This window comes from Loxodonta africana, chromosome 19, assembly GCF_030014295.1.
Source record: "Loxodonta africana isolate mLoxAfr1 chromosome 19, mLoxAfr1.hap2, whole genome shotgun sequence".
NCBI classification, from domain to species: domain Eukaryota; kingdom Metazoa; phylum Chordata; class Mammalia; order Proboscidea; family Elephantidae; genus Loxodonta; species Loxodonta africana.
Window position 1 is genome coordinate 80,473,865 of NC_087360.1, and position 288,358 is coordinate 80,762,222.

Genomic DNA, 288,358 nt, shown 5'->3' on the forward strand with positions numbered 1-288,358 from the left:
GTGACGGTTGCACCTGTAGGAATTTGAGGGGAAGTAATATTTGCAGTTTTGGATCAGGGTCTTAAAACATCAAACATGTACTTCTCTACAATCTCCCTCCACCCAGCCTGGTACAAGAGGTGCCGTTGACCGAGTTTCAGTCATGAAGAGAAAATGCTCACAGCAAGATGGCAGGAGGCTTCTTCCTTGCCAGCCCATGCTGCTCACCTAAGAGTTGCTATCTGAGAGAGAAATGAACTCTTAGGTTTTTTAGTATTTCTTTGTGGCCATAACTAAGTCTTTACCCTAAGTAATGGTAGCTATTCATACATTCAGTTAGCTTGTGAGGTAATATGACATGTAGTGAGTACCTATTAGATACTAAGTTAGGTGCTAGGCTACTAGTCAGTTATTGATACGCTGCTGCTCAGACATCGAGCTGTATCCATGGCTTCTCCAGAAGGCTTGTAGGGTGCTGGCCTGACTTCTGCTGCAAAATCATACAGCATGTAGATCATGAAACTGGAAATGGAACCTAGGACAGTCTGACTCTAGAATTGTTTATTTTTTGATTTATATGGCGGTTAATCTTATAACTGTGTTTCAAACATCCTAAAATCACTCAGGAATGTAAAGTTTTTTTGTGTGTGTGTTTAACATAACAGACATGTTTATTTTGCCTTTCCTATTAGAAGTTAAAATTATTGTGCCAATATTTTGGTAACTTGGTCTTTGAAATAAATAAATAAAAGCACAGTATGCCCAATGCCAATTTATATTCACATGTTCAAGTTCTGGAAATTTGTCCTAGACTTCAAGTTACAAGTGAGTTTTTAGTAAAGCAATTTTTCAGGCAAGTATATTAGGAAAGCAGAGGGTCATTGAAATGAGGGAAACTCTCAGTGAGATAGATTGTCACATAGCCACAACAATGGGCTCAAACACATCAAAGATCATGAAGATGGTACCGGACCATACAAGGTTTGGTTCTGTTGTACATGATGTCACCTGAGTTGGAGCCGAGTCAATGGTAACTAACAACAAAAAGCATTAGTGTATTAGATTCTGTTATCGCGATGACTACTGGGTGGAATGTATCTTTTCATACCTTAGCATATACCAAACTTTTTTAAGAAATTAGCATTAAAATTTTTAAAGGAAAATATACTTCAGAAGCAACGTTCTTTGGTCATCTTGGTAAATTCCACCTTGTTCCCTAAAATCTTATTGTGGAACACTGATTATTTCATTACGCAGGAAAAGCCTAAGGAGGCAGTTTTCCGTCAGGGAGGAGTAAATGCTGTCCGCCTGGTTTCCGTCTTTACTAACATCAAGCAGGGAAACCCAGCGAAAGTGTGGTTTCCTAATTTTAGGTTATGAGGATGTGTTCTAAAGCTATGCCATCACTTATTCATTTAACACATATTTATTGAGTGCCTATTACGTGCCAGCCCCTCTGGAAGATGCTGGGGTCAGCATCAAAGCCGGTGTCCCTGTCTTTGTGACCCTCATGGACTGGTGATAGAGGGAGGTGTCGTGCCATACACCAGAAAAACAGTGGTAAACAGTCCTCATAGAGCTTTGTTGTTGTTAATAGCTGTCAAGTTGGCTCAGATTCATGGCGACTTCATGTATAACAAAATGAAATGTTACCTGGTCCTGTGCTATTCTCAATGCTCATTTTGTTGGTATGTTTTTGGTTTGTTTCGTGGAGTTTACCTGGGTGGCACAAATGGATAAGTGCTCAACTGCTATCCAAAATGTTGGCGGTTTGGACACACCCAGAGGCACCTAGAATGACAGGCCTGGCCATCTTCTTCCAAAAGGTCACAGCTTTGAAAACCCTACAGAGCACAGTTCTACTCTGACAGATACCAGCTCACCATGAGGTGGAATTGACTCCAAGGCTAGTAACAAAAACAACAAATACAGTTTAGTAAAATCTATAAAGATGCAACCTTTTAGGATAAAATGGTTGTATCTCTTCCATGATGAATATTCTCCTACTCTGAAGGAAGAAGTACGCTCTCTCCTCTGAAGTCCTTTCTTTAGTACCCTTATAGCATCAGTTTCATCTGGTGTATTAGGGTTTTCCAGAAAAAGAACCAATAGGCTCTCTCTCTCTTTTAAGAAATTGGCTCATGTAGTTGTGGGTGTTGGCAAGTCCAAAATCTGTAGGGCAAGCCAACGGTCTAAAAACTCAGGCGGGTTTCCATGTTACAATCTTGAGGCAGAATTCCATCTTCCCCAGAGCCTTTGTTTTTTATTTTAAGGCCTTCGACTGATTGGATGAAATCCACCCACAATATAGAGGGTAATTTCTTAAAGCCAGCTGATTACATAAGCCAATCACATCCACCAAATACCTTCATAGCAATTTAAGACTAACGTTTGACCAAACAAACAACTAGGCATCATAGCCTAGCCAAGTTGACGCATAAAATGAGCCATCACATCTGGTTAACTTCCACTTAGTTCACTCTGCTCAATCTCAGATTACTCAAGGTTACTTCCTTAAGAAAGCCTGCCCTGAGCTGTAGTCTTACTAAAGTTCCCTTTTTATGGTCTCGTAAAATTTGGTATGTTTTCTTCCAGTACTTTTCTCACATGGAAGTTACACCTTCACTTGTGTGATGATCTAGTTGTTTGCCCCCCACCAATCCATAAACTCCCTGTGGGTGAGGATATTCCTTTTTAGTCATCATTTGATCTCTCAGCACCTAGCACAGCTCCTGGACCATAAAAGAAGCTTGTCCGTATTCGCTGTTGTAATTTGCTGGATGAATGTATGAAAAGTTAATGTATCACTGGGGTTCATGTTGGCAGCAGTGCTAATATGAAGATGATGCCACTTATTATAGCGGGTAAATATTGGCTCTTGTTTTACCTTTTAGGATCATGAGTGTCTTGTAAGCAAGGCTGAATAAGCAACTTAAGGAACCAGATGCATCTGCTTCCGGATTTCGGTCACATAGCCTTATAGGAGGCTGGGAAAGCCATTGCTCTAGGATCCCGTTTTGCCTAGAACCTGGTGCTTCCTTGTCTCTTGACTGGTTGCCCGCTGCCTTCAGGGTTCGCTTTCCAGGCCTTCGTCCAGCACTCCTTTATAGGCCATGTTTGCCTTCTGAATCGCCCGGGATGCCCACACGCTGTAGAGAGCTTCCACAGTACACAGACTTCTATAGAACAAAACTTCAATACTCCCTCGAGTACCCTTCGAGCTATTGCCTGGGACCCTGAGTGGCAGCAAATTAGGCCTCTCTATGGGCTAAAGGGATTCCCTGGGTGGTGCAAGTGGTTAAGTGCTCGACACTAGCTGAAAGGTGGGTTTGAACTCATCCTGAGGCACCTCGGAAGACGGGCCTCGCAATCTGCTTCCGAAAGGTCGCAGCCTTGAAAATCCTCGGAAGCCGTTCTACTCTGACACACACGGGGCTTCCGTGAGTCGGAATCGACTCTGCAGCACCTGACAACGACAAGGCACTGGCTGGAGTCCTCAGGTGGTGCGAACTGTTAACAGATCAGGCTGACAGCCAAAACTTGGAAGTTCGAGTTCACTCAGAGGTGCCTCGGAGGAAAGGGCTGGCGATTTGCTTCTGAAAAATCAGCCACTGAAAACGCTACGGAGCAAAGTTCTAATGTGGCACAGAGGGTGGCCGTGAGCCAGGATCCACCTGATGGCAGCTGGCGGGGGCGGTGCTGGAGGCATGGAGTAAGGTCACAGAGCAAAGGAGGGCAAACACAGGAGAAGGGAGCAGGACCACAGCCGAAGGGGCAAGGAAAACTAGACTCAGAATATGGAGATGGATGGAAATTAATAAAAGCTCAGAGACAGTGGCACTAAAGCAGCCCCGTCAGAGGTTTCCAGCATACCACCTGTGAAAACAGTTCTCTCCCCCTGTTGTTTTGGTTAGGTGCTGTGGAATTGGCTCCAGATCATAGCAACCCTACACACGACAGGATGAAACACTGCCGGGTCCTGCACCGTCTTCACAATCACGGTTATGCTCGGGCCCGTTGCTGCAGCCACTGCGTCAGTCCATCTCGTTGAGGGTCTTCCTCACCCTAGGACACAGAGAGTTGTGAGGCTGATGTGGGAGAGAGATCTTGAATCTGCCAGGAGAGAAGAGGAGGCAGTATGAGAAGATAGACTACGCTTACATTGCCTTCCACTGAAGCAGACCCTGAGACAAGTAGTTTGAATGTAAGTAGTTTATTTGTGGACTCCCAGGAGGCACTCTAGGGAGATGGGAAAGCACTCTCTGGAAGGAAGGGAGATAATAAATTGAGCGCTGTCAAGAAGTGACCACTATAGGCAACTGAGGCTCAGTTCTACGAGGGAATTTTGGGAGACAGTGAAAGGGGCAAAATTTACCTTGTAGATCCCAACTGCTTCAATGTTGGAGAAAGCACTAGACTATGTATTTCAGGGTGATATCTGGAAAATTTGGATCAAATATCGACTATTGAGAGGATATATGGAATTCACAAGAAATTGTGTTTTGAATGTTGTTTGGAGTACCAATGTGTCAATTTTCACAAAGATTTTTTTTTCTTATTGTTGTTCAACCCTCATAATAATGTGATGAAGAGGATGCTATTATCCTCATTGTTACATTGAAGAAGCTGAAGCTCAAAGGAAATAAATGCTTTATGGAATATCATACAGTTAATTTAAAGGAGATCTGGGATCATATTCAGGCTTCCTAACTCCAAATGTAGTGAAACGCAATAGGAAATATTGGAAAGAACATGGGCTTTGGAGTCATGTTTTTGTTTGTACCCTATCTCTGTGCAGGGGTAATATTCCCAATTTTTAACAATCAGTAATGGCCTGTTCCAAAGGAAGATGACTGAGCAGAATGTGGAAATTATCAACACAATATCATTAATATCACACGAAGTAAAGTTTTGCTGAAGATAATTAAAATATGGTTGCAGAAGTACATAGACCCAGAAAAGCCAGAAACTCAAGCCAGATTCAGAGAGGATATGGAATGAGGGATATCATTGCTGATGACGTTGGATGAATCTTGACTGAAAGCAGAGAACACGAGAAAGATGTTTACCTGTGTTTTATTGACTCTGCAAAGGCATTTGATTGTGCAAATCATAACAAATTATGGATAACATCACGAAGAATGGGAATTCCAGAACACTTAACTGTGCTCATGAGGAACCTGTACATAGGCCAAGAGGCAATCATTTGAACAAAACAAGGGGATACTTCATGGTTTAAAGTCAGGAAAGGTGTACGTCAGGGTTGTATGCTTTTGCCATACTTATTCAATCTGTAAACTGAGCAAACAATCTGAGAAGCTGTACTGTACGAAGCAGAACAGGGCATCAGGATTGGAGGAAGACTCATTAGCAGTCTTTGATACACAGATGACATAACCTTGTTCACTGAAAGTGAAGAGGACTTAAAGCACTTACTGATGAAGATTGAAGACCACAGCCTTCAGTATGAATTACACCTCAACATAAAGAAAAGAAAAATCTTCACAACTGGACCAATAAGCAACATCATGATAAACTGAGAAAAGATTGAAGTTGTCGAGGATTACATTTTACTTAGATCCACAATCAACACCCATGGAAGCAGCAGTCAAGATTTCAAAGGACACATTGCATTGGGGGCAAATCTGCTGCAAAGGAGCTCTTTAAAGTGTTGAAAAGCAAAGATGTCACTTTGAGGACCAAGGTATGCCTGACCCAAGCCATAGTATTTTCAACTGCATCATACGAATGTGAAAGCTGGACAGTGAATAAGGAAGACTGAAGAAGAATTGATGCCTTTGAATTATAGTGTTGGCAAAGAACATTGAATATACCATGAACTGCCAGATGAACAAATAAATCTGTCTTGGAAGAAGTACAACCAGAATGCTTCTTAGAATTGAAGATGGTGAGACTTCCTCTCGTGAACTTTGGACATGTTATCAGGAGGGACCATTTCCTGAAGAAGGACATCATGCTTGGTAAAGTAGTGGATCAAGGAAAAAGAGGAAGACCCTCAACGAGATGGATTGTCAAAGTGGCTGCAACAGTGGGCTCCAAGATGGCAACCATTGCGAGGGTGGTACAGGACCAGACAATGTTTCATTCTGTTGTACACAGGGTCGCTAAGAGTCGGGACTGACTTGACGCCACCTAACAACAATGGCACAGGTGTCAAAAAAGCACAGCATTTGATGGCCTATACATAGGACAAATATATCTGCCTGAACACTAGCCCTGTTGGTTATACTTGGACTAGCTCCTTGACCTCTCTGGGCTTCGGTTTCTTCGTTTGCTGAATGAAAATGTGGTATCTACATTAAAAATTAAACAAAAATTTGCTTGACCTTTTGTCAGGGCTGATTAAACTCAGTTCTATTCCCTTTATTTCACTATACTTATTTGGTGCCCTAACACCTGGCAAATTCTTAAATGAGGTTGTTCCTGCTGCAGATAGCAATGTCAACACTCAATGAAACATTTTCAAGAAATCAGCTACTTATTACAGACCTAGAGCTAGAGGTAGTGGGTTAGTATAGAGAGAAACAACTTCCACAGTAAACTTGTTTCTCATAAATATAAAAAATTACTTCGTCTAGATTTTCCTTCAGGTGCAATGGTAATTACATAACTCTGATTAGCTTGTTTGTCTTCTCACATTTATTAATTCACGCTTACATGAAATGGTTACTGAGGTGCAATTATATACCAAGCACCGTGCTAGTACTGGGGACTGAGTAATGAACAAAACACACATGGTCCCTGTCCTCCTGGATCTTAAAGCCCAGTTGTGGAATCAGATGCTAACAATAGAAGTGGAGGCAAAAATGCAGCCAGAAGAATTATTTGATTTGTGGTTCTGACTGAAAGCAATGGATATGAAAGATAACTGCTATTGCATAATACCTAGAGGAAACCACTCCTAAATTAAACCTTTTAAAATGCTAACTGTTCCCAGAAAGAAATTATAGATGGATGTTCTTAGCCCTCATGGAAGACAAGTTTCAAGGACTGTTTCTGAAATATACTCTTAGTTTGAAAATCAGCAGAATGACCTGCAACTGAGTCGTTTAGATTGAATTCAATTGAATTCGACTCAGCTCAACTCTGCTCAATTCAACTCAACAAACCTTTGAGTATTGTGTTAGGGTAGAAAGAAATGGTTCTTTCTCTTGGTGCCCTCAACATACACTCTCCCCTCCCCAAGGCCCTAATAAGCTTTAGGCCTGATTTCATTCTACCACCTAACGAGGCCTTAGAGAATGACATAAGTGGAAAATCAACATGCCTTAGTATACCAGTAGGAATGAATTGTAAAATTTTGTGGTGTTTTTTTTTTTAAATGAATCAAGGGAGTGATCGACCAGTCCAGTTTAAAGCAATTAGTGGAAAATTATGTTCTAGCCTTTTCTAAAATAGAAATTGCTATCTCTATGTAGATTTGAAGATTCTTCCTGAAATTTGAGTTTCTTAGAATTATTTGAATTTTGCCTGTTTTCCAATTTTTTTTAAATATCTGTCTTAGTTATCTGGTGCTGCTACCTACACAAGTGGATGGCTTTAATGAAGAGGAATTTAAACTCTCACAGTCTAGGAGACTAGATGTCTGAATTCAGGGTCCGAGCTCCAGGGGAAGGCTTTCTCTTTCTCTGTCTGCTCTGGGAGCAGATCCTTGTCATCAATCTTCCCCAGTAGAGGAGCTTATCAATGCAGGAACCCCAGGTCCAAAGGACGTGCTATTCTCCTGGCTCTTGTTTCTTGGTAGTATGAGGTCCCACTCCTGACTGCTTGATTCTCTCTTTTATATCTCAAAAGAGATTGACTTAAAACACAACCTAATCTTGTAGATTGAGTCCTGCCACATTAACATAACTGCCTCCAAACCTGCCTTGTTAACATGGTAGAAGTAGGACCCACAACACATAGGAAAATCATATCAGATGACAATATGGGGACAATCACACACTACTGTGACTCATGGACTAGCCAAGTTTACACACATATTTTGGGGGTACACGATTCAATCCATGACAATGTCTTTGGTTTCTTTCATTTCCTTTCAGTCCTGCTTCATCTTAAAACTTAGATTTTTGGAGCCTGAATAGCTTGCTTACACTTTGTCTATTAATAGTGCCAGAAATGCTTTAGACACTTAGATGTGGATTTTCAGTGAAGAAAGCATTAAAATTAGTCAGTGTTAATTAAAATTTCCATCCATATGGAAGCATTTTCAGCCCATAAAACTCTGGTGAAACTGAAGTAAAATGAATTCGACCACTTGGGATTTCGATCATTGTAGAGACATTGGCGTCCACAGCTTGTCAAGCGTAAGTAAGAGATTGCTGTGAGCTCCATTCTGCTCTTTGGCCTTCCAAACATGCTTGTTTCTGTTTTCTGTTGGACTGAGAATCAGGATTCCTTACATAAAATGTGTCAGATAAAACTGATAATTTGGTAGCTGATTCTTCAGTTATGTTTTAGATCGTCTTCTTAGTTGGATAAGCTTCTCATTAATGGGAGGGTGGGGAGTGGCTGCTTAGTTAATATGGAATTTACTGAACAAACCTATCAAGTTAATATTTCTATTAAGTTAATCTTCATGTATCGAGCAGCAACGTATTTTGCAATATTTTTGAAAAACAAGAGGGATCTGAAACATTCACTTAAGTGTTTTCCAATGACTTTGGATTTCTGCACTATTGTTGTTGTTGTTAGGTGTGGTTGAGTCAGCTCTGACTCATAGCAGCCCTATGCACAACAGAACGAAATACTGCCCGGTCCGGCACCATCCTCACAATTGTTGCCATGGTTGAGCCATTGCTGCGGCCGCTGTGTCAATCTATCTCGTTGAGGGCCTTCCTCTTTTTCACTGACCTTTTACTTTACCAAACATGATGTCCTTCTCCAGTGATTGAGTCCTTCTGACAACATGTGCAAAGTATGTGAGATGCAGTCTCACCATCCTTGCTTCCAAGGAGCATTCTGGTTGTACTTCTCCCAAGACAGATTTGTTCGTTCTTTTGGCAAGCCATGGTATATTCGATATTCTTCTCCAACGCCACAATTCAAAGGCATCAGTTCTTCTTCAGTCTTCCTTATTCATTGTCCAACTTTTGCATGCATATGAGGCAATTGAAAATACCATGGCTTGGGTCAGGCACACCTTAGTCCTCAGGGTGATATGTTTGCTTTTTAACACTTTAAAGAGATCTCTTGCAGCAGATTTGCCCAAAACAAATCATCTTTTGATTTCTTGACTGTTGCTTCTTTGGGTGTTGATTATGGATCCAAGCAAAATGAAATCCTTGACAACCTCAATCTTTTCTCCATTTATCATGATGTTGCTCATTGGTCCAATTGTGAGGATTTTTGTTTTCTTTATGTTGAGGTGTAAACCATACTGAAGGCTGTGATCTTTGATCTTCATCAGTAAGTGCGTCAAGTCCTCGCTTTCAGTCTACAGTTGTCTGTAAACACATGTTGTTAATGAGTCTTCCTCCAATCCTGATGCCCTGTTCTTCTTCATATAGTCTGGCTTCTCAAAGTATTTGCTCAGCATACAGATCGAATAGGTATGGTGAAAGGATACAACCCTGACACATACCTTTCCTGACTTTAAACCGTGCAGTATCCCCTTGTTCTGCTGGAACCACTGCTTCTTGATCCACCTACAGATTCTTCAAGAGCACAATTAAGTGTTCTGGAATTCTCAGTCTCCACGATGTTATCCATAATTCATTGTAATCCACACAGCCAAATGCCTTAGCATAGTCAATAAAACACAGGTAAACATCCTTCTGGTATTCTCTGCTTCAGCCAGGATCCATCTGACATCAGTAATGATATCCTTGGTTCCACGTCCTCTTCTGAATCCAGCTTGAATTTCTGACAGTTTTCTGTGCATATACTGCTGCAGTCACTTTTGAATGATCTTCAGCAAAATTTTGCTAGCATGTGACATTAATGATATTGTTTGATAATTTCTGCATTTGCTTGGATCAACTTTCTTGGGAATATGCATAAATATGGATCTCTCCCAGTCATTTGGCCAGGTAGCTGTCTTCCGAATTTCTTGGCATAGATGAGTGAGCACTTCCAGGGCTGCATCCATTTGTTGAAACCTCTCAATTGCTATTCTGTCAGTTCTCAGAGCCTTGTTTTTCACCAATGCCTTCAGTGCAGCTGGGCTTCTTCCTTTAGTACCGTTGGTTCCTGATCATACGTTACCTCCTGAAATGGTTGAACAGCAACCAGTTCTTTTTTGGTATACTGACTCTGTGTATTCCTTCCATTTTTTTTTTTTTTTTTTTTGGTTCTTCCAGCATTGTTTAAGATTTTCCCAGTGGAACCCTTTAGTATTGCAACTCAAGGCTTGAATTTTTCTTCAGCTCTTTCAGCTTGGAAATGCTGAGCATGTTCCTTCCTTTTGCTTTTCTATTTCCAGGCCTTTGCACACGTCATCATAATACTTTGTCTTCTCAAGCTGTCCTTTGACAGCTTCTGTTCAGTTCTTTTACTTCATCATTTTTTCCTTTTGTTTCAGCTACTCGATGTTCAAGAGCAAGTTTCAGAGTCTCTTCTGACATCCATTTAGGTCTTTTCTTTCTCTCCTGTCTTTTTAATGACCTCTTGCTTTCATGTATGATGTCATTCCACAACTTGAACTTGCATGTGAGTAATTGATGATCTGATCTGCAGTCAGTCCCCGGCCTTGTTCTGACTGATGATATTGGGCTTTTCAATAGGATTCCTGTGTATTCCATCTGACAAAGTCCATGTGTATAGTAGCCATTTACGTTGGCGAAAAAAGGTATTTGCAGCAAAGAAGTTGTTGGTGTTGCAAAATTCTATCCCGCGATCTCCAGCATTGTTTCTATCACTAAGGCCATATCTTCCAACTACCAACCCTTCTACTTTGTTTCTAACTTTTGCGTTCCAATCACCAGTAATTATCAGTGTACCCTGATTGCATGTTCAATCAGTTTCAGACTGCAGAAGTTGCTAAAAATACTCAATTTCTTCATCTTTGGCCTTAGTTGTTGGTGCGTAAATTTGAATAATAGTCATATTAACTGGCCTTCCTTATAGGCCTATGGATATTATCCTATCCCTGACAGCATTGTACTTTAGGATAGATCGTGAAATGCCGTTTTTGATGATGAGTGTGACACCATTCCTCTTCCAGTTGTCATTTCCCACACAGTAGACCATATGTTAGTCTGATTCAAAATGACGAACACCAGTCCATTTCAGCTCACTAACGCCTAGGATATCGATCTTGATGTGTTTCATTTTTGATGATTTCCAACTTTTATAGATTCATACTTTGTACATTCCAGGTTCCAATTTTTAATGAATGTTTGCAGCTCTTTCTTCTCAATTTGAGTCATATCACATCAGCAAATGATGGTCCTGAAAACTTGACTCCATCCATGTCATTAAGGTTGACTCTTTGAGGAGGCAGGTCTTTCCCAGTGGAATTTTGAGTGCCTTCCAACCTGAGGGGCTCATCTTCTGGCACTATATCAGACAATGTTCTCTGCTATTAATAAGATTTTTACTGGGTAATTCTTTTCAGAAGTAGATTGCCAGGTCTTTCTTCCTAGTCTTAGTCTGGAAGCTCAGCTGAAACCTGTCCTCCATGGGTGACCCTACTGGTATTTGAATACCGGTGGCTTAGCTTCTAGCATCACAGCAACACCCAAGCCCCCGCAGTACAACAAACTGACAGGCGTGTGGGGGTCTGCAATATTAGCCTCCAAAAATCTTAGATTTGTGACACAAGCTACATGGGATAGACAGGAAACCCTAATTAGAAGGGACCTTAAAAATATTTTAGCACAATAGCTTCGTTTTACAGATCAGCAATTTCCAGATAGTTTTAAGAGGAAGAGTGCCTTTTCTGGCCTATGAACTAACATGCCTCTAGTGAATGTTTGGAGGCCTTGGCTGAGGGACCATTCCTCCAGAAACCATTTACTTTTAACAGGTGTCTCAGGATATTATAGATCCTACACTACTATGTTCAGCTCTCAGTTGGGGGTTTTATGGATCATGCAAGAAGCACGATCTTCTATAAAATCCAGTGTATAGTTACATTTATTATTTTTTTCCCACTTGGATCTAAGGCTGAGAACGAAGAGCATCCTTCTCTTTGACAATAGTTAGATTTTCTTTCTAGCCTATTCTTTTATCAAGGTTGTAGCATTTTAAGGATTTTAGATTTATTTAAGAATCTCAGTTCCAATTCACCACCATATATTGATGTAAGACCTTACAACCATTAGGGCCCAAGACACTAACTTCTTGGTGCCAGCAAACACTTCCAGGGCTTCACTGCTTCAGCCCTTGCTAAAACACCAAAATGCCATGCCCCAGTTAAATGCTTAACTAAGCACTTAAACGTCTATTTTATTTTTTCTGGTATTTTAAAGTATTTTATTGGAGACATGTTTTTCCCCCCAGAATAACAAATTCATAGTATTTTTAGAAGTACAATTTCAATATATTTTTATTCTGTTTATCATAGTGGTTGAAAGCTATGGCTGCTAACCAAAAGGTCAGCAGTTTGAATCCACCAGGTGCTCCTTGGAAATCCTATGGGGCAGTTCCACTCTGTCCTGTAGGGTCGCTATGAGTCGGGATCAACTTGAAGGCAACGGGTTTGCTTTCTTCCTCTTTTTTTTTTAATAGTACTCTGGGACTACAACAATGGGCTCAGACATGGCAACGATTGTGAGGATGGTGCAGGGCCTGAAAGTGTTTCGTTTTGTTGTGCACAGGGTGGCTGTGAGTCGGAATCAAGTCGACAGAACCTAATGACAACATAGTCCTCTCTGTTGTCTGATACCTGCCTTTTTCAAACACCTACGTCATCTATCACCTTTAAGGAATTTGCCTTTAGGACCCCTGCTGATCTTTATTAATGTAATGATAAACAGAGAAAAGCTGTAGTCTTTGATCTTCATCAGTAAGTGCTTCAAGCCCTCTTCACTTTCAGCAAGCAAAGTTGTGTTATCTACATGTCCCAGGTTGTTAACGAGTCTTCCTCCAATCCTGATGCCGTGTTCTTCACGTACTCCAGAGTCCTGGATTATTTTCTGAGCATACAGACTAAATAGGTTTGGTGAAAAGATACAACCCTGAGGCACACCTTTCCTGATTTTAAACCATGCAGTATCCCCTTTTTCTGTTTGAATGACTACCTCTCGGAATATGTACTCAAAGTTCAAGAGCAGGTTTCAGAGTCTCTTCGGACATCCATTTTGGCCTTTTCTTTCTTCCCTGTCTTTTAAATGACCTTTTGATTTCTTCATGTATGATGTCCTTAGCCACTGTACCACCAGGGCGCTTCTGGTAATAAAAGTCTCTGTAGTTCCATCCTCAAAACATAACCATTGTGAATAGTTAGGTTTCTATTTCTGGTATTGTCTATGCATCTACTAACATTATTTTTGGTAAAAATGAAGTTATACTATCAAACTGTGTATTGCAATCTAAAATACAAGTTTCTACATCTAAAATGTTTGTGATTCTAAAACTTTTCACTGGTTTGTCTTCCGCCGTCTTATTAGACAGGAGGCATTATCTATTGTTACTGCACTTAAATTTAATGGAGAAGATTAATTCAGACCAACCGAAATAAATAAAAGAGTAAAAATAGATGAACTGACTGAAAGTATCTTTGGAATGGTACAGAGTATAAATGGTTTGACTTTTATAGATAAATGCAGTAATTATAACCGTACATTTGAAAGAAAGAAGATATCGTTTGATGTCATATTGGTGTCGTTATTGTTAGGTGCCGTCGAGTCGGCTCTGACTCAGTGACCCCGTTATAACAGAACGGACTCTGCCTGGGCTGTGCCATCTTCACAATCGTTGTTGTATTTGAGCTCACCTTGTTGAGGGTCTCCCTCTTTTTTGCTGACCCTCTACTTCACCAATCGTGATGTCCTTCTCCAGGGACTGATTCCTCCTGATAACGTGTCCAAAGCACGTGAGACATAGTCCTGCCATTTTGGGGGCGTCATATTAATAGTTTTGGAAAACGGGTATTTTTCACTCAGATTCCATTGCTGGTATTGCTTGAAAAAAAATATTGCTGTCAAGTGGATTCTGACCCGTGGGGATCCGTGTGTGTCAGAGTCGAACAGTACCCTGTAGAGTTCTCAATGGCTGATTTTTTGGAAGTAGATCACCAGGCCTTTTTTCCAAGGCTCCTCTGGGTAGCCTCGACCCTGCAAGCTTTCGGTTAGCAGACGAACATATTAACTGTTTGTACCACCTACAGTCTCCAGTACTATTTCAGAGTAGTGGGTTTCAAACCTCTTTTCTTCAAATGAAACCTTGCCAGCCACTCTGGTTTATGAAAGAGATACATCCATAGTTGTTCTGGTTGAATAGATTTCACAAAAAGCTGGAGTTTTTCCAGGTCCACCGCCCATATCCTCCTAATCCTACCCAGGCACTTGGATTCGTCAGAAAATTGTAGGGCTCTGCCTTAGTCATCTAGTGCTGCTATAACAGAAATACCACAAGTGGATGGCTTTAACAAACAGAAATTTATTTTCTCACAGTTTAGTTGGCTAGAAGTCTGAATTCAGGGTGCCAGCTCCGGGGGAATGCTTTCTCTCTCTGTCGACTTTCGGGGGAGCGTCCTTGTCATCAATCTTCCCGTGGGTCTAGGAGTTTCTCAGCTCAGGGGCCCCAGGACCAAAGGGCATGCTTCATTCCTGGCCCTTCTTTCTTGGTGGTAGGAAGTCCCTCTCCTCTCTGATCGCATCTTTTATATCTCAAAAGAGATTGACTCAAGGTAAAATCTAACCTTATAGATTGCGTCCTGCATCATGAACATAACTGTCTCTAATCCTGCTTCACTGACATCATAGGTGTTAGGATTCATGACACGTAGGAAAATTACATCAGATCTTGAAATGAAGGATAACCACACAATACTGGGAATCAAGGCCTAGCCAAGTTGACACACATTTTGGGGGACACAATCCAGTCTATAACAACATGCGACTCATTTGGTATTCATAATCTTTAGGTCATGAATTCCATCCTGGGGAGACAACAAAAGGGATCCTTGTGGATAACAAGGTCCGCTGGTGGCAAAGTCATTAAGCACTTGACTTGCTAACCAAAAGGTTGGTTGTTTGAACCCACCAGCTGCTCCTTAAGAGAAAGATGTGGCAGTCAACTTCCATAAAGATTATGGCCTTGGAAACCCTGCAGGGCAGCTCTACTCTCTCCTATAGGGTCACTCTGAGTTGAAATTGACTGGTCAGCGATGGCTTTGTGCGTGTGTATGCGTGAGTGGAATAAGGCAGTGCTAATCCTCAAGAACAGTTTAGTTGAGTTTTGGTCTTTACCACCTTCCCCCAGGATGTATGTACTACTGAAGTTTTACTCTTTGCCTCTGGTTTTCAGGAAAATGCTTGACTCAGTTTTCTTTAAGCAACTTCCGATGCTGACTTCTCTCCATCCCCTTCTATTGAGTCAAAGTAGAAGGAAAATGCTTTGAATGAAATGCGTTCAGCTCAATTCCCCCACCCCCCTAGCACAGTCCTTTACTTAAATGGGGCCAAATAGCAAGAGAAGAAAGCTGTGATTCAGACATGTCCGGGTGATGGTGACAATAGGAAGTTAATTGAAAGATGATTTATTTTTATCAGAGATTAAAGTGGCACTTTAAAACATGTTTTAAAGTCAAACCTCTGTGCTCCCCAGGATTACTTATGAGATATAAGGATTTTATTTCTTCTGCTATTGCCCAAAAAAGCCACCATAACAGGGCCAATTTATCAGAATAATTATTTTTATCTGAGCTCTAGCTTAATGGAGGATCAGCAAGAGAAGTCTCCGTTTTCAGAAAAAATAAGTGAAGTAGGTTGGGGTGGTAAACCTAGACAAGTAAGGTTAGCTGTTAAGGCAATTCTGGAACAAAGCGTTTCAGCTCCAGTAAGCAGACACCAGCCCGCTGTATTGTGACTGAGATCGGCTGCTGAATATGGCTTTGAAGCGAACAGACAAAAGCAATGACAGACTCAGAAGAGCTGAGCCACTGTGAACAGTGCGAGTGGGTACTGAGGAAGGAGAGAGGCTGCCTTTTTATCCCACTGGTTAATTATCTAAAGTGTATTTTGTATCTCTGTCTTTGGAATTGGACTGGCAGTTAACATTTCTATTTCGAAACTTTAGAGGTTCCCTTACTTCCTTGTAAATATTCTGTTGAAAATACACAAATTCAAATAGTTTAATAGGCACTCTGCCATTTTAAACTAGCTGTTTTCATTTCTACACAGTTTAAGAAGTCACGTTGTTATTACTTTCCAAAAGCAAAGATTTCAGGAGGAAAAAAAAAAAGAAAAAACCCGTAATTACTTATGGCAAACACAAATGAAAGCTAATTAGATTTGTGAAAAGTATCTGCTTGTATGGATGGTACAGGCACAAACCAAAAGTCGCTGCTGTCGAGTCTGTTCTGAGACACATAGTAACCCTGTAGGACAGAACGGAACCTAACCTAACCACTGCGCCGCCAGGCCTAGGCTCAGGAAGAGGGAAATGTAAAGGGGTTGCCTCCAGCGTGTCTGGTATGTCACTTGGGGTGGAGGGTACGGGCTGGACTATACTATAGATGGCTCAGTCTCGTCCTTCTAATACTTGTGTCCTCTAATTTCTCTCTCTGTATCTTGAAATCCACAGTCCCACAAATATTGGGCACTGATGTGAGTGCAATACTCACTGTTTGAGAAACCAGTGAATGGATGGATAAATTACTGAATGGAATATCAGCTGTGAAAAACGGTCAGTCTCGTAGATGACATTCCCAAGGCAAAGGCACAGGTTGAGAGGATGCAACTTTATTTCCTGTTCAAAAAGGTTGATCCGGAAGGTATTTGCTGTGGCTTCCAAATTCTCGAAAATCTCTGGAATTGGATTAAACACCTTTCATTTTCTCCAAATTCCTCAACATGCATGAAATGGGCATTTTAAAACCTCTATTTAACTTTGCCCTCCTTTGTTTGAAAGTCACTGAGAAGTAAAATTTTTAACTGTTTTAAAATTTCACAAAATGTTTCTGGTGGGAAAGTGGTAAGAATTATTCATAAGTGAATTTTAAGTTTTAAAAAAAATAATTATAAATATGTCGGAGGAAAATATGTTGAACGTATTTATATATTCCTCCTAAATGTTATTTTATTTTTGTTTCACTTTTCCATCCCTTCAGAGTGCTGCATTCTGCCCTACAGTGGTTGTTAAGACCTGTTATTTTCTTTGTAGTGTCTCTAGTAAGAAAGTGATTGAAACTGTTGGGTCTGAAAGATACCGTCCACTAAGATACATTCAGTGGGGGATTCCAAGGAGAATTCAAAAACTTTACCACGGAAACCAGACGTGACCGTGGGAATTAAGCTGGAACTGAGTAATAAAATGCTCAGATTTTGAGAACTTTTATTACTTCCCATAATTAGCAATATTAAGCAAAGTATCAAAAAAAATACAGAAAAAGAAACAACCACTACATAAGATACAAAAAAGCAATTCTTGAGGGAACTGTATCTAGAGAATGAGAGAATTACATAATATTTAGTGTCACAATAAGATTTTATTGGGTTTGTTTCATGCTAAAAATGCTGTAGGATTCACAGACATCTGACTGTCACAGTGTTGGTGGTGTGGTAGGTGGGCTGGAAAAGTTGAGACCCTGAGTGTTTATCTGAATTATCCAAAGTTACTCAGGTGGTAAAGTAAGAAGCATTAGAATTTAGGTTTCAGGACATCGAAATTATAACAAATTCATCACTTCTACACACAACCCGGAAGTCAGTTGGGCAGCCTGTGGCCACGCCTACAATTTCACTGAGTGTGTCAAAAACATTCAGCAGGATTTCTCTAGGTCTCTGTAGGTTCTTCCCTCTGCCTCCAAGATTCGAATCTGAACAATGTTGTATACTGTGACAACTTTTCTTTTCATATACAATAAAATTGTCTTTTTTTTGTTACTCAGTTTTTATGTTCTTAAAATTAATCCAACCAAAAACACTCGTGAGTTGTATACATCTTCTCTCAAAACATCAAATATATAATATATTCAATCAATTTTATCTTTCTGAAACTCTCCTGGAGATTTTTGCTTGTGACAGTCTGGATTGGTAGCGGCCTAAGTCAGCTACAGTCTAGATGGGTAGCCCTCTAGGTCGGCTACGGTCTGGATGGGTAGCCCTCTAGGTCGGCTACGGTCTGGATGGGTAGCCCTCTAGGTCGGCTACGGTCTGGATGGGTAGCCCTCTAGGTCGGCTACGGTCTGGATGGGTAGCCCTCTAGGTCGGCTACGGTCTGCATGGGTAGCCCTCTAGGTCGGCTACGGTCTGGATGGGTAGCTATCTAGGTTGGCTACATAGGTTTTGTTCTGAAATTTCCCTCCAACATTGCCTTCACTTCTCTACTGTGTCGGATCCCCAGATTTCTGGACTTTGTGTCTCCCTCTTTTTTGTTTTACTCTCCTTTTGGTGGAGCATATCCTCCAGTAGGCTCCTGAGAAAAGATTCTTGAGATGAAAATTTTAAATTACCTTTTGTATTAAAAAAAGTCTTTATTCTATCTTCACTCATAGAGAGATATACCGAGGTGTAGAATTCTAAGTTGGAGATCATTTTCTCTCAGAATTTTTAAGCCATTTTTCCATTGTCTTCCAGCTTCTTGTGTTGCTATTGAGAAAATGACACGATTCTACTTCTTGATCTTTTGTCTGAAATTCGTGGTTTTCTTTCTAAAAGATCTTAATTGTCTCAAATATTCTGAAATCCCTTAATGGCACACTTGCAAACTGGAAACTCATGGAAATTCTTCTTGTGTTGTTTTATTGATGGCTTCATTTCCTTTGTTTCCTTAATTTTCTCTTGCTATTCAGATGTTGTACTTTCTAGACTATGCCTCTAATTTTTTTATTTTTTTCTCAGTATTTTTATCTCTTTGCATTTTTGCTCTGCTTTTTAGGACATTTCCTCTTTTAACTCTCCTACTGAGTTTTCCAAGAGTCTTTTATGTTCCATGTATTTCTTTCTTATAGTTGCCCGTTCTTGTTTCAGAGGTAAAATACAGCCAGTCTTCACTTTGTACACTAATGGAGGACCGTAAAAATGACCATAAAAGCTAAAATTGTACAAAGCAGTCTTAACAATAAATGTAAAAATTACAACTGTTCTGTGACCTTTGGTATCATCAAACATTAAAAACTCATGCTGTTGGGAAGAACACCAAGGACACAAGGCAATTACAAGCCCAAGAGACAGAAAGGGCCACATGAACCAGAGACTACATCATCCTGAGACCAGAAGAACTAGATGGTGCCCAGCTAGAACTGATGGCTGCTCTGACAGGGAACACAACAGAGGACCCCTGAGGGAGCAGAAGAGCGGTGGGATGCAGACCCCAAATTCTCATAAAAAGACCAGACTTAATGGTCTGACTGAGACCAGAAGGACCCTGGTGGTCATGGCCCCCAGACCTTCTGTTGGCCCAGGACAGGAACCATTCCCGAAGCCAACTCTTCAGACATGGATTGGACTGGACAATGGGTTGGAGAGGGATGCTGGTGAGGAGTGAGCTTCTTGGATCAGGTGGACACTTGAGGCTATGTTGGCAACTCCTGCCTGGAGGGGAGATGAGAGAGTGGAGAGGGTTAGAAGCTGGTGAAATGGACACGAAAAGAGAGAGTGGAGGGAGAGAGCAGGCTGCCTCATTAGAGGGAGAGTAATTGGGAGTGTGTAGCAAGGTGTATATGGGTTTTTGTGTGAGAGACTAACTTGATTTGTAAACTTTCACTTAAAGCACAATAAAAATTATTGAAAAAAAAAACTCACGCTGTTGGGAGTCTGTGAAACATCTAACAAGATGGGTGAATCTGGAGGACATTATGCTGAGTGAAACAAGTCAATCACAAAAGGACAAATATTGTAAGGTCACACTTCTATAAAAAGGGAAGAATATATACACACACAGAAAGCAAATTTCTTTGGTGGTTACCAGGGACAGGAAGAGGAGGGAGGGGAATCACGTTTTAGATAGTAGACATTTGTCATTTTGGTGATGGGAAAAGTAATATCAAATATGGGTGAGGCCTGCACAACTTGACCAAGGTAAATGAAGACAGTAAGAAGTACACAAGAAAAAGGGACAATTGGGTAAATACTATAACATACACAACTCTGCAACAACAGTAATAGCATCCAAAAATGTGTGTAGTTACACAGGTAGGTACGTGTGCATATATGTGTACAAGAGGGCATATGTGAGCTCATGAATGAGCACATATAGGTGTATCTGTAGGCCTAGGTACATAAATTTCTGTGTGTGCTGTATATATGTTCATACGTGTAAAATAAAGCACTTAGACAGCACAGTTATGGAGACTTCCTAGACATATCCAAGTAACTGGCAGGATTGGTTTACTGGGTTAAAAGACTCGGGACCATAGTCTCAGAGGACAATTCAGCCAATTAGCATAACTTAGTTCATAAAGATAATGTTCTACATCCTAGTTTGGGGAGTAGTGTCTGGGGTTTTAAAAGCTTGCAAGTGGCCATCTGAGCTATAACCATTGGTCTCTACTCATCCGGAGCAAAAGAGAATGAAGGAAATCAAAGACTCAAAGAAGAAACTAGTTTGCAGGACAAATAGCCCACACAAGCCATGGCCTACTCTAACAAAGACCAGAAGTACTAGATGGTGCCCCGCTACCACTGCTGACCGTTTTGACCAGGGACACAATACGAGGTCCCAGACATAACGGGAGAAAAATGTAGAACAAAATTCCAATTCCAAAAAAGGGCAGACCTATTGGACCAATAAAGACTAGAGGAACCCCCAAGGCTATCACCCTAAGGTACCCTTTGAACTTGGAACTGAAGCTACTCTTGGAGGTCACCTTTCAGGCAAATAGTGGGTTGGCTTATAAAACAAATAATATCACCCCTGAGTAACATACTCCCTTAAACAATCAACTGTAGGAGACCAAACGATCAACATTTACCCCAAAGCAAAGATGAGATGCTAAGGAGGGAAAGGGAAGCTATAATAATGGAAACAGAACAAACAGAATGGAAATAATGAGAATGCAGGCACACTGCGATAATTGTAACTGATGTTACAGAGCAATTTGTTTAAAAATTGTTAAATAAGATCCCAATTTGCCGTGGAAACGTTCCCCTAAAACACAGTAAAAATTTTTTTAAATGAAGAGACTATTTCTGCTCCCCCCCAAAAAAGGTGTGAAAGAAATATGTTTGGTATATAAATATTTTAAAGGTAAAAATAAAAAGTTCATGTAGTTGGTCAACAAACAGTAAAAACAAACAAAAAAAACTCATGCTGTCAGCTATGCATCTATCCCCAAACCAAACCAAACCCATTACCGTCAAGTAGATTCTGACTCATAGCGACCCTGTAGGACAGAGTAGAACTGCCCCACAGGGTTTCCAAGGAGTGCCTGGTGGATTGGAACCGCTGACCCTTTGGTTAGCAGCCGTAGCTCTTAACCACTACGCCACCAGGGTTTCCATACATGTAGAGATAAATTCTAAAAAATAATAAAACTAAGGTGCGCAGTGGTTAAAGAGTTGTGGCTGCTAACCAAAGGATCGGCAGTTCAAATCCACCATCCGCTCCTTGGGAACACTATGGGGCAGTTCTACCCTGTCCTATAGGGTGGCTGTGAGTCGGAATCAACTCGACGGCAATGGAATTTTTTGAATATTTATTTAGTACATTATAATTTAAAACACTAAAAATATTGAAAGTTTAAGAGTTTTTTTTTTCTTTGTCAAGACTTATCATAATCCTTGGAATAGTGGTTGCTACCTTCTTATTGTATAACCTGCAATACTGAGGGAGTATCTTTTCTATGTTTTGACGAATTGGCATAACCAAACCAAAACCCATTGCCACCGAGTCAATTCCACCTCCTAGCGACCCTACAGGATAGAGTAGAACTGCCCCATAGGGTTTCCAGGCTGTAATTAATCTCCCACGTCTTTCTCCCAGGGAGCGACAGGTGAGTTGGAACCACGGTGAGTGTTCAGTTAGCAGCTCAGTGCTTAACCACAGAGCAACCAGGCCTTCTTTCTAAATTTGGATCAGCTTTCAACCATCTATCTTTTGTGTTTTCAGCGTCATGAAATACCTCCTGGGGTTCCTTCAATGTAAATTATTTTTTGGCATCACATTCTCTGGGACACCTTCATCCTTTTTATCACAAACACATTCATTGACATTAAATATTTTACAAATATCATACCCACTTTCTGTAATTAATCCTTGGACTCCGAGTGCAAATTTCATGGCAGCATCTTTTTCTTCCCTGGTGACTTTACCAGACAGCTTAGTATTAATCACTTCATGCTGACTTCGTAAGCAATGAAGCCAGCTTTTATTGGCAATAAAAACTGCTTCTCCCATTTCCTTGTGATCGTCACATTTTTTTTCAGTGTGGCTGCTAATTTCAACACTTTGGTCTGAAAGCTAGTCAAATTATTATTATTTTTTAAATTACAATCTTCAATCCAATTATAAATGACTTTCTGTTTCTAGTGCAGTTTAACCTAAATTATGTTGAAACGAGTTTACCTTGTTTTTCAAATATTCATCGGACTTTTAAAAATACGGTTTATACAGTAACTTCATACAAGGATCAGACTCCTTCCCGTCTCTCTTTTAGAATCATCATTTTCAAATCTTCTAGTCAGATCCAATTTCACACCCAGTGCTTGCTATATTTTCATCTTTGTCGACCAATTCTCTCTTACGATTATTCTTTCTTGTAAAATGTCATGTAGTTTTATCACTGGAGTCAAGGAGGCAACACAAATGCACACTTTGCTGTCCGTGCACGAGCTGAGCCATAGAGGCACTGTGACCCACTACTGACAGATTTTGTAAGAAATGATGTGGTTTCTCACTGATCGTAATGTGTGTCTGTTATTACATAGTGGCTTGTAGGCTGAAGAGCTAGCAGCAAAATTTTTACTTTATGAAATTATTCACAGTTGATGCATCGTGGTAAACTTGAAACCTGTTGTTGGGGGACTGGTGTTAGTCGGCTAAACAGTGAAACCGATATTCTTGCATATTGGAACCATGCAAAGTGAGATCTGCCTCTATCATCTCTTATTTCACCAAGGGCATTAACGATAGAGTTAAAGGTGCTTTTCTTCCTGCAAACCTGTTGTTTCCTCCAATTTATTTCCCCATATTTGTGTTTGTCTGTTGCTTTTTTGTTTGTTTGTGTCTCTGCTTTGAGATTAGATATATGACTGGTCTGCTCATAGGTATGAGTGGGGCCTTAAAAACTGATGAGAAGCTCAGGGCAGGTGTTGTCATTGTCAGGTGCCTTCCAGTTGGTTCTGCCTCATAGCGACGCTATGTACAACAGCTCAGTGCAGATGGGAAGAGATTGTTAGTGAAGACTTCTCTACCCTGTGATCCTGCTGAATCATTTCTTAGAGAGCATTCAGTATTAATGCCTTTAGGTCTGATCTTTTGGGGTGGTCAGATTCCCCAGAGAATCCTCTTCAAATCTCCGTTCTGGAGAGCATTCACTTTGCCACCTGTTTTGTAGAAGTGAATGGGAAAAGAAAGCCCAGGGTTTTAATACTCATTTCCTATTAATTTCCATGTCTTCAGTATGGTATCTTCGTTTTTAATAATGCCAGTCCTTCTGTTTCAGTCTCTTCAGAGAATAAACCTTCAGTGTTCTGCGAGGGTGAAGGATGGGCAGTCTGACCACCTTGCTGATTTCAGTCCCACCTTCATCTCCACTTCCAGAGGTCCATTGCACCAACAATTCCTGAGCTTATTAGGCTTAGCAGGCTGTAAAATGTGTTGCTTCTTGACATTCCCCATTGCTATTTAGGGTTCGGCTTTCTTTGCTGGTTTACTGCTTATCCATCTACTTTCTAGTTTTCTAAATTTGGTTGCTATTTTCCCCTGTTTCTTTGTCTTTGTGAGTTTATGGTTTTTTAAATGAAAACCTCTATCGTTATTTTAAAATAAAAACTTTGTTATTTTAGTGCAGTTTCAAGAATGAAAAAAAGGTTAAATGTATGTGGACGATACACCATCTTTAATTTGAAGGCTCTCATTTTTAAAAATAAAATACCAACAGGTATTTCTTAATTCTCAGTTATGAGTTCTTGACCCTTCCCCCCAAAATAACCCGTTGCCATCGAGTCGTTCCACTTCATAGAGACCCCAGTATACAGAGAGCAGCGCTCCCCAGAGTGTTCCAGGCTGTGAACTTTTGGAAGCAGACTGCTAGGTCCTTCTTTTGAGACATCTCTGGGTTGTGGAGCACTTTCCCATTTGCACCACCCAGGGACTCCCCTCCACCAAAGTAAATTGAATTCAATATATGACTAGGAGATCATAAAAAAAAAAAAAAAAATTTTTTTTTTTTTTGGAGATCATAAGGCGTACCTTTTCTTGTTTTGTATGCTTTCATAGAATAAAAATTTCACCTTTCTTCCTATTACTTTTCTTCTAGAGACGTTTCAGGGCTGGATTAACCAGTAAGCATGGTGTGCGCTGGTTTACATCGAGCAGGTACGCATGGGCTTAATTGCATTTACTGGCTAATCTGTGATGAGCAATTTCACATGGGTTTCACCACCTCTTTGACCAGGTGGGGACAGGTGAAAGCGCGCACTGCAGGATGGTGGGAAGCACGACTGGCCTGTGCGTACCTTGCTTATTAGGTAATCCATTGCGTTAACTACAGCTCTACAGTTTGTCTGACACTCATCTTTATATTTTCATTATTCTAGCTATATAAATCAGCCATAAATACTCTAAGACCATTGTGTGTAAGTGATTCATGACACTTTCCGAGATGGCTTCGGTAGCCTTATTTGACTGCGTCTCCTGGCATTTTTAATAACCCTCTTAATATAGTCTGTCATTCCCATCTGCTTTGATTTAAGGTTGATTATACAGACTGGCGGGGCTGCAAGAAGCCACCTGATCACTTCAGGACTGTGTGATGCATAAATTAAACTAACAGTATCCTCAGAGGGCAAACATAAAACCGAATTGTTAAATTACATGCATTTTATTGCTCTTCCCCTACTCAGCTTACATAGAACTTTGGAAGACGAAGGCTTAGATGTGTTCATAGAAAATCACGTGGCTGGCTTTTAAGACCAGCTCATTTTAAACTGCTACTGATTCCCTAGCCGGCAATTGTCTGACTTTATCCCTAGGGAAAATATATTGAACACAGTCGAAGGTTAAGGCAGAGGAGTGTAGTGAGACTAGCAAACAGCCAATCAGATGGAGAGAGTCTAAGGATCTGATGCCTCCAGGCAAGCAGCCCCAAGCTGAGCTAGTTAGTCTCCTTTGATGAGGATGTACACAACATACGTGTCATAACTGCTCCCTATGTTGGCAGCAGCTACCGGGCAGGTCCAGTAGCTAAGGAGACAGGAGTCCAGGCAGCTTATCCTGCACAGCAGCCGGTGAGATAACGGTGTTCCCCTGCTGGAATGTCCTCAGCCAAAGGTATTGGTTCTTTTTCTCTGAGTTCCTGTATTTCTTAACAGTTATGGAAAGTGGAGATGCTGGTGCTGGAGGAGGATTTCTCTGCTTTCTAGTAATGCTTTGTTTCTGTGTTCAGTCTAAATGCCAGCTTTAAAATGGTTAACCTCTGGGGGAGATGGTAATAAGCAGGAAAAGGAGCACTTTACCCCGCCGAAGCTGACGGCGGCGCAGACGCTTTATTAGGGTGGACCCTTTGTTAAGGTTGCTTTTGTTTTGAGTGTAAGCTGGCTTAAAGTGCAGCTTTACATCATCACATTCTGCTACACTTATAATTGACAAGAGGGGGAATGAGCTGGGGGGAGAGGGGAGGGTACCTGTAGCAAGGGCTGCTACAGTTTATCCAGCTATCTACCAGCCTAGGAGAGAAAAGGGACACATTGTTGATCCAAGGCAGAGACAGAATTTTGTCAGTATGCTTATGATACAAGCTTTACAAAAAAATAAATAAACACTCTGCACGTTATCCTTGTGCTTAATAATTAAGATGCCTGAATTACCACTTAACACTGACAGCTTGTGCAATTGTCCAGCAGTCATCAGCATATTAGGGGTCCTTGTTATAGTTGCCAAGGTAATTGGAAGGATAATTTAATATGTACAGAGCAACAAAAGACCCATGGAAGCATATTGCATTAGGTGAGGCGTGAGATTGCTTCGTGGAAGGTTTATTTTTTCAGGATGAGCCCCTTCTTTTGTTTCTCCTCTGCATCAATTATCTGCTAGAAGGTGTGGGTTGAACAGGGCTTCCATCACATACCATACACTCACACTAAAACCACTGCTTGTTCCATGCATTAGACAAGATTCATTTACGTCCAAGGGCGTTAAATTGCAGTTCTCTGGAAAGGTTTCACCGGTAAGGTGCTCATGATCCTCTGAGGGACGTTTGAAAGGTAGCCTGAGTGAAGTTAGATAAACTGTTTTCCCAGAGACAGGAATGGAGGGAAGGAGTTCTCTGCTTCATTTCCTGGGTCTCTCTAAAAGGCATGGCCCATCAAAATTTTAATCTTCATGGCTAATTACCAGGGTTGACATTTTTATATTACATCTCTGAACGCTCTCATAAGTCATGCAGATTCAGTGTCTAGTTATTTAACACAGAGGAGAATTCTTAAGGAATTGATGACAGTTTCTAAATTATCAGGCCAGTCGTGCTTTTTATTCATTTATTTATTAAATATGGTCGGTGGAGCTGAGTACACTTGCCTCTGTAACATGATCAATTATGCTATTATGATTAAGTTTATGGTTTTCAGTTTCTCAAAATGTTTATAATGCGTATGATTTTGTTCATAAAATATCATATAAACAAAGAGAACTGATACGTATAACAAATACTTAAAAATCACTGTTCAGTTATATGCAATATACTATATGGTTCATTATAATAAAATAAAAAAATTTAGTCTTAAGATTTTAAAATCAACTACAAAATAAAAATAAGATTTTTTCCATGGATGTAAAATCATTACTATTTATTTCCATGTTTAAAAAACATTGCTTTTGAGTAGGTAAACTTAACCAATTAATTAAATGGTCTTAAGAGTCTTCAGCAACTTTGATAAATGGCAATGGAAATACAGAAACTCACATTATTCTGCAGAAGAGGATACACAGAAGGACAATATCTTGTACTTGAACCACAAGAAGTCTTCTTATACTTTAAACGATGTAAAATGTATTTCTACTGAAACAAGAATAAAAAGAACAGGGAAAAATGCCACATTAGGAAATAATGTTGGAGTTAATAAAGCATTTCTGGGCAGCAAGAGCTAGGTTAAAGGAAATGGACTAAACCAAAAAGAAGGGGCGTTTCCCTCTGAGGCGATGTAGTGATGAGATAATGGACCAAGACTGGCCTTTGGCACCAGACAGACCTGCTTTCAATCCCAAGGCTTCTACCTACTCCATGTGTAAGCTGGGTAAACTAGCCCTACCTGGCTTGCCTGGTAGAGTTATAAGGAGCTCACATAATTATATGTAGTTCACATAAATGTGAGAAGGCTGCAATTATAAAGATAGGATAACAAAATAGATTCCTGCCTGGTTGGGGCTGATTGGGTGTAGTCGTGATTATGCCTGACACTCAGAAGAAGAGATGGGCAAAAGTGGAAGCAATGGAAAAGTCCAGGTTAGCTTTCTGGTCCTCTTCTCATCTTTCAAATAATGTCTTAACTTCTACCTTTGGAGAACATTGTCTTTGGTTTAATGCACTGAATCCTATTAAATGCAAATGGCCTTGGGAAGGATACTTTAAGATGTTATTACACCTTGGTGTGCTCGGAGGGCCTGAGAGCAGATGTTGGTGGGGAAATGATGAGTAAGACAGAGATTAAAAAGGAAGGGGAGGGGCTACCAGGCAAAAGGGCTGCTGTCGAGGGAGGAAGAGCTGATTGGAGACTCTGGAGATTGGGGAAGACATCCTGTTAGACCAAGATCACTTAATAAATGCCCACACAGAGACTAGGTTAACAAGAGCATCAAATTAGGTAAGGGTCCAAGCTAAGCTGAAAGCCTAGGTAGGCAATAGTCTTGGTGAGAAACATGATGAATACAAACGTTGGTGTTTCTCTTTCTTCTTCTTCTTTTTTTTTTTTTTTTCGGTTTTCTATGAGGATCTTGGGGCCCTGGTGGCCAGTGATTAAGAGCTCGGCTGCTAACCAAAAGGTCAGCATTTTGAACCCACCAGCCACTCCTTGGAAACCCTATGGGGCAGTTCTACTCTGTTCTATAGGGTCACTATGGGTCGGAATCAACTAAACGGCAAAGGTTTTGAGAGGTTTTTTTTTTGTTTTGTTTTTGGTTATGAGGATGTTTACTGTGAGAGGAGGATTTTATGCTGTTTGTAGGAAAAACTTATTAAACTGGCTTGAAGGGGAAGAAGAAACAAGAGGAAAATGAAATTAAATCTAAAGGACAGAGCAAAAGCTTTATTTTTATAGACTAGAAATTTCTGCCAGGGTGCATATGGGGAGGTATGCGGAGAATGGATTCACTGAAAACTAATCTGGCTGTATGCATGCTAGACCCAGAACTGGTCAAAGGCACCAACACGGCCCCTGAGCAAGAATGATCTTCACACTTGTGAACGCTTCAAACTCTCTCCATTCGAGGCAGCTCGACTGCGACCTCTTGGTTTTCTCAAACTGGATATCAGCGTCAGGTGCCACTTGCCACGGTTGTCCCACCATTTGGGAGTGGATAGAGCTAGATAAAGACGCATGTGGCAAGAGGACCAACTATCCAGGTCCTTGCCACGCAGTGTGGTTAATGGGAGGGTCGTGTGGTGCCCAAGGTCAGACCCACCCACTGGCCCTCAATTCTACATTTAAATCTACTGCAGTGTTAACACATATGGGAGAAATAACTGTTTTAATTTTCTTTCTTCTACCACTTTTGATATTCCACTTTCTTTTTATAGTTTTGGGGGGTACATGTTTGCTGCCTTCACCAAATTGGAGTTCTTATAGGAAAAAGTTAAGAGCTTGACTTCAAATTTATCATTGGCCAATCATATAGTCTCACACATAGTAAACACTATGTAAGTATTTGTTCAGGTTATTAGCCCAGTTGCTCTCCCAAAAATTCACCCATGTATACACATTGACATACCAAGCTACTTAGGTTACAGGAAGGATAAACTGGTCAAATTAAAAACCTCACTTTGACTGCACAATCTCATCTGTGAACCAGGAGAAAAGTCCCTTTCTTCATTGTCCCTGAGCAACGGCACACCCTTGGGCATCCCCGTAGCACTGCTGACATGTAGGAATTGTGTTTATCCTCAAGCTCACCTGGTATATCCACACGGATAGATAAGTCACTCTCAGTAATGCAGGAGCCAAATCCAGAACGTGCAGTGTCAGGCAGGGCTGGTGAGAACAGGTGCAGAGCTATCTGCGTGCGCCTGGAGTGGGGTTGGCCTCTGAGGGAGACAAAGGGCAGCAGCACAGCTGGGCAGTGAGCTGGGCTACGAGAATGAGACGGAGGGCACTATAAACAGGCGGATGATCAACTGGGACCATCTCAGAGAGCATAGAAAGTCATTTGCAGACATTTATTAAGACCATTGCCATCGAGTCAATTCTGACTCATAGTGACAGGACAGGACAGAGTAGAACTGCCCCATAGGGTTTCCAAGGAGTGGCTGGTGGATTTGAACTGCCGACCTTTCAGTTAGCAGCCATAGCTCTTAACCACTGAGCCATTGGGCCTCCTAGGCATTTATGAACAGTGCCATTTATCCCCACAGTTTGTTGACTTTTCTCATGACTATTCAAAATTCTTGCATGGTCTGAGAAAAGAAGGCAAGTAAAAGTTTTCCACGATTTGCCTAAGTGACGTTGTGAAGGTTAACAACTGTTAACAGCCAGAGCTATGTTGTTACGGACTCCCTTCAAGGAGGTCATGGAAAACAATGATGCTATTCTGCAGGAATGGGACCAAAAAGTATCTTGTTTTGTTTCAGTGTGATGTCATTCTTAGGTCATTTGCAGGTAACATCTGGGTTTACAACCCAATCAATCTAAGATATCATCCTTCCCAACACTCTTTAAACTCAAGCATTGGTTTTTTTCTCACTATTTACAATCCAGGAAGGGAATCATTCCTGTGAGCTCATCTGATGGACATTCAAGCTTCCTCTTTAGCCATCTGGGCACTCTGTGCCATTTGTATTCTGTTCACGGGTTGCTCACACTCCTTCCCCAGGACCGTAAGAATGGACATCCACTGCTGTGCAGTTTCTGACGTATCCCTCTAAAGCACACTGAGCCTAGGCTTAGAGGGAAAACAGGCAACATTAATAAAAACCAGACTCTCAACATGTCAAAGTGTGTTTTAAGAATTAAAAGTATTGTTCCCAGCATGGTCTTGTATTTCTTAAAGTTCAAAATACATGTTCTAAAAGATCGTTGCCGGGGCCCTGGAATGAGCATTTATCACTGCGGGATGCACGCTGGGCACACAGGGGCACTAGGTCAATATTTGAGTCAAACAAAGGATCTCCCTGAGGCCAATTATAAAAGTAGTCAGCCTGCACAGTGACATAGAGTTTCTGTAGCCCAGCCTGCCTCCCCTTTCACTAACTGTCGCAAAACCATACTTTGTTTCTTGAATGTGGGTCTTCAAACATTTGTACTTAAACCTGCCTCTGATTTTTTTTTTTTTATTCGTTTGCTTGGAGATTGCTTCCTAAATGACTATGTAAAACAGATTCAGTTTTGAGCTGTAGCCTGATGTTATTTTTAAAATCTTATCCTTAAAATATTTTGAAAGGACCTATTACCGGTTATGGAAACCATGGTGGCATAGCGGTTAAGAGCTACGGCTGCTAACCAAAAGGCTGGCAGCTCAAATCCACCAGGTGCTCCTTGGAAACTCTAGGCGCAGTTCTACTCTGTCCTATAGGGTTGCTAGAGTTGGAATCGACTCAACAGCAACAGGTTTGGTTTTTTTTTTTTTTAATTACCAGTTGTAGCAAAATCTCTTTGTTCTTCCCTTCCCATCTTCTTCTAGATCACTGATTACTGTGATGAGATGGTAGACCCTCAATAACTTAAGTTTCATGTGGTAAAATGTCAGTCAGCATTTCCCAAACATGCCTCAGATTTGCCCACGATTTTCTTTGAATTTCACATTGTCTTTGTTTAGGATCCTACACCTCTCCCCACATTACTATCATACATTTTAATAGGCTCTTCTACTTCTAGCTTGTCCTTCTTCAGTATAGTCTCCACACTGCTGCAGGGTTATGATTTTGAAAAGCAAATCTGGTCACATTATTTTGCTGCTTAAGACACATCAGGAGTGCCACTTCCCACCACCTCACACCGATCCTTTCCAAAGGGTGGTATAGAACAGTGTGGAGTTTGCAATCAAATGGACCTTAGTTCAAATTCTGACAGCACCATTTTAATGGCTGACACTGTGATTTCCATGTCAATGAAATGGGAATGACATCCACCTACCGTGTAGATTCATTTCAAGTTTGTTTTTGTTAGGTGCTGCAGAGTCGGTTCCAACTCATAGCGACTCTACATACAACAGAATGAAACAGTGCCCGGTCCTGCGTCATCCTCAGGATCCTTGCTAAGCTTGAGCCCATTGTTGCAGCCACTGTGTCAGTCCATCTCATTGAGGGTTTTCCTCTTTTCTGCTGACCCTCTACTTTACCAAGAGTGATGTCCTTCTCTAGGGCCTGATCCCTCCTGATAACATGTCCAAAGTGTGTGATACAAAATCTTGCCATCCTTGCTTCTAAGGAGCATTCTGGTTGTACTTCTTCCAAGACAGATTCGTCCATTCTTCTGGCAGTCCATGATATATTCAATGTTCTTCACCAACACCCTAATTCAAAGGCATCAATTCTTCTTCAGTCTTCCTTACTCATTGTCCAGCTTTCACACGCACATGAGGCTATTGGAGTTCAAATAGCATCAATGTCAGGTATTTAAGACAGCATTGGTTGCAGAGCAGGCATTTAATAATTTGAAGGTAATTATTTCTGCTTCAGAGTCAAACCCGGACTCAATTCTAAGCAGAGAGTGAAGGAGACTTTCATTGTCTGACCTCTGTATATTTTAGCAGCCTTGCCTCCCACCCCCTACCAATCCACTGCTTCCTCCTCCAGCTCACACCTTCTACTCCAGCAGCTCTTGGAGTTTCCAAACACTGAGTGCTGTTTGAGTCTGCATTGCTCCTGCTTGCATGCACTTATGTTGTTGTCTTGACCGGCTTTATTTTCTGGATATTATTCTGTTCACCATTCAATACATAGCTCAAGAATCATATGCTTCTTCTCATTGATCTTTATACCTAATAATAACATATCTAACATTTAATGAGCCTTACTACATGCCAGGTGGTATTCTATTCACCACAATATATTACCTTTTACCCCTGTGAACTACTTAAGCATAGAAACAAGTGATTACCATAGCTTGAGTGAATGAATGAATGAATGGATGGTTGGATGGATGAATGGATGGATGGATGGATGGATGGATGGATGGATGGATGGATGGATGGATGGATGAATACATGAATGACTAGCAGGACAGGTGGGTAGAAGAAGATAAGGAAGACTGAAAATGTTCCCTTGAGAAGGGGCCAATATTTTAGGGGAGAGAATTATAAGGAAGCCCAAGAATCTTAGAGAAGATGTGGTGTGAACAAATAAATAAAAAGAAAGCAAAACAAGCAAACTTAAATCAGAATGATCTGACAGAGCTTGTAGAGGTTCAGGTAAGGACGTTAAGAAACATTAAAAGTAAGAAGAGAAGAGGAGCTGGATGAGAGAATTTCTGAAAAAGTCTAGGCCTGCATTACGTAAGGGTTTCAGTTTCTGAAGAAACTAACTAGAGTAGCAAGAAAGAAAAGAGCCTGTCTCTTCAGGCATCAATAACATGTATTTGGTCATCACTTCCTTAGTGTTAAGGCTTATGTTAAGCACATTATAAGAATCAACTAGTTGACACAGGTAAGCTCAATTTAAGAAACTCAAGAAAGAAGAGATTTTGTAATTTCCATTTTATAGATGAGGTAACAGGGATGTAGCCAGGCTTGCCTAAGACCATAGAGCTGGAAATTGGAAAGCTTGAATTTGAACCCAAGTTTGGTTAACTCTAACACCCATGCTTTTCATTACTCTACTGTCCTGCCTCTTGAAGTAAATGGTGGTGATGGCTCAGGCTAGAAGAAAGGTGAATACTTCGAAAGAAAAGTCATGACATCACCCACGAAGGCTGGGGCTGGAGGAAAATCGAGAAATTGAAAATAAAGGAAATTTAAGAACTAGAAGAGAAAAAGTCTTCCATTCCATGCCAAACAAGCTGAGGATCACGAGGTACCCCTATCTAACGAGCCCCAAGGGTCCTCTTACTGTGGTAGAGAAATTACTGTGGACGCTGAAGAGTAACCACGTGGGTAGGATGCTTTTTTCTGGATCATGTAGTGTATGGAGGGGAGAGGAAGTGAATTCAAGAAAATTGAAAGGGGAAAAGCTATAAATGCCAGGCCTATGAAAACTGGAGGCAAAAATCCTCCTTTCTCTCCTAACTTGACAATTACCCAGGAATTGGTGTGACTGTTGAGGGTTGGGGGTAGAAACTGGGGGAGTGGCTGTGCCAAGTTATGGGCCTGGCACCCATGTGTTGGGTTACTTCCCAGGGAGGGGTATCTGATTTTGTCACCTAGCAGAGGTAGTCGTTGACGAAGGATGGTTTCTGGAGTTGGGAGCTGTCCAGCAGTCCATACTTTTGTATGTTATGTAATCAAATTAAACATACCTTATCTGTTTGGTAAAAATAGAAAGCTGACTGACACTTTTGGCAGGTTTTATTATCTTATTTGGCATTTTACATTTCACATTTTAAAGATGTGAGCTTTTAAAATATATCTTGCTTACAAAATTAGGTTCAGATACACATTGTGCCCAGTTTATTCCATTGATACATATTTTTAAAGAATTGGTCCATTATTTGGGGAGAAATAAAGTAGATGAGGAGATGGAAGTTTTGTTTTGTTTTGTTTGATTTGTGTTCCCTTTGCTTATGTTTTGACTAGAACAGTATCTACCAGGGAAAATATTCTCAAGCGTAACCGTGCTCAAGAAATACCATATATTGATTTTTCTGAAATTCATACCCATGTATAACTCTCATCACATGTTTTACGCCTGGTGTATTTTCAGATTCTTTTAAAGAGCTAAATTTACAAAACATACTTGTGGGATTACTCTTTTCAACCCATTTCTCCCCCCTCACCCCTTTTTTCTCTTCCTTTCTCATCAAGACCATATTAAATCACACGATTTTTTATTTTTCAGTTAATGTCAACAATCTTGTAACAGATCTCCAGGCTGGCCCCTCCAGTCACAAAAATGACACAATTCTCTTTATAGAACATACATTTACTCATGTGAGCAACTTTCTTGAACTCTCTTGAGACAGCTCTTCGTTCTCAGGATAAAGCCCAGCTTCCCTCACAGATTACAAAGTCTTTCTTGACCACCTCTTGGAACTTGAGCTTCCACAATCACCTCTGCCCTTCTACTTTATCTATACTCCCCACCATTTCAACTACTTGTGTTGCCAAACATGTCATGGTTATTCATTACCCCCACCCTTTCTAAATATTGTTTCTGCCTAGAATGTTGTCCTCACCTCCGTTCATCAAGTCAGCCCCCTGTTGATAGCAGCCCCATGCACAACAGAATTGGACTGCTGTGCTTTGTAGGGTTCTCATTGGCTAATTTTTCAGAAATAGATTGCCAGGCCTTTTTATCTAGTCCATCTTATCTTGAAGCTCCATTGAACCTGTTTAGCATCATAGCAACAGGCAAGACTCCACGGATAGATGGGCAGCAGCAGCACATGCAGTTCATTGGCTGGGAATCGAACCCAGGTCTCCTGCATGGAAAGTGAGAATTCTACCACTGAACCAGCAATGTCCCCTGTGTCAGTGTAGGTGCCCCATCTTACAGCATGCCCGTGGTTGCACGCTTACACCACATGGATTAGATGTCCTTCCTCTAAGCTCACTTAGCACCCTGCTCATGTTGCTAGTGAATAGACATGTTTTATTTATGTTCATCTGCCTCCCAATAAATGTCTGTTGAATAAACGAATGACAACAAAAGCAAGAATCCTCTATAATGAAAGTGGCAAAGAAAAAATATGCTTTATTAAAATGTAGTCAGTAGAACACTAAAAACGTATACGTAGATGGAATCAAATATGCTTTCTAAATATATACCATGTGAAAGCTGGACAATAAATAAGGAAGACTGAAGAAGAATTGATGTCTTTGAATTGTGATGTTGGAGAAGAATATTGAATATACCATGGACTGCCAAAAGAATGAACAAATCTGTCTTGGAAGAAGTACAGCCAGAATGCTCCTTAGAAGCAAGGATGGTGAGACTACATCTTACATACTCTGAATGTGTTATCAGGAGGGATCAGTCCCTGGAGAAGGACATCATGCTTGGTAAAGTAGAGGGTCAATGAAAAGAGGAAAACTTTCAACAAAATGGATTGACACAGTGGCTGCAACAATGGGCTGAAACACAGCAACAATTTTGAGAATGGCACAGGACTGGGCAGTGTTTCACTCTGTTGTACATAGGGTTGCTCTGAGTTGGAATCGACCCGACGGCACCTAACGACAACAAAGATATACCAAGTTATACAATATTCAGGACACACTTGGGATTTTCAATAAGCATCATTTTTCGTTCTTGCTGTAAATGCTGTTTATGAAATGTGCTTCCCTATGACATAACTGGAGTCAAATTTCAAGGACACGGTTAAAAAGTTACCTAAGTGTCATGGTATATTTTTCTGTGTGGATGATTTTGTCCATATATTTGGTTTGTTGGTTTCCTCATTTACTCAACATTATTCTGTGAGAAGAGAGCTGATGAGGTTCATAAACATCTCAAAATTGTCAACCTGGTATTGAAGTAGTTGCTGTAGCAACTAGGTAACAGACTCAAATAGGTGAGTTAAGTCTCTGGATTAGTTTTCTAGGCTGTCTTAACAAAATGCCACAAAGTAGTTAGCTTTAAACAAACAGAAATTTATTCTCTCACAGTTCTGGAGGCTGAGAGAATCAGGGTATTGGCCTTGTCGATTCCTTCTGAGGGGTCTGGTAGAGAAGCTGTTCCCTGTCTCTCTCCTAGCTTTTGGCAGCTCCTGGTGTTCCTTGATGTGTATCTGCAGTGTCCCATGGCGTCCTTCCTCAGTCTGTCTCTGTGTATCTTCTCCTCTTTCATAAGGAACCCAGTAATGGAATTAGGACCCACCCTACTCCAGGTTGATCTCATATTAACCTAACTGACAACATCTTCAAAGGCCTTATTGCTAATGGGGTCACATTCGCAGATACATGACTTCAACATATCTTTTGCGGAGGTACAATTCAGTCCTTAACAGCTTCCAAGCAATCACAGTGCTGTTGTAACATTTATTTTATAGTTGTTTAAGATCAATATTTTATTTAATGTTCAACGCCCCTCTCCAAATCCATACTGACCTTTGAGTAAAAAGTAGAGACCAAGAAAAACCCAAACCCACTGCCGTTGAGTCGATTCCGACTCATAGCGACCCTATAGGACAGAGTAGTGCTGCCCCATAGGGTTTCCAAGGAGCACCTGGTGGATTCAAACTGCTGACCTCTTGGTTAGCAGCCACAGCACTTAACCACTACGCCACCAGGGCTTCCAAAGTAGAGAGCATTGGAATATACGGCCACTTTGTTTCATGTGATGCGTAAGCCTCAAAGGTCCCAGGGCGCTAACGATAGTGTGTTGGGAACATCCTGAAAGGCCGTGAAACTAACACCCTTTTCCCTGTGAATTGTGCAGCTGAGGAATTCAGAAAGAGGATGTTGGTAGCAGGTGTTTGACACAAGTGTTTCAGTTGTTGACAGTGACACTGGTCCCCCACTTACCTACGCTGTGGGGTTAGAGGGAGAGAGCATCATTTTACCATAACATTTAGTGGCCTACCAATGACTTTCCCATGGCAGCCACAGTCAAGAAATCAAATGATGCATTGCATTGGGCAAATCTGCAGCAAAAGACCTCTTTAAAGTGTCAAAAAGCAAAGATGTCACCTTGAAGACTAAGGTGTGTCTGACCCAAGCCATGGTGTTTTCAATTGCCTCATAGGCATGCGGAAGCTGGACAACGAATAAGGAAGACCACAGAAGAATTGACACCTTTGAATTACAATGTTAGCAAAGAATATCAAACATACTACGGACTGCCAAAAGAACAAACAAACCAGTCTTGGAAGAAGTGCTGCCAGAAGGCTCCTTAGAAGGAGGGACCAGTTCCTGGAGAAGTACGTCATACTTGGTAAAGCAGAAGGTCAGCAAAAAAGACGGACATCTTCAATGAGATGGATTGACACAGTGGCTGCAACAATGGGCTCAAGCATAACAACAATGCTGAGGATGGCACAGGACCGGGCAGTGTTTCATTCTGTTGTGCATAGGGACCGACTGGACGGCACCTAACAACAACAACCAATGACTTTTGTGAAATTCACAGAATTTTATCCCTTTATACTCGTTTTCAGTTTCCAGGATGTAAACTCACCTCATCTACCAGTCGGATGCCTGCTCTTGATGAAGCTTCACAAACGTGTGTTGCTGAACTCTTTTTGTTCACCAACATTTCCTAATAAATATTTGTAAGGATTTTATACCACATTTCAACTTCTCTGTGGTGTGAAGAGTATAAATGCATCAAAGGACTGCGTGATTTCTGCACTATGCATTTCAGACCCGTGTTTTAGATACGCCATGTCTCTGAGTAGCTAATTTTACTGTAATATACAAATTCATAGCTTGGATTCATTTGTTAAAACTAGAAACTTATGCAACCCAGAAACCTTAAAATGAAATGAAGCTGACAGTGTATGAAAGTATTTAAGCAGCTTGGCCAACATCATACAGAAGCTAATGAGAGGTTAAGTGATGGAATCTAGGTCTCTCTTCCCTCAAGCTTGTATCCACACAAGGGCTTCTAGTTGGATACTTAGTATCTCCATTTGGGGTCCCCAGACGCATTTCTTGCCAGTCATCTGCAGCAGATTCGGACAAAGGAGGGAGATGGCCAGTTAGGTGTCTGACTGTACGAGGAACTTCTCGTGTGGAGCAGGTACGATAAAGGAACGTTACAGAGCAGGGAGTTTTCATAATAGGATTCCTATTAAGAGTTGCTGTTGTTTTGAGTTGCCATCGAGTTGGCTCTGACTCATAGTGACCTTGTGTGCTACAGAACAAAGTGTTACCTCGTCCTGAACCATCTTCATGGTTGTTGCTATGTTTGAGTCCATTGTTTTGGCCTCTGTGTCAATCCCTCTCACCACTGGCCTCCCTCACCTTCGCTGACCCTCCACTTTACCAACCATGATGTCCTTTTCTAGCAATTGGTCGTTCCTGATGAAGGGTTCAAGGTGAGCAAGATGAAATCTCGCCATCCTCGCTTCTAAGGAACATGCTGTTTGAATTTTCTTGTGAGGCTGATTTGTTCATTCTTCTGGCAGTCCACGGTATACTCAGTTATCTCCACCAACTCCATAATTCGAATGCGTCCACTCTTCTTCTGTCTTCTTTTTTATTGTCCTGCTTTAACATGCATATGAGGCAACTGTAACGGCAAAAGCGCGTGTGAAATAGCTTTGGCGGGTAATTTTCTAGAGCGCAACCATCACTTGTTTTAATTTTTTACATTCAACATTCAGACTAATATCCAGCATTTCAAACAAATGGAAAAGTTGAAATATTGCAACAGTGGTACATAAAACGTATACTTCCTAGATGTAATTACTGACCTCCTGTCATATTGCTATATGTCCATTGTGTATTTTGCAGAAGTGTTTGAAAATAAGTTGCAGACATCCTGACACATCATCCCAGATGCTAGATATCCCAAGAATAAGCACATTATTAGCCTTAATTCCATAATACAACTAAGAAAATTAAGTTTCTTAATATCATCTAATGTACTCTTCATTTTCAAATATTTTTTGTTTCCCTTTTAATTGTCTTATTATTTTGTTCTTGAACCAAATTACGATTGAGACTCATGCATTTAGTCTCTATTAGCCTAATCTATTTCCTTCATTTTCCACATCTCTCCCCCATAACATTGACTTTTTAGAGAGTGCAGACCAGTTGTCTTGTAAAATGTTCCATGATCACATTACGATGTGCTTGTTTGTTTACCTTGCGTCTCATTCCCTGTGTTTCCTGTACACTGGAAATTAGTTCTAACAGCTTGAGTAGATACTGGCTATATATTTTTGGCCAGAATGCTAGTAGCTGATGCTTACTATAATGTCACGCCTGGAGGTACATGATTCTATGATGTCAGACCTGAGGGATGCTGTATTTGGTTATTTGATTAAGGTGGTGAATACCGTATCTTTCCATTATAGAGAAAGATTTTCCCCTTTTCAACTATTAGGCAATCTGATGGGTGGTAGTTTGTTACTACGTAGAATATTCTGTTCCCAAGCAACTATTAGGTTTGTCCAAATTGAAATGGCCTTAAATAGCCTAAAGAGATTTCCTAGATATGTATTTTTCTGAATGTGTTCAGATGGTGGTCTATGAAGGAATTATTTCCACCAAAATGGCGTTAGCCAGGTTCTTTTCCACCAGGAGAGATGTGAAAAAGCCTCCTAAAAATTCTTGTTGACGTGAGCCATCTACTTTACATAAAATTTAGACGATGCCGTAAGTTAATGGTAGAGCTTTTTCTCTTGTACTAATTATTAAGTGTCCGACTATTCATTATATGGGTGTAAACCGTGTTTCTTCGGTTACACTCCCAGAAACCTGAAGAATTTGGAAAGTCATGACCTGTTCTTCCAGGAATTTCCCCAGATCATGAATCAATTTGATCCTAGGGGGAGACCTAAGATGAAGACAGGCATTGTCTTTTTTTCCTGTCTACATTCTAAGGTCCCTAAAGGCAGAAACCATAGTTCTGATTTCTCTTGAATCAGATCAGGGGCAAAAGATAGAATCATTCTAGACGAGAACAGGCAGACACGTTGTTCTGAGGGTTAAGAATAAAGAATGTATGCGGGTGTATGAAGACACGGGAAAATGGAGTCACTTAAACAAAGGCAGTACTTGATTTGAGGAGAAAAAGTTAAGGGCAACCTGCTCTCCTAGGATCTTCTACAAATTCTCTTTCCACAAGCATTTCAAAGTTATGTGCAAATTCCAGAGAAAATAAAGAGAAATTGACCTTGTTGTTAGTATCTTGCTTAGTTTCATTGAGTCTTATTTTTCTTATACACCTGTTTCTCACTTACCAACTGTCTTGTTATCTGACATTTTGCATTTATGACAATAGCAAAAAATCTACTATCCATCTGGCTGTAAAAAGCACTGAGGTGCAAGACAAGACTAACACTGGCTGTGATGGTTAAGGTTACGTGTCAACTTGGCTGGGCCATGATTCTCAGTGGTTCGGCAGTTATGCAACAATATAATTTGGCAGTTATGTAATGATGTAGTCATCTTCCATTTTGTGCTCTGATATGGTTATCCTCCATATTTTCATAATATCAATTTTCTCATAGTGACTTGGTCTTTGCAACCTAACCATGTCAGTAAGTGAGGAGTGGGTGTATATAAAATAAATAGTTAAAAATTATTATCATTAAAGTTCTTTCCAACAGAACAGCTGTATGGGTTTATGGACCTATAATGCATTAGGTAAGATCTGAGGGGAGGCTTGGGAAATAGGTACAATTTGTACAAGTATTGAGGAAAAGAATAAGGAGGATAAACCAGAAGTAGGAAAGAATTTGGGTTAAGTCAGAGCAAAAGAACTTAGAAAGAGAAATGTGTCAAGTATAGATATAATGTCTTTGCCTGGGAAATAGGTTTTATTTGAGAAAATCATAGGAAGTCATGCTGGAAATGTATATAGCCCACTTCATTTATTCAAGAATTTTTTTAATTGTACTTTAGATGAAGGTTTGCAGAACAAACTAGTTTGTCATTAAACAGTTACTACACATATTGTTTTATGATATTGCTTAACAACCCCACACAACATGTCAACACTTTCCCTTCTCAATCTTGGATTCCCTATGACCAGGTTTCCTGTTCTCTCCTGCCTTCTAGTCCTTGCTCCTGGGCTGGTGTGTCCCTTCAGTCTCATTTTCTTTAGTGAGCCAGTCTAATCTTCGGCTGAAGGGTGAACTTCATAAGTGACTACATTACTGAGCTGAAAGGGTGTCCAGGGGCCATGCTCTCAGGGTTAATCCAGTCTCTTTCAGGCCAGCAGGTCTGGTGTTTCTTTTTGAGTTAGGATTTTATTCTACATTTTTCTCAGGCTCTGTCTGGGACCCGCTACTGTGATCCCCGTCAGAAGAGTCAGTGGTGGTAGCTGGGCACCATCTACCTTTACTGGACTCAGTCTGGTGGAGGCTGTGGTAGATGCAGTCTGTCAGTCCTTTGGACTAATCCTTCCCCATTTATTCAGGATTTTTGAGTGCCTCCTATATGTCTGGAGTCCCTGGGTGGTGCCAAACAGTTAACGTGCTCAATTATTAACTGAAAGGTTGGAGGTTTAAGTCCACCCAGAAGCACCTCGGAAGATAGGCCTGGCAATCTACTTCTGAAAAATCAGTCATTGAAAACCCTATAGAGCACAGTTCTACTCTGACACACATGGGGCCATGAGTCAGAATCAACTCCACAGCGACTGTTGTTGTTATTTTGTTTTGTTTTCTACTAGATGTCTAGACACAGATGATCCAGGATTAAACAAGACAGACGAGGCCCCTGCTCTCATGGGGATAATACACAGGTGAGAGAAGACAGATAATAAATGCGTAGTCAAAAACGTATCTCATTGCCCTAGAATGTAATAGTTAAAGGGGCAGGCTTTGGATCCAGACAGCCTGCATGCAAATCCCAACTCCACAACTTGACCTCAAGCAATGTGTTTATTTTCTGAACCTCAATTTCTCATTTATACAATGAAGAAAGTAATCGTACCTACCTCATACGGTTAGTGTGAGGATTACTGAGAGAAACAGAGAAAAGCTTTAGAACGGTGCATGGAATATGGTAAGGGTGCAGGAGCTGTTAGCTGTTGTTATACTGGTGAGTGCTGTGATAACAATAAAGCTAAGCAAAGGCGTGGCTCTTCAGCCTCAGCACCGTCGACACTGGGCTGTGTAACAGAATCCTTTGGTGTGGGGAGCTTCCCTGTGCGTTGTAAAATATTAAGCAGCATTTAGAAGCATCTTCCACCCCAAAGATGTGACAACCAAAAAGATCTCCAGATATTTTCAAACGTCCACTGGAAGAAAAAAAAATCATCCTTGGTTGAGAACCACCAAGTTAGAGACTAAATAGTTGCAGCATTTTCAGACAGGTCGGTAATGGAAGAACTCTTTGAAGAGAAGACAAGAGAGAATCCCGAATGTTGCTTTGCATTCATCACCAAGTTTATCTCAATTTGACTGCTGGTGTCTATGGAGAATAAAATATGTTTCCCACCTCTACACATATGTCAAAAACAGCACCGCACACCTCACTGGTATTTTCTGGGCAGTTTGTAATGGATGATAATCAACTGTATTGATACCTGAGTGAAAGCTGGTATGTCTACACAACTAGTGCTTGGCTGTCAGCAGTGGCTTTCACTGATTAAAATACTTTCTTTTCCTTCCTTCCTTCCTTCCTTCCTTCCTTCCTTCCTTCCTTCCTTCCTTCCTTCCTTCCTTCCTTCCTTCCTTCCTTCCTTCCTTCCTCCCTCCCTCCCTCCCTCCCTCCCTCCCTCCCTCCCTCCTTCCCTCCCTCCCTCCCTCCTTCCTTCCTCTCACTTTCTCCCTATCCCTTCTCCCTCCCTCTCTCTCTCTTTTTGTAGGCCTTGTGTGCTGATTAAATATTTTAATATAGGTGAAGCTCTGGGGACATTTTAAGTATTTGCTGTTATTGTTTTGCTGTCTGTAAATTTCCACACGCATGTGAGGACAAGGCAAACTGGTACAAAACTCAAGGAATCTCTGAACCACATTATCTCCCATGGCTTCTATCTGAGTTTCCCATTACACACACAAGTAGTGTTTAAGCACAAAACAATAAACAGAAAAATTTGAATTGATGATAGAGATTCAGGCCTTGTGTGGTGGGACAGGGGCACCTGGAAATAGTAGAGATTTTGGATTAAACCCCTTAGGCCTTTAAGACTAGAAAGACTCCTTGTTTTGAATCTCATGTGGGTTTTATTATATGACCCATTGGGCAACTGGAATGTTGCCCAGAGTTTTGTGGGTATGAACTGGGTTTCTTTGCACTTTTCTCGAAAATTGGAGAAAGAGTAACAGTTGCTATTAGTTTTTAGTTTGTTTTGATACCTTTAACAGTTTAATCTGAGATAGAAGGACAGACAGATATAACATCTTTGATATATACAGGGTGCTACCAAAACACTTAAAATGCCATAAAATTCAAAGTGGCTGACTACAACAAGTCAAGATCACAAGTTCTACTCAGTGTTGTCTAGGGATGTACGTAAACCAAAACCAAACAACACCCATTGTCATCAAGTGGATTCTGACTCCCAGCGACCCTATAGCACAGAGATGAACTGTCCCATAAAGTTACCTAGGAGCAGCTGGTGGATTCGAACTGCTGACCCTCTGGTTAGCAGCCAAATGTGTAACCACTATGCCACCTGGGCTCCGGGATGTGTGTAGTGGATATAAGATAACTTTCAGGAAAAGCAACCTACTTTTGAATATCTGGTCAGTATCAGGCAATACCAACTGCCTTGTTCTCCCTCAAACTCTTTTCTTTTTACTATATAAAAATGTCACATTGCTATGTGGAAGGGTGAAAGTTTCCTAAACTAAAGCAAGCCAGATACCTGTATTCTAGATGGGTATCCTTTTTGACTTTACCAGTAGACTACAAGCCCACTGACAGCAAGAATGGGGCCTTATTCCTGTGTTTGTCCATCAGCGCCTGTGGGGGTCACACCGTGAAGAGTGGTACTGAAAACAGTTTGTGAAATGAATGAAGGAATGAAAGCTGCAAAGACCTCTAGTCCTCTAGACCCTCGTTCAAATAGTTCTTGAGTTGTTATGTTACCCAGCAAGGGGATGAGGGGAAAGATACAAGGGTTAAGAGAAAACGGTCAGCAAAATCACCAGCCAGAGAGAGAGGGCCTCAAAAGAGACCCCGAATAAAGCGAGATTTGAGGCTGTGTCTTCCCCCAAGATGTTATTTCTTCCAGTGAGGAGAAATGCTTTGAGAAGAGACTCAATTTAGGACAAAACAAGAATCCCTGGAAAGCCGGCAGCCTCGCAGGTCAGATGGAGAGAGGTAAGGGTCAGTCAAAGGTCAGCGTTTATAGCTAAGCATTACAGTCCTGTCCAGGAGGGTCGTGATTTCCAGTGGCCTAGTTTTGGTGGTTCAGCGGTAGAACTGTCACCTTCCATGCGGGAGACCCAGGTTTGAATCCTGGCCAATGCACCTCGTGGAGCCCCCACCTGTCACTGGAAGCTTGCCTAGCTGCTGTGATGCTGAACAGGCTTCAGTGGAGCTTCTAGACTAAGAAAGGCTAGGAAGAAAGACCTGGCAATCTACTTCTGAAAATCAGCCAATGAAAACTCTGTGAATCACAACGGTCCAGGGTTGCTGTGAGTTGGGGATCTGTTCAAAGGCAGCTGACAATAACCTTTCACCATAGCATCACTCTTGGGCACAGAGATTGCTCATTCACTGCTCTGCTACAATGACTATTGCAGCCATAATAATTCTGCTATGAAGTTGCTGTTGGTGCCGTTGAGTCAATTTCGACTCAAAGTCACTTCATGTGACAGAGTAGAACTGCTCCATAGGGCTTTCTTGGCTGTAATTTTCACAAGAGCAGATTTGGTTTAGGTGCATAGGTCTATTTTTAGCCACTCTAGTATTTAACATGTAGGGATTTATTATTATTTTTATTATTTTACGGCAACAGTAGTCACAGCCAAACTGCAAGCCATCATCCTTGCCATCCAGAATCAAGAAGGTCATGAATTACAGCCATTCCTACTTACTGGCAAGTGACAGCCGACACTGTGAAAAGGTTATTTGTGGGCTAGGTTATTAAAAGATGACTCAGCACCCTACCTGAGACTCCAACATCCACTGCGAGACTTCTCGAGATCTCAGGGGTCAACGCATCTCCCCCTCCTGTGTCCAGTGCCTTCTTCTCTGCTCCCCCCAGGCAGATCCTTCTTTGTCCTTTAGGTAGGTGGTCCAGCTACTGCTCACAGTCTCATTTCCTCCTGATCTTGGCACCCCATCAACCTGCTGGCTACTAAGGTGCTCATTTGGTAGACCACAGAGAGGCGTCTGGTTCTGCTCTGATTCAGAAACAACTCCAAGACTGTGAAGAAGGAGGGGGAGTGACTCAGAGGCTGAACTTTCTGCATCAGGTGACATGGGTTCCTTAAGCCCCTCGGAACTGGACTAACAGCCTCTGAATGTTAGCTGGAGGGAACTGACCCACAACAGTCCGTTTAGCTCTTGTGGAAGCTTGGACCATGGCCTTGAAAGTGTTCCCTCAGCTGCTGAAATAGAGATCTTGAAAGGTGGAGCTCTTTCACGAAAACCAACTAATGTGGTAATTTTTCTCACTAATCTCAGTTCTAACCAGCCATCAAACCCTAAACTCCCTCTGGGGCTCGGACTCGCAGATCCTGTACCTGTCAATTTCAAATCCAACTGTACATAGACATTTTTAAGAACCGGTAACATTGTTAGTGAAGGAGCCCTGGTGGCATAGTGGTTACAGTGCTCAGCTGCTAACCAAAAGGTCAGTGGTTAGAACCCACAAGCTGCTCCAAAGGAGAAAGATGTGGCAGTCTGCTTCCATAAAGATTTATGGCTTTGGGAACCCTATTGGGCAGTTCTACTCTGGCCTATAGTGTCCCTGTGAGTGGGGATCCAGTTGACGGCAACAGGTTTGTTTTTTTTGGTTTTCAGACATTATTCCCGAAACCCTGCTGCCACAGATTAATTCTCAGAAAACAGAATGACTGCTTTCGGAAAAAAAGTCACAGTGGTCTGAGAAAATCACACAGCTTACTAAAAAACGAAAAATAATAAGACAATTAGAAAATCACAGAGGCAAATGAAACCAAGTTCTTATATTGAGGCAAACGTTCATTGTTTGTTTTGGGAGGGGTTCGGCGTCCATACAGACTAAAACGGTGGCATCTTTGGAGCAGTAATATGTCCGTGTATCATTTTAATGCCATGAGTAGTCGTTTGACAGCCTCGTCAGGATGGTTTCTGTGGGAGGAACAAATGGCTTCCATCCACGGCTGGAAATTCTTATCCTGACAATCAAACATTCCAGGGCTCAGGAAAGTAAGGAACTAGTTTGTTTGTTTGTTTGTTTTAATTCTTGGTTCTTTTAAATAAAATTTAGGTTTTTTAATTTAAAAATTAATGTTAGAACTCTAATACCGTATCTAAGGAAGGAAGTAGTGGAAAGGTGTTCCTTTCCTTCTATTAACAGAAGCAGCGTGTTGAGAATCCTACATCCCAGGGTAATCACCACCATGGAAATGAGCATTCATTGCCAGTCAGACCTTAACTGTAGTTCCCCAACAGTCAGATGACTGACCCAGAGAATAAATCATTCATGAAAGATGCAGGAGATACTGTTCTAATGCGAACGTAGACCCAAGGTCGACCAGAAAAGAACACGGTAGAATAGAGGGAAGAGACCCAACCTTATTATCTGCTGGGCTCTGTCTTAACCACCTCAAAGGATATTACATTTAATCCTCACGACCACATTGTGAGTTAGTCATTATTGTTGCCATTTTATAGATGAGAAAACTGAAGCTCAGAGAGATTAAATAGCTGTCCCAAAGGCTCTTAGTTTGCTTCTGCCAGGGTTTGTGTCCTGATTACTTGACTTAGAAGTCAGGTGATAATTTTTTTGTTTCAACTCCATCAATTTACAAGCTTGAAGCCTTAAGCAAGCTAGTATACTTCCTAGATCTCCCTTTGCTGATTTGTAAATGAGAATAATAATGCATATTTCACATAAGGATGTCAATCTTTAAAGAAAAATTTATGTGAAACTACTTTGTAATTCATAAAGTACTCTGAGAACTATAATAATGACTGTTGTTGTTGTTAGGTGCCATCAAGTCGGTTCCAAATTGTGCAACCTTACGTACAACAGAACAATCCTGGGCCATTCTCCTGATCTTTGCTATGTTTAAGCCCATTGTCGCGGCCACTGTCAAACCATCTCATTGAGGGTCTTCCTCTCTTTCACTGACCCTCTACTTTACCAAGCACGATGTCCTTCTCCACGGTCTGGTCCCTTCTGATAACATGTCCAAAGTATATGAGACAAAGTCTCTCCATCCTTGCTTCTAAGGCACTTTCTGGCTGTATGTCTTCCCAGACAGATTTGTTCGCTTTTCTGGCAGTCCATCGTGTACTCAATATCGTTCACCAACACCATAATTCAAAAGCATCAATTCTTTGGTGTTCCTTATAACGACTAGATGTTAGGAAATATAGAAAGTCAATAAAACATTTAAAATAAAAAGATTTTCTAGAAATGAAGAGGAAAGGATAATCAATCACATTTTATGTAGGAACAAGGAGATTGAAACTTTCATTGAGTGAAAATGATAAAACAAGAAGGAAAGCGCAGAAAGGTTACCTCATTCATCCCCAAAAATCATAGGTTGTGTGAACCTGATGGGTTCTGGAAGAAACGAGAAAATCACCAAATATGATTAATTTCTGGGACTCAATTTCATGACTCACTTCTATGAATTCAAAATGTAAGAGCTAGAAGAGGCCTTCTAAGAAGGAACTGAGCCCTGGAGAGTTCAGTGGCTTTTTCAGAGCCAGAACCAGAACCAAGACTCCTGGCTTCTCAGTACTGTGTGGCCCTGACCCTCACCCTCATCACCATGAGTGCACTATAGACCGTTTCAAGAAAGAGACTGTGGTGGGGGTGGGGAGTAGAGAGAGGGATTGGAGAAAACTGCCATAAGCAAAAAGCTGTCAGAATAGAATTAAATTGATATTTCAGAATTTTTGTTTATATAATGACAACAAACAACACAGCCATTCCAACCATGACCTTTAAGGCTAAGAGAATTGACCCCTTCGAAAGCCAACACTACAAGAAAACCAGTCGCAGTTGAGTTGATTCCTACTCATGGTGACCCCATGTGTGTCAGTGTAGATCTGAACTCCATAGGGCTTTCAGTGTCTGATTTTTCAGGCCTTTCTCCTGAGGCACCAGAGGCACCACTGGGTGAATGCGAACCCGCAGCCTTTCAGTTAGCAACCAAGCAGAGGAACCTGAATAAGGTCACCCCGGGAGTGAAGGCTCTGAAGACGTTGATGCTTGAAGTGCTGAGGAATGTAGGAATACTTCTGTACAAGATGACCCAAGGCTCCTCTTTGAAATTCTAGCGGGTTTCCAAACATCCTGCCTACAAGAATTTGCTAAAAATAGCAACCCAGCTTGGTGGTGGGCAGATAGGGCCATGTCATGGAAAAGTAATTGGCAATCCCATTGTGGTGGCCTATGAACTCGGGATCTTGTAAACCAGCTTCTTCTCATGGACGTACTTACCACTTAGTATAGCCATTGAAGTAGATCCCATTTCTTTTCCTCTCCCTGTCTCTCCAGACTTCGTTGTGAGAGACATTTTCTTCCAAGGTGTTAGGGAGCCATTTAATAATGTTTTTCCAAAGCCGTTATCCAATGTGCTTGATTTGCTCTTCTTCACTTCCATAAATATCTCACTATCAGGAGACAGTTAACTTAGGACCATAAGAGAGCCAGTTTTGAAGTGACATTAAAAAAACAGCTCCAGTGATTTGTCAAGTACCTGAAAATACGCTTAGCTAATCCTCATGGTATTGGTGTTATCCCCAATTTAGAAATGTCTGAGTGAAGGATGATGAAAGCTGCCCATGAGCAGATTAAAGGGTAACTGTACAATGTCTATGAGGATGGAGAACCATGGAAAATCGAAACCCACAAATAATACAGAAAGCCTGCTTAAGCCAAGAGCTGCCTGGTTTGCTTCTGCTACCTCTCTCTGCTCTTCTCTACCAAGGAAGATTCCAGCAGTCTACTCCAAGCCCTCTGTCCCTCATGTGCTCAGGGATCCCATCATATATGGAAATCCCACAGTGTTCTTGCATACTTAATATTGAAGCCCTCACGAAAGGAGGTCTCCTTGTACAAGTCACTGAAAAAGCACTTTGATAGTCTGTACTTATGACTGCCCTACTCTGTGGATTTGTGCAGGTAACTTCTGTTACAGTTTTCTTATCAGTTAAAAGAAGGATAATGGTAACATTTTCTCTTACTTGCCCTCTCACTTTGCCTTTGTATCAGTAAGATAAATTTTGATTAATTCCACAACTTATTGTATTAGGTCTATGTGGTATGCTACCTTCTTGAGTAAAAGTTGTGAAAATTCATAGATACACAATTTTCTTGAAGTGGCCAATCTTAAAATAAAAAATAAATGCATTCAAGATTTAAGTTACACCACATCGGGAGTGTTAAACCCCAGACTATCTCAGACATACCCTCCATTCTGCTCTGCGTTTTCGCTTTCAATCCCCGAGTGATTTTAGGAAGGGTGGAATGGAGGAACCCTGTGTGGAGGTGGTAGACGGAGCAGGATCTGTTACAGGTTCCCTGGCTGAAAAGGCACACTTCTGTCAGCACCATTGTACATCAGCTGTCTCCAGTTACCGCCAAAGTAGGTGTGTAACATATGACTGGGCTCGCTGGTAATGCAGGTACACAAACCCTGGGACAGAGACACCTTGTGCCACCGTAAACTGATCCGCCGCAGACAGCCATTAAGTCATCGGCACACAAAATGGGCACTCACATCAGAGGTGGTGGGAACTGGTCTGAGCTCTGATTTTTATCTGGTCATTCAAGATCGGTAAAAAGAGTGAATTTAAAAGTCCTTTTTTTGTAGAAACAAGGAGGACCACATAAACACCCTGAACACCTACAAATCCTAACTTTAGAACTCTGAGTTTAAGGTTTTTCTACTTTAGTTTTAAAAAGCATTTGAGATTACAATCTAATTTGCCCATCAGCATTTTTACAGAGATTTTCTGATGTTTGCCCTTAGAATTGCTTTCTACCCACTGCTAATGACATGTGGAAACCCTGGATGGTAGAGGTTAAGAGCTACGGCTGCTAACCGCAAGGGCTGCAGGTGGAACCCACCAGCCACTCCTTAGAAACTCTATGGGGCAGTTCTGCTCTGTCCTATAGGGTCGCTATGAGTTGGAATCGTCCGGACAGCAACGGGTTTGATTCTTTTTGGGTTTTAATGACATGTAGTTTACATTTTCCTCAAATGGAAATCCTCAGACTGTCAGTATTAGTGAGGAATATTAATGAGGAAGATGGCATGGAGCAGTTAATTCACTTCCTTGTATTATACTTCACAATAGCAGTAGATTTTGTTTCTTTTTATCCATTTTGTAGTTTAATTTGGTGGTGCAGGGGTTAACCATTGGGCTGCTAACCAAAAAGTCGACAGTTCAAATTCACCAGCTGCTCCTTAGAAAGCCTATGGGATGGTTCTACTCGGTCCTATAGCATCCCTACAAGTCGGAATCGACCCCACGGCCACGAGTTTGGTTCTGGTTTGGTGGTTTAATTTGACCTCTGTGTTCACACAGCCAGGAATCATCTGCCTGACTAATGTCCTAACTATTTTCTGAGTCTATAGGAGTCTGACTGAGGAGTTATATTAAGTAAAAGGTGTTTGATGTGATCCTAGCGACACTGTGATATAAGTAGCTGGTGTCACTGTGACCATGTAAGAAAGGGAGGACTTGGTGTCTGTAATTTACCATGTGATCGAGCATCCAGCATGTTTCCGCTGGGGCTAGGGTTCCCTGTGATGCCTGGCGTGGAAAGACAACAGGAAGGGAATAAGATGCCCCTGAAATAAAAATGAAAGTAAGATAAAGAGGAGACTGCTAGTAAAGAGAGGAGCAAGACCGTCGTATCAGCTGTCTTCCAGCAACATTAACCCATAATGAGTCTCCTGGTGGTTTAACGATATCTGCTTGTCAGATTGCTTCTTTCATAGCGTGGGGTTACTTTCCTCATCTTGGAGATCAGAAATTAAAGAGAATCAGAAAATAATAACAACAACTCTACAGACAAGCACTGGTCCTATATGCTTTAATGTGTTATTTCGTTTGACTATTATCAAACCCTCGGGAAGTGGTAATATGAACCCCGTTGCCCAGAGATCATGAACCTGAGGTCAGAAAGGTTAGGAAGTTTATTCAGAATCACAGATGCAGGAGGCGGCTGAGATGAGAACTGAAGCAAAGGCTGTCTGGATGGAGAACCTACTCTCATCCCCCTGCAGAGCTGCCCACTAGCTTTAGGGGACACATACTGCCTGCTTTTAGCCGTGCGTCCTGCGATAGTGGGAAGGGTCAGACTTGAGACAGTTTCCTGGGAGAACACTTACGTAGTAAAATGTCTGAGAGGTATTTCAGTCTCCAAGTGAGCTGGTTCTTTGCAGTTGATGCTAAGGAACTGATACTTTAGCAGACAGGGTGGCTGTGCTGATTCCTAAGGAAAGAGACTCAACTATAGTGAAGAAGTTCATCAGCCCAGGCTGTCGCGCCATTTCCAATTCACAGTGACCCTACAGGACACAGTAGAACTGCCCAATAGGATGTCCAAGGCTGTAGTCTTTATGGACGCACACTGCTACATCTTTCTCCCACAGAGTGATTGGTGGGTTCAAACCACTGACTTCTGCTTAGCAGCCAAGTGCTTTAACCACTCCACCACCAAAAGAAGTTAACCCAAAACCAAACCCTTTGCCATCAAGTTGAGTCCGACTCATAGTGACCCTATAGAACAGAGTAGAACTGCCCCATAGAGTTTCTAAGGAGTGGCTGGTAAATTCTAACTGCCAACCTTTTGGTTAGCAGCCATAGCTCTTAACCACTGTGCCACCAAAGGCCTGAATATCCCTCATTCTAAGAGGGCTGCAGGCAAGCTGTGTCTGAAGTCTGCAACCATATACTACCTGAGGAGTTACACGATGTTTTCTCTGGTCTGTACTTTGTGAAGATTCTTGCACATCAAATGCTCCATCTGTAGGTTCATTCAAACTTATTTGGCTAAACTATACGTGTCAACTGTGTATCAAGTGAAAGCTACTTTCCAATCATATATGAAGGCTTCATAAATCTTAACAAACATGTCAGCCATAATACTACATGTTGTATTCATCAAGTATCAGCAGAAAACAGAACAATTAAGTTAAAATAATTTGATGAGAGTGCAACAGCGTGTCTACTTTCAATGGTGTGGCCATGGTTCAGGGAAACAACAAAGCTTGTGTAGTACCCAGGGCCTCCGTTTCAACCCTAGGCTGGAAGAGGGGAGCAGAGGCAGAGAGATCTGTGTCAGGTGCTGCCTGGTTGGAGCTGTGGGGGATACCACTGACTGCTGTGCCTTCACGGGGCAGGAATGAGGAAACATGGGTCCTCGCTTCACTCTCCTCCCCATCCCCACTGGCCTGCTCAACTCAAAACCAGAGGCCAAGGGTGTCTGTTGATGTGGTCTATAAAGATCAGCACCTGGGTATGGAGCTGGGTGGAGAAAGATGGAGCATGTATCTGGAGGGACAAACAGAAGACAGATATCATATAGGTATAAAAGAAATTGCTTCTAAACAGAATTTAACCCAGAATTATTCAATGTTAAGACTACAAACAAACAGCATTATACACAATGTTTTTGTTTTTTTTTTCCTCAAGTTCTGTAACGATAAAAACTTATGAGCAAGAAAATAAGTTACATATTCTGCCAACGGAATCAAATTGCAAGTGAACTTTGGGGATTTAAAATTTTACTTCCTGCAAAAAAAGGCCTTACAAATATCTACATTTAAAGAAATGCTGGACATTAGTAAATCTGTGAAAACATCTTCAGTATCATCTTCCTTTCTAATGAGTATTTTGAGTTTATTTGATGCCTAGTAAGCGTTGGTTGAATGAATACCTAGAATAATGCCTCAGTTGCTGCCCTTGAACATCAGGTTTCTGATGTAGTTTCCATGGCTAAAGTAAGAATTGCCTTTTTCCTGCCATATTGAGGATACAAGGAAGCCTTCGTCAGTTCTGATCTTGAAAGCCAGGGTTATCAGCCTCAGCGCTATTGACATGTTGGGCAGAATACCTTTGTTGTGGGGGCTGTCCTGCAAATTGTAGGATGTTCAGCAGCATTCCTGGCCATTACCCTGTAGTTTCCAGTAGCCCCCTCTTCCCCCAAGTTGTCACAATCAAAAATGTCTCCAGATGCTGCAAATGTCCCTGGAGGGTAAAATCGCCCCCATGAAGTGCCACTGTTGAAGTGAAACTTACTGGGAGTGTCATACAGTAGACATTTGTCCTTTCTGCTCACTAGTCATGTGTTGATTGGCCTGCTTTGGTTACTAATAATTATATTCTACACTGAAAACTCAGAAGAAGCTACTCCTGTTGGTCTAATTACCAATATCTCTTTTGGATTATTTCCAAGTTAAATTCTCCATTTACATACCAGGCTTTTCTCCATATGAGGCCACTTCAAGAATGAACCTATAAAAAGTGCAACCTTGAATCAGGTAGCCACCCTGATCTAATCTGCAATGAATCATTTGCAAAGAATAGCCTCACTGTGCTTCCCCGACCAAGTGGCTGGGAGACTTGACTGGAAGGTGACCTTGGGCATGTCAAGCAAGGAGACTGACAAGCTCAGAACAATTCTGCGAGCCGACTCCCAACTCCAGCTTCTGCTTGCTGCCTAGAGGGGAAGCAACATCTATACAAACACTTCCTAGGTAGACATAGGCGAAGGAATATCTTGATGCCTCCATTTTTTTATTTAGTTCCCGTGATCTGGAGTGGAAGTCCATTGTCTTCTGTCTGGATTCTGAAACTGCCTCGTAATTTAGTTGTTCTGCATCCATTCTTTTTTCCCTCCAATCAGCTGTTTGTACTGCAGCCAGAGTGGCCTTTTAAAGATGCAGATAAGGTGTTGTCACGGTCTCGTCTTAAACTCTCCAGTAGCTTCCTATGGTTCTGAAGATTAAAGCCCACTAGATCCTACAGGAGGTGGCCTTTGCTCATTTATCCAGCCTCATTTTCAATCAGTCTCTATTTCACTCTCTGCTGTCTTATTACCCTCATGCACATAACCTCCCTCCCCAGGGCCTTTGCACATACTGGTGTTTCTTCACCCACTCTCCTCTCATCTAGTTAACTCCACATTCTCCAAGTTCCACCTCAAATGCTACTTCTACTTAAAAGCCTTCCTGACTTCAATATGGGTTAGATTTTGTTGTTTAATCCTCTCATAGAGATATGTTCCTTTCATTTAGATTATTTGTCTCGCTTTACAATTATACATTCAGTAGAGTGATTATTTCATTAATGTGTGTCCTCCATTAGACCTAAAGCTCCATGGATATACAGCCTGTTGTTTTGTTCTCCTGTAAACCTATTGCTGTCTAGTCGATTCCTACCCATGGCAACCTAGAGGACAGAGTAGAACTGCCCCACAGGGTTTCCAAGGAGTGGCTGGTGGATTTGAACTGCTGACCTTTTGGTTTGCAGCCATAGCTCTTAACCACTGCAGCACCAGGGCTCCATTTTTAGTACATAGAAAATTCTTAGTGGTTCTAGAAGAAAGGAAAGGAAGGCAAGAGATAGAGTGAGGGAGGGAAATGGGAGGAATGAAGAAAAGAAAAGCAGAGGAAGAAAAGAAATTGCTACCAAGTTGTCATTGTGTGGCTGCAGTTCATCCTGCTTGTCCTTACTCTCCGGGTCCTATAGAGATTACCTTCGTAGTTGGCTTTTTCTCTCAATGCACAATGATTCTTATATGGCGTCTAATGTGATCTCTTGAGTTACTTATGATTTGGAATTCTAACCAATAGGCAAAATGTTCCCAAGACTTACATTTTAGGAAAATCCTTCACAAGGTATTAGACAAAACCTGTATGTGCCCATCTATGGCAATGCCCTTGGAGGAAGATTCATGTAACAAAGAACTCAGCACAGCAAAAGTTGCTTCTTACCTGGCAGCCATCCTATTTCAAAAACAAATGCTGCTTTCAGATCCAGTCAGATCTTTCTGGTAATGTCATCATTCTTTGAATTATATAAAAATGTTGTTGAAAGCAGTATGTTAAGGTTAAAAAAAAAAAAAAAACTATAATAACATGAAAAATTGAAAAGCGGTATCAGTGACCTTGATCTACAGAACGTCCTTTCGGATGAAAGCCTTTTGGTCTCCCTAACTTTTCTATCAGCCTTCGGTGTCATAATTCATTAAACAGTCTATCTTCGTTTACAATCCATTTGCCACCATTGCTACTGAAGGAGATGGGAAAAATCTGTAAGACATAACCCAGGTTTCCTCCTACCATCAGGAATCAATAAAATGGCTTGATACTTCAGACTGGTATGAAGCTAACATAAAACAACTATTAATTACAAATTGATTCTGTATAAACATTCCAACAGTATTTTTCAAAAGGTAAACAAGTCGTGATTGGTTCCAGAGGTTAGATAAAGATGGTAGGACAGGAAGAAGGAAAAGGAGGGGTGGAGACACGAAATGAAGCTGCCTGACAGTCAGACTTTGTGGTATTTATGTCAGTTGGTACTGAATGTTGCATGGTTTTCAGAAACCTCAAAACCCAAAGAATGCATAATGTTAACTTAATAGATTCTTTCAGGCCTGGGTTACTACCGTATTTACAGTAATAGTATGTTCATCGTAATAACATAATAGTACCTTTCATCCCCAAATCTCAGATATTTGCACATTTATAAACTCTCAACTTTTAAACCAATTGGTAAGTAACTTTCCAGTCTGTGCCTATCTGACTTTTTATAAAACAAGGCGTTTGAGTAGCTTCTCTAAGGCAACGCTAGTAGAGTGATAACTCTGTAGATTCGCTTCTAAAAATATATTTTTAAGAAAGCTTGAAAAAAATGAAAGCATTTTGTACTTAAATTACACTAGAATGGGGAAATGTTAGGGTAACAAAGTTTTCACCTGAGTTTTAGAGAAGCACGGGCCAACGCAATTATACAAGATTATTTCTCTTTTCAGAAGTTAAAAGGAGGGAAAACACACTCACTTTAAGTTGCCTAAGAAAAAATGGACAATCTAACGTTGCATTTTTGTCTCTGTGTTTTGTGTGTTTACTTGTATGTAGCTAGATGTTGCAACTTTGGCAAAGCTAGATCAAACTTATTATCGCATACAGAAAGCATAACCCAGTTACGGAATCGTGAAGTTTCAGACCAAAGGGTATGCTTTAAAACGTACCTATTTTGGTACTCCAAAATTTCTCCCTTTCACTTTTTTAACCATATGTAAACAGTTGTACATGTTTGAAGGTCTTTGTGCAGAAAACTTTAAGGAGGGCGAATGCAATTTACAGTTAACAGTGTCTGACATTGGGGGTGTTATAAAGATTAAATTCTGTTTTCTACATGAGCTGTTTCTAAAATTTTGATCTTCAAAGGTAAAATAAATTTGTTTTTCTGGGAATATGTTCAAAGTAAACCAGTGCAATGAATGAGTCTTTGAGAAGTCATTCATACGCCCTAAGATCCGAAATGACGAGAATCTACCCTAGTTTTAAGATTCCAAAGAAAGGTATGTTTTGCTGTTAAGAAATTATTTCCTCTAAATACTGCCATGGTTGAAATGCCCAGTTAATCATCATTCTCTTCAGACTCTGATTTAACAGAATCCTCAAGAAGAAATGAAGTTTAAGCTAATGAGAAAATTATTAGTGGTCAGTAACTGGCTTAAGGCTCATGTTTTAACCCAATAATTGAGATCAGAGAAAGTTTAAACTGAGCTCTGTCCTAATCGTATTGGCTTAGACCAGTTTTAAAGGAATTCCTTGGCAAATCCTTTGGTAAAGCTGAGCATATAGTTTTTTAAAAATCCAGATGTTTGCCTATTATTTTTGCTGTTGCTGCCTAGTCCACTCTGACTCACAGCGACCCCATGTGTGCAGAGCAGAACTCTTCTATAGGGTTTTCAAGGCCGCGAGCTTTTGGAAGCAGATCACCAGGCCTGTCTTCTAAGGCTCTTTTGGGTGGGTTTGACGCACCCACATTTTGGCTAGTCGTGGAGAGCTTAACCTTTTGTGCCAACCAGAGACCCGTGTTTGCCTATCGGAAAAAAAAAAAGCCACTGCCATCGAGTTGATTCTGACTCACAGCCACCCTGTAGAACAGAGTAGAACTGCCTCATGGGGTTTCCAAGGAGTGGCTGGTGGATTCAAACGGCTTACCTTTTAGTCAGCAGCCGAACTCTTAACCACTTCACCATTAGGGCTCCAATTAGGTCAACCTAAATCAAGGTACACAAACAGTTTTAAAAGTTTTGGATAAAATGAACCTCACTTATAATGCTTTATTGAAGGCCATCAAACATCTTTTAAAAATTAGCTCTACTTGGTTCATGTTTATTTGTTCCATAAAGAGTTGTGGTAATCATGATCCTGTTTTACGTAATGCTTGTTTATGTAATAGGACATAACTGTGCAATGGCTCCCAGGATCGTTATTATTTTTGTTTGCTTCTGTTTTCCAAAATGGATGAAAGAAGCAAAACATGCTTATACATTTTTAAATTTACAGTAGCTTTTGGATTGCCAAATGAATCTCAACACAGAGAGACATTTCCAAATTCCATCCTACTGCACTTCAGCAAATGAAAACTGTATTTTCCATGAGTCAGCCTTTGAATCACAAAATGCTCGTCATCCGAGAGGGTTTATTGTACCCATAAAACTAATGCAACACGAGAATAGGCGTTATGTCAGCAGCTTAGTGCTTAGTGTTTTTATTTGTTGTCTAACGATCCCGATTGCTCGTACCACCAAGAGCTTAGACAGTGGATCACATTTTTTCTTGATATTCTCCAGAGCAAAAAAAGGCAAGTTTACTGCTCTTTATAATCACTCTGGTGAAACGGAGGACTTAGCAGAAGCAGCTGCCAGGGTCTCAGTGGCAATCACATTTTTTCTATTTACGGGCAGATCCTCATTTCGGGTACCTTCAGATTTTTCTTCAACTTTGACAAAACAGGAGCTCTTAGAGACAGAAATTACCCAGAGTATATCAAGTAAACTGCATTACAGAAAAATTATAGTCTGTAACGGTAAAGCCTGTCTCTCCTGACTATTTGGACATGCGGATAGGGATCACATTTTAGCATTCTATTTTAACAGGCTTTGTCCTACTTACATCAGTTTCTCCCTTGCCCTCAGTCGAGAAAAGAGAAAGTACACAAAATCATTTTATACCCATGCTACTGACGGCCAACTGTTTTTAAAGTGACACGGTTAATCTCTAAGTAAGAACAAAACTAGTTCTTCATTAAAACAACAAAGATTTTTTTAGGGTTACGAAGATAAATATTTATCACTAAAAATGTCAAATGTGGCTTCTTTATTAATTTGTTCTGTCTCACAAAGGAATTAAATGACTAGGACTAGCTAGAAATCAAGACAAAAAGTTTCTACACTTGATTTTCATACAGTTTTATTGTTTGATCAAAATCCACAGTCTTCATTTTCCTCATCCATTTATTGAGGAGAAAGACATCTATCTGCCAAGTAGGTGTGCTGTGAGGATGACAATGTAGATTTAGGTGGAAGGCCTCTAAGTATGAAAGTCTTATACTGTCTTGGCTTTATCATAAAGTACACAAAGAGGCACACCAACTTGTTGCCACAGTGAGCAATCCTTTGATTTGAGATAGAAAATTAAAAAATCCATGCTTTTCTTTCTTAACTCATAGTCATAACTGTGTTTCACACAATTACGTAGTTCGATAAATATACACTCAGTATCACATAGGCTTCTCAGTTCAGGATACAATTTGAAAGGTAAAGTTTTGGGGAAGCAGAATTGAAATGATGCTTCAATATATAAAAGGAATTGTTAAAGGACTGAGAACAATACATCAAGTATACCACTATCCAGACTAATTAAGCACAAAATCCCAACAAGATTTTTCTTGAAGTTTGAGAAAATGATTATAAAACACTTTTGGGGAAACTATATATGAACTTATTTGTTAATTCATTCAGTGTTGTTTGTTGTGGAAACCCTGGTGGTGTAGTGGTTAAGACCTACAGCTGCTAACCAAAAGATCAGCAGTTCGAATCCACCAGCCGCTCCTTGGAAACTCTACGGAGCAGTTCTTCACCGCCCTATAGGGTCACTATGAGTTGAAATCTACTCGATGGCAATGGTTTTAGTTTTTTTAGTTTTTGTTTAACTGCCATCGAGTTGGTTCCTGACTCATGGTCAGTATACAAGTCTCACTATTTAAAGAAGAAAGGGGACATGTATTTGGGCTGCCACGTAGAGAATGGCTTGGAGATGAGCAAGAATGGACGTGGGAGAAGAATGTCACAGGTGGTGGCTGTTTGGTCAACTTGGAGATGAGTTTAGACGGTTGTAATAGCCATAGGAATGAGCAAGTGGACAAAACTGAGAAATACATACGTGGGGTGACCACACAACAGATCATCCAAACCTGGGCACTTTTGAGAATGAAAATGGCCCCTATTACCACTATGCAAGGAAACAACAACAACAACAAAAAAACCATCAACAGCAGGCATAAACTGAACTGTCCTGGGCAAGGCAGGATTTGTGGGCACCCTAAATAGAGATACTGGACTTACCCCATCTTAGTGATCAGTTGAACTGAAAAGTTCAGAGGAAAATAATAGGAAAAAACATTTTAAGAAAAGAAATAATGTGAAATATTTCCCCAATCAGATTTAAAAGTTGCATTATAGAGCAATGATAAATTAAATGGTGTGGTATTAGCACATGTTACTTACCTACCACCTCCACTAAGGACTGTAAAGCTGATTGCTAGCTACATCAGCTAAGTGCTGAGACATACGGGACTGCACTGAACCAGTCATACTGTACAATCACACTGTAAGCATTTTGTAGGAAGGAAAATCTTACGGATGTGCTGCTCAGTGTTGTACTCCTTCATTCATTCAGAACTGCGTCAGGCAACGTGGCTGCAGCAATGAACAAGATACGTAACATTTCCTGACAGCATCCCTTTTGTTGACTCTTTGTTTTATTGGAGACCCATCAGCTTATTGAGCCTCCTGGAAGTCATGGTTGCATCTATGGTAAAGATATTGTCCAGTGCCTTACCTATTACACCCCAGAATGCCTTCATTCTAAAGAGTCCAGAGAGAAGTCCCCCCGACCCCGGATCTAGTACATTGACTAGACGCATGTCTTCTGAACATTTGCTCTGTTTCCATCTCAAGGACACGGGGAATTGTGTAAGTGATAAGCATCTCTTTTCTATACGGCCTACTAGAAAGGTGAGCTGAGTACACATAACCTGCCCACAGCACCTGTGAGGGTGTTATGTATACTCGTCTAGCTTCATTCTGGCTCCATTTTATTCTCAACCATGGTTTGTTTACTTCCTATATTTTTGCTTTCCTTAAACCCATTTCAGTTTCATGCTGTTTTGTCATATTTTTAATTCATGAAATCTTTTATGGGCTTTTTTTTTTTTTTTATGGAAAAAGGCAGGGTATATTTTTTAACAAACAAAAAAGATCAATGGAACAGAATATACAAACAAGAAATAATTTAGTTTGCTTATGAGAGAAATACATGATAAAGTCAGTATCTCAAAACAATTAGGGAGAAACTACTTAATAAAAAGACTTTTAATAAGTAAGATAATGTTAGTTATTTGAAAACAAATAATTTAGATCTGTATTTCATATCATATACCAACATAAATTTCAAATTATAAGAGGTAAAAACAAAACTAAATGTTTATTAAACTTTGCAATGATAGAAGAACTTACAAAGATATATAACTATATATAAAATTTTATAGCTTCTGTACCATGGAAATATAAACAAAATAGACTAGAAAATATTTATTAAAATACGATAGATGAATAGTTTGTATTGATAACATCTAAAAAATTGCAAATATAGCTCTTCATCTCCTACAGATAAGTAAATAAAGGAACAAAAAAGGACAATTTTAACAGAAGAAAATGTGATTGATGAATAAACCTGTGGGAAAATATACACCTTTATTTATCATTAGAGCAATTCTAGTTAAAATAATGATGTAATTTTGATCTTTTAAACTAAAAACCATTTTAAAATGTTGACTATGTATTAATTCAGTTGTCGAACTAGAGTGCTGTGCTGATAGGAGTGTAAATTTGATTTTATTCACAAATAACTCTAAAAATATTTATTTATTTTGATCCTGTGATCCACCATCTGGGTATTTTTTCCAGGGGTATAGTTCAGAAGAGGGAAACTATAAATACATACAGAGGTTTATTAAATCTCTGTGTATTTTCAATAGCATACGTGGAAATAACAAGAATGTCCAACAATAATAGTTAACTCTAACTACGTTAGCCTTATCTGTTATAAGACATACCACTGAGAAAAAAGGATGCACTACTAATTAAATGATAACGCTCATTTAACAAGCTTTAGAGGGTTATTTTAATAGAAATTTAATCTCCTATCTTTATCTGAGTGCGTAAAAAGAAAAACGTAAGTGAAACAATCGCTTAAGTTATCCCTAAATCTTCCCTCATTCGGAGTTCATCTCTTTGGAATCACTCTTCGCTGTGAGTCATCAGTGTCCATAAATCTCCCGTTGTGCCATGGAGATGCCCATTCTTCAGAGATGCCAACCCCTATTCTGCAAGTTTTGAAGCTGATGATTTCTTGATCTTACAAGAAGTAGTTAGCAAAAAAGTTTTCAGAACACAGCCAGGACTCCTAGTCTTTCCTTATGTGATTTGTGGACTGAACATCAGGGAGTCACTGGCAATAGAACCATGTTTATTTGGGTGCAGGGCGCTAGAACTCTGTCTTCACTCTTACATGGCTGACGGCAAGTGCCAGCTGCCCTTGATTGTGAGACACATCTTTATTTCAGAGATGGTAAAATGCTTTTAATTGTGCATCTTAGAACTGTTACAACACAGGTAAGTGCATCCAACTAGAGGAAAATGTGTGGACTTAAAATGGAAATTATCATCAGTGTGCAGAATCATGAGAGATAGAAGCTAGGTTTATGTTATAAGATGTAAGAAAGGAAATGTAACTCAGAAAAGTCATAAACTTGAATCCCTTCTTTGCTACTTTGTGCTTATAAACTTTGACAAGCTACTGAACTAATTTCCCTGGGTACGTCCTAATAGGTAAAATGGGAGGCATGAATACATTCATTTGTGAAGTTTATTCTGAAGATTAAACCATTTAATGTGTAAGAGCTTTAATATTTTTTCATGGAAAATTAAAAAATCAAATACTATCTTGTGTATATGAAATAAGCCTTACTAAGTGGAAAAAAAAATTTTTTTTTTTAAGTGAAACCATGCGTTTGAAAAAGACTGGAAATGAATTTGGAATAATGTTAAATCTTGCTTTACTGAGGTGGAAGAATTGTTAATGAATATTTTAGTTTATTTTTCATTATCTTCGGTATCTATCTATATCTTTACGTATAAACATACACACAGAGTTTAGATCATATAAGGAAAATTTTATGCCAGCAGCAACGATTTTTAAGCTCCATCTGCATTCTAGATTATAAGGAGATGTTAGAGAGAAAGAGGGAAGAATAAAGGGACGGGGGTAATAGAAGAATAGGAGAAAAAAAAAAAAGAGTCTAGAATTTGGGGTAATCATGAGACCTGGGAGAGTTTAAAACGAGTTTTGTTTTCAAAGGATTGACTAGGCTTTTCTATTACCTAATCGGCATTTCTTTTCAGTAAGAGTTTGAAAACACACAAGACATATTGAAAATGGGAGTAGGATATGGTCTGGTTCTTATCCTCAGTTAATACCATAAACCATTGCTGTGAGTCAATTCTGACTGGTAACGATCCTATAGCACAAAGCAGAACTGCTCCATAGGGTTCCCAAGGCTGTAAATCTTTACGGAGGCAGACTGCCACATCTTTCTCCCATGAATCGGCTGGTGGGTTTAAACCACTGACCTTTCGGTTAGCAGCAGAGCACTTTAATCACTGTGCCACCAGGGATCCTGGTTAATACCAAAACACTTCACATCAGCTCCAGTCCTGTTCTACTGCTGTGATTTGCACTTTCCGCTTATATTGCAGAAAGCAGGGCCAGCAGTGGTAAAGGGCATGGATGTGGAGCCAGGTTGGTTTGGTTGGAGCTTGGCTTGACTCACATACTAGTTGTGTGTTAGAATTTCCAGTCATTTGACAATGTTAGCCACACAAACAGACATCATGTTGAATCAATAAATGTTGACTAATGGAAACAGAAATGCAGTAGAAAAATCAACTGGGTAGAGTACGGGTGAGAGTTAGCATTTCTTTAAATGTTTCTCTGTTTTAGAGACCTTGATGAAAGGATTCGCTTGTCGTTGTTATTATTGGTTACCATCAGGTCAGTTCCGACTTATGGAGACCCCATGTGTGCAGCGTAGAACTGCCCACAGGGTTTTCAAGGCTGTGAACTTTCGGAAGCAGATCTCCAGGCCTGTCTTCCAAGGTGCCTCTAGGTGGGTTCTAAATGTCAACATTTTGGCTACTCAAAAAAAAAAAAAAACCTGTTGCCGCTGAGTCGATTCCGACTCATAGAAGCCCTGTAGGACAGAGATACGGTTTCCAAAGAGCAACTGGTGGATTCGAACTGCCAACCTTTTGGTTAGCAGCCAAATGTTTAACCACTTTGGCCCAGGCTTCTGTTTGAATGCTTAACCATTTTTGCCACACTGAAGACTAAGGTGCCCTGACCTAAGCTATGGTGTTTCCAATCGCATCATATGCTTGTGAACACTGGACAATGAATAAGGAAGACCGAAGAACTGACACCTTTGAATTGTGCTGTTGGCGAAGAATATTGAATATACCATGGACTGCCAAAAGAACAAACATATCTGTCTTAGAAGAAGTACAACCAGAATGCTCCTTAGAAGCAAGGATGGCGAGACTGTGTCTTACATAATTTGGACACATTGTCAGGAGGGATCAGTCCCTGGAGAAGGACATTATGCTTGACAGAGTACAGGGTCAGTGGAAAAGAGGAAGACCCTCAGCGAGGTGGATTGACACAGTGGCTGCAACAACGAGCTCAAGCATAACAACGATTGTAAGGATGGCGCAGGACCGGGCAGTGTTTCGTTCTGTTGTGCACAGGGTGACTATGAGTCAGAACCTACTTGACGGCACCTAACAACAACAACAGGCAACTGCTAGCTTTATTTATCAAACTGAGTGTCAGCTAAATAGCATCTCCACATAATTCTTCATAGTTCTACCAAATCTGACTGTATTTATGATATGATAAAAGCATTGCTTAAAATATTTCTAACATATTAACTTGACTTAATACATATATATATATTTGAATAGGGATTTGGTGATTGTATTTTAGAATCTCTTGGTTCAATGTTTTATCCTGGCTGAATGGTGCTACCTAAGGATAATCAGGAAGACCATTGTCCCCAAAGTGAAGAAGAGGCTTTTGTGTTTTACTGTCTTTGCTAAAGAAGCTCTCATTGTTGACCTAGAGGCTGTCTGGTTATCTGTTGGGCTCTCTGTATGTAATGAGAAAATCTGCTACTTTCACAAATTAGGATCTATTCATTAATCTCTTATTGTCCTGTATAGCAATGCATTTTTAACCTAGGCAGTGCTGTCTGCCCCTGTATTTCTCTTGTCTATCTCCTCCTTTCTTAACTCCACTGCTCTAGCTTAGATCGTCACCCCTCATCTATCTTCCTCTGCATTATGGCAGTATCCTAACTGGTTTCCATTTTTCCATCTTCCCCTTTTCCACTAAGACCTCACTATTCATGGTGATTTTACCTCTTTCTAAAACAAGTCCAACGGCAGCACACCCCTACTTAAACTTTCCTCTGGAGCTTCTAGTTTTAGAAACACATTTTACTTAGTGCTTTTCTGGAATATGGACCATGTATTTCCCCTGGTAAGCATGCTCTCTGTTCTCTGACCCCATATATCCATTGTCTTCCCCAGTTTCTTTTCCCTGCCTGGGCCTTCTCCAAACATGTTCTTAATTCTGGCCCCCTTCCAGTACCCCCTCCCTGCTAAGTGAGGTGCTCCCCTGCCTTTCTCTGGGCATATCTCTGTCACAGTACTGGACGTAAGGGGCCACTTCACAGCAGAGCCTGGGTCTTTTGCTTCTATGCCCGAGCATTTTCCATAGCACATGACACAGTAAGCATTTGATGGCTACTTGTAGAATGAATCATTGCATTTATACAGCTGCAAACACTGTATCAAACCTTCAAGGCATTGCTCTTGTAGGACTCTAACCTAACGTTTAGCTCTTCCAAGCATGAATCTACTCATTCAGACAGGATTTGTTAAAGAGAGCTCTTTATCTCATTTCTCCAGCTCTGAATATCAAACCCTTAACTCTCCTAAATAATCTTTGCTTTGGGCATTACTAAAAGTTTCTGTTGGTTGGTTGCTAGGTGTTTTCAAACCACTTCTTCTTCACAGAATGAAAAGATTTTGTTAAGAATAACTGAATCCACACTCTGACGTGAAAGCTGGCTCCAAATCACTGTGCATGCGCAAACACAGAGAGTGGTAAGGGAGACAAAGGGGTCCTGAAAACAGCAACCAGAGACCACTTGTTACCCTTTGCATATGGCTAAGAGAGTGATTTCTGACCTGGTTAAGCCTGGGCCATCTTCATTATGTCTCAGATGACCTCTTCTGGACTGGATTGACTGCTTCTTACCCCTAGGTCATTGCTCGTGAATCCTGAGACCGGCTGTCCAGCACAGCATCATCTCTTTCCATTGTGAGCCCTCTTGTTGGAAACCTCTCTGACGTAGGTCCTCTCTGTTTGGACTCAGCAGGATGCTCTGGAAACTAGTGTCTTCTTTGTGCACTGTGATAATGGAGGGTATTTTGACACAGTGCTTAAGAGCCAAGGCTGCTAACCAAAAGGTAAGAAGTTCAAATCCACCAGCCGCTCCTTGGAAACATTATGGGGTAGCTCTACTCTGCCCTAAAGGGTTGCTAAGAGTCGGAATTGACTCGAGAGCAATGATTTGGTTTTTGGTTTTAATCTATAAGAGCTTCTTCCTGTTTGAAGTGTGAACTAAAAAAGGATCCTTCGTTGAGCCAAGAGGTAATACTTTTTGTGTAGCCCCATTAAACACCCCTTAGGCAGGAGTGGTTTGGGATGTTATCATTCAATCACATCACACACAACACATTGTGAATTTTACCAGCATGATCATTGCTTTGATTTATGCTTCATGCACTTTTATTGACACACACAATGCCTTGGCTTCACTAAAATTTCACAGCACCTACATCTTGGCTTTTCTTGAAGATTCGTGTATCACCCCATGCTTAGGTGACAACCTTTCCACATCACTACCCATTTTATTCCTACTGCATTTTTATTGTTTCCAGAGATAAAGACAAAGCAATAAGGCTAAAATGCAGAGTGTAGTCACAAGTGTGTTTACTTTTGTTATTGTGGTCATTGTTCCGTTTCTATTTGCCGCCCATTCACTGACTAACCCCAGGTGGGATGGCCTCTGCAAGACCCAGGAATTATTCTCGATGTTTTCATTTCTGTCACCCAGTCCCCCATCATCCAATAAGTCAACAAGTTGGGTCGATTTAACTTCAAATACTATTAGACTTTTCCTTTCCTCTCCTTGCTTACAGATGTGTCCCTAGTTCAGGCCTTTCTCATCTTTGACAGATTATTGAAATATTTTCTTTCCTAATCTCTCTTCTGGAGCCCTGGTGGTGCAGTGGTTAAGCACTCAGGCTGCTAACCAAAGGTCAGCAGTTCAAATCCACCAGCCAGTCCTTGGAAAACCTGCGGAGCAGCTCTACTCTGTCCATAGGGTCACTGTGAGTGGGAATCGACATGCGGCGATAGGTTTTAACCTCTCTTCTAATCTTGCCCTCTCCCATTTTTCCTCTTGTCAGTTGATAGAATGATCTATTGGCAATGTAAATCTTAAAACATCCAATGGCTTAGGATATGAATGAGTTTCTCTGGATATCACATAAGTAGAAGTATGATCAGAAGCTTGCCCTATCAGTTTTGTTCTACTTGCATGCAGAAATGGCTGTTAGTCAGGAAATCTTTGTTAAATACACAGATTATTTACCTGTCAAAAAGCCGTAATATTATAGTCACCATGCTTAGGTAGAATGATAACCCTGCTACGGAACTGTCAAACTGTTTGACTTTTTGAACTCCCTCATTATCTTGGCTTAAACACATGATAGTCTTGTGTTCTATGTCTTTATGTAATTCATGGCTACGTGTGCTGGGTTGTGGGGCATATCCTTTTTAGCCTTCAGTTGAAAAACTGAATGGATGACCACGGCTTTTCCTTTGGCTCAGTAATTCACAATAATCCCTGACACATGATAAAAGTGTTTCCCACAGGTAAGTACTGCTTGTGATGGAGGACGAGTACCATTGGAGTAGTTGAGACCTGGCGAGTGAAATGCATCAACACAGTGAGACTACACCTCAGGGAAGCTTCCCTTCAAAGAACCTTCTGACAGCACCATCTTCAGAAGATGTGGGCTCTTCATTAGTGGTCACACACCGCAGACCCACGTGCCTACAAGAGGGGCACCAGCACCACTCAGTGGGGTTCACAGAACCCCTCTCGTCTGTCATTTTAGCACACCACACAGTAGTTCTGCGTTTGGAGAAAGAGCGGTAAATGGAAGCAAGAAGTAAGAAATTCTTATATGTCAAAGCACGGTTATTTTCTGTTTAAACAAAATTATTCTATACTGTGCAGTCTCAGCGTATACAGCATCAAACATTGTCCTGCAAGTTAAATTTTATGTCCATTTCCAAAAGAAGCTGGCTCAGGAAAACTTCACTGTGTAAAGCTTTACTTTATCAGCATATTATGGTTCTAGGTAAACTCGGCATAAATAGCCTTGCAGATATTTCTCTGATATTCCACCTTTTATGGAGCTGTTGTTCTTTTTCTTCTTTTTGTAATTGTACAGCCCTTCTTTTTTCCACTATTGCCAGGACTCTTGACAATTACCTTTTGATGTTAGTGCTCATAATTAAATGAAAACAACATTATTGGCAATTCCTCTTCCCTGGTCTGTTTCTAGCCCCATGAGGTCAGCTCTCTGGTGGCACAGTAGTTAAGCACTCAGCTGCTAAATGAAAGGTCAGCACTTTGAACTGACCCAGTGGCTCCACAGGAGAAAGACGTGGCAGTCGGCTTCCATAAAGGGAACGGCCTTGGAAACCCTGCAGGGCAGTCCTACTCTGTCCTGCATGGTCCATAGCAGTCAGAGCTGACTCCAGGGCAACGGGTTTGGGTTTTTGATTTGGAGCTCAGCCGTTATGACAGCCTTCTAGTGCTGTGAGAACTAGTTCAGGAGACAATCCGTGTTCTATGTGAGGAAGTACATATAATCATCATTGACTGCTATTATCCTCTTTAATCTAGCAGCCTACTTGTTTTGACACCTGCTGAGTGTACTAACAGCAGCAAAGGTGTCTAAATCCTTACCCTGAGTGTTTGTATCTAATTCAGAGCCTGCCAATGCATAACATTACCGATTTTCTTTAAGAGTATTTTTTTATGCCTAAATCGATTGGAATCTATTTTTCTACCTGTTACCAATAACAAATTCTGTAATAAAATCTCTATAGAATCCATAGGAATATTTCTTTTTTTCCAACTTTATGAAATGATATCATTTTGCTTAACCCAAAGCTTTTCTGGCTAGTGATCACTTGACCTTTCTTCATAGATGAATAACTATGACCATACCATTCATTTGGACCTTAATGTTCATCACTGTAATGTATTCCTTTTAATTGGTCCTTACTGGCTATTCTTTCTAACTAATTGTAATCCAGTTGAGGCTTTGTGCTTTGAATTTGTGACCAAACTCCCTTAAAAATCATATTTTTGAAAGAACATAATGAAGGGGGTTGCCCAGGATTATTTAAAAATTAGGCTCTTTGAGATAAGCTATAATTTGCCTACATTTTATTTCTCACAAAAAATTGTTAATGTTACAGAATGCTGAAGTAATTATTATTCAGTGTTTCTTACTGTTAAGGCAATGCTCTCAGGGAGAATCCTTGTCGTTCATTTGCCTCTATTGTGTCTGGGCCAATCACATTTGAAGTACCATCTGGGACCACCAACACTGAGACCTGGACGCTGGGCAAGAAAGCAGCCAGGTGTGGGACCAGAATACTAGGGCTCTTTACTGGTATGGTGCCACCACTACAGAATACCACATGCCACCCCTGGAACCACAGCCACACTAGCCTGAGGGCTGGGTGTTCTCACCCCTGACTTCACTGGCCTCACCTCTTTGGGTCATTTGTTCAGTTCAAGGGTGGAGCCAAGTGTGTACCTTGCAGTCTTTGTTGGAATGGTTCGATGGAGTTAGGGTTCATACAGTAGAGAATTGCTCAGACATAGACATTGAATTCAGAAGATGGTGCTCTGCCAAAACAATGCCCACTGTGTCTGGATGTAGTCGGTCACCTTTGCATCAGTCTGTTGCTCACAAGCACTTGGCTCAAGACCATCTGTGCTCCCCAGTGGGCTTATTGCCCTAACTCATCCTCCTTAGGGCAATAGGCACAGCAGGGGCATGTTTCTGGTCTTGAGCTATGGTTCTAGGGGTGGCATCTGGTGTTCTGTAATAGTTAGTAGTAGCTCCACACCATTCAAGAGCCCTAGTAATCTGGCCAGTGGCTGCTATCTTGCTCAGTGGCCAGGCTTTTTATGTTTTGGATTCTTGGGAACAACTGGTAAATTCTATTTTATTAAATTTAAAGTTAAGGTGAAGTTGCAAAGCAATGTGATCAGATTGGAGGGGTCATGTAAAAACTGACACCGTGGAAAACATGGTAGTGTGGACATAGAACCAGCCTGGGAATCAGAAGATATGAGTGGGTCCAAGCTCTGTAACTACCCCTGAGTGACCATCCCCTCCTGTTTCTTCTTCAGGAAAATGGGACTAGATGGCCTCCAGGCCCCCTTTTTTCTCTGACAGTCTATGGTTTTCAAGTTGGAGCAATGTTTTGCCATAGCAGTGGGGTGACATATCTGGCACAACTGTGCATTTTGTTCCCTTAATGGGAACTGAGGCGGCAGCTCTATCTGGCATGAGCTGAGCTATGTCAGCACAATAGCTGCTTGGCTGGGTCTCAAAAGCAAACCCCAGAGAGGTATTGATACTGACAGGAAAACAATTGAAGGGGAAAATGGGTACCTTGTGAGATAAGGCATCTGTGTGCTTGTGCTGCCCTTGGTCAAGTCTTCAATGTGTAACATGGATTAATTGTTATAGACAGAAATGCTTTAGTTTAAAACTATTCTGTAAAGAAGCTGGAGATTATATCTGGGGAACTGGGAATATATTCAGAGAGTTTCTTATTTTTTTTATTTCTGAAGACTTCCAATAGTAAAAATAACTACCTTTTCATATTTCTTATTTTGAGCCCAAATAATATGTTGGAAAATTAGTTAAAATTTAATACTAATTCTATACCAATGTTATGGGTTGAATCGTGTCCCTCAAAAATATGTGTTGCAAATCCTAACCTCTTTGACTGTGGTATACAGCCTTCAGTACATCCCACATGAATTTACAGACCATCTCAGGAACAGATTTGATGCACTGAACGCTAATTAACAAAGATCAGATGATGAGTGGAATGACATCAAGGACATCATACACAAAGAAAGCAGAAGATCGTTAAAAAGACAGGAAAGAAAGAAAAGACCAAAATGGATGTCAGAAGAGACTGAAACTTGCCCTTAAACATTGAGTAGCTAAAGCAAAAGGAAGAAATGATGAAGTAAAATAGCTGAACAGAAGATTTCAAAGGGCAGCTCAAGAAGACAAAATAATATTATTATGACATGTGCAAAGACCTGGAGATAGAAAGCCAGAAGGAAAAAACACACTCAGCATTTCTTAAACTGAAAGAACTAAAGAAAAATTCAAGTCTAGAGTTGTAATTCTGAAGTATTCTATAGGCAAAATTACTGAACGATGTAGGAAGCAGCAAAAAGACTGTGTGACATTCAAACATTTCAGGAGGTAGCATATGATCAAGACCCAATGGTCCTGAAGTAAGAAGTTCAGCCCGCATTGAAGACATTAATGAAAAAATCTCCAGGAACTGAAGGAATACCAATTGAGGAGTTTCAACAAATGAATGCAATGCTGGAAGCCCTCACTCGTCTATGCCAAGAAATTTGGAAGACAGCAACCTGGCCAACTGACAAGAAGAGATCCATATTTGTGCCCTTTCCAAAGAAAAGCTATCTACAAGAATGTGGAAATTATCAAACAATATCTTTAATCTCACATGCAAGTAAAATTTTGCGAAGACAATTCAAAGACAGTTGCAGCAGTACATCGACAGAAGACTTTCAGAAATTCAAGCTGAATTCAGAAGAGGACATGGAACAAAGGATATAATTGCTGATGTCAGATAGATCTCAGCTGAAAATAAGAATACCAGAAAGATGTTCATGTGCGTTTTATTCACTATGCAAAGACATTTGACTGTGTGGATCATAACAAGTTATGGATAACATTGCAAAGAATAAGAATTCCAGAATACTTGATTGTGCTCCTGAGGATCCTGTACATAGATCAAGAATCAGCCATTCAAACAAAACAAGGGGCTGCTGTGTGGCTTAAAATCAGGAAAGGTGTGTGTCAGGATTGTATCCTTTCACCATACCTTTTCAATCTGTATGTTGAGCAAATAATCCAAAAAGCTGGACTATAGGAAGAAGAGCGCAGCATCAGGATTGGAAGAAGGCTCATTAACAACCTTCGATGTACAGATGACAACTTTGCTTGTGAAAGCAAAGAGGACTTGAATTACTTACTGATGAAGATCAAAGACTACAGCCTTCAGTATGGATTATATCTTAAAATAAAGAAAACAAAAATCCTCACAACTGGACGAATAAGCAACATCATGATAAAAGGAGAAAAGATTGAAGTTGTCAAGGGTTTCATTTTACTTGGATCTACAATCAACACCCATGGAGGCAGCAGTCAAGAAATCAGATGACATATTGCATTGGGCAAATCTGCTGCAAAAGATCTCTTTAAAGTGTTCAAAAGCAAAGATGCCACTTTGAGGACTAAGGTGCATCTGACCCGAGCTTAAGGACTAAGGTGCACCTGACTGAAGCCATGGTGTTTTCAATTTCATATGCACTCAAAAGCTGGACAATTAATAAGGAAGGCCGAGGAAGAATTGATGCCTTCAACTTATGGCGTTTGCAAAGAATATTGAATATACCTGAACTGATAGAAGAATGAAAAAAATTGTCTTGGAAGAAGTACAGGCAGAATGCTTCTCAAATGCAAGGATAGCAATACTTCATCTCACATACTTTGGACACATTATCAGGAGGGACCAGTCCCTGAAGGACATCAAGCTTGGTAAAGTAGAGGGTCAGCAAAAAACAAAGTACACCCTCAGTGAGATGGATTGACACAGTGGCTGCAACAATGGGCTCAAACATAGCAAGGATTGTGACGATGGTGCAGGATCTGTCAGTGTTTTGTTCTGTTGTGCGTTGAGTGGCTATGACTCAAAGAAAAGACTCGAAGTCACCTACCAAAAGCAACATGCTGATGGTTATAATCCCATTTGGGAATTAGTTTTCTGTTAACGGGTCTGGATTTCTTTAGGGTGTAACTTGAGTTAATCTCTTACAAGAGATAAAAAGAGCAGATTAGGCAAGCAGAGAGGGGGAAGGGAGATGCCAGGCATAAGAAAATTGCCCAGGAGCAGAAGATCAAAGAGACAAGGACTTCCTCCAGAGCTGACAGAGAAAGTCTTCCTTCCCATAGAACCGGCACCCTTTATTCAGGCGTCTGGCCTCCTAAACTGTGAGAAAACAAATTTCTGTTTGTTGAAGCCAACCATTTGTGGTATTTCTGTTATAGCAGCACTAGATAACTAAGACAGCTGATATGCTGGGGGCCATGAACCAGGTGGCAAGTTTTGCTCCCACTTTTCCCCAACACCTCCTGCCGTCATTTTTTTTTTCTCATTTGATTCTTTCGCTGTGTTCTTTTTCATATCCTCTTTTTCAGTATGTCCCCACACTTTCTTTACTTGTTAAAAATATGCATATTTTGTGATCCTATCAGTCTGCAGGAAACCCTGATGGTATAGTGGTTAAGTGCTACAGCTGCTAACCAAAGGATTGGAAGTTCAAACCCTCCAGGCGCTCCTTGGAAACTCTATGGGGCAGTTCTACTCTGTCCTTTAGGGTTACTATGAGTTGGAATCTACTCAACGGCAATGGGTTTGGTTTGGTTTGGTTTATCAGTCTGCAGACTTTCATAAGACCTGTGTGTCAGGTGCTGAATCATACAGAACAATGAAGTTTAACAAACATATATATTTCCCTCACTCTTGTTTCTTGATACTACAGTTTTCCCTTTTTCTGCTCAAAGTCTTTCTTAATAAAAACAAATATTTTGGAATGGTGACATTGCTCTGAGAAATAACTAACACTGATTACTGAATGTTTGCAAAAAGTAAAGAATTTCACCCTAGAGAACTTCACTCTTTTAAAAATTATCCATATGAGACCAAACGGACAACAGCTACTCTACAGCAAAGACTAGAAGTTTGGGAGGAAGTAACACTGAATTAATAGGAGTGGGACAACTAGAACAGAAATAATGAGAATGTTGACACAAACTGAAGAATAACCGATGACACTGAAGATTACGAGTAGAAATTGTTGAATGGGAACCTGTTCTGCTGTGTATACGTTCACCAAAAATACATTAAAATAATCTTTTTTTAAAGTAAATGCGGCTGGATGAATATTTTAGAGTATGTCTAACCATTGCCATTTAAGGCTACACAACACAATTCTAAAACATTAAAAACTTCAAAACTCATTCAAAGCTGGATGATTTCTTTAAAATCTTTGATTCTTCTCCATACTTAGGTTAGTTTCTTAAAACAGTTGAAATATTATAGTTTATTTTGATGCTTAAAAATTTGGCATATAAACAGAAGTTAAAAAAATAACTTCGCATCAAATCTAACATTATTATAAAAATTATTGGGATAATTTCCCAGATTTAATTTCAGGAGATACAAAAGTTCACTTACTGTTTACTGATACAAAAAGGGACATAGCAAAATATACAGAAACTCAAACTCAACATTTTAGATCTAGAAAGAATCTTAGAGACAGTCTATTCTTCCAACATCTTTATTTTACACTTGAAGAAACCAAGACAGCTTACATGATTTATTCCTTTCATTCTATTCATTCATCCATTCAAGCTTTATTGAATGTCAGCTATGCATAATAGCCTGTGCTCAACATTATAAAACACACAAAGTCGCTTATCATTTTGTCCCTACCCTTCAGGACGCTGTCTTCTAATAAGACAGAAAATCTAGGCAATGGAATTCAACAATTATTTATCACTACGGTGTTTATGGAGCCCTGGTGGTGCAGTGGTTAAGCATTTGGCTGCTACCCAAAATGTCAGCAGTTCAAATCCACCAACCCCTTCTTGGAAACCCTGTGGGGAATTTCTGCTCTGCCCCATAGGGTCACTATAGTTGGAACTGACTCAATGGCAGTGAGTAGTGGGTATGCTCAGGGAAGTATGCTAAGTACTGAAGAAGATACAGAGATGAGAAGTGGTACCCTTGAGCAGTGAGCGTACCACCTAACAGTGGGGAAAGGCACCCTGTGTCGTTGCGAAGGGCATGGTGAGGCATGTGTCTAGTGAGACTTGAAGGAGGTGAGGTCTGCATCCATCAGGGGAAAAGAGACTTCTTGAGAGAGCTAGTATTTGGGGCAGGCCTTAAGGATGTGTACATGTTCCATAGGCAGAGATGACAAAATGAGGGAGAATGTGATCAGGTGTGTAAGCAGGAAAGACCGATGCTTGTTTGGAACTCAGGAAGGGTGTGTGTGTGGAGCAGGAGTTAGGGACAGCCTCTCTCACGGGCTCTCTCATTGGAGGGACCTGGGTCTAATTCTGACAGACTCTCAGGATCTTCATATGTAACATCCAAACACTAGTGGTCCCTGACACATAGGATAATTGTAAGGCTTAAGTGCGATAATGTGTGTGAAGTTCTTGTCATAGTTCCAGGCACACAGTAAGAGATCAATAACTGTTAACTGAGGTAACAACTTTTATATTGCAAAGAGTCTCCAATGTCAGTTGAGGTACATTGAATATACTCGACTAAATCGGAAATGGATGGCCATTAGGGACAATTTGTGCAAAGGAATTGATACGTTAATAAATTCATTAAAAAAAATTTATCTGACAGACTGTGTAGCAATGGATGGAAAGAAGGAAAGCAAGAGGCAGGATACGTAGTAGGAGAACACGTGCTGTAATAGCCCAGCCAACAAGTCAGTGATGAGAGCCTCTTCAAGTCTGATGCAGTGGCAGGAGAATCAATAAATTACATAGGTTATATAGATTCAATAAATAAAATCGTTGGGTAAGGGAAGGAGAATAGAGCAACAGCGTGGATATGGTGGAAGAGAAAAATCAAAGATGAGCATTTAGCATCTAAGTTTAGCGTGGGAAATTGAAAGATAAACTGAGATTCAAGGGAAAGGTGATATTGGTTTTAAATGTTTTAATCTAAGGAGCCAGTACAGATGTTCATTAAGCAGTTCATGGTAGAATAAGTGCTACAGACCGTTACACTGGATGATATCCAGTAGCAGGGGTTTATAACAAAGAAATCACTGGTGAATTTGAAAGGATAGTGGGTGGTAGACATGAGACCAGATTCGACATGATTTAGAATGAGCGGCGAGGCATTAGAAGAGGTCTTCGAAAAAAAATGACCATGTAAAAAATAAGTAGGGTAGTAGAGAGCAGAGCACAGTACCATTTTCTTTCTTTGTTTTAATGGTGATAGACCTTATTGTGCTTTTTAGTACAAGAAAAGGTGCAGAGAGCGTGGTTTTGAAAATATTTTCCAGAAGGGGAAATGGCTAGACTAAGGTCCCAGCAGAAGTGGAAGTGGCCAAGATTAACAGTTGGAGAATTTGACCTTAGAATGAAAGAGAAGCACTTCTTCCTCTAAGATAAAAGGAAATGAAAGGTAGGAAGCAAAGGCATTAGGTGAAGGACAGGTAGTAGGTAAAGAGGAGAGGAGTTGGATAAACTCACTCAGCTCCAGTCTCCTCATAAGGCATAATGACAATGTGAGGTATGCTGGAATGTGTGTTCTGCAAGAAATACAAGCCACGTGTCATGGATTGAATTGTGTCTTCTAAAACTATATGTCAACCTGGTTAGGCCATGATTCCCAGTATTATGTGATTGTCCTCCATTTTGTGATTGATGTAATTTTCATATGTGTTGTAAATCCTAGTCTCTGCCTGTAGTTAATAAGGCAAGATTAGATTATGTTAAAGAGGATTATGTCAAAGATGTAACACCCTTACTCAGTTCACATCACTGATTCATTTCCCTGGGGTATGGCCTACATCACCTTTTCTCTTACAAGAGATAAAAGAAAAGGGAAGGGAGCAGAGAGTTAGGGACATCATACCACCAAGAAAGCAGCACCGGGAGCAGAGTGTGTTCTTTGGGCCCAGGATTCCTGTGTGGAGAAGCTCCTAGACCAAGGGAAGATTGATGACAAGGACCTCCCTCCAGAGTCAATAGAGAGAGAAAGCCTCCCCCTGGAGCTGGCACCCTGAATTCAGACTTCTAGCCTACTAGACTGTGAGAGAATAAACTTATCTTTGTTAGAGCCATCCACTTGTGGCATTTCTGTCACAGCAGCACTAGATAACTAAGACATCATCCAGCTCAGAAGGGGGATTGGTCAGTTGGTCACCTGTTTTGTCCTAGGCAGTGTGATCAATATTTTTAATTTATCTCTTGCAATCTGCAAACAACCTTGAGAGGATTTTCAGGGGAGAAAACTGAGGCTGAAGAGATTAACTGACTTTCTCAGCATCAGGTGGTCAGGGGTGGAATTGAATGACTCCCTGTTATGCTGGTTGGGTGGAGAGAGGAAGATGCTCAGATGTCCTCAGGCTCAAGGTTTAAGCTCAGCCTTGATACATGGACAGGATCTCAGCATACAGAGAAGGAAATTCCAGAACACGTGCTAGCACTTTTTAGAAGGCAGGAAAAGGGAACAAAACATACTCCAGAAGTGAAAGGTACATGAGTTTGGTAATAACAGCTTGCAGAATGTGAGAAATGAAAAGAGAACTCAGAATGTATTGGATGATGGGGAACCAAAAAGTGCTCCTTGCCATACTATGGCAGGTTCCATAAGACCTGTGATTATCAGAGTCATAATGAAATGTTCGACATTTCGGTGTGTACCTGTGTATATACTGTGTGAGTCAGCCATGATAATTTATTTAAACAAAACACAACTAACAAACAAAAAAAGAAGCTATTTCTACCCCCCAAAAAACTTAAGGATAAAATTTTGGATAAGTAAAATCTAAGGGTGTCTGTCTGCTTAGGCAAATTGGATTATTTGCCACTAAGAAGGTCAGCAACCAAGTCTTAATCCTCCCAAAGACATGAAATGATGCTAACAGCAATAATTGCAAAAAATTGAAGAATATTTTTCTATAGCACCAGAGTGACACCACTTTTCAGACTTTACAAAATTTTTGTATGTTACATTCCAGTTTTCGAGAATACTAAGTACTTGTTTAACTTACGTTTGTTGTTGTTGTTAGGTGCCATCGAGTTGGTTCCAACTCATAGCGACCCTGTGCACAACAGAACGAAACACTGCCCAGTCCTGAGCCATCCTTACAATCATTGTTATGCTTGAGCTCATTGCTGCAGCCACTGTGTCAATCCACCTCGTTGAGGGTCTTCCTCTTTTCCGTTGAACCTGTACTCTGCCAAGCATGATGTCCTTCTCCAGGGACTAATCCCTCCTGACAACATTTTCAAAGTATGTAAGACACAGTCTCGCCACCCTTGCCTCTAAGAAGCATTCTGGTTGTACTTCTTCTAAGACAGATATGTTTGTTCTTTTGGCAGTCCACGGTATACTCAATATTCTTCGCCAACACCACAATTCAAAGGCGTCAATTCTTCGGTCTTCCTTATTCACTGTCCAGTGTTCACATGTATATGATATGATTGAAAATACCATGGCTTGGGTCAGGCACAACTTAGCCTGCAGGGTGACATCCTTGCTCTTCAACACTTTGTAGAGGTCCTTTGCAGCAGATCTACCCAATGCAATGGGTCTTTTGATTTCTTGACTGCTGCTTCCATGGCTGTTGATTGTGGATCCAAGTAATATGAAATCCTTGACAACTTCAATCTTTGTCCGTTTATCATGATGTTGCTCATTGGTCCAGTTGTGAGGATTTTTGTTTTCTTTATGTTGAGGTGCAATCCATACAGAAAGCTGTGGTCTTTGATCTTCACTAGTAAGTGCCTCAAGTCCTCTTCACTTTCAGCAAGTAAGGTTGTGTCATCTGCATAACGCAGGTTGTTAATGAGTCTTCCTCCAATCCCGATGCCCCGTTCTTCTTCATATAGTCCTGCTTCTCATATTATTTTTCAGCATACAGATTAAACAGGTATGGTGAAAGACTACAACCCCGACGCACACCGTTCCTGACTTTAAACCAATCAGTATCCCCTTGTTCTGTCTGAACAACTGCCTCTTGATGTATGTAAAGGTTCCTCATGAGCACAATTAAGTATTCTGGAATTCCCATTCTTTCAATGTTATTCATAATTTGTTATGATCCACACAGTCAAATGCCTTTGCATAGTCAATAAGACACAGGTAAACATCCTTCTGGTATTCTCTGCTTTCAGCCAGGATCCATCTGACATCAGCAATGATATCCCAGGTTCCAAGTCCTCTTCGGAATCCAGCCTGAATTTCTGGCAGTTCTCTGTTGATATACTGCTGCAGCCATTTTTGAATGATCTTCAGCAAAATTTTGCTTGCATGTGATATTAATGATATTGTTTGATAATTTCCGCATTCGGCTTGGTCACCTTTCTTGGGAATGGGCATAAACATGGATCTCTTCCAATCAGTTGGCCAGGAAGCTCTCCTCCATATTTCTTGGCATAGGCGATTGAGCACCTCCAGCGATGCATCTGTTTGTTGAAACATGTCAATTGATATTCCATCTATTCCTGGAGCCTTGTTTTTCACCAATGCCTTCAGAGCAGCTTGGACTTCTTCCTTCAGTACCATCGGATCACATGCCACCTCTTGAAATGGTTGAACATTGACTAATTCTTTTTGGTATAATGACTCTGTAACTTATGTTACAGTAGCTCACTTCGCTGAAATATCAGCAATACCATATTTCAAATCACGCAAAAAGATAATATCTTTAACATACCACAGAGTCTGTAGTGCAGGGATTTACATGTTAAATGGTGCGAGTTACAGTTTCAAGCTGTTAAATAATAAAGACCACAGCCTGGGACAGCCCATTAGCTGTGTTTTCCCCTTCCTTAGGCCACATTGCCATCCTTAGCTAAGCAGTAATTTTCACTCCTTCAAACAATCAAATCTTTGTAACGGTTTCAGAACTATATAAAGAGGGAAGTATGTTTCTTCCAGTCTTGTAGTTTTGCTTTCTCAGAGACTTCCTCAAGAGACAGAGAACCTTCTATTCTACCCAGCCCATGGAGAGCCCTACAGAAGGAAATGTTCATCACCTGACTATGAAAGTATACGTAGGTGTGTACATCAACGTTCTCACTCAACAACCGGGCTTTGTTACATGGACTAATAGACGTTTTTTTACTTCCATCCGCTCACTCCCTGAGTGGCTTTTGCTGTTTCCCACCACGTGGTGCCCAGGCTTTCCTGATGTACCCCATTCAAGGGTACCTGCAAAGCCAGCACTCACCGCTCAAGGCAAACCATGCTGTCTTCAGACATCTCTCCAGATAGAAGATTCTGCCTCTCACAGATTCTTCAACAGAGCCGAAATCTGTTTCCCTGTAGTTTCCAACCATTTGGTATAAGTTATGCCATTTGGAAGAGAAAGTTATAGGGCTTAAAGGAGTTTTCAAGTGGTAGAAATGGTTAATGCGCTAGGCTGCTAACAAAAGGTTGGAGGTTTGAGTCTAGGTAGAGGTGCCTTGGAAGAAAGGCCTGGCAATTTACTTCAGAAAAATAGCCATTGAAAATCCTATGGAACAAAATTCTAATCTGACACACGTGGAATCAACCCCATAGCAACTAACAACATCCATCGATGCAGCCCCAAACCGTCTCCTTTTTGATGCCCATCTAGCTTTTTTCTTTTCTTTTTTTTTGAAACACTTTCTGTCAGGAAATTTAAAATTCTTCTGACTTAGACATGGAACAAGTTACTAATCTGTCTAAATACTTTCTCACTCCGTTCGTAATTTTCCACCTTTGTCCACAGACTCACCAGTTTACTTGTAACACATTGTATTTTCGTGTAGACGCTTGTATTTACCAACTAGCCCGTGGTTTATGGAGGAGCACAGTGACCTACAAGGGAAAAAAAGCATGGCTCACGCCGCGGATTTTCTCAGAACTTTTAAATAGGAATAGAAAGTCAAGGGAATTGTCTTCTGGCACCTGTAAGTTAAAACTGAAAGTTTTTAAATCTAGTATTAATTATTTTCTTCATGGAAACTTACACAAATAAGACCAATTTCTTTTTTATTCTAAAAACTATATCCCCAAAGGGTATACTGGAAAATAGGGTGGGTGGGTGGAAAGCATGATTTGGCATTCATCCATCTACAGCAATGTCAAGGTATTCTAGAGGAATGCTAGACAAAGAACCAAGTGTTCAAGTTCATTTGTGCATTATTATATATTTTATTCTCTTCTGAAAAATTTGCAGAGCGTGATAAGCACTAGTAAGAATAAATTTAGTTCTTTATTTGAGTTTATACATGACGATCTAAATGGTAGGCCTTCAGAGATCTTGAAAAATAAACTATGAAATGCTAGCATTTGAATTGTCATTGGTAATCTGCCCCATAATTGAGTGGGATCCATGAGTGTGGAAGTGGTGTGGGTTAGAATTTGGACCCTGAGCTATGGTGCATGGTCCTTAGCCCTTCAGGGCTCTGAATCAGGCCTTCATTACACTGCTGTTGTATGCCGTCCAGTTGATTCCCAGTCATGGCGACCCTATTTGTTAGAGAAGAACTACCCCACAGGGTTTCCTAGGCTGTAATCTTTATAGGAGCAGATCACCAGGTCTTTTCTTCCACAGAGCAGCAGGTGTGTTCCAACCACCGACTTTCCAGTTAGCAGCTGAGCACTTAACCACTGTTCCACCAGGGCTCCTTATTACAGCGTTGGTCTTCCCTAAAATGCTTTCACATGCAGCAGTGAGAGCCAAAGCAGCAGGGGTGCTGGGGTTTGGTTGCTATGTCTTCTTTCAGGCAGACACTCGAAGGGTGGGAGTGGACTTTGACCTCATCCTCAAGACACGCAGTCAACATGGCTGGATCTTACCCACCACAACCTCCCATCAGAAGGTTACAAACAAATACTACTTATTCCTAGCTTAAGCTCTTAGAGCTGTAACGAAGAAGCCTATGAACTAGTTCTGAATGTCTGTAAGTTCAGTTTTGCTAGACAGCACGCTCTTCTTCTCTAGTATCATCTATTTGAATCTCTTTTTTTTTTCTTTATGTGGCGTCATTCCCAAAGCTAAGTCCAGGATGGGTATGGAAGAGCTAAAGCGCACACTGAGGGCAGATGGTAGATTTGATGCATCAATTTATTCAGTACTACGGGTACCACATAGGGAAATCAGCAGTATAACTTTATTACTGAAATGATTGTATAAAACAAGTAATAATTTCTACCAAGACTGAGAAAGGATTTTGCCTATAAAATTTAAAAACTAAAGAAATTCTCTACTATATGAGTGATATATCCATGAAATTGTGTGGAACAACAGTTTTCTCATTTTTATTGCAGAAATACTCTGACTTCCTAAAAGTCTACACACTGGAAACGTCCTCTGAATCAAGAGTGTTTGGAACTAAAGGAGGTTGAGTGATCATGTAGGAAGCTCTTAGGTAATTTTGATCTAACTGGTGGATTACTGCCCATCTCCAGAATGACTTAATCCCCCAAACAAATTATCTCACCTCTGCTGAACCCCGAGGAATCCTGGGTGGCACAAACAGCTAAGCTCTTCCCTATAAACTGCAAGGTTGGTGATTGAAATCCAGCCAGAGATGCCCCAGAAGAAAGACCCGACCAGCTGCTTTCCTGAGGGTTACAGCCAAGAAAACCCCATGGAGCAGCTCCACCCTGTAACACAGCTAAGGGTTACAGCCAAGACAACCCCATGGAGCAGCTCCACCCTGTAACACAGGGGGTTGCAATGAGTCAGAATCAACTTCAACAGCAAATGGTTTGGTTTTTGGTTATTGAACCCTCCTTGCCTCTCTGGATTCCTTTTGCCGAGATTTCATTGAGCCTTTCCTTTTCTGAGCCTTCATTTTTAGCTTTTAAAAAAAGACTAATCATTTTATTGTTCTTATTAAAAAATAAATAGTAGTACATTTTCACTTTATCATTCAACACTACAGAAACGTACAAAGAAGAATGCAAATGTAACCCAAAGTCCATCACCCTGATATAACCGTCATTAACATTAACTGAAGGAGCCCGGGTGGCACAATGGTTAAAGCGCTCACCTGCTAACCAAACAGTCGGCTAATGGAACCTAACAGATGCTCTGAGGGGGAAGATGTGGTAGTCTGCTTCTGTAAAGATTTCCTGCCTTGGAAACCCTGTGGAGCAGTTCTACTCTGTCCTATAGTATTGCTGTAAGTCAAAATGGGCAGCAGGTTTGAGGTGGCTTTTTTTTTTGTTCCAATCTGTATTGTTTTTGTTTCTTTTTCAACAATTTAATTTTCAAAAAGTACTAATTTTTTTTTGCTTTAATGGAAGAAAGAATGTTATAAAACTAAATGAACTATAAAACTATAGTTATAGTTTTTTTTATAGTTATAAAACTATAAAAATGCTAGTAAATTTTTCTTTGTTTATGAAACATCGTATTAAAATAAGAAAAAGAAAAAGATTGTGAAAATCATTAAGCCATTAGACTCATTAAGTTTTTTTACACCCCTTTTCAACTTTAGATATCATTAATTGACTCAATCGTGTGAAAGATAAAGAAGTGAACAATTTTATACTTTCTTTCCTTACTTACTCATCTTTTGGTTATATTGCTATGTAACTTTGCCAAGATTTATAACCAAAAACACCAAACCAATTGCCGTTGAGTTGAAACACTTACCTTTAATTCTGTAATCAAAACTCCCACAATAATTTAGGTTTGGTTTTATATCAAGAAAGAAACAATTTAATGTTGACACCCGTCCTCTAACTACTGCTTCAGTATTCCTGACGTTTGTTTGGGTTAATAGTGTATCTGGCCAGATTTCAAAGTCAGCAATTCTTGCTTCCCCCTCCGTCCAAGAATTAATTAGTGCTATATTCCCGAGTTTTGGTGAAGCCTGTGGCCAGGCTGAGTTTTCCACCACTTGTAGATGACTTCCTTTTTTTCTGTCTGAATGCCTGCAAATTCTTTCTTCATTCTTTAAGTTGAATAATTTTAATTGACTGTACTTTGGCACAGATTGTTCTATGTCTATTTTTCCTGGAACACAGTGTCATGAAATTTTCAGATGCAACTTTTTCTCCCTCCTTTCAGAGAGTTTTTATGCCCACTTTGGGTGCTATGTTCAGTTCTTTATTTCAGAAATGCTATTTATCTGCATTGTTGTGGTCTAGCCTCCAAATCTCTTAACTTCTCTACACTGCTTTCTATCTCTTTTTCCTGTACTTTCACACTTATTACGTTTATTGCTGTCTCTAAGATATTGTTCTGTAAAGGGCTATTAGTTCCTCAATTTCCTTGACTCTATAATCTCTTTTTTTTTTTAATATAATCTCTGTGTTTATTTCATAGTTTTATTATTTGATCATCTGAACTTTGTTTTACTGAAGTTATATTATTAAGGTTTTCTATAGAGCTGAGGATTCCAAGGGAATATTACAGTACAGCTTCATTTGTATTTCACTTAAGTTTTTTTGTTTGTCTGTTTGTTGTTTGTTTTTTTAATGTAGACTTTTGGGTACTGAATTCTGTCTTTTTCCCCTTTCCTTTCTCCTTCTTTATCTTCCTTCCTTCCTTCCTTTCTTTTTTTCTTCCTTCTCCCCCTTTCTCATCCTCCTCCCCCAATCCTGGTCTTCCTTCTCCTTTTTCTCAGCACTGTATTTATACAGCTACCTTGCCATTTTTCATCTTGTTTGTTCTTAATGGCACTTTCCAGATCTTTCATTTGTGGTCACAAATGAGGGAAATTGCCCTCATATCCTCAGCACTCTTATCCTTTATCTGACCAAGGTCTATTTGCCTGTAGCCTAGCAGTTGAAAGCTGAGTATTTTGTTCTGTTTGCTTTTCTCTAGGGAAGGAAAGTGCCAGGTTCTCCTAAGTGTGATGTTTGTTGATGGAAAATGGTTAGAAAATATCAATGAGAAACTCGTGGGCTCTACTTATTTATGAATACCATATCGCTATTTTTGTGGTAGGTTTAGTAATTTTCAGTGTTTAGAGTTTCTTTGTTTAAAAATGTGTTTTCAAGACATTCTTTGTCTTTAATACAACAGTCACAATTTTTAAAAAGTTCTTTTTCCCAAGACATCATCCATCCTTTTATTTCTATTTCAATATGGTAGATCAGATTTGACAGCACATTATATGCCTTGTTTTATTTTAATAAGATTGCTTATCTCAAGAAACCAGTGCAGCTGTGTAACAATTCAAATTCATTTACAAACCGTATCAACCCTCACATGTCCCCCAACCATGCAGAGTAAGCCAGGAGTCAGCAATGTGTTTGGTTTAACGATTCAAAAAACACTAACTCTCTAACCTAAAATAATCAAATGGATCTGAGTTAACTGAAAAACAAGATACAGAGGCTTACTCTTTCTATCCAGAGGGACAGGATCTGAAAAATCCAGGTACCGACAACAGTGTGGTCCTGTGTGGAGGTGGCACGCAGAGAGGAAACTGCACTAGAATTAAAAGTAGACAGAACTGAGCTTGAGTCTGAACTTAGCCAAATCTTAACTACTTAATCATGGAAATTTACATATTTTGCCAAGCCTCAAGTCCCCAATCAGTAAAATGGGAAAGCATCCACTTTCCCTTGGCTCAATTATCCATTCTTTCATTCAACAACGATTACTTAGTGAAAGCCTATTATGTATAAATCCATTTATAAGATCTGATCCCATTGCACATGGGGTTTCCATGAGTCAGAAGCCAACACAGCAGCAGTAACAATAACTACGGGTCAGACACGGGATACAGTAGGGGGCATCATAGGGTGGGGAATTTGAACACCCCTGTCCTCAAGGTGCTTACATTCTGATTTGCATGGTAGGTTCTCTACCCAGAAACAAAAAAGGAGACCACTTCAGATAGTGTGGTGAGTCCTCATGAAGAAAGCAAAACAGATTAATAGATGGAAAGGGGCTAGAGCACTGGTGCTAAGTTAGCATTGGTTCTGAAGAGCTGAGATGGACACGCCCTTGGCCTGGTCAAGGGGCAGAGAGACAGACGGTCATGAGGAAAGCACACTGAATGAGGAGAGCAGGAGATGATGTCAGTGAGGCAGGCAGAGGCCAAACCATAGAGGCTGAGGCAAAAAGTTCAAAATTTATTCTAACTGCATTGAGAAGCCAGTGGGAGCTTTATCAGGAAGTGATATAAAATCAGATTTGAATTGTAGATTACCCAGGCTACTGGACGGACGGTGCACTGCAAAAGGGCAAGCGTGGTATCAGAGACACCAGTCAGGAAGTGGTTGCCATCATCCGGAAGAGAGACCACAACAGCTTGACTTAAGCTTTTGGCTTTGTAACTGACAAAACCCATTGCCACTGAGTTGTTTCTGACTCATGTGACCTTATATGTTACAGAGTAAAATCGCTCCGTAAGGTTTTCTTGGCTAAAACCTTTACAGATCCAATTGCCAGTCCTTTCTTCCATAGCACCACTGGGTGGGTTTGAACCCCCAACCTTTAGGTCGGCAGTCAAGTGCTAATTGTTTGTGCGGCCCAGGGGCCTCTTTGTAGGCAATGGAAGTAGTTACAGTCAGCATGTATTTAGACATAAAGTCAACTAGAATTACTGAGAACCTGAATGTGGGAATGGAGACAAAGTATGGCTCCTGGATTTCTGACCTAAGAATCTGGGTCAACGGAGGTATTCCAAGGTGGGGAAGAAGACAAAAGGGACAAGGCGGGGCGGGGCAGGGCAAGGGTAGGCTTGAATCAAATGCTTTGTTTCTGGTTTAAATCTTTTAATAATATTTTATAGTAAACCCAACCCAGTGCCATCAAGTCGGTTCTGACTCATAGCTACCCTATAGGACAGAGTAGAACTGTCTCATAGTTTCCAAGGAGCACCGGCGGATTCGAACTGCCAAACCTTTGGTTAGCAGCCATAGCACTTAGTCACTAGGCCACCAGGGTTTCTGATTTTATAGTAGTCTCCATAAATAGATTTCTTGACAAATTTATAGTTTTTAGAGTTATGTTAATGAATTTTTTAATATATATATATTTCCACTTCTACTCTATTGCTAGAATAGAAAACACTTCTGTTTAAAAAAAAAGAAAAATTTCATGGCATACATGCAAATTTGTTTTAATTTTTAGCATATTTTTAGCTAGAATCTCTTGATTTTCTCAGGTATAAAATAATAACACCATCTAAAAAAAAAAAAAATTTTTTTTTTTTTTTTATAAAAGACAGGTTGAGTTTTCCTCTTTCAATGCTGAAGCAATTTCTTTGTAGCCTAGCCATGTATGTGAAAACCGCCAAGGCTAATAGGAACACTGGTGGGAAATATTCCTGTCCTATTCCTAATTTTAATTGAAATTAGCGTCTTGTATTTTAGGATAACATTTATTCTTGATTTTGATATAGAGTTGTTATGTTTGGCTGTCTCCATTGATTTCTATTTTTTACTTTATTTGCTATTTTAAATGAGAAATGACTGCCAAATTCAGTCAAATGCCTTTTTAGAATATAATTTTTCCATTTTCATGATTTAGGATAGATAGCTGTAAATGTACTTTCAGTTGTAAAATAAAATATTATGTGATGTTGATTTCTGGTTTACTCTGCATAGTTAAAAGCCTGTAACGTTTGATACGGCCTGTAAATGTCACTGAACTATTATACAACAGCATCAGTTTCTTGAGAAAAGCAACTTCAGTAAACACATCTACTGTTTTCTGCTTATCTTGGGTTTTTAAAAAAGATAATCCTTAAGGTTTTTGGAAAAGCAAGACTTTTAGTTTTATAGCTACAGTGTTTAACAGACTGAAAATTGTGATAGTAGGCTTTGTCTCTCTGTCTCCTCTGTGGATGGGTTCGGTATACAACATTATTAAGCTGCTGTTTATTCGTGCCCCCAGGAAGCCATTTCTAAACAAAATGTAATTATGTTCCTATCCTTTATGATCCAGAGATTATTACAGATAATTTTATTCTCTTATCAAAACAGATCTCTAACTCATGGCCTCATCTTCCAAGAGAGATTGCATTTCAGAATTGAAAAAGGCCTAAGTTACAACCATTGCTAAAAACAACCAACTAAAAAGATATCCTGTTATCTTAGCTCCGCAGCACACTTTCTGATTCCTAATGCTTGGTTTTGGGGTGCAATGGAAAGGCTGACCACATACCCTAGTTCTCCCAGAACAATGCTAACTGACACCCATTGTTCCAACATCCCGCCTGGTTTAGCACTTGTCCTGGAATTTTCATTTTAACTGAATTATTATTAATAATATTTGCCTTTAAATTACCCACTATTAGGTAGACCTGTACCTTGTCCTTCCAGGTTCTGCCGTGGGTCTGAACTATTAGTGTGTAGGACACGTGAGCAGTAAAGAAAGCTCACTTAGACATGGAGATGGATCTGAAATCGGACCAGTGGTAGCCTTTGTCTCTTTTAGAGACACTTACTGGACATATTAAAACCAATTCTTCCTTTTAGGTATAACATGGAGATTTGTAGTCATTATCAGTTGCCCTTGAGTGAGTAGGCTGCAACAACGGTGACCCCGTGTACATACAGAACAAAACACTGCCTGGTCCCATGTCACCTTCATGATTGCTGGCATGCTGAAGCCCATCGTTGCCGTCCAACTTTGGGGGCTTATCTTTCCGCACTATAGTGGACAATATTCTATTGTGATCCATAGGCTTTTTATTGGCTGCTTTTTGGAAGTAGATTGCCAGACTTTCTTTTTAGTCTGTCCTAGTCTGGAAGTTCCCCTGGAGCCTGTCCACCATGGGTGGCTCTGCTGGTATTTGAAATAACAGTGGCATAGCTTCCAGCATTATAGCAACAGGGAAGCCGTGACAGTCTGACAACCTGACAGACGGGTGGTGGATAGAGTGTATTCACTGATAAGACAGAGTAATTTCTTCAAGTCTTAGGTGACGGTGGGAGAGGTAGCTGGTGCTGCTTGCCTGTCAGCTATTTGGAATATGCCACGGTCTTTGCTTTAATCTGCTAGATGCCTGTCTTAGTCTTCTAGTGCTGCTGTAACAGAAATACCACACGCAGATGACTTTAACAAAGAGAAATTTATTTCTCCACAGTAATGTAGGCTGAAAGTCCAAATTCAGGGTGTCAGCTCCAGGGTAAGGCTTTCTCTCTCTGTCAGCCTTCTCATCAATCTTTCTCAGGACTAGGAGCTTCTCTGCGCAGGACTCCAGGTCCAAAGGAGGCACTCTGCTCCCAGCACTGTTTTCTGGTGGTATGAAATCCCCACTCTCTGCTTGCTTCTCTTTCCTTTTATCTCTTGTGAGATAAAAGGTGGTACAGGCTACACCCCAGGGAAACTCCTTTAATATTGGATCAGGGATATGACCTGGGTAAGGGTGGTGTTACAATTCCACCCTAATCCTCTTTAACATAAAATTATAATCACAAAATGGAGGACAACCACAGAACACTGGGAATCATGGCCTAACGAAGTCAACACATATTTTTGGGGGGACACGATTCAATCCATGACAATGCCTGAAGCCACCAGGCTTCCAGGTTAAGGCTACAGGAACTATCTGCAGGAAATAGAAGCTGAGCAGCCCTGCTATAGAGCATACACACACTCTTGCTTGGTTTTGTCTCTTATTGTAAGACATAAATTCTCTATTTTATTGTTCAGGGAACCCCCCCCTTTTTTTAAATTTGGAATAAACATTTTAGATAACAATGAACTAAAAAACTGAAAATTTGTATCTAATGAAAAATTTAGTATTGACTTTCCATTTGCCTAGAATTTTGATGACTAACGTGTAACTTACACAAACTGTTTGTAGACATTTATGATTCACGGTGGGGCCCAGAGTGATATCACTGATCAGGTGAAAAACAGGAGACAAAAAATCTGTGTAAGAAGTGTGAGGGTCTGCTTCAAACGTTAGTAATATTTTCTAAAGTCTGTCCCTGAGATAGTGATCTAACAACAGCAATTGCAGAATTGCCTCTTTTATGGATGTTTTTGTGTGTGACGGAAACCCCGGCGGCACCGTGGACAGCCTTGGAGATCCTGTGAGGCAGCTCTACTCTGTCTTATTAGGGTTGCTATGAGTCAGAATCGACTCGATGGCAATGTGTTATCCTTTTAAAAATCACTCTGTGAAGCGTGACTTTTCACATAGATCAAATGACTATTTTTCAAAATCATTTTTTATTCATTTTCAATGCCTACTTTTCTTGCTTATGTTCAGGAGGAGAAGCGATAGCTGTTAATTTGTTGGCTCCACTTGAAGAAAATGAAGTTTGCCAGCTGTTAAATATTTTTCAGTTTTATATTGGTATCATGAGGTGTTCCTGACATTGAGTCAGTCCCAACTCATAGCAACCCTACAGAACAGAGTATAACTGCCCCATAGGATTTCCAGGGAGCAGCTGGAGGATTCAAACTGCTGACCTTTTGGTTAGCAGCCAAGCTCTTAACGGCTGGGCCATTGTAATAATGGTTGGCTTTTCTCACCTAACTCAAGAAATAAAAGCATTTCAAAGTAAGACATCTGAAATTATTGTGAATGGTATCATTAGCTCAGTTGAGAAGTTCAAAGTGAAGAAACATTTTTTGTTTTTGTATTGATAACATGAATATAAATTTTGGTGGAACACAGCATCATGATAAAAGCAATGTTATTACTAAATCACAAAACCTTGGAACAGAAACGTACTTGAAATTGGCTGTGGTACAGAAATAATTCATAATCGCATCCAAACAAGTTTCAATAGCTTATTCCCAGATTTTACTATCTACCAAAGGTACAAACAAAACTGTTAGTAGTGGTCACCTCTGGAGAGAGCAGGGATTGCAGGCAGGGCCCAAGAGGGCAGCTTTCACGTTTATCCTCTTGATATCTATATTCTCTAAAACTTTAACAGTGAAAACATGGTCATATGTTATATGATTATGTCACATACAGAATACTGGAAAGAGAAAGTCACCGTCTATTAACTGTGTACTTCCACTAACGTACTTAACGTTAAGACTCACTCAGTACACATCTGCCTGAACTTGTGTTCCTACATAAGTCAGGTCATACATTGTATGTCCTTTCGTGATTCACTTATTTCACTCAACATAATGTCTTCAAGCCCCATTCATACTGTAGCATGTAGCAAGACTTCATTTCTCCTGCTGGCTGAGTAGTATTCCATTGTATGTAAGTTCCACGTTTTATTTATCCATTCATCTGTCAATGGGCATTTAGGTTGTTTCCACCTTTGGGCTACTGTGAATAATGCTGCAATGAACTTTGGTGGTAAAGTCTTTGTTTGAGTCTCTGCTTTCCAGTCTTTTGGGTGTATACCTGGGAGTGAAATTGCTGGGTCATATGGTAGTTCTATTTTTAGTTTTTTGAGGAACTACCACACTTTTTTATGACAGCTGTACCATTTTGCATCCCCACCAGCAATGGATAAAGGTTCCAATTTCCCTACATTCTCACCAACATTTGGCACCAGTTTTTATCTCAGCCATCCTAGTGGAAATGAAATAACTCAAAGAGCATAATAGATGTCACTGAATTGTATGTGTAGAAACCATTGACTTGGTGTATGCTCAACAACAACAACAAAATAAAATAAAATATTTAAAAAAGAAAGAAAGAAAGAAGAGTCACTCCGTTACAGAGGCGTGGATTGACCACACAAGGAATTTAAATGCTGGCCTTTAAGAGAGGTTTTTGTTGTGCTGGTTGGTTGGTTTGCTGATTGCTTGCTCCCTTTTTAACCAGGAGGTTTTAACCTCAAAGTTGGGTAGATTGTAAAACAAGCATTTTAGCATGTACTTCTATTAGGACTTTTAAGTGCTCTCCAAATGACTTTCTTGAAGTCTCTTTGATGAATCCCTACACTTTGTTACCGGAATAAGGTTCTTGCGTCTCACTGGTCAAGAATGAGCAGGTAAGGCAGGTAGTTTTCCACATGAGCAAAGCTTTATTGAAGAGGTTTGCAAGCGGACACGAGGAGGGCCTAGAGCAACGCATACCCTCATCTCACAGAACAAAAGATAGGCCCGAGTTTTTGAAAGTTCTTGGGTGGGAAAAGATTCATGGTTATTCATAGGCACAGGCAGGGATATGTTAACTACGGTGCGCGCAGTGGCTTTCTAAGATGGCTCCCGTCCTGGAGGCCTCTGGGATTCGTGGCAGGACTTATTGTGGGGTGTCATACCTGTGGAGTCTCTGCTCTCTGGTTCGATTCCCCGGCTGGGGCTGTAGCCCCTCACTGCCCAGTGGAAGGTCACACAGCGGACACAGGTAGATGTTCTGTGCATGCCCCTGGGCCTGGTTTTCTCCAGCTGCTTCTGAAAGGCAACTTTAAGGAAGGTTGTGGGCTGTTTTTAGGTACCCTGCCCCACTGTTCTGGGGAATGGCTTTCTTTCTGTGCCCTGCCCATTTCTTGTTACTTTGTTTGCAAATTTGGGGCCCCTCTGTTCTCTGTCTTACTAAGTCTCTAGGTTCCACACTCAACCCCCTATTACCTCCCTGATAGTATAGCCTATTTCTCTTTTAGTTGTTTTCCCTCTAACCACACCAGTCTCTTCGCTATTTTTCAAACCAGGCACCCTCTGATCTCAGGGCCTTTGCTCTCTGTCTTACTTTCATGCTGAAATCTGCTGCCATTCAACCAGGTCATCATAAATAAAAATATAAACAGATCCAGAACTTATTAAATGTAAAATATTCACACCTGTGAAGCATTATACTAAACACAATTACTTTGTAACATGCCAAATAATAAAATAGGATAAAAAGTGATAACAGCTGTTTAACTCTGGAATCAAATAAATGGCCTTGTCCTTTTATTAGAAACAAGGTCATTTAAACAATTACAGCTAAGCACAACTAGTGGAAGTTTAACATCAATAAGTAACTGAAAAAAATTATTTAAAATACGTAAAGATATACAGGTTTCATTTATAATTAGTTCCTCTATATAAAAAAAAAAAAAAACCTAAAAATAGCAGTAGAGAGTCCAGCTTGTCGGGAAAACGGTATTAGAGAACACCTTGATGCTAACGCTGCTGAATTTAAACATGTCTTCACTCAAACAGTTTATGTTTTGGAGTATATCTTTCTGGCCTTTTCTCTCTATATTTATGTGCGTATTTCCTTTCACAATATTGGAATTGCGATGTGTTTTTTACTTAAAATAACATAACCACATTTTCCACATTATTAAATACCTTTCTACAGCATTATGATAGACAAAATAATAGTCCCACAAAGAAGTCAACTTTCAATCCCCAGAAACTGTGAATGTGTTACCCTATATAGCAAAAGGGACTTTGCAGATATGGTCAAGTAAAGCATGCTGAGATGGGGAGACTATCCTGGGTTATCTGGGTGGGCCCAATGTAATCACACACACACACACACACACACACACACAACCATTGCTGTTGAGTTGATTCTGACTCATAACGACCTTATAGGACAGAATTGCCCCAAAGGGTTTCCAAGGAGCGGCGGATGGATTCCAGCTGCCAACCTTTTGGTTAGCAGCCTGAGCTCTTAACCACTGCGCCACCAGGGCTCCAGTGTAGTCACAAGCGTTCTTAAAGAGGAAAAGAAGGGCAGGAGAGTCAGAGAAGGAGATGTTAGGATACAAACAGAGGCTGGAGTGACATGATTGCTGGTTGGGGGCTGTCTTAGTTATCTAGTGCTGCTATAACAGAAAATGCCTCAAGAGGATGGCTTTAACAAACAGAAATTTATTCTCGTACTGCTTAGGAGGCTCGAGGTCTGAATTCAGGGTGCTAGCTCTAGGGGAAGGCTTTCTCTCACTTTTGGCTCTGAGGAAGGTCCTTGTCTCCTTTCAACATCTGTGGGCCTGGCATTTCATGGAAATTCCCATGTGTCTTGGCGTCAATTTCCCCCGGGTCTAGGAGGTTCTTGGAGCAGGGATCCCGGGTCCAAAGAATGTGCTTCTCTCCCAGCTCTTCTTTCTTGGTGGTGAGTAGGTGCCTCTGTCTCTGCTCCCTTCCTTCTCCTTTTACCTCTTGTAAGATGAAAAGTGATGCAGGCCACAACCCAGGGAAACTCTCCTTACATCAAATCAGGGCTGTGACCTGAGTAAGGGTGTTGTATCCCACCCTAATCCTTATTAACATGACCTTATCCTGCCTTATTAACATCTCATCAATGGGACCATCTCCGCAGATAGAGACTAGGATTTACAACATACCACAAAATGGAGGACGACCACACAACACTGGGAATCATGACCCAGCAGAGTTGACACATATTTTGGGGGAACACAATTCAATTGAAGCCAGAAGGTAAAGCCTGTAGAAGCTGGAAAAGACAAAGAAACTAAGTCTCCCCTAGAGCCTCCAGAAAGAACATCAGACCCATTGCTGTCAAGTCAATTCTGACTCCTAGCAACCCAGAGGACAGAAGAGCTGCCCCACAGGGTTTCCAAGGCTGTAAATCTTTACAGAAGCAGACTGTCACATCTTTCTCCCATGGATTGGCTGATGGCTTCAAACCACCGACATTTTTGTTAGTAGCTGAACGCTTAACCTCTGTGCCACCAGGTCTCCTCAGAAAGAACATAGGGCTGTCATTTTCTTGTTTTTAGCCTTGTGAGACAAATTTCCAACCTCTGACCTCCAGACCTGAAAGATAAACATGTGTTGTGTTAAGCCACTAAATTCGTTATAGCAGCAACAGGAAGCTAATACAAGCATTATTTTTGTGGCATATTTATGTCTAATGTCTAAGTGAACTGCAGTTTATTCAACCCTTTATTTTCTCAGATTGCTTCATTTTTTTTATTAGTATAACAACAATGTGATGGATAGACTCATAGATAAACACTTAAGTCTAAGATTATTTCTTAAGGGTAAAGTTGAAGTGAAATTATTGTATACAAGGGTTAAAGAACACTGTTTAATTATTAATTAAAGATAGCATGCTATTTTAAAATTAAATTAATGTTTTGATATAAACTAACAAGGCTTAATGTAAAAGATAAACATTTCCATATATTTTATTTCACTAACATAAGGGGAAAACATTATTTAATTAATATTACTGTAACTACTTAGGATAACATAAATATCCAGAGAATATTTTATGCCTGCATATTTATAATTATCTTTCAGAGAATAGTTAACATAACTTGGTTATTAAAGTCTATTTCTTATCTCACATTTTAGGAAATAAGTGATTTAAAAAAATCATAGTTTTGAACAATATACAGAATAAATTATGAGTATAAGATTTCATCAATCTCATCTTTGTCTAAAATATTTCTCTTTTATGCAAAGTAGAGATTAAAATCAATTATGTGATTGAATCATCCTTGTGATCAGCACCTAGCAACAGAAAAACAGATATTTATTTCTCTAGATTTCTGAATTGAGACCACAGACTCTCCGTCATGGGTCAAGCTTTTTCAATATTCAATGTTTAGTTGGAAACATAACTAAGACAATCAGAAATGCAAGTGTGATGTGCTATAGTGTTAAGAGATTTCTTACCCTGCTGGCTTTCTATTGGAAATACCAAGTGGCAAGGCCAGGTTTATTGAAAGCTGCCACTCAGGAAAAATAGAAGCAGGTATTATTAAGTACACGCTTCTCTATAATCACATTCTAGCTCCATAAACCTCACGAGGTGGAAGAGAGATATGCACTTCTGGAACTCAGAAATGGTCTTAACTCTCCTTTGATATAGACAGTTCAGGAATAAAGTCATTGTGACATACTAAATGATAGATTCTGTAATGGGGGAAGAAACCTCTCTAAGTCTTTTTCTGGGTGAACTATTCGAGGAAAACACGTTTGTATAACATTTGCTTTATAATAGCACACATTTATCTACTCATCCTTTTAACCAGTTTCTACGGAGTGCCCTCTCTATGCCAGTTTGCTGAGTGCTGTGTGTACACTGAGAAATAACACAGATGGTCAGATCGACCGTCTATTAGTGATGCTTACACATTTGAGTTTTTAATAATCATTGTAAACGGTTAATTCTTAGTTTGCTCATCCTTTAGTCCCATTTTCACAGATTAAGAGATACTCGCTTGAATTTTCTCTATTCAGTCTTCACAACGTGGTGTTTAGTAGCTAATAAGTTGAGTTGAATATGAGTTTCATAAAAAAAAACACTAAAACTATAAACTATACAAACAATTCAAGTTTATCTCATAAACATATTTTGAAGATATGATCACAGGTTAGAGTTTTTAACAGTTGGGTAAAGTGTATGTAGAATATTCAGCAGCAAACTATTTATGTACTATTTATACATTATTTATAAAATCTTATGAAGCATCGATGGTTCAGTGGTAGAATTTTTGACTTTGGGTTCGATTCCCAAGCAATGCACCTCAGGTGTAGCCACCACCCATCTGTCGTTGGAGGCTTGGGGGCTGCTATGATGCTAAACAGGTTTCAGGAGAGCTTCCAGACTAAGCTGGACTAAGAAAGGCCTGGGTTTCCAGTGAAAATCAGCCAGTTAAAGCCCTACGGATCACAGGGGTCTGGTCCCATAAGCTACTGATCATGGGATGGTGCAGGACCGGGCAATGTTTCCTTCAGTTGTGGATGGGGGGTTGCCATGAGTCGGAGTGGACTCGACAGCAGCTGATACATTACATATAAAATAAATAAATAAACACAATCTCGTCGGAAGTTTACAACAGGCTTGCGAGTGATAAACTTGTGCATCAAAGCTGCATGGAGGAATTATAAACTGAAGGCCTAACTATCTTTCCTTCCACTCTGTATCTGAGTCTGTCTCCATCACCCTTCGGTGTCTGTGGAGGGTTAAGGGTATCGTTTGTTGTTCGTCCCTCACAGATACAGTGTGAACAGAAGCCTCGCCAGCCTGAGATGAACCAAGTGCCAGTTTCATTGAACACCCTCTAAACTTATGAAAATAACTGGACTGGAGAACATGGTCTGGGTAGAACGTGGGACCTCCCACCTCTGATCCAGACAAGACTGGTTGACAGGCCTAGGGAGCAGATTCCAAGTCCACTTAATCTGCTGCCTGGACAAGACCCAGTGACAATGCTAGCTCACCTTGCATGGCATTTACTCAGAATAGCGCAATTCACATAATCCCCACAACCACCCTGTAAATTCGGGATCGTCTCTGTGCTGCATACGAGGAACCTGGGGCACAGAGGGTCATATGACTTGCCCTTGCACAGTAAGTAACTGGAGATGTTGGTCTCAAACCTCAGCCATCTGGCGCCCGTGCTCTTCATCACTGCTGCTGGCTTCCACCTGGGCCAAACCTGCAGAGACAATTTCCCAGGTGAGTCTGGGACTCCAGTATTACCCTAGCCACTCCCATCACTGGAGACACCCAAAGAGCATGAAGCAGTTATCAGTCATCAACCTCCTGAGAAGAAGTGTGAGGTGGAGAGGGGGCTGGGGACCCTCTGCCTGCCAGGGTGTGGGGAAGGCCTGAGGGCCCACTTCTGTGGAAAGAGGTGGAAGCGCCCGGGGAGAGAGAAGTTTCTCTTGGAGTCACGTACTCTCTCTTCTCTCCCTTTCGTTCCCTCTTTTCCTCCCTCCCTTTCTTCTTTTCTTTTTCCCTTATTCTCTCTTCTCACCCTCTCTTCCTCAGCTTAGCCCATAAATAATCTTGAATTCAGGATCTGGTTACACAGAAAAAGCTGAGTTAAAAAAAAAAAAAAGAGCGATTCCTTGTGGCATTTTTCCAGCGTGGAGAGTCTACATAATTTAAAGCACAATGAAAATATTTTTGCTGAAAGCTGGTGGGAATTTTTAGTTATATAGTCATGGTCATTCTTCACTGTCTTCATTACTGCCCATGTATTAGATATGCCAGGCACTCAATTGTTTATACACAAATCTTGTAGAAATCTGACAACTCTACAAAGGAAGTATTAATATCCTCCTTGGGCAGTTGAGGAGCCCTGGCTGTACAATAGTCAAGAACTATGCTGCTAACCAAAAGGTTGGCAGTTCAAATCCTCCAGCCTCTCCTTGGAAACCCCATGGGTTAGTTCTACTCTGTCTGGTCGACTCCATGGCAATGGGTTTGCTTTTTGGTTTTATATAGGTGAAACAAAATTGAGGCTATCACCATTGAGGTGATTTGCCCAGTGTCACACGTTCTAATAACAGACAAAACCCAGATTAGCTCCCAATGCTATATAACATCACCAGTTGCCCAAGTAACTTACATTTACTGCATCTATATACTTCTTTATGGGCAGTTCTATCCTGTCTTATAGGATTGCTATGAGTCGGAACCCACTCAACAGGTTTGTTTTTGGTTTAAGTAGCAAAGGCAATGAAAGACACAAGGTTTAGAATGTATTTACAGGAGGAAACCACTGTCTGCAGGTCTCAGGAGTGTTAGCATTTCAAGCTTCCACAGTTATAATCTGTATTTCTTCTGAGTGTCGGTTTCTGTATCCACTAATTATAAGGCTACCAGGGTCTGTTTCCTTTGCTAAGCATTTTAAATCAGTAAAGGGGAAGCTGTGTTGGGCTTTCTGAGGGAACCAGGCATTCCTCATGGCACTTGAACAGTTAATTAAGCACTCTTACTGTTTCGATAGTAAAGTCTGTGGGATTCTGGTTTGCATTTTGGCTCAAAATGCAGTTCGTGGGCCCGATGCCACTCATGCTCAGTACTCACAGACGGTGTGCGGACTTTGAAACAAATTGTTGTGAAAGAAAAAGGACCTCAGAGTTTTACACAATGTAACTGGACTCACATTCACTGTCTTAACTGTGATTGCTTGTAAAGGGCCTTACACTGCACCCCTTTTAAAGACTATGTGAAAACACTGGTTGGGTTACAGGGAGTAAGTAAGTGCAGTTTTATTGATTCAAAAAGGTGTATGTTAACTACTTTTTGATAATTGCATTAACTTTCTGTTTAGAGAATTATTTTCTTTCACTCCCTAAAATGTGCCCAAGGATTTAGTATTCATTATTTCACGTCGTGAAAAGAAGCTAGAGAAAGAGAGAATGACCAATATCACTTAACCTTATTTCCTCAAACCCTAACACACTGATGGGGCATAATGTCGTGCTGTTGTTATTGTTGTTAGGTGCTGTCAAGTCAGTTCCAACTCATAGTGACCCTATGTACTACAGAACGAAACACTGCCCTGGTCCTGTGCCACGCTTACAATCGTTGCTATGCTTGAGCCCATTGTTGCAGCCACTGTGTCAATCTATCTCATTGAGAGTCTTCCTCTTTTCTGCTGACCCTGTACTCTGTCAAGCATGATGTCCTTCTCCAGGGACTGATCCCTCCTGACAACATGTCCAAAGTATGTGAGATACAGTCCCACCATCCTTGCACCTAAGGAGCATTCTGGTTGTACTTCTCCCAAGACAGATTTGTTTGTTCTTTTGGCAGTCCATGGTATAGTCAACATTCTTTGCCAACAGCACAGTTCAAAGGCTTCAATTCTTCAGTCTTCCTTGTTCATTGTCCAGCTTTCACATGCATATAATGCAATTGAAAATATCATGACTTGGGTCAGGCGCACCTTAGTCTTCAAGGTGACATCTTTGCTCTTCAACACTTTAAAGATGTGTTTTGCAGCAGATTTGGCCAATGCAATGCGTCTTTTTATTTCTTGACTGCTGTTTCCATGAGTGTTGATTGTGGGTCCAAGTAAAATGAAATTCTTGATAACTTCAATCTTTTCTCTGTTTATCATGACGTTGCTTATTGGTCCAGTTGTGAGGATTTTTGTTTTCTTTATGTTGAGTGTAATCCATACTGAAGGCTGTGGCTTTTGATCTTCTTCAGTAAGTGCTTCAAGTCCTCTTCACTTTCAGCAAGCAAGGCTGTGTCATCTGTATAATGCAGGTTGTTAGGAGACTTCCTCCAATCCTGGTGCCTGGTTCTTCATATAATCTAGGTTCTTGGATTATTTGCTCAACATACAGATTAAATAAGTATGCTGAAAGGTTACAACCCTGATGCACACCTTCGCTGACTTTTAACCAAGCAGTACTCCTTTGTTCCGTTCGAACGACCGACTCTTGGTTTATGTACAGTTTCCTCTTGAGCACAATTAAGTGTTCTGGAATTCCCATTCTCTGCAATGTTATCCATAATTTGTTATAATCCACACAGTCAAATGCCTTTGCATAGTCAATAAGACACAGGTAAACATCCTTCTGGTATTCTCTGCTCTCAGCCAGGATCCATCTGACATCAGCAATGATATCCCAGGTTCCACGTCCTCTTCTGAAACTAGCCTGAATTTCTGGCAGTTTCCTGTCAATAAACTGCTGCAGCCGCTTTTGAATGATCCTCAGCAAAATTTTGCTTGCATGTAATATTAATAATATTGTTTGATAATTTCCACTTTCACCTGGATCACCTTTCTTGGGAGTAGGCATAAATATGGATCTCTTCCAGTCAGTTGGCCGGGAAACTGTCTTCCATATTTCTTGGCATAGACGAGTAAGCACCTCCAGCGCTGCATGTGTTTGTTGAAACATCTCAATTGATATTCCCTCAATTCCTGGAGCCTTGTTTTTCACCAATGCCTTCAGAGCAGCTTGGACTTCTTCCTTCAGTACCATCGGTTCCTAATCATATGCTACCTCTTGAAATGGTTGAACATCGACTAATTTTTTTTGGTACAATGACTCTTTGTATTCCTTCCATCTTCTTTTGATGCTTCCTGCATCATTTAATATTTTTCCCGTAGAATCCTTTGCTATTGCAACTCAAGACTTGAGTTTTTTCCCCAGTTCTTTCAGCTTGAGAAACGCAGAGCTGGAGATAGAAAACCAAAACAGAAAAACATACTCGGGTTTTCTCAAGCTGAAAGATGGGGCATAATAGGTACTCAGAAAGCTTATATGAGCAAATGAGGCTTCTTTCGTACATGCATGAAATTATTTAAAGCAGCAAAGCCTTGATTAACACCAATCCTATAAAAAGGATGACAGCATATACTCCTTTCCAACCTAAAGCATCATCTCCCCAAAATGGATTTTTTAAACTCTCCAAAAAGGACTGGTCCCTAAATCTACCTTGCAACAATTATCATCTAATAACCATTTGAAGACTGGTGACAATTTTACGGAAGACACCTGCAAAAGGAAGTCAGGAGGCTGTCTGGCTGTCCCTGAGTTACCAGGGCAGCATCTGTCTAACGGTACCGACCTCAGAAATGATGCTCACAGCAGTTTTGTCTCATCTGAGACACAGTTATTGTGACCAAAGTTCAAATAAGATTAGAGACAAACAGTTTGAAACGTAACACGGGAAGATTGGATGTGACTTCCAATTATTTCGAATGAGCCTCCTTTGTTGGGATAAAGAGCCAGGAAGCCTCACCTGGGCCATGAAAAGAAAAGAGGCAATACTCAGAAAGTGAAGCATTTTCCGCAAGGCCCCTTGAGGAAGGCACATTGTGTTATACTGTGGGTCTCTTTCATCTTTTCAAGATTTCACATACCTTGCAATTCCCCTCTGCAAGAAATCCAAAGTTTCATTGATGTCCATTTTTCAGTAGATCTCAAACTATGGGTACCATACAATGACAATTTTACTTTCCTCACCTAAAAGGCAGATAAGTACAGAAGTTTAAAGCATGCTTGAAAATGTACAAGTTTTCAAATGTACTGTCTTATTAACTGTGTAAGTTATTGCAGGGGTGACTTATAATTATTTAATACCTAAATTAATTCACAATCTGGTTGACTGGAAATCTTCTCTCTCAGTAAGCAATTAAGAGAGATTTTCTAACTTTTTATTCCCCAGAGTCTTATAAACATAAAGGATCTGATGGCTTTTATGTTTTATGGCTATCTTTTGTTTGAAGAAAATGTTAATAAAGTAAATGACACATTTCAATGATCCCTCGTAGAAACCCATTCTCCCAGAACTAGAAAAAGAATCTCCTTCTTGCAGCTAGGAAATTTGCAAAACCTGCAGAGTCAAAAACAGAAAGAAGGCTCAAAAGTTTTCAAGTTCATGTATCTGTCTGTCTTAGTCATCTAGTGCTGCTATAACAGAAATACCACAAGTGGGTAGCTTCAACAGAGAGAAATTTATTCTCTCATGGTCTAGTAGGCTACAAGTCCAAATTCAGGGCATCAGCTCCAGGGGGAGTCTTTCTCTCTGTTGGCTCTGGAGGAAGGTCTGTGTCATCAATCGTCCCTTGGTCTAGGAGTTTCTCACACAGGAACCCCAGGTCCCAAGGACATGCTGTGCTCCCGGCACTGCTTTCTTGGTGATATGAGGTCCCCGCCACCTGCTTGCTTCCCTTTCCTTCTATCTGTTGTAAGATAAAAGGTAGTGCAGACCACACCCCAGGGAAACTCCCTGTACACTGGATAAGGGATGTGACCGTAGTAAGGGTGTTACAATCCTACCCTAATCCTTTTTAACATAAAATTACAATCACAAAATGGAGGACAGTCACACAATACTGGGAATCACGGCCTAACCAAGTTGACACATAGTTTTGGGGGACACAGTTCAGTCCATGCGACTGTCCATATGACTTTACTACCTGCCTGGTAACTATGGCAGACGCCGCAATTGCCTACCCAGTGTGCGGTCTCCCCTTCTTTCTTACTAATAGAACCCCAATGGCGTTTGAAGTTACAAGACGCTCGCTCAAGTGAAAACTCCGTTTCCCAACGTTGAAGCCAGTTTGGGTCAATGAAACACAAGTGGAATCTCCGCTTCAAGAATTGGTGGGACGTGCCTTTTGACCTTCCTGCTCTCTCCTTCTTCTTGCCTGGGTTGTGGATGTGAGAAGAGCAGCCATCCTGCATCAGCCAACTATGGAGCGTGCACTAAAGATGGCAGAGCAGAATCTAGACAGGAGCCTGGAAGAGTGGTAATATAGCACATCTTTCACGTAAGTCTTGATCTGTCCACCTATATTTTTGATGAGAAAAAAAATAAACCTTTAACTTGTTTAAGCTGTGATCGTTGAAGTCTTCTTATCAATTAAAGAATTTTCTAGCTGCAAGAGTGTCCCAAAATCTGAAACATTAGAAAAATAATATTTTCTAGCAATCATTTATATCACGTCTCAAGAGTTCGCTGTTGGCAATGGAAAACTGCCTGCCTGTTACAGTCCCTGGGGTCCCTGAGCGGTGAAACAGTTCAACATGCTCAGCTGTTAATAGAAAGGTTGGAAGTTTGGGTCCACCCAGAGATGCCTTGGAAGAAAGAGTTAGTGATCTACTTCCAGAAAAATTAACCACTGAAAATCCTACGGAGCACAGTTCTGTTCCGACACACAAGGGGTCGCCATGAGTCGGAAGTGACCCCACGGCATCTGGTTTACCACAGGCCCTTTGGTTTGGTCCCCTTCCTCCCTCAATAAGCCTATCCACCCTGAGCAGGGTTCTGTTTTGGTTTCACTTGTTTACCACCAAAGGAAAATTCTTTTCCAACAGTCCAGGCATTCAGAGCTTTGATGTGATTGTGTATTTATTTATCTTATGCTTCATGAAGCCAGCACCATTTCTCCTCTGGATTTAACCCCAGAGGATTTTGTTTGTCTTTATCGCTTTGTACTTAAGAGGGAACATTCTGGGCTAGCTTCAGTGAACACCAGACTTATATCTGGGAAATTTTCCAGTCACTGCCCAAGACAAGGGGCTTTGCTGTACTGATTCGAAGTATACTTTTTGGTAGAGTTATCTGACAGTGTGACACGCTTATGGTAATAGAGACAGTTTTCCTGCCACTGAACTTCACCAAACGCCGTTAGGTTGTGTTTACTCCACGAATAGGCTTCATAGAGAGGGTTTAGCGTAAAAAGTTACAAATGAGTGACTGAAATAGTACGACAGTCAAGACTTCAGCCCCTCTTTCCTGGCATTTTAGGGTACTTTGTCCTGTAAAAAGTAGAAGTTTTTTGGAGTTAGAAGTACTTCTTGTATCTTAGAAAAACCAAAAAACCCATTGCCATTGAGTCAATTCCAATTCATAGTAACTCTACAGGACAGAGTAGAGCTGCCCCATAGAGTTTCCAAGCAGAGCCTGGTGGATTGGACTGCCAACCTTTTGGTTAGCAGCCGTAGCACTTAACCACTATGCCACCAGGGTTTCCCCTGTATCTTACAAGAGTCTAAATAAATTGAGATTTGACAGGGGTTCTGAAGGAAGGGGAGAAGGGACTTGGCCTTTGAAGGTCTCCAGAGGGAGAGATTCCCTAAAAGACTAGATGGAAGTGGCATGGTATTCGTCTGCGAGTAGCCTGTGGATGTGGCGGGACGGGGGGGGCGGGCCTCAAAGACCTGGCTGTGTGCTGCCCCCTCAAGGCATACAGACCCCAGGCCCAGATTCACCAAGGACTTCCATAGCCATGTCTAGTGTGGAAACAGTAACCCCCAGACCTGAAGGTAACATTAAAAAAATGTTGCTGTTGGGTAGATCCCGACTCAGGGGGACCCCCATGTGAGTCAGAGTAGAACTGTGCTCCATGGGGCTTTCAGTGCCTAGTTTGGGGAAATAGGTTGCCAGGACTTTCTTCTGAGTTGCCTCTGGGCAACTCAGAACCTCCAACCTTCGAGTTAGCAGCCGAGCATATAAACTATTCACACCACCCAAGGACTCCAAAGGTAAACTAGAGAGGGTAAATAGTGGGTCTCATTTGTACTGATGGTTGGAGTGTCTCTTCAATATTTCTGGGAAGAGAAAGATACCAGGACCTTTGCAGACAGGGATGGGGCTCAAGAAACGAACTCTGATCGTGACTAGGTATCATTTTCCTGCCAGTCCAATGTTGAAATCAAAATTTAAGTTGACTTAAATAAAAGAGAAATGTGATAGTTTCTCTCTACCCGGACTAGCATTCTCATTTACACTATTGCTTATAGAAAAAAAAAAAATGAAAAATCTGTAAAGACAAACCTTGCGGTTGTTGGATAAAGACTCTGGTACGTTTTTAGCTCTTCCTGTGTTTCTGTTTTATCAGTTGAATGGGGTCATCCTTACATAATTCAGAGTATGAACTAGTTAATAAAAATAATTTTACCACTTTGTTAATAGGGAGCATATTTTGATCTTTAAAATAACTTCCGATATTTCAGAATACATTGCATTACGTCTGGATGAGATTCCATCTTCTCTTCAGAGCACTGCCAATGTTTTTTTTTGCTCAGAACTCTGAGTCCTGCCATTATTAACTTGATGCCACAATAGCAAATTCTCAGCAGAGAACAATATATACTATTGGAATAAATAACTCAGTTTAAGAAATGTACATGTATCGAAACTACAAATTCAGGATATACTTTCAAAAGTGATAAAATACATTCTGAGGTGGCAGGACCTGTGATTTTTCTGAGGTTTCTAGAAAACTGTCAAGATGGGAAACAAATACATTTGTCATAAAGTATAATTTGTTGTACAGATGCGAAGCGAGAATTTTGAGATGGTGGGAAAAGGGAAGAAAAGAAAGACATTGTCTCTGCCTCTGCTCGAAATACTTTTTTTAAATATCTGAAATAAATGAATTAGAACATCTTCAATTTGTGTAACGCGACCTAATGGGATCTATTGTCGCCTGCATTATACATGGAGGGACAAGAAGCGAGAGGAAGAAAAATGCCCTGAATCAGGCTCCTGGCCATATAAAATTTAATGCGCGTTAAATGCAATATGTACGTGTGAGTGCATACTTGTTTTTCATCTAAGAAGGACAGTTCTATTTAAGTAACACTCATTTTCAGTGCTGGGTATTTTATCTTAAGTCTTGTTGCTCACAATTGGATTAATTAGAAACTAGGAATTTAATTTAGGACAAGTCCTCCTTTTTTGGCTTCCTGGTAACTTTGCACTTTTCGTTGTTTGCTGTGAGGCTGAGAACATTGGGCCATTTATTCTCAAGACTGGTACTCCTCCAACGCTGACTTCTGCCTTCCACCTGTGGGTAATGGTTACCAAGGTTTCCATGTCAATTGGCTGGTGAAGGATCTTTTAACTACAGATACCAGCACACGGGCTTCGAAACCATAAACTCTCAAATGTGACCGCATTTTTGAGGCTTCTAGGCCTTCTGGAATTTCCTCTGGCAATTTGTACAAATCACGACCTGTATTTCCTGGATGAGAGAGTTCAAGAAGACATATGGCAAAAAGCCTAGTTAAACCACGTAATCTGACACCCGTTTGCGGATGGTTTGTACCTCTGAGGCAACCTGTTTAACTAAAATAATCTCAGCACTATGAGTAAGAGAAATTAAAAGGTACGCTTATCAATGAAAAACAAAAATTTTGACATTCGGGTGTCTAAAAAATATTGAGTGAAGAATTTAAACCCTGATGGTGCTAGAGCTTGACTGAGACTCCCTGAGACTACAGTCAGAGGTTATATCGGAGAGTATTAGAGACAAATATGAAGTGTTTGAAGGGGAAGGAAGCTCCCAGAGCTTAAACTAGGGGTGTGTAGCAAATGTCCCGAGTGGGTGAACTAATTGCTTTGGTAAAGGTGCCCTTGGAAAAAGTGTTCCGCATCATTCAGTGTTCTCACTCCAGGACCTAACAGTCTCCCCTCTCTCTCTCTCGGTTCCTCTCTATCCCTATATATTGTTCTTGTTGTTGTTCTTAGGTGCCATTGAGTTGGTTCTGACTCGCAATGATCCCATGTATAACAGAACGAAATACTGTCCAGTGCTATCCTCACAACCATTGCTATGCTTGAGCCCATTGTTGCAGCCACTGTGTCAATCCATCTCCTTGAGGGCCTTTCTCTTTTTCGCTGACCCCCTACTTTACCAAGCATGAAGTCCTTCTCCAGGGACTGGTCCCTTCTGATAACATTTCCAAAGTATATGAGGCAAAAGCCTGCCATCCTCACTTCTAAGGGTGATTCTCGCTGTACTTCTTCTAAGACGTGATTTGTTTGTTCTTCCGGTGGTCCACTGTATATTCGATATTCTTCACCAACACCATAATTCAAATGCAAAATTCTTCTTTGGTCTTCCTTATTCATTGTCCAGCTTTCTCATGCATACGAGGTGATTGACAATACCATGCTTGGGCCAGGCATGCCTTAGTCATCAAAGTGACAGCTTTGCTTTTAACACTTTAAAGAGATCTTTTGCAGCAGATTTGCTTAATGCAATACATGGTTTGATTTCATGGCTGCTGCTTCTATGGGCATTGATTGTGGATCCAAGTAAAATGTAATCTTTGACAACTTCAGTCTTTTCTTTATCATGATGTTTGCTCATTTATCCAATTGTGAGGATTTTGGTTTTCTTTATGTTGAGGTGTAATCCATACTGAAGGCTGTGGTCTTTGATCTTCATCAGTAAGTGCTTCAAGTCCTCTTCACTTTCACGAAGCAAGGTTGTGTCACCTGCATATCCAAGGTTGTTAATGAGTCTTCCTCCAGTCCTGATGCTGTGTTCTTCTTCATATAGTCCAGTTTCTCAGGTTATTTGCTACATGTACAGGTTGAATAACTATGGTGAAAGGATACAACCGTGATGCACACCTTTCCTGACTTTAAACCATGCGGTATCACCTTGTTCTGTTCAAATGACTGCCTCTTGGTCTATGTACAAGTTCTGCAAGAACACAATTAAGTGTTCTGGAATTCCTATTCTTTGCAATGTTATCCATAATTTGTTATGATGCACACAGTCGAATGCCTTTGCATAGTCAATAAAATATAGGTAAACATCTTTCTGGTATCTCTGCTTTCAGCCAAGATACATGTGACATCAGCAATGACATTCCTCCTTCCATGTCCTCTTCTGAATCCTGATTGAATTTCTGGCAGTTCCCTGCAATGTACTGCTGCAACTGTTTTTGAATGATCTTCAGCAAAATTTTACCTGCGTGTGAAATTAATTATATTGTTCAATAATTTCTTTATTCCGTTGAATCACCTTTCTTTGGAGTGGGCATGAATATCGATCTCTTCCAGTTGATTGGCCAGGTAGCTCTTTTCCAAATTTCTTGGCATAGATGAGTGAGCTCTTCCAGCTTTGCACCCGTATGTTAAAACATCTCAATTATATTCCATGAATTCCCGGAGGCTTGTTTTTCACTAGTGCCTTCAGGGCAACTTGGACTTCTTCCTTCAGTATCCTCGGCTCTTGATCATATGCTACCTCCTGAAATGGTTGAATGTCATCCAGTTCTTTTTGGCAAGTGGCTCTGTGTATTCCTTCCATCCTCTTTTGATGCTTCCTGCATCATTCAATTTTTTTCCCATACAGTCCCTCAACATTGCAATTCAAGGCTTGAATTTTTTTTTCAATTCCTTCAGTTTGAGAAATGCTGAGTGGGTTCCTCCTCTGTGGCTTTCTAACCCCAGCTCATTGCATATATCATTATAATAATTTACTTTGTCTTCTTGAGTTGCCTTTTGAAGTCTCCCTTTCAGCTCTTTTACTTCATCACTTTTTTTTCCATTTTCTTTAGATGCTCTACATTCAAGAGCAAGTTTCAGACTCTCTCCTGACATCTATTTTGGTCTTTTCATTCTTTCCTGTTTTTTAATGACTTCTTGCTTTCTTCAGTATGATGTCCTTGATGACATCCCACAACTCATCTGGTCTTTGATCATTAGTGTTCAACACGTCAAATCTGTTCTTGAGACGTTCTTTAAATCCAGGTGGGATATACTCAAGGTCATATTTTGGCTTTCATTGACTTGTTTTCATTTTCTTCAGCTTCAACTTGAACTTACATATGAGCAGTTGATGATCTGTTCCTCATTCAGCCCCTGGCCTTGTTCTGACTGATGATATTGGGCTTTTCCATCCTTTCTTTCCACAAATGTAGTTGATTTAATTTCTATGTATTCCATCAGGTGAGGTTCATGTGCATAGTCACCTTTTATGTTGTTGGAAAAGTATTTGCAATTAATAAGTTGTTGATGTTCCAAAATTCTGTCATGTGATCTTCGGCATCGTTTCTATCACCAAGGCCATATTTTCCAACTACTAATCCTTTTTCTTTGTTTTCAACTTTCTAATTCCAATCACTAGTAATTATCAATGCATTATGATTGCATGTTTGATCAATTTCAGACTTCAGAAGTTGGTAAAAATCTTCAAATTCCTCATCTTTGCCATTGGCGGTTGGTGCATAAATTTGAATAATAGTCATATTAGCTGGTCTTCCTTGCAGTTATATGGATATTATCCTATCACTGACAGCATTGTACTTCAGAATAGTTCTTGAAACTTTTTTGGGGGGGGGGGTGACGAATGCAATGCCATTCTTCTTTCAATTTGTCATTCCTGGCATATTAAACCACATGATTTTTGGATTTAAATGGACAATACCAGTTCATTTCAGCTCACTAATGTCTAGGATATCAATATTTATTGTGTTCCATTTCATTTTTGAGGACTTCCAATTTTCCTAGATTCATACCTCATACATTTCATCTTCCAATTATTAATGAATATTGGCAGCTGTTTCTTCTCATTTTGATTCATGTCACATCAGCAAATGAAGGTCCCGAAAGCCTTACTCCAACCACATCATTCAAACAAACTCTACTTTGAGGAGGCAGCTCTTCCCTAGGCTTGTTTTGAGTTCCTTCCAACCAGAGGGGCTCATCTTCGAGTACTATATCAGACAACGTTCCTCCGATAGCCATAAGGTTTTCACTGTTCAATTTTTTCAGAAATAGATCATTGGTCCTTCTTCCTCGTGTGTCCTAGTCTGGACCCTCCACTGAAACCTGTCCACCATGGGTGACTCTTCTGGTATTGGAAATACCAGTGGTACAGCTTCCAGCATCATAGGCACACACAAGCCACCACAGAATGACAAATAGACAAATGCTGGCTCTCTGTCTCTCTCTATCTACATGTGTATATCCTAAAACCCTCAGAGTTTTATTTTTTAAAACTTTCCTCTCAAGGGAGACAGAAAATAGTTAATCTGCTGATTTTAGGTTATAAGTTTGTATATGACACTTCAGCAAAGAGGATTATTTCCAACATAGTTAAGCTAAAGAATGGATTTGACGGGAACGTGGGCACAGGGAGCAAGGGGTAGAAGGATGACAGGGAGGAAGTGGCGGAATCAGTGGAGTGGTTGCATTCTGTCGTTCTCCCTGGGTGGTGGAACAGCCCGCGTGCTATTGTTACCAAGTTTCTTTCATTTCAGTCACGTTAGTTGGGAGACGATAATTAAACGAACCTGAATTATTATCCTTCAGTAATAAAGAGAACTCTAAATTATTCCATCTTGGCGGCCACATCAAAGACAGGAAAATACAGAGCAGAAAGATGCCTAACGTAATGTCTAAACTAAGCATTCATTTGGGGAAGTACAACGGTTGTGAGAATATGGGCTGGGAGGGGCTGAAGGAAGACTTATCCTAAAGCAACTTCTTTGATTTCCCCTCTTGTGTGCCAACTTCTATTACTCTTTAAATCCCATTCTAATTACATACAATCCACTTTGTACAGGATATTTTATTTGTTCCCACCTAGTTACTTTCTTTTGTAGTAGTTTGTTAAGTAATTCCCTGTAGTAATTCTGTAGAATTGAATTTGGTTAAGCAAATCTAGTGATAGTTCTGAAGTCTCTGGATGGTACAAGTGATTAACTTGCTCAACTGCTAAACTAAAGTTTGGAGGCTGGAGTGCATGCACCCAGACACACCCTGAAAGAAGGGTCTGGTGATGTACGTCTGAGATATGAGCCATTGAAAACCCTGTGGAGTAACAGTTCTATTCTGACACACATGGAGTTGCCATGAGTTGAAATTGATTCACTGGCAACTGGTTTCCACCACCTGTCTATTTGTTGTACTGTGGTGGCTTGCATGTTGCTGTGATGCTGGAAGCTATGCCAGCTGTATTTCAAATACCAGCAGAGTCACCCATGGTGGAAGGTTTCAGCAGACTAAGACAGACTAGGAAGGAAGGCCTGGTGATCTACCTCTGAAAATTATCCAATGGGAAGCTTATAGATCAGAACAGAACATTCTCCAACTTGCGTGCTTTGGACACATCATCAGGAGGGATTAATTGCTAGAGGAAGACATCACGTTTGGTGAATTCGAGGGCCAGGGATGGAGACGGAGACCATTGGTGAGAAGGATTGGCACCACAGCCACAAAGGTGCACTGGAACATGCGGGTGACTATGAGAAGGATGCAAGATCAGGCAACGTTTTGTTCTAGCATACATAGTTGAAACTGGAGTCGTTATGATTTGGAGTTGACTCAAGGGCAGCTAACAACAACCACAACAGCAACAGTGATAGTTAGAGATGATTTCAAATCTTCAAACGTCATCTAAAAAAAAAAAAAATGCCATTGAGTCGGCTCCAAATAATAGCAACCCTCTAGGACACAGTGGAACCGCCCAATGGTTTCCAAGGCTGTAATCTTTACAGAAGCTGACTGCCACACCTTTCCCACATGGAGCAGCGGGTGGGTTAGAACCACAGACTTTTTGATTAGCAGCCGAGCTCTTAACCATTGTGCCACCAGGGCTCCTTTCGAATGTCATAGTACTCCAAATTTCTACTGCACATTTCTATCCTAATTTTTTTCTGTGTAGAAGACCTTGCAAATCAACATGTAAAAGTCTTACCAAATGGTAAACAGAACATGACGAAGAAAAGTTTAACATACAGCAATCTTTTAATTTCTAAGAGGCCACTTCCAGTGGGGCTTGTAATCTCTTTCTTTGAATCTAATGCTACATGTGGAAAAAATTCAACATGATATTCTTTGCCTCAAAGCTATTTTTGTTGGCTGCATCAGATTTTTTTCTGGAAGTATCTTTTCACCCTCCAGCTCTACTTTGGCTTTTTATAGTACTATGAGAACAATGACCTAAGTCTCTCCATTTGATAATTATAATGGCATACTTTTAAAAACTTGAAGGGCACCTGCTTATTGATATAGAAGTTAACTATAGCACAAGAGTTAGCCATCGCATGCCTTACCTTATCTTATGGCACAAAATAAATAGGATGGAAAACACGTGAATCTCCCAGTTGTTTAAATCTTTGTAAATGATAATCTGTGTTCCTGTATCTCCTTTTATGCATTATTTCACAGCTGAAAATTTAAACAAAGAACCTAGTATTGTTGGATATAGCCCTTTGTGAATGTTGCAATTCACACTAAAACGAGGAGAAAATAAAAGTTCTATATAAAGTGGTACCATTTAATAAAAGCCATGAACACTCGATAGGCTAGTGCAACTGTGAAAATTGATGTTTCTCTTTGGAGGTGACACATGTCTTCTACCTATGCACACCTTCTCATCAAATTTTCTGTTGAATCCAAATTCTGCTGAATTCCCCTTAGAAATCATAAAATTACCATTTAATTGATTGGAGGTTTAATCCCAAAGAAGAGGAAGGATGATAAGTGAATCTAATGACCTTGCAAGAAACCTGAAAGCTGAAAAATTCTAATAATCATATACAATGGCACTAGCATTTCTAAATTAATCTACGAAATAATTTAACCCCAAATGGATAAGAGGGCCGTGTATTTAATAAGTGGTCTTGGCACTTATGACATAAAGTGCTAGGGTGGTGGATTGCAGATAGTGATAAATTCCATAATGACATGAGAATAGGACTTTGCACACTACTGTAATTGTCTATTCACTTATCTCCTCCTTATGTCCTTAGAAAAGGACTGTATATTATTTTTATCTCTTTTTCACAACCTTAGTGCCTGGCACATTGCCTGGCATATCGGGGGTGGATAAATTTTTGTTGTTATGCAGATTATACAAATCCCTGAAAGAAGTCAGACCCCATAATCCCTAAACTAGCCCAGCGCTCATTTAAAATTTTTTAATACCACGCTTCTCCTTTTGTAAAATTGCAAATGCCATGTGGCGAGAGCCCATATTTCACCTAATCAGCACTGAACACATTAGAATCACAGATAACGTAAGCTATCTGTGGGGTTTTCACCGCTTTGCCCCTATCCCATCTCACCCCCGGCCTGCAGTGAGGGTGTTGGTTCTGACAGGGATGATACAGTGACAAGACAGGACCCCTAGCTCCTGAGCAGGGTGAGCTGCAAGAGTCCAGGGGCTCTGAAAGGGAAGGTAGGTGGACACTAAAGGTAAATGTCACCAGCTGCCTAGTTGTGAGTACGCCCAAGCTTAATCACCTGTCCAGAAGGTGGCCAGTGTGCCTGAGAAAGGAAAACCCCTCTGACCACCCCATTCTAGGGAAAGGAAAAAGAGGCAGAGACCCCCAACCTCAGCCCATGGCAAAAGTGATCCTATAATATGGCACATCCATTTGAAAAATATGCATTTCTTGCATATTATGTGTGAGACACTGGGCCTTGTTACATGTGTTTTAAAAATGAATCATACACAGGCCCTACCTTCGTTGAGCTTAGAATTTAATAAGGGAAGCAAGTGCTACTCACAAATAATTACACTGTTGATCTTAGCCACATAAGGGGCATCAGTGAATTCTGTGTCCAGGAGAGGAGGACCCTTGGAAAGCTCTCCCACTGAGATGACGCCTGACTCCTTCCGGTGTCCCTCCAGTCCACACCAGCCGACAAAGGAATCTTTCTCAACAGCAATCCTGCACTCTCCTGCTTAAAACCTTTCAGTGGCCATTCTTTCTTGTTTTTTCCAGTAAGTTAAACTCTGTACCTGAAAACCAAACCCACTGACCTTCAATTCCAATGCACAGTAACCGTATAGGACAGAGGAGAACTGCCCCATAGGGTTTCCAAGGAGTGGCTGGTGGATTCATACTGCCAAAATTTTGGTTAGTAGCTGAGCTCTTAACCACCGTGCCACCAGGGCTCCAACCCTGTACTATGGCCTACAAACCTCTGTACAACCTGGTCCCTTCAGGCCTAGTCTGTAATCACAGCCCAGCTTCTACTGCTTCTCCATGTTACAGCCACACTCAATCTCTCTCTCTCACACACACACACCACATGACATACACACACACACACACACCCCACGTGACATACATGCACACACACACACCACACAACACACACACATGCACTTTGTTTTCTACTTAAGTTCTATTTCTGGAAACTACCCCCCTCTCAGTGCTCTTTACCCTATTAACCCTTGTGAATTTAATTTCTTTATCTCTGCTACCACCTCCTGGTCCCTGCGGCCATCATCTCTCACCTGGATTATTGCCCTCATTGTCCTGCTTCCACTGGCTCCCCTATTATCAGGGGCACTGGCAGCACAGTGGTTAAGCACTCAGCTGCTAAGCGAAAGGTCAGTGGTTGGAACCCACCAGCCACTCCGAGAGAGAAAGATGTGGCAGTCTGCCTCTGTAAAGATTGTAGCCTTGGAAACCCTACAGGACAGTTCTACTCTATCCTACAGGATCGCTATGAATCAAAATCAATTCTACAATGATGGCTTTGGTTTTGAGGTTTTGGACATAGCAGGCAAAGTGCTCTTTGTAAAATAAAAATCGGATCTCTTCTCACTCGTTTAATTAAAATCCTTCGATAATAAAATCTAATTTCCTCTCCATGACCACAAGGTGCTGTGTTATCAGCCTTCTCTCTGCTTTGCCAGCCTCATTATATGAACGGGGAGCCCCTTTTCCCTGTACCTGTATGTCCTGCCCACACCAGCCTCCTCTTTGTTTCTCAAGCGCTCTGAACTCACCCTGATTTCAGGGTCTTGAACACATTCTCTCTGCCCAGAACATTCTCCCAGGTGTCTTCATGGCCCATCTGTTCACTGAGGTCTCAGCATGAATGTCGGCTCCTCAGAAAAGACTTTCCTCACCAGTCAAACAAAAGCCATCCCTCAGCAATTCTCTCATCACTTGGCACTCTTTGTTACCTTCATGGCACTCCCCAGTATCTGAAATTTTTATTTATTAGTCTGCTTCTTTGTCCTTTTTTCTCGTCTGTTTATTTTCTTGTTTCTTCTCTCCTTTCACTGAAACGCAAGCTCCTAAGAGAAGGAACCATATGACTCTCACTCATACCTGGGTCTTGTAAGGATCAACAGAGGCTCCCAGAGTTCATGAGTGGGTCTTCTTCCTCTGGTTCTTCTCAGTCTTCGTTGGCTCATTATATTTTTGCGCAATTTTCTAAGACATCCAGCGGAAAGTTTCCCAGAATTAACAGTGACCTTTTATTTATGGGCCACCTTCAAGCAACCTGTAAAGTTAAACAGGAAAAAAAAAGTCCTAAATAAATTATGGAAGAATCTTTAGCATACAATTAAAATTTTAAAGGCTCAGTGTCCTTTTTACCTACCATTCATCTCTCGGCATGAGTCACAGTATTTTTTTCTTTACCTGTACATATTTCCCAGCACCTGTTCTTAGAAAAAATAGCCACCAGCTCTTTAAGTTTTTGTTCATTGTCCACACTCTCTCTTGCTTCGTGTCGTTATCTCTGCACTATGTGCTTCCATTTATTCACCACATTTTACTGTTCACCCATTGTGTGCCAGGCACTGAGAATAGAAGATGACTTAAAGATGGTCCCTGCCCTCAGCCTGGCAAGCTGCCTTACAGGCAACTAGAAAAGACTGGTTTCTAAACCACCAAGAGCAATATGTGTATTGGGTCTAGAATACAAGTGCGTGCAGGGAATAGTCGGGCACAAATAAGTTGTTGTTGTTGTTAGGTGCTGTTGGGCCAGTTCCGACTCATAGCAACCCTGTGTGCAACAGAACAAAACACTGCTCAGTCCTTCACCATCCTTACAATTGTTGTTATGCTTGAGCCCATTGTTGCAGCCACTGTGTTAATCCACTTCATTGAGGGTCTTCCTCTTTATCACTGACTGTCAACTTTACCAAGCATGATGTCCTTCTCCAGGGACTGATGCCTGCTGATAACATTCCCAGAGTAGGTGAGATGAAGCCTCTTCATTCTTGCTTCTAATGAGCATTCTGGCTGTACTTCTTCCAAGATAGATTTGTTCATTCTTCTGTCAGTTCAGGTATATTCGTTATTCTTCAGCAACACCATAATCCAAAGGCATCACTTGTTTCGTCTTCCTTATTCATTGTCCAGCTTTCACATTCATTTGAGGCAATCAAAAACACCATGGCTTGAGTCAGGAGCACCTCAGTTCTTAAAGCGACATCTTTGCTTTTGAACACTTTACAGAGGTCTCTTGCAGCAGATTTGCCTAACGCAATGTGTTGTTTAAATAAGAGTGTTCAATTTTCCATAGGAATAAGGGCAGTCAAGAAAAGCGTTAGGGAGGAGGTGACCAAAGAGTGATCTTGACAAGGAGGATCAGGCATTCCTATCAGCGAAGCAAGGCCAGTAAAAGTTGTTGTTGTTAGTTGCCGTCAAGTTGGCTCCAACTCACGGCAACCCCACGTACAACAGAACAAAATACTGCCCGATCTCTCACCACCCTCATGATCACCAGCATGTTTGAGTCTATGGTTTCCTTACAACCAAGGGGTCTTACCTTCCAGGACTACCTCAGGCGATAGTCGGTTGTGATCTATAGGGTTTTCCTTGGCTAAGTTTCAGAAGTAGTCTTCCTAGTCTTAGTCTAGAAGCTCCACTGAAACCTGTCCACCATGGGTGACCCTGCTAGTATTTGAAGTACTGGTGGCCTAGCTTCCAGCATCACAGCAACACACAAGCCACCACATTATGGCAGACTGACAGATGTATGGTGGTCTGCAAAGGAGGAGTTGTGAATTAGTCCAGCGTTTTGAGGAACTGCACAAATCTGGGAAGCGTAGGGCATGAGAGGAATAGGTTGAGAGAGGAGAAGAAAGAGGCAGGCGCGAGGATGCTGTGCACTTGCTGAAACAGCTGAGCTTTTTCCCAAGGGGAAAAAATGGCTGTTGGAGGTGTTTACTTCCCACCCTGAGGAATCCCAGGAGAGCCACAGTCCATTACCAGAATAATTTGTATTTCTTCAGTCTTTTTTTGACCAAATAAATTTCTATGAAGAAAGTCCAAACAGTATGTTTTTAAATATTTGGGAGGAAACTTCTGGCAGATCAAAAGACAACAAACCAGGTTTGTTGCTGCTGTTTTGTTCGCTGTTTCCTGCATTGTTTTCTCAGGTCTTCATTTCCCACTAGCCTTTTGGGTTCACGAAAAGGTAGTATTCGTTTGTGAAAGGCAGTTTAACAAGTGCATAAATGGACTAGTCCCAATAATGAGAAAACTTCAGAGGTTTTAGAGAACCTAATAAATAATTCGCAGTTTTAAGGCATTACCAGAGACAGCTGTAACGATCTAGACTGCTATTTATGTTTTAGCCTCTTTTGCTTTTACAGAAATAAATGAAGTTTTCACAAGGGAAGAAAATAGAAAGTTGTCAATTTTTTACCATTCCTTTTTGGTTTCCCCACTTAGTTTCTAGAATAAGTTCATGAAGCCACTTTATCCTTTAGATAAAAACTTGTTGAGTTTTCTGTTTTAAAATATATTTTTACTTTATTAGTCATGGGACTAAAACTACCAATTGCCATCACACTGACTCATGGCGACCCCGTGTGTGTCAGAGCAGACCTGGGCTCCGCAGGATTTTCAGTGGTTGATTTTTCGTAAGTAGATCACCGGTCCTTTTTACTGAGGCTGCTTTGGGAGGACTTGAAACTCCAGCCTTACAGTTAGTAGCTGAATGTGTTAACTGTTTGCAACACCAGGGACTCCAGAGGGGTGCAATCAAAACCCACCCATTGCCGTTGAGTCAGTTCCGACCCATCGTGACCCTCTAGGATAGAGCAGAACTGCCCCATAGGGTTTCCAAGAAGCGGCTGGTGGATTCAAACTGCTGACCTTTTGGTTAGCAGCCAAGCTCTTAACCACTGTGCCACCAGGGTTTGGTGCAGCAGGCTTCTTTAAATCTTTTCCGTGGTGCTCCCTTGGTGGCACGCTAAGAAATGCAGGCTTGCCTGACAGCAACCTCAGTTAAAAGGCGATCATGTACCTGGTGGAAAGGAGCTGCGTGAACGGCAGTCTGCAACACCTGGATAGGAAGCAGCAGCAGCTGCTCTAGAAGGTTCTTCCCCAACAAACGACATGCACCTTATGCTAGCACAGTACTTTCATTTCTGCTGCATGAGGAAAAATGAGGAGAAACATTGAGAATAGGAAATATGAAGATAAATAGTTAAAAAAAAAAAAAAAAAGGTATTTTAACCAGTGATGTTAGAAAAGACAAGTTGTTAAAGGGGACATTGACACCAGTTTCAAAATCCAGAAATTTACAAAACTCACAAAGGTTTTAACAGTAAGATAAAGCATGGTGATCCCATGTGTTTCAGAGTAGAACTGCACTGCATAGGGTTTTCGAAAACTGTGCCCTTTTGGAAGTAAATCGCCAGGCTTTTCTTCTGAGGTGCCTCTGCATGGACTCGAACTACCAACTTTTTGGTTAACAACCGAGAACTTAACCATCTGTGCCACCCAGGGACTACAGTGGGGTGATAAAACAGTGGGAATAGGGGTGGGAGTAAAAAGGGATAACTTTCATTTTGTGTCTTCTACTTACCAGGAATAAGCTACACTTATCAATCCCTAATCTTATTTATTATTTGTATTAGTAGTATTTCATATTATAATTTTGAAAGGTGGTCAGATAATATTATCGGGCTTTTCTCTATTAAGGAAGGAGCCCTAGTGGTGCAGAGGTTAAGTGCTCAGCTGGTAACCAAAAGGTTGGCAGTTCAAACCCACCAGCTGCTTAGTGGGAGAAAGATGTGACAATCTGCTTCTGTAGAGATTACAGCCTTGGAAACCCTATGGGGTGGTTCATCAGTGGATCGAGTAAGTTGCCCTAGTCACATAAACGTGTGGGAGGAGACAGAGTTGGCATCCAGCCTGCTCATACACGATCCTACATAATGTGTCTTTATATTCTACACCAGAAGCAGTCTAGTTACGATGTGTGGCTTCAACTGGACACCAGACTAAACGGGTAACAGAGAGGGGTATGAGGTGAACTGATTTGTATCCCAGTGTTTATCTGCTTCAGCTTTATGGTTTTTAATGAACAGTTTAATCTGAGTGGAAACCCATTGCTGTAATCTAGAAAGCAGGTTTATACTTGACTAACGTTAATTCAGGGCGAGTTTCCCAAGTGCCAAGAATCTCAACTGGCACATTTTATTTCATTAATTCATAGCAGTTTATTCCACAAATCAAACAACGAAGGCAGTGCCTTGTTGTCTTTTGACAGCCTGCCATATTTTATTTCAAGCGAATAAAAGAAAACGGCCTCTAGCGCTAACCTAGTAGGACAGATGTAAATTACCACAGCAAGCGTCATCGGTGGGATCCGTGGTGGGGAAGGAGGGCTGTGAGGGACAGAGAGCTGTACAGGGTTTGATGTGAGGACCAATATCTACTCAGGGTACAGACATTCAGTTTTTATTCTGCGTTAACTCCTTGTGAGTCTTCAGTGTTTAATATGTATCAGAGAGAAAAACAGTCCTCTCTGAGTGTACCTTAGAAAGTGCTTTTGTGAATGGTCTATTTTTCATGGATGGAAAGTTGTTACCAGATCAGTGTGCTCAAGGAAATGAAAAGCCCTTGGTGGGCATCCCCAAAGCCTCTTAATGAAACAGCATTTCCCTCCAGTGATTTTATTAGACGTTGCTAACAACATCCAGTGTTCTCTGCATCAAGCACTTACCTGTGTTTTCTGCCCTCCTGAGGTGCACTTCATAAAGGTGCCTTAGCAGATACAAGTATCAAGGTGGCCCCCAAATAGATGATTTTCACGTCTATGTATGTATTGAAGCAACAGCTGTCTCTATGTCACACGCCTGAGGTGTGCAGCTGAAGGTAAATTTGCCATGTGCTCATCTCTGAGTGGGCCCTTCGTAGGCCTTAGGCCTTCAGAGAAAGAGCACCAGGCTCAACCGGAGAACACCACCACCTCCTAAAATCCTGCAGAGAACATAAGACCGTGTGTGATGAGGAAAAAATATTCCCCAAATCAAAGAAAGCAGCTAATTCCTAGGGAATCTGATCATCTGGTTTCTACAGAGGTGAAAAACCTACTAGATTATGGTCTTGCATCGTCATTCAAACCTATATGTAAATATATAAAGTGCTTACTGTCTTCATGATGTTTTCATACAAATGTGCATGCATGTTTTAGTTTTAAGTATCAGGACCCCACTCACACAAGTGAAATTCATTTAAAAAATGAGGAATGTTTCATTGGCACCCAAGGGCAGAGATGCATTTGGAACCAGGACTAGCGCGTTCTCTCTCAGAAAAGATCCCGCTCTGTCTCTCATCTCTGCTGCTCTCTGGGGAGCTGCTTCTTTCATTTTTCCTGTTGTGCAGAATTTCTCTGGCCACCACAGGAATTTCTAGTTATACATCTCTCCCATCAGGACAATCAGATTGAAAACTGAATCTCTTAGCTCCAAACTCAGATTTCCCAGGAATGTTCCCTGCCGAGTTTAAGACAGCTGCCCACCCCTGCAACTGTCAGCCGTACCCAGTGGCTCCATTTCATGGTGGCGTGAACATGCTGCTTAGCCATTATAACAATCTGTATTTGGAGGGGAGACAGGATCCCTCCCCCCTGAAAAAAAGATGAGGTGAAGAAAAATCAGTGTGTCTCCTCAATGATCTTATATAATTTAAGACTTCATTTTAAGTAGGATCATTGCATTTTGTAGCTTAAAAACAAGAAATTATTGCACCTTAATCATTTTCATACTCTCTGTGAATTTTTCTTTGTCCAGGATGCCCTCCATCTGCCCACACACTTGCTGACCAACTATTGGTCATCTTTGCAAAATTCAGCTCAGATTGCTTTTTCCCTGGCATACCTTCCTTGGCTATTCCTCTCTTCATTTCCATAACGTCTAATTGCTCATACTTTTAAAAAGCACTGGTTATACCCTTTGGTGTGATTATCTCCTTAAAGATTGTAATGGATGATTACATATTAAGTATTTTATTTCTGGGACTGAAATATGTTTTCTTAAACTTTTTTCACGTACAGATAAGCTTCAGTGTCTGAGATGACTGATTCCTATAAATAACCTAAGAGTAACATCCAAATAACCTATCTGCATCTCTCTTTTCAATTATTTGGTGTTACTGAAAGGCTTACTTAAAGTCTCAGACACAAACCAAACACTCCATAATTTTGCCTTCACCTTACAAAATGTAAAAATGATTTTTCCTTCATTTCCTTCTCAGACCTAGTTTGGAATTCCTAGATGCCAGCTCCAAAGACAACAACAAAAATTACTGGCACACTCTCCATGTTTCCACTCCTTAGTCTGAGAGCTTGACATTTGATTTACTTCTTATAATACTAGATGCATATATCCAGAGAGTGTTTGAGAACTTCTACAAATATAAACTAGAGAAAGAAATCCTTCTCCTTATTTCACACTTCACATAAAAAAATTAAGTTTAGCATATTTATACAAGGAAGCTGACGAGAGATATGCCTCATTAGTATATCCTTCAAAACGAGAAAAAACAGCTGTAAACGTCCATTAGTAATTGGAAGGTGGAATGTATGAAGTATGAATCTAAGAAAATTGGAAGTCATCAAGAATGAAATGGAACACAAAAAGATTGATATCCTAGGCATTAGTGGCTGAAATGGGCTGGTATTGGCCATTTTGAATCAGAAAATCATATGGTCTACTATGCCAGCAATGATAAATCAAAGAGGAAAGATATTGCATTCATCAAGAAAAAAAAAATTTCAAGATGTATCCTGAAGTACAATGCTGTCAGTAATAGGATAATATCCATACACCTACAAGGAGCACCAGCTAATACAACTATTATTCGAATTTATGCACAGCTAATGCCATAGATGAAGAAACTGGAGATTTTTACCAACATATGCATTCTGAAATTAGTCAAACATGCAATCAAGATGCATTGATATTTCCTGGTTATTGGAATGTGAAAGCTGGAAACAAAGAAGAAGGATCAGTAGTTGGAAAATATGGCCTTGGTAATAGAAATGACTCGAGAGACTGCATGATAGAATTTTGCAAGGTCAACAACTTATTCATTGGAAATACCTTTTTCAACAACATAGATGGCAACTATACAAATGGACTTCACCAGATGGAATACATAGGAATCAAATCGACTATACCAGTGAAAAGAAATGATGGACAAGCTCAATATCACCAGTCACATCCTGGGAAGGACTGTGGAACAGACCAACAACTGCTCACATGCAAGTTCAAGTTGAAGATGAAGAAAATTAAAACAAGTCTGCAAGAGCCAAAGTGCGACTTTGAATACATCCCACCTGTATACAGAGACCATCTCGAGAGTAGATTTGACACGCTGAACACTAATGACTGAAGACCAGACGAGTTGTGGAATGACATCAGGACATCATACATGAAGAAAGTGAAAGGTCGTTAAAAAGACAGGAAAGAAAGAAAAGCCCAAAATGGATGTCAGAACAGGCTCTGAAACTTCCTTTTGAACATAAAGTAGAGAAATGATTAAGTAAAAGAGCTGAACAGGAGATTTCAAAGGGTGGCATGAGAAGACAAATTAAAGTATTATAATGAAATGTGCAAAGACCTAGAGTTGGAAAACCAAAAAGGAAGAACACACTCGGCATTTCTCAAGCTGAAAGGACTGAAGAAAAAATTCAAGCCTCAAGTTGCAATATTGAAGGGTTCTATGGGCAAAATATTGAATGACACAGGAAGCTTCAAAAGAAGATGGAAGAAATACACAGTCACTCTACCAAAAAGAGTTGGTCAACATTCAGCCATTTCAGGACATAATATATGATCAAGAACCAATGGTACTGAAGGAAGAAGTCCAAGCTGCACTGATGGCATTGGCAAAAAACAAGGATCCAGGAATTGTTGGAATATCTCTTGAGATGTTTCAACAAACAGACATAATGCTGGAAGTGCTCGCTCACTCATCTATGCCAAGATATCTGGAAGACAGCTACCTGGCCAACAGACTGGAAGAAATGCATGTTCATGGCTATTCCAAAGAAACATGGTCCAACAGAATGAAGAAATTATTGAGCAACATCACTAATATCATATACAAGCAAAATTTTGCTGAAGATAATTCAAAAATGATTGCAGCAGTACATCAACAGGGTATTGCCAGAAATTTGAGCTGGATTCAGAATAGGATGTAAAAGGAGGGTTATCATTGCTAATATCACATGGATCTTGGCTGAAAGCGGAGAATGCCAGAAAAATGCTTACCTGCATTTTATTGACTATGCAAAGGCATTCGACTGTGTGGATCATAACAAATTATAGATAACACTGCAAAGAATGAGAATTCCAGAACACTTAATTGTACTCTTGTAGAACTTATACGTAGACCAAGAGGCAGTAATTTGAACAGAACAAAGGGATACAGTACTATTTAAAATCAGGAAAGTTGTGTGTCAGGGTTGTATCCTTTCAGCATACTTATTCAATCTGTATGCTGAGCAAGTAATCTGAGAAACTGGACTATATGAAGAAGAACAGGACATTAGGATTGGAGGAATACTCATTAACAGCCTTCAATATGCAGATGACACAACCTTGCTTGCTAAAAGTGAATAGGACTTGAAGTACTTACTGATGAAGATCAAAGACCACAACCTTCAGAATGGATTACACCTCAACATAAAGAAAACAAAAATCCCCGCAACTGGACCAATAAGCAGCATCATGATACACAGAGAAAATATTGAAGTTGTCGAGGTTTCATTTTACTTGGGCCCACAATCAATGCCCATGGAAGCAGCAGTCAAGAAACCAAACAACATATTGCATTGGGCAAATCTGCTACAAAAGAACTCTAAAGTGGTAAAAAAGCAAAGATATTACTCTGAGGACTAAGATGTGCCTGATGCAAGTCGTAGTGTTTTCAATTTTCTCATATGCATGTGGAAGCTGGACGATGTCTAAGGAGCACCAAAGAAGAATTGATGCCTTTGAATTATGGCTGACGAAGAATATTGAATATACCCTGGACTGCCAGAAGAATGAATAAATCTGTCTTGGAAGAAGTACAGCCAGAATGTTCCTTAGAGCTGGGATGCCAAGACTTCATCTCACGTACTTTGGATATGTTATCAAGAGGGACCAGTCCCTAGAGAAGAACATCATGTTTCTTCTAAAGTAGAGAGTCAACGATAAGAGGAAGACGCTCGGTGAGATGGACCGACACAGTGGCTACACCAATGGGCTCAAACCATAGCAACAATTGTGAGGATAGTACAGGACCGGGCGGTTTTTCATTCTGTTGTATACAGGGTTGCTGTGAGTCAGAACTGACTTGACGGCACCTAACAACAACCACATTAAATATATTCCTTTATGTTTTCCGTTTTATACCCACAAGAAATAAAGAATTATCCAGTTGACTTAATTTGTCACCATCTGAACAGCTATCCCAGGTACACCTTATTGCACACATTTGGGGTCTGACAAGAATTCCTTGTGGGAACTAAAAGAAGCCAAGATCATGCTTCAAAAAATACTAGGATTACACACTTCCTAGGTCTATGTTATCTACACCTATTCCTCACTTATTGACTATCTTGTTATCCAATATTGCACATTTACGGCAATAGTATAAAATCTACCATCCAGCTATTTTGCACATTAACAACACACACCTGGCAGTAATGAACACTGAGAGTAAAGCTAGCTATGATGGTTAAGGTAATGTGTCAACTTGGCTGGGCCATGATTCTCAGTGGTTTGGCAGCTTTGAAATGATGTTATTTGGCAGTTGTGTAATGTTACAATTTGGCAGTTTTGTAATGATGTAGTCATCCTCCATTTTTGCATAATGCCGATTATCACATAGCAACCTGGTGTTTGGAACCTAACCATGCTGTTAAGTGAAGAGGGGTATATTTGGAAAAGGATATGCATGCCCTTTGTTCTATAAAACTTTGGATAAGGGTTTTATTCCTTCAACTTCCATTTCTTCATCCATAAAATAAGCCTTATTATACTTGTCTCCCTGGATGGTTGTGTGGTAGTAGAAACTATTTATTTAAAGCTCCAACCACATATTAAGCATCATTTCCTTTCCCCTTGCTCTTGGCTTTGAGGATGACACACAAGTGGTAAACCAGGGCCAAATGGACAGTTACCAAAAGGAGACATTCTATGTCCTGTACCCACACTCCACTCATTCAGCGTGCATGTTTGGGAGTTTGTTTCCACCAGCCTGCCCCTATCACTTATATTTAAAGCCCAGCAACCCTCACAAACCCATAAGGGGCCACATGGCAGTGTGACAGGGCAAGGAGAGGGGGGTCCCAGAACCCAGAGATAAGACAGGACACATCTTCCTGGAGTGGGGATTTGCTTGGAGGTAAATAAGTTGAAGAGCTGTTTTTATGTTAATGCAAATAAGCAAAAGGGAGATCACAAAGACACTGTGTGCCAGTGGCCAGCTGCCTATAAGGCCCTAGATTTTGAGTCTGTTTGCCTCTGCTTTTAGGGTCTTGTGTGAACTTGAGAAGCACGGTCTACTAAATATCAAAAAGAGCTGTGAGAGGAGTAATGTATTGAAGAGGCTAGATTCTGGCAGCCTACAAATTCAATCCGAAATGCAACTCAAATGTGGAAATTCTCTTTTGAAGAGTCTTTCTACCATTCAAGCAAATTTCTAGGAAGTCACAGCAGTATCAACATCAAGGAAAATGACACTACAAAAATAACCATATGACCTGAGTTTTCTAGAACAGCCCCAGTGAAAATGTACGTGCCTGTTGTTCCCCAGAATATACTTGTATTTATTAGATCACAAACTCCAGTTTTTGGTTGGTTGTTTTGGGTTAGGTAACTTTGATCACCTCATCTGTACCTATGAAAGATAGATAAACTCCTCAGTATCTAACTGCAGACAGCAGCCTGGAATCAAAAGGGGATTCGTGACATTGATCAAGCTATGGGCAATGCACCTAAAGTCCTAGCTCTTAGTTTATTGTCTGTCCAACCTTCCTGAATGATAGATACAGCGATTAGTAACTCAGAGAACATGCCCTTGTAAGCGGCTGTATCAGGATGTAAGGGGTGGGAGCAGAATTCGCAGTTCTAAAAAGTGTTCTGAAAACTTTTATATGAATTGGCTGCCTGTAGCAGCACTGACTATATGAGTTTTTGCTACTATGATAAGCTTATTAAAAGCTTTCAGTTATAGTATCCTAAAAGGGTTTGTTCATTCTGCGAAAAATTATCTCCTGATATGCACCAGACTCAGCGTTGTGCAAGGGTCTCTGTTACACACTCGATGTTTTTTAATAATCAAAAATAACAAACCAAACCCACTGCCATCAAGTCAATTCCTACTCACAGGACCCTCTACCAGAAACCTAAATGAAACCCATTGCCATTGAGTCGATTCCAGCTCATAACGACCCTATAGGACAGAGTAAAACTGCCGCATGGGGTTTCCAAGGCTGCAATCTTTACTGAAGCAGACCGCAATGTCTTTCTCCCATGGAGCAGCTGGTGGGTTCAAACCACCGATCTTAGAGTTAGCAGCTGAGCACTTTAACCACTATTTTTGAGTGACACAGGATGTCACTGAAAAATAAAATAATAATGGCATAAACCCAGTGCCGTCAAGTCGATGGATCACAAAAATCTTATAAAGATAACTTGTAAGTTATATAATTGTGACTCCTCACTTCTCATGGGAATAGTGAGACCATTTTAGAAAACTGACAATGGATTGATTCAGCTTTCCTGTTATATTTTATAAAAGCAATGTGAAAAAAAGAGAACACGTTTTAAATCTCTCTGCAAATAAAATTTTAAATACCAAACCCAGGCCTTTGTGGTAGTTTAAGATGGAGTTCTTCATTTCTGAAGAGTATAGGTTATCTGAGCTTAACGACAGCCATGTAAAAAGGCAAAATACAAAAGATACACTGCTCATGTTTCTCGCTCTGAACAGTTTTTGACAAGTTCTCTAAGTATATCCTGATCTCATTAGATAAAACCAGTATCTGTCAGAGTATATGATATATAGGGCATGATGGTTTTCAGTACAGGTCATTAGTCAGGGTTACTACTGTTACTCAAAGGAGACAAGATGGGTTTTCAACATCCTCCATGAATCAAAGGCATGAAATCCTTTGTTTGATGTATAAAAAAAAAAAAAAAAATGTATAGGACAGAATAAACATCTTGTAAAGTAAATGATGCCAAGATATCAAAGAGCTACACATTGTCCTTTGCTCAAGTTTCTCTGACCCCTGGAGAAACTGGTCTCTTTCCCTCTAACAGCTAGATGTTTGGGATAAGCCAGTGAAGCAGAACCCTAAACTTCCTATGATGTCTTAGTATCTCTCAAGATTGCTTTGCAAGCCCACGAAGTGTGGGAGCTGTGTGTTTTTCCCACTCAGTCATTACCAACTATGCATCCCACATGAAAACCCCGTTTAGTACTTCTCCGTACTTTGACAGGAAATGGTGACTCAGGCCAGAGAGGCAGAATGAGAAGGACGGTCTCCCTGGCATCGTCAAGTCAAGTCCTCCCTTGCGCTGCCCTTATACCATGAAAGCACATCATTTCATAACAAGCCAGAGACCGAGTCTAAATTAGCACCTACACTATCTCGAAGAATTGAAGGCCTATGTAATTGCAGCCATTGCTAGGGTGGGTGTGGATCAAAAAGCAATGTAGAAACCCGTAGGCCACTTGAGGCAGACTGCCTTCTTACCCCAGTTGTTCATGTAATTGTGACAACCACATGCTTGCCTTCTGCTGGCAACCTAGACCTGCTCCTTATTTCCTTTTTAGTCTCGATAGAAATTAAGTGGTTTTGGCCTTCACCCATCTTGCCTGCCTTCCTTCAGCCTCCTCTGAAGAGGGCCAGTTGGAATGAGGCCTTTCATAGTTCAGACACATCCGTTGGAATCGAAACAATGGGCTCCTAGTTTTCCTTTTTTGTAGGCAAAGACACGGGGCTGCCCTGTCTGCCTTACTCTGCAAGGCAACTTGCAAGCTGATGCTGAAAGAATGATCACAGAGATGGGCGAGGGTTTAGTCAGGGGCAGGAATTTCAGAGCGTATGAATGAAGGGTTGTCCTGACACTGAGTTGACTTATTTTCACAGTGAGGACACTATCAGAGTCTCAAAAATAATAACAGTAAATAAAGTGGCAGGAGGGAGAGTGGCAAGTGCCAATGCAACCCAACCGGTCTGAGCACTCAGTTCAGAAAGTTGCTCTGAATTTAGGAGTTACTGAAGGAAGACCTTTCCATTAAGGAAAATCCTGCTTCAAAACACAGTGGACAAGCTGAAAAATCCTAAGTCAGAGCTTACAGTGGGCTTGGTGAAGCTCCAGTGGAACAGCAAACGAATCAACACAAGTGTGCAGACTCTGAGTCGAAGGAGCAGCTCTGTCACTCTGGCAGGCCCTGGAGCAGCAGGAGGCTCAGCTATGCAAGAGGCGGTTCAGTGATCACTCCCATGATGGATGGGTGTTGTCAAAAAGAACCAAAAAGCTGTTTTCCAGCAGCCAAGCCACTATGACACAAGTGTGTCACTATTATTTGCTTCTTTGATATAAGTAAGCCACAATGGTAAAAGTGCCACGGTGGAGATTTTACGACAGTCTTGTTCATCTGGGGGTATCTAATGAAAATGCTTAGGATATGCTATCTGTAGGAATAAAGCATGATCATTGATTTGACTAGTCTGGTGAGTTGTCCCTGGGTGGTACAATCAGTTACTGCACTTGGCAGCTAACTGAACAGTTGGAGGTTCGAGTCCACCCAGAGGTACCTTGGAAGAAAGGCCTGGCAATCTACTTCAAAAAAATGGAGCAAGGTTCTACTCTGACACATATGGGGTTGCCATGAGTCAGAACAGACTTAATGACCACTGGTCGACCAGGTAAGAGACTCAAACTCTGTCCTGGAAGTCAGATAAGGCATTTCCTTGTATAAAGGACATTTAAAACTTGGGCTTAATTCTGAGCCATGAAAATCTGCATTTCTGTGACAGCTTTTCTAATACTTTTTTTGAAGTTTACTTGTCACAGATAGGTGTTCCTTTGAATTTCCCTTTGGGTTCAGGTTGGTTTCCTGGTTTCAAAACACAGAGTCACCGACGTGACTGCTGTGAGAAGAAATTTGCTGCAGCAACGTTTAAGACAGTGTGTCACGGTGGGATTCCATGGGGTCAAATCACCACGCCCTGTGCAGTCACTTCCACTTCTCCTTTCTCTCCGTGGTGTTGAGTTTCATGGGAAAAAGCATCAGGGACTCTTGCAGGCCGACTGTTACCACATGTCACAGAATGCCCCGCAGACCCTGGGTCACCAAGCGAACCATTACACACATGGCCTGGATCCTTTATGAACAAATTGCCATAGCTACACCCTCTTCTCTGCCTTCATTCCATTGCCTCCATATAATTTGGAGGTGACAGAGGCTAGAGCTTAAAGGAGGGCTCCTAGGAATAAGCCAGGGGGCCTCGGAAGTGGAACAAACCCTCGGGACCTAGCCCAATCTCAAGCCCTGACTTCAGGACTAGTTTTGGAGTTCTGGATAGCTCACGTCCCGGAGTGCGGGCCAGGCCTGCCTGAGTCTCAGAATGAACGTGAGAAACTTGTGGAATGCTGAAAAGTCAGCTAGCTCCAATATGGAAGACGGGTCAATTGCTCTTTGATGAGGCTGTTGTTGTTAGGTGCTTTCGAGTGGATTCCGACTCATAGCAACCCTATAGGACAGAGTAGAACTGCCCCATAGGGTTTCCAAAGAGCAGCTGGTGGATTTGAACTGCCAAATTTTTGGTTAGGATCCGAGCTCCTCACCCTATGCAACCAGGGCTCCTCTATAATGGTTTTATGCAACCAGGGCTCCTCTATGAGGCTAGCCATCACAAATCATGGTTGACTGTGTAAAACATATCATTTGTTTTTAAAATTTTAGACATTGTCTATCAAGCCAACTTCTACCTAATGAATTCTGCTCCCATCCCTTACCTCCTGATACAGTGTCTTATAAGGGCATGTCCTCTAAGCTACTAGATGTGACCCGGACCTGCAGTTTAACCATTCCAGGGCCCTAAGGTACAACTTAATGGTGGGGATGGAGAAACATATTGCTAAGGAGTTGATGGGGTTTAACTTGTCACATTCCTGAAGCAGTGAGGTTACTGTAATCACCAGGGCTGTCCACAGCAACTCTGGGAAGGGCAAACGTCCTGGAGGAGAATTTCACACATGCCATGTGTCAGCTACTCGTCCTGCAGGATCTGGCTCAGACTCGGTGCAGGGGGAGGAGCGGAGGAAACGCAAAGATGTGGCTCGATGGTACCAGCACAGGGAACCAGATGCTGCCAGGAGGACTTCTGAGCTATATTTGTTCCCATGACGTGCTTGCTCAGCCTGATCTTACGGCAGCAGCATTTCGGCACTCAGCAGCCACCTCCACGCTGAGCAGGGTGAGAATCTGCGGCATCCATCCAAAAGATACTGGAGGTGTTTTCAAAGGGAAACCAAATCAGGTCTTTTCCTCTGAACCCAAACGCAGTATCTTACCTCAGTCTCTACTCAGTAGGTAGAAATAACAAAATTAGATTTATTTTTCATTATCTGACAGCAAGTTCTTTCTTGTTAATTAAGGTTCAAATAACAGGCCATCAGAAGAATTAAAATAATATATTGCAACTATTATTAAACGCACGACAATTTTAAGCCCATGGGACTGATTTCTCTAATTGTTTCAGCTTACAACCCCTTTCGATGTAAGAATCACATCTCAGTTGGCACTCCTGCCTCACCTAAGAATCCTGGGGGGCATAACCCACAGAGTCACTTTTTTATCTGCTTATCCCCATCCAACAAAAGGTTTTGGTCAAGTTTTACTTTCCCCAGTTTTAAATTTGACTAATGGGAGTTTTCTCCAAATTAAATATTATGAATGAGACTTTTCAAACACGAATGCCCCTGGGATTCTGAATGGTTATCCCATGTTCCCTTCCTCTTCCCTCCTCCCCATGCTTTCCTGGTTTTGAATCACACACCTAGAGGTAAAGAAACATGGCGGTTTAATTTGATGGATGTAGCGCTCAGCAGAGGCCCAGGCTTCTCACGCCCAGAACGCCTGCTTTCTACCTCACTGAAAGAATGTTCCCTGTACTTGTGACCTCAACTGGCTTCGGCTTTGCCAATGAAGTTGCTCTTGAAGGGATCACCAATGCCATTAAGTGGCCTTAACCAGCTGGTATTTTCAATCATTTTTTAAAAGTCAGGTCTATAAAAATATAATTTATAAACAGAAAAATGCACCCTTTTTAGGTGCACAGTTCTATGAATTTTTGAAACTACATGCGGTTGTGTATTTTCCACCACAGTCAAGATACAGAAATTTTCTGTTACCCTAAAAAGTTCCTGAGCCCGTTTTTAGTCAGTTTCCTCCCCACACCCATGGGAACACCAACATTCAGTTCACACTTGCTTCCAGCATCATTTCTCCAACACAACGCTCTTTGGAGCAATGTTTCCCGTCCCTGTGGTTTTGCCTTTTCCACGGTGTCACGTAAATGGAATCACGTACTGGGTAGCTTTTGTGTCTGGCTTCTGTCACTCAGTGTAGAGCAGCTGAAGGTATCTGTGCCGCTGCACCTCAGTGGTCTCTCCCTTGTTCTCGCTGAGTCGTGGTCAGTTACCATGCCAGAGCCTGCGTATCCGTTCACCAGCTGATGGACATTAGTGTTGTTTCTGGGTTTTAGGGATTATGAATAAAGCCACTCTATTTTTTTTTCTTTAAACAGTCATGCATAGGTTTTTGTGTACACATACTTTTTTAGCTGTTTTTTTTTATTCTGGTAATATATATGTAACAAATTGCTTGCCTTTTCGACATTCTTCACATGTACAATTCAGTGACCTTAGTTAATCATATTGTTCAACTATTACCATTATCCATTTGCATATTTTCCATCTCCCTTAACAGAAGCGCATTGTCCCCTAAGCAGTGAGTCCCTCTTCCCCTTCCTCCCACTCAGCCCTAATAGCCACTTGTAAACTTTGGTCTCTGGACATTTGCCTGTCCTAAATATTCAATAGAAGTGGGACAATTTAATACTTGTCCCTTTGTGACATAGTTGTTTAACCCAGCGTATGTTTTCAAGGTTCACCCATGTCATAACATGTTTCAGGACTTCATTTCTTTCTGTGGCTGAGTGATGTTCTGTTTTATCCCTTCATCTGTTGATGGGCATTTAGGCTGTTTCCACCTTTTGGCTATTGTGAATAGTGCTGCAATGAACATCGCTATACAAGTATTGTTTGTGTTACTGCTCTTATTTCTTTGAGGTCTATAACTAGAAGTGGAATTTCTCTTGGCTAAATACCAAGGGATGGAATGGCTATATTGCATGGTAAATTTATGTTTAACTTTATAAAAAAAATTGCCAGTCTGCCTTTCAAAGTGGCTGTACTGTTTTGCATTCCCACTAGCAATGACTGAGAGTTTCTGCTGTTCTGTTTGCATGCCAGCATTTGTCATCGTCAGCTTTTTAATTATTTTATTTTAGCCATTCTAATGGGCATGTAGTGTTATCTCATTGGGGTTTTAACTTTCATTTTGCTGGTAGCTAACGATATTGAGCATTTTTTCATATTCTTATTTACCATTTGTATCTCTTCTTTTGTAAAATGTCCATTCAAATTTTTTGCCTGTTTTTAAAATTGAGTTGTTTCCTTATTGAGTTGTGAGAGTTCTTTACATATTCTGGATGCCAGTTTATTATCCGATATATGCTTTACAAATATTTCCCTCTCAGGTTGAGGCTTCTCTTTTCATTTTATTAGCAGTATCTTTTGAAGAGCAAAATTTTTTATTTTGATTAAATCCAGTGTGTTAATTTTTCTTTTATGCCTTATGCACTTTGTGTACCTTATAAGAAATCTTTATCTAATTTGACATCACAATGATTTTATCCTATAAGTTTTATAGTTTTAAATTTTATATTTGGGTCTATGATCCATTTCAGGTTAATTTTTTTTGTATATGGTCCCAGGTATTTATCAAAATTCGTTTTATGCACTTTCCCAGCATCATTCCCTCAATAGTACAAACACATTTCAGAACAGGCTTGTCAATTAAAAAAAATAGCTTGCTGGGATTTATATTGGAATGGAATTTTGACTGGGATTGTATTGAATCTAGAAGTGTATTTGGGGGTTGACATCTTAACACTCTTCGGCTTTCTGATCCATGAACATGATATCTCTCTCTATTCATGTAGGTCTTTTTTAGTTTCTTTCATTAATACTTCACAGTTTTTAGCATATAGATATTGCAGGTATCATGTTAGATTTATTCCTATTTCATGTTTTTGCTGATATTGCAAATGTTATTACTTATTAATTTCAATTTTCAGTTGCTTATTGCTACTATATAGAATTATGATAGATTTTTAAATATTGATTTTATATATTGCAATCTTCTTAAACTCATTTTTAAGTTTTAGTAGCTTTTTTTGCAAATTCTTTGAGATTTTCCATATGGAGAATCTTGTCTTCTGTGAAAAGAGACAGTTTTATCTCTTCCTATCTGCAAAAAAAAAAAAAAAAAAATTTATTTCTCTTGCCTTATTGTTCTGAATAGGACCTCCAGTACAATACTGAATAACAATTGTGAGAGTGGACATCTTTGCCTTCTTCCCAGCTCTGCCTTTGGTCCTTTTTTAATTACTGGTTTACTTATTGAGCGTTATGGATTGAATTGTGTCCCCCCAAAATGTGTGTCAACTTGGCTAGGCTGGTATTGTGTGATTCTCCACCATTTTGTCATCTGATGTGATTTTCCTATGCATTGTAAATCTTACCTCTATGATGTTAATGAGGCAGGATTAGAGACAGTTATGTTAATGAGCCAGGACTCAATCTACAAGATTAGGTTGTGTCTTTTTTTTTTAAGTCTGTCCCTTTTGAGATGTATAAGAGGGAAGTGAGCAGAAAAACAAGGGGCCCTCATTCCACCAAGAATGAAGAACTAGAAGTGTGCTCATCCTTTGGACCCAGGGTCCCTATGCTGAGAAGCTGCTAGACCAGGGGAAGACTGATGGCAAGACCTTCCCCCGGAGCAGATGGAGAGAGAAAGCCCTTCCCTGGAGCTGGCTCCTTGAATTTGAACTTCTAGCCTCCTAGACTGTGAGAAAATAAATTTCTTTTAAAGCCATCCACTTGTGGTATTTCTGTTATAGCAGCACTTGATAGCTAAGACACTGAGCCTCTACTGGGATCTGGGACTTCGCACTCTCCAGATTGTCTTCAGCTCATCCTCTTTTATCTCTTTTGCAGGGACCTCTTCCTTCAGCTACTCTTAAATATGGATGTTCACTAGGGTCTGCCCAAACCAGGTGCTCCCTACCTCTCAGCAAGCTGGCTTCTGTAGTAATATTTTTTTTTAACTCAGATCGAATTGTGCTGCTCCTTTGCTTAAACATTTTAATAATTTATTCCAAACCCTTCACTGTGGCTTCGAAGGCTCTATGTGACCTGACTACTATCTAATTCTCTGACTTCACCTTCTAATACAATGAAGCTATATGAGCCCAAACTAGACAGGACTACCTTGTTTTTCTGGATCTCACAAGCTTCCCACCTTTGACCACTTTTCTATTGCTCTCTATTTAGTGGAAAATATTTGAGTTTTCCTTCTCTGACAGGCTTCTGCCTTACACAGGTTTTACTGCACTTTGCTTTTTGTCCACCTGGTCCGGTTGCACAGACCTCCTTTCTCTTCCTTGAACCCACCAAGGTTATTCTCATCTTACACCAGAACTAGATATTTTCATGACTCATGCTTTTGGGCCATGTCAGCCATTCAGGCTCGAATATTACCTCCTTAATAAGGCTTTTCTCTATTCAGCATAGATTATCCTTGTATGCCCTGGTCATTATCTTTCATATGGTCCTCTTTTATTTTCTTCCTAACAGTTATTACCATCTGAAATTGCCTTGTTCAATATTTGGTTTCTTGTCCTTTTTTATTTCTCCCTCTAGAAGATAAATCCCATGAGGGCAGGGACATTGATCATTTTGTTTCTTCATGCCATATCCCTGGTGCCTGTACTAATGTCTCAACACATAGTAGACGTTCAATAAATAGAAGATCCTGAATGAATGAATCAGTTCTCTAATTCACCATCCACTTGGTCGCCTAAGCCAGAAATCTGGGTATCATCTGATTCGGTCAGATTTTGGTCGGAAAAACAGGAATCACTCTAGATATTTTAAGCAGAAAAGTATTTAATATAGGAAAATACAGAATCCTTTAGAATCACTAAAGAAACAAAGGTCAGAGGGGTCACTGCTAGTGTTTTGGAGAACAAATTGCAGGAATTGTGGGAACCCTCAACAAAGACCTTAGCTGTTGACATCACTAAAGGAAACAATGTTTAGGACAGGGCCTGGAGCTGCTGGCAAAGCATCATGTCTACCTTCTGCCCAAACCCATGCACCCACTCCCCACTGCTGGGACAACAATGGTTTTTCTTTCTCTTCTACTTCCAAATCTCTCATGGGAGGAACCTAGCATGGGATCCCGCTGGCAAGAGAATGAGGAACATATGGGTTTCAGGACTCCAGCACCTTCAATTAAAAAAAAAAAAAAATCCGTTGCTGTCAGTTCCAACTCATAGTGGCCCTGTAGGATGGAGTAGAACTGCTCCATAGGCTGTAAACTTCATGGAGGCAGACTGCCACATCTTTCTCCCGTGGGGATCACCTCTGTGGTGCTTCTACACATATCTCTTGTCATTACACCTGAGAAGGGTCAGTGTGTGGGTCTGTCTCTCCCCCAGGAGAGTGAACATCTTGGTATCAAGTGCCAATGATACGGGGACACGGCACACGTCTGATGAGCGGCTGAGTGGATGAATGAGTGCGTGTACCCATAAGTACTACGTTTATTACATCCCATAATTATGTTTCAAAGGCTGGGTGTGTACACAGAAAGAGATCTTAGAGAAACAAAATGGAGCTGTACATAGAAGGAGGCCACGACTGTCTTGTAGACAATCTCAGATGATTTTTTCCAAGAGTAACACATTTTCTTTCCTCACGTTTATTTGGATTTGATGGAAAAAGAAGATTGAAATGGGGCTAAAAAGGGCTTTGTACCACTCAGCTATCACAGACACACTTGGAGGAAATTAATAGCAGGGGCAAAGATAGGAGATACAAGATACTAGCGTTGTTATTTTTTTGAATACAAGCAGTTAGCCACACAAGAGAGATTCTTGTGACGGAAGCATACGAAAATCCAGTCAGATTTTATCTCGCAAAAAACAGAGAGATTCTTGGTCTGCTAATTTTTTTTAATAGGTAGGTGTTCAGTACTTCAACATTCACTTTGACCCACTAGTGTGAGATTGCCTTTTCTTAGAGCGCTTTTTCATACAGGAAGATTTGATTTTCACCTGTTTACCTAAACGATGTGCTTAAAATGAACAAGCCTCATACATCTATAGCATACCCTGGCTGTACTGATGGGCTAACAGCACAGGTCTTCTCAGCCAGTGAGCTTAGCCTGTGCTCCCAGCTGCACGCAGTAGTGTTCACACTTCCCAGATGAGCCTGGTGTGAACCTCTGTGCTTGGAGGTCTGCTAGTCAGAGCTGCTCTTGTCCACTCATTGCGTGTCTTCTGTGCGGAATGACGCACGGTGTGCATCACTTGATGTGCTATTTAATAAGCACATTAATGAGGCTTTATTTCTCCACTCACTGATGCCCTCACTGCTCTCTCCTGGTGCCGGTCCCCCTGAGTTTATGACCCCATCCTGCTGAGGGTCCTTCTTCGATCAGACCACACACCCAATGCTTCTGGACAGTAGCTTAACATTTCTTCATTTAAGGCAGCCAGACCCGAAAGAAAAATTTTAATTTGCACAAACCGTATTTTATTGTGGTGTGTCACAGCGGTTAAACACTTGGCTGCTAACTGAAAGGTTGGTGGTTTGAACCCACCATCCACTCCAAGGGAAAAATCAGCCTGAGGACTTGGTGGTCTTTTCTCAGATCTGTTTCAGTCCTGGTCTAGAGGCTCATTTGCAAACCCTTAGCATCTCGTTCATCTTCTATACTTCCTTCTCTGCCTTGAGCCAGCAGCAGAGATTAGGTGAAGGGGGCGTATTGGACTTATCCTGGGTGTTTGCCATTTGATCTTCTGACTCAGTTCCCTTCTCAAAGCTTTAAACTATTTTCACAATGAAGCATGAGTCTCACAGTTACTGGATCTCTCTAAAGATAGACTGCACGGTGGACAAAAAAGAATTGTTCTCTCCTACCCTGAAAATCCAGTGCCTCAAAGGCAGGGTGAGAAAGTGATGCCCAGTGGATAGCCCTTAGCAGTGCCCGCTGGAACAGGAGAAGAGAAAGAAATTCCACGAGATGCCAGGTGGTGGCTGAGTAGACATGTTTTTGAACACATGGGAGACACCTCCTGGGGGCTCTCGAATGTTCTTGGCAAGCCATTACAGAGTTGCTGTTAGCTGCTGTGAGGAGGCCCCTGACTCACGGCTACACCAGGCACAAGGGAACAGAATGCTGCCCAGTCCTGTGCCATCCCCATGATATGCTGTAGATTAGACCACTGTGATCCACGGGCTTTTCATGGGCTGATTTTCAGAAATAGATCACCAGGCCTTTCTTCCAGGTCTTTCTTAGCCTGGACACTCCACTGAAACCTGTTGGGTTTCATAGCAACACACAAGCCTCCCTTGACAGGTGGGTAGGAGCTGAGTTTGATGTGAATTGGCCAGGAATGGAACTCAGGACTCCTGCATGGAAGGCAGAAATCTACCATTGAGTCATCACTGCCAACATGTTACAGAGACAGGAGGCTCTGTGCCAGGTTGGGGACAGTGAAATCTGGATTATCACTGCCGCTGGTACTTACCCAGTTTCCCTAGAAAACTCCCCTCAGGCAAAGCTTCCATGTGAACACTTACGAGGAGGAGGATGATGGTGCAATCCCAGGGATACAAGACTGAAGGAGAACTGAAAGCAAGGCCTGGAAAGAGGAAGAGCAAATACAAGGAGGTACATTACTGAGCTGGCCAGTTTCTCAAGGAAATACAGGTGGTCATTAGTTCACATGGGAGTGAAGCCGTTTGCAACTGCTGCACCTCTGATCGCCGGCCCCTCCCCTTCTCTGTTGGTCAGTCTGTTCTGGGGTGTTAACTCCTCACATTTCCAGGTCCTCTTATGTGACCCCCTCAAGATAGCCTCTGGGGAAACCAGAGCATCCACAGGTTGACATGAGCTGGACGTAGCTGGTGAATCGCTGTGGCTCCAACCACACTGGACAGGATGGTGGTCTTGTCTGATTCCCAGGGACACAGGGCAACCTGAGTGTGAGAAGAGGAGGCGGCAGCGCTGCTGTGGTTTTACGGTCACAGGAACCATGAGCCGTAGTAGTTGAGCTGCTCCAGGGGGAAGCGGGACAAGGATCCAAGGCTCACAGGACACCCAGGCTTAGGATACTTTATTATGAAGCCCGTGCAAGCTCCAGAATTCCACAGGCTGGGAAGATGTGAAAAATTGCTGTTTATATCAAGGGTTTGTAACTTTTAAATCACGCAACCCTTAGAAAAGCATTGTCTAGGTCAAGCCTCGAAAACCCAATGGACCAGCTCTACTCTGCACACGTGGGGTCGCCATGAGTCAGAATCAAGTTGGCAGCAACTAACAAGAGAAATTCAGTTTAGAAACTTAGCTTTGGACTTAGTGTCAAGTGGGAAACATCATAAAGGAAACTGTAAAATTTCACTAGGGCTCATAGAGACTCCTGGACTTATATAAGTGGAAAAGCTTTCAGAAATCACCCCTAATGAAAAAATAATAATAACTACAAATTGGAGAGGGTTGGTGACTTGCCTAAGCAGCACCAGAAATAGATTCATCATTTATTGTCTATCACCAATCAATGTGAGGCCCTGCACATAGGAAGAGAAAGCATGTGAATTGTAGATGGTAATTCACGTAGAAGGTTTTTTTTAAAACTTGTGGATGAGATAGATACATAACCAAATATCCATTAGTAGAAGGTGGTAAATAGATTGGGGGTTTACATTAACTTTATCCAAAGAATTTGGCCTTTATCCTTGGTTCCTGAAAGATCATTTCTAAAACCTTGAAATTCCCCCAGAGAAGTACCTTTCACGAGGCAGTCAGACAGCACATGAGGGTTATGCTAAAAGGTACCTTTCAGGATGGGGGTTGGCCAGGTCAGAATGACCATCGTGTGATATTAGCCGACCTAGTGGGGGGTATGGTTCAATTAGTCTTGCCTACAGAAGAAGGCCCTCGTAAGGGCTAAACAGGTGCTCCTTAGAAACCAGTGGGGCAGTTCTACTCTGCCCTAAAGGATCTCTATGAGTCAGAATTGACTTGATGGCAACGTGTTTGGTTTTTTGTTTGTTTGTTTATTTTAAGGGCTTAACGAGGAGCCCTGGTAGCACAGAAGTTGAGTGCTTGGCTGCTAACCAAGCCACTCTGTGGGAGAAAGATATGGCAGTCTGCTTCTGTAAAGATTTACAAACTTGGAAACCCTCTACTCTCCCCTATAAGGTTGCTATGAGTGTGAATCAACTTGATGGCAATGGTTTGGTTTTTGTTTATTTAGAGGCTCAGCAGCACACCATCAACCACCACCACAAAGGCTCTGGACACTGAAGCTCCATGAGCTTCCTGGTTGGTGAAAGACATCAATGTATGTGGGTGGGTGGAGTGTCCCTTTTTGGGACATGGAAGCTTTGAGATGACAACTCTTCCAGACCCCTTGCCCTATGTGTCTCTTCATTCGTATCCTTTTTCCTATAATAAAACTATAATTGCAAGTATAGCACTTTCCATGAGTTCTGTGGGTCATTCCAGTGAATTATTGAACTCAAGGAAATAGTGGGAGCCAGTAGGTCAGTAGTGAAGGGGCCCTAGGGACCCCTGAGTATACAGAGGATATCCTGAAGGGATAGTGGGAAAATCCCATATTTGTAGCCAGCAGGTCAGGAGTGAAGATGTCATGGGGACTCCTAAGCCTGTGGCTGGTGTCAGAGATCTTAGGCAAGTTGGCCTTCTGGAGGACTGTGCCCTTTAACTTGTGAGGTCCGACCTAGCTCAGTGGTTAGGTCTGAGGAAGAAGCACTGCCTGTGAGGGTGGCGTTAGCACAGAAGTAGGACAGTCCAGTTGATTTGACTGATACAGCATGGGTGTTGTACCAAGCGTTGTTTGAACAAAGACACTCTGCAGTTTTAGGGTTAGAAGGGGCTTAGACATCTAGTCAGAGTCAACTTGATGGCGACTGATTTTTTAGGCCTCTTTGTAAACTGAGACCTCTGAAGCCAAGACATCTCGAGAGACTGTCCTTATATCACAGAGCCCGTTGTCAGCAAAAATGCATCTTTTTTTTAGCTCCAACTGCACACGTAGTTTCTTCTTTCTCTCTGTATTTTTATGTATTCAGATTCAAGATAACAAGTGTTTTATGAATAACTTGAATAAAAGGTGTTTTATTTTGGGGTGTCACTGACACGGTTTTTGCAGTACAGTGTGGTGGTTACGCATCCCAGGCTCTGTAAACTTATCATCGGGGTTTGAACCATGCCCTCACCACTTACTGGTGGGCCTGGACAAACCTAGCACCTCTCTGAGGCTCAGTATCCTCACTGTAAAATCGGCCTCAGAGGTCCATTGTGAAAATCAAAGAGTGACTTCCAATCACTTAGTGATGAGCGCCTAATAAGCATTCAATAAATATTCACTGTTTATTATTTAAATTGCATGTAATAATGAAGTTATTATGAGACAGTTCTAAAATGTGTTTACTCCTCATAATCCCAAATGTTTTCTTCTTCTATGTAGCACCTGACCTCTTTCATAAACTGACTTTGTATCTGCCCTGATCAGGACCCTGGCAGTGTGGTTCCTTCTTCAAAGCAGAGAATAAAGCAGGAGTAAGAAGGATATGGAAACCCTGGTGGCATAGTGGTTAAGTGCTACGGCTGCTAACCAAATGGTCAGCAGTTCGAATCTGCCAGGCGCTCCTTGGAAACTCTATGGGACAGTTCTATTCTGTCCTATAGGTCGCTATGAGTTGATATTGACTCAAAGGCACTGGGTTTGGTTTTTTTTTGTTTGGTAAAAAAAAAAATGGACCCCTGGTGGCACAGTGGTTAAGTGCTCAGCTGCTAACCGAAACACCAGCAGCTGGAACCCACCAGCCCACTCTGCAGAAGAAAGATGTGGCAGTTTGCTTCCATAAAGATTTATAGCCTTGGAAACTCTATGAGGCAGTTCTCCTCTGTCTTATAGGGTCGCCATGAGTCCGAAGCAACTCAATGGCAATGGGTTTGGGTTTGGTTTTTTGTAAGAAGGAGAAGCTGGGGACTCTCACATGGGAAAATCTGCAGGTAAAGAGGCTTCACCTTGGCAATTAGTTTCATCAGATCGGCATGTATTTTGATAACTTTTCCAACTACTTTAAGAAAACGTTACATGATTTTGCTTTTTTAAACAAATGAACCATGAGTTTCTGATCTGAGTTCCAGTTGGCAGCTATAGCTCTTCACCTGACCTGAATCTTTTTACCAGCATCAGACGTACATTAATTACATGGTTTGGTGGCATTACTTTGAGAACCCGAAGAATAATTCTCGTTTTAGGATCTAGTAGGATATAAGTGGTTGTTAGTTGCCGTCAAGTTGGCTCCTACTCATAGCAACCTTATGTATAACAGAATGATGCACCACCTCCCTGATCCTTCCAACCTAGGAAGTCTACCTTTTAGTCCTCTACAGAACAACATTCCATTGTGATTCATAAGATCTCCAGGCCTTTCTTCTTACTCTGTCTTAGTCTGGAAGTTCTGCTGAAACGTGTCCACCATGGGTGACCCTGCTGGTATTTGAAATAATGGTGGCATAGCTTCCAGGATCACAGCAACACACAAGCCATCACAGTACAACAAACTGACAGACAGGTGGTTGTTTAGGTGGTAGACGGTTATATATTTAGCATTTATCTCATTATCACTGCTTTGAGAATATTACGTATATAATTTTTCTTCTCTACATGAATCTAAACTTCTCAAGGGGAGCATAAGCATCTAGTGGAAAAGTACACATGCTAAACGTATACTGCTAAGTGGGTGTGTTTATCTAATAAAGTCTCATATGTAAATATACTTTATACTTCCTGTTTGTTTTACCGCCTGAATATCTATTAATTGACATTTTAGTGCCATAATTTGCTTTCATATCGTGCATTGATTAATTGTAGAACTATTTGTGGAGTGTGCACCACGTGCCAGGATCTGAGCTGCTTGTTGTGTGTGCAGTGATGAACAGAACAACGGGACTCGTGGAGCTTTCAGTCCAGTGCGAGAGACAGTCCTACCTAGGGGACGCAAAACCAACAGGTGCCTTCTAAATGCAAATCTGAAGACTAAGTACTTCCATTACAATTACACTGTTAAGTTTTATAACTATTTTTGTATTAATTGATGTAAAGATCAGTCGACATCGATATTAAAGATTAATTAAAATTAAACATTAATTTAAACAAATGGCAAGAACCCTGCGTGAATCCTCACAAAAGCGTGTGAATTAGACTCTGTCGCCTCCATTTTCATGTTGAAAAACCGAGGTGTATTTCACAGCTGTATAAAAGTTGATAGCCCATTTGTTTCATATATACCGTAACAATTTATTACCAAAAATATTTCTTTTCAGGACATTCTGTTTAAAAAGTATATTTAAGACGTATATTCATTACATGGTTTGGTGGCATTAATTGGTTAACTTCCTACATTTGAAAAGATTTAATTAGGCAAACTTAAAAGCATAGAAGCTACAGTTTTACAAGGTGATAATCCCAGGAGCTTGTACCCGATGCCATTTAATTAATTTGAATTACCAGTTTCTGGAATGTTTAAGCTTTGTTGGGCTTTCAGGAACAAAGGGAACAGTGACCTCCCCATGAAAAGAATGCTGCGGATAAGCTGATCGGTTACTTATCAGCCCTGCTGTTGTAGCTGTGCCAAGCAGACATGTTCGCGGTACTTGGACATGGTGTAGAGTGGTGGTTATACTCAGACAGGGGTGAGAGAGATAAAATTATGACTTCACTTTCCACGGATAACTTATCCTTTGTTCTTTGGAATTAGCCATTTTAAGACCACATTGGAGGAAAATGCAATACCTAAGAGTGTTCCACCTCTTGCAGTAGTATTTCTTAATAACTCTCTGATAGCTGGATAGGACAGATCTTGTAAATATCAAACCTGCTGAACTCTGCTAGTACGAGAAGGAAAAAGTTTTATCAAAGAACTAAAGACAAGTTTTAAAAAAATATTAAACCCCAGCATTACACTTGAATTCAGTCTAATGATTAATAAGAGTTTCATTCCGTTCAGAAATTATTCCCAACTTGGGTTTTGAAAGTAGGTTAATATTTTTCAAAGCCTATGAGGAACCTGTGTGTGTGTATGTATTTTTTTTTTTTTTTTTCTTTTTTTCTCCCCGCAAGGGAACTTTGAACAAATTGGATCTTTTACTGGAAAGGTTTCAAAGATAACCAGTAACCAATAACGGTTTTAAGTAACCCTTCAGGCTAAAAGTCACAACTGGATAAACTCTAGACCTATTTCAAGCCTGGGATTAAGGTAAGATTAAGACACGAGAAACTCAAGTTGGGAAACAGGATACTTCCATTACATTAACTACCCTTCATGGGCGCCTTCATCTATATTAACCAAAGTGTTTTGTGGTTCTGGCTGATGTCCAACAAACTCCCCCCAGTTCAGGATAATTTTATTATAGCTGACTAGGGCGAATCGTTGATTTTAGGCTATTTGTACTCTGGAGCTTTTAAGCAAAGGTAAAATCTTAAAATTTAAGAAAATAATAAAATTATTATTTTGAGTTGGAGGGATTCAGACAGAATTTTCATACAGGTGTTTAGACGGAGTCAGCTTCGACTGAGTCAGTTGATTTTTAAACCTCACTTAACTTCCAGAAAAGAGGATGCATAAGGAAGTGAATCCATATAAAATTACTAGCCTTCCTTTCTGGAAACTGTCTATCGGTATAAGTGCAAATACTGAACGGAGGGTGCTTTAGCAAGATGTTATTCAAAAAACTAATATCCATATAGGTTTCAAATAGACTGAAACCTCTTTTCTTCAGTAATTATAGGATTGACAATATGAATAACTAAAGAACATCAATAATAGTGATAATAATATTTAACGTTTATTAAGCAATTAGTATACACCAAACCCTTTATGGACCCCTGGTGGCACAGTGGTTAAGGGCTCTGCTGCTAACCAGAAGGTCGGCAGTTTGAATCAACCAGCTGCTCCTTGGAAATGGGGCGGTTCTCCTCTGTCCTATCAGGCCTCTAGGAGTCGGAATCAACTCAACTGTAATGGGTTTGGTCTTTGGTTTAAGCCCTTTACCGGAATTATTTCATTTAATCCTTCTCACAGGTACTATAATTAGTGTCAACTTAGAGAAAAGAAAGTTAAGTTTTGCTAAGTTCATAGTTTTGCCTCAGTTCAGCCCTTGTTAGACATCAGGGAATGCTTCTTTTTTTTTTTTAAGCATTAATAGCATGGCAGAATGGAATGGGGAAACCCTGGTGGCATAGTGGTTAAGTGCTATGGCTGCTAACCAAAGGGTTGGCAGTTCAAATCTGCCAGGCGCTCCTTGGAAACTCTATGGGGCAGTTCTACTCTGTCCTATAGGGTCGCTGTGAGTAGGAATTGACTCGATGGCACTGGGTTTGGTTTTGGTTAGAGTGAAATGGAAACAATAAACAGACCTGTGTTCTAGTACAGGCTGTAAACTCCCTGAGGGTAGGGACTCTGTCTTGTTTACCATCCTGTGCTCAATGCCTATCCTAATACTTGTTATATGAGTACTCAGTAAACCTTCATGGAATGACTAAGTAACTGAATGAATGAATGAACTGCTAACTTAGTGTGTGACCTTGGCCAAGTTGGGCTCTATCCTTGTTTAATTCCTTTTCTATATTACAACTTCCTTGTTTCTAAGAATGACTTGTGGTGTCTTACAATAAATAACACAAGTGCAAAAGACTTTACAATAAGGAGAAAAGGTCAAGAGAGATGTGCTTAAGAAGGGAGAGGACCGTATCTAAAATTGAGCAGAAGAATGGCTGCTCCATTTGAACACGGTATTTAGACTGAAAGTTGCAGAAACGGAGCATCTGCTTGCAACCGTCCCCACCTACCCGCTCTTCTTCTGCCACGTTTGTCCAGAGCAATCTGCTCCTGTGGGAGTCTCCGAGAAAAGGAGAGAAAGACTCAAAATATCAGCTTTGCTGTCTACTTATTTTTAACCATATCTCATTCCTGTTCTGGATGACCATGTTAGGTCCATTTTAGAACGTGTGATAAAGTAATCCAAACAGCCAAGAAAGCTTGAGAAGAGAAAAGGCCTTTCTTCTCCAGTGGAATCTGAAAGGCCATATTGTATGGAGGAATTAGAATAATTCGTAAAAGAAGGAAGAGGTCTAGAGAATGAAAACCAAACCCACTGCCTTCAAGTCGATTCCTACTCACGGCAACCCTGTAGGACAGAGTACAGCTGCCCCACAGGGTTTCCAAGGCTGTAAATCTTTACGGAAGCAGACTGCCAGATCTTTCTACCCTGGAGGTCTTAAGAGCAGGTTTAAAAGATCAAAAAGACCCAAGTCACAAGGAACCATGAGCACCCAACATAGCAGCACAAATTAGCCCAGACCGTCTCCAGCAGATGGTTACTGGAAATGAGGGAGACCATGAGAGAAAAGAGGGAAAACCTTTAGCCACCACCACACGAATGCAGTCTTACAGGTTGTTTGTTTTGGGTTCAGACAGCAGTTTGATAAGAAAAGAACTGAGTGAAACGACAAGAAAGGTAAATAACTAACTGTGTTACTTCAACAAACAGTGATAAGGTGAAATATTCAGGTTATAACCAGTCACCAGTTGCCATCGAGTCATTTTGAGTCGTGGCGACCCCATGTGTGTCAGAGCAGGATTGTGCTCCACAGGGTTTTCATGGCTATAGCCTTTCAGAAGCAGATCACCAGGCCCTTCTTCAGAGGCATCTCTGGGAGGACTCAAACCCAGGGACCCCATTCAGGTAATACCTCAAAAAAAAAAAAGAAGCATTATTACCGGTGAGGCTCCATCCTAAGCAATCACTTCTTTATCCTTTGGACTGGGGTTTCTCTCCTTTCACTGCCAAAGCCACTCCCTTTCCCAAGTTGGACGAGGCTGCACTTCAAAGATCAAAAGAGAGCCTTTCCAGCACATTAAAGATACATTCCAATTTCTTCAGTGTTTATGACGATGTTTGTTCAGCTGCTTTCTCCCATAACTGTTTTCTGTTTGCAGACTCAAATCCAGATACGGGCTGATTCAAACAGCAGCAAATGTGCTTTAACACCTCATAAACTAAAACCAAACCCACTGCCATCAAGTGGATTCTGACTCAGAGCGACCCTAAAGGGCAGGTGGAACTGACCCATAAGGTTTCCAAGGCTATAAATCTTTGCAGAATCAGACTGCCACGTCTTTCTACCACAGAGTGGCTGGTGGGTTTGAACCACCAACTTTTTGGTTAGTAGCCAAGTTCTTTAATCACTGCACCACCGGGGCAGTGTTGGGTGCGGTGGAGTCAGTTTTGACTCATAACGACTCTACATACAACAGAACAAAACACTGCCCAGTCCTGTGCCATCTTCATAATTGGTATGCTTGAGCTCATTGTTGGCAGTCACTGTGTCAATCCATCTCGTTGAGGGTCTTCTTCTTTTTTGCTGACGCTCTACTTTACCAACCACGATGTCCTTCTCCAGGGACTGATCCCTCTTGACAACATGTTTCCAAAGTGTGTAAGACGTAGTCTCGCCATCCTTGCTTCTAAGGAGCATTCTGGCTCTACTTCTTCCGAGACAGATTTCTTGGTTCTTCTGGCAGTCCATGGTATCTTCAATATTCTTTGCCAACACCATAATTCAAAGGCATCAATTCTTCAATGTTCCTTATTCATTGTCCAGCTTTCACATGCGTACGAGGAGATTGAAAACACCATGGCTTGAGTCAGGCGCACCTTAGTCCTTAAAGTGACATCTTTGCTTTTCAACACTTTAAAGAGGTCTTAAATGTCCTAAATGTCCTAACTGTGTATGGCTATCCTGTGGATTCACTTACATGGAATCTTCCACTTGCTCAGTGGCTCATTCTACCAACTGTGGCCTGAGAGTATCTAGATGGTCAAGCGGAACGTGCACTTTCTTACTACTTTTTTGAGCACTTTTCAATTTGCTACATCTAGATTAATAACGGAAACCCTGGTGGTGTAGTGGTTTAGCGCTATGGCTGCTAACCAAAAGGTCAGCAGTTCGAACCCTTCAGGCGCTCCTTGGAAATTCTATTGGGCAGTTCCACTCTGCCCTATAGGGTCGTTATGAGTCAGAATCGACTTGATGGCAGCGGGTTTGGTTTTGGTTTGGGGGATTAATAACAGTAATCAAGAAAAATGGAAATAAAGAAAAAATATGAGGAAGAAGTGTAAAGAATATAATTTACCTCAAAAAATTGCCTATATAAAAATATATAATAAAATAATTTGCAATTACAGTTGTGCCTCTTAAAATTATATCATTTATGGGGATTGGAATCCTTGAGGAAATCACAGTGGAAATTATTAAATTAGAAGATACAGAATGCAAGAGTGTTATTATACTTGACATTTCCTCCTTCAATCTAATTCAGCGAAGTCATTGCAACTGAGGATTTAAATCTGAAAATAAAATTATTTCTTTTAATCTACTTACCAGTACTTATTTGGTACCACTCAAGATGCTGGGCGGAGAAATTAGCAAGAAGGGATTATACAGTGCAGATGACTGGAATTAGTAATCAATGAAAAAATACGACATTCTTTATGAACTATTTTTCATGGATGTTTCATTCTGGTGCATAAGAACAGGGAGGTATTCATGTTTTATAAATAATGACTATGCGACAAAAATCGAGAGCATAATTTAAAGAAAAACTCATTCCCCTAGTTTTTGACAAGTGGAATGCTCAGTCCACTGTATCTAATTCTTCAAAGTCACCTCTTGGTTTGTGTGTCTGTTGGGCGTGAGGACAGGGATGGGAACAGTGATTGCTTCCTTGCCCTTTCTCATCGTTTCTCTCTTTCCCTCAATTTTCCATTTTGGTCTGACCAATATTCAATTTTTGGGTAGTTGCCTTAATGGTACTGAGAAAATTTCCCCAAACAATATTAAGATTCACCAAGATCTCAACAGTTGTAATGGAAGACAGAATTAAATTTTACCAAGATTCATGTGCAGTCCTACATTAGCACTCAAAAAAAAAAAAAATCCAGCTGCATTAGTACAAGAATGAGACAAAACTTATAAACAGAGCTCTATGTAACAACCATGGAGCTTCCTATCCAGTGTTTTAATATTGCGTTACGTGGATAAAGATCCAATAGCAAGAATGAAGCTGACTGTTCCATCCTTCTTTGCATGGGTAAAAAAAAAAAGAGAAAAGAAAGAAAACTTGCAGCAGTCGTCACACTTTAAGAGGTAAAAGAGGGTACTTGAAAGATAGAGGCCAGGTATGAGTTTTTGAAATATAACAAATAGGGGCCAAGTTTTGGAGACTAGCACATTTATTTCAAAAAGAAGGTACGTGTGGCACACATGGAGGTAGATTAAATCTGTTCTGGGTTCCTCCAGAGCAAGCAGTAGAGCCAAAGGTGAAAACTGTGGGAAGGCAGGTTCCCCCACACGTGGAGAAGTGCCTGACAGACCAGCTGTGGGGGTGTCGTGAGCCTGTGTCACTGGGGTTGGTTGGTCCAGTAGAAGCTAGATGATGCTTGTCAGGGTTACTAAGCAAACTCAACCGCAAGGTAGCATTTCAATCAACACATCTGCAAACCTTTTCCCATTCTGAGAATCTATCATCAAATGGAATAAATGGAAGTCGAAGGGCTGTCAGTGTGGAGAAGAGAGATGTTTGATATGGCATTGATGCTCTCTGTATGTCTGCTCCTTGTCCCACTTAGGATCTGGTCTTCCCATAACTGTGAAAGGACTAGAGTTTCATGTCTTCCCAAGATGCTCTTGAAGTTCAGATATAATTTAGTGTCACCTGTCAGGGAAGCTCTGTGTTTTCCTTCTTTGTTGTGTTATACAACAGAAATGAAATGATTGTGCACCCTCAAGGACTTCAGGGAGGCCATTTAAAGCCCCAAACGATGATGGTGATTTCAGTGGTGTACAATCCCTCATTTCTTCCTCTCAGGGCCAAGGTACTCACTCACTCAGCTGCCAGGAGTGTTAGTTGCTACAGGCTCACTTGAAGCATCTCACCAAGAATGGTTTTGCCCAAGACAGTGCTCTCTGCGTGAGGGCAACCTGCATCTAATGACTGGAAGTGGGAGTACAAAAGACCAGCCCCCTTGCCTTCATTTGGGATGACTTGAAAAGATTATCTCAGCACCTTATCTTCCTTCAGGATCTGTTGAAACTTCATCAGGCTTTACCTTCTCTGTTTGCACAATTTCTTTCTCCCACTTTGTTACAGGTATTATAACTAAGGATGCTCCCCAATAAAACTCCTTCCATAAATCCCCTTCTTATCTGTTTCTAGGGAACCAGCCTAAGGCAGGAGAGATAATATTGATGATGACGGTGATGGGGATGGTGATGGTGATGATGATGATGATAGTGGTGGTAGGATGTGTTGGTGGTATGCAAAAGGAAAACATTTTTCATTTTATCTGCATTGTCCTTTATACTAGCAAGTAAAAATAAAATTTGATTCTCATAAAAACTTGTGAGTGGGGAGGGGCTCAAATGATTCCCAATCTATAAATAAGGAAACTGAGAAATATTAAGGCAGTGATTTGCTCATGATCACATAATTGGGGATAAACTTTATATGTTAATTCATCTGACAATAGTGTGTGGCACCTCCTGGTACTTGTAAAAATATTTGTTGAATAAATTAGTGTGACTTCATTGGCCTTTTAACCTTCCTTCTATTCGTCTAGTCTTACAAATTAGAGAAGAAAAGAGAAAAACATAGCATATGTTAATGGCCCTGATTTTGCAAGATAATCCTAATTTTAAATATTCTCAATCATATTTTTAAATAAATTTGCTCCTACTCACCAGCTCACATGACCTACTTCTTTTGTTTAGAAAATAGAATGACTTGTATATAAATAATGTGTCTGGTAAAGAGAAAGAAAATATTACTTAAAAAAAAAAATTAAGGACAATTTCTATAGCATGCTGACACACTGTGCAATGCCCTGGGTTTGTACTTATCATAAAAAAAAAAAAATTTTTTTTATCATAGACAGGTATAATTTGACCAACAGGTATTAATGGTCAATAAATACACATAGTTCAACAAGGGGAGGGTTCCCAATGGGTCACTCTGAGTAAAAAATACTTCCAAGTCCTTGAAATAAAGAAAAACTTCAAAGAAAATCCTAGTCCTGAAGAACATATGAGCTCTAAGAAATCTTTGTTAAAATAGAAATGCATTGATGTGGCAAAACAAATTGAAAAGAATTTTTTCAGAGTCCACATTTGATGAGGTGTCGCTGAATCAAACATCACTGGCTAAAATGTTGCTCCCCCACTTGGGTTTTGTTTGAACAAAGTTCTTGCTTGGCTTGCTGGGCCCTGGACTCCAAGTGCCTTCAGGCCATCTTGTTTAATTAACCACAGGGAGACTCCCTGGTGGCGACCCAAGATATTTCACTCTGTGGGAGTTTTTCCGTTAAGACATTCTGTAGCTGAGAGAGGAAATCTTGAGTGAGTTAGATCATTCAAGAGAAAACCAAAACTATTCTCCTTGTTTTCTTCACAGCGGACTTTAATCCAGTATATAGAACAGTTGGAAACAAATTATGTCGCTCGCTTCAGAAGCAATTTAGTAGTTCGATTTTCAAGTGGTTACAATCTAATATCTGGATTGTGGCAGCGCTTTCCTCTCCCCTAAAGTCGCGTGTGTAATACCTCAAAGCAAAAAAAAACTTTATTCTAAAATGCAGAAACTGCAGTGGGAATGGTCAAAATGCTTTATCCTAGATAAATGACAAAAAACATCGGAAAATCACCAGTCACCATTCCTTATGGTTGACTTTCAGTAAGCGGATCCAAACAGAACCAACGGGAGTAATCTCTCTCTCTACATTGGCAGACAAATAATTAACGGAGGCCTCGGAACAGCACAAATAAGAAATTCAGTGTAGCAGAACAAGCATGTGGTCCTGTGACCTTGAAAGTCAAAATGTTTCTAAGCCTCGATTTCTCATCTGTCAAATAAAAATAGCCCCTACTTGGCAAGTTTATTATAAGGAGCAGATTTAATATTTATACAACTTGAAGCATAGTGCCTGGTACATAGTAATCCACTGAATAAATTACACTATGCTTTGAACAGATAAATGATGCTGAATACATCAAAAAAACAGAACAAAATGAACAAATAAAGATGCTCTCTGCATACTTGATAAGTCTCTGAGATTTTAGGCACCTCTGAAAGCTGCCATAACTGCCTTAGATGACGGCTAGTCTAAAGCTGCTAACGCTCCTTATTTATGAGTAGAGGAAGGCATAAAATCCTGAAAAACCTGAATTAAGAAGCTATGTCTTCATTTAGAGATACAATGAATTCATAAGTTTCCTCTCAGAGCTGAATGGCTGAAGAGGACCCCGAAGCCCACTGCCCTCGTCAGTCATCTCTGGGTATCAGACCACCTGCTCCCATGGGGGGAAGATGCGCTTCTAAGTGAGAGTATGGGTTTGGAGATAGTTGCTGTGGAAAATTCTTCTGTGAAAAACAATCAAGCTGGATAAGATTTGGTTGGAGATTTTCCAGGTATCAGACATGTCTCTTCTGTTGTTGTTGTTATTGCTTCAATTTTATAATGGTAGATTGGTCTAAACCCAGTAGGGGAATCTACTAGTCAATTCAATAGAGGAAAAACTGAGCATGAAAATAAAGTTTATTCTATATTTTCCACCAAGTCCCTTGAATGCACTCACATATTGAGTCATCATGCTTGGTAAAGTAGAGGGCGAGCAAAAAAGATGAAGACCCTCAATGAGATGGATTGACGCAGTGGCTGCAACAATGGGCTGAATCATAGCAACTGTTGTGAGGATGGCACAGAACAGGGCAACATTTCATTCTGTTATACACAGGATCAGTGTGAGTCGGAGATTACTGGAGGACTGGGTAACACATAACAACAACAACATTGACTCAGTTTGGTCAAGTAATCCATGCTTTAGTTCTTTGCAGATCCAACTTTGCATAGAGAACAACAGTTTTTTCCTCAAAAGCAATGATGACCACCACACAGTAACCATAGCCATATGATGAGAAATACGAGACCCACAAAGGTTAAGCAACTGGCCCAAGTTCACCCAGTTAGTAAGAGGTACTCTTGACCTCAGATATGGTAGACTATAGCCTGCTAAATGTAAGGTTTCTTCTCTTCCAGAGCTGAGTGAATTTCTGAGATCCAATCTGCTAAATTCTCTACTTGGCCTCTACTTGGCCTTTATATCAAACCACAGACTGAACAGTTTGACTCATTTATTTAAAATATTCTATTTCATAAATATATGACCTTGAAATGGGCAAAAAGTATTTTCACATAATGCATAAATTCATTTTGTTCTTCCCTCCTCTTTTGTAATTTGTGATAAATAACTCTTTTTTTTAAATCTAATGTGAAAGGAAAAATCTCATAAATCAGGTTCCCACTCTCTCATTGAAAATTTCTTTATAGTTTATCACAGCTTCCCCCTGCAAACATACTAGTAAAATTCAAATCTTCATTTGCCTTTTTGTAAGAGCAGTTTATTATTTCTATTTTTAACAATAACTGTTTTCTAATGGAAAATATGCTAGTTCATTGAAGAATTTAAATTAAGCAAAAGAAAAATTCACACATAATCCAATCGCTCACTAGCAAATATTGTTAATATTTCAGTGCAAAACCTTACTGTTGTTCTGCAATATGAGTAGGCTGGAGAATTCACAGGTCAGTTGTATCTTCCTCTAAAGCTGTCCCTCAATTCAATCCAACAAGCATGTCTTTAACATGTACTACATACCAAGAACTACACCAGTTGTCAAGTTACTGAACGACTGTTGACGTTCTGAGTGGATGAAAATTCAGTTCAGTGGCACCAAGGAAGCTATGTAACAAGGGGGTGACTGACTAGGTTATGGTACATGGCACCATGGAAGGTGCCTGGTATTTAAAAATTACTGTGTAGAATGATGCTTTCCAAAGTGTGTTCTCTTCTGTAAATATATATCCAAAATTTTATTTACAAAAAATTCAACAATATTGCCAGATATTTTTATGAGTTTATTGTCATCCTTATTTATTTATTTAAAATATAATATGAACATCTTTTATGTCATTAAATTGGAAAATTCTAGGTTAAAGTGTTGTCTTAGTACCTAGTGCTACTATAGCAGAAATACCACAAGTGGACGGCTTTAACAAACAGAAATAAATTCTCTCACAGTTTAGGAGGCTAGAGGTCTGAATTCAGGGAGCCAGCTCCAGGGGATGGCTTTCTTTTTCTGTCAGTTCTAGGGGAAGGTCCTTGTCATCAATCTTCCCCTGGTCTAGCTTCTCAGTGCAGGGACCCTCAGCCCAAAGGACATGGTCAGCTCTTGGCTCTTCTTTCTTGGTAGTATGAGGGAGCTCTCCTCTGTACTTGATTCTCTCTTTTATATCTCAAAAGAGATCAAGTCAAAATACAACCTCATCCTGTAGATTGAGTCCTTCCTTATTAATATAACTGCTTCTAATCTGGCCTCATTAACATCATAGAACTAAGATTTACAATATATAGGAAAATCACATCATATGACAAAATGATGGACAATCCCATAATACTGGCCTAGCCAAGTTGACATACATTTTGGGGGGACACAATTCAACCCACAACACTCAATAAAGTAAACAGGCTGTTCTGAAAGGACACAGTCAAAAGAGATTAGGAAATCCTGCAGAACAGATCCTTTTCTTACAGGTTCACAGTGCACTTTAACACCTTGAAAGCTCTGAGAAGGCCAGGAATAAAAATCCTATTTGACTATTGTTATGGACTAAGTTGTGTTCCCCCAAAATATGTGTGAACTTAGCTAGGCCATTCTCAGTATTGTGTGGTTGTCCACCATTTTGTGATCTGATGTGATTATCCTAAATCCTAACCTAAACCAGTTGCCATTGAGTCAAGTCCAACTCATGGTGACCCCATGTGAGTCAGAGTAGAACTGTGCTCCGTAGGGTTTTCAATGACTCTTTTGTCAGAAGTAGATCACCTGGCCTTTCTTCCGAGGTACACCATGTGTGTAGGCTGACTATAACTGGGCTGCCCTGGGCCCTGTCTTTGAGTGGTATCGCTTTCAAAGTGCAGCTGGAGAAGCTTTGAAGAATAGGGGGCTCTTGCCTTCAAGGTCCACTCTGTCCTCCACAGAGAAAGCTGTCTGAAGATTCTCCTGGGCCTTTCTCCTTCTCCCCAAGGTCCTTCTCTTCCTCTCCATGCTGCTTGCTCCCTTTGACACTGCTCTCCTGGCACCTCCCTTCTTCCCACAGTGCAATGCTGCTGGTTGGGTAAACCATGACCAGATGTGACCCTCTCTACCTTCAAAAGCCACTTGGCCTTCTGGTTCATGTAGTTCTCCACCGTATGTCATGAAAAGCATTGTGAGTGGAAAACTAGGGCTGTGAGAGAATGGAGGTCCTTGGGTGGTACTCTTGCTGAAAGGTTGGTGGTTTGAATCCATCCAGGGCTGCCTAGGAAGAAAGACTTGGCAGTCTACTTCTGAAAAATCAGCCATTGAAAACCCTATGGAACATAGTTCTACTCGAACACACGTGGGGTCCCCATGAATCCGAATCAGCTAGAGGGCAGCGGGTTTGTACGTCTGTTTGTTTTTAAATCCAGCAGTTGGGACCTCGGAGTCTTCCATATGAAGTGAATTTTGATCTGGGCACTCAGTAAAACAATCACCACTCTGGTTTGTCGCCCTAACCTGATAAGATTAGGTCCCATGCAGTAGTCTGCAAGAGCGGGCAGCCTATTTGTCCTCACTGTGTGTGCTGTTGCTGCCAGGCCTTTAAATGGGCACTTACTATTAGCAGTGTTTTCTGTTTGTATTTTTTTGTTTTTCTTATTTGGTATTAAAACTGAATTCTGAAATGTGTACCACCAAATCTTACATTATTCAGACCCCGTTGTTTTATTTGGTCATTTTGACAAATGAATCTCACTGAACGATTCTATCAAAAGCGCCCTAAAGGGCAAAAGGCCACGGCTGCGTTTTTCGTTTCTGTGTGGTTTGCACTTTAGGCTGCTCAGGGCTGTGGCGTTTGCCTCTTCAGAGTCTACAGAAGCTGCCAAGTTTCACCCAGAGCCTCGTAATTTGTTCCAGTGGTTCAGGTGAAACCAGCAGCATTTGTTTTAAAATGCTTCTTGCCAGGCTTTGTTTGCCCAGGCTGATGCATCTTGTTACTAATTCAACAGCTCTATGGGGGCAGAGCCCTGCTCTGCCTCTGCATGAGCCAGGCATTGTGGCGCGCTGCCCGGAGGTGCTCGGCAGTCACTGTTTCCACCGGAAACAATGGCAGGTGTAAAAGGTCAGAATGCCTCTGGAGAACAAACCAGGCCCACGCAGGAGAGTGGAAACTACCAGCCTCCTCTTCCCAGGGCGCTTGTCAGTTTATCGTTATGAAGCATAAACAATCAAACGTGTTGGAAGTCCTCTCCTCACAGAAACTCTCACGCTGTGGGTTTAGTAAAAACCAAGCACGCTTTTCTCTAGCGGTAAACAAGCAAGCATACTTGTGTTTGGGGTTAGCAGGGTGTGTGGATGGTTTAATTGTGGGTTACTTTTGTTTTTTTCTTTTGTTATTAAATATTACCACAATTCTTCCTTCCCAACCTGGCACTGATATGTGTGGTTGTTGTTAGGTGCTGTTGAGTTGGTTCCAACTCATAGCGACCCTATGCACAAGAGAACAAAACATTGCCCCTTCCTGTGCCCCACGATCCTTCTTATGCTTGAGCCCATTGTTGCAGCCACTGTCTATCCATCTCCTTGAGGGTTTTCCTTGTTTTCGCCGACCCTCAACTTTAGCAAACATGATGTCCTTGATCCCTCCTGATAACATGTCCAAAGTATGTGAGATGAAGCCTCGTCATCTTTCCTTCTAAGGAGCATTCTGGTTGTACTTCTTCCAAGACAGATTTGTTTGTTCCTTTGGCAGTCCATGGTGTATTCAATGTTCTTCACCAACACCGTTGTTCAAAGCCATCAATTCTTCTTCTGTGTACCTTATTCATCACCCAGCTTTCACATGCATAGGAGGGGACTGAAAACACCATGGCTTGGGTCAAGTGCACCTTAGTCCTTAAAGTGACATCTTTGCTTTTGAACACTCCAAAGAGATCTTTTGCAGCAGATTTGCCCAATGCAACGCATCCTTTGATTTCCTCACTGCAGCTTCCATGGGTGTTGCTTATGGATCCAAGTAAAATGAAATCCTTGACAACTTCAATCTTTTCTGCATTTGTCATGATGTGGCTTATTGGTCCAGCTGTGAGGATTTTTGTTTTCTTTATGTTGAGCTGTATTCCATACTTAAGGCTGTGGTCTTTGATCTTCATCAGTTAAGTGCTTCAAGTCCACTTCACTTTCAGCAAGCAAGGCTGTGTCACCTGCATATCACAGGCTGTTAATGAAGCTTCCTCCAATCCTGATGCCCCATTCTGATAAATACTAATCCACATTTTAAGGTAAAGTAGTTCTTTTAAGCCACTGCAGTTGTGGTCACTGGCAAAACCCTGAACTTGATAAACCTGAAATATTTAAAACAACATGGTTATTACTAGCCAGTCAGGACGAGGTTGTCCAGGTTCAGGCCTGGTCAAATTCTCTTCCTGTCCTTTTACCACTTTTCCGTCATTCCTCTTAATCTAGAGGGCGTTCAGAACTTCTAGTCGCTATGAGTCTACGACAGCAACGGGATTTTTTAGTGAGTCCAGTAACTACCAGTGGAATTTTCTTCTGTGATGCTCATATAATGTCTTTGTGTTGATAGATTTTATTCTATATCCAGTTTGTTTTAAGTTTTGTATTGCCGACATTCGCGTTCTTACCGTGTGCCCTCTGGTGATGCCTGGCTCTTCTGTAGTCATTTTCTCACGGATAATTCATTCACTAAGTGTATTTGTGTATGACCTTCACTCTGCTGGGCTCGTTTTGGTTTGGGGTACCTCTGAATTCCCAGGGTCATTCTGGGTTCTAATCAGTGTCAGACTTCCTCAGAGAATATGAAAGTATTAGAATCATAGCCTGTGGGGATATTAGAAGTAAATCTAATTTGCTTTACTGAGATACCCCAACCTTCTTTCTAATCCCATCCAGGTATTTGTCACAGTCCCCATTCTGGTCCCACTTAATGAGCACATTGTAGATGTCATTGCTAGGATAACTAAATGTGCAGGATTCAGGAAGGACGTTTGGGATATTTTATTTTGTTTGTTGTTAGGAATTAGAAAACTCAGTCAAAGCACTGTAACAGTCCATGCTACTCCTTTAAGCAAACCGTGATCAAATTCTATTCTCTAATTTCGGTTATACAACAAGCTTTTCTGTTACACCAGGGAATGGGTCCCCTGGCAGGTTGTCACCCAGCTGTGGAGCCTGTAGCACGAGGGGTGCCTGGAGGACGTGCTGCTTCCATGAATAGGGCTCTTGCTGAACTTCTGCAGCCGCGAAGGGACCAGATCAAGGAGGATTTCCACATGGGAACCCGGGGATGAATGGCTGCAGGTCAGGAGACAGGGAAGGGGTAAATGCAGGCAAATAGCAAACGTCTTTCCAGGAAGTGCAGAAACCTCCCAGCACCACACACCAAAACAGTCTCTAAGTGACAGTAGTAGTAATAAACCACACCTCAGTTACTCCGTAATCTGTCTACTTCTTTGATTTTAACTTTCATAAACAGTCTGCATCAAGTAAATCTATGTCTGTTCTATACACTGTGTTTTATTGTCATCTTACTCCATGATTTTTTAACTTTTCATTTCGCAAACAGAGAACTTTAAACTTACAGAAAATGAAGAGTAAAATAAGCTGCAAATATCCTTCACGCGCGATTCACCAGTTGTTAGCGTTTTGCCGCGTTTGTGCACTCACCGTCATTTCTTTAGAGGGAGAGAATGGGATATTTTTTTACATCTATGTACTAAGGAGCCCTGGTGGTACAATGGTTAAGTGCTCAGCTGCTAACTGAAAGGTCAACGGTTCAAACCCACCAGCTGTTCCACAGGAGAAAAGGCCTGGTGTTCTGCTCCTGTAAAGATTTGCAGCCTTGGAAACCCTACGGAACAGTTCTACTCTGCCATATAAGGTCACTATGAGTTGAAATTGACTCAGTTGCACACAATAACAACCTTTATATATTCTGTTTTAAGAGCTAACTTTTACCATAATAAAAAAAGTTGCTACCTAGTCAAATCTGACTCATAGTGACCGTATAGGACAGAGTAGAACTGCCCCATAGGGTTTCCAAGGAGTGGCCGGTGGATTCGAACTGCTGACCTTTTGGTTAGCAGTCGTAGCTCTTAACCACTGCACCACCAGGGCTCCACTTGTACCACACACCTACAAATATAAAATACAAATATATATATATATATATATTTTTTTTTTGCTAAACCATTTAAAAGCAAGTTGCAAAGCTCTTAACCTTTTACCACTAAATATTTCCATATGTATTCCCTAAGGACAAGGACAAGGGCATGTATGTATAAAACCACAATACAATAATCAAATTAGAGAGACTTAAAGTGGAAGCATTGCTGTTATCTAACACACAGCCCATATTCACATTAACCAATTACCTCCATAATGCACTTCACGGCACTTTTTTTCAATCCCAGGATCATACATGCATTGCATTCAGTTTTTCTTTTCAGCCTTTCATCCATAATCATTCCTCAGTCTTTCATGGTATTTGCTATTTTTCAAAATAAAATTACATTATTCTCTTAAGAAGCTTTTGCCACTGACATTTTTTGTGATGTCATTTCTACTACCTTAGGTTTTATTTCAGAAAATCAGGGTTCATAGTATGGTGTAGTAGAATGTACCTGGAGCCCTGGTGGCACAGTGCTTAAGAGCTCAGCTTCTAACCAAAAGGTCGGCAGTTCAAATCCACCAGCCACTCCTTGGAAACCCTATGGGGCAGTTCTATTCTATCGTATAGGGTCGCTATGAATCGGAACAGCCTCAACAGCAACAGATTTGGATTTTTTGTTTTGTTTTTAATATATACTTTCATACTGAACATACCCTCTGAACGGAAATATTTAACCAATATTCTGCATCCACATTTCAATAATAAAACATACAATTAACAGTGTGAGTATAGGGCTCCTTTTATATATCAAAGGGCATCCTATTAGCTTTTAATCATGTAACAAATTTAATTGTATTATTTAAACATATAAAACTTTGAAAATACTTTTTATGGTCATTTTGTTTAAAATTCGTCACTAAGACAGAAAATCCATGATTTAAAAAAAGTAAAAAGAAATTTAAAAAAGAGGCAACCCAAAAGGCCATCACATATATGAAGAGATGTCCAATTTTGTCAGTAATTACAGAAATGCAAATTAAAACAATGAGCTATTACTTTGTGCTTCTTATATTGGCAAAAATGTAGAAGCTACACAACACCAGTGTCCTTGGCACAGGTGATTGGACCAAGGACTAGAGTCTAACTCAAGCACAGTCTACATATAAAACCAAACCTGTTGCCATCGAGTTGATTCTGATTCATAGCGACCCTACAGGACAGAGTAGAACTGCCCCATAGGGTTTCCAAGGAGCGGCTAGTGGATTCACACTGCCAACATTTTGGTCAGCAGCTGAGCTCTTAACCACTGCACCACTAGGGCTCCTCCACATATCAAACTGCTGGCAAATTGTGAGGGATCTCATCTGGTTCAGAAAGATGAGAAGGACAAGTCATGTTCATCTCTTGGGAATCTGCTTTTAGCAAATTTCAAAACATAAACAAGTTAGGAGGGAGAATAAGACCACAAAGTAGAACAGAGCCTGAGGGACACTGACAGCCTGGCAGCCAGAGTTACAGGAGAGAGGCTGGGGCTGGTGAGAAGCCAAAGGGGGCTGAAAGACGGGGCCACTACACAGAGATATGTGACAGTTCACAGAGGTGCATGAGAGATGTCACCGGAGCAAAGAGAGGAAGGTGGCTAGTCTCTGTTCCTGCTAACTTCCAAGTTCCTAGTCTGTGCAGCTTGGGTGTTTTTCAGTCTCTTTCTTTGGGGCTGTTGGGAGCAGGGCAGGGAGATACAAGACAAAGGAAGAAGGCCTCCAAATTTCTCAGGGAAAATGACTTCAGGTTCTTCTACCCAGCCAAAATATATCAAGGCATTTCCAGGCATATAATCAAAACTAGAATCTACCTGAAAACAGTATCTGAACATTAGATGTTTCTTGGTATCTTTTTTGTGACGTGCCAGCATTTAATCAAAATTCCCTAAATTTTCTGAAGTTATGATACTCAACAAATGTTGGAAATAGTAATATTGGAAAGGTGAACTAAAACACAGATCTCACACTGTTTAGTCATTTAGTCCCTGTTCATCCAGTGTCTCAGGTCTTCATTCAAAATGTACTTGGATATTAGAATATTCCAAACACGGGAGACAAGTAGGACACAGAGCAGGTTGGCCCTCAGAGAGCTAAGAGAGTGACGTGAGAGTCAGACATGAAAGGAAAACCTCAGACAGGACAACAGAGCATTGCAAGGACTGCCGCAGTAGAGATACGTCCCAGGTACAGGGTGGTGCTTCAGTGGTCCAGTCTTCGCCTTACTCACAGGTGACCGAGTTTTGATTCCCAGCCAACGCACCTCATGTATAGCCACCACCCTCTGTCAGTGGAGGCTTGGGTGTTGCTATGATGCTGAACAGGTATCAGCAGAGCTTCCAGACTAAGACAGACTAGGAAGAAAGGCCTGGTATCCACTTCTGAAAGTCAGCCAGTGAAAACCCTGTAGATCACAATGGTCCGATCCTGACACCATGAGTCTGGGCGGGCTCAACGGCAGCTAACTGAAAGACAAAGTAGGAGGCAGATTGGGATTGAGGTAAAAAGTGTAGGAAGGGGAGGTGTCTGGCTGAGAACCTTTCAGGTAGCTGAAAGATCTGCAAGGCAAAGAAACACTCAATGGGTTGTAATTCAAGAGTGTTGAAACACGAGGAGTGGAGGGTAGACCACGAGGCTGAAGGAGAAGGCAGGGCAAGTGCAGGAGTAGAAAACTCGAAATAACTCAAGGTTAGGTAACTTAGGAGCCCTGGTGGCCCAGTGATTAAGAGCTTGGCTGCTAACTAAAAGGTTGGGAATTCAAATCCACTAGGAGCTCCTTGAAACTCTCTGGGGCACTTCCCTGAGCAGGGGAGGTGAAGCTGTAGCAAGCGCGACAGCTACGGCCACTTTTCTTCAGCAACTCTGAGCTTGCTCAAACCCACCAAATCCGAATCTGGCTGGATCGGGAGGGGAGATGGGCCCCCAAAACTGCATCCCACAGGACCCTTACACGGACTAAAATTTGGGCATTGCTACTGAAGGCTGCAGATGTGTTAACGTGTTTGGGGAAATGTAGTACAAGATTCTAAATCAATGACTGCTAGCAAATGAAGCATCTATATATACAAGTCCAAAACATTAACACAAATAGTTTGAACAGATTGCTAGAAGCAAAAATAAATAGGACAGTGCCTTGGAAATACATCAAACAGAGCATGACTGGTGACTCAGTATTGAAAGAGAAGAAGAGGCTGAGGGTTTTGCGGAGGTTTGATGTGGTGATGGCATTAATCGTGGGAGATTCCCCGAGGAGGTGAAATTATAAGAAAGTGTGACGTGTGATCCATCTTCTGAGAAAGTAAAGCTCCTCCTGTCTTGCAGGTAATGTTTAAAGTCAAAGAATTTTTAATTTGGCTTGGAACTTTTTAAGTATTTTTAAATTACAAAAAAAAAAAAAAAGTCCTTCAGTTAAAGAATCATTTTCCATGCTAGAAACAATAGGAAATTTTTTCATTTTTATTTTAAATTTTGTTGTTTATAAAAAGCATATTCAAGGAGGGTCATAATGATCTTATAGGACAGGGTACTGCTGCCCCACAGGGTCTCCAAGGCTGAAATCTTTATGGAAGCAGGCTACCACATCTCTTTCCTCAGGGGTGGCTGTGTTCGAACCGCTGACCTTTTGGTTTGTAGCCAAGCGCTAACTGCTACCCAACCAAGCCTCCTTAGAAACAATAGGACATTTTTTTTAATTTTATTTTAAACTGTGTCATATATAAAAAGCACATTAAAAGAGTTAGTTGAATCTATAATCCTACTGAAATACCCTAACCGACTTTGTTACTGTTTTGACGTCTGTTTTTCTAGCTGTGCACAGGGCCAGTTTCAATTAAGTGGCCACACACTTGCCAGCCTCCTTTACACTCATCCTCTGAGGTGAAGGTAGGAGCTGTCTGACCGTGGTTCCTATTGGCGTCTACAGTGGTCTGCACACATTGACCTGGACAGACCCCAGTAGGGCCTTCCTTCTTCAGCTTGGCTCCTACAACACGTGTTCCTCAGGAAAGCCAAAAAATCAGAACGCTTGTACTGTCCGCAGAATAATTCAGAAAGGAAACAGAAGCCACCCTCCTCAAAAAATGATGAGCTTGGAGAAAAGACGTTAACAGGCCGTGTCCCTGCAGCGCACATGATCAGCCATGCTTGCTGTCTAAGTCTGTCTCTTGGGTGTTGCTATGACGACGAAAAGCCAGTGGAACCCAGTGAGCTGCCAGCAGCAGGGCTGAGAGGACCAGCCATTTTACTTATGGAAAACAGTGTGGCATATTCGGCTGAGCTGGACCCCGAAGAGGCATTTTTTGAAAAACCTACTGAGCGAAGAGAGGAGCGATGGGCACGTTAGCATCCAGTTATCACAGCCAAGCGTGCCCGCAAGCTGCCGTCTGCACAGGCTGCTGAGTGCTGCCCTGCAGGCTGAGCCCAGGACGGGGAATGCACCGTGATAACAAGGCTGCCTATCCGCTTATCAGCAGCAGAGGAGGGTTTTGTCCTGGGAAGGCGAGCCTTGCTGGCCTCCAGTGTTATCTCAGCAGCTCCCTAACTGCTTCCCCTGAACACTGGTGACCCCAAAGCAGGGGCGGCCCTCTGCTGACACGGGTCCTGTGCGTGGCTGTGGCCAGTGAGCAGCAGACCTGGGGAGCAGGTGTGCTTGGCTGAGCACTGGACTGTAAGGCGGGTGGACGCTCTCGGTTTACCTGCTTCCTGTGAACAGATCGTTGGCTCCGAGAGCATCTGCCGGTGTGCTGAGGCCGAGGCCGAGAAGGGGGCCCCTGTGCATCCCCCCGAGTGACAGAGGTAAGCCTTTTTGCCTTTTTAAATGCACAGCATAAAAATAACTTGAGCAAACTGAACCTAAAAGACCTGCCTTGTTACGTGATCTGGGTTTATCAAGAAACATACACACAGGTATTCTCACAAAGCAGTGTCTGAGACATCCAGCTGATGCAGTGAGTTTAGGTTCTAGAAGTCGCAGGGTCAAACAACATTGCTAATACGCCTCGGGGTTTTAAATAAATATTTGCTGCTTCAACAGCTATAATGGCTTGTCCTTCTGGGCAGTCTTCATAACCAGCCGGCGTTCTCCTTTGAAACAATGGGCTCTTTTATGACTTGCACTCTGACATGTATTAAGAGAACTACGTGGAAAGCAAGCAGCTATTAACTTGTGAAGCTTATTTTTTATGCCTCCTAAATGCTTTCTTTAACTCTTAACCTGCCTCTGTGTGCCTTCAAAGTAAGCAATTCCGTCCCCATATGGGCCGTGCTAGCTGCATATTTTGCTCTCAGATGCTGATTCTGAGCTAAGTGTGTTGGTGTGCTGTTTGATTTAGTTTGGGGTAGTTGCAAAGCAAACAAGTGTAGTTACCGGAAGCTGCTCACACCTCCTCCGTGAGGATCATGCATGCCACACTAACCCAGAGCACAACACCCCCATTGTGTGCCCTGGGCTCAGAGTCCAAGGAAAGAAAGGAAGTGAAATCCCCACATTGAGTTCAGTCTCAGCTATAGTATGTGGCAGTTAAACTTCTTTTATTGCATGATTTCACTCGCACACAGATGGGTTTCCAAGCACACACCTCACACAAATGCACACTCACTAGTATGTGCAGTGGGTGTTTGCTGTGGATTGCTACGTACTAATAGCATGGACTTTAAATTGCAATGGGGACTGTCCCTCAGTATTTCTTAGATTTATAGTCTCGGGAACAAAGCTCTTACTGTGGATTGAAATTGGTCAGTCAAATCAAAATTGCTGGTAAAGAAACGACCAAATAACGAATAAATTCTGCTTCAGCGACGTTCAGCTTTGCCTAAGTCAATTCTATTGTCAGGCCATTTATGCTATTGAAAAATAGTTAATGAAAAATATTTTGTTGAAAACTTTGAAAGAAAATCTCTATCTACTAAAGATTGAATCTACCATCAAATTTAAAATAAATAGTACCTGAGATCTACTTCTAAGAAGTATGTTTTCTTTTTGCTACCTTTTATTCTGAAGTATGAAGGATGTAGGGGATAGCCTTTTAATTTTAAGTATGATGACAATTTTTATGGATATGTATGAGTTTGTTTCACAAATATGACCATGCTAATATGCCCTCAAATAAAGAATATTCCCCAAAACTTTCATTTTAAATGCCACCAATATTTAAGATATAAGATGCAGACTAAGCACTCTTGGTATAGAGTCATGTACAAATGTTTAACAATAAGAACAGATAGAAATATCCCTATGTGAATATGAGACACTGAAGGAGATAAAATGGTGAGGAAATACCATTGTCCTTTACTTACTATATTTAACTTTCAGAGGAAAATGAAGCAAACAGACTCAGTTTTGAGTCAAATTTCATGACTAAAAAGATTAGTGAAGTAAGCCACTCTGTTATAGGAGAATGAAAGGTAGCAAGTCTCCCTCCAACGTAATTCCCTTCAGAGCTTTGCCCTGCAAAAGGACTTTTAGAATTAACACAATGAACCGATCTGCAGCAAGAAATGATTTCGTATCAGTTTTTCCTAGCAGAACCTTTAGAAGAACACCATCTAGAAACATTCAGGGCTCACATGACTGCTGTTCTCATGCCTTTGTGGTATTGCCATGTGCCTCGAGAGCCTTATCCCAGGGGAGGAACGAGCCACAAACTTTATACCTGTATCATATTTTCCCACATCGATAACCTTTTACAGTGGTATGTTATAGATGATTAGCACTCTAAGTCCAGTTCTGCACAGCAGATCTACAGTTATTAATTCAACCGTCTTGAGAACCAGGCTCAGAGACACAATGCCTGTCTTCGAAGGCGTTACACCTTGGTTCGTCTATTTTTGGACCCTTATTTCTGCCACTTCCCAACTCACCTGCTGGCAGTATCAAATCTTTGTAATGTCGCAAACACATGATACCAAACTTTTGCAGGTTCGTTCCCCCCTCAAAAGACTTTTCCTTTAAATCTCAGCTGCGGTGGCAGCCACCTCCTAGACACCTTGCAGAGCCCAGCTAGGATATCACCAGACAGCTCCTCACCTGCAGCTACGTCTGAATCTCCTGTAGACACTTCTGCCTCTGCTCGCAGGCATCCTGAGTTTTATTGACCACTGATTCTAAAGTACTCTCAACTTGCCATTCAGAGTGTACTGGTGACTTTGGGCTTCACTATTTTCTTCCTAGCTTCTGTAAATATAGTCTTGATCTCCATGTAGAAGACCTGGAACTCCCTTTTATCAGAGAAACTTAAAACATCACCGAGGCTTTCATTTCCCTGATATTTAAATATGATTTCAGGATCGCAATTTGATAAAAGCTATAAGTGTCCAATAATACATTAGAATTTTTGGAGGGAAATTTTGAAATTTTTATAGCATGTAAGTTTTAAATGAAGGAGCTTGGAAGTTTATTTTAATACCTAGAAGATACTCTTTTTGTATTTAGAGCTGTTATAAAATTAGGAGGGGAAAATAAGTATAGTAAATATTCCTATCAGAAATTGACGAATTCAGACCATGTAAAATTCACATTAAATAGGTGAGGCTTAGTTGCTGGCCATAATGTAAGAAACTTACAGAACTGCTTTTCTTGCTAGGTCCAGAAAGGAGTAGGGGTCATGAACTGAAAAGTCGCCCAGTAACTGAAATACAGTCTACAATAACAGAATTTCTTTTAATTTTTCTAAATAAAACTGAAAGGCTGCTGGTGATCACTAACTACGTTATACTTCCTTACAACTTGGAGCCCTGGTGGCGTGGTGGTTAAGAACTCAAGGTGGCTGCTAACCAAAAAGTCGGCAGTTTGAATCCACCAGCTACTCTTTGAACCCTATGGGGCAGTTCAACCGGTCCTATAGGGTCCCTACGGGTGGAAATCGACTCATTGGTAATGGGTTCCCTACAACTTGAGTTCCTGGTAAAGGGGAAGAGTATTCTGTTAGTATCACTTGAGGTTTTTTTTTTTTTGGTTGTATTTACCACCCTTTGTTCTACATTAGATGACAAGATTATTGTTTTGTTTTGTTTTTTAATCAGCCTAATTTTTAATAGCCTTTTTATGGAAAATTTGCCAAATTGCTGTAATCAAGTTGTATCAGGAATATCATTGAAGTAATAATATATAGCCCCTTGTCTCTTGGATTTTCGTTTTGATAGCAAAAGTCGTCATTCATAGTGTTAATTTTATACATAATGTAGTGATGATCTGAAAGTCTGAAATATCCAGACATTTGTATTTAGATGACAAAATATTTAGGTAATCACTTAAATTCACATTTCTAGACATGTTCACATTATATTCTACCACTGAATTTTATAATAAATGTAAGATAAGTATCAAATCTGAATTATCACGCTATTCTTTAAGGGCTTATTTTGGCTTCTTCCAGCTGATTTTAATGTGTAGCATGCTATGATTAAATAATAGCTGCAGTCGAAACTGATTCTATTCACCTTAAAGACTAACCATGCTTAATCAATTACATTAAATTATACATAGTAATTGAATTCAGGAAGCATGATTTAACTGCTAGTATATCTGCTTTTTTTTTTTTTATATCTGCTTCAGTTTTAACAGTTTTATGGTTTAAGTATGTTACAATATTTTAAAGATTTAAATTATGTATAACTATAATATCTGACACTGGAGTGAAACAGCTGTGCTCTTGCTGCACTTTATAATGAAGAGTTATAATATTTGAATTGTTCATTAAATAATTTTCAAAATGTTTCTCAAACTAATAATTAAATTATGGATATGTCTATGAATTCTAAACTGTCACTGCAAAGAATTATATTGCTATTTTCAAGGTATCTTTAACTATACCATTTCTAAAAAAGTTAAGACAGATACATTTAGTTATAAGGAAAACTCTCATATTGTATGCCAGTACACCCATATGAAAATATAGAAATGTCCTATTTTACTAACTAGGAATTTTGGCCAGAAAGACAGTGGTTCTTTCTCCTCTGTACAGGTCAGGGATGCATAGGTCTAGTGTGAAATCTGCACCTTTGAAAAGCATTTTTGATCACAAATACAGAATGCTTTCACTTCTGAATCTAATCGGCCTCATCTCACTTTCAAAGAGAATTTTCCAACCTAAAAAGAAACAAACATCAAACCTAATTCATCCATGCTAAAATTTTAGGAAACTACTCTTAGTGAAGAGCATTACGTGAAAATATCAATGATATTATGTTATTTCTGTTCATTTATACTGTTATCTACTTTTTAATTCCTTTTTTTCCCCCAGTCCAACCTAGACATTCAGTTCTCATAACTTCCCTTTGAGATATTTTCTCATTAGTTGGCATGAATTGTACATCAAAAATACTTTCTTATAATGAATTGTATCCTCTGATTTTGTCTATATTTTGAAGGAAGTCATCCTTCACCTATTAACAGAACAAAACAAAACAAAAAAACACCTCAAACCAAACCCATTGCCATCGAGTCAATTCCGACTCATAGCAACCCCATAAAACCAAAAAAACCAAACCCCGCGCCATCGAGTCCATTCCGACTCACAGCGACCCTATAGGACAGAGTAGAACTGCCCCATAGAGTTTCCAAGGAGCGCCTGATGGATTCAAACTGCTGACCTTTTGGTTAGCAGCTATAGCTCTTGACCACTACACCATCAGGGTTTCTATCGGCTATTAACAAGGGATAGCTATTTTCCCAGTGGGTCGTTTTAATACCAGGTCTTAATACTTTATATGATTTTCCTACACTCACACCTTTAAAAAAAGTTTAAGAAAGCAGCACTTGATTGTTTAAAAGTGAGCTTACTATTCAACAGAATATCAAGATGCCTTCACACCTAATTATTTCAATTCTCTGTGTTAAATTTAACAGACAGAAAAGATTAGATAAGGACCGCCTCGCTGTTCTTATGCTCCTGTGTCATCATGGGGAACAGTTTGAGCACTGTGATGAGGCGAATGTGTTTTACATGTGCCAAGCACATGAATTTTCGGGGGGGGGGGGCAAAGGATTTCATGTCACTTGGATCCACAATCAATATCCATGGAAGCAGCAGTCAAGAAGTCAAAGGACATATTGCAGTGGGCAAATCTGCTGTAAAAGACCTCTTTAAAGTGTTAAAAAGCAAAGATGTCACTTTGAGGACTAAGGTGTGCCTGATGCAAGCCATAGTGTTCTCAGTTGCCTCATGTGCCTGTGGAAGCTGGACAGTGAATAAGGAAACGAAGAAGCATTGACGGCTTTGCGTATGGTGTTGGTGAAGAATGTTGACTATACCGAAGACTGCCAAAAGAACCAGCAAATCTGTCCTGGAAGAAGTCCAGCCAGAAGTCTCGTTAGAAGCAAGAATGGTGCGACTATGTCTCACTTACTTTGGACGTGCCCTGGAGAAGGACATCATGCTTGGTAAAGTCGAGGGTCAGCAAAAAAGAGGAAGACCCTCAAGGAGATGGACTGATACAGGGGCTGCAACAATGGGCTCAAGCCTAACAATGGTTGTGAGGATGACACAGGACCAGGCAGTGTTTTGTTCTGTTGTACATAGGGTCGCTACAAGTTGAAACCAGTTTAAGGGCACCTAACAACAACAACAACAAAAGGATGGAATGTCGTGGATTGAATTGTGTTCCCAAAAAATATGCGTTGTAAATGCTAACCTCCATGCCTGTGGTTATAATCCCATTTGGGTAGGGGTTTTCTTTGCTATGTTAATGAGGCAGGGCTAGCATAGAGTGTATCTTGAGTCAATCTCATTTTGGGATGTGGATATAAGAGATTAAACGCAAGCTAGAAAGCAGAGACAGAGGAAGAGAGTGCCAAACCATGTGAAGATTGCCCAGGATTAGAATCTCAAAGAGACAAGGACCTCCCCCAGAGCAACAGAGAAGGAAACCCTTCCCCTAAACCTGGTGCCCTGAATTCAGACTTCTGGTCACCTAAACTGTGAGAGAATAAATTTGTTTGTTAAAGCCATCCACTTGTGGTATGTCTATTATCGCAGCACTAGATGACGAAGACAAGCACTTTCTAAAACAAGTATACTTAATTTGTCAGATATATTATTGCTGTGTGTTTAATACTGGGCATTATACCCTGTGGGATAAGCAACTTTTTTAAAAACTTGCCTCTCCACATGTAGATTTCGAAATTTATATAGGACAGTAGTAGTTAGATGAAATTTTTTAAAAATATTATTATTTTAAAAAATTACAATATAGCTTTCCTCATGGCATAGTAGTTAAGTGCTTGGCCGCTAACTGAAAGGTCAGTGGTTCGAACCCACCAGCTGCTCCACGGTAGAAAGATGTGGCAGTTTGTGTTCATCAAGATTTACAGCCTTGGAAACCATATGGGGCATTTCTACCCTGTCCTATAGGGTCACTATGAATCAGAATCGACTCTGCAGCAGTGGGTTTGCCCTGGTTTTGGTTTTCAATAAGAAACATTGTATTGTAACAATTATGTAAAACAGGAGTACCTATTCCTCACTTACTATTTCATTATCCAACATTTTGCATTTACGACAATAGTCAAATATCTACTAACCAACTCTCTTGTGCATTAACAGTGTACTGCTCCATAGGGTTGTCTAGGCTGTAATCTTTATGGGAACAAAACACCAGGCCCTTCTCCCACAGAGTCACTGGGTGAGTCTGAACCGCCAACATTTCGGTTAGTGGCTGACCACTTAACCATTGTGCCACCAGGGGTGCTTATGATCAACACTAAAGAGTTAAAATTTTGCCTTTTAAATAAGCATAAGAAAGAAAATTTAAACCTAGAATTACATAATTTAAGATCTTTATTTTAAGGATTTAGAATACAATTAAGCAGAGAGCGCAAGATAGAAAAAGGTACCAGACTAGGGAGATCTTCCCAAGTGAAAAACTGTAAGAGCTGTAAGACTTCAAATGGCCAACCAAAATATCCACTTCTGATTAAACTTCAGGAAACAGCAAAAATCTGGGTAGCTGGCATCCAAAAAAACGACAGAAAAAAATTATTGAAAAATTGTTCAGTTTCTTCAGTGCAAAAGGTAATACTAATAACAATAAATTACACAGAGTTTACTCTGTGCCCATTACTTTTCTAGAGCTTTACATATAGAAACTTAATGTAGATTCTGGGAAATCATAAAACCAATGCATACCATACAACAGACCAAAAAAAAAAAAAAAAAAAAAATGGGGCTTTTAAGAACTTTTAACTGGAACCTCCCAGATCACAAAGGATTTCCCAGAGGGTTTTAGAGAAAAGCACATATAGTCGCACCTTCTTAGGTACTATAATATCACTTTGCACATTATATTATTGTTTGCCTCATTTTAATGAAATTGTCTCTCATCTGTCTCTAATCTTCCCATGGGAAAATGAACTCCATGAGGGGACAATAGTATTTTATTTATGTTTTTAGCCCCAGCATCCTGGCATGTGGATGGCCAAGACTAAGTGAGGGATGGATGCGTGATTAGGCCAAGTTTGTTGTTGAGGCAAATGTCAACAAATGAAATTTACACCAAAGAAAAGAGACCATGTAACTCTCATCATGAGAAAATTCAGTCCTCACATCCTTAAATGAATGTTCATTTGTTTTGTTCATTAGCATGCTTTTTTTATAAGTCACTAAGCTAAATATCGGAGTCCTGGTACCCTAGTGGTTAAGAGCTCAACTGCTAACCAAAATGTCGGCAGTTCGAATCCACTAGCCTCTCTTGGAAACCCTATGGGGCAGTTCTACTCTGTCCTATAGTGTCACTATGAGTTGAAATCAACTCAACGGCAAGAGTTTTTTTTTTTTTTTTTAAAGCTAAACGTCAGAGCCATCATTTTTAAATCTTCAGATTTCCTCAATAGAGGAAGTCATGACCAACCAAAAATAATTTAGCTCATTTAAACTCTTACAGACTTTAATGTTCTAAACGACATAACTGTACGTTGCTGGTCTAGCTCTCATTATTAAGAGAACAATGAAAACTTGGGAGGGCGTAGTTATCTCCCTTACCAGCAAACCTATTATTCATTTGTTGAAAACATATCTGTTTTGGGAAAAGGGCTTCCTTAGGTCAATAATTCAAATGATTGGCAATCTATCTTGAATTCTTTGGTGCTGACTTTACTTAGAAACATGACTTTTTCTGTGATGTGTGGCCTGAAACATGATTGTATCACGGACTTCCTTTCTACCATAGATTTAATTTCATAAGACCAACATAAATGATTGATTTGTTTTAATAATATGGATTTTTCCTTGAATTAAAAAAAATCTTCCTTCTGAAATGTATCCAATGTTTTGAATATATTTTAAGTTAACTTTTAGATTTATAGACAGCAGAGAGAAGTTACCCTCACACTCATTTTATAAATAAAAACAAATGTCGCTCAAGCTATAAGTAATCTAGTTTCGTTTGGAAATCACCTTCCTTTTGACCCAGAATCCCAAATGTCCTTTCAGTGCCTTGTATTGACAGTTATCTGGTAAAACATTTCAACTTGATCTTTGAATTGTCATGTAGTATATTATGATGTCATAATAAATATGAACTCTGAACTTCTGCTTCCTTTGGAATGAACTGGGAAAACATGCCCTCAAAATTCTTGTTTTGCTCTTCTTGGCACGGATATTGAACTTTGCGGCTGTCAAGAACGAAAGATTATGATCCTAAGGTTATGTTTCCTGGGGAACTTTCCATTCATGAACTGCTTCGCTCCGAGAGTCCCAGTCCTGTTATTGCATTCCGCTTCTAACCCAGCCTGTGAGAGGAGGGGCTGGATTTCCACCATACACATAGGACCTGTGAGGAGGGGGAACAGGGACTTTACCACCCGGGCCCAGAATGATCTAGACCTTCCAAATACTTGTTACTGGACTGGGTCGCTCAACCAAAGGAACTTAGGGAAAGTGTTGATTTTAAATGCAAGTGTTCGGATTTCTAACCAAAAGGAAAACATTTTTCAAGAAATTTGTATGAACTCGGGCTAAAGCTCTGCAGAGAGAGAAAGAGGATTTTACCTGGCCAACAAAACACAATGCCCCCTTCTTAAATAATATTGAGAAAGCTCACTTCCCAAAAGGCCAGAACAACTTTGTTAAGTGCAGTCTCTTGGGAAATAAATCAAAATTTCGTCTGGCAAGTATAATGCCAGGTGGGAAATGATTTTAAGAGTATCATCAAACTACATTTGCCGAACAAACATTTCAGCACCATGAGTTCATAACTGTCAAGTGTGTTAAGTTGGAATTGACAGAAATTTTTTTTTTTTGGTTGGAGCAACAAGTACGACTAGGGCATAAAAGGATGGAGAGGGCCCCAGCTGAGGCAGTAGAAAGAAAAGAGGTGGGAAGGATAGAGACAAAGAAATTTGTTTGTGGTGGCAAAGAAGTAGCCTATTCACAGCTATGGAGAAAGCACCAACAGGAAAGAAGGAGGATGCAAGGGGAAGTGGGGCCACTCTAAAAGCAAGACCCCAGATAGGACATCAAGGAGAGACAAGACCCGAGGACAGGGGAATGGCTCAGCCTTGAAGAGGGTTTGGAGAGGCTGGGAGCTCTGGGGTACTAGACTGGATCAGTCAACTGTGAAGAGCGAGAAGGGAAGTTGAGGATATTTCCAATGGATGGCCTTATTACAGTGCTTATTATTATGTGAGGAGAGGCTGCATTTGGGGATTGAGTGGGGGTGTGAGCCATAGACAGCCTCATCCTGTCCACAGTGGTGAATCATGGAGTAAGAGCCTGGGGAGCCCAGAGTCAGGCTAAGCGCAGATTAGGAGCACCGCTCCCTTCCACCCTCTTGTATCCTGGCTCTAAATATCTAAAGATGCATTTTTAGAAATTAATATAAATAACTGTGACCTTAAATGCCTGATGTAGGCAAGATTTCTTGAAACCAGTCTTTTTTAATAGGCAGCTGTGTTTAATAGGAAACCCTGGTGGCTTAGTGGTTAAGAGCTACGGCTGCTAACCAAAAGGTCGGCAGTTTGAATCCACCAGCTGCTCCTTGGAAACGCTATGAGGCAGTTCTACTCTGTCCTATAGGGTCACTATGAGTCAGAACTAACTCAACGGCAATTCTTTTTTTTGTTTGTTTTTTTAAGTCCTCTAAAGGACCCCTGGTTGTTGCAAATGGTTAAAGCACTTGGCTGCTAATCAAAAGGTGGAAGGTTCAAGTTCACCCAGAGGCACCCCTGAAGAAAGGCCTGGGAATCTGCTTCTGAAAATCAACCACTGAAAACCCCGTGGAGCACTGCTGTACTCTGAGATACCTGGGGTGGCCATGAGCCAAAGTTGACTCCATGGCAAACGGGCAACCGGAGTCCTCTAAAGCCTTCTGAGGACACGCATATGTGTGCTGCCACTCTTCAATGAGATCCCAGTTACCACCACAGGGTGTGGACCACCTAAGATTCTCAGACCCCAGAAGGACTCTACAAAGCTCGCCCAGAAATTGATCAGTTCAGGGTTTTAAAAGAGATAAGCTTTGACTGCTCTAAGGCAGTTTTTGGGAAGAAATAATGCAAGTCAACAGGAACCAACATATTAAGCTAACTTTAGTTATTGTATGGAGTTTGATATTGAAGCAAAAGCTCATTTTTTTTTTTTTCTATTGAAGCCATAAGTATTGCACCTCTACTATTTACTGGAAAAAATAAATAAGGAATAAAATGATAAAGTTTCTCAAAGAGTTTTGCAAGGATTACATAGATTGTACATGGTAAAGGGTGTAGAACAGGATCTGGCATGTAGAAGACGCCCAAGAAATGTTAGCAAGCATCATGGATTGAATTGAGTCCCCCAAAATATGTGTCAACTTGGCTAGGTCATGATTCCCAGTATTGTGTGCTTGGCTTCCATTTTGTGATCTGATGTAATTATCCTCTCTTTTGTGATGTGTTATAAATCCTGACCTCTAATGAGGCAGGATTAGGTTATATTGATGAGGATTAGGTTATGTTTGTTTTGCTAATGAGGCAGGATTAGGGTGGGATGCAACGCTGTTACTGAGATCACAGCCCTGATCTGATGTAACAGGAGTTTTCGTGAGGTGTGACTTGATTCACCTTTTATCTTTTAAGAGATAAAAGGAGGAAGAAGCTGGCAGAGACATAGGGACCTCATACCACCAGGAAAGAAGAGCAGGGATCAGAGCACATCTTTTGGACCCAAGGTGCCTGTGTTGAGAACCTCCAGACCCAGGGGAAGATTGATAACAAGGGCATTCCCCAAGAGATGACAGAGAAAGAAAGCATTCCCCTAGAGCTGGTGTCCTGAATTCAGACTTCTAGCCTCCTAAACTGTGAGAAAATAAATTTGTGTTTATTAAAGCCATCCGCTTGTGGTATTTCTGTTACAGCTGCACTGAGTAATTAAGACAGGAAGCATCATTCTTCTTGTATAAATGACCCGTTTAGAAAGGCAAGTTCTTGCACTTCTAATTCTCCAGGCTGTGTGGAGTCATTGGTGACTAGTCAGAGTCACTGCTTCTAAGACCCGTTAGTCTTTAGAGAAAGGGAACAGAAACTAATAATTGCACAGCACCACTAGCACAAAGACAGCAGTAAGCAGGCACTCGAAAAGCACAGAACAGATTGTGACTCATTTTTCTGGAGGGCTTTAGAGTGTGTGAGGTGAAGCAAGAGTTATGAGATAGAGAGAACGCCATGTGCAAATGAACAGAGTATGAAGGAATGTTGGAAGTTGGTTGGTGGAACATGGGAACAACAGGGAGACTGAGTCTGATGTAGAGTAGGGGTGAGTACTTGGGGTTAATAATCAGGCAAACGTGGATTTCATTTCAGCTCAGTAATTGCTAATGAGAATATGTGGACAGGTCCTCTAGCCTCTCTGTTGTTCTTGGGTGATGATGAGTCGATTTTCTACTCATGGCGACCCCGTGTGACAGAGTAGAACTGCCACATTGGGTTTCCAAGATTGTAATCTTTATGGAAGCAGGCTACCATATCTTTCTCCTGTCCAGCAGCTGGCGGGTTTGAATCTCTGACCTTTTGGTTAGCAACCAAGGGCTTAACCACTGTGCCATCAGGGCTCCTTCCCAGCACATTAGAAACTCAGGATGAATGATTGCCACACCTATTTATATCATCACCATCAGCATCACGCTTAATAGTTTGGGCTAAATAGAAAAAAAAGAACCATCACTTTTTGTTTTGTTTTGCTTTTTTTAAGAGTGGAAAAGTAATGATCATATTTGTACGTCAAGAAGATATGACTGGCAAGAGCATATCAAATTAAATAAACAGAACAAGGAATAGTTATTGAAAGACTGTCAATATCTTAGGCAAGAGAATAACTTAGACATGAACTAAAGTGATAGGGCAGGGAAAGAGGAGTGAGAGATTTATTTAGTCAAGACATTGATTGTGGTGTTGGCAAAGAATATTGAATATACCATGGACTGCCAAAAAACAAAAAATGTCTTGGAAGAAGTACAACCAGAATGTTCCTTAGAAGCAAGGATGGTGAGACTATGTCTCACATGCTTTGGACATGCTGTCAGGAGGGATTAGCCCCTAGAGAAAGACACCATGCTTAGTAAAGTAGAGAGTCAGCGAAAAAGGGGAAGACCCTGAATAAGATGGATCGACACAGGGGCTGCAACAATGAGCTCAAGCATAACAATGATTGTGAGAATGGCACAGGCCTGGGCAGTGTTTTGCTTTGTTGTACATAGGGTCGCTATGAGTTGGAACCAACTCAACGGCACCTCACAACAACAACTGTGTATCACTCACTCCTCTAAGTGTTTGGATGCATCTAGAACAGTGACTGCTAAACAGTCTTAAAAATAGGCAATTCCAGATCAGTGTGACATTGCATGAATGGAGATGTGAAGAATGCACAGAAGTGGGGCAAAGCTGGGAGTCATCTACATTGCTTGGGAACATAACCAGGAAAGGCACCCCTGAGGCAGTGTTTGAGTTGGGCCTAAAGAATATGTGGGAGTTTGCCTTGGAGAGTGTTTGCGGCACCAAAGCCGAGGAACAGTATGTACTGAAGCACAGAAACACGGCACTGCAAGTTCTGAGGCCTGAAGGCCGCCTGGTAGGGTTGGAATGCACAGTGCAGGACATGGAGAGATAGGAAGTAAAGCTGGACAAGTGGACGAGAGCCAAACTGTGGTGCATGCATATCACACCGAGTTAGATGGGAAGACTCTGAAAAATTTTAAGTGGGAAAATGAGATCATGAGATTTCCATTATGAAACAGGGACTCTGAAACGGAGTGAGACTGAATTCAAGGATTTCACATGCAAGGATAGTGCAATAATCCAGGAGGAAATGTTGGGGCACGACAGTAATAGCTCTGGGAAGAAAATACCAGAATCAAGAAAGATTGTAGAGATAGAATCAATAGTCCTTAATATCCTGTTGGGAAAATGTGCTAGGGGTGTAAGCAAATTATCAAGTTTCTGGCTTGGGCAAATGAGATATGAAAAGAGCATGTTTGGGGGAGAAAATAATGAAATTGGTTTGAGGCTTTTGATGCAAGTGGGACATGCAGGTGGAATAGTCCAAAATGAGGTTAAAAAAAAAGATCTAGACCAATCCTGTACAATAAAAATGTAACATGAGCTACAAAGACAAGCTGTATGTATATACAGTTTTAATTTCTCTAATGTTGTTGTTAGGTGCCGTTGAGTCTATTTTTGACACATAGCAACCCCGTGTGACAGAGTAGAACTGCCCCATAGGGTTTTCTAGACTGTAATCTTTACGGAAGTAGTTCAGCAAGAACCTTTCAATAAACAACCAAGCACTTAACTGTTGCACCACCAGGGCTCCTTCAATTTTCTAGTAAGCACATTTAAATAAGTAAAAAGAAACAAGTGACATCAGTTTTTATAGTATGTTTTATTTAACCCAGTAAATCAAGAATATTATGATTCATCCCAACCCACCTGGAGCAAAGGTGAATGAAGAACACCAAAGACACAAGGAAAATACGAGCCCAAGAGACAGAGAGGGCCACAAAACTAAAGCCATTCCCAAAGCCAACTCTTCAGACAAAGATTAGACTGGACTATAAGACATAAATGATACTGGTGAGGAGTGTGCTTCTTAGCACAAGTAGACACATGAGACTATGTGGGTAGCTCCTGTCTGGAGGCAAGATGAGAAGGCAGAGGGGAACAGGAGCTGGTTGAATGGACATGGGAAATACAGGGTGGAGAGGAGGAGTGTGCTGTCACATTGCAGGGAGAGCAACTAGGGTCACATAACAATGTGTGTATAAGTGTATTAAGTTTTAGCGTGAGAAACTAACTTGAACTGTAAACTTTCATGTAAAGCACAATAAATAAATTACTATGAGTTTCTTTGTATGATTCAACAGTTAATCAATATATGACTTGTTTTCTGCTCTTTTTCTTATCAAGTGTGTATTTTGCATTTACAGCACACCTCAGTTTGGACTAGCCACATTTCAGGTACTCTGAAGCCACGAGTGTCTAATGGCTGCCATACTCACAGCTCAGCTCTAGACCTCCAGAGTCTGTGTAGAAGCTGTCTCTTTGAGAGCCACCAGAATAAAAGTCTTTCCGAAGGTGTACATCAGAGAGAGCTTGTGCAGGGACAGTGAAAGGAGTAAAGAGAGCTTAGTTCAGTGTCAGGAGAGGGGGAAAATTGACCAGATTGCCTCTGATGACCTCAATCTTTTGAGGATACGAGAAGTAAGATTGGGGTCTCAGAAACTCAGGGAGACTTTATCTGTGTTGAAATTTTATACAACCAGGACTGGATGTATAATTTGCGGGGGCCAGTGAAAGATGAAAATATGAGACATTTTGAGACATTATTGAGAATTTCAAGACAAGGACAGCAGAGCATTAAACCGAACACGGGGCTCTTCTAAGACAGAGCCCTGTGGGCTGCTCAGGTCATACACTCATGGCCCCTACCCCGCACACAACTTGCATTGTTATGCATTATATGTGAACACTCTGTCTTTCGTGAATCAAAAATTGCTTGTTAAGATAACTAATGCTTTGAGCTACTGTGGGGTATCGCTGCTGGCAGCCACTCTTCTTAGCTGGAGAGGAAAACAGCTTCTCCCCAGTCTTCGGCGCTTGGGGTGCCTGAGTCCTGCTATCCCCTTCCCAGCCACCTAACACAGACAGGACGTCAATCATGCGAAAGCACCATCACCTGCGACCCCTGCACCATGTCAGATGGGCCAGCGGCGCCCCCCGTCTGCCAGGGATCTGGACACTCTTCGTTATTATTGCAGGTTCTAGAAAACTCTCTCCCCCATGCCTGCTCATAGTACAAGTGGTTCCCAACATGGAAGCCTAAAGATTGGGCTGCTTCCAGGGCCTGGGAGAGGAGCTTCGCACCTAGGGACCATTATATGGACTCTCCTGGGATAAGCAGAAGAGAAGGAGAATTTGGAGTGGGCCGTGGATCTGTAGGAGCCCTGGTGGCACAGTGATTAAGAGCTTGGCTGCTAATCAAAAGGTCTGCCGTTTGAATCCACCAGCTGCCCCCTGGAAACCCTATGGGGCAGTTCTACTCTGTCCTATAGATCACTAGGAGTCGGAATCAGCTCGACAGCAAAGGGTTTTTGGTTTGTGCATCTATAGCTGTATTCCCTGGCCAATGCTTGAAGACATGCCATATTCGGATTTTTGTATTAGTGACTTTCTGTGAATGGAACTCCCTTCCCCACTTTAAAAATGTAAATCATGTGCTCAACTTCAGACTTTTCATATAGCACCTTATACATAAAGATAGGGAACAGCCTCGTTGTATACCATCAAGCACCAAGATGGCCCCTGAGTAGTCACTCATACACGTGTGCGTGGTCCACCTTCCTCAGGTCTATGTTCTTTCTCCTCCCCTCCTTCTATCTCTCCATGCCCCTTACCCTGCACTATTTCCACAGCTTAGTTATTTGTTTACGTGTTACCTTAAAAATCCGAACTACAGTTTCAAGTACCATTTATTGTATTAGGATACAATGGAGAAAAGGTTGAAGTAGTCAAGGATTTCAGTTTACTTGGATTCACAATCAACACCCATGGAAGCAGCAGTCAGACAATCAAAAGACACATTGCACTGGGCAAATCTGCTGTTAAAGACCTCTTTAAAATGTTAAAAAGCAAAGATGTCACCTTGAAGACTAAGGTGCACCTGATCCAAGACATGGTGTTTTCAATCACCTCATATGCATGTGAAAGCTGGAAGATAAATAATGAAGACTGAAGAAGAATTGACACCTTGAATTGTGGTGTTGGTGAAGAATATTGAATATACCGTGGACTACCAAAAGAACGAACAAATCTGTCTTGGAAGAAGTACAATCAGACAACTCCTTAGAAGCCAGGATGACAAGACTATGTCTCACATATTTTGGGCATGTTATCAGGAGGAATCAGTCCCTAGAGAAGGACATCATGCTTGGTAGAGGGCCAGTGAAAAAGAAGACCCTCAATGAGAGGGATTCACACACTGGCTGTTGCAATAGGCTCATGCATAAAGACTGTGAGGATGCTGCCAGACTGGGCAGTGTTTCGTTCTGTTATACATGGGGTCACTATGCATTGGAACAGACTCGACAGTGCCTAACAACAACAAAAGATACAACTTTATTTTACCTATTCTTCAATTGGTTAGAACCTGTCTTAGTTATCTAGCGCTGCTGTAACAGAAATACCACAAGTGGATGGCTTTAACAAACAGAAATTTATTCTTTCACAGTCTAGTAGTCTAGAAGCCCAAATGGAGTGCACCAGCTCTAGGGGAAAGCTTTCTCTCTCTGTCGGCTCTGGGGGAAGGTCCTTATCTTCAATCTTCCCCTAATCTAGGACCCTCTCAGTGCAGGGACCCTGGGTCCAAAGGACAGGCTCTGCTCCTGGAACTTCTTTCTTGGTGGAGTGAGGTCTCTATGTCTCTGCTGGCTTCTCTCTCCTTTTATCTCTTGTAAGATAAAAGGTGATGCAGGGCATACCCCAGGAAAACTCCCCTTACATTGGATCAGGGCTGTGACCTGAGTAAGGGAGTTGCATCCTGCCCTAATCCTCTTTAACATAACCTAATCTTGCCTTATTAGCCACAGGCATAGGTTAGGATTTACAACGCACAGAAAAATTATATCAGATCACAAAACGGAGGACAACCACACAATATTGGGTATCACAGCCTAGCCAAGTTGACACATATTTTTGGAGAACACAATTCAATCCATGAGAGGATCTTAGTCTTTTTTTGTTTTTAATTGTTTATTTTGTTGTTGTTGAGAATATATACAGCAAAACATATATACCAATTCAACAGTTTTTTCATGTACAGTTCAGTGACATTAATTACAGTCTTCAAGTTGTGCAACCATTCTTCCCTCCTTTTCTGAGTAGTTCCTCCCCCATTGACATAAACTCACTGCCCCCCTAAGGTTCCTATCTAGTCTTTCAAGTTGCTGTTGTCAATTTGATCTCATATAGATAGTTCTTAAAAGAGCATAATGCTCAAGGCAGACATTTTTTCTAGTTAAGCTAAATGTTTGATGTTAAGAAGACTTCAGGGGATATTTTTGGTTTAAGGTTTAAAGATTATCTCAGGAAAATAGTTTCAGTGATTCATCCACCCTCCATGGCTCCAGAAACTCTGAAAATTTGAAACTCTTTTCCACTTTTCCCCTTTTGATCAGGATTCCTCTATAGAATCCTTGATCAAAATGTTCAGTAATGGTAGCTGGGCACCATCCAGTTCTGGTCTTAGAGCAAAGGTAACAGTTGTTCATGGAGGCAGTCAGCCACACATTCCATATCCTCCTCTTATTCCTGACTCTCCTTCTTCATAGGTTGCTCCAAGTGAATAGAGACCAATTGTTACACCTGGGATCGCTCCTTGAAAGATTGAAAGACCCCAGGCACAACCCAACAAAGTGAAATATAGAACAGTAGCACTAAACACATTATTGGGCCAATTAACTGGAGTGTCCTGTGAAACCAAGACACTAAGCCTCCAAACCAAGAAACCAAATCCCATGAGGCATTTGGTTGTACATAAGCAGTCTCAGAAGCTACTCTTTGTCTTTGGTCATTCTTGTAAATATATCTGTAACACAACTTAAAAGTCAGAAATAAGAACATTTTTATCCTCTCAGAAAATATAAACTAAGTTCCTTTTAACTTTTTGACATCCTATAACTGATTTTTCCCTTTGTCAAAAACAAAAGAAAGTTCCTCCAACTCTGCATGAAAGTTGCTCCAATTTTGCATGAAAGGAGAGAGTAGGCAAGGCAGTGGGGACTGAAAAGTGAGGGTCCAGTGGCACCCCGGGTCTTCACAGTGGTGTGACTGCTGGCCTGTGACTTCGGGTTTTTCAACCACAGGTTCTGCACCTGAAAAGTGAGGATATTACTCCAAATCACAGGACCGTTAGTTCTATTATATGAAATGATACATGGGACACACTCAGTACAGTGTCTAGCACAAAACTGACCTTCAATAAACAATAACTGTGCATCAGTGAAAATCTTCTGGGAAGAGAGGGAAAGGGGACCTCCCAGAAGTCTTGGCATAATGAAGTTTGGCTGGGCTCGGAGCAAAAAAGAAAAAAAAAAAAACTACATAAAACAAATAAAAATAATTTTCCACAGTAAGTAAATAGTTAAGTACAAAGCTTCTTAATATAAAACCCACAAGGCTTTCAACAATCACATTCTTCTTAAACTATTGAAGGATAACTTAAAAGTCAAACTTCTAGGAAGAGGCACCCTTCTGTATTCTGGTCCTGGCAGGATTATATGGCACTAAGGCACACTTACCCTTGGGTGATAAATTATGTGAAGTATTAATTGCAGAAATCAAATTAAGATAAAATGTGTGAAATCATCATTTTTCCTAATGATCTCTGATTCCTGAGAACAGCCAACTTGCCATCAACTATGCTAATGCAGAAAAACATTCATTACTTCTACAATCCTAGAGTGCTTGCTTAAGAATCCATTATATCTTCTTTGTCCAATAGAGTTACCTCCTTAATTTTTTTAGGCTAATATAAAATCAGTCTTCATGTCACATAGTGTTAGAGTTTTGTGATCTGCAAGATGAGCTAGGAATGTAAAATAACAGTAAATATTATAAATAATAATAATGGCTACCATTCATTGGATGCATAGTGTGTCAGGCAATGTGCCAAATTCTTTAAATACCTCTCCTTGACTATTCACAAAACCACATTGATGAGGGCCTTGTCCTCATTTTACACATGAGGAAACAGGCTCAGAGAAGTTAAACAGCTTGCATAGGGTCACTCAAGTAGGGAAGGTGGGTTTCAGACTCAGCTTGTCAGATTTCAAACTCTGCTCTCAACAAAGACCGCTTATTTGTGAGAACTACAGGTCGACCCAAAGGAAATATAATAATTCCCACTTCAGCACCTTCTCTATATTTTTGCTTGTGTGCTCTATGGAAACATTTATTTATAAGTGAACAACAGATTTCTTTATCCTCAAAGACCAGAAAAGACAAAACAATAAAAAGAAATAAAGAGGAAAAAGAATCTCAACAATCCAGAATTATCAGTAGTGATGATTTCTTTGTGGCGTGATTATGAAATGGTTTTTATTTTCTTCTTTTTGCTTGTACATATTGCCTAAATTAGTAAAAGTTATGAAAATTTCAAAATAAGGTGACGATAGATAAGGACCTAAGGAAATTCATTTGACGTAAATCATGTTTAGACATCTAATTATGATACTATAATGCTAAGCAATAGAAATATGAAGGAAAAAAACCCTCTGGATCTGAATGTATTTTATTAATACCCTTTTTTTTTTTTTAATTTGCATCCACTTTAACGTGGGGGACTGTTTGGAAGATGGTGCCACTGGAAGGCCGACCACCCCCTTCTTGAGGCTCTGTGCTCGGTGTCAGTAAGCCTGTGTGTTCACTGCCCGCTGTGGTTTTACCTCCGGATTAAGACTGATTAGTTCTACTTTGGAACCAAATCCCGTTCAGTTGGAGTTCAAAAAGAACCGAGAATCTTGTGGCTTACGCACAGCTTGAACAACTCCCCTGTGTTAACTGTAGTGCCCCGACCTAAAGAAGAAAATGGTCATTCTGAGCGTGTGTAGTTTGGGGTAAATGACCCTGTTGTCTTCTCTTTAAGAGGGTACCTAGCTCGATAGTTAGCATGCAGGAGCACTAATGTAAATGATTAAATCCCTTTCACAGGTAAATCCTAAGAAGCTAGGTAAAGATGTTCCCCCAACGCATTTAAAATAAGAAAAAAATTCAAAATGTCATACTTGAGGCATTCACTGTTCAATATACATTCCACGGTCTTGCCTGGCTTTATTTATCTGTTATACCATCGTTTACTGTTCATGGGCAGGAGGTAGGCTTCCTCTGTGAGCTAGGCACTGTGCTATACAAACAAAACAGAGGTCCTCGCCCTTATGGGGCTTTTACTCTCCAGGCCTATTTATTCGTTGTATCTGAAGCTCAATTGCCCTATTCATGAGTATATGAGCCTGTATAAATAAAATATATGCCTGGGGTCTTAAAACCTTGCAGCCTTCTAAGCCGCAACATTGGTCTCTATTCACCTGGAGCAACACGGGAAGAAAGGGAGTCAAGAATAGGAGGAGGATGTAGAACGCGTGGCTAATTACCTCCACAAACAACTGCTTCCTTTGCCATGAGAACAGAAGAACTGGATGGTGCCTGGCTTCTACTACTGAACATTTTGATCAAAGATTCCATGGAAGAATCCTGATCCAAAGGGGAAAAAATGGAGAACAGAATTTTAAATCCTCATAAACCCTTGGCTTCTAGAGTCATATAGGTGGATGAACCGTAAAATCTATTGTCCTGAGACAATCTTTAAACCTTAAACCAAAAATATCCCCTGGAATTGTTTAAAACCAAACAATAGTTTAGCTTAACTAGGAAAAAATGTCTACCTTGAGCATTATACTCTCAAGAACTATATGAGATCAAACTGACAACACCAACTCAAAAGATTGGATAGGAACCTTGGGGGCAGTGAGTTTATGTTAATGAGGGAGGAAGAACTCAGAGAAGGAGGGTGGGAATGGTTGTACAGCTTGAAGAATGTAATCAGTGTCACCGAGTTATACATGCAGGAACTGTTGAATTGGGGTATGTTTTACTGTGTACATTGTCAACAACAAAATAAATAAAATTTGGAGGAAAAAATATGATCGTTATAAAATGTGAAAAATCGGTTCTTATTACTTTATTCATAATGTACTTTCCATATTTTGCTCTTAGATAGGTGTGAGTTTGTACGTGCCATGGACGATGCTGAAATGAGGCACGTGGCAAAAGTGTGCTCGTTCTGGACAAATGTAGTAAATAAGCTGTATTGAAAATTAGTGTATTTTCAGAAAAACTTTTAAAGCTGCTCATGAAAAATAGCCATCGTTACAAGCAGCATATTACTGTGCTCTTACAAGCATATTGACATGTCTTTTTATTTTCCCCCATACTCACGGTTTTCAACTCAAAGTTCAAATTTGTCGGAGGACGGACACTATGGGTTACTCATAACCAACAACCAAAATCAGCTCTTCTTTCCATTTATGTGATGTGGGAGAGGAAGACAATTTCGATGGTATAGAATCAAAACTTAATTACAAAAGTGAATCATTTCAGGAAAATGTGAGGTATGACTCTTGAGCTGCCCCCTAAATTAGTAAAGTCAGTTGTTAAATGATAAACACATTTTAGAGTATTTATCTGTGAAATGAGAGATACTGTCTATCAGCCAGAGGGAATATTATAGGAATGAGGAAGTTAGGATTCTTAACTAACATTTCTTCTCAGGAATAGACCATCTGTAAGTGTGACGAGCTGTGCAGAAAAATGGAGTAAAATACAAGTACTTTGTATCTTGTAATAATCCTTGAAACTTACGGTCCTTATCCATTTGGGGGAAGCTGTTAGTCCATATCCAACAGAAGACATGGCAAAGACATGTTTATTTCACTTGTAAAACCACAGTGACTTTGACGTGAGAATTGGGGATCTTCTTAATTATAACATGTCTTTGTGTGCGAGTAGACACTGATCAGTGCTTATAGACTCGTTTACTTACTTCATTATTTTTGTGTTTTACAATTTACTCAAAAACTAGTTCCTCCCAGAGAAAAAGAAGCTGCCATAACCACTGAAGCCGTGGGTGGAGATAAGTAGTAAGAAATAAAACCCCAAATTTCCTAGCCTCTTCTAAGTCTGTGAAACTCAAGCCGTGTTTCATCAGCCGAGAAATGAGCGAGTCCTGTTCATAAGCCTTTTAATCACAGTAGATTTATTGTTTCTCGAGGGAACAGACACAGCCCAGGGGCTGCTTACTTTTGCTTGCAAGCACTGAATGCATGTGTGTGTGCACGTGTGTGTGCGCTTGTGCATGTATGTGCGTGTGTGTGGGCATTCGGGGGTGTGTGTGTGCATGCCTGTGTGTGTATGTACGTGTGTGTATGCGTGTGTGTGCATGCATGTAGGAAGTAACTTTAAGTTAAGAACTAATCTCCAAATGCCCCAAGAGAAAGAGATGGTCAAAAAGCAAAGACGGTACCAACTTTGCGTAACAATTCTCCACCTGTATGTTTTTACGGACTCTTTAATACTTAAAAGAGGGGTTTAATGAAAGACTGCGTTAAAATCAAGATGATTTAAATGTATGTTATGATGTCTCTCTTGAACAATTCTGTTGTAAGAAACTAATATATTCCAAAGAAACCATAAAAATGTACCTTTATAAAAAAAAAAGGAAATGAGGATGTAGAATACTGTAAGAGTTTCTATGAAATTATCTTAAGTAATTCCTGTACAAAACGTGAAGGCTCTGAGTAGCTTTGTATTCAATTCAGATATGGGTAAGAAGAGCTAGAAGGCATGCGAATGGGGAGAACGCCAGGGGAATGGTTGAGAGGAGAAGAACGCAGTAAGGAGACTTCTTCCTCAAAGCAGCACAAAAATAAGCTTTGAAAATGGACCCTACACTGATTTTTTGAGGATTAAAAAAAAAGACCAATATTATTTTAATTAATATTATGTTAATTAGAAAAGTAAAGACATCACAACAAAAAGGACCTAACTGTCTTCAGAATCTGTAAGTCAGACACGTTAAAGACTAATAGAAGTGCCTTCACACTCCAGGTGCCCTCGGAAACCTGGGAACCATATATTTATCAGCTCATGTTATTGAGTTTGTAGGTTGTAGTTTTTTAGGTGGGTTAGTGTTTGTTACTACTTGAAATTTCCAGCACCTTTGTGGTTACCAAAATAGAATATTAGTTAGTGCAGAAGTCCTATTTGGAGTCTCTCGAAGGTGTGTTCAAATGTACTTAAGTCTTTTAAAAAGAGGCCAAGTGGATAGACCTTAAACAGTGACATGAAAACAGAGTTTGAGTTACAGAAGGGTAGAACCACTGCAGTTTGCCACAAGTGATGGGCACAATTTGTTAAAACCTTCCCATTCCTTCTTCTCTTACTCCACATTGTATATGCAAATTTAAAGGCAACCTGAATTCCTCATCTTTGTCAGTCTTTGCAGGTAGGATTCAATACAGGGTATAATTATAAAATGTATCAAATACACATACCCTAATATAAATACTATACAATGAACTCAGCTTCATGTTTCTATTTTTTAGAAGATTTTTTACTAAGCCAGCCCTACGTTAACTAAAAAAGAAACCTCTCTGCAACTTATCTCATTTCTTGAGTCATTTTACTAATTATCATAAATCATGTTATTCTCCTTTGTTAATTGATTGCTCCAACATCACTTTACTTGAGTGCCTGGCTATGCCTCAGCTAAAATGTGCATCATTTTGAACTTTGAAGCTCCAAATTTTACTTTTCCTTTTACAATATAGCCGGTCAATTCCCTTCCTCTTTGAATCCCTTCTCACTGAAATTATCGCAAATCTAATTTTCTCCACAGTCTGTGTCTATTTTCTTTTCTCTCTAAAACCCTTTTTGTTGCATTGAAGCTGTCATCTGACACCTATGAGTCGCAGTTGTGAGCACCACTAACTGCTAATTTAGTTCACCAGGAGTCTGAATAGCACGTCCCATCAAAACAGCTCCCAGGCAAATGAAAGCAGCAGTTGGTGCTGGGGGCGCCCCAGGGCTCATTGTGTAGACTGACAGGCTGAAGGGGGACCTTCTCCACCTCAGGTCGGGAATATGCTGCAGAGCCCTGTCTACCCTGCCCCCCACCCCCAGTGGGGCAGTATTTCTCAAGCCGGGTCCTAGTGATGGCTTTGCTATAAAGCTCTGCGCTGCAGCCCGTTTGCCAGAAGGTGAAGGTGGTTAGGTAAGTTCTGTAACATTCCTTCCAGCTATGATTCAAGATTAAATGAAAGGTCAGAAGTATGGGAGACCAAATTAGTCCTGGAAGTCTCCAGAATACACCGTATCTGAGGAATGTTCTCTTGTCAGGCACCTGGGAAGGGAGAACTGCCTGAAGCCTGCCCATCCAGGGTCACCTCACTGGATTTATATGTAAGATCTACCAGTTCCGGAGGAGAAAAAGTTACTCAGGGTGGGGAAGGAGAGAGAGTGGGGCAGGGGCAGAATTGCAGAGAAAAAATCAGATGATCTGAGTTTTATATGAAAACTCCTGGAAATTAAGGAATAAACCAGACAGAGCTCACAGAAATCACAAACCTAAGGTCATTAATCCCTTTCTATAAAGGAAGAAAATATAAGTGATATATAGAAGAAGCCCCATTAAAGATGCTATTTACTATCCCCCAGGTAGCACGGTGATCAATGTGAACACCTTGCTCTGTATCTTACGTCTCCCCTTTTAAATACGCGGTCTTGGAAAATGTTGTCTTGTATGTACTTTTGACTTAAATCTATTCCCCAGCATGTCAGTTCAGTTTGTCAGTACCTGTCTCTTTTAGCTATTTTCAGTTAAGTAAGTCAAGCCTTCTACTCAGTATTGATGGTGTTTTAGTTTTCCATTCAGGGTATCACTGTCTTGCTTCAGTCAGTGAATATGCACAGAGTACACCCTGGGAACCAGTCACTACACTAGGAAATGTTTTTAAAGAGGGTCCTGCCCTCTAGGAACCTACAGTCTACCAGGTAAATGACAGAGAAAAATCAATAACAATCTATTAAACCCCTCCTCTGTACCAAGCCTATGACTGAACACCTGATTTTCACCCAAAGTCTCATTTAACCTCGTGTATGGCCTCCAACAAGGTCATTGGTGGTGTGTACATTTTGTAGATAAGGAAACCAAGGCCCAGGGAGATTACGCAACTTGCCCAAAGCCACACTGCTCATCACTGGAGAAGTCAAGCATTGAGGTCAGCTCTGCCTCCAAAGCCTTGACTCTTTTTCCTTGCAGTGTGATTATTTCTATAACAGCGAGGTGACTATGCTTCAGTTTTCACTCATTGTAATTGTAGTCTATGGGTATACGTTAGTGTTTGTTTATTTGTTTGTAACAAAACCGGTAGGATTATAACTCTGGTCCCTCCAGCCAAGAGAATTAGAGACCCTTACAGAGCTTTACAACATCGATTTTTCTGTTTCCTTTGAGTGGTTGCTTTTCATGGCAGTGTCTTTCCTCTTCACTGTTCTACCCACCAAATTTCATGGCAGTGTCTTTCCTCTTCACTCTTCTACCCACAAAATTTCATGGCAGTGTCTTTCCCCTTTACTCTTCTACCCAAATGAGATGATGGCATTACTGTCCCTTTAAAGAGAATGTTAGGTCAACCATAGGACAGTCATTAGCTGAGGCGAGAATTTTCTTAATCTAGTTGCCTGGTACCTCCATGAATTCTTATTTAAAATTAAAATAGAAACAAACATAAACCTCTGGATGTGGACTATCTGAAATAAAGTATAAGGAAATTAAATTCAATATCACAGTGGCTGCAACAATAGGATGAAACATAGCAAATATTGTGAGGATGGCACAGGACCAGGCAGTGTTTTGCTCTGTTGTACATAGGGCTGCTGTGAGTTGGAAGCGACCCTATAGGACAGAGTAGAACTGCCCCATAGGGTTTCCAATGAATAGCTGGTGGATTTGAACTGCTGACCTTTTGGTTAGCAGCCGAGCTCTTAACCACTACACCACTAGAGTTTCCCTCAACCACTATACTCTAATGTAATTGTTGGCAAAATTTGACAAAACGTTTATACATGACTGCCTTTTATAAGGAAACCCTGGTGGCATTTTATAAAATGAAATGTGTCATGATTTATATTCATTTCTTCAATTTGTGGTACTTAATCAGAAATCATGAGACAAGACTGCTTAAAATAATTTCCACACTGCATGAGTATCTTTAATTTTATTTAGTTCTTGAAAATTATAGTCTACCTAATCTAATATAGCTTTGGCTTAATTATGACTGATAGCGTTTACCATTTTAAGAAATCATGAGAGCAAATTTTAAAGGTATTTTAATACTCAAAGTCAATTCATTGTTGTAGTTGTCATTGTTAGGTGGAGTCGTATCAGTTCTGACTCATAGCAACACAATGTACAACAGAGTGAAACATCACCCAGTCCTGCACAATCCTCACGATGGTTGCTATGTTTGAGCCCATTGTCGCAGCCACTGTGTCAGTCCATCTCCTTGAGGGTCTTCCTCTTTTTTGCTGACTCTCTACTTTACGAAGCATCAGGTCCTTCTCCCAGACTGGTCACTCCTGATAACATGTCCAAACTATGTGAGACAAAGTCGCCATCCTTACTTCTAAGAAGTGTTCTGACTGTACTTCTTCCAAGACAGATTTGTTCGTTCTTCTGGCCCTCCACGGTATATTCAATATTCTCCACCAACACCGTAATTCAAAGGCATCAATTCTTTTTCAGTCTTCCTTATTCATTGTCCAGCTCTCGCATGCATCTGAGGTAACTGAAAACACCATGGCTTGCGCCAGGTGCACCATAGTCCTCAAAGTGACATCTTTGCTTTTTAATAATTTAATTTAGTTCTGGAAAATTATAGTTTGCCTAGTCTAACATAGCTTTGCCTCAAGTATGACTGATAACCTTCACCACTTTAAGAAATGATAAATATAAATTTTAAAGGTTTTTTAATATTCAAAGTCAATACATTAGTAACCTTGAATAATCTTTTCAAAAATTTCTTTTTTGACAAGGACAAATTCCATCATTCAATTTAGATTTTAAAAGCTCTGTAAACTACATTGAAGTGACCCTGTTCAAAATTTTTTGAACAATGATCTGGCAATGTACACTGAGAACGGAATAAACAATACGTTCCTATTTTGCATTTCCTGTAGATTATCCCCCCCTTTCTGATTTCTCTTTATATCAGTAATCATTGAACGTTAGTTTTAAGAAAAAGAACTAATTATTTTATTATATTTAGAGTAAAAAATATGCAAATGATCCAGCTCCTAGGGCTCCAGGCACGTTGGCTCCGTTTTACATGGCAATTTTCATGCCATTAGGAAATGGTAATGAGCTGAAACTGAATAACTCTGTAAGCACTCGTTGTTGATGTCCAGAAATTCCTTCAAAATGTCTGAAACTATTTTCCTACATGATATCTCAAGAGTAGGCCTGCTGTGCCACTGCTACCTTTCAGCCAACCTAGTGACACAATGCTGTTCTTAGATGGTTGGGTCAGTTAGGACGCTGCCAGCTTCACGTAATGGAAGATCTCATGCAGCCATCTAACCAGGCTCATACAACAAGAAGCCCAAGGACAGGCAGCCCAGGTGGATTCACCTCCTTCATCCCTCCCTGGGCATTGGCCTCCAGGAATGGTGTCCGCATTTCACTCAGGAGAAAGGGGAGCAGGGCAAGCTTAAACAGCAAAGGATGAAAAACCTTTGTCTTGGGAGGTTTTGTGTTTTTATCGTGTATGTGGAGCTCTCAACAGCGATCCATGTCTACTCGTACTGGCCAAGACCAACTGCAGGGGAGTCTGGGAAGGTAAATGTTTTCTGTTAGGCATGATACCGGGGCTCTGATAGCGAGGAAGAAAGCAAAAAATGAATCCTAGGTGGGCGAAAAGCAGTGTTTGCCACAACCATGTTACATAACCTGCTATTTGTTTTAAAGACTAATTCATATAGAAACGGCAACTTGGTTGTAAAATAAAATCTATTAGAGAATTTTCCTCAATCAAAAACGATCCTCAAAGAAATACTTCCTGAGGAAAGGAAGGTAAAAATGTGAGCATTTACTGTAATTCAGAGGCCAACTCTGCCTGAACACAAAATACCCGCCCCTGTAGGCGTGCCACGCCCTCTTATACCTTCCTCTGAGGCCAGCACAGTTCTGGCTTAACCTCAAGAGTCTGACCAGATATTTTCTTTTCCTTTTTTTTTTTTTTGTAAAATCGTTGCTGCTGTTAGTTGCAGTGGAATAAGCTCTGACTCATGGTGACCTTATGGATAAGAGAGCAAAACATTGTCTAGTCCTGTGCCATCTTTGCAATCATGGCATGCTCGAGTCCATTGGTGTGGCCATCTTCAGATCATGGTGTGCTCGAGTCCACTGGTGTGGCCATCTTCAGATCTTGGTGTGCTTGACTCCACTGGTGTGGCCATCTTCAGATCAGGGCATGCTCGAGTCCATTGGTAGGGCCATCTTCAGATCATGGTGTGCTCAAGTCCATTGGTGTAGCCATCTTCAGATTGTGGTGCACTCGAGTCCATTGGTGTGGCCATCTTCAGATCACGGTGCACTCGAGTCCATTGGTGTGGCCATCTTCACGATCGTGGCATGCTCGAATCCATTGGTGTGGCCAGTGTGTATTTTGAGTGCCTTCCAGACTAGGGGAGGAGCCCTAGTGGCAAATCGGTGACGCACTCAGCTGCTAACTGAAAAGTCAGCAATTCAAACTCACCAACTACTCCACAGGAGAAAAGAACCATTGATCTATTCCCATGAAGATTACAGCTTAGGAAACCCTATGGGGCAGTTCTACTCTGTCCTACAGGGTCAGCAAAAGTCAGAATCAACTGGAAGGCACCCAGCAGCGCAATAACAACCACCACCACCACTACCTGGGGAGCTCATCCTCCAGCTCTATATTGGACAATGTTCTTTTGTGATCCATAGGGTTTTCACTGACTAATTTTCAGAAGTAGATCACCAAGCCTTTCTTCCCAGTCTGTCTTAGTCTGGAAGTTCTGCTGAAACCTGTCCACCATGGGTGACCCTGCTGGTATTTGAAGTACCAGTGGCATAGCTCCCAGCACACAAGTCCCCACAGTACGACAAACTGACAGTTGGGTGGTGGTTTGTAAATTTAAGATATCATTATTCATTTGTTGACATTTGTAACACACTTCCCTTGTACCTTCTTATTTCATGTACTTCTTTTCTCTTCTTTACCATTCCAACATTGGAGGTTGCGGTGTTTGCCAAACCTAGAGGAGTCCATTGATATCACCATGGAAATAAGAAATTAAATACCAATACTTACTGCTTTTCAGTGCCTGTTAACATGAAAATGGACAGATACAAATATTTTTGGCAGAGGGGTTGGTTATGTGGGTCAGCACACACATTAATGGTGACCTTGATTAAGCAAATGAGCATCAGAATTTCTTTGACTCTCCCTCTCAGTGTATCTTATGTACTGTCACCAAATACCTACTTGTACAAGCCATGGAAGCCCAGAGTAGGTATATAGAAGCTTCCAGCATGAGATCGTCTGCCAAATAAGCATTTGCTCCAGAGACTCAAACTCTGCCTGGACTGCCCATCCAATATAGAGTTACAGCCAATATAGAGCGTGGGGTCTTTGGGAGGATTCTAACTTAAGAGGAGCAAGAGCTTCTATAAAGAGAACCACTAAGTCAGAAAAGGTTTTCAGAAACTGATGCCGCTGAGATGAGGATAAGGTACCTGTCCTTTTATGATTCAAACTTCCTTCTCTTTCACTAGAGTTGAAAATTAGTTCTCCACACAGAATTAAACTAATGCGGTCACGTAGAGGAACATTTAACAGGAAATGTAATTCCCGTTAATGAAAATTATACCCGAAAAACCATAAAATAACTAGTGACATCACCTAGAAGCAGCAACCAAAAAACATTCAAGGGACCATGTGGGTAATTGTCAGGACTACTGTTGCTTTTTTTTTTTTTTTTTAAAGTAGGTCTATGTTGCTGTCTAGCATTGCTTCCCAAACGTCTTGGTACAGAAAAATGAAAATATTCGTAGGCTCACTGAGGTAAACAAACAAGGTTGCTAATAGCCAGAGGTGACTGGTCCAGGGCCTCCAGCTGTCCGAGGCCCCACCCGGCCACCTGAGAAAGGAAGGGATCAATATCCCAGCAACATTTGTAACCTTCTTGTAGCACACTAATAAGCCACAAAAAAGGTAGGAAAGAAAGGTCTGGGTTAGAGGACAGACAGCATGGAAAATACTGGTGTGGACAGTCTGATGGTTCCCATCCCAACCTGCATTCATTTAGGCTAGTGGAGAAGTGCGTCAATCAATCACTCGTCAAACAAAAGTGACTGGGCTGGACACTCTGAGGAGAGCAAAGAATGTGATTCTTCAAGAGTTAAAAAAAAAAAAAAAAATTGTGGATCAGAGAAGCCTTTCCTAAGAAGTGACATTTAGGCTGAGAGCTGGAGGATCACAGCATTACCTGCTGAGCAGGGAAGCTGTTCCAGTCAGAGAGAAGGTCACATGCAAAGGTCCTGAGTGTGGTACTTTGCAGGAGGTGAAAGGCAGCCAGGGGAGCCGGAAGACAGCTTTGACCCCAGGAGGGGGAGGGCGACGTGGGTGGAGACGCAAGCAGACACCAGGTGATGCAGACCACTTTGAGACGGGTTATCCTGAAGATTTTTATACCATATTTACAAACTTTTACATATGCTCAATTTGAAATGAGATATAAGTATCCAGGAAAACTATGTCATCATTGCAGAAATGGCAGAGCTACCTTTTCAATATATATGGAATTCAGGCAGTAAATTTAAATATAATAAAATTTAGTTCCAACTTAAAAAAAAAATGAGTTCTATCAAAGGTCTTTAAAAGTTATTTCTGTATAATGTATTTGATAATAGCTTTTTAACCTTTTATTAAGATTTTCACCTTATTTGGTAAATCCAGCCCTTAGATTGCATGTGGTTTAATATATGATGGCAAACGGCCTCCTACAAAGCATTTGCTTAACATCAATAACTGTTAGTAGAAATAATTGGGCACATGACTGAACAGCCTCCCAATAATCACACCAAACCAAAAAACCAGAACCTTTGCAGTCAAGTTGATTCTGACTCATAGCGACCCTGTAGCACAGAGTAGAACTGCACCATAGAGTTTCTAAGGAGCACCTGGCAGATTGAAACTGCCAACCTCTTGGTTAGCAGACACAACACTTAACCACTACGCCACCAGGGTTTCCAGTAATCACACTAGTAGAGATAAAATATGGGGGTTGCCAAATGTCATCTACCTAAGTCCAAGCAAAAGCATTAGGAAGGGGGTTAGAGCCCAAAGCTTTTGCGTTCACTTCAGGGCACAATCCTAGAGCGTCTGAAGTCACTGAGCTGTTGGACTTCCGTCTCCCACTCGGGGCATTTGTGCGTGGCTCAGCACTAAACATAGCGAGGCTCCTGCGGATGACTTGACTGATAACTTACGTCATTTTTGTTGCACGTGCTTCTCTTTGTTGAACATGCTTGAAGCTGACAAGCATAGACGATGTTAGTACACTTACTCCAGCCTTCATGTGTCGTTCACGCCTGGCTTCAGTGGGCCACCCCTTCCTTTAGTCAGCACTGTCTGACTTCTACAGTCTCTGTACTATGAGAATCCGACTGCCTTTTCAATACATCTTTGAAATTTCTGCCTGTGTTTCAGACAGTCTTGTGGCCGCTTCCTAAACACTAAAATATGTGACTAAGAGAATGACACATTGTTCTTCTAGAGTACTAGACAATGGTACTAAATTGACACAGGCCATGAAACCCTTCAAAATCTATAGTGCAGCTTACTTTTCAAAGGATTTCTGGGGGGATAATGTACCCTAGAAACAATATTCCTGGGAAAACAGTGATCGCTTCCTTCCTGCTGAGATCCTCTCAAATAATAATAGGAAGTGATGAAGAATCAATTGAGAATTCTGAGTTCTCCTGGGAAAAAGTTTTAAACAACCCTCAAAGAAACCTTCAAGACACATGTGTTCGAGAAACCACGCACATAAAATTCCTGGAAATCATCTGAGTATCTGAGAAAATAATTACTAAATTTGGCCAAATATGGAAATTTGCAGTTATGCACATATATTTTAGTTATTTAACCAACACTGTGTATACAGCATTTATGGTGTTCAAGACTTTTCTAAGTTCCTTTCAGATAACAACTATCTTAATCCTCACAGCAATGCAATGAGATAAGACCTACTAAAAAGAGGAAACTGAGGCATGAGGCGGGTAAGTGACTGACCCAAAATCACATGTAAGCCGTAGGCCAGGAACTAAACTCGGGCAACCAGGCACCTAACTCTCTGCTTTTATGAGCTGTGCACATTTAAAAGTTTTCGGAACTAACCAGTTGCCAAGTTGGCTCCAACTCCTGGCGCCTCCACGTGTCTCAGAGTAGGACTGTGTTCCCCAGGGTTTCCAGTGGCTGAATTTTCCGAAGCATACCTCCAGGTGCCTCTGGGTGGACCAGCTCTTCCAGCCTCTCACTCAGCAGTGGAGCCCATTAACTGCACCACCCAGGGTCTCCTTTCTGAAACATGCAAGCAAGAAAGTGAGAAGTAAAGCTACAGATGGCCTCTGCATACAGAATTGAGTTTTAAATATTCGTAGTGTCAGCCCACATTCTTATTCTCTCCTACAGTAAGAACTTCTTTTTTTTTTTTTTTTATGAAGCCCTCTGGAGCCACAACATTCTGGTGCCAACTGGAAAAGTGAAGAGTCTCTTGGCAAACTAGTGAAGTCAGGCCAATGAGCGATTAGACCCAGGGGTGTGTTTACTGGAGCTCTGGTAGTGCAGTGGCTAAAATCTTCTCTGCTAACCAAAAGTTCAGCAGTTCAAATCCACTCGCCACTCCTTGGAAACCCTATGGGGCACGTCTACTCTATCCTGTAGGGTTGCTATGAGTTGGAATCGATTCTACAGCAACGGGTTTGTTTTTGTTTTTTGTTTTGGATGTGCGGTACTTACTTAAGAGTGGGACGGGTTTAGTAAAGAATAACAGAAGGTCTCTCTACTCCAAAATGAGGCATCTCTCTCATGATTCCAGCCACTGGAGAGTTACTTGGGATTAACAGGATCCTCTCTTGGGATGTCAGACTCTCTAGGGGGTTTAGGTCTGTATCGACTCTGCCTTAATGCATTGCTGTTGTTAGCTGCCATGTAGTCAGCCCCAACTCAGGGTGACCCCATGTACGACGGAACAAAACACCGTCAGGCCCCGCACCATCCCCATTATCAGTTGGGGATCATACCATTGCAACCAACAGGGTTTTCACTGGTTTGGGGAAGTAGATCACCAGGCCTTTATTCCTAGTCCATTTTAGTCTGAAGGTTCCACTGAAACCAGTTTGACATCGTAGTAACACGCAAACCCCCACTGACAGATGGGTGGTAGCTCTGCATGAGGTGCATTGGCCAGGAATTGAACCCAGGTCCCCCACATGGAAGGAGAGAATTCTACCACAAGGCCACCAATGTCTCCGTGCCATAATGTACATTGTTTAATTTAGATCGATATTTAGCTCTGAACCATCTCAACTTTGTTAGGGAAAGACAGAAAAAATGTACACCTAAATTGACTTTCAACACATTCATCCATCTTTTCCCTTTTCATCTCTATCTGAAAGAGTAACCCTGCTCTAGACTCTGAAACCAATCCTGCCCTTACAGAGTATTTAAGAAACTCAGGTAACTTAGAAAGAAGTGAACGTGGAAGCTGGTCCCATTCTTGACTCCCAGCAGTGTTCTTGTAACTGGGAGCTTGTCTTATTCCTCAGATCCTGAATCTACACTCAGAGAACTTGCCTGGTGTTCTAATTCCTCTGTGACCAAGGCTGCATTCTGCCTTCTTAAGCCTTCCCCTGAACTCCAAACCTGGAAACACTGAAGACCTCCTGCATGACCTGCAAAGGCATTGGCAACACTGGCAGGCTCCCCGTGCTGGCTGTGGCACACACACATTGACCCTTGCAGTGTGGTTTCCACCATCTGCACGATCTGTGCATGTCCTGTCCTAACACCTGGCAGTTTCCAAGCACCTGCCCCTCACCAGGAGCCACTTGTAGCCACCATATTGGACAGCAAAGGTTTAGATTTATAACAGTGATAATAGCATTAGCATTTTTTAGTGCTTGCTTTGTGTGAGGCATTCCTCAGCTGATCATTTTACATGTATTATTTATTTAAGCCTCACCACAACTCCGTGGATCAGTACTGCTATTATCTCCATTTTGTACAGATGTGAGGTTGTGCCAAAGCCCTGCTTAGTCTTCCACCAACATATGAAGCCCAATTCAATATAAGTATTTGCCAGTTATTTAAAGTAATTTATATACATATAATGAGTATCAACAAAATAATTATCACTAGTACAATTGTAAAGACATCAACAGCAATAAAAAGTCTCAACATACCCATAACAAGTGAAGATATTGAATTGATGATCAAAAACTCCCAGCAAAAAAACAGTCCTGAACCAGATGGCTTCACTGGGGAATTCTACCAAACGCTTAGAGAAAAATTGACACCAGTACTCTTTAAATTCTTCCAGAAGACAGAGGAGGAAAGAATACCCCATAATTAATTTTATGAAGCAAACATAACCCTGATACTAAAGCCAGACAAAGATACCACAAGAAAAGAAAACTACAGGCCGTTATCTCTTATGTATGTAGATGCAAAAATCTTCAACAAAATACCAGTGAACAGAATCCAACAGCATATTAAAAGAGTCATACACCATGACAAAGTGGGATTTATTCCAGGAATGCAGGGAGGGTTCAACACTAGAAAATCAATCAATGTAATACACCACATCAATAGAACAAAGGAAAAGAAACACATGATCATCTCTATGGATGCAGAAGAAGCTTTTGATAAAATCCAGCACCCTTTCTTGATGAAAACCTTAAAGAAGATTGGAATAGAACGGAAATTCCTCAGTATGATTTAAGGCATATTGAAAAGCTTACAGCCATTATTATACTTAATGGAGAAAGATTGAGAGCTTTATCCTTGAAATCAGAACGAGACAAGGGTGCCTGCTCTCACCACTTTTATTCACTATTGTATTAGAAATCCTAGCCAGAGCAATAAGACAAAATAAAATAAAATAAAAGGCATTCATATTGGAAAAAAAAGAAGTAAAATTATCTCTATTTGCAGATGATATGATCCTATATGTAGAAAACTCCAAAGAGTCCACAAGAAAACTTCTAGAGCTAATGGAAGAATTTAGCAAAGCATCAGGGTACAAGGTCAACAAACAAAAATCAGTTGGGTTTCTATATTCCAGCAATGAGAAATCTGAAAGGGAAATTAAGGAAACAATTCCATTTATAATAGCATCTAAAAGAATAAAATACCTGGGAATAAATCTAACCAGGAATGTGAAGGGCTTATACAATGAAAACTATAGATCGCTGCTGCAAGAGATTAAAGAAGACTTACATAAATGGAAAGATGTTCCAAGTTCATGTATTGGAAAACTTAATATTGTTAAGATGTCAATACTACCCAAAGCGATCTATAGATTCAATGCAATCGTGACCAAAATTCCAACAGCCTTCTTTAGAGAAATAGAAAAACCAATCCTCAAGTTTATCTGGAATAGCAAGAGGCCCTGAATAGCTGAAGCAATGTTGAAAGAGAAGAACAAAGTAGGAAGACTCATATTTCCTGAATTTGAACCATATTACACAGCTACAGTAATCAAGACAGCCTGGTACTGGTATAACGACAGATATATAGACCAAAGGAATGGAATTGAGAGTCCAGAAATAAATCCACTCATCTCTGGTCAGACAAAGGTCATAAGTCATTTTGATGGGGAAAAAAGAGTCCGTTCAACAAATGATGCTGGGAAAATTGGATTTCCACATGCAGAAAAATGAAAGAGGATCCATGCCTCACACCATACACAAAAACAAATTCAAAGTGGGTTAAGGATCTAAATGTACAAACTAAAAACCATAAAATTCTTAGAATTAAAAACGGGCAAAGTCATCAGGCCTAGCTTTCAAAAACGGATTATCTAGTAAAACAACAAAAGCACAAACAGCAACAGATAAAATAAGTAAATGGGACCTTATAAAAATCAAAGCTTGTTCATCGAAAGACTTTACCAAAAAAAGTGAAAAGACAAGCTACCAACTGTGAGAATATCTTCAGAAACCATGTATCTGGCAAGAATCTAACAACCAAAATATATTGAAAACTTCCACAACTTAACAACAAAAAGAACAAATAACCCAATCATAAAATTGGCAAGGGACATGAATAAGCATTTCACCAAAGCTAAGGAAACCCTGGTGGTGTAATGGTTAAGAGCTAGGCTGCTAACCAAAAGGTTGGCAGTCCGAATCTACCGCGCTTTCCTTGGAAACCCTGTGGGGCAGTTCTACTCCATCCTGTAGGGTAGTTTTGAGTCGGCATCGACTCGACAGCAGTGTGTTTGGTTTGGTTTTTTGGTTAGAATGGCTAAGATTAAAAAAAAAAAAAGGTTGGTGAGGATGTGGGGAAATTGGAACAATTACCCATTGCCGGTGGGAATGCAAAATGGTACAGCCATTGGGAAAAACAGTGTGGTGGTTCCTCAAAATCTAAAAATAAAATTACTATATGACCCAATAGTTCCACTTTTACGTATATACCCAAAAGACTTGAAAGCAGAGTCTCAAGCAGAGACTAGTACACCAAAGTTCGTGGCAGCATTAGTCACAATCGCCCAAAGGTGGAAACAACCTAAATGCCCATCCACAGATGAATGGATAAACAAAATGTGGTACATATAAAAAAAAAACAAGGAATATTACTCAGCCAGTAGGAGAAAGGAAGTCTTGATACATGGTACAATATGGATGAATCTGGAAGACATGCTGAGTGAAAAAAAAATCAATCACAAAAGGACAAATATTGTATGCCCTCACATATAAAAAGACAAGAAAAGGCAAATGTTAGTAGAGAACAGTTCATTAGTGGTTACAAGAGGTGGGAGAGAGGGGGAAAGGGGGGAGGTTAACAGTGATGGAAACAGCACATTGATTAAAAGTAGAGTTGCACAGCTGATTATTGTAATTGCTGTCACTAAGTTGCACACCTATGAAAGTTGAATTGGCTAAAAAAAAAAAAAAATGACACCAATAGCTTATAAAATACAAGTTGGAGTATTTGGGTAAGTAGCAAAAGTAAAAATTTAGTATTCTTGTTTGCTTTAAGGTTTGGTGGTTCAAACTCACCCAGTAGTGCCTTGGAGGAAAGGCTTGGCAATCTTCTTCCATAAGATTACAGCCAAAGTTTTTTTGGTTACTAACCTTTTAAAGTACGCTTAAAGTCCAACTTGCACTCACGGTGGCATCAAATCTGTTGAAGGTGCTTACTTACATGCTGTTAGGACAATTGGGATCCTTGGGGAACAAAGGAGACGTTGGCAAGCCCCGTGGTAGGATAAGATTCCTCCTAAATGAATACAGCTACCAGGGACATAACCTGTTCTTTCAAGCCCAGATTTTGACATCATATGACCCAAATAGTTAAGCAAGAAACAATGGGCTTCCCTTTAGGAAAGATGTGAAAAGCAGGCAGATTAGCATTTAAAAATAATGGTTGACTTAGTAATCAAATAGTTAATCTTTATTTCTGTGGTTAACTACCATAGTTTCTCCAAGAAGGACAATTTTAAAATGTATTTTCCTTTTTATTATAAGCTATTATAAGAAGAAGAAAAATGTAAAAACAATTAAAAAAAAAATTTGTCTATCTGAGGCTAGTCTCAATTTTTGCCAGTAGAATTACCATTTAGCATTGTGGCCAAGTAAAATACATATATATTTCTAAGTTTTTATTGTGCTTTAAGTGAAAGTTTGCAAATCAAGTCAGTCTCTCACACAAAAACTTACAAACACCTTGCTACATACTCCCAATTGCTCTCCCCCTAATGAGACAGCCCGTTCCCTCCCTCCACTCTCTGTTTTCACATCCATTCTGCCAGCTTCTAACCCCCTTCTCCCTCTAATCGATCCTCCAGACAGGAGATGCCAACATAGTCTCAAGTGTCCACCTAATCCAAGAAGCTTACTCCTCACCAGCATCCCTTTCCATCCCACTGTCCAGTCCAATCCCTGTCCGAAGAGTTGGCTTTGGTAATAGTTCCTGTCCTGGGCCAACAGAAGGTCTGGGGGCCATGACCACTGGGGTCCTTCTAGTATCAGTCAGACCATTAAGTCTGGTCTTTTTATGAGAATTTGGGGTCTGCATCCCACCGCTCTCCTGCTCGCTCAGGGGTTGTCTGTTGTGTTCCCTGTCAGGGCAGTCATCAGTTGTAGCTGGACACCATCTAGTTCTTCTGGTCTCAGGCTGACGTAGTCTCTGGTTTATGTGGCTGTTTCTGTCTCTTGGGCTCATAATTAAATTACCTTGTGTGTTTTGTGACCTTGGTGTTGTTCATTCTCCTTTGGTCTAGGTGTGTTGAGATCAACTGATGCATGTTAGATGGCCGATTGCTAGCAGTATTTTTAACTGGCGTATAGTTAAGACATTAAAATGCAACCATTTAAAATAAGTGAACAGAAAAAAACTCTACAGCAATTTTTAAAATCAAACCTGTTTGGGGGCACTTCGATCATGTTTTATTTGCTTTTTTAAAAACTGATGTACATATTTTAGATAAAGCAAATCTTTAAAATTTTGGTTTATAAATTTTGAACTTTTCTGAAATTTAAATATCTACATAGCTTTAATATAAGGTGTATTAAGCTGATGGGTTTTGCTATTTTCCTGTATTACTTGAAATAAAGCAGTCATGTGTCCCTTTTTCATGTCATACATAATCCTCAGTATTTTCTGTGATCAATTCCAGTGTTTTTCTTTAATTGCAAAGAAAGTATTGGATTTTGTAATACAGCATCTCATAACCAAGCTCTTTCTGATGGAGGTCTTCTCAGTAATACTTTCTGGCTATTTTAAGCATTCTCTTAGTTATGGGAAATACAATACATGGGATAGGGCTTTTATTAAAAAGAAAAAAGAAGAGTTTCCTTAGTAGGAAGTCGCCAACTTGCCTTCCTAGTGGTGAGGAAAGGCGTAATAAGATCATGGAAACCAGGAGTCGGTCTGATGACACGCAGCACCTTCCTTCAAGAAGGTATGGCTTCAACAGTCTCATCAACTGAAAAAGAAGCTGGAAAAGTTTGTCATCAATTCCATTTCCATTCTTTATCATGACTGTGAACTGCCCGAGGCCATGGCCCTGTTTATTGTACCTACGGTCATATTCTTCGAGCACGAGCACCTGGTATATGGTAGATGTGGGATTGCTTGCCATGGCAATGTTTGACGAGTGATCGAATGAATGAATGAGCTGTAAGAGAATAAAGGAGTGAATGAATACAACTTCTAGACCTTACTTTTTAATGCTAGAAACGAAAAAGCTCAAAGTTTGCAGGTCTTGGTTGGTGACTTAATCTGACTTTTTCTTCACTGGCCTGTGGAGGCAGAAGCAGGGGTTAGAGTCTGTCTGCATGTTGTCCCTGCGTGGTCCCCAGTCTCTGCCAAGAGATAAGAAGTGTCAACAGCGCAACCCAGTAGCTTTCAAAAATAGCATAGTTGATGAAACTGGAAATTTAGGTGTCTGCTAGAAATAAACCATTCGCCTTCAGTCTTAAGAAGAATAGCCCAACTACAGACATTCCTGCCGAGAGATCTAAAATATTTTTTTTTAAGACCCATATAAGCAAGCAAATAAATACCAGAAGAAAAATCTCCACCTCTGATAAGGCATACATATAACATCTTATTTTCAACGACTCAGGTAAATCGTTTTGAAAACTTGGGCATTATGGCAAGGAACTGTGTTTCTTTAAGATTCCAGTAAAGTGTTTTTTTTTTTTTTTCAATAGTGCTGGCAGTTTTCCTCAAAATTTAAATGACTATTTGCACAATGAACCAAGTTGTTGTGGGTTTCCTGGTTTGTGTTTTTTTTTTTTCCCTCTGGGGGTGGGGGCTGGGGGGTGGGGGTGGTGATTCAGGCATTTCATCCCTTTGCCGACAAGCCCGGCTGCTGTTCCTGCTGAAAATAGCTCAAATGCTCCCAGACCTGTAGCACCACCCAGCAGCTGGGATTCCTTCCCTCTCTTATTTGCCTTCTATCTCGCCTTTTTTCCCTTCAGACACTTGGATGGGCCTTAATCTGAAACCTTTGGAGTTCAAGACCTTTTAAAAAGGGCTAAATAAACAGTCTCTACGTGTGAAAGGCCACTGACTCCTGCTTCCTCCGTTTAGAACAACCCTCGAAGTCAGCTGCCTGTAGGTAAGATTTTTATTCCAGAATTATTTAATTGGTTTGTGATATGTTCGCCACTAATGCCTTTAAATAACTTATTTATAGTGAAAATAAGCTGGGGGCTGCCAGCAATTTCCAGGTAAATGTTGTGTTCCAGAATGCAGCAATAGAGTCTGTGTATTTTTGTGGCTGGAATCTGAAACTTGGCTTAAAGATGTCTGTGATATTGACCTGTTGTACTGACTAGTCTGTGACTGACCAGTGGATCAGAGCTCTAATTAAGCCCGACTGCAGGACAGGAAGAGGGCCTTCAGACAGCATAATTTGGCTGTTTAGACTGCTTACTTATTTTTAACTTTCTCAGGTTATTTAAAAAAAACAAAGAGATGCGGCCACCTGAGTAAAGGAAATATACTAGTAATTGTTCGCTAAGGGCAATAAGATAGCTGTATTATACTTTGTTCTCTCTTTCATCACTGTATTATTAATTGCTATCTTGGAATTAGGGCTTTTTTTTTTTTTTTTTTTTTTGGTGTATACTCTTATCACCATTTAGGTGACTCAGTTTTGAGAATACCAAGCTATCTTCTGCGACGTATGTTTGCTGGCAGGTTTCTCTGATGTGACAGTATGATATTTGGATAGCCTTCTGTGCCTCCTCTCTCTCCCCCTCCTTATTCTTGCTCTTGACATTTTGCAAAGTACTTTGATCTGTGGACTTTTAACTTCAAACACACCATTTACTTTGAATCTGGCTATTTACTATGTTCAGTAAAAAGTCTGTTCTTTTTTTTTTTGCTTTAATGCTTTGATAGCATTTCCTTTAAACAATTTATTGGAGCTTTGGGCTTTTCGCTGATATCTCTTTAGGTTTTACTTGTATGGGGACCCCTGACTGAAAGGAAAAGACTGTTTTGTGGCAAGACTGTGTCACTATATAGACTTTATGACAACTGGTTGCTCCACTCCAAGCAAACAGCTAAAAGCTAACAGCAGTGCTCAGAACCTGCTGCTGTCAAGCCCTCACTTGAGTGCTCTGCTGTCGCCAAGCCACCATGCGCCTCCGGCCTAACAAACGCTTTTTCTAACATCAACACTCAAGCCCTTGGAATTTCAAGATTCTTTTTCCCAAAGAAGTTTACTGGTCTCACAGACCACAAGTCAAAAGAAAACATGCATTTTAAACACACAGTGATCTTCTGGGTAACTTTAAAAAAAAAAAAAAAAAGGAAGAAAATAAATTTTAAGGACAACTGAAAAGAAAAACTCAGTAGCCGAAAGTCTATTATGGTAGAGAACATCCGCAGTGTAAGGGATAAGGAAAAAAAAAAAAAACGTATTTCCTAAGATAGGGAAAATGTATCATTTTTTAGCCATTCTATCAACTTTAAACTGTTCTTTTTATAGAAAACTCATGGGTAAATTACAATTTAAGTCTGTTATTTTTTTTTTTCCTCCCCACAACCGTAAAGTATTTCTGAAGTCCTCAACCAGATACCAGGCTTGATGGCCCTCGGCCAACTGTCCCTACGTGCTGTGTTGAGGCTAGCCAACAGAAGGAGCCTAATGCGGTCAGGAGACTGCTTAAGTCCCAGTCAAGGACTTGGCTCTCTAGAGCTGACACGGCCTGCTGGTCCCCTGCACCTTGCTGAGAAGGAAGGAAGCTAGGGGCTGCAGGAAGAGTTTCCAAAGGGGCAGAGTTATGGGGAACACTGGGAGAGGTCTCCTTAGATGAGGAGCACATGCAATTTGATCTCTGAGAATTTGAGTTAACACTAGGAAAACCTAGAGATGTTAAGTCGAACTGTTTGCTTCCAAAACCTGGGCATTTGAAGGCTACTTCTGCCTGTCAAACCTACATTGTAAGGATCCCATTAATCATCATATTTTTAACTCCTTCAGCTATTTTGGGAGCCCTGGTGGTGCAATGGTTAAGAGCTTCTGCTGCTAGCTAAAAGATCAGTCTCTCTTTTGACACCCTATGAAGCAGTTCTACTCTGTCCCGTAGGGTCGCTATGAGTTGGAATCAACTGGACAGCACTGGATTTCTGCTATTTTGAGCACGTGCTTTAATGTCTCCCAGGCGTCTGAGGATCTAGCATGACCCTCCCCACTTAGTACTGGGAAGTCCTGATCTGACCACACTAAGTGCACTTGTATCTCTAAAGGCAAGTTCAGCAGTGGAGGAAAATGGCGCCAGGATAAAATGGGACTAGAAGGTGTAGACGACCATTCCATTCCGAGGCAAGCTGTTCTTTTCCTGCCATTTCTTCTTCTTTTTTTTTTTGGTTTGTTTCTCTTCACCCTTTAATTTTACTTTGAAACTTTGGATTGTTTGAACGTGAAACTCAAGGTGAAACCTAGCCAAAGCCACTGAGTTTCACACGGGTTCCACATGAAAGAAGCATTCTGCCCAGCCTTGCTCGAAACTTGGCCCGTGTTTCCCAAAAGCTTCACGAATGTCAGTGAGCCTGGATTTGAAACATAATCCCAAGCCAGGTGACTTCTGGTGACTTTGAGGTGTTATTGTGTAGGTATAGAATCTGTCAAACAAGGACATTCCTTATTTTCATATCTTCTACCGTAATTTAATGTGTACCCACATTTTTTCCAATAAACCTCGTTTGTTCTCTGATGTTTTAAAGCCAGTTTCCAACCTAATATGAATTTTTATAGCTGTGGTATTTAATCACTGGCAAATAGAAGTCTGCATTTTAAATTCCGACACAACCTGAACCTCAGTGGTGTGAACATGTTGGTATAATACAGCTGAAGAAAGGAAGTCCCAGGAGAGGGGTGGAATGTCTTTCTTTGCTTAAATATACCTCTGTGCTTGTGAGGAACAAACAGTAACATTTTGTCCAGGTCTGTCCACTTGACAGTATGCCTTTTGTTTGCTCTCCAAAGGTGGTGTCAAATATATTGGTGGAAAAATAATAAACTTCCAGATTTTTTTTTTCTCATGCTCAACTGATATACTCCTAGGGAACATTGTGAGCATTGAGTTCAGTACTGTTACTTGTAATGGAATGAATACTAGAAGAAATGATATACTCCTAGGGAACATCGTGAGCATTGAGTTCAGCACTGGTACTTGGAATGGAATGAATACTAGAAGAAATGATATACTCCTAGGGAACATCGTGAGCATTGAGTTCAGCACTGGTACTTGGAATGGAATGAATACTAGAAGAAATGATATACTCCTAGGGAACATCGTGAGCATTGAGTTCAGCACTGGTACTTGGAATGGAATGAATACTAGAAGAAATGATATACTCCTAGGGAACATCGTGAGCATTGAGTTCAGTACTGTTACTTGTAATGGAATGAATACTAGAAGAAATGATATACTCCTAGGGAACATTGTGAGCATTGAGTTCAGTACTGGTACTTGTAATGGAATGAATACTAGAAGAAATGATATACTCCTAGGGAACATTGTGAGCATTGAGTTCAGCACTGGTACTTGGAATGGAATGAATACTAGAAGAAATGATATACTCCTAGGGAACATCGTGAGCATTGAGTTCAGTACTGTTACTTGTAATGGAATGAATACTAGAAGAAATGATATACTCCTAGGGAACATCGTGAGCATTGAGTTCAGCACTGGTACTTGGAATGGAATGAATACTAGAAGAAATGATATACTCCTAGGGAACATCGTGAGCATTGAGTTCAGCACTGGTACTTGGAATGGAATGAATACTAGAAGAACTGATATACTCCTAGGGAACATCGTGAGCATTGAGTTCAGCACTGGTACTTGGAATGGAATGAATACTAGAAGAACTGATATACTCCTAGGGAACATCGTGAGCATTGAGTTCAGCACTGGTACTTGGAATGGAATGAATACTAGAAGAACGGATATACTCCTAGGGAACATCGTGAGCATTGAGTTCAGCACTGGTACTTGGAATGGAATGAATACTAGAAGAAAGGATATACTCCTAGGGAACATCGTGAGCATTGAGTTCAGCACTGGTACTTGGAATGGAATGAATACTAGAAGAACGGATATACTCCTAGGGAACATCGTGAGCATTGAGTTCAGTACTGGTACTTGGAATGGAATGAATACTAGAAGAAAGGATATACTCCTAGGGAACATCGTGAGCATTGAGTTCAGCACTGGTACTTGGAATGGAATGAATACTAGAAGAAAGGATATACTCCTAGGGAACATCGTGAGCATTGAGTTCAGCACTGGTACTTGGAATGGAATGAATACTAGAAGAAATGATATACTCCTAGGGAACATCGTGAGCATTGAGTTCAGCACTGGTACTTGGAATGGAATGAATACTAGAAGAAATGATATACTCCTAGGGAACATCGTGAGCATTGAGTTCAGCACTGGTACTTGGAATGGAATGAATACTAGAAGAACTGATATACTCCTAGGGAACATCGTGAGCATTGAGTTCAGCACTGGTACTTGTAATGGAATGAATACTAGAAGAAATGATATACTCCTAGGGAACATCGTGAGCATTGAGTTCAGCACTGGTACTTGTAATGGAATGAATACTAGAAGAACTGATATACTCCTAGGGAACATCGTGAGCATTGAGTTCAGCACTGGTACTTGTAATGGAATGAATACTAGAAGAAATGATATACTCCTAGGGAACATCGTGAGCATTGAGTTCAGCACTGGTACTTGTAATGGAATGAATACTAGAAGAACTGATATACTCCTAGGGAACATCGTGAGCATTGAGTTCAGCACTGGTACTTGTAATGGAATGAATACTAGAAGAAATGATATACTCCTAGGGAACATCGTGAGCATTGAGTTCAGCACTGGTACTTGGAATGGAATGAATACTAGAAGAACTGATATACTCCTAGGGAACATCGTGAGCATTGAGTTCAGCACTGGTACTTGGAATGGAATGAATACTAGAAGAAAGGATATACTCCTAGGGAACATCGTGAGCATTGAGTTCAGCACTGGTACTTGGAATGGAATGAATACTAGAAGAAAGGATATACTCCTAGGGAACATCGTGAGCATTGAGTTCAGCACTGGTACTTGGAATGGAATGAATACTAGAAGAAAGGATATACTCCTAGGGAACATCGTGAGCATTGAGTTCAGCACTGGTACTTGGAATGGAATGAATACTAGAAGAAATGATATACTCCTAGGGAACATCGTGAGCATTGAGTTCAGCACTGGTACTTGGAATGGAATGAATACTAGAAGAAAGGATATACTCCTAGGGAACATCGTGAGCATTGAGTTCAGCACTGGTACTTGTAATGGAATGAATACTAGAAGAACTGATATACTCCTAGGGAACATCGTGAGCATTGAGTTCAGCACTGGTACTTGGAATGGAATGAATACTAGAAGAACTGATATACTCCTAGGGAACATCGTGAGCATTGAGTTCAGCACTGGTACTTGGAATGGAATGAATACTAGAAGAAATGATATACTCCTAGGGAACATCGTGAGCATTGAGTTCAGCACTGGTACTTGGAATGGAATGAATACTAGAAGAACTGATATACTCCTAGGGAACATCGTGAGCATTGAGTTCAGCACTGGTACTTGGAATGGAATGAATACTAGAAGAACTGATATACTCCTAGGGAACATCGTGAGCATTGAGTTCAGCACTGGTACTTGGAATGGAATGAATACTAGAAGAAATGATATACTCCTAGGGAACATCGTGAGCATTGAGTTCAGCACTGGTACTTGGAATGGAATGAATACTAGAAGAACTGATATACTCCTAGGGAACATCGTGAGCATTGAGTTCAGCACTGGTACTTGGAATGGAATGAATACTAGAAGAAAGGATATACTCCTAGGGAACATCGTGAGCATTGAGTTCAGCACTGGTACTTGGAATGGAATGAATACTAGAAGAAATGATATACTCCTAGGGAACATCGTGAGCATTGAGTTCAGCACTGGTACTTGGAATGGAATGAATACTAGAAGAAAGGATATACTCCTAGGGAACATCGTGAGCATTGAGTTCAGCACTGGTACTTGGAATGGAATGAATACTAGAAGAAATGATATACTCCTAGGGAACATCGTGAGCATTGAGTTCAGCACTGGTACTTGGAATGGAATGAATACTAGAAGAACTGATATACTCCTAGGGAACATCGTGAGCATTGAGTTCAGCACTGGTACTTGGAATGGAATGAATACTAGAAGAAAGGATATACTCCTAGGGAACATCGTGAGCATTGAGTTCAGCACTGGTACTTGGAATGGAATGAATACTAGAAGAAAGGATATACTCCTAGGGAACATCGTGAGCATTGAGTTCAGTACTGGTACTTGGAATGGAATGAATACTAGAAGAACTGATATACTCCTAGGGAACATCGTGAGCATTGAGTTCAGCACTGGTACTTGGAATGGAATGAATACTAGAAGAAAGGATATACTCCTAGGGAACATCGTGAGCATTGAGTTCAGCACTGGTACTTGGAATGGAATGAATACTAGAAGAAAGGATATACTCCTAGGGAACATCGTGAGCATTGAGTTCAGCACTGGTACTTGGAATGGAATGAATACTAGAAGAAAGGATATACTCCTAGGGAACATCGTGAGCATTGAGTTCAGCACTGGTACTTGGAATGGAATGAATACTAGAAGAAAGGATATACTCCTAGGGAACATCGTGAGCATTGAGTTCAGCACTGGTACTTGGAATGGAATGAATACTAGAAGAAAGGATATACTCCTAGGGAACATCGTGAGCATTGAGTTCAGCACTGGTACTTGGAATGGAATGAATACTAGAAGAAAGGATATACTCCTAGGGAACATCGTGAGCATTGAGTTCAGCACTGGTACTTGGAATGGAATGAATACTAGAAGAAAGGATATACTCCTAGGGAACATCGTGAGCATTGAGTTCAGCACTGGTACTTGGAATGGAATGAATACTAGAAGAACTGTTATACTCCTAGGGAACATCGTGAGCATTGAGTTCAGCACTGGTACTTGTAATGGAATGAATACTAGAAGAAAGGATATACTCCTAGGGAACATCGTGAGCATTGAGTTCAGCACTGGTACTTGGAATGGAATGAATACTAGAAGAAAGGAATACTCAGTAGAGTCAGTTTCTCCCAGGAAACATGGTGACCTGGAGCTGATGTGTGTGTTAACAGTCACATGGAATGGGGCCACCTTGTGAGTGTGTGTGTGTGTGTGTGTTTTGGGTGGGGGTGGTGGTAGGTAGAGAGGAAGAGGGGGTTTGTAAGCTTTATTCAACAAATCTGTCACATCTAAATCAAAAATAATCAGGCCTGGGATCTAAAAACATTCCTTGCCTTGGTTGATCATATTAATTTGTGTTGGCTGAACATAGGAAGTTATTATCATTATTATTTTTTACAATGTTTCTCATTAAAGACACCAAGGATTGTATCTTGATCATTCCCAAACCCACTGCTGTCAAGTTGATTCGCACTCATAGCGGCCCCATAGGATTCCCAAGGCTCTAAGTCTCTGCAGAAGCCGACACATCTTTCTTCCGAGGAGCCACAGGTGGTTTCGAACCGCTGACCTCTCGGTTAGCAGGCGATCACTTTAACCACTGCGGCACCGGGGCTCCTTCTTCTGATCATTAGATTCCCGCAATAGTAAATTATCTGCACTCAAACCTGACACACGGGGAGACCTGAACAGTTGCAGATGAAGTTGTAGGAGATGAGTCAGTCTCAGAAAGATCTCCCGGCTCCGCGGACGTGAGAGGGTGCGCAGCCACCATGAGACAAGGTTTGGCGGGCCGTCTTCTTAGTCGGAGGATTTCTGAGCTCATTAGAAGAATTCTGTAAAAATGAATTTGTGACTTCACTGAAGATTTAATCACTAAATTAGTTAATTGGTGATATTTATAGATATCTGTTCATTATAAAATTAAATTGCCATCAAATTTCAATTTGCAATTTCTACAGTCAGATTTTTATTTAATAAAACACTCCTTTTTTTAAGAAACAGTTTGCGTTTTAGCAGGTAACTTGCAAAATGGACTTCTCCTACTGGAAAAGGCATGTGAGAAGCTAACAACAGCAAAACTCGGGGATCCTGTACACAGCAGCTGTGTTTCCACGCTGGCTCCACTGTTCATTCCCAGGGAGTGTTTAACACTCTGTCTGATTTTGATATTCCAAAACTGGTACCGTGAGCAGGGGAGAGGGAGATGCTCAAATGAGAGTGCTAGAGATAACAAGAGACAACAATTCAGAACCACCCCGTCGGGAGGTTCTCACTAAACACGTCAAGGTATTAGGAATTTGACATTTTGAAAATACTCATCATCCTTGACAACATAGAGCCCCATTGGCACAGTGGTTAAGAGCTTGGCAGCTAACCAGAAGGTCAGCAGTTCGAATCCACCAGCCGCTCCTTGAAAACCCTACGGGGCAGTTCTACTCTGTCCTATAGGGTCGCTTTGAGTTGGAATCAACTCAGTGGCAACAGGTTTGGTTCTCGGTACAACAAAATAGAAAAAGGGAAAGGGTAAAAGTACCAGGCTGAAAATAAACACCATAATTGTACATATGCATATGTTTCTCTAAATTATTTTTAAAAGAGCTTCCTGTTCTAGAATAACCACATCTGTCATTTAAGAATGTAAAAATCAGTCACTTAAAAAATCTTCACTCGTGCTTAACTCACCGTCAGGACAGTAGAGACGACAGAAAACTCATCCATTCCCTGCGGAAACGTTACTGCAGTGTAAATTTAGATGTGCGGTGCATTTGTTTTCTTAAAAGCAAAATAGACTCAGTCTGATCAGACATGATGACAGAAAACAGGCTCTCTCCACTGACAGACCAAAGAGGATTGTTCACCTGGAGCAGGTAAAACAATCATTTCCAGGAGAGTCATCATTCTTCAACTAAATTTTTAGTTGTTTGGATGTTTTTCTCTGAAGTAAGGCGTTCTTAAAATGTACCCTAAAATTACAATTCCAAAGTACCACACTATCTTACAGCCTTCTGCTCTCACCTGTCTGGTCAAAAAAGGATGTGGGTGTTTCTTGTAGGTTTAAATACAGAAATCTCTGCCAGAGGGTAAGTCAGGTCCCCTTAACGCCATACTCATTCCTGGGATTTTTCCTGAAAATCATGGAGTAAGAGACCCTATGAGTTGCTCTCACATCAACTCCAACTCCTGTTGACCCCATATGTGTCAGAGTAAAACCAGGCTCCCTAGGGTTTTCAGAGGCTGGTTTTTCAGAAGTTGATCACCAAGCCTCTCTTCTGACTTGCCTCTCTGTGGATTTGAACCTCCGACCTTTCAGTTAGCATCCCAGTGCGTTAACCATTTGTACCGCCCAGATGACCTTCTAAACCACTCCTATGCCCACTGGAAAATGCAGCACTCGGGCCACCAGCCGGCGTTAGAATAGAGCAGGGAGGAGAAGATACTCCTGTACTTGAGGAGAGGGCTTCCCTGAGGCTCTTGGTCCAACTTTTTTTTTTCTTTTCTCATGGGCATTCTTGCTCTTTTATGTTACTTCAGCTTCTCTAATTTCCAGGAGATACAAAGACTTTCCCTGCAAACTCTGCTGTTCTTGAGTTGTTCAAGGAAGAAGAAGTCCCAAGTAGCTGGCTCTCAGTGCTTCAGGATTTATAGTCATCGTAGGCTAGCCCATGACCCACTGAGATAGAAAAATATTTAGATTTATGTCACAGGTAGAGTCGTGTGTGACCATTGCTGAATAATTCACTCCACGGCACAAATAAAATGGGCATGAGGGCAGACTGTCAGGTGGGAACAAAGTATCCACTGTAATTTTTTTAAACAAAGTTTCCATTCTGAGGTAGTTTTAGATTTTGTGAAGATAGTACAGACAGTTCCCATATACCCCACACCCAGTTTCTCCTATTACTGCATCTTTCATTAGTCTGGTTCACTCGTTACAATTAATAGGCCTGATAGGAAAGCCCCAGGAAGGTGTACCGGGTTGGCGTTTACTTAGTGAGGACAAAATTCTCACAGTTAGGCCTGCATGTTGGTGATATCACTTAGCAATCTTCTGGATGATTACAGAGGTGAGACACTGACAGCTCCTACTGAAAAGGTCTAAACAAGAAGAAGCGGCAAACATTAGAGCAGTGAAAGTGAGAAGGAGAGGAGACCAACTGGCGCAGAGTAAGAGGCTTCAGGACCATCCACCACTGCCCTCCTTAACTAGGCTTCGTCCTACAAACTAAAATTCTACCTGGACAGTAATAAGACCTATAATTTTATTTTATTTTTAGTATTAATATAGGCACTAAACCAAAACCTGTTGCCATCGAGTCAATTCCGACTCATGGCAACCGTACAGGACAGAGTAGAACTGCCCCATAGGGTTTCCAAGGAGCACCTGGTGGATTCAAACTGCCAACCTTTTGGTTAGCAGGTGAGCTCTTAACCACTGTGCCACCAGGCCTCCGATACAGACAATAGTTTGTGTTTTTATTATCTCATTAAATGCATGGATACTTCACAGTCATTAACTACTTTGATTTCCTCAGTCACGGATTATAATGCTGGTTGGTCTCACTATTACTAAGGGATTGGCCAGGCAGCCATTCCGCTCTCCATTGTGCAAGCGAGGACACTGACAGCCTGGTTAGCTGCCCTGTTGTCCACTTTACATTGTTAGGAAGTGACAGATGACAGGCTGGCTGTCACGACAAGATCCCTCTAACCGTGTCACGGCACCCAGCTATAAACTACAGAGATACAAGACAGATTATCAGTGATAGCCAAAGAAAACAAGAAAGAACTGGTCCAAGCAAAGAAGGAGACATTTCCAATAATTACAGGTTTTGACTGTATGTACTCCACTGTGAGAAAAACATTAGTGGAAGAGGCCTGAAGGTTACAGAGAGAGACGTGCATGCCAATGGAATAATGAACCAGTGGTTATGACTATGCTGACTGAAATAGCCTGTAGTACAGTAAAAAGAATCAGATTAATCAACACAGTTTCAACAAAATAATATATGCTCTGATGAAAAACCAATTCAGTATTAGAGAACGTAGAATAGAAAGATTACTCTCTTGGTCTACAGATAAATTTGGGCCTAAAAAAAAAAAAGTTTAATCTGGTTTCTAGAAAAACACATGTGTAGCGTGTCTTTCTAAAATGTTGTGTTTGGTTAATTTGGCCTGTTGTGTGTCCTGTCCAACTCTGAGTTTAATTCTAGCAGAGCTGTGGCTCTTGACATGCCTTCAGCTCAGTGGTACTTGTCTCATTCAACTTTACAAACCTAAAAAAATTTGGTTGGTTTTGAATTTAGCTCCCAGCAGTATTCAGAAGTTTTTGGGTTTTAAATGTTTTGAAACTATGCAACATTTAACTTTAGTCACAAATTTTTGATTCTAACACACCCAAACCTGACCAAATCCACTGCCATCGAGTCAATTCTGACTCATAGCAACCCTATATGATGTTGAAACGCTTATGTATGGATGCATTTTAGAACCAAATAGCATTTCCAAATACAGTTCTGGCCTATAGCTCAAAAATGTTTTCTATCTTTTTTACTATGAAAGTATTTACCTTTTTCAAATTCTTATCTTCTTTATATTTTTTACTATGAAATTATTTACTTTTTTAAAATTGTTCTTATATCGAGACCAAACACATGACCATGAAGCCCTGGTGGCTCAGTGGTTAAGAGATAAGGCTGCTAACCAAAAAGTCAACAGTTCGAATCTACCAGCCTGCTCCTTGGAAACCCTATGGGGCAGTTCTACTCTGTCCTGTAGAGTCACTCTGAGTCGGAATCAACTCGATGACAAAGTCTTTTTTTTTTTTTTAAACACATGATCATAGTTAAGAATGGAAAACTATATTTAGGGCATATGGCTATGTAAACGTGCAGTTAAATTAGAAACCCCATTGTAGTGGTACCAACAGCGCCAAGTGTTGGAAGGTGTGGCCCGGCATCTGGTTGACCCTCCTGGGCACTTCTGAGACGAGGTAGAACAGGAGCCTGTAATGGAGGATTGGGCAGGGAGTCTTGGAGACAAAGCTGAATGTTAGAGCTAACCCAAGGATGGTTGGAAGAGAGAAGCAGACCTCACTCTGAAGTTGGAAGGGCCATTTTCTCTGGGCATATGGGGCAGTAAGATACAAGCTTTTTCGAAAAGTAAGTATGGACCTTATAGAGTATCACCACTTAGTGATAGAGTTTAAATAAGAAATCAAATTATATTTCTGACATGAAATTAAATCATCAAAATATCCTTTTTATGTCGGCAGTTATTATTTTCATTCAAGGCAGGTTAAAACCAAAAATTAGGTCTAAACAAGTTTCTTAACTTTGTATCTGATATCACAGAGGACTCTGGCTTATGATGAGAAACTAATAAAATCAAGCAAAAGAATAAAAAACTGAGTGGAGAAATAAATTCAGTAGCAATGAAACATTTTCAGAGAATAGTGGAAGTTGTTTTTTACAAAAAAAATTGAAGACGATTTTCTCCAAAATAAAATCCATGTTCATTCTATTTTGTGTTTAAGCAACTTTAGGGATGTATCAAAAACCAAACCCAGTGCCGTGGAGTCAATTCCAACTCACAGAGACCCTATAGGACAGAGCAGAACTGCCCCGTAGAGTTTCCAAGGAGCACCTGGCAGATTCCAACTGCCGACCCTTTGGTTGGCAGCCGTAGCACTTAACCACTATGCCACCAGGGTTTCCTAGGGATGTATAGATGTATTGAGTGATGGATCTTACCAAGGGAGACAATTCTAAATTAACTTTGGAGAATGTATAGATGTATTTAATCCTCCAAAGTTAATTTAGAAATGCCTCCCTTGGTAAGATCCATCACTGAATAACCAGTACGTGTAAAAACTTGTCTGGAATCAAAGTGTTAATGTTTTACTAAAGTGAGAAAACTTGACTGCAGTGAGATTTTTATCCTTATAATATTTTTATCTATTTTAGATATTCAAATTAAGCAAAAAGCATTGACAGTTAAAAGTTACTTGTGTCCATTAAATGTAATTTTATATATTATCATACATCCTCTTTACCAGGAATTCTAATCAATATTCTGAATGACTAAATAAGAAAACATTTGTGAAAACACTTGGCAGAAGACTATATCACACGATCATCTCAATAGATGTAGGAAAAAAGATGATAAAATTCAAAACAATCTTTCAAAATAAAAGCTCACAATCTAAATCAAAGAAGTGTAAAGGAATATATGGACTAATAAATATCAAATTTCAGATACCGTTTACTTCTGGAGGAAAGAGGGAGCTTCCCATCAGATGGATGTCTAAGGGGCTTTAATTGAATTCATAATGTCTTTGTGTCTTAAGCTGAATGGTGGGTACATGGATATTTGTTGTCTTATGCTTTTCATCTTTTGAAGGTCTGAATAAAGACCTACATGAAAAAGTCTTTCCTTCCATCTCCCATACCCCAAATTTAAGATAACATTCTGAAATGTAGAATAAATTTCGAATACATTTCTCAGCTGCTAATACTGAGAAGTGATATTAATTTTTTACTTAAAACAATCTACATTTTCTGAAAAATTTCCAAGATGAAACAATGCAATAGGCAGTCTAATGTTTGGTCTTTATTTCTCTAATTTTATGCAGGACCCAAAACTTCCATAAGTGGTGAACTAGAGGACAAAACTAATTTAGTTCTTTAGTAAACAAATATCTTGTATAAACCTACTTTCAAGAGCCTTTCTGTAGTGTGGATTGTTCCACAATGGGAATGTTACATTCAGGTCTTAGAGGGAACGTATTGAATGTGATATTTACTCTTTATTTTATTAAATAATTGGTGATTATGCTTTATGAGAGTTTGCAATGGGATTTGAATATAGTCATGAATTTTTATTTTTTAATATTTTATCTTACCTCCTCAACACTGGTTTTGGGATAATAGTTTGAGAAGAAATAATTCCTGTCTTAAATAGAATCTATGCAATAAATTATGACAAGTGACTCTATACACACAGGCAGTTCTCTGGTTGCCATGGAGCCACACACGGTGAAGATACAGCTCGGTATGACAACTTCACTATGTAACTTAATAACGTTACTGCTGTTAGGTCCATCGAGTTGGTTCCGACTCGTAGCGACTGCACGTGACAGAGCAGACCTGCCCCCATAGGTCTTCCTTGACTGTAATCTTTATGGAAGCAGATCGCCAAATCTTTCTCCCAAGGAGTGGCTGAGTGGGTTCAAACAGCCAACCTTACAGCTAGCAGCCAAATGCTCAACCATTGCACCACGAGGGCTCTTTGTAACTGAAAACACATTTCTTGAAATTTGAGTTATTAAAAAATGTACGCGCACACAACTGTTCCTTAATATTTACACTGAAGACTTCTTTACGGCACAGGGAAAAAACCTAGCGATTTTTTATTACCACTTGGCAGGAATCAATGCTTAATTTTGAGAATTTTGATGGAGATTATTTTTGTGTGTTTTATCCGTAGACTCATTTCAAATATGTGCAAATAGAAAAGTGGGTAGATGTCACGATCTTTCCAAGATTTTTGAGAAATGATGGATAATATTGAATGATTTCTTTCTGATAGATTTTCTTGATAAGTAATTTTGCATGTACAGTCTTTTTGGGCAAATAACTCGCACCTTCTTTGTTTGCCAGCTGTGCCCTCTTCCCGTGAGGTATTTTTGTAAGTGCACTACGCTGAAGTTTTTAACCTCAACGTGTTAAAAAAAAAAAAAAAATTGGCATAGTGACACTTAGGAAAATACCTTGCGGGGGGAGTCAGGGGAGGGCGAGGTTGGCAAACCTAGAAGATGGATGTTATTTGCGTAAAATACGGTAGCCTGAAAATTCACCACAAGTCAAAAGTTTTTTATAATTTTAAACCACAAGAATTCTAAGTAAAAATATTTTCCATGTTTCTAGATGAAGTCCATGAAAGTATATAAAAATATTTATATAATTCACCATAAAAACATTGAGAGAAATCCTGCAATTCTAATAATACAAAGAATTCAAAGAGGAAACTTTGGAATTTCCTCTTTTAGTTGTTATTAAAGCTGATGGGGAAAAAAAAAAAAAAAAGCCAAGAAGCCAAATTTTGCATAATTAACCTAAAGTAATATTTGGAAATAAAGAAGAGGCAGACTTTCAGGTTATTGGCATAGACACTGTTGACTCATCTTCATTAAAACTTCTTCTCCTTTGCCTTTTTGTGACACTGAAGGCTCCAGATTTCCCTTCAGCCTCTGATTACTCCTTCTGAATTCCACTTACAGGTGCCTCTTTCCTTGCCTGACCATAAAGATACTCCCTCAGGTTCTGTCCCTAGTCTAATTCTCCATAATCTCCCCTGGGTCCACCCGTTTCCTCCTTCGTGATAATCCCAGATCCGTGTCTCTGTCCCTGATCTCTCACCGTTCCATATTCACATTTCCAAGTAGCTGGTGAACATCTTCTTTGAATCCCCCCTAAGTACCTCAGACTCAGTACTTCTAAGACTCATCATTTTCCAGCTCCAAACCTGTTCTTCCCCAGGGCTGTATCTTGATAATGGTATCACCCAGTTATAGGATCAGAACCTTAGACAAGCATTCGAGTTGTTTAGCATGCCAATTTAGTCACCACTCAACGATTCTGCCTTTCACACTACCTTCATACCTCTCATGCCCTCACTGAAAGGCTGCTGGAAGATTTTTGCCTGGATTTTTTCAGCAGCACCCTGACCATTCTCTGTGCCTTCCAGTCAAATCCAGTGTTGCAGCCAGAGTTATCTCGCTAAAATAAACAAGCTTTGTATGTAGACGTCTCACCTACCAAACTCCTATTATGTATCAAATACATGTATTTTGCTTTTCACTTTCAGTCTTTAAGGACCAGGAAAGATGACCGTGTTAGCCAATGGGGGTAAATTCAGTGCGTTGTGCTTAGGCATAAATAGCCCTGTGTTTTCCAACATAAAAGGCAGAGCTGGCAGCATTTCCAGACTCCTTAGTAAGGGAGGAAATGCTGGTGGTATAGTGGTTAAGTGCTATGGCTGCTAACCAAAGGGTCAGCAGTTTGAGTCCACCAGGCGCTCCTTGGAAACTCTGTGGGGCAGTTCTACTCTGTCCTATAGGGTCGCTATGAGTCGGAATCCACTAGACGGCAATGGGTTTGGTTTTTTTTTTTTTTTGGTTTTAGTAAGGAGAGGAAACCCTGGTGGCTTAGTGGTTAAGTGCTACAGCTGCTAACCAAGAGGTCAGCAGTTCAAATCTGCCAGGTGCTCCTTGGAAACTCTATGGGGTAGTTCTACTCTGTTCTATAGGGTCGCTATGAGTCGGAATCAGCTTGATGGCAGGGGTTTTTTTTTGGTTTAGTAAGGAAAGGGCATGGCTCACTGGACCAGCATGGAACTGAGGCCCAATATCACAAATCGCCCCACCACTCGCCTCAAAGAACGCTCTTCCTCAGATTCTTCTTCGGGAGTAGTATTGGCAGTGTTCCTAAACCACTCGCTTCGTTACACAGATGTGATGGTGTAGGAGCAAATATGAAATGAGAAAAGTTTTGTTTAAAAAATTGGCCTACAGCCAGAGCAGAGTTTTAAACAATAAACCCTATATGATTCATGTGCTTCACGATGATGGTGAAAGGAGTCTTTAACAAATAAATGTCTCAAACAATGTAAAAGTAAAAAGATCCTTAAGACTATATTTCATTCAATAAACATGTGATTGCTTAGGCATTAAACGCACTTATCTGTGGTCACTTAAAACACTATTTGGTTTTAGTAGTAAACTCCTAATTCCCTTCCTTTGTGAGTTAGATGGAAGATTGCTATTCTTAAAATAATAAGCACCGCCAAGTGTTAAATGCGTCAAGGTATAATGTTCATGAAAAAAATACAAAAATAAAGGACAGCAGAAAGGGCTATTCATTGAACTATTACCATAATTAAAGTGAGTGTAAGTTTATTTGGCTAGCGTGTTATCAAGGATGGAATTCTGAACGTCAGCCTTCTGGCTCTGCCGACACCGACTGCATCGTTGGCCGTCAGGGCATTTACTTCATAGTCGTTCATTGCGAGCCTACCGAGGACTCTGCACTGGCCTCTGTGCTCGTCGCTGCGGACACACGGGGGACAAAGCAGAGCTCTTTCATTCATGGGATGCACAGAGCAGTGGGAGACAGTCACTGCGAGGTAACTGCCCACGTAACCACAAAATGAAAACTGGTGATAAGAGCTGGGGGGGAAGGTGTAGGATGGACACTCTGAGAGCAAACTCTCCAATTCCAAGAATCAAGGGTCCATGGCAAAACTGCTTCTAAATTGGAGTTTAGTGAAATTATGGCTGCTGTCGTTTGGTGTCGTCAAATCGATTCAGACTCAGTGATCCCACGTGACAGAGTCGAGCCGCCCCATAGGGTTTTCTTGGCGGTAGTTTGTAAGGTCGCTATCAGTTGAAACCAACTTGACTGCACCTAGCAACAAGTCTTTAAAGAAGCAGATTGCCAGGCCTTCCTTCCTTGGCACTACTGGGTGGGTTAGATTTGGTTAGAAGCCTAGCGTTTAACTGTCACGTCACCAGGGCTTCACCAGGGAAATTATTACGAAGATCAACTACGTAGGATAGGAATCAGGGGAGGATTGCACTGTGCCTAGGATGAGAACTCCTGTCTCTTCTGTCAGTGGATGAGACTACAGAATAAAGGGAATTTGATATGATTCCTCCAAAAACAGATATATCAATCGCCACCACAAACATCGGAGCCCTGGTGGCTCAGTGGTTAAGTGATAGAGCTGCTAACCAAAAGGTTGGCAGTTTGAGTCCACCAGTTGCTCCTTGAAAGCCCTGCGGGGCAGTTCTTCCCTGTCCCATAGGGTCGCTGTAAGTTGGAACTGACTTGATGGTAACGGTTTCTTGTTTTGGGTTTTTCTTTTTTTTTTTTTGGTTTACCATGAACATCAACTCTGTAAATATAGGTGAATTTATGTGATGGCCTTATTCCTTTGGGAAACATCTATTTTAGGATGGCAACAGGTTTAGGTTCAGTTCTACTAAAAAAAAAAAAAAGTTGCTGTCGTGTCGATTCCGACTCACAGTGACCCTGTAAGACAGAATAGAACTGCCTCATAGGGTTTCCAGGGAGCACCTGGTGGATTTGATCTACTGACCTTTTGGTTAGCAGCCGTAGCTCTTAACCACTGTGCCACCAGGGCTCCTAGTATGTATAAATTCTCCATGAATTATAGTAATATTTTTGTATTTGCTCCCTTTAAATCCTGAAGGAGTATTATTTCTAAAATGATCTATGAAAGATGAATGTGACTTTGGAGAAAATGTTTTTTGAGCTTTGAGTAAGAATTTTAAAAATAAACATTAAGGAAAAAGTTTAACAGAAGAATATTGTAACAAAATGTCTCAATGAATAAAGACATTACTGATCGCAGCTATGAATTCAAGTGTTTCAACTATGTTCAGGTGTTTGCTTTGGGGCATATAGAGTTAAAGTGAAAGAAATGTTTTGAAGTTTACTTCCTCACTTTGAACTGCATTTCAAAGAAATATATAATTTCAACGTAAAAGATATAGTTTCTCCGTAGACCAATGTATAGATTTATATTTGAAACTATATACACACACACGTGAATTAAATCTTGTGTTTGGAGTTGCATCAATTAACTTTTATTAAGTGACTGAAATAGTCATAGTTAAAAATATAGTATTTTCTGTTATAATAGTATCATGACAAAGTATTATTCAGACAAGGATTGATAGCAACTCTTTCTTCTGCTCTAATTCACCTTCTTAAAATTGGCAACATGATTTATTCTATGGATGTAAATGTTTTCAAATAAAAACGTCTGCATGTAACTAAAAAGAAACATGTTTTTTAATGCCTTATGCATTTCTGTTTTTCTAGGTATGTTCATGAACTCTTGTTTGTGAAAGACAGCTAAGCTCTTTGGTGACATTTCTTTTCTAAGGATTGGTGTTATTCTAGCAAGTGCTGCTGTCGCCACAAAGTGCATGTCTATGTCTAGATACATTTTTTTTAAATAGCATTTTATTGTGTTTTCAGTGAAAGTTTACACAGCAAATTAGGTTCCCATTTGACAATTTCCACACAAATTGTTCAGTGGCGTTAGTTACATTTTTCACAATGCATCAACATTCTCTTTAATTGTCTCCTCGTTGTTCTGCTTCCCTGGCCCTTGTCTTGTCATCTTGGCTTTAGAGTAATTGTTGACCTTTTGGTCTATATATAGATAATTTTTTTTTTAATTTCCTTCTCATGTTTGGCCAAATCATGGAGTGTAATAAAAACTGAGCAATAAAGTGTGATTAAAAAGATGAGCTCCTTCCAATTTAGTGAAAGCTAAACAATATGTATGGTTATTCCTGATATAAGAGTTGAAACTGGGGGATGGGAACTCCAGGCAGGATGGAGAATGGGAATGTCGAATAAAGCAGAAATCAGAATGGCTGAGCTGTGGTATATCCTTGAATATACACCATTCCAATAAGCCAACTTGAAGTAGAAAAGAGAAATTTGTCACACGGGAATACTGAAGTGCTCTGGCTTGCAGTATTTTATAGAAGTTCAGGATTTAACCTTAATTGATTGCTAAAGCTGACTTAGAATATTAATAACAATTATAGGATTTTTCAAAATGTCACAAAATTTCAAATTATGATATTAACATAAGAATATAAGTAAATTGTGATAGTAACATGAGAATGTAACGTAATATAAGAATATTACTTTGGTGAGTAGCGTCTGGGGTCTTAAAAGCTTTTGAGTGGCCACCTAAGATACATCCATTGGTCCTATCTTGTACGAAGCAAATGATAATAATGAAAGCCAAAGATAAAAGGGAAATATTAGTCCAAAGGTCTAATGGACCACATGAACCCCAGCCTCTACCAGCCTGAGCCCAGAAGAACTAGATGGTGTCTGGCTACCACCAATAACCTCTCTAACAGGGATCACAATAGAGTGTCATGGGCAGAGCAGAACAAAAATGTAGAACAAAATCCAAATTCACAAAAAAGACCAGACTTACTGGTCTGACAGAGACTGAAGGAACCCCCAAGACTATGGCCCCCAGACATCCTGCTAACTCAGAACTGAAACCACTCCCAAAGTCCACCTTTCAAAGATTAGACAGAACTATAAAACAAACAATAACACACTTCAATAAACATGCTTCTTAGTTCAATCAAGTATACAGGACCAAATGGGCAACACCTACCCAAAAGCAGACCAAGAAGTCAGGAAGGGACAGGAAGCCTGGACAAACGGACATGGGGAAACCAGGTTATATAGGGAAAGGGAGAGAGTGCTGACACATTGCAGGGGTAGCAACCAATGTCACAAAACAATTTGTATACAAATTTTTGAATGAGAAACTAGTTTTCCCTGTAAACTTTCACCTAAAGCACAATAAAATAAAATAACTTTGGCTTTCTCCATTCTCCTTGGCTGCAAATGGGATGGCCGCCCACAAGCTTTAAGACCCCAGGCACTACTCACCAAAGCAGCGTGTAGAACATTTTCTTTATGAGCTGCGCTATGCCCATTGACCTAGATGTTCCCAGAGACTGTGGTCCCCAGGGCTCAGCCCCAGTAACTGGGTCCAGAATCTACATTTTAACAAGAACCATGGGTGATTCTTATGTATAATAAATTTTGAGAACCACTTCTAAGAATTGGTCCCTAGCCAGCAGCATTAGCATTGCCTGGGAACCTGTTAGAAATGCAGATTCTGAGCAGGGCTTCCAACGGAAAGAACCAGCCATTTGAAGCCCTGTTCTCTCCACCCACTGTCATTAAATATGTCATGGAATAAACATAGTCATGTTGCTAAAACCTTCGACAAAGACGTGCCCGCTGCCACATACCTTACTCTGTCTCTGTTGTTGTTGTTAGGTGATGTCAAGTCAATTCCAGCTCATAGCAACCCCAAGTGACAGAGAACTGCTCCATAGGGTTCTCTTGGCTGTAATCTTTACGGGAGCAGATTGCCAGGTGCTTCTTCCTTGGAACCACCAGGTGGGTTCAAACTGTCAGCCTTCTGGTTAGCAGCTGAGTGCTTGACCGTTGTGCCACCGGGGCATCTCTTTTGTTTCTGCATATCTCAAATGTGGCACTTTAACCCTCGTCTATAAAAAGAGGACAACAGACCCTGACAGGTGGTATTGAGAGAGCTACTGAGGAAAAGCAATCAACTTTTTGAGGCAGTTAGTTCAAAGTGGGGGAACCCTGTTGGCACAGCGGTTAAGCACTAGGCTACTAACCAAAATGTCAGCAATTGGAATCCACCAACCACTGTGTGGGAAAAAGATGTGGCAGCCTGCTTCCATAAAGATTACAGCCTTGGAAACCCAATGGGGCAGTTCTACTCTGTCCTCTAGGGTTGCCATGAGTCAACATAGATTCAACAGCAATGGGTTTGGATTTTTTTTTTTTTTTGGTAGTTAAAAGTTCTTTCCTTATGTTAGACAGAGGTATTTTTTTAATTGCCACTTTTATCACTTAGCAAGAATCTGTTATCTTTACTGCAGGCGTTTGGCATACCGTAGAATGTGCTTAATTTCTAAACTTAGAAAAGCTGACAGCCTCACCACCGCAGAGCTAGCATAATCATTCGCTCACACAGATGTGACTTGAGCACATACTAAGTGCAAAGCACTGTTCTAAGTGCTTGATACACGTCAATGAACAAAATAGATAAAAATTCCTGACCCCAAAGAGCTCAGCTTCCCATGGCGAGGCACAAATTATAAAAGAGAAACATAATAAGAAATTCTATACCTGACCCTTTGCCATCAACTTGGTTCTGACTCATAGCGACCCTATAGGACAGAGTAGAACTGCCACATAGGGTTTCCAAAGAGCAGCTGGCGATTTCAGACTGCTAACCTTTTGATTAGCAGCCGAGCTCTTAACCTCTGGGTATGAAAATAAAAGAGCACTCTAAAAATATAGCAGGGTAAAGGGGATCCAGAGAATGTCTGTGTTGAGGACAGAGCAGCTTAAAATTTTGAGTGTAACAGTCAAAATAGGTCTTATAGGGAAGATGATAGTTGGGCAAAGAACTTGAAAGAAGAGGGAATTATCCATAAGGGAACTGGGGGAGGCATGTTCTAGGCTGAAGAACCTGCACCTGTAAGTGCCCTCAGGCAGAGCAGCCTCGCTGTTTGAAGGACTTGAAGGATGACAAGGAGGCTAGTATAGCTGGAGCCAGGACAGGGGAGTGTAGCAGAAAATGAAATCAGAAGCAGCTGAGGTGTCTTAGCTTCTTAGTGCTGCTGTAACAGAAATACCACAAGAGGATGGCTTTAAAGAACAGAAATTTATTTTCTCACAGTTTAGGGGGCTACTGTTGTTGTTGTATGCCACCAAGTTAACTCTGACTCATAGCGACCCTATGTGACAGAGTAGAACTGCCCCATAGCAAATCTGCTGCAAAAGACCTCTATAAAGTGTTAAAAAGCAAAGATGTCACCTTGAAGACTAAGGTTCACCTGACCCAAGCCATGGTGTTTTCAATTGCCTCATATGCATATAAAAGCTGGACAATGAATGAGGAAAACCAAAGAAAAATTGAAGCCTTTGAATTATGTTGTTGGCAAAGAATATTGAATATACCATGGACTGCCAGAAGAACAAACAAATCTGTCTTGGAAGAAGTACAGCCAGAATGCTCTCTAGAAGCTATGGTGGCAAGACTTTGTCTCACGTACCTTGGATGTTATCAGGAGGGACCAGTCCCTGGAGAAGAGCATCAGCTCAATAAAATACAGGTTCAGTGAAAAAGAGGAAGATCCTCAAGGAGCTGGACCGACACAGTGACTGTAACAATGGACTCAAACATAGTAACGATTGTTAGGATGGTGCAGGACTGGACAATATTTCGCTCTCTTGTACGTAGGGTCGTTCTGAGTTGGAACGGACTTGATGGTTCTTAACAACAACTAATCTTTACGGGAGCAGATCACCAGGTCTTTTCTCCCACAGTGCTGCTGGTGAGTTCTAACCACCAAACTTCCGGTTAGCAGTGAAGTACTTAACCATTTGCCACCCATTACCCGTTGCCCTTGAGTCGATTCGAACTAATATCGACCCTGTAGGACAGAACAGAACTGCCTCACAGGATTTCCAAGGCTGTAATATTTACAGAAGCAGACAGCCACATCTTTCTCCCGTGGAGCGGCTGGTGAGTTCAAGCCGCCGACCTTCCAGTTAGCTACCAAGTACTTAACCACTGAGCCACCAAAGGAAAAAAAAAAACCAAACCCATTGCTGTGAAGTCTTCCAACTCACAGCTACCCTACAGGACAGGGTAGAACTGCCCCACAGGGTTTCCAAGGAGCAGCTGGTGGATTTGAATTGCAGACCTTTTGGTTAGCAGCCAAGCTCTTAACCGCTGTGCAACCAGGGCTCCTAAAATTCTAAGTTCAGGGCATCGGCTTTAGGAGGAGGCTTACTCTCTCTCTCTCTCCTTCCCTCCCTCCCTCTCTTTCTCTCTTAGTCTTCTGGGGGAAGGTCCTTGTCTTGGCCTCCGTAACCCCTGGTTCCCTGGCTCCTTGGTGATCCTTAGGTGCCTCCATCTTCCCCGGTTTGTGCTGCCTGGGCTGTGTCTATGCTGCTCTTTTTAAAGCTCACAAGTGATTAGGTTTAGGCCATACCCTATGCTGAGGTGGCATTATTAACACAACAAACAAAACACCTTTCCCAAATGAGATTTCATCCACAGCTATAGAGGTTAGGATTCCAACATTTATCTTTGGAAGACACAATTCAATCCGTAACAGGGAGGGAGGGGGAAGTAACAGACAAGGCCTTATAGCTCATCAGGAAGACTAAAGAACTTACAAGGAGCCCTGGTGGTGCAGTGGTTAGGCACTCAGCTGCTAGCCCAAGGATCAGTGGTTCAAACCTTCCAGCTGCTCCGTGGGAGAAAGATATGGCAGTAAGATTACAGCTTAGAAAACCTTATGGGGCAGTTTTTCTCTGTCCCATAAGGTTGCTGTGGGTTGGAATCAACTCATGGCAACTGATTTTTGGTTTTGGTAAGGAGCTACAGATCATTAGGCCTTAGAGATCAATAGAAAGACTTTGGCTGATACAGTGAAACCTGTGAGAGGACTTAAGGGAGCGCCTTGCTTTTCTGCCTTTGATAGGGTGTTGTGCCTTACGACTTTTCTGTCACTCATTTTACTGGAAAATATCTTAGTTTTCCTTCTTCGACAGCCCACACAGGTCCCAGCTTTCACAGGCTGTATTGTGATCTGTTCTAGCTGAACGGTTTTGTAGCCTGATTTACATTATAAAAGGACGAGTCTGGCTGTGGCATTGAGAACAGTCTAAAAGGAGGCAGAGTAGAAGCTGGGAGCTGAGACTCATTAGAAAAGTGTTGTAATTGCCAGAGGAAAGAGGATGATGGCAGAACAAGGCAGAGATAGGGGAGGTAAGAAGTAGCCTAGTTCACAATGATATCTAAAGCTCTGAGACTGGGGGAGATCTCCAAGGCAGTGAGGGTGGAGGAAAAAAAGACTAAGGACTGAACCCTGAGACACTGCAAAATTGAGGGGTCAGTAGACAGAGGGGAAACCAGGGAGACTGGAGGAACTGCAAGAGGGCCCAGTGTCCTGGAAGACAGGAGGAGGAGTACCTCCAGGAGGAGGCATGATCCAGTAACATGAGAACTGAGACTTTGCCAGTAGGTTAAACAGTGGAGACGACTGATGACCCCGTCAAGAGCAATATGGCGGAATGGTGTAATCCTGGAAAGTCTTTCATACGATATTTAAGAAAAAAATTGAAGTGTAACACAAGTAAAATTATGCGAGCTGGCAACATATTTATGAATTATTGTTTGAGGTCTGAGGAGTTTCTGCACAACTAATTGTTTGAGTTAATTGCATGATTTGATAGCAGCAACGCTCGCAGCAGCGCCAAGACCCAACTCTAGATATATCAAATAGACAAGCCTATATTCTGGCCATTGACCTCGATACTAACAAATTATAGCAATTTCAATTTATCACGCTAGTGGTCTATTCAATTTGTATAGGTTCATGCTTGAAAATGACCCCAATAATAACAGTAAAATAAGACAGCTACCATCACAGAGATCATTTTTAAGTGCCCAAAGCCTGGTCTTTGCCATCCAGTTATGTAGATTTAGCTGGAGGGAAAGCAGGTGTTTAAAGGACTTGAAAGAGCTGAAATAATTTATACTCTTGTCTCCGTGGTGTGTTATACAAGGTGAAACAATCCTATGCCACATAGGTTTCTCTCTGGTAGACTGTCATGCCTTCCTACCTTTAATATGTTACCCTGAAAGAACTGAGACTGGTTTAATTCCCCAGGACTCAGAATAACTGTTAAATAGAATTGTGATATTGGCACGACACAAATGATGTCAAAGATAAATGCTACTTTCCTATCTTGACATTATTTTATAAAGGCATTGCTTTCCAAAGTTTCTTGAATAAAGTTTACAACAAAAAGGAGCATTAACAAAAGCATCTAACCATTAGAATGCATAATTAAAGGAGAAAATTTGATAGGAGGCTTACTTATACGTTTTTCCTACTCTCAAATCAAAACTTGAAAAGCAAGCAGTAAGGGTATTTTACCTGGCTCTGCCTTTTACACATAGATTAATTTCCTGTCTCATTTCTAAGGCTAGTTATGAAATGACAACATAATAGTCGATCAGATGCTTCTCTTTATGAAATCATATTACTTGAAGGGGTTTTGGGTAATCTAAACATTTCACGTTGTAGTGGAAGCCACTGAGGTCCAAAGACATTAAGTAAACAGACAGTATTTCAAAGTCTTCTCATAGAAGATCAGACTTGCTGGCTTCCTGAACAGCATGCTTCCTGCTTCCTCATGCTGTTCAGACGGGCAGCCATCCCAAACGTGGAGAAATGGGAACCCTGAGGACCCAGTCCTGGATGGAACCTGCATTGCTTGTACTGCATACAGCAGGTAAACTCTGTAGCCTGACCATGCAGTTAAAGTCTTGCAAAGGTCAGGCCACACTCAACACTGCCTAAATATTCTGTTTAAGTCTGTGGACCGATTGACATAATTTCTTTCTGGAAAATGAACTACCTAGAGTCATGATCCTAGAATAGAAGAGTAAACTTCTGTGAAATATTCTCCTAATCAGAAGTTGCTGGCCTAGATTTTTGGGAAACATAATTTAAACTCCATGTGAAACAGTAAAATTATGGCTGTCCTGGGGGAAATTTTTCATTTAGTTTAGAGTAATCTTTAAATCTTGCAGAGCTAAGTGTTTTAGTGAGAGCTGTGATTTTTCATGGCATAAACAAAATAGCAATCATGAGCTGGACAGAGACGAGCTTCTGCTGAGCATCTTCCATTGATATTCTTGGACCATCCTCTCTCCAACAAGACGGAAATGAAGAGTTCAGCTGATTTAATTTCTGTTCTGCCAACTCTGAACCCAGACTATTTGCGTGCTGTTAAAATTCTTAGATGTCTTCATTTGTTTTCCAATCATGGTGTCTTAGATGTCTTCATTTGTTTTCCAATCATGGTGTCTTGATTTTATGGTTCCTTTAAAACACGACATTTGCAAAAATCTGAGACTTATTTTTGTTTCGCAGTTTAATCACCCTTGGATAATACACTGACCTTTACTTCAGATCTGTTTTCTTATAATAATTGTGAAAAGTATAAGATAAGTATAAGGGCGGCTAGAAGATTTTATACCAAATGAGATATGAGTAATGAGAAGGCAGTTCCTCCCTTGTATATAATTAGAAGGAAAAGTCTTGAAAGAGTGAGTATGATTATTATTCTTAGTCCAAAGTGTCATGGATGGTATGTTCTGTACAGAGTGATGTTTGCTGAAAGATGTTGTTGTTGGTAGTTGTCTTTGAATTGATTCCACCTCAGGTGTGCAGAGTTCACTACTCCTTAGGGTTCTCAGAGCTCTGACCTTTGGGAAGCCCATCCTCAGGCCTGTCTTTGGAGATGCCCCTGGGTGGGTTTGAGTCTCCAACCTTTCGGCTAGTAGTCAAGCGCTTAACCGTTTGCACCACTCATAAGGCCTTATGGTCTGAGTTAATGTGCCGCAAAGCACTGATCGATGGGTAAATCTGGGTTTTCAAGACTTGTTGCTACTTCCAAACTCTGTGACAGTTTTTGCTGTGATGTCTCCTCCTGCTAATGCCTGCCAGTAAGGATGTGCTTGGTGTTATTCACGATCTGATGGGCATCTCTACCGTGTCCTATAGGGTCGCTATGGGTTGGAATCAACTTGATGGCAATAGGTTTGGTTTGGATGTTTATACCAAATTCAAATTGTGTATTTATGGCTAGAAAAGTTTCTTTCGTGTCAAACTGCTCACATTTATGTATGCTATGGGTGCCTACAATTTTCTTGTAACTTTTTCCACCAAATAGTTTAAAGAACTATAATTCTGATGTGGTCTAAGGATAGATTCATTCTAAATATCATTCCAGGTGACAGTAACGCATCCTCATTATGAGACCAAGATGCAGGTAACACCAGTCAAATCTTGCCCATAACCTGGCTGTGATTGCTTTGGCGGCAAAGCTGTCAGTCACAAAGTGGAAAGGGGCAGGGATGCTCGGGAATACCAGCAGGGCGATCTGGGTGAGGTAGCTGTTCAACCTGGGGTCTGCTGTCAGCTTGCCAGGACACGTGATGATCATCTTGATAAACCTAGTTTTGGTGTTTGTCCAAAACTATATTTCAAGTCAGCTTCGTGCCAAGGGAAGAGAATTGATCACTGATAATAGACCTATCAAGTATGCGTAGATATTCCTCCTGTTTGGCTGTCAGAGACTAGGCTAGGCATTTCACCAAACTCTGCTTCCTTTTCTCCTGGGCACACAGCTGGATAACACTCCCCAGCCTCCCTGAAGACAGGAGGAGCCATGGGACTGATTTATGGGCAGTAGAAATGATAGATTCTCCTTCCAGCTCTACCTCCTAAAGCCTGTGAATGATCTTTGCCTGGAGCCCCAGTGGCACAGTGGTTAATACCTATGACTGCTAAGTGAGAAGTCAGCAGTTCAAATCCACCAGCCCTCCTTGGAAACCGGATGGGGCAGCTCTACTCTGTTCTATAGGGTGACGATGAGTCAGAATTGACTCGACGGCACCAGGTTTGGTTTGGTTTTGCCTTAGTCTCTCTCTACTCTGGTCTACCAGCTGGATTCAGGAGATCTGGAGGATGGTGCAGTGGTTAAGCATTGGGCAGTTCGAACCCACCAGCTGTTCCACAGGAGAAAGATGTGGCGATCTGCTTCCATAAAGATTACAGCCTTAGAAACCCTATGGGGTGGGTCTGTTCTGTCCCGTGGGGTCGATATGAGTCAGAATCCACTCAACAACAATGGGGTGGCATGGTGGAGTAATAGGGGAAGGGGGCCTCATTCCTAAATGACTGCTTGAGCGGTTGCCTCCCTCCCTGCCCCACTCTCCGCTGCCCTGCACTGGATATTCTTTTGTGTTCAGCCACTGATGGGGTTGGGGCGGGGGCGGGGGGGGTCATATGGCGTCGGCTAAACCCACATAGTTGGTGCCAGCGTAGTACCTCGTGACTCTATAGTGCAATATGTAAACATGCCTTAATAGAGTTTGTGTTTACATATGAAGACATATTTCTCAAGGGTAAATTTTTAAAAACATGGATGAATAATGTTAGAAGCTCTGATCCAATGATGCCATGATTTTAAAAGAATAGAAAATCAGAAAATTTAACTTTTTAAATTCCTTTCCAAAATATTTAAATTACTTGTGTGTCTTTTGGACAATGCTACTTAAATATTTCCGTCTTCTAAGAGAATAAAAATCTTTCTATTGAAACTTAATCATGCACAAAATCATTATTTTTAATTCCCTTAGATAAAAATTATCCTTTTTTTCCTTTAATTCTCTTTCTTTCTAAAACAGTTTTCTGGTAGACTGGAACCTCTTTAGTCAGATTTTAAACTGATACCCCAGTTAAAATTTGCCAGAATAAATTTTTGGAAGGCATATTTTATCTGGATGTCTCAACGAATAAAAATAAATTAAAGGAAATTTAAGATTTTTATTACAAAGTACGTTACATGGAATTCTTACACAATTTATAGTTCTAATGATTTTTTTTTTTTTTTACTACAATCTCTTTTAAAAAGAGACTTCCAGACAATTCTTCATTATTAAATGACTTAGGGAAATGAGAAACCTTAATACCGTTGTTTAAATGGCTGTAGCTCTGTACCCGGTCCCCACAACTTTTTTTTTTTTTTTTTTTTGGTATTTGTGGGTCAGTATCCTACAAAAGCATGGTGGATACAGAATTAAAATGCATTCATTAGGTCTAATGAGGATCCCATATTTATTATGCACCAATAGTTGCACTAAGTATACTTCCTGGCATGGAAATTGTTTGTAGCTAACGTGCTGTGGTGATACACAAAGTGTGCGTGGTGTGGTGACTGCTTCCGAGATGGGCTCCTCCCTTGTGGAATGTCTTTCATCTCAGTAGATGCTTTATGTCTTTGGCTGGGTTTTCCTCCAGCATTCTAAACATTGTATATTAATGTCAACTTAAAGATCAAATTTTATGAATAATAGGCCATGTTTTCTCTTTTGATAAACGTCCATTCATCACCCCAAAAGGGATACAGATTCTTCAGGGTGTGCATTTTATCCTGGCGAAATGGGTCAGAATTCATTAGCAATTTGGAAAGACAAATATAAAATCAGACCAGTAGCTGGGTTTAATTAAGTTGTCACTTCTTCCAATCTTTTCTTCAAGGCAATTTTCCACTCATTATATCTGAATTCTTTCTGAAAAGGCCTGTGCTCAGCATAGCATTGGCGTGATTTTGAGGGAAGGAGTTTCAGTTTATTTAAAAAGGGTGGTGAAGCTGAATGTACTCTTTTAAAAGTCTGCTCCAGTAGGTGTATAGCCAAGGATTCTAAACATGTTAATAATTGTTACTCAAATTCATATTTTAGAAATCATTTTATTGTGGTAAGATACATAAAACATGCCATTTTAACCATTTTAAGTGTATAATTCAGTGGCTTTAATTCCGTTCACAGTGTTGCACAACCATTACCACCATTGGGTGACAAAATTTCTTCGTCCAGCCCAAACAAAAGCTCTGTGCCCCTCTCCCCAAACCCGTGGTAGCCACTAACCTACTCTCTGTCCTGTGCATTTGCCTGTTCTAGATACATCATATAAGCGGGATCATACAATGTTTGTCCTTTTGTGTCTGGCTAAATGCTTTTTTAATGAATGTACCATCTTCATGTTTGTCAACTAGAATTCCTTTTACAACTAAGCAATGTGGTTTGTTTTTAAGATATTGTTCTCTTTTCACTGAGATCCCTTAGATTAGGTTTCTCAACCTTGGCACCATTGACATTTTGGGCTGCATAATTCTTTGTTGTGGGGCCTGTCCTGTGCATTGTAGGATGTTTAGCAGCATCCCAGTTCTCTTCCCACTAGATGCCACTTAGCACCCCACACACACATGAGGCAGTCAAAACTATCTCCTGGCTTTGCCAAATGTGCCCTAGGGAACAATTTCATCACAGTGGAGAACCACTGCTTTAGATAATAAAAATTCCTAAATTTCACTTCAGAGTAAAGATGATTTTGCTTGTTTATAGACGATAACTCTAGTTAAAAAAAAAACCTTCACCAAAGCAGCTTGGACTTACTATCCTAATTTTTCCTATGCCGATGTTTCTCCTGTGTAATGCCAGGCTTCTTGGAAGTTGTATTAGCCCTCTCAGAAGCAGGGCTGGAAATGGGAGAAGAGGCTGGAAAACAAAATTCATGTAGTCATTTTCCTTGGCTTCTTTTCTTGCTGTATTCCCTTCTGTCTTGGCTATCTAGTACTGCTATAGCGGAAATACCACAAGTGGGTGGCCTTAACAAACAGAAGTTCATTTTCTCACAGTTTAGGAGGCTGGAATCTGAATTCAGAGCCCTGGCGCTAAGAGAAGACTTTCTCTCTCTGTCTGCTCTGGAGGAAGGTCCTTGTCTTTTCAGTTTCTGCTTCCTGGCCCCTTGGAGATCTCCATGTATCTTGGCATCTGTCTTACCGCATCTCTGCTTACTAGCTTGCTTGTTTCATCCTTTTTATGTCTCAAAACAGATTGACTCAAGATACAGCCTACACTAATCCAGTCTCACTAACATAATAAAGAGAGCCCATTCCCAAATGGGATTAAAACCACAGGCATAGAGGTTAGAATTTACAGCACGTACTTTTGGGGGACACGATTCAATTATAACACCTTCCTTCTCAGATGTTCCGATCCTCCTATATGCGTGTGTACACGTGCACACACACACACACACACACATACGTCCTGTCTCTGTTGTGGTCAATATGTATCTACTGCATTCCTGGTGGTTCAGCCACCTTCTGAGGAGCAGCTGACAGTCCTCATTCTGTCCTCATCAAGCTTGGTCAGAGGACGACATTGCCAAAAGATGCCTGTTTCTTGCCGCTTTGCTACCTAATTTGACAAAGCATCAAAAATGACCAGCAAACTTCTGTTCGTCTCGTTTTTTTCCCCAAGCCTGTCTTGTTCCAGTTTGCCATCAGCCTTATCTCTTGACTCTCAGCTCCAGTTTTATATACCCAGACTGACCTAGCCACCATGTTCCCATGTTCTCTTCATATGGTTCATTTTCTTCCCCACCCTCTACCTCAGTCCTAACTGAGAAGTGCATGGATTTCTCTCATTTCCAAATTCATGTGGTAGTGAGAGTTCATACCATTCTGTTAGCAATTAATTAAGTACTCATGTTATGTAACAATCCCTCTAATAGCTTGAGCTTTTGTTTAAATCCTATATCATGAACTTTTCATGTGTATGTTTTTTCTCCCCAAACAAGGCTGTCTTATCTACTACCCAGTGCTGGTGTAACACAAATACCACAAGTGAGTGGCTGTAAAGAATGAAAATTTATTTTTTCACAGTTCTGGAGGCCAAAGTCCAAACCAGAGTCTCAGCTGCATTGATTCATTCCTTGTCAGTACCCCAGGCATTCCTTAGGTCCTTGGTGCTCCTTGGCTTGTAGAAGATTCTCACGTGGCATCTCCCTTCTCCTGTGGGTATGTCTCTGTGTCTATTCTGGTCTTTTATAATCCTGAAGTGATGAGGTTTAGGATCCACCCTGCACTGGCATGACTCATTAACATAACAAAAGAAAAACCCTATATCCAAACAGGAATTCAACACATACATTTGCAGGACACAGTTCAACCCATAACAAAAGCCATATGCTCTTTCAGGCAGTAACCGTCTTGTGTAATTTTTTTGCATCCCTTGAAGAACCTCACATGTAATAGGAGTTTGATTTGCTATTTGTTAATGTAATTTGTCACCTCTTTCAGTTTGCCATACTGTGGGGGTTATGTGTTACTATGATGTTGGAAGTTACGCCACTGGTATTCAGATACCAGCAAGGTCGCCCATAGCGGAGTCAAGCCTTCAGGACCTTCATCTGCTGATGTGGCACAACTCAAAATGAGAAGAAACAGCTGCAAACATCCATTAATAATCAGAACCTGGAATGTACAAATTATGAATCTATTAAAATTGGAAATCGTCAAAAATGAAATGGAACTCATAAACATCAATACCTCATGCATTAGTGAGCTGAAACAGACTGGCATTGGCCATTTTGAATCAGACAGTCATATGGTCAACTCTGCCGGCAGTGACAAATTGAAGAAGAATGGTATTGCATTCATCAACAAAAAGAACATTTTAAGGTCTATCCTGAAGTACAACACTGTCAGTGATAGGATAATATCCATACGCCTACAAGGAAGACCCGTTAATACAACTATTATTCAAATTTATGCACCACCCACTAAGGCCAAAGATGAAGAAATTGAAGTTTTACCAACTTCTGCAGTCCAAAATTGATCAAACATGCAATCAGAATGCATTGATAATTACTGGTGATTGGAATGCAAAAGTTGGAAAAAAAGAAGGATCAGTAGTTGGAAAATATGGCCTTGGTGACAGAAATGATGTCAGACATCACATGATAGAAGTTTGCAAGACCAGTGACTTTTTCATTGCAAATACCTTTTTTCACCTGCATAAACGGTGATTATATATGTGGACCTCGCCAGATGGAATACTGCAATCAAATTGACTACATCTGTGGAAAGAGACAATGGAAAAGCTCAATATCATCAGTCAGAACAAGGCCAGTGGCCGACTGGAACAGACCATCAATTGCTCATAGGCAAGTTCAAGTTGAAACTGAAGAAAATCAGAACAAGTCCATGCGAGCCAAAGTAGGACCTTGAGTATATCCCACCTGAATTTAGAGACCATCTCAAGAGTGGATTGGATGCATCGAACACTAATGACCAAAGATCAGACGAGTTGTGGAATGACATCAAGAACATCACCCACAAAGAAAGCAAGAGGTCACTAAAAAGACAGGAAAGAAAGAAAATATCAAAACAGATGTCAGAAAAGACTCTGAAACTTGCTCTTGAATGTCGAGTAGCTAAAGCAAAAGGAAGAAATGATGAAGTCAAAGAGCTGATCAGAAGATTTCAAAGCACACCTCGAGAAAACAAAGTAATGTATTATAATGACATGGACAAAGACCTAGAGATAGAAAACCGAAAGGGAAGAACACACTCAGCATTTCTCAAGCTCAAAGAACTGAAAAAAATATTCAAGCGTCAAGTCGCAATATTAAAGGATTCTACAGGGAAAATATTAAATGATGTCACTAAAAAACAAACCAAACCCAATGCCGTCGAGTCGATTCCGACTCATAGCGACCCTATAGGACAGAGTAGAACTGCCGCATAGAGTTTCCAAGGAGCACCTGGCGGATTCGAACTGCCCACCCTTTGGTTAGCAGCCATAGCACTTAACCACTACACTATCAGGGTTTCCTTAAATGATGCATGAAGCATCAAAAAAACATGGAAGGAATATACAGAGTCACTATACCAAAAAGAACTGGTCGATGTTCAATCATTTCAGGAGCTAGCATATGATCAGGAACCCATGGTACTAAAGAAAGAAGTTCAGGCTGTACTGAAGGCATTGGTGAAAAACAAGTCTCCAGGAATTGACGGAATACCAGTTGAGATGCTTCAACAAAGGAGTGCACTACTAGAAGTGCTCACTTGTCTGTGCCAAGAAATTTGGAAGACAGCTACCTGGCCAACAGACTGGAAGAGATCCATATTTATGCTATTCCCAAGAAAGTGATCCAACTGAATGCAGAAATTATAGCACAATATCATTAATATAACACAAAAGTAAAATTTCGTTGAAGATATTTCAAAAGTGGATGCACCAGAGTATATTGGCAAGGAACTGCCAGCAATTCAAGCTGGATTCAGAAGAGGACGTGGAACCAAGATATCATTGCTGATGTCAGGTGGATCCTGGCTGAAAACAGAATACTAGAAAGATGTTTACCTGTGTTTTGTTAACTATGAAAAGACATTCAACCATGTAGACCATAACAAATTATGGATGACTTGCAAGAAATGGGAATTTCAGTACACTTAATTGTGCTCATGAGTAATGTGTACATTGATCAAGAGGCAGTGGTTCGAACAGAACAAGGAGAAATTTTGTGGTTTAAGGTCAGGAAAAGTGTGTGTCAGGGTTGTACTCTTTCACCATACCTATTCAATCTGTATGCTGAGCAAATAATCCGAGAAACTGGACTATATGAAGAAGAACGGGGCATCAAAATGGGAGGAAGACTCAGTGACAACCTGCGTTGTACAGATGACACCACCTTGCTTGCTGAAAGTGAAGAGGACTTGGAGCACTTACTGATGAAGATCAAAGACCACAGCCTTCGGTATAGATTACACCTAAACATAATGAAAAAAACAAAAATCCTCACAACTAGACCAATAAACAACATCATGATAAGCAGAGAAAATATTAAAGATGTCAAGGATTTCATTTTACTTGGACCTAAAATCAACACTCATGGAAGCAGCAGGCAAGAAATGAGGACGCACTGCATTGGGTAAATCTGCTGCAAAGACCTCTTTAAAGTGTTGAAAAGCAAAGAGGCCACCTTGAAGACTAAGGTGCACCTGATCCAAGACATGGTGTTTTCAATCACCTCATAAGCTTGTGAAAGCTGGACAATGAATAAGGAAGACTGAAGAAGAATTGACACCTTTGAATTGTGGTGTTGGCAAAGAATATTGAATATATCATGAACTGCCAAAAGAACGAACAAATCTGTCTTGGAAGAAGTACAACCAGAATGTTCTTTAGAATCAAGGATGGCTAGACTACGTCCCATGTACTTTGGACATGCTATCAGGGGGGATGAGTCCCTGGAGAAGGACATCATGCTTGGTAAAGTAAAGTAGAGGGTCAGTGAAAAAAAGGAAGACCTTCACTGAAATGGATTGACACAGTGGCTACACAATGGGCTCAAGAATAAAAAGGATTGTGAGGATGGCACAGGACAGGGCAGTGTTTCATTGTGCGTAGAGTCTCTATAAGTCAGAACCGACTCAACAGCACCTAACAACAACTAACAACGTATTTGAATTCCAACACCCACAAAAAGTCAGAGAAAAGATATCAGAAGGGAAAAAAAGAGAAAGGAGTTAAGTCTTACTATGCAGTTTATAATTCATCCCCAAACTTCAAAATATAAATGAAAGCCAAAAAGCGGAATTTTAAAGAGCCACATTTCTGGCTTCTACCAATCAGGAGCACTGTTCACTGCACCAAGGGGGAGAATTTATTCCCAATCAACCAGTTCATTTGTAAGTGTGGTTCAAAGTGGTGCTTGTTGGTTGCTTTGGAATTAGTTAATGTGTTTTCAACATGGCACCAAAAAAAGGGACGTACAACTTCATCAATAAACTTCAATGAAGATCGAGGTTGGAGGTGAGACTCCATAGCGACTGATCCATTCTGGCACTTTCTACCGTGCCATATGCCTGGGACAGTCAGACAAAGCATGCTGATTATCTTAGCAATTGTGTCGTGACAGGTAATATAACACAGTCGAATTTATGGGATTCTTTTCAAATACATTGAGGGGTGTGGATTCTGAATGTAGATGTGTTATAAATTTTCCAATGAGCAAGAGACAGTATGGTTGAAATCATGAGCAATTTTAAGCCCACACATGTTGGTGGTTATTAAATTAAGCAGGATTTCATAATCTGTACATAGTTGAAGGAGTTCTGGTGGAACAGTTGTTAAAGCACTCAGGTCAGTGGTTCCAACCCACCAGCCCCTTCAAAGGAGAAAGATGTAGCAATCTGCTTCCGTAAAGATTACAGCCTTGGAAGCCACGTGGGGCAGTTCTGCTCTGTCCTATAGGGTCACTATGAGTCGGAATTGACTCAGACAGCGGTAAGTTTTGTTTTGTTTTGTTTTGTTTTTTGGTACATAGTTGACAATTAAAAATGATACCTTGACAGCCTTTTCCTTTTCCAGCTGGGGAAATGGAATCAGAAGGGTTAAATAACTTGCTTAAAATCCCATGTCTAGAGAGTGGCAAGGGATTCTGACCTTGGCTAGTCTGACGGCCCAGAGTCTGGGCTCACACCAGGACAACACGGTGTCTCTCAACAATGTATTGATGGGATCAGGGGGCAGTGTTTGCTTGTATCCGTATGACTCTCTGGGTGGTTGACCCATTTGGGCTGCTAACCTAGAGGCTGAAAGCTGGAGTCCATGCAGAGGTGCCTGTGAAGAACGGCCTGATACCTACTTCTGAAAAATCAGCCACAGAAAACGCGATGGAGCAGAGTCCCCTTCTGACATACATGGGTTGCCACGAGTTATAATCGACTTTACAGCAACTGGTCTGTAAGTGGTCACACGTGAAAAATTTCCCATTTCCCCCATGAATACACTTAGCAACCAGTCCAACCAGTGTTTGTAGACAGAAAACAAAGCCATAGCACCCAGCTCGGGCAGCAGACCAGCATCAATCCCCAAAGAATAACTTCTGATTTTTTGTTTATAGGGAGCTTCACGGGCATACAGCTGGTAGGCGTGCATTTTCTTCCCTTTCTTCCTTTTTTTTTTTTTGGCTGTGTGGCATGAAGAATTTAACTTTACCCAAAGAATTTAGTCTTTGTCCTTGATTCCTGAAAGATAGCCTTTAAAACCTTGGAATTCCCCCAATGATTGAAGTGTCCTTGGTGAGGTCTCCAGACCACACCTAACCTAGGTTATGCTAATTAAGTGACTCTTGGGTGGGGGCTGGCCAGGCCAGAAACACTGACTACCTGATATCAGCTGGCCTCCGGGGAGGGGAGCATGATTTAATCAACCGTGCCTATGTAATGAGGCCCCAGTAAAGGCTCCAGACATCAAAGTTCCAGTGCTTCCCAGTTGGTAAAAGACGTCAATGCACGTGGAGGTCAGCTTGTCCTTTGGGACATAGAAGCCCACATTGGGAGCGCTCCCTGATCCCACCCTCTGCATCTCTTCATTAGTACCCTTTTTGCTGCAATTGTAAGTACTGCTTTCCTGACTTCTGTGAATCCTTCTAGCAAATTACTGAACCTGAGGGAGTAGTGGAAGCCAGCAGGTCAGGAGTAACAGGGCCCTGGGGACCCCTGACCATACACCTGGTATCCTAAATGGGTAGTGCGAAAAACCCAAATCTGTAGCCAGTCAGTCGGAAGTGAGATCGTCATGGAGATCCCAAGTTTGGGGCTGGCATCTAAAGTCTTGGGCAGACTTGGCAGTCTGAAGGACGGTGCCTTTTAACTTGTAAGACCTGATGTAGCTCTAGGTTAGGGTCAGAGGAAGAACTACCACATGTGAGACTAGGAATTAGAGTGAATTGCACTGGGTCGAATTGATTTCAATATAGTTTGGTGTCAGAGAAGTGGGGTTTGATAGCCATACAGGTTCGATTAAGGGATATGGCCTCTATTTCTGTATTTGTTTTGTTTAAATGGGCAACTGAAACTTTTTCATTAGGGGACTGGCAAGCTGCAGGCAAACTAGTCTACTCTGGGCCTTTCTGCTTCTGCCTCTCCAATGTCACCAAAATTAGTCCCTCGTGCATTAAAGGAGACATTGAACTGCTTTGTCTTTATGGTTCTTCCCTCCATAAAGCTCTCCTGGTCTAAAAACACATGCACGCTGGTATTACACAATTTAGAACATCAGTCTCTGCAGTCCTGAGCCAAAATGACAGGAATGGGAGGCCCATGTGGCTGATCGTTGGTATACAGTTAGTTCTGATTTCCAATCCCATCAAGATTTCAGGGGAAAAATGTAATTTTTATTTTCTTGTTGCTTAATACAAAATGAGGGCTCTATTCCCTTCTCCCTCAAGGCTGACTCTCAATGGGATCCCGAGAAGACAGGAAACACAAAGCAATTTAATCTTCTCTGGCCATCTCTGCTGTTCCCAGAGGTGGCTGAAAGTGTGGGCAATGCCTGGCAGCTGCTTTTGGCAACAACATCGGGCCCTCCCGCCACTTTCTTGCGGCTCTCCTGTCCTCGGGGTCCCTTGTGGTAGCAGCTTCTGCTCACTGCCCCAAGCCTCTCCTCCTCAGACGGCCTGGAGCAGCTTCCGCGTCCTGAGGAGGCCTGGTGGCTTGATATCCTCTCTCAGCACCACCTCCAGTGGTTAGTGGCCAGCAATGTGCAGTTACCACCTCAGGCATCTGTGGAGCTCCCAGGCTTTGTCAAGGAGCCAAAAAACCCAAACAAGTGTCCGTCGAGTCCGTTCTGAATCATGGCAGCTCCACGTGTGTCAGAGTACAACTGTGCTCCATAGGGTTTTCAGTGGCTGAGACCTTTTGGAAGTAGATCATCAAGACTTTCTTCTCAGGTGCCTCTGGGTAAATTCAAACCAAGCACTTAACTATTTGCGCCAACCAGGGACACAGTTTTTATTAAAATGGTCTTGCTCAAAGGTCCCTAAACATGCATGAAACAAACAAGCCATGACTCTAGCAAACAGAGCCATAATCCTAAACACCTTTCTGGCCCCTTCCTGCCATTCTGATGTGAGTTCATTCACCATTGAACTCGGGGTTCCCTCACCTTCTCCCCTGGGCTCTCCTTTAAGAATATTGTAGGTGGAGCCTCTCACTCCTCTCGTGGAGGAAGATACTTCTTTCAGTAGGGCACGAAGCTCATCAATAAATTAGGCTCAGAAACAGCCAGGGAAATCCTGTAACAGCCAAAGGTGAAGTGAAACTAGCTCTAATAATAAACTGGGCTTTTAAAACAAATGCAGTTGGACTAGAAGATTATTTTCAGGTGGTTAACAAACCAACTTTATGCCTAGAAAGTCACTCAAGTCAAACTGGAAACAAAATTCGTAATAAATCTTCGCCTGTCCACACTGCTTAGCTTCTTACAATTGCCCCTGGGGCCCTCCCTGGACGTCCTGGTCAGATATGCAGGTTGCTTCTGCTTTAATGTGCAGGGAGATTTGTTCAGGCCCTAGGGGTTTTACGGTCCCAGTCCCCACCTCACCCTACTCCAAATTTTAGAAGCAGGTGTAAATACGGAAGGATAAAGTTGATGGAGACTAAATTCTGAAAATGTCTTCAAGGACACATTGCAGAAATCAAAGCTAGCGTGATTACAAAGTGCCTCCCTAGAAATCTAAACCTACCCTAGTGGCTTATGTGAATGTATGAGGTTCCTGGCATGAAGTCCAGCCGTTCCCAGCAGCCCCTCTTCAGGTAAACCAAGTCCAAGGCCATTAGGGAGCAGTCCTAACTGAGGAGGACAAGGTCACCGGTCCAGGCGTTGTATGATTCAATGCTAATTTCCTAGTTCCACAGTGGCACTGAGAGTGGCCCCCGTACCTCAGAATGGGACACCCCAAAACTCAAGAAGGCATGCTTTGTTACCAGCTCTTACCACAGCTTAGACTGAGCTGGGAGGAATGGTCCAGCAGGCAGCAGTCACTCTTCCATCACTCTGTCCTGGAGCAGTGAATGCTGAAGGTGGAGAGGGGACAGCTTCGCCCTGACCACCTGTGGGTTGGTCTCACCTGCCTGGGGTAGTGGTGGGTGTCAGCGGGTCCTGGAAATTCTGGCTGCCCCTGAGAGAGGACGAGAGTACTTTCTCTCCTATGGGGTTCCCTGGGCACACTGCCCACAAACAAGCTCTGTTCAAATATTTCAAATGTTCCATTCGAACATTTGTGACTAAATTTGAATGACTGCGCTGAAATAAAGCTGCATCTCTTGCTTACAGCTCAAGGCCCACACCCCATAGCTGATTTCAAGGACGGCCTGGTTGGTGGCCACAAAGTGGAATTTTCTTACAGGGCCTAAGCCCTGCACAGGGACACTTTATTGGGCACTCCTAATAACGCGTCAGTCCCACTATGAACTCCTGGTTTGTCCTCGCTTGTCCCCCCATGACCTTAGCCTCCATTTGTGCCTAAGTAACTCTCATCAGATACAAGGGGCCATGTGGATCCATAGAAATCCATCACACTTTTCAGGCTAGGGTCTGAAAACAACTCTAAAAACATGCCTGTTGGTGATGTCAGTGGAGCCTTTTTCAGACACAGATAAATGCGTTTGAATTATGCCACTGGGGAATCATTGAGATACCTTTCCAAACCACTTAAGCTCAGAGAAAATTCTCTCCTGTAAATCTCACCTAAAGCAACGCTGATGAAAACCCCAGCTGTTTTCCCCTCTGTGAGTCTGTCCTTTTTCATTCCTTCTGTGATTCTCCCGGATGCCATCTCCACAGTCAACGGTGTGGAAAAATGCAGTCGAGGTTTTGCTGATGAGGGGGGAGGGTATTTGTGACAGCTGGGTGGGCCCTGCTCTTCAGTAAGGCCAATGGGCAGCGAAGGTTGTGGCCAGGAGATAACAACCACGGAAATCAACAGGACGGGCTTTCATCACACCCAGGCTTCAGGCAGCTCGATTTGGTGTCTTCAAATTGGGGTTGGGGGGGGGGGGAAGGGAGAAGTGAAAGTTTAAAAATAAAATATACCAGCTGCATAAATCCAAAAAGAGAGATGTTCTCCTCACTTAGTGTTTTACCTATCATAAAAAATATATATATATATCATAATACTACTTAAATTTAAATTCTTTCCAAATATTAAACTAAAAATATTACTAAATATGGCTTATACTGTGATTTCTTATTGTATTTTTTAAGCGGTAGTAGTGGTTCAGTGGTAGAGTTCTCGCCCTCCATGCAGGAGACCCAGGTTCGATTCCTGTCCAATGCATCTCAAGCGCTGCCACCACCTGCTTGTCGGTGGAGGCTGACATGTTTTTATGATGCTAAACAGGTTTTAGTTGAGGTGCCAGATTAAGACAGACTAGGAAGAAAGGCCTGGAAATCCACTTCCAAAATTTCAGCCAGGGAAAACCCTGTCTGATCCCGTTGTACATGGGGTCTCCACAGTCGGGGACCAGCTCGATGGCAACAACAACTTGTAATATGAGTAAATTTGCTAATACACTGACATTATTGACTCAGCATGCTGCTACTTTGTACGGAGGTACCGCGAGGAGGGCCTGGTTTGAGGTAGTTCCCCTGGTCCTCCTTGTCTACCTGAGCGTAAACTGGAAGGTGATTGATTAACTTCTCTGTACAAGTAAGGAAACCCTGGTGGCGTAGTGGTTAAGTGCTACGGCTGCTAACTAAAAGGCCAGCAGTTCGAATCTACCAGGTGCTCCTCGGAAACTCTATGGGGCAGTTCTGCTCTCTCCTATAGGGTCGCTATGAGTCGGAATCGACTTGACGGCAGTGGGTTTGGTTTTGGGTTTTTGGTACAAGTAAACCAGATGTTTTTCAAGGTGTCTGTGTAAAAGGCATGTGTCTTAGTCATCTAGTGCTGCTGTAACAGAAACACCACAAGTGGATGGCTTTAACAAAGAGAAATTTTTTCTCTTACAGTCTAGGAGGCTAGAAGTCCAAATTCGGGGTGCTAGCTCCAAGAGAAAGCTTTCTCTCAGTGTCAGCTCTGGGGGAAGGTCCTTGTCATCAATCTTCCCTAGTTGAGGAGCTTCTCAGCACAAGGACCCCAGGTCCAAAGGACATGTTATTCTCCTGGCTCTTGATTCTTGGTGGTACGAGTTTCCCATGTCTCTCTGCTCACTTGTCTCCTCTATAGCTCAAAAAAGATTGACTCAAGAGACAATCTAATCTTGTAATTGAGTCCTGCCTCATTAACATCACAGAGGTAGGATTTACAACATAGGAAAATCACATCAGATGACAAAATGGTGGACAACCACATGGTACTGGCAATCGTGGCCTAGCCAAGTTGACACACATTTTTTGGGGACACAATTCAATCCGTAACAGCATGAAAACAAAAATTAGGGTAGTCCTTAATCCCTCCTTCTTTCAGAGATGTTTCTGGGTGGTCTGACTTGTGTTCCTACTGGCCATGATCAGGATGGTGTCGCTCCTGCCGCCAGAGGTGACTCCTGGATACAGATGACTCTCCCCTTAACCCGCTGATGGCACCCACTACTTGGCTTCTACTTGGCTTCTCGTCCTTCCTCCATTCCTGACTCCCACTTCAGTAATTGCTCAGCTGAAATGGGGAAGGGCTCGCCCCATATCTGCTTCCAGTGCACTACTTACCTCAAAACAACCCACCTGCATTACAGAGTAATGCCTTGTGCTCTCTGTCCCTGATCTAGGCTACACACGCCTTTTCATTTCTTTACAATCTCCTTAGCCTCAGTTGCCTAACAAAAGACAGCCAGTAGCTGGGCCAGAGAATGATTTAAGTAACTTTAACAGGTCTCTCTCTTCTGAGCCCCCAGGACAAAGGAACACTCACCTTTAATTGAGTATTCCTTTCCCAGAGGGCACTGCCTGAGGTTTATGGGAAGATCTCTTTTCATAGTTTCAGTGGAGTCTTAGTGACGTTGTTCTTGGTTGCTTACAATTTGACTCTAACTCATGGCAACCCCATGTGTGCAGAGAGGAACTGTCCATAGTGCTTTCAAGGCTGTGACCTTCCTGAAGCAGATAGCCAGAACTGTCTTCCAAGATACCTTTGGGCAGGTTTGAACCACCAACAGCCTGATCTCCGATACACAGTAGCCGTTCCTCCCATTAGACTCCTAGGTTATGATGTAGTTCGGTCTTTGAGTGATCCATGCACCAGTCCTCCAAACATTTCGGAATATGTGGCAACTTCTCCCCACTGTGATGGACTCATTAGTGCCATGGTTAGTTTGCATAGCTTACGAGGTAACATCACTGCATTGCTCAGTTTGGGCTAAAGAAAACTGATGATCCTAACCATGATAATTTACTAATATTCACCTATGACACCCAATCAAACCTATAAAAAAAAGAAAGAAAGAAAATCAAACCTATGGGTTTTCTTTAATGACGCATTGCCTAAAGTAGTCAAATGACTATTTCTTTCCTGATAGCTGTTACTAGAGCAATCCCCTGATAGAGTGAAAGAGAAAACTGGATTCAAAACCCACGAAGTATTCTTGAGGACCCTAGAAACAGCAGCATGGAACTAATAGGGTTCCAAGTTCCACAAAAGTTCAGTAACTTATACAATGGGGTGTATTGTTTTGAAACCATCAGCCCTCACGTGATCATGGTTTAACTGTATAATTAGAACAGTATCCACCACACCAACCTTTACAAAGCAAAGGTGGCAGGCAAAATAGCTAAAAAAAAAAAGAAGAAGGAGAAGGTTGAAGAGGAGGAAAAACAGAAAAAAGAGAACAAAAACAAGACATATATGGAATCTTAAAGTTTGCCTTGCCCAACACCCACCTGATAGCTGAACCCTCTCTAACATGGAACAACTTTGTGGCAGTGGGGGAGGGAACGCAAAGGAGTTGAGAGGATTATGAAGCTGAAAAGCAGAGTTATAAACTCTACAGGGTGTGTGTAGTGGCCTGGAAAGAGGAAATAAATCATTGCATATAACACTTTTTAGCTCTTTGCCTTCCTCCTCAAGAACAAAGGACAACGTGCAACAAATGCTGTTAAGACTTAGAGCCTGGCTTGAGGCTGCTCGTGCTGAGGGATTGTTTGTCCTGGTTTTGGTTATCCTAGGGAGCAGTCAGGAAGCAAGTTGGGCAGTCTTTGCAAAATCAAGAATCAAACTTTGAAAACATGGTCCCAAAATTTAATAAGGTCAAATGAATTATCAACAGCAAATTTCCTCTAAGCCTCTCCTTACATGACTAGCCTGCCTCATTCCTTGCTGCCGTCAGTTGTCGTCAAGTTGACTGCGACTCATGGCACCTACACGTGCAGAAGGCTGCACAGCTGTGTAACAGAACGAACGTTGCCCGGCCCTGTGTCATCTTCGCGATTATTGCCATGTCTAAGCCCACTGTTGTGACTACTGTGTCAATCCATCTCACCGAGTTTCCCTCGTTTGCATTGACCCCGTACTTTACCAACCACGATGGTCTTGTCTAGCAATTGGTCTTTCCTGATGACACGTCCAAAGTAAGCAAGTTACGGTCTCGCCATCCTCACTTCTAAAAGAGCATTCTGGTTGTATTTCTTCTAAGACAGATTTGCTTGTTCTTCTGGCAGCCCACGGCATAGTCGGTACTAAACACCACAGTTCAAACGCATCAATTCTTCCTTTTTCATTGTCCGGCTTCCGCATACATAGGAGGCAACTGAAAAGACCACGGCTTGGGTCAGGCACACCATACTCATCCAAGTTACACCTTTGCTTTTTAATAGTTCAGTTGGATCTATACAAAATACTAAATGGAATAAGTTGTAAAAATATGGCAACTTAAAAATGATAGTGGATCAATTAAAAATATAACACTGCAAAGCCTCATTCTTACCCATTTTCTGATCTTGAGATCTAAGGTTCAGATCAGGTTTCTTTCTTTTGTAGATGGGTAGATGGGTGTAAATAAGATGCCTCTTCAGGAAACTGGAGCTGGTACCGACTGTGCCCCAGGGGCTCGAGCTGCAGGTCACCGTGCTCGGTGTGGGACGTCGGTGTTATCGTGGTGCTGACACTCGCAGAAGGCTACACAGCTGTGACGTGGAGTCAGAGTGTGCACATGTCAGTGAGCCTTATAAATACCTGCTCCCAGCTGTGTGATGCCACTTCAGAGAGCACAGGCCGACACTTAGGAAACACCCAGGACCCCCTCATCATCAGATCGAATCATTTTATCAACTCTTCCTTTTTTCTGGCTTCCCTATATTTTCTCTTGTCAGATCTATATTTATGATTTTTTTTTTAATCTCATCAGGTTAAAACCTCTTCTAACGGTTTTTTTGTTTGTTTGTTTTGTTTTTTAATGATTATAGCTAACAACTTGAGTATTTGCTATGTCAAAGGCACTACGGTGTGTGTGGTTTAGATGAATTATCTCACTGAATCCTTGCAGTCATCTGCACTGGAGTGCAAGCTCCATGGGGGTACAAAGTTTTCTCAGTTCTGGACACTTCTGTCTCCCTATTGCCTGGCACTTAGTAGGTGCTCAGTAAATATTTGCTGAAGAACAAATGAATGAGTGAGCGAAAGAACAACCTGTAAGTAGATACTATGATTATTCCCATTTACAGATGTACAAGGTCAAGTGGTCAATCAACAGTGGGAGCAAGACTCAAACGCAGCTAGGCTCTCTCCACAGTCTGTGCTTCTGATGGGTGTTGTATTACCTTTGCTCAGGTCACTTTTTTTTTTTTTTTGCTCTGGTTTTTGTTTTTAGTAACTGCTTGCTTTAGGAATTGAGGTGCCAGTTGAGTGGCTAGAAAAATGAGATTCACAAGGGTTGTTTTAACTCCACACCTAAACTCTTGGGGCCAGGGCTGGCCCCAAGAACTAGAAACTATTATCTTCACCAAGAATAAGTAAGTGAAGGAGAAAGCCAGTGGGGCGAGTTAAATGAGAAGCAATGCAGGCAAGCTGAGGTGCCAATTTCAGAGACTGGCAAATCGAGAATTGGAAAGGGCCTCCAACCTTGGAGGGAACAGAGGCTGTTTCAACCACAAAAGGTTCTGAAATGTAGGGGACAAAACAAAACCAAAACAGGCCAAGATCAAGTGGAGGGCAGGGTGCAGGGATGGGCCAGGGAAGTCATAAGGGTCTGAATTACTCAGAGGCCAAGCACTGAAGTTGCTCTTGTAAGTTGGCTGCTGTGTGATGTAGGGCTGGGTCAGTCCAGTTAAAGAGACCAGATGTAACACTGATAGTGAAAATGTATTTTTCGTTCACTTTGTATAGCTTCTAGTACAGTGTTCAAACAGGGCCCAAAAAAGCAAGGGTTTATAATAAAAGGTAAAAAAAGAGGTGGGTCTCAGGCTGACACTGTATTCTAAAGCTGTTGTAGGACTGGAGAAACAAGAAGCATTTTTCATGAAATTTTACAACCACATGAATTTGGGGAGCCCTGGTGGCGCAGTGGTTAAGAGCTTGGCTGCTAACCAAAAGGTCGGCAGTTCAAATTCACTAACTGCTCTTTGGAAACCCTACGGGGCAGTTCTCCTCTGTCCTGTAGGGTTGCTGTGAGTCGGGATCGACTCGATGGCAGCAGGTGTTAGTGCACAATTTCACCTGTGTGCTATAGATTAGCAAGTAAGCACAATTAAGCCCTAGTGTACCTGGCTTACTGTAAGCCAGCGTGTACTGTGCTCACTGGTTAATCTGCCCCTTGTTCATGGATGTTGCCATATTTAGGAAAGACACAGACCATAAGTCCTGATTTTGCAATGTTTACTTAGACTTTATACATTTTTGCGCTTTGAGTCCACGCCAAAGGGTCAGTCCCTGCCTTAGGGCTGGTCTGAGGTGCTCGTTTTGCATTTTGGCTTCCCAGCATCACTAAGCCGCAGGCTGGGCAACCTTCAAGCATTTATTGCACTGTTGTCCGGCTTTCTTTATGCCAAAGCCACAGATCATTTCTGCATTTAATTATTTTGGTCAAAGTCAAGAGGAAAACCTAGGCACCAAAAACAACTTGGCCTTGCCCACCCCACAGTGATGTTCCATAGGGTCAAGCCCCTGTGCCAGTTGAACTCTCAAAAGACTGCATATGTTTAGCTTGCTGCCATGTATGTAAATGGATCAGGCATTGTCTGCGCCCGCAACGCCAAATGCTGTTGGCCTGTCTTCCCTGCACACGTGTGTCGGCTTGTCAGCGTAGGCAAAGCCCGGGTTTGCTGAGTAGACAAGACCACCTCTTCCCTCTGCTGGTCCCCGTAGAAGGCACGCACAGCAGACTTGTATTTCTGTTGAGTCTCCAGTTTTCCATCATCTATTTTTTATAGCACTGATACTAGACCAATTGCAGCAAATGACGGGTATTATTTCTGGCTTGGGTGCATCACGGTGCTGATTTGCTGTTCCTAGCTTTTATCATTTACCATGGGAGACCAAGTTCAACAAAATGTAAGTGTTTTGAGATGCTTGCTATTTTCAAAATACAGGTGATCGATGCCCCATGCGTGAGGGAAAGGGCCACGTCATAAGATTGGACAGAGGTAGAAATGTTATTTGGTACAGTTGGTGACAGGCTAACAACAAGGCGCTGACCAGCACAATAGTTTGCTACGTCCTCCAGGTTTTCAACATATCACTTATCTTCGAGGATGCTGTTTTATTCTGAAGCAACTCTGAGGCCCTTCAGAATCTTATTTTCATGTGCTTTCTCTGAAATCTTTGCATGTCCTCATTGCTATGTGTTCTCCGAGTATAATAAACTTGAATTTTTAGATTTTAAAAAGAGTGATAAAGATTTGCAAGCTAGGAGGTTTAGAGGAAACCATTTATGAAGGACCATAAGCCCCCTGGAATTATCCCTCCACACGATCCAGACACTTTAAGAGTTAACACGCTCACTGGCTATAACACTATGTATCAACTTGGAATACTTTTTGCTCATAGTAGAATTACTTATAATAATTTATTAACTGTCTTAACAAATGACCATATTTTAAGTTGCAAATGTTAAGATTTAAATCTGTAGTGTATTTCGCCAGGTCCTTACTGGTTTTTACTTCCCTGTGACTATTTATGCATTTTAAGCATACAGCTATTACTGCTTTTTCAAACAAGTTTTTGTTTTGTCCTGTATCCCTGATTCTGAGACTCTGTATTCAACATTTTGACTTTGTAAATGTAGTGACCATTTTTAGCTGATAAAAAAGAAAATACCAAACCAGCATACAAATTGCTAATTTTCAGCATTCTTACATGCCTGAGCCTTACCTAGCAGGAGATCAGTAGGACACCAGGAATGGAAACCAGTCAGCCCTCAACTGGATTATTCTTTTTCTATTAAACTTGACAGCTAATTTGCAAGATCGCACTTTTTTAAATGCTACAGTTCTTGAAACCCTGACAGCTGAACCCCTACTAACACAGGTAAATATGCAGGTAGCGAATAGAACCCACAGGGTTTCCGTACATTGGTATCGTTTCTGAGATATGATTTTGGAGGGGGAAGGAGAAGAAAAGCAGAATTGCACGTTACAAAACAAGCCTGCACTTTTCATAGAGAGTCAGAAAAAGAATTAAAGACCAATATTTAATCAAAATCAAGTTAAAAAAATCGTATTAAGTGAGGACCCTTCCCTATACCAACTGTTGGAATGTTTCAGGTGCTTTTTCTATATTAAGAAGTGACATTTTTATAACCTCCACCCCTCAGGAATTATTTATTCTTAGAGAAGAAAAAATCCTGGACATGTGGCCAGATATGGAAAAAAAATATTTAGGGGATGACATTTTTTTGGCAAGAAATAGAAAGAAAATAGTTTTTTATGAAACACTTGGCAAAGCAGAAAACTTAAAAATGTTTCTAAACTTGCCCAGTTGCAAAACCACACAGCATGTTTTGCTTCTCTGTGATGGAAGAAGGAAAAACCCTCACCTAGAACCGGCTTAAAGAATCCCATCACTTCGCCTCTCCTGACAGGGATCAGTTCAATCAACGAAACTCCTGTTGGAATGCCTAGCCTGTCACGGGCTCTGCATGAAGATGAAACACATGGCATTCTAAGAAAGAACTGAAAGCAGCCAATTTCTCAGAAAAAAAATGACCCTTGGAGGCTAACAGCACAATCATTGACACTAAAATTGCCTTAAATGTGGATCGTGAGTTCTCCCAGGGTCAGCAAAGTTATTCGCGTCTGTTAGAACTACTCGTAAACAGGCTGCTCCTTAACTCAGAAGTTGAAGAACAAAACAGGGAAATCACAAAAATGTTCTGTTACTATATTAACACTGTAACATCTTTCTCTTGATAGTTTTTATCCCATAGTCTGTTATAGTCATAAAAGAGTTCCATTGAATTGTTAAGAAACTAGTAAAACTAGCTCTTCTGAGCTGGTAAACCATCGTGCTGCTTTTATCTTACGTTTGGAGTCAACAAAGTGTTTCTGTAGGCTAAATGGAAAGTGGAGAATTTTGTTTACGGAAAGGAAACTATTGTTCTTTTTTTTTTCCCCCCATTTTACCTCAGCCTGAGGTCCAGGTGTTTGGGAAGTGGACAGGACCTGGTTTTGTGGAGACTCTGCGTTGTCTATAGGAAAATCCTTTACATTCCTCCCAGGTGCATAAAATGTAAGCCCTCCCTTTTCAAGGCGCCCTGTCTTCCCTTGGGAAACCCTGGTGACACTATGGCTGCTAACTAAAAGGTCAGCAGTTCGAATCCACTAGGCGCTCCTTGGAAACTCTATGGGGCAGTTCTACTCTGTCCTATAGGGTCACTGTGAGTCGAAATATACTCAATAGCAGTGGGTTTTCAGGTTATCTTCCCTTGTGGCACAGTGGTTAAGAGCTTGGCTGTTAACCAAAAAGTTGGCAGTTCAAATCCGGCAGCCGTTCCTTGGAAATCCTGTGGGGCAGTTCTACTCTGTCCTATCGGGGTGCTAGGAGTCGGAACCGACTCAAAAGCAATGGGCTTCTTTTTTGTTTTGTTTTGCTTGTTTGTTTGGCACCTTCCCCTGTGTTGGAATGACACTATATGTACCTAAACTTCTCACCTGCGCGTCCCACCTCTGCTTCAGCGTAAGGACCTCCCAACCATCCTGTGTCTTACAGACCATCTAGTGTTGGAGATGACAGTGTTTTCAGGCTTTATGGTAAAATTCCCTTCCTCTCCCTGCTGACAACTTTATTATTATTATTATCTCATTTCTCTTGAACTGCAATGGTATTGTCAGCAAGGGTTTCCTTAAACAGCGCAGCCGTTTTAGGGCAGCTTAAAGGTTAAAACAAGGAGCAGACCAGTTCTTGACACCAACTGGAGAAAGAGGAAGCGGCCACCTCCTGGAATCCCCACTGTCCTCACTCATCTCTGCTCCCTCCTGTCCTGAGCAGATATCAGCCTTGGCACGGGGTCCTGTTGCTGCTCTGCACCAGGCCTCGAGAAGCTCCAAACTGAAACTCAAAAGTTGTGGGAATTCTAAGGATAAACGTCAAGTCAAAGCCATCATTGGAAAATCAACTCCTCCTTCTATCTCGCCCTGAAAAACAATGAAAGAAATAGTGTTTCTAAAGCATTTAAATAATTGCTGAAAAGGAAGAAACTATGGACAATCTCCGTTTCAACGAATGTTGCCAGTTCTTACCTTGGTTGCTTTTCTTCAGTAAAGGAAGTTAGAGGCTCAGATTAATAAATGTTGCTGAGAGCAACCAGAACGCAGGCATTTATTTATATTATGCTTTACTCAAAAGTTTTTTACTTTTTTTTTACTCAACACACTAATTTTCAGAACAAATGTTAGGACTGGAGGTAAAGGGAGAAATCATGCCAGGAAGTATGGCAGCATTTGGTAAAATGGGCCAGGCTTTCCTGTTGGGGATCCTTCAAAGTCACCTAAGTATGGACTATCAGGTCTTCATTTTGCAAGTCACTACCAAGGGTGAGCCGTTGTATGGATTACAACTCTTTTTTTCTCAGCTGGGAGCAGACACAGAGCCCTGGTGGTGCAGTGTTTTAAAGCTCAGCTGCTAACCAAAAGGCCAGTAGCTCAAATCTGCCAGCTGCTCCTTGGAAACCCTATAGGGCAGTTCTACTCTGTCCTATAGGGTCACTATGAGTCCGAACCAACTTGAGGGCAACGGGTTTGGCTTTTTGGTTTAGTGGGCAGGAATGAGGGAGCCCTGAGTTTGGCCTAAGAGTGCCCTGGGGGGGTTGGAGGAGGGGCATATCAGTGTGGCCCTGGGCTGAAGAAGGCTCCTGGATGGTGTGGCAGGAGAGAAACAACTGGAGAACTGACCTAACTGGGTGCAGAAGAAGGCCACCTGGGCTGGGTGTCACCATAGCACCTGCCTTGCACAGTGATCAAGCCTTGACTCCATCTGGGAAAAGCGTTTTGTCCGACCGTTAACATAAAAACAGAAGTGACCTGACGGTATAGAACAAGGCTACCTGGGCTGGGTGTCACCGTAGCACCTGCCTGGCACAGTGCCTCATCAAGCATTGGCTCCATCCAACCGTTAGCATAAAAACAGGAGCCAACGTCTTGATCGTTAAACATCAATGGCTTCAACCGTAAAACTTACCCTCCCCTCCCACTGTCTCCAGGTCCTCAGTGCCTCCAGAACACCCATTCAGTCATGATCACTCACAGACCAAGGAAGACTCTTAAATGAAACAATGGATTTGCTACTTGTTTTAATCCTGATTGCCTTTGGTGTAGAGTGTATTTTTTATTTAAATTCAGTACAAGCTCACAGTTGAGCTACAATAACCACATGAAGGCTAGTCATTTTTCAGGGTGACAAAACTACGAAGTTTGTTGAGATTGCTTTCTCATTGACACAGTGCCCGAGCACTCAATAAATGATGATGAGGCAAGCTATTTGGGCCTTTTACAGCAGGTCACTTCCAATGCCACCACAGCAGAGCGCACCCACACATGGATGCTAAGCCAGGTTGCCTGTGTGTGGAACGCGGTCCTACCCTTGGACCTGTGTGACTTTGCACCTGTCCATGCTGTTTTCACACCTGTAAAATGGGGAGAAATAACAGGACCCACCTGTGTGCTATTGGGAAGATGACCTGAGTTAGGACATGTATGGGTTTTAGAAAGAGCCTGCCATGTAGTAAGCATGCAAGTATTGACTTCAGTAAATACTATAATTGTATTGCTGGGAACTCAGGAACATTGAGATTGTATAAAAAATCATATTTTAAACTTTTCCGTGGATATTTGTTCATTAAGACTGTCAAGTAAGCTGAACTCCATTGAGGTACACACACAGAGTTTTAGTTATCTGAACCCACCAGCACTCCTCGGGAGAGAGAGGTGGCAGTCTGTTTCCATAAAGATTTACAGCCTTGGAAACCATATCGGGCCGTTCTACTCTGTCCTGTAGGGTCTCTATGAGTCGGAATCCACTGGACAGCTGTTGGTTTCGTTTGAGTTTGAGTGAGTACGTAAAACAGTTATTTTGGTCCATTATAGACTAAGGGACAAACACACACACAGAGTCAAATATTTTAATGATATAATCCAGGGATGATAGTTTAAATTTTAGCATAGAAGCAGAATACATTTTTTTCTGTGAGATAATCGTCTGATATTATTCATAACCAGGTAGTTCAAACAGAATGAGGACTAGGAGGGTCTTAGGGAAGGGGTCTGCCTGGTGTGGGTGTGTAGAATGAAGACATGGAGGGGCTTGGGGGGAGGTCTGCCTGGTGTGTGAGTACAGAATGAAGACTAGAAATGGCTTGGGGAGGGGTCTGCCTGGTGTGTGTGTGCAGAGTGAAGATTGGCAGGGGCTTGGGGAGGGGTCTGTCTGGGGTGTGTGTGCAGAGAGAAGACTAGCAGGGCCTTGGGGAGGAGTTTGTCTGGTGTGGGTATGCGGAGTGAAGACTGGCAGGGACTTGGGGAGGGGTCTGTCTGGTGTGGGTGTACAGAGTGAAGACTAGCAGGGGCTTGGGGAGGGGTCTGCCTGGGGCGGGTGTGCAGAGTGAAGACCAGGAGGGGCTTGGGGAGGGGCCTGTCTGGTGTGGGTGTGCAGAGTGAAGACTGGCAGGGGCTTGGGGAGGGGTCTGTCTGGTGTGGGTATACAGAGTGAAGACTAGCAGGGGCTTGGGGAGGGGTCTGCCTGGTGTGGGTATGCAGAGTGAAGACTAGCAGGGCCTTGGGGAGGGGTCTGCCTGGTGTGGGTGTGCAGAGTGAGGACTGGCAGGGCCTTGGGGAGGGGTCTGTCTGGGGTGTGTGTGCAGAGTGAAGACTAGCAGGGCCTTGGGGAGGGGTCTGTCTGCTGTGGGTGTGCAGAGTGAGGACTGGCAGAGGCTTGGGAAGGGGTCTGTCTGGGGTGTGTGTGCAATTTGCCTCTTTTCCCCTTGTCATCAGAATCGTTCCATTTAGGAGTGGAAGCTTTCTCCCCAGATTTGCAGATATCTGAAAAAATTGTATTCTGCCCAGGAGGGAAAAAATAGCTCACTGTGATTTCTTTGAAGCAAATCTCCTGGGATGTCACAATGGGGTGTTTATTGCTGTTGGAGGCTTGAGGCTTATCTCCAGGAACAGGCACTGTGTCTCACATAAAGCCTGGGCCCTCCTTCCCAACGCCTTGATTAGGCAGCGTCTCCTGAAGGGGTGTGAGGACCCCTGACGTGTCCCCACCCATGCCCCTCACTTCCTTCCTGATCTGAAATTCCTATCCCTGGAGTCAGTCCTGGGTTTAGAAAATACAAATGACTTGCCTTAGGTGCCTCATAGTTCACCTGAGGGGAACATGTGTTCAGCTTCTCCTGCTGGCACATTTTAAAGCCATAAATGGCCAGATACACTGCTGCACCCTACAAGCAGCAGTGAGAGGTCTCCGAAAGGTGCTCTTCAATTAGCAAAGAGTCTTGTCAATGGAAATGTGAATTGCAGAGAAAGAAAAGATTATCAAGAGCTGATATAAGGACTAGAGCCCTGGTGGTACAGTGGTTAAGAGCCGTGTCTGCTAACCAAAAGGTCGGTAGTTCGAATCCACCTTGGAAACCCTGTGGGGCAGTTCAGCTCTGTCTCACAGGGTCACTCTGAGTTGAAATTGACTCGACAGCATCAGGTTTGGTTTTTTGGTTGGTCAAGTGATTGTTTGACAAGAGGGACATGAGTCCGGCCACGTTGCACAAAGAACTGGCTTTGGGGGAGAGAAGGCACCAGAACAATTGGTGGGGGTGGGGCCGAGGCCACCTGGGGAGAACTGACCTTATAAGGCAGGAAATGGGAGGTGCGTCCCTCTTGCCTTTTATACTCCCCTCCTCTCCAATCCCACACCACACAGATGTGGAAAGGACCAGAAAAGCAGAGCGGGAATGGGAATGGCGGTCACAGAGAATATTAAACTATGCTTTTTGCTCTACTCCATGTTTCTATTTAATTAAAATGCTGGTCAGTGGTCACACATGAAGCTTTGTTAGAAAAACATTGTATTAGATAAGGGGCAAAGAAAGAGAAAATGAATCAACAAAACGAATCAGGGGCTATCAAAGCCGTCCTGCCTGCTTCATGCCCACCTGAGACCAACCTGGGTGACCCAGCCTAGATTTACCCTCTTCCAGACATTACTAAGGAACCCTGGTGGCACAATGGTTAAGCTAACCAAAATGTTGGAGGTTCAAACCCCCCAGTGGCTCCACAGGAGACAGACCTGGTGATCTGCTCCCATAAATGTTGTTGTGTTGTTATTGTGTGCCGTCGAGCTGATTTTGACTCAGCAACCCCTGTGACAGAGCAGAACTGCCCACCGGGCTTCCCAGGCTCTAATCTTTATGAGGCAGTTCTACTCCGGCATTAGGGCCACCATGAATCAGAATAGACAGGATGGCACACATCAACAACGTAACTACTAAATGGCGACCGATTGTGGTACGTAACAAACTAAAAATAATGACAGGGATTTTGCAGAGTTTCCTTTTCAGGATTTTTTTTTTCTGAAAAATAGGTACCAAAGTTTGTAAAGAAAAAGGTATACAGTGATATAGTTATGTCTTCCTCCGTTTGGTCTCGATGCTATTTTGGCTGTTTTGTGACTCAGGGCAGATCCCGCCCACCTACTTATTATAATATTTCTTTTCTAGAGCCAGAATAGGACAGACTCCTATACCGTTCTGATCTGGGTGCATTTCTTCAGCAGGTATGCTGTACTCCTGGGGAACTGTGTCTGTCTGGGCCTGGGGCTGACAAGGCCAGGAGGAAATCTATGTCTGCGTTATATCAGAAAGATTTCTCAGTCAAGTTAAGAAAATAAAATGGTGGGCACCAAACAATGTGAGGGTCCTCTGACCTCACCTTGACATGTTCTTCTCTTAAGTTTCCAGCAGAGTCTGTGGCTCGAGACTCTGCACAGAAGCACTCAGTTTAAGCTGATACATTTGAAGGAGTTATAGGAAGCCAACGGGAACCAGGAAAGCAAAAAAAAAAAAAAAAACCCACTGCCATCAAGTCTATTCCAACTCATAGCAACCCTATAGGACAGTGTTAAAACAACAACAACAACAAACTCCTTGCCATCGAGTCGATTCCGACTTATAGCGACCCTATAGGACAGAGTAGAGTAGAACTGCCCCGTATGGCTTCCAAGGAGCGGCCTGATGGATTCAAACTGCCGGCCTTTTGGTTAGCTCTTAACCATGTGATTGGGGAGAGGGCTTATTTCAGTGAAATATTTATCCTGGGGTCATCGGGAGCATTGTAAGGAAACTAACCTTACACCCTTTCCCTGAGAAGCCTTCTTTTTGGTACTCCTCAGTAACAGCCATTTCCCACGAGCCTCTACCTGTTAGGGCTGATGCCTCTTGCTCATTGCGGCTTCACGAAGGGACAGGAAATGCTCACGTCACCACGCCCAGCCCTGCTACCAGCTCTCTACACCCCTCCAAAAAGAAAAACCAATGGCTCAAAGTAGGCTCGTTACAGTGAGCTGATAAAGAGAAGACGAGGGAGAAGAAGGGAAGGTCTCCTACTGGCTAATCTTTACCTGATAGATCAAACGCTGCCCTTCCTCCCCCTTTACTGAGACCTACTGATACCAGGTTACTAGGTGGTCTCTGGGCTGGCAGCTGAAAATTTAGTTTTTGTGGGTAAAAAGAAAAACATTAAAATCAAAGTGAGATGTCTGTTATTTATTTTTCTCTTTGATATTACCATGCAAACAATTTATATGAGCATCAGTCTCCACTGAACTTCATTTTCTACCAATACATTACTTTTAAAAGGACAATTTTGACTTCCTTAGTTGTAAATCAGGTTTTAAATGTACATATTTTTCAAGAAAAGAGGTCAGAATTGATAAAATTCATTATCTGCCATAGGGCTAAATTGTTTTTTTGTTTTCTTCATTGTGGCCTGTTATTAAATTCTTCTTTGGTGTCATTCACCACCAGCTGTGCGGTACTCTCAGTCCTCCATCCGCACGTTGATTTGAATGGATACCTAACCCCAAACCCAGTGCTGTCAAGTCAATTCCAACTCATACGGACCCTATAGGACAGAGTAGAATTGCCCCATAGAGTTTCCAAGGAGCACCTGGCGGATTCAAACTGCCGACCCCTTTGGTTAGCAGATGTAGCGCTTAACGACTGCACCACCAGGGTTTCCAGTGGATACCTAGTGAGAACAAAAAAAGGGACAGTCTACTTTCTAAAAGCCAGTGCTTAGTCATTGCATCAGACTTTGTATAAGGATGAAAAGAATCCTACGGAAAAAATAAATACCAAAAGGCTTAGTTAGGTATGACAGTGCAAAGACATTTTATAAATATTTTGATAAGTAGATACAAGAGGGTGATTTATGAGGGGGTTATTTGCATTATGCTACATCTCAACGTTAGTTGAAATTCCTCATTTGCATTAAGTATCTGAGTTGTTTTCCGTTTGGAGGAATGTTCTAGGATCCAGCTCTTCAAGTCCCAAACCAAAAAACCAAACCCTTTGCCGTTGAGTCAATTCCGACTCCTAGCAACCCTACAGGACAGAGCAGAACTGCCCCATAAGGTTTCCAGGGAGCGCCTGGTGGATTCACACTGCCGGCCTTTTGGTTAGCAGCCATAGCTCATAACCACTGGGCTACCAGGGAACCCTGCCCACCTTACATCCTAGGTGGGCAGTATTATCAGCGTCTGTATTTGAATCTGTCAAGAGGAAACTGTGTATTGAGCTAAGCTCTGTGTATCATTGACCAAGGAAAGGATTTAAGTTAACCACCAGGACTGAGCTTAAAAAAACAAAAGCCATTAAAAGGGCGTGGGTGCTTGACCTTGAGGAAAACCTATAGAAAAAGGAGTGGCAAGAGCCATTTGTTCTCTAGCAGAAGAAAACCACCCTGTTTGGAGGTCTCCTTGTGAAAAATACTCAAGGGATACTGATTTTTTTTAAGATATAACTTTATCATTGTGTCAGTAACAATGGGGTTTGGATAGAACATAGACACACAGCTAGGCCAGGACATGCCTACTCCAGGCTTCATGAGGGCTGGTACTTGCTCACCTGTTGTCAGATGGCAGGCTAGGTGCCCAGCGTCCCCTCCCAAGGGTCTGAGCTTGTGACCGCAGGGGCAGAGCCCTGGGCTGCACCATCCAGGTATTCTGGCTCTGATGCGCCCGATACAAACTTCACCACTGCACCCTGGGCCTCCTCCCAGAGGCTGCGGCAGTTCCAGGAGGAAGCTCTGCCGGCCCTTTCTGGGAAGAGCTAACGGAGACTGACTCGCTCAAGGACGCCTTGTCAGCCACGGAAACGATGAGTCACGAGCTTTCTATCACAGTTCATTGAATGCATGCTCTGCCCCTTTGCTCTAAAGATTCCTAAGTGCTAAAGTTGTCTCAATTGTCCTAACAGTGCCCTGGGAATAAGAGAAGGCAGATTTCACAAAAGAAAAAAAGGGGCTGACGTTTTCTGAGGGGCTTCAGTGGCACTGGGAGGGTGGGGAACAGATCCAGGACAGTGGAGGCCCCAGGCTCCCAGCCCAGTGCTCTACCCCACCAAGCTGCACCAAAGAAAAATGCTTTGATAATATAGACTACAATGAAGAAAAGAATTTTTAAAAAATTATTCAGCCTATCCCCCAGATGATAAGATGAACATTTAGGGAGGTTTCTCTCATTTATTCTTTTAAATTCATGTTTACTTTATAAAAAGACAAAATTGAATTTGCACTGTCTATATTTTTTTTATATTGATTTGCTGGTGTAGTGGTTAAGCTACAGCCCCTAGCCAAAGGGTGGGCAGTTCAATCCCCCAGGCGCTCCTTGGAAACTCTACGGGGGCCGTTCTACTCCGTCCTATAGGGATCGGAATTTACTTATTTACTGAAAAAATGGCCTGTGAGGCTAGCGAATTTACATTTTCAAAGAATATGTAATGATATGGAAAAATATTCTAGAAACACTGAAATGAAAGTCAATATGCAAATCAATACCCACTAAAACCCACTGCTGTTGAGTCGATTCCGACTCATAGCAACCCTATAGGACAGAGTAGAACTGCCCCGTAGAGTTTCCAAGGAGCGCCTGGAGGATTTGAACTGCAGACCTGTTGGTTAGCAGCCATAGCTCTTAACCACTACACCACCAGGGTTTCCTGCAAATCAATATACCAAAAACCAAAACCAAACCCAGTGCCATCAAGTCGATTCCGTTTTTGGTATATTGATTTGCAGGAAACCCTGGTGGTAAATTCGCTAGCCTCACAGGCCATTTTTTCAGCAAATAAGTAAATTATTTTCAGGAAAACTTATAGGGAGTTACTGCAGTAAATAAGTAAATTTCAACACACCCCAATGCAATTGCACACTAAAATGTTATATCTCCTAATGTTAAAAGGAGGTCCCAGTGTGGCGTAAGGCGTAAAGGGTTTGCTCTCAGCTACTGACCCAAAGGTTGGAGGTTCCAACCCATCCAGGGGCTCCGTGGAAGAAAGGCCTGGAGACCTGCCTCCATAAAGATCACAGCCAAAAAAATCCCCATGGAGCCATTCTGCCCTGCAACACGTGGCCTTGCTGTGAGCTGGAATCTACTCGATGGCAGTGGGTTTGGTTTTTTGGGTTTGATGTTAAAGGAAACTGACATTTTTCAGCACTGACTATTGGATTTTTCCCAGTTCTGTGAAAGAAAAAATTATGTAACTAATACTGTACAGGATATGTTTTGGGTTTTTTTTTTTTTTTTTTTTTTGCCTACAAGGTGTATCATGATAATTCCAAAATTGGGTGGAACCATCTGGAATGTGGGTCATTAGATGAAGTAAAAAGAAAAAAGTAATAAAATATCCACCCAAGAAACTGAAAAAAAAACCCAGTGCCATCAGGTCGATTCCAACTCATAGTGACCCTAGAGGACAGGACCCATAGGGCTTCCAAGGAGTGGCTGGTGGATTCGAGCTGCTGACCTCTAGGTTAGCAGCTGTAGCTTACCACATCTCTTAACCACCTCGCGATCCAGGCTCCCAAGGAGCTGAGAAGTGCATCATTTCCTGTGTTTCACAGGCTGAAAACTAGTATCTGTGCAGATGTTAGATGGGTTGATTTTCTAGAACTAATTGACCCTGAGTCTCTGTGATCCACATGCCCACAGGACAGCGGCCATCAGCTGATGGTTAATGAGGAATGTTGTCCCCAGATCAGCTTGATGTAAGGTGGAGGCAGGCAGAGAAAGCAGTAACCATCCGTTCTGCTCTTATTCGTAAAATGGATAAGCTCTGAGAGGGACGTGCTGTCTGAACAAGCGGGGATTTCCTCAGCTGGCTCAGAAAAAGATGGGCAGAAAGTCCATGAGAAAACCGACCATTCTGGAAGAAACACCAGTGTTTACAGGTGGTGAAAGGCACAGTCACCAAGAGCACAAGATTTCCCACGATCACCAGAGTTAGGTAGAGTGGTAAAGACAGGATACTGTAAATATGTTTTCGGTATTTTGAAGTTCGTGATCCTTCATCCATGAATACAAGCCAAGGGCAGGTGGAAGGATTTGCCAGGTGAAAAATGGCAGAATCCGGGGTTGAAGGCACCCATTCTCCAATGAGTTCTCTCCATCCCACCACCCAGGAGCTTCTCTGGGGAACATAGACCCTGGAATTACCTTCAACCTTCCAGGCTCCATAATGGAAGAGGGACGTTAACAGGGCTTGGTGGTTCTGCTGTGTCCTATAGTGTCACTATGAGTCAGAATTGACTCGACGGCAACGGGTTTGCTTGGGTTTGGCTTGGTTTATTCTGGCCCTGGTTGGATAAGCCCACAGACCCAGAAAGTAAACACTTTAATGGAGGGGAGGGTAGTTTTTTAAATCATTCTAAATAATGTCCACAGAAGTTGTTCTTCACAGATGTACTAAAAATCAAACTAATTAGAAGAAATTAACCACGTATATTTTCAGTATTTGTTAACATCCAACCCCTGATAAAAGATTACACCGTAAGAGTAAGTTTTATCTTAAAAGTGAATCATATTCTAGTGAGAGTCACCAAAGAAAGCATAAAACCTCTCTGGAGCAGATTCAGCGACAAACACTGGCCACTAAGTGATCCAGGTGTTTTATTTGGGTTTCGTTATTTCTCTGCAAATCTGTTGCTCATGGTTTATGTTAAAATGTGTAGCCTATCTGGTTTTATCAAAATAAAAGGAGCCCAATCACGGGACCGATTTGGAAGTCAGGTTTTATTGTTGCATAATGGTTTACAAACCTTGATAAATGAGGCTAGTTTCTTAATGAAAACATATTTATTTAAATGAGCTAATTGAAATGAAGTGAACCTCTTCAGGCCTCTCTTGTTTAATCCAGACTGATAAAAAAGAGTAGTTTGGTAATCTGTTAACAAAATCGTTCATTTCTTCACTAATTGCGAAACAGTCAAAAGCACTGAGACAAATAACTTTTGCGAATCATAAATGCTCTTTCACAAGAGTATGGTAAAAACAGATTACTGAATTTATTAAAATTCTTCTGACTTCAGCTTGTATGTGGGTATGATTTCTTTGATGGTGAGTCGTTAACGCAGCATGCTGACTCGGACGGCTATTTGCTTAGCTGTAGCTGTGGCCACAGAAGCCATCGGATCGTCAGTGCTAGCTGCAGCCGTTCCTAATGGTCTGTCCACTTTTCAGAGGGGACGATAATTTGCTTTGATTGAGCAATTTGGGCTGCATCAGCGTTGATTGAAATGAGTGACGCATTTGGTGGCTGTGGAAACAAGGCCAAGGAGTCTGAAGAGAGGAGCAACGTGTGTTCTTCCTGGTGCTGCCGCTTCTGCGGGAGCATCTGTTCAGGGACCTGGATCTGTTAGAAGTGCACTTACCGTCTCTAAAACCAAACTCGTTGGATGCTGCTTTCTCCTCACAATTTTGTTGATTCTCTGTAATAAAAAAAATAGCCTTAAGTAAATATAAAACAACGCAACCCAATACTTCACCCACAGCACCCCACGTTCCTTCCAGAAATGTGTCTCCTATTTAAAGATACATGCCCAAACGTGCTAAAAACAGCCCCTCCTCTTAGACACATCTGCTATTTCTGTTTCTGAAATCCTGGCCCATGTCCACGCTCCCCCCATGGTATATTTATGTTTCTGTTTTTCCAGTATCAGTTTCCATAATTTTCTAATATATCAATACATGTATGTTCTTAGGACAACAGTACACGAGAAGAACATCAAGAAAATTAGCAATCAGTCTTATGCATTCAAGCTCAGCCTCATCATGTTAAAATATATTTATATATATATGGCTATGTTTCCTTAAATATGGATTCCAAAACTATCATCTCTTCAGCTTAAGTAGTACAAATCTTATATCGTGTAAGCTTTGTTAGATTAAGTTTCTCTGGAAGATAGGTCTTTAAATGAGTGATCCATGAAAACCTTGTGTTTTTTTCTATTTAAAGTCAAATTCTATTCCTTTCATATTCAGCAAATATTGTACACATGTAACCTACAATAGAGAATACAAGTGTGAATAAAGCATAATCCCTGCCCTCAAGAAAACACGAACACAAATAATTATGGTATAAGATAAGAACCGTTAAGTTGTGCAGATAAGGTAACATATTCATTGAAATGAGGGAGAAGCTTACGTAGGCTTCTAGGGGGCTGCTTTGAGATGGGACTTCAAGAACGTGTGTGGTTTTAGAGGGAGTAATCTCAATGGAAGGAACATCTCACAAAAGGCAACTAACAACCGTGTTCTGGCTCTCCACCCCAGTCATGTGCTCCTGGAAGAAAGGAACTTGCTCTGATTATCTTGGCACTCCTAAGACTCAGGACAATATCTGACAAATGGTAGGTGCCTGGTTAAAATGTGCTAATTGAGCCCTAACAAAGGCTAGATCACAAAACTCGTATAAAGAGGAGCAGCAAAAAGTCCAGTTTGACTAAAGAACAGAATATGAGAAGGAAATAGAGCATAACTCTTTCAAAATTAGATTGGGACCGTATTGTAGTAAGCTTGGTTTGGAATTTTTTCCAAATAGATAATGCAAAGTCACTGGTCCTTTTTAAAACATGGCAACAGTTCAACATTGCTGAAATTGCAACAACCTCAATGGAATTTTAAAAGAGAGAGAGATTGGAAGGAGGACTAGACACAAGAAAATCAATTGAAAGATGATTGCAATAATTTATTTGATAGAACACAATTAAAAGGACAGTAATGAGCCTGAAATTAGTAGTAGCAAATAGTAGCAAGTAGAGGGTCAACGAAAGGGAGGGAGACTCTCAGCAAGATAGACTGACACAGTGCCTGCAAAGATGGGCTCAAAAGCAGCAACCAAGGACGGTGAGGATGGTGTAGCACCGGGCAGTGTTTCCTTCTGTTGTACAAGGGGTCACTCTGAGTTAGAGCCGACTCCTCAGCCCCTAACAACCAACGATGGTGAGGATGGTGTAGCACCGGGCAGTGTTTCCTTCTGTTGTACGAGGGGTCACTCTGAGTTAGAGCCAACTCGTCAGCCCCTAACAACGACAACAACAAGTAGCAAGTACTGTAAGAGCAACAAAAACAACAACGATAGCTAATACTTAACAATCAATTGCCTCCGTCCAGGCATTAAGTGAGAATTTTGCTTATCTCTTTGACTCTTACCACAAAGTTGTTATTCCCAAATTTATAGAGGAGGAAATTGAGCCTCCAAACCCTTTGTCGTTGAGTCGATTCCGACTCATAGTGACCCTATAGCACATATTAGACCTGCCCCACATGGGTCCCAGGCTGTAAATCTTTACAGTAGCAGGCTGCCACACCTTTCTCCCACGGAGTGGCTGGTAGGTTTGAACCGCTAAACTTTCAGTTAGCAGCCAAGTGCTTCCTCAAGGAAGCTATGCCAGAACCTGTGTTGGGATGCTATGTTGGATGACCTGTATGTTTGGACCTTCTGGAATAGAATTCCACATGGTAGGTACCAGAGACCCATGCTTAGCAGTTTTGTCAAATGCAGCTTCCATTTTGAATGCAAATGATTAGCTAGAAAACCCAGCACTAGTAGTGATAATTCTAGACCAGAACCTCTGCAGCACAGTGCTATTCACAGGATAGTTCCCACCCTTTTGTAACTACTGGTTTATAGAAGGTTATGATGGTTTGTAGCTGTTGACCCACGAAAGGCTGAAGTTCAATGTAAATATTAACAAGAGAAATGCTTGAAAATAGATCTGTCTAAATCTATTTATGGAACTAGTCAAAGATTTACTGTAATACTAAAAAGAAAGCTCTTGTTAAAATGTAAACTGGCAACACAAGCTTATTTGTTTTAAACGTACCGAGCATGTAGGATGCTCAAAGCGCTGAACCGGCAGCAGTGGAGACAGATAGACAAAAAAGAAATTATCCTTTAGGCCCCCAGAGTCACAGTGTGAGGGGCAGACAGACATGAATGAAATAAATATTCTAGCATTAGCCAGAGCAGAGTGTTCTGAGAACATAAAAATGAAGAGTGATTAGTTCAGAGTGAGGAAAGCCCTGATGGATGGGTGGGATTTGGGTAGATAAAAAGGTTGGGAGGATTGTACACTGAGACTGAAGGAACAGTGTGAGAGTCCATGGTGGATTTCAGGAAGAGCAGGTAGGCGTGGTGGAACAGAGGGATAAGGTGGAAGTGAGACAGAAAAGGGAGAATGTCGTCAGATCGTGGGGTGGCCTTGATATCTCACTAGATCATTAGAACTGGCCTCTTGGAAAGTTTTAGAGGAGGGGGTGACGTAACTGGGCTAGGGTTTAGGAAGCCCCCCCTGCAGCACTCTGACATGGTGAAGCACGGTGGTAAAGTCAAGGGTGGCATGTCCACTCTGTGAGATGGTGAAGCACGGTGGTAAAGTCAAGGGTGGCATGTCCACTCTGTGAGACGGTGAAGCACGGTGGTAAAGTCAAGGGTGGCATGTCCACTCTGAGATGGTGAAGCACGGTGGTAAAGTCAAGGGTGGCATGTCCACTCTGTGAGACGGTGAAGCACGGTGGTAAAGTCAAGGGTGGCATGTCCACTCTGAGATGGTGAAGCACGGTGGTAAAGTCAAGGGTGGCATGTCCACTCTGTGAGACGGTGAAGCACGGTGGTAAAGTCAAGGGTGGCATGTCCACTCTGTGAGATGGTGAAGCACGGTGGTAAAGTCAAGGGTGGCATGTCCACTCTGTGAGATGGTGAAGCACGGTGGTAAAGTCAAGGGTGGCATGTCCACTCTGTGAGACGGTGAAGCACGGTGGTAAAGTCAAGGGTGGCATGTCCACTCTGTGAGACGGTGAAGCACGGTGGTAAAGTCAAGGGTGGCATGTCCACTCTGTGAGACGGTGAAGCACGGTGGTAAAGTCAAGGGTGGCATGTCCACTCTGTGAGATGGTGAAGCACAGTGGTAAAGTCAAGGGTGGCATGTCCACTCTGTGAGATGGTGAAGCACGGTGGTAAAGTCAAGGGTGGCATGTCCACTTGAGTCAAAGACAAACTAGGAATGTGATCATCTGATAGCTCATTAGAAAACTATTTCAGAGGTCAGTTTGGCAACTATTGCAGCACCCCAGAAAACGACTGATTTTTGGGAATAACTAGCTCCTTCTCGTAGATACGAAGGCTATTAACTAGCTTCTCATTCCTTTTTCTTTTTTTACTCTGTTCATGAAAATATTCCAAGTATTCAGTAAAAACATGCAAAAGTTGTCCCAGCACAGCTTAAGGTCTAAATTTACTGGAATAGTTTTTTTTTTTTCCCTAAAACTTTCAAACATCTTAAAAAAAAAAAGCCTCAAAAAAAGGGCGGGGGGGAGCAAAGCCTAGGAGAAAATGAGAGGTTATATTTAAGTCAAGAAACCCAAGATCTTTTTAATACTAAGCTCCTTGGTTCATTTACTCCACTTGGAACAATGAAAGGGTAATTTATTATAACCTTGAAGCTGCTTCCCGCCGTCCAGCTGTACAGGAATTGACGTACGGAATAGCAGCAGGATAGCTTGCAGGATCAGCTACTAACAAGGATACACAGAAAACGCTGAAAATCTTTCCTTCCTAGGAATCTGCCCTTTGTGTATTGTCAGATCGAGAAGAGTGAAAAGTAAGTGAAGTGACTGAAAATACTGAGCTGTGAGGGCCCTGGAGCCTGTGAACAAATACTGCAGTTGATGTATGAGCCCAAGACCTTGACATTTGCCGAAGCGAGCTCAGGTCCTCTCTGTGACTGGGAAAGGGGCTTTTCCTTCCCGGGCCGGGCAGACATAACTGAACTAGGAAGATGCATGCGTAAGAAGGAAGCATTGCAAAACTCCACAAGTTGTAATATTTCCAGGGTGGGTCAGACACATTCCCAAGCCTCCAGCGCTCAAAGCCTGTATGTCTTAACCAACACTGGGACAGAGTCCGAGGAAATGGCTAGAAAGAGAATCAGAGTAGTGCTTAGAGCAGATCAGTGTCTCAACTTTTACCGGGTGTGTATGTGTGAGTCGATGGTGACTGATAGCGACCCCACGTGACAGAGTAGAACTGCCCCATAGGGTTTCCTAGGCTGTAATCTTTACAGGAGCAGATTGCCAGGTCTTTTTTCCCTCAGAGCTGCTGGTGGGTTCAAGCCACTGATCTTTTAGTTCACAGCCAAGTGCTTAACCATTGCACCACAGGGGTCCTTACAGACACTTGTTCAGCTGTATTAGATATTTCTTTTCTTCCCCGCTCACCTTCAGAGTTTACTTTCTCAGAGGTATTTTCTCATGATCCTCGTGGAAATAGATTGCCCTGTTAATGCATGCTGCTTAAGCTTCAGCTCATTAAAACATACCCTCTTTTGTGTAATCCATAATACAAGCTGAATTCGCACTTATTCTCCAAAAGCGGAAAACTGTTTTCAAAGTCTTTAAGTCAGATGAAGCCAAAGAGTTCTCGTCTCTGTGTTTTCGGCGAAGGCGTTGCTGCTGTGCTAGCCAGAAAACATCTGTGTTTTTTCAGGTGCCCGCCTCCATGGCCAAGGTGTTGTGCAAAATACAATATACCTTTAGCGTTTCTGGGACTTGTAATTTCTTCTCCCCGCTGTTAGGATCTGAATTCAACTCTGGCCATTTCAACTATTAAGCAAAACAAAATTACACTGAGTCTTAGAAAACTGGTTATTTTCCTAGGCACTTCAGGTAGGATTTTGGGTAACATTAAAGGATCTTAAGTAAAGCTCAGGTACTTCTGGTTAGTAGGTACTCACTACCAACTCCTCGTACAATCACAGCTTCGGCCTTTAGTGAAGGGAGAAAGTAGACAGTGTTCTAGGGCCGGGATAAAGGGATGAAGCAGAGGGACTCGTAGGGGCTCTCCAAGCACTGCTTTTTCAACGAGCTTTCTCAAAATTCCGACACAGAATCACTTAGGAGCCGTTCCTGATTATTTTTTATCGCCAGTCAGATGCCAGGACCTGATTCACTGCAGTGTTCCTGTTGTTGCTATTAGGTGCCGTTGAGTCGGTTCCAGCTCATAGTGACCCTGTGCACAACAGAACAAAACACTGCCTGGTCCTGCACCACCCTCACAATCATTGCCATGTTTGAGCTCATTGCTGCAGCCACTGTGTCAATCCATCTCATGGAGGGTCTTCTTCTTCTTCACTGACCCTCTACTTTAGCAAGCATAATGTTCTTCTCCAGGGACTGGTCCCTCCTGATCACATGCCTACTAGCCATCCCAGCCTCTAAGGAGCATTCTGACTGTACTTCTTCCTAGACAGATTTATTCATTCTTCCGGTGTTCTTCACCAACACCATAATTCAAAGGCATCAATTCTTCAGTCTTCCTTATTCATTGCCCATTTCACATGTATATGAAGCATTGAAAATACCATAGCTTGGGTCAGGCACACCTTAGTTCTCAAAGTGACATCTTTGTTTTTTAACACCTTCAAGAGGTCTTTTGCAACAGATTTGTCCAGTGCAATACGTCGTTTGATTTCTTGACTGCTGCTGCCATGGGCATTGCTTGTGGATCCAAGTAAAATGAAATCACTGGCAACTTCAATATTTTCTCCATTTATCATGATGTTGGTTATTGGCCCAGTTGTGAGGACTTTTGTTTTCTTTACATTAAGGTGTAATCCATCCTGAACGCTGTAGCCTTTGATCTTCATCAGTGCTTCAAGTCCTCTTCACTTGCAGCAAGCAAGGTTGTGTCATCTGCATACTGCAAGTTGTTAATGAATCCTCCTGCAATCCTGATGGTGTGTTCTTCTTCGTACAGTCTAGATTCTCAGATTATTTGCTCGGCATAGAGATTGAATAAATATGGTGAAAGGATACAACCCTTACACACATTTTCTGATTTTAAACTACACAGTATCCCCTTGTTCTGTTTGAACAGCTGCCTCTTAGTCTACGTACAGGTTTCCATGAGCACAATTAAGTGTTCTGGAATTCCCACTCTTCGAAAGATTATCTATAACTTATTGTGATCTACACACTTGAATGCCTTTCCATCGGTTGCCTGTCGATGTCCTGCTGCAACTGTTTTTGAATAATCTTCCGAAAACCTTTACTTGCCTGTGATATTAATGATCTTGTTTGATAATTTCCACATTCCGTTGGATCACCTTTTTTTGGCATGAGCATAAATATGGGTCTCTTCCAGTCAGTTGACCAGGTAGCTGTCTTCCAAATTCTTTGGCATAGATGAGTGAGCACTTCTAGCATCCCATCCGTTTGTTGAAAATCGTTGTAGAGTCCGATTCTGTAAAGGCTGAAGTGATATTCAGGGTTTTCGTGCTTCCAAAAATATCCAGAAAGGCAAGACAGCTGCTTCATGTTAAACACAATTAGAATAAATTGCCGAAAAAGATTTCCAAAAAATGCCACTTTCTAATTAAATACCAGATGGATAATAATAATTTAAAGTAAATATAATTGCCCTTAATTCATACCGAAGAATCATTTTAGATCCGAAGAACTGAGAAATCGTCTTCCTTATTACAGTTTCGTGAATGTTTTTCCTATTTGTTTTAACAATATTCAAAAAGTAACACATATATCCCTGACACCGTTCTCCAGAGAAGTGGCTAAAGCTTATACACGATCACAGCTGTTGCATCGTCCTGTCTGGGTTCAGTAACATAATGTGTGTTTTTCGGGGTTTTTTTCCATTTATTTCTGCTGGATTGTTTTGAAGTTTGATTTATTCTAACGTCTCTGAGAACTCATGACCCTTTAACAGGTATCAGTGGTGTTTATTTATATAATGACTTCGAGCTTAAATTATTGTTTTGGCTACAATCAGAAGAGCTTCCCGTTGTCTCTCCCTTACTACATTTTGTTCCACATTGAGAAGATTGTTTTGGAGAAAAATTATAACCTCACATGAACAAACTCTGTAATTTCTAAGAGGAAAACCTCAGCCCTCAGGAGCAGTGACATTCCTCAAGTAACTGATTTTATTCTCCTAAAACAGATTTTGTTTTCTCTCTCTCTTTTTTTCCCAATGCATATTAACATGGAAACCATTTTTCAAGGCAGAAAACCTGGGTATTTTCTTCTTCCACTTTATGGCCAAATGTTTGGCTCTTTGAAACTGTGGTCTAGGGTTCATCTTCCGGTATACCAAAACAATTTCTTTCTTCATCGTGTTTGGCCACCAATTCTGTTTGCAGTTCCTATCTGGATCAAAATTCCAACGGAATGTGACAAAAGGGGAGGGCAGAACTTTCACTGGCTGCTCTAGAATGTTTGCTTACCCAAGCTTCAAAAGAAGGTCACGGCTACCTGTTGTGTGGTTCTTTCAGAAAGTTAGGGCAAAGAGTCAATCACCATGGTGATCTTGTCCACAAACAGATAACAGATCAAACATTCACCGCATACTTAAAGAGTGAAAAAAACAAGGGGAATAAGGAAGTTAGCTCTCACCATGTCTTACTCTTTGTTCATCGTGTACTTTGTCACAGATGATCTCACAGTTTCCTCTGAAAATCCCCATGAGCTAGCAGATGAGGAATTTTTTTATCATCCCTGCTGCTCAGGTGAGAAAAGCAAAGCCCAGGGAAGTACCTGTGGCCGTGAGGATAACAAGTGTTGGAGCCCTGGCTAGAACTGCAGCTCTTAAAGCCAGGGCTCAAGGTTCCTTATCCCACATGACTCACTCCAAGGAGTAGGTTCTATCTTCACCTCAGCTGTGAAAAATAGCAATTCATTCTTTGGGGGTGATATCTGAAACATCGTTTTTTAAATTCCGTAAGTGCATTCTGTAAGTCTCAAAATCAAAGAATAATAAACAAAATGTCTTCTGGCACTTGGTGCAGTTTTCATTTAAGATCGATGACCAGTGTGGGTTGCTGTCCAGTCGACTCCGACTCACGGCGACCCCGTGTGTGTCAGAGTGGAACTGCGCTCCTTAAGATTTTCAAAGGCTGGTGTTTCAGAAGTAGAAATCCACGCCTTTTTTCCAAGGCATGTCTGGGTGAACTTCAACTGTCAACGTTTCAGTTAGCAGTCAAGTACATTAGCCATTTACATTACTCAGGAAAGTAAGGGACCCAGGCTCACCCTATTAGATTCATCAAAGTTTTTGTGGCGAGATACATTTCTGAATTTTTTTTAGAAAATGTCTAACAACCTTAACACAGTCCGTACTTCTGTACTGCAAATACTGAATGCGTTATGTACAAGGTGAAATACAACTTGATGCATCATTTTGTTGTGCAATCTTGTCAATTGTAGAGAAGGCTCTTATAATATCAACTCAGGAAAAATGAATAATTTGAGGAAAAAAAGGAGGAATTGGTGACTTTTTTTTCCAATAGATTTTCTAAATCTCGGAATAAATTGGTTCCTTTCCTATCAGGCATTCCGCAGATATTTGTCTTGCTGGCCCTTTATGGTTTTGGGCTTTCTTTGCCTTCAGATAATTTTTAATGAAAATAATAAGAGAATAAATATTGGTTTTTAAATGCTTTATTCTTATAGGTTTAGAAATCTTACATTATTAAATATATAGTGTAGCTCTTTGTTGTGCCTAAGGCTGTTTCTTGGGGACAGTAAATCACTTAAAACTTTATTTAAATTCCTCTTTAAATGTGTTTTTATTGCTAATGGTCACTAACGTCTGCTGGAAACTAAAAATTCTACATTTAATTTGACCACTTCCTTTTAAATTATTCATTTCAGGCTCAATTAAATGCATGGTAATGTTAAAAGTTAATACAGTGCTGAGCATGTCTTTTGAATATCTTTTTAACAATGGCTCACTAAGAACTTTTTGTGGGAAAAGCACTGTATTAAGCTTATGAGATAGAAAACAATGGAACATAGGTCTTGTCCCTGAGGAACTTATAGTCCAAGAGAGATGATAAGACGTTCATAAATAAAATGAGTGAATATGAAGAAAAAGAGGAGAGATGAGGGTGGCAGGAAGGAAGGAAAAAAGAAAGAAAGAAAACTAAGAACTCTGAAAGAGGTGCAGGAAGAATAGACCTGGGACTACTGAAGAGAAGGCAACTGCGTGGACACCAGTGACTGGGCTGTACCACCACCAGGAATAGGTTTACTGGCCAACATTTTGCTCATCCTGTGACAGTTAAAAGAAAAATAAATTTTAGTATAAAATTGGGGACTTTCTCCTTGTAACTATGCATAAGTACAAATTTAATAGGATTGTTCCATTTGCTGGATTCCAACTGTTGGGATGAAAGCTCAGCTGGTGTTAACAGTTCCAAAACGACAGTGGCTTACACAGGAGAGGAGACTATTTCCCACTCATGTCAGAGTACAAATCGGTGGTCCAGGGCTAGTATGGCAGCTCCACAATTACCAGAGACCTAGCTAGGCTCCTTCCATTCATTGCTGTACCTTCCTCAACACATGGCTTCTCTTGTGTGGTCAAGATAGCTGCTCCGGTCCTAACCTCAGGCCTGCATTGCAGCCAGCAGAAAGGAGGAAAAGAAGAAGTGGAAGGTGTGCCCCTTCCCTTGAAGACCATGACCCTTGGAGGTGAACACATCCCACTGGCCAAAATTTGGTCACACAGCAAGGGAGACTGATAAATGCAGTCTTTATTCTGTCTAGAGCTGTGTGCCCTGCTAAATCTTCCACTGCAAGGGAAGAAGGAGAGACTGGGCATTGGAGAACAGCTAGCTATGTGTGTCACGTGTAGAAACATGCCACAGAAACCAGTCGTGATATATGAAAAAAGAGTTTTCTTATCACATTACTAGGGCTTTCCCTTTCAAAACATAGGTTAGAAATTTGCTCTTGGATGATTTCAACAATTGAAGGACGATTCTCACCTTGCCAAGTCCTACTCATTTGCAGCTGAAGAGTAACACCTTATGCGAAGCTCGTCAGAGCCAAATATAATTAATTTGATTAAACTTGTCACTAAAATATCAAGACAAATGTTCTTGAAACATGACACTTTCTCCTTTGCCTTTTTTCTCCCCTTTTCTGGTTTATTTACAAAGAAAAAGTAGGCTGAGGGATGAAGTTGCTGAAACTGATCCTTCCAACTGTTACTCTATATATCACGTAGTTGATAACCCAACGCCAGGGACAAAAACGTGTCTAAATTGTGTCAGCATAGACAGCCTAGCCGAATCACATTTAATAATTAATTACAGTGTACACTTCACACTGGGCTGATAGACTATAAAAATACTGGCAAGTCTGTTTACCCTGTACTCCAAAGAACCTTCTGGATTTCAGTTCCAGAGCTGTGGCTGGACACCTGCTGCTTCTCCACACCAGACCAGCTGAGTTTTCCTTGTAACTCTTCTTGCTGATTTTCTAGAGTAGTTCCCAAAATGCTTCACTTAACATCTCTATCGTGCACCTTTCTCTGTACAATAGGTGACAGGCAAGCTGAAGTTTTTGAAAATCGGTTTCTATTTTTGAGGCACTGGGCAAAACTTGCTATTTAATGTTATGCCGTAATCCATTTGTGTGGACTGTAGGAATCGTTTGTAGAGGAAAAATAAATCACCAAACTGTATCTGAACAAAACTCTAGGTTTCCACACAACAGGTTTGCTTAGAGCTAACGTGTAAAGGACATTATGGCACACACCTACTCTTGTAAAGATAGAACATAAGATACAAAAATTTGGAATTTAAGGTACCTATCTAATAAAAAAATAATAATAATTTTTTAATTTTTATCTAAATGTCCGGAAACCCTGGTAGCGTAGTGGTTAAGTGCTATGGCTGCTAACCAAAGGGTCAGAAGTTTGAATCTGCCAGGCGCTCCTTGGAAACTCTATGGGGCAGTTCTACCCTGTCCTATAGGATCACTACGAGTCGGATTTGACTCGATGGCACTGGGTTTTGTTTGGTTTGGTTTTATGTAAATGTCCAACCCTCTCATCTTGAAAATGAGAAAACAGAAGTTCACAGAGGTAGAGATTCCTAAAGACACCCACCTAGCTAATGACCAGAATTCCAAACCCCAAACCCTCAATTCCCAGAAAAGTGCATTTTCTGTTACATAACACTCAGGACAACACGAGGCTTTTAAGTGGAATAAACTTAGGTGGTCTTGTGCACAGGAAGTTACACATACAAATGTGTGACTATCATTGAGAATAAGGTGGCAATTAACAACAAAAAAGAAAGGGGTTTTAAGAAAACCTCTATGACTCTCTCTTTGCTTCCTGAAATTTTCTCTGCTTTGATTAAAATCCACTGCCATCAAGTCGATTACCGACTCATAGCAACCCTATAGGACAGAGCAGAACTGCCCCATAGAGTTTCCAAGAAACGCCTGGTGGATTCGAACTGCCGACCTTTTGATTAGCAGCCACAGGTCTTAACCATTATGCCACCAGGGTTTCCCTACTTTGATCTACTTCGATTAGGTTTCCCTATTTATCTAAACTTGTTTTTTTCTAGATCAGTAGATTTCCATCTTTTTCAAGTTCCATAGCCTGATTCTTAAACTCTCGAGTGCTGTTGAGCTGTGTTCAGGATGCAATAACATAATGATGTAAATCATAATGAAAATGATGGCTTACGTTTCTTTAATAATTTCTTTGTGCCAGGCACTTTACATGTATGATTTCATTCCATCCTCACAATGAGCCTATGAGATGTGTGCTGTTATTTTTCCCATTTTGAGGGTGTGGAAAATGAGGGTTTAAGTAATTTTCTCTAAGTCACACAGCTAGTAAGTAATAAAGCCATGATTTAAACCAGATTGTTACTTTAATCACTACTCTATATTGGTTGTCATAGAAAAAGAATTACATGTATATATATATAATAACTGGAGTGAAGAGGACTTGAAGCACTTTCTGAAGATCAAAGACTAGTCTTCAGTATGGATTATATATCAGTATAAAGAAAACAAAAATCCTCACAGCTGGACCAATAAGCAAATATGATAAATAGAGAAAATATTGACATTGCCAAGGATTACATTTTACTTGGGTCAACAACACCCGTGGAAGCAGCAGTCAAGAAATCAAATGACATATTGCATTTGGCAATCTTGGCAAAAGACCTCTTTAAAATCTTTAAAAGCAAAGATGTCGCTTTGATGAGTAAGGTGCGCCTGAGCTAAGCCATGGTATTTTCAATTGCCTCATATGCATGCAAAAGCGGGACAATGAAGAAAGAAGACCAAAGAAGAAGAGACACATTTAAGTAATGGTGTTGGTGAAGAATATTGAATATACCACGGACTCCTAGAAGAACAAACAAAGCTGTCAGTGAGTAAGTATAGCCAGAATGCTCCTTAGATATTAGGATGGCAAGACTTCATCTCACATACTTTGGACATGTTGTCAGGAGGGACCAGTCCTTGGAGAAGGACATCATATTTGGTAAAGCGGAGGGTCAGCGAAATGAGATCAATGAGGGTCAGTGAGATAGATCGACACGGTGGCTGCAACAATGGACTCAAACATACCTGCTATTGCGAGGATGGCACAGGACCAGGCGACATTTTCTTGTCTATTGTGCATAAGGTCACTACAAGTATGAACCGACTCTATGTTCAGGAGACAGTATGGCATAATGAAATGAACCCTGGTCTTGGGTCCAGAAGGGTTACAATCTTGTCTACTTCTATTTTACCTCAATCCGAAGGGTTGAGCTAATCATACTCCCCCGTTTGCACCAAGTAATCTCTATTGATCCACGCTTGGCTTCTGAATATATATGTAAGCCCACCTTTTAAATCATAATTCACCCACCGTACCTATACATGATGCTATTAGTTTAAGGAATTACTAAAAGATCTCATTAGATTTGATTAAACAAATATTATGTACTGAACACTGGTCACATACCGGCCACTCTTGGAGGAATACTAGCCTTGCTCAGATACAGATTCTTAGGTTTCACCGTGTAGATATTCACGGCTACCATAGTGCCCTCCCCTTGTGCAAAACAGTCCAGGTTTTAATAACTCACTGCAAGTACCAGGGAAAAGATTCTTCTTAAGCAACCACTGCATTTTTTGGGTGGCATTTTGACAGTGGGACGGTTATGCCCTGTAATCAAAGGAAAACATAAACCAGTCATCTCTTAGCGACTCTCTGAAGATCACTCCCAGGGAATAATTTGTGTGGCTGAGTCCAGGCTCATCCAACTCTCAAGTCTGAAGCCAACAGAGCTCTTGCACTGGCCATTAACTCTTTCAGTATCCTGCAGATACAGCGAGCTTGTTTACGACGATGTTACAGGGAGGCTGGGCACTAAAATTTCCCAAGCACACAGAGTTTCATGTGGAAGAGACTGAAGAATTTAATAATTTTGTTGTTGTTGTTGTTAAATATCAAACTGCAGTTAAATGTCACTAGTAATCAAAATTATTTTGCTGCCGTGCAGTTTCCCTTTGCTGACAGAGTTTCCCTCCCCAACTCTGACATAAAGGGACATCTGTCACATAGGGTCGGACGGCATCACAGCATGCCTGTCTCCCGGGATCTTTTCTCCCAGGGGGCTTCTTATCTGTGCCCGCAGTCTGGTGAGCTGGTGGGCCAATCAATCAAAACTGCTTGGAGTCAGACTAGAAGCTGCTGCTTGTTTAGGCTTTAACACACAAAATGAAGGTGTGATGATCGACGCGTATGTTACTCAGCCATCTGTGCGTTAAAGAAACAAACATGACTCTAGAAGAATCAATTTCATATCCTTAAAAAGAAATTATAAAAAGGTAAAACCTGACTAAAGGATTCACTTGAATGAATGCCAAGGGCAAGAAAGGGACCCCAAAGGGAACACATCCACTTTTCATTCATCAAATATACTTTTTAATATTCTTATCCCGGGACCATGACCCTCAAAGTGTGGTCCCTGAACAGGAAGCGTCAGCATCACCTGGAAACTTGTTAGAAATCCAAATTCTCTGAACCCACTCCCCAGACCTACTGAATCAGTTCACAGCCTTAGAAGCCCTATAGGGCAGTTCTCCTCTGTCCTGTAGGGTTGCTATGAGTCAGAATCGACTCAATGGCAACAGGTTTGTTTTTTTCTTAACCAAGCCACAGAAAGGGCACCGCTGTGGGAGTTAGTGGATCCGGCTTCTGGCTTGGAGACAGGGAACCTGTCATTGCAATCCCTGGAGATGTCTTCAGTCAAGCCTCCCTACCTCTGCAGACTCGTGTTTCCTCATTTGCAAAACGAGAGCTGAACATTTAAACAATCTGTCATACTTCATTCAACTCTAAATTTTCATGATATTATGTATGACCAGTATTTGTAAGAACAGTGTGTGCCATAACTTTTTTTACAAGTTGAAGTTTAATCAAACCTGTCGTGTAAAACCCAGAGTTATAAATCAGATTGCAACCACAGGCAGATGACTGACTTTTTTCCTATAAACGATTCAACTCCTTGCAAATAGGCGATAGGATTTCATTAAATAGCAAACTTCCCAGGTGTCTCTAAAATAAAACCTGATTTCGAAAGAAAATCTATTTACATGTAAAATTTTTAGGAAATGTCTATTGTATGAAGAAAGATGCAGAATAGTATTTAACAAATAATACATTTTTAGAACTGCTGCTAAGGATTGTGAGATGGTCTCCGCATTTTTCTTGTCTGGCCTTCTTAAATATGCCTCTTCATTTCTAATTATGGACCTCTCAGCACCGTCACATACCAAGTTGCATTAAATAATGCGTCTATAAGGGGCAGATCCTTCTTGTGTGATTGACTGATTCAGCTATCAGTACAAAATGATTTTGCACTGAACTAGATATTCTAAAGAATGCCTGCATTGGGGAGTCATTTCAATATTCACACACATACTACTGATGTTCGGGTATTAAAAATTCTAGAGTAGATCTCAAGATCAAATTGAAAGCCCCCTAACCATATGAATTATATAAAAATTATTCAACCACTAACCAGGAGTCCCTGGGTGGTGCAAACGTCTAAGTGCTTGGCTGCTAACCAAAACTTTGGCAGTTCAGAAAGACAAAAGCAGAAAGGCCTGGTGATTTTCTTCTGAGAGGTCACAGCTTGAAAACCCTATGGAAAACCCACAGTTCTACTCTGCACATATGGGGTCTCCATGAGTCAGAGCCAACTTAGTGGCAACTGGGTTCTGGTTAATCACACATCTGAACATTTTTTAACAGAACCATTCACTTTTTAATAGAAGTAGTAGTAACACTGTATGCCAGAGCTTCGCTTGATGTGTATAAGCTCATCAGATCCTCTCAACGGCCTAAAGGAATTGGCGTCATTGTTATCCCCCTTGACAGAGGATGAAACTCAGCCAGGTTTGGACACAGGATAAGTCAGTTGTCTGAAGTTATACATCTGGATATGGTAGAACTGGGCTTTGAACCCAGGTGCCTCAGTGTTTATGCTCTTGATCTTGAGCCTGAAACAAATTTAAATAAAGATAGATAAACATTAAGTTGTGCAATCTGCCACGATTCTCTGCGGCGATGCCAGCTTAGTGGTCTCACCTAAGTGGTCTCAAGCCCGGGTCCGGCCTAGGAGCCAGAGGTGCCCTTGGAGGCTCTTTGAAAAACACTGCCCACAACATCCCACCCTCTAGCTGGCTAGTTCTCCTCGTTTTCCAGATTACTTCTTTGGAAAGAAATTGAAGACAACCTGCTAAAATGTAAATGTCTTACTCTGATAAGGTAACACCTCAGTGCTCACAATTTTAACGAAACCCAGGGGAAGTGAGTGTAAGGATGTCAGGCATATATATCCAATTAAATAATGGAAGTTGTTATCACCAAGAAAGTAGTCTTTTCAATATTCTTAAACATAGATGGGAGCTTTCCTGTTTCATTTATAGAACCGAATACTAAAATCGCCAGCGGTGGTGGTGAGTTCCAAGCTTCACTGAATTACAGTGGAATTGTCTGGAATTGATGACCACAAAGTCCAAAGTTAGGTTGTGATGTTTGTCTCGGTTGGCATGAGAAGATGGCAAAGGCAAACAACGGCATTCAGTGTGAACATGCGGCAACCATAAAGACCGTGATCTGGTTACACAGATCTGGGGGTGTTAATTTATGCGGTGCTGCAATATAACGACAGCGGGGCAATTAGCGAATAATAATGATTAGAATTTCTGTTGCCAAATGGTAAAGTGCTGACTTGTCCCGCTCATCTTTGACTTTCTCTTGCACCCCGTACATAGCAGCAATACGTCCACAGCTGCCTAAGAGGTAAAGCTGGTTATTTCTTTGCATTCCCTAAAGGAAAAAAAAAAAAAGATTGGTATCAACAGTACGTAATACCCATCCCTTCCTCTCTCTGCCTGGTGTCCCACCTTGGGATGCCGTTTGTGGGCTGGACCTCGCTTTAGGCTAAATCTCCTCCTGGAACCCCTGCTCCACCCCATGACTGAATTTCCTGCCTCTGAATCACATTTTCCTGGTGAAGGTCCCTGCTTTTCTGGGCTTGTATTCTAGTGGTAGAAGAAAGATAATAAACAAACATGTAGGATAAAAGGTGGTGGAAAGTGCTCTGAGGCAAAAATTTAAAGGGCAAGGGAAATACAGAGGAGGGAATTTTATATGGGGTGGTCAGGAAAGGTCTCCAATAAGGTGGCATCTGAGCCAAACCAAAAAACCAAACCTGCTGCTGTCAAGTCGATTCCGACTTATAGCGACCCTATAAGACAGAGTAGAACTGCCCCATAGAGATTCCAAGGAGCGCCTGGTATATTCAAACTGCTTACCTCTTGGTTAGCAGCTGTAGCACTTAACCACTACGCCACCATGGTTTCCAGCATTTGAGCAGAGACTTAAAAACCAAAGGAGAGAGCTAGGGATATACAGAGGAAGAGTGCTCCAGGCGGAGGTAAAAACTCCGGGATAGGTGTGGGCATGGCTTGTTTGGGAGTTATGAGGAGGCCAGTGAGCCTGGAATAGCGTAAGTCAGGGCCCAGAATGCTACAGTCCACGGTCAGGATGGGAGTTTTGAGCAGGAGAGTGAGAGGTTTCTCTAAGATGTTAGAAGCAGCACTCCGACCCCTTCGTCAACAACGGAATGCAGTGATGTAAGAGGAGGAAGACCATCATAACACTACTCAAATAGCTCACTCTTAGACTAGGCTGGGTAGCAGGGAAGTGATAAGAACTCTTTGGGTTCCGGTTATATTTTGAAGGCAGAGCTGGTCGGATTTGCTCATAAATGTGACTAAGGGATATGAGATAATGGATGAGTCAGATACGATGGCCTTGTTTTTGTTCCATGCAAGAGAAGTGACGATTCTATTTTCAGAGAAGTGAAACACTATAGGAGGAAAGGGCAGGTGGTGGGGTGGACTGAGAGGCCAGTTTGGTGTGGCTGTTAAACATCTAAGTGTTCATTGTAAATAGGCAATTGATATCCAAGTCTGGCATTCTGAGAAGTAAATTTGTTGTTGTTATTTGCGGTCAAGTTGGCTCCAACTAATGGCAGCCTTACGGATGAAACGTTGCCTGGTTGTGCGCCAGATTCATGATCTTTGGTAGATGTGAGCCCATCATTGTGGCTATTGTGTAAATTCATCTCATTAAGGGTTACTCTCATTTTTGCTGACCCTCTATTTTACAAAACGGGATGTGCTTTTCTAGTGATTGGCCTTTCCTGAGGACATGTCCAAAATAGGCAAGACGAATTCTGCCATCACTTCTTCTAAGGAGCATTCCTATTGTGTTTCTTCTAAGATTGACTTGTTTGTTCTTGTAGCAATCCATGGTATATCCAGTATTCTGGCCAACACCACGATTCGAGTGCATCAGTTCTTCTGTCTTCCTTTTTCACTGTCCAGCTTTCACATGTATATGAGGGGATTGAAAAGACCATGACTTGGGTCAGGTGTACTTTAGTCATCAAAGTGACATTACCTTTTAGAACTATAAAGAGATCATTTGGAAGTAAAATTAAGAATCTTCAAATAAATACAGTTTACATTAAGTATCACCACTTCCAAATATATTCATATTTTCCTCTGTGATTACTTTAAGTATAATTGCCTAAATCCCAACATAAGTTTGGAAATTTTGATTGGGAGGCATGTAGAACAGATTACCATGCATGGTACAGAAAATAATGCAACAAAAAGAATGATAGAAGTAAGAACATGGAAAGAAGAGCTTCATCTACTTAGTAATCTTTGTAAGCATCTTAATCCTCAGAACTCACTTGGATGATGCTAAACAGCAAAAGATCATGTGAACTGAAATATTGGACCTAAAAATTTCTATAAATTGTTCTACTTAAACTTGAGAAACTAAGTATCTTTATTAAAAAGTTGCCTAGACCTGTTATAAAATTACTATCTTACGTAGTCGTGGAAGTCAATAAATTGGTTTTTAAATAGCTTCAAATATCTAATTAGCAGGACCCTTGTTATGATTTGGGTGTATCTATTTGCAGTTTACTAACAGAACTATGACTCGGTCTTGTGTGCACGGAAGCATATCAACGTTTACTCGAAGAGCTGGGTTTCTGCAGGTTCCATGGGGCAGACGGTCTCTCCACAGCTCCACTGGCAGTGTCCCTCTCACTTCCCCCGAAGAGTGAGAGCAGGCTGGCCTGTGCTCACTTTTACCATTAATAGCTATTGCTAATACACGACTCGCGTTTTGTAATTGGTAAGACGGGGCTCCTATAGCATGTATCTCACACAGCAAAACACACATGCATGCACACGCACAGGCACACACAAATACTTCAGTTCTGGAATCTAGTGGCCATAATCTAAATACAGGCTCATGCAGGAAAAATGAATTTGATATAGGGGAAAACACATTTAATCCACCTTGAGATTTTGGAGTAAATGTAGATCTAATATAAAATAAAACAACTCAGACACACTCAAAAAACCCATTGGCTGTCGAGTCAATTCCAACTTATAGCAACCTTATAGGACAGAGTGGAACTGCCCCATAGGGTGTGCAAGGAATGGCTGGTAGACTCGAAATGCTGACCTTTTGGTAAGCAGCTAAACACTTAACCACTGCGCCACCAGGGCCCATCTGACACACTCAGTGGACAATAAAAAATTCCTTGTGTCTATTAAAGAATTATGTAAATAGTAAGTTTGAAGTAACATGCTGTTGTTGTAGTATGTCCCAAGACAAAAACAATAGGACATCCACAGCCAGCAGTCCTCAAGACTGAGGGTCTTCTAGTTAAGTTCAAAATGTCTCAGTTAGGGAAAGTTGTGTGAAGGCAAAACTAAGCTATTACCGGGGACTTTCAGGCTGGAAAACAAGAATCATGGAAGGCTGATGTTAGTACAACTAGAGGTCTACCAAGAAAAGACCAAACCTGTTGCCGTCGGGCTGATCCCAACTCATAGCGACCCTACAGAACATGGTAGAACTGCCTCATAGGGTTTCCAAGGAGCAGCTGGCTGATGGATTCCAACTGCTGACCTTTTAGTTAGCAGCCGTAACTCTTAATCAGTCCTCCTCATTCTGCAGATGAGAAGACTGAGCCTAAAACTTTTTGTCTCCCCTCAAGGTTCTTATAATGTGCCTAGAACGGCAATATGTGTAATAAGTTACATAGAGCACCAGGGACATCAGCAATGTGGCAAGAGGGTTTATGATTCAGTGTCAGGTGAGTGGCACCTGTGGTACACCTATAAAAATGCAAAGATACAGGTGATGGGGCAAGGTGGGGAGATATGGAAGGGCTTGAACTGAACCTTGGAAAGCAAGCCAGTGGGATTTTAGATAAGGGGAAATCGGGTTATTGAGGTGATCACAGCTATTGAAGGAGGCATAACTGCTTATATTTAGGGAAAAGTAAAATTTTCTGCCGTATCTCAGGGCTTAGTCCTTTATGTAGAGGAGTGTGTGTGTGTGTGTGTGTGTGTGTGTGCGTGTGTGCTTTAATTTACTTACAGGCTTATTTTCACCTCTTTTAAAAAGTAACAAAAATGCATTATAGAACACTTGGAACACAAGAGAAAAAAGTCACCAATCACTATTCTACCTCAATATAAAAGTTATATAGTCTTATTTTTAAACCCATCATTTAGTTTCAGCAAAATGGAAGTTTCTTTATTGTAAACTTAGTTTTATGTTATTTAAAAAAAAAAAAAACTTGAAGAGCTCTCTGTTCATAAGAACTGAATTAAAATCCTTGACAAATAGGGGAATTCAACAGTTTATACGTAATCACCTTGGCTCATATGTGAAATATTGATGCCTACTGGAAATCTACATGGAAAGAGAGAGAGAGACAGACACATAAATGTATCTAAAGTTTGGAAATCAGGAAGTAATATTCTAGTTCAGATTTTAAAAGATAATAGACTTTAAAAGCAATAATAATGATAATATTCAGCTGTCTTGAAAGCATTTTATTTGTACCTTATAAAGATGCTCACTTTTATGGGGCCCTTTTTCCTTTGTCTTAATGATTGGAAGGTCATCAAAATCTTTCTCTCTCTCTCTCCTATTTTATGGCATGACCAGGAAGGCCCTGGGAAGGGAGAGAGATGGAAGTGGGTGTAATGGAGAGTGGAAAGAATGGGTGAGATCATTCCAGGAAAAACTCAAAATAGCTAATTAGCATTTTGCCAAATATATATGAAGTAATTTACTTTTTATAAGGTTCATTCAGCTGAATAAAATGATTTCATTTGTTAGTGTTCCTGTGATTATAACTAAAATATGACACATCCATCTCTCTGTTCCTCTTGAGACTAAGCATTCAGAATCGGGATGAACAAAAAATTAGTGGAGCCACGAAGAGTAGCTCTAATAATGACTTTGGTCCTGGCAAAGTAAACAAATGCCATGCAGGCTTCTTGTCTTTATATTTTGCATATATCTATGACAATATGGAAATCCTGGTGGCACAGGGGTTAAGAGCTACAGCTACTAACCAAAAGGTCAGCACTTCAAATCTACCAGATGCCCCTTGGAAACCATATGGGACAGTTCTACTCTGTCCTGTAGGGTCACTATGAGTTGGAATCTACTCGACAGCAACAGGTTTTTTATGAAAATATAGTTTCTTGACCAAATTTATTTATTATGAGTTATTATGTAGTTATATATATATATACACCTAATGAGAGACATGCTTCATATGTTTACCACAACTTCATACATTTTTATGGATTCTACTTTACCAATTAATACACTTTCATGCTGTTAGTCTAGACACATCTCCTCCTGGGGAATGAGAATCCAGGTTACCTCTGCCTTGAACTTGTCATCTGATTTTGGGAGTGGCACCCAGGACCCAGATTGTGCCCTTAGCCCTAGAGCCTGGAAGGAGCCAGGGCTCCTTAGATGGGAGTAAAGGTGGGCCCGGAGTGTTCTGTGGGTGATGCTCAGCAGTGAGAAAAGCAAAAAAGAACCCCACCACTGGGTCGGGGGCATCAGGCAGTGACACCTTCAACATCAAAAACCATAGTCAGCCTATTGAAACAAATTTGAAAAGATGCCTGTGCCTATGGTAAAAGTAAATAGGCAAAGTTTATATATTATATATATATTACAACTAGCTTTAAGATATTCGTAATATATATGAACGTTTTCAGTATTGCTTATTGAAGGGCATAGCATACATTGATCAATCCAGATGACAGTCCTATACTCAAGTTTTGGTCGGTCACCAAGTTACATGTTATAAAATGTTGTAATCATTCAAGTTCTTCGACCTAGGAAAGACATTATAATGCAGTATTTAAGAACACATGCTCTGAAGCCAAACTGCCTGGGCTCCCAAGCTTGACTCTACTACATAATAGCTCTGTGACCTTAGGTAAGTTTCTTGTCTTTTCTGTGTCTCAGCTTTTTTATCAGCACAATAAGGTAACAGTGATATTTGCCTCGTTGGGTTATTATGGGGCTTCAGTGGGTTAATATGTGCATAAATGCTTTTATGACAGTTTCCAGCACATAGAAAGTACTTTTTAAGGACAGGCTATCATATCATTTAGGTTCTCTGAGAAACAGCTAATTAACTAGGGAAGTAATAGAGAACACGTACATAATATTCATGGTAGCACTGGAACAACACAAATGCCCCTCAGTGGGAAAGTACACGTAAAAGCTGTGTGTTCACACAAGGCAGTCTTATACAGGAGACAATGTTTAATATAGAAATTATGAAACCGTAGGAATAAGTAGCATAATGGATGAATCTTAGTAATATATACAGTACAATGAGATCATTATGAAGATGAAAACAACTAAATTAAAACATGATTCTAGGAAGATATGTAGAGATAAGTAAGCCATGTAAAAAGAAAGCAAGAGGACGATAAAGATGGATTCAGGATGATGGCTCCTTCAAGTGGGGGAGGCGGGGGTTGGTAATGGTGGAGCCTGTCTGGTTAGATGTAGGATTTATCAAGGTCCATATCTTGTTTTAGGTGGTGGGTTTATGGATTCCTAGTGAGAAGGAAGGAAGAGGAGAAAGGAGGGAGGGAGGGAGAAAGGAAGGAAATACATCTGTGATAAGATTTTGTCATAAACCAAGGATTGTGATTTATCCAGTTATATACACTTGAGCGAGCCTTCCAAAAGCAGTAACAAGTATTGTCTGTTGCAATCAGTCCCACTT